This window comes from Corvus hawaiiensis, chromosome 11 (assembly GCF_020740725.1).
Source record: "Corvus hawaiiensis isolate bCorHaw1 chromosome 11, bCorHaw1.pri.cur, whole genome shotgun sequence".
In the NCBI taxonomy this organism is placed as follows: domain Eukaryota; kingdom Metazoa; phylum Chordata; class Aves; order Passeriformes; family Corvidae; genus Corvus; species Corvus hawaiiensis.
Window position 1 is genome coordinate 16,820,673 of NC_063223.1, and position 288,358 is coordinate 17,109,030.

General features: G+C 38.3%; 5 protein-coding genes and 3 long non-coding RNA genes across 25 annotated transcripts; 5 read left to right on the forward strand and 3 right to left on the reverse strand.

The window, feature by feature from the left end:
• Positions 1 to 3,774: 3,774 nt before the first annotated feature.
• Positions 3,775 to 7,437, forward strand: SELENOK (selenoprotein K). Of its 2 annotated transcripts, XM_048315685.1 has the most exons (5): positions 3,775 to 3,870; positions 4,422 to 4,512; positions 5,238 to 5,318; positions 5,926 to 6,018; positions 7,154 to 7,437. In XM_048315685.1, the coding sequence occupies exons 1-5, from the start codon at positions 3,852 to 3,854 to the stop codon at positions 7,155 to 7,157; spliced, it is 288 nt and encodes a 95-aa protein (XP_048171642.1). In that variant the 5' UTR covers positions 3,775 to 3,851; the 3' UTR covers positions 7,158 to 7,437. The 2 variants fall into 2 exon arrangements, with proteins under 2 accessions (XP_048171642.1, XP_048171643.1); XM_048315686.1 differs by lacking the exon at positions 7,154 to 7,437 and having other exon boundaries at positions 5,926 to 6,022.
• A 1,649-nt stretch (positions 7,438 to 9,086) lies between these two features.
• On the forward strand, positions 9,087 to 17,609 carry ACTR8 (actin related protein 8). The gene is made up of 13 exons (XM_048315684.1): positions 9,087 to 9,273; positions 9,442 to 9,612; positions 10,424 to 10,534; positions 10,801 to 10,905; positions 11,564 to 11,737; positions 12,275 to 12,368; positions 13,169 to 13,301; positions 13,643 to 13,796; positions 14,324 to 14,419; positions 14,966 to 15,106; positions 15,529 to 15,793; positions 16,088 to 16,251; positions 16,899 to 17,609. Exons 1-13 carry the CDS (start codon positions 9,151 to 9,153, stop codon positions 17,040 to 17,042), a joined length of 1,875 nt encoding a protein of 624 aa, XP_048171641.1. The 5' UTR covers positions 9,087 to 9,150; the 3' UTR covers positions 17,043 to 17,609.
• A 3,388-nt stretch (positions 17,610 to 20,997) lies between these two features.
• Positions 20,998 to 34,102, forward strand: CHDH (choline dehydrogenase). The gene is made up of 8 exons (XM_048315164.1): positions 20,998 to 21,353; positions 25,334 to 26,138; positions 26,682 to 26,833; positions 29,646 to 29,775; positions 30,480 to 30,614; positions 31,763 to 31,905; positions 32,722 to 32,824; positions 33,410 to 34,102. Exons 2-8 carry the CDS (start codon positions 25,391 to 25,393, stop codon positions 33,826 to 33,828), a joined length of 1,830 nt encoding a protein of 609 aa, XP_048171121.1. The 5' UTR covers positions 20,998 to 21,353; positions 25,334 to 25,390; the 3' UTR covers positions 33,829 to 34,102.
• A 4,198-nt stretch (positions 34,103 to 38,300) lies between these two features.
• Positions 38,301 to 210,303, reverse strand: CACNA1D (calcium voltage-gated channel subunit alpha1 D). Of its 16 annotated transcripts, none has more exons than XM_048315149.1 (49): positions 209,940 to 210,303; positions 207,543 to 207,861; positions 204,968 to 205,073; positions 147,569 to 147,708; positions 143,719 to 143,861; positions 142,209 to 142,361; positions 141,173 to 141,369; positions 128,687 to 128,790; positions 118,649 to 118,818; positions 109,886 to 109,973; positions 109,201 to 109,227; positions 107,502 to 107,662; positions 106,705 to 106,930; positions 106,353 to 106,560; positions 104,623 to 104,743; positions 103,518 to 103,632; positions 102,763 to 102,832; positions 102,085 to 102,154; positions 101,180 to 101,321; positions 99,451 to 99,580; positions 96,658 to 96,717; positions 92,360 to 92,466; positions 91,168 to 91,255; positions 90,583 to 90,690; positions 90,364 to 90,416; positions 89,966 to 90,112; positions 89,082 to 89,283; positions 87,765 to 87,923; positions 86,976 to 87,086; positions 81,423 to 81,506; positions 81,009 to 81,092; positions 72,701 to 72,739; positions 72,155 to 72,283; positions 71,357 to 71,422; positions 70,881 to 70,972; positions 69,423 to 69,582; positions 68,097 to 68,224; positions 67,890 to 67,986; positions 66,675 to 66,777; positions 65,508 to 65,609; positions 60,521 to 60,651; positions 49,737 to 49,853; positions 47,871 to 48,235; positions 47,548 to 47,574; positions 46,505 to 46,654; positions 45,342 to 45,505; positions 42,490 to 42,611; positions 41,561 to 41,881; positions 38,301 to 40,537 (listed from the first exon to the last, which is right to left on the reverse strand). In XM_048315149.1, the coding sequence occupies exons 1-49, from the start codon at positions 209,974 to 209,976 to the stop codon at positions 40,244 to 40,246; spliced, it is 6,537 nt and encodes a 2,178-aa protein (XP_048171106.1). In that variant the 5' UTR covers positions 209,977 to 210,303; the 3' UTR covers positions 38,301 to 40,243. The 16 variants fall into 16 exon arrangements, with proteins under 16 accessions (XP_048171106.1, XP_048171103.1, XP_048171104.1 ...); XM_048315146.1 differs by lacking the exon at positions 96,658 to 96,717 and adding an exon at positions 96,518 to 96,577 and having other exon boundaries at positions 101,180 to 101,324; XM_048315147.1 differs by having other exon boundaries at positions 101,180 to 101,324; positions 209,940 to 210,302.
• LOC125331332 lies at positions 72,269 to 106,838 on the forward strand. Its single transcript, XR_007206005.1, has 3 exons — positions 72,269 to 72,373; positions 95,166 to 95,246; positions 106,283 to 106,838. It is a non-coding gene; the product is annotated as an uncharacterized LOC125331332 (long non-coding RNA).
• A 17,806-nt stretch (positions 210,304 to 228,109) lies between the features above and the next one.
• Positions 228,110 to 247,611, reverse strand: LOC125331333. The gene is made up of 2 exons (XR_007206006.1): positions 247,507 to 247,611; positions 228,110 to 230,506 (listed from the first exon to the last, which is right to left on the reverse strand). It is a non-coding gene; the product is annotated as an uncharacterized LOC125331333 (long non-coding RNA).
• A 4,073-nt stretch (positions 247,612 to 251,684) lies between these two features.
• DCP1A (decapping mRNA 1A) lies at positions 251,685 to 283,881 on the forward strand. Of its 2 annotated transcripts, XM_048315466.1 has the most exons (10): positions 251,685 to 251,858; positions 252,826 to 252,866; positions 254,669 to 254,796; positions 263,331 to 263,397; positions 267,816 to 267,954; positions 271,338 to 271,457; positions 274,730 to 275,485; positions 276,199 to 276,264; positions 278,282 to 278,500; positions 279,993 to 283,881. In XM_048315466.1, exons 1-10 carry the CDS (start codon positions 251,724 to 251,726, stop codon positions 280,071 to 280,073), a joined length of 1,752 nt encoding a protein of 583 aa, XP_048171423.1. In that variant the 5' UTR covers positions 251,685 to 251,723; the 3' UTR covers positions 280,074 to 283,881. The 2 variants fall into 2 exon arrangements, with proteins under 2 accessions (XP_048171423.1, XP_048171424.1); XM_048315467.1 differs by lacking the exon at positions 276,199 to 276,264.
• Positions 255,805 to 282,033, reverse strand: LOC125331452. The gene is made up of 4 exons (XR_007206061.1): positions 281,948 to 282,033; positions 273,879 to 273,970; positions 258,814 to 258,956; positions 255,805 to 257,885 (listed from the first exon to the last, which is right to left on the reverse strand). It is a non-coding gene; the product is annotated as an uncharacterized LOC125331452 (long non-coding RNA).
• Positions 283,882 to 288,358: the final 4,477 nt, after the last annotated feature.

Sequence of the window (288,358 nt, forward strand, 5' to 3'; positions counted from 1 at the left end):
CGCGGGTGTTTCCTCACTCAGCTCAGATATTTTCACCACGTACCGAACCTGCTCTTTCTCCGCCCGAACATTAAATGCAGCACAATTCACCCTGCGTAGAGTGGGGAAGTTTCTTTCTAGACTCTCATACGACTTTAAATTGAGGGCCACCAATTCATTCTACTGAGAGACAAAGACTTTGTTGTTAAGAATATGTAACACAGACAGTTATGGCTTTTTGTATATAAGGATATGTTGTTATCTAAAGAATTATAAAAGCACAAGGCAATCCTCTGGCATTCCTCCAGCATATATTTGCTTTCAAACTCTTAACTGTAATAAATGTGAACTAAAGCCTCTTCATGTTTGTTATTCAGATCTCAAGAAATTGTATAAACAAACAATTTGCAGACAAATTCTGCTAGTAGAACATCTAGTCTCTGTCCCAGCCAGGGGAAAAAATAGTTCACAGCATTATGTGCTTATGTACTTGACCTGATTTTATGCCAGGATCAGAGCTGCTGATTTTGCAAAACGTATCTTCCAGATGAAATCTGCACAAGATATATTCATGTATTGTGGGCTTTGAGTTAAAGATATCTCTATCTGGAGCACGAGAGCACAAAAAATTTAGGTTTTCAATCAATTATTCAAAACTGAAGCTACTTGAACACGTAAATTCTATTGAAAATTCTGCTATTAAATCAACACAATTTAGTTCCAAGAATCAGCTCTTCCACCAAGTTATTTAAGTTTTTCTTATAGAAGCAGTTAAAAAATAGAATCCTGTGAAATATCCTCTGGGTTTTATGTTTATGTTGCAATAAACATTCTACATTTGTAATGTGTTTAGAAGACCTTCTCACTCTAAGACATACACTATTAATTTTGTGTGCATAAAACAAATATTACATAACAATCAGCTCTTTTATTAATAATTTGAGTCCAAATTAAATTTTGAATGTTTCCATTTTAATTGTGTGCTGGTGCAACATGATAATCACTATGTGAAATAACTATAGAGCAGTCACAAAGAAAAAGTGTCTTTTCTATTTCTGCTATTGAATGTGATCAGTATAATTCAAATCCTCCTCAGGGCAGGGCCAATTCAGAACTACTCAGCTTCCAATTCAGAATTATTTTCTCTTAAAAAGTCTACAGTCACACATCGTATAAATTTTAGAGAGGACAAGCACTCTTCATGCTGTATCACCATTTCTCTATGCACACCACTTTTCAGTTCTCTTGCACCTCAACTAAAAGGTCATCCCTCAGTATAGAAAATGCTATCAAAATAGCTGACCCATGTTTTTTTTACTTTTCATGAAAAAATAGAAAGTATTGCTAAAGCACAGTAACATGTTGCTCAGACAGGGGTAGTTAGCTATCGGTATGCAAACACAGTTCACAAGGAATCAAAATATATCAATCTATACCTGGAACAGAGCATAAAAAAAAATACACCACCTAAAATAAGAAGGTATCTCATTGATAGTTCAGAAGGCACTAAAAAATGTAAATGTAACAAAACACTGGTCTTTTTCAATTACTTATCTTAATGTATGGTCCACGCTACTCTTCATGGCATTGCACAAATATTTCCTTGGCCTATTGTCAAATAATCACAGCTCCCCAGCTTCCAAACAGCACTTGTGGTAACTCAGCTCTTACACACCTCTGCTCACAGCACCCACCTTCACAAGGGCACCCAGCTGGTTTGTGTTTCTGCTGCTGACTCTCAAAACAGCCTCTCCTACTGTTCAATAAGCAGAGGTGCAGAGCCCCTTGATTCTCTGAACTTCCCAGCCCCAGGCTGGAGGCAAAGGTGGGGCTGAGTAGGACACCAGAGCCAAGGCATTCCCAGGAATGAGGCTCTACCACATCTTATGCCACACCTGCTGTCCCAACTCTACCACAAACTGCAGCTGCACAGGGAGAGCTCTTTTCCCATTCCTCCTCTCTACTCAGTTCCTGACCCAAGGACAGGCCGATAATCAGGTTGATAATGCAATGCTACCATTGATTTTTAACCCTCCCTTACAAACGTCACATTATCTAAAAGCTAAATGCGGAAATAAATTAATTAACAATGCATATGTTAGTGCTTTAAGGACAGTTACAAACACTGACATTTTCATGTATCATTTTATACAATGGTTGGTTATTCTGCCGTTGTTAGGTACCTGGACATCCCTTCTTGGAAAAATAAAATGGTTAGGAATACACACACACCAGTACTCTTAGTTTAAAAAGGATACTTCTTTAGTTTCATTCACTTAAAGTACAGTTCACAGAGAAAATTTGCATTTTAATTATATAATCTTAGAGCACTGAAAAAATATTTATCACTGTTACTAAACAAACCAAGAGTAGCTCACACTTTATTTTACTTTTTAAAGCCCCAAACAAACACAAAAAAAAAAGCACCCGAAGAACTCACTAATCATCTTGTTTGTTGCTTGGGTTTGGGGTTTTTCTGTCATTTGGAAAGCAAGAAGTATATAAGTGGTGTCCCTGGATTATTTTAGCATACTGTCTGTGTTTATGCCCATTTCGCACTATTCACCACTATCTTCTTAACACTTTTGCATTGCACCATTTATTGAGTTGCAGATTATCCGGCTCTTACAATAATGATAAACATTTGTTTTAGACACCTTGTTACAGATACTTTTCTTTCACAGCTGCTTTCAGTTGTTTGCAAGAGTTTATTTACAAACATTGAACATTTATAAACACCTGCCAGTTGCAAACAATTTCTTTACTGGGGGACAACTACACTCTCAGAGACACTGTATTACAATTTCAACTTCAGAAAAAGCTCTTCTGGTATGCCCCTCTTAGCAAAGGACTTTACCTCATCATTATTAGGAAAACACAGCTGTTGCAAAGGAAGTTTTAAACTGTTTTTACATTAATTTTTACCACTGTTTCATATCAGAATTAAACATCCTTTCTCTATTAGCTTAGCTTAAAAACTAACAGAGAGAAGGTATTATATTCAATTTGCCTATAAAGCTATATAGTTACTCCAAATTTTACAAGCATCTATTCTCCCAGAGAAGGAATGCTAGCCACTGTTTGCAGGGCAAGGTTTTTATAAAAATAAAATAAATGAAAACAAATGCCCGACTTTGGTTTGAACATTCCCATGAACACAATGTGAAAATACATAGCCACATACTTGTCATTAAATACAGGGAGCAAAAGTTCCCTTTGGAGAGAAGTGTTAAATCATCTCTGCACTTGGTCATATTTCTATCATTACTGCAGAAGGCGACTAAGGACACTTAGTTTTTATGCAACTGACAGACTATTCCAACTCCTCTTACTCTTGCTCAACGCAGCAGAGAAGCTCCGACAGCGCTGGAACCACTAAAAGAAATGCATTTCAGAGTGAGCCAGAACCGCCCGCTATGAGGGAGGAGCCGTCCCACCTGAGCCCCGCCCGCCTCAGGCCGGCCCCGCCGCGGCTGCTGAGGGCTCGGAGGGGGATTCCTCGTTAACGGGTACTGAGAGGAACCGCGTTAATACCAGCGGGTGCTGTGGGGGATCCCCCCTTAACCGGGGTGCCGAGAGAAAACTTTATTAACAGGGCTGCTGACAGGGACCCCTCGATAACAGGCGGTGCTGAGGGGGACCTCGTTAACCTCAGGGGCTGCACGCCCTTGCCCTGTGGCGAGAGAACATGGAACCGAGGGCCGAGGGCTCCAAGCGCCACCCAGCCCCGCCACAGCCCCGCGGGCGCTGCCGCTCCGGCCCGGGCGCAGCGTCCACTCCTCCGCCAGGGCCTCCGTCACCGGCCCCGTTGCCCATGCGCGCGGAGGCCGCGCAGGCGCAGGGACGGGGCCGGGCCGGGCCGGCGGGCAGCCATGGTGTACATCTCCAACGGTGAGGGGCCGGGGGGGCCGGGGCGGCCGTGGTGCGCATCTCCAACGCTGAGGGGCCGGGCCGGGGGCTGGGCACCGACCGAGGGGGCAGCGGGCCCGCGCTGCGCAGAGCGCGGCCCCCCAGCGCCGCCGCTGCCGGGACAGCCCGGTAGGGTCCGCCCGCTGCCGGTGTCGCGTCACCCCGCGCTGCCCTGCGGCCTGCGGCCGAGCCTCGTCTGCTTCTAAACCGTACTGAGGGACTTGGAGGAGTCCAAGTGCGGGCTGCAGACACCGGGAGAGTCACAGAGCAGCACTTTACCGCTAACGGGGAATCAGACGCTGCGCTGGTGCTTTCTGTAGGTTTCCTGGACACAGAGCCCGTGTGCCGGTGGTGACCCCTTTAGTTCAAGTACTTGAGCAATAACCTGCAGAAAATGAAACTCGCCGCCACGAAGTGCAGTTTCTCCGTCCCAGCTGCAAATTCTGGACTCGGCAGATATGTTTTTATGTAATTTACTGTACAATGTCACACACTGAACGTCACTGGATGTTTTGTATCTGGATGTGTTACAGGACAAGTTTTGGATAACCAGAGTCGGGCCCCCTGGAGTTTGTCATCTATAACAGATTTCTTCTGGTCGATAGCAGATTTTGTTGTCCTGTTGTAAGTAGAAGTTAATTCTTTTGGTGAGCTTCATTTTAGATTTGCTATACGTGGAAGTTACTCAATGCCATCAGTAATACAACAATAAAAATGTTATATTTACTCTTTAACATTCCGTATATATAAATGCTTTACTACGACCATGTGGTTTTGTTTATTAAGCACGGTATACCTAACAAAAAGTGCATGAAAAGTGACACTAATTTACTGGCAGTTCAAATGAGTTTTTTTACGTTTCATCTGTTTTGATACTGCAAAAGGAAAAGCATACACTTTTGTTAAACAGCATCTACTAGCTGATCAAATAATTAAGCTGTTTGGAGAATTTCTACTGGTGACAATAGATTCTGGCTATGTAAAAGTAATCACATAGAAGTAAACAAAAATTTATGGCCCCAGATCAAAGACCATTAATAAACAGAAAAGTTCTTGTAATGTATTCAGCAGTTCTTAATTATTTCAGTTACATGTTTATACTTTATGTATCTCTTGCATATTAACAAGAAAACTAGATTTTATAGTTTAGCCCTCACTATAATTTGGAATTATTTCAGATTTTAGTTTCATATGGAGAAGACAAATTACCAAGATTGATATTGAGAAGATACACTGTTCATTCCTGAACACTACTTACTGTTTTTCAGGCCATTTCTTATCTTCCAATCAAAAAAGTCAAAAACTGTATCTAGCTATCAATTCACCTAATCCTTGTTTTGATTTTTCAGTTTCCAGAGCATTATTCAACCAGATTTGAGAAGAAGAGGCTACACATCTTCCTCCTATTCAGGATACAATGATGGAAGAGGGTATTTTTTTCATATTCACACCAGTTTTTTTCCCCCTATCTCAGCAAAGTGACATGAATCTGAGTAGATTACAGTTGGGATTTGCATTGAATTGGGTTGTGCAGGAAGGCTAAAATGTTTATTTGCAATGCTGTTGATAATACACAGCTTTGGATAGTTGCAATAGCAGTACAGACTAACACTCTCTGAAACTTATTTTTGAAACCTGCCTAGTAGACAAGAGATATCTTTGTTAAAATTCTTCTTTTCTTAGACACGCTTATACTCAGCATTTGACTTGCATTAGTTCAGTCATTTCTTGTATTACATTACCTACAGATAAAGCAAAACACTTTGTTATGGGGGTATGATTTCTATAAACACTACAGCCTAAGTGTGTTGTAGGACTGTGTAAAAGCATCAGTCATCTGTAGCCTTCTCACATCACACAGCAGTAATGAGAACAGTGCAGAAGAGAATTTTCATGAAAGTGGGGTTTTCTTACAACTTGTCAGGTGAAACTCAACTTTTTCAGAGGTTCAGACTTTCTCACTACTGACATTTAGAGACAGTTTTATTCTATTTCTAGTTGAAAAGTTTAATGACAATAGAATTCCTTTCTTTTCAGGCCTCCAGCACATCCTCGCCGTAGGATGGGCCGAATAAATCACTGGGGTGGAGGCCCCAGTCCACCACCAATGGCTGGAGGTGGATGAGGAAGGTAATTCCAAATCTGCTGTATCCTGCTTTGAAGGGTTTGGAGGTTTTTTTAATAGCAGTGATAATTCAGGGTTAAGGTAGAACGGAGTGCTTTGTCCTCCTGTTGCAGAAGTTACCAAAACAGGAAAATAATCAAAGTTATTCAGTAATCAAAGAATCAAAGATACTTCCAGTAAAGGAGAGAAGGGAGAAAAAGCAGGGGGAAGGGATGTTAAAAAGGATTTTGGCTTAGGAACGGTGGGCTTTCACTTTTAATTGCACAGAAGTTGATAGACAAAGGGTGGCAAAAATTTTTGAGCACAGCTGATAAGTAATTTATAGCTTTAAATTTTCTTTGGCCGCTTATTTAAAGTCCTGTCCAGATCGGTAGAAACTGAAACTTTGTTTGCATTTCTAATAGTTGTCATATGACATGCAAGGTTTTTTGTTTAAAATCAATACTTCTCAACAGAAAAGAAGGAAAAAAATAAGGTTGTTAAACAGCTTAGTAAAAATGTTTTTTTTTTCCCCTGTTACAATTATAAAGCCATGCAAATCTTGAATTCCAGTAAAGTGTAAAAATCAGAATTACTTAAAAATAGAGGTAGAAGTCCCGGTTTTTAAATTTCTTACAGCTGCCTGAACTTTAATTCTGTTTTATTAATTAGCTTGGCTGGTGGGAGTTACATCTGACACTCAGTGTATTTACAGAACAGTTTAATTTACTTTAAGACTTAAGTGAACAATCCTTGTTTATCATCAGTCACTCCCACTGTTACTATAATAAAAGTTACAAGGAAAAAAAAACCCATGCAGGTGGTTAATACCTGTAAATCTGGTAGGAAAAAGTTCATATTCCAGAAAACACATACACCAGTATTTCAGTTCATTAGAACAAGGATAAGCTTCTTCCAAATGGGAGAAAAACATTGTGGCCTTTTTTTCTTGTTGAGTAGACACAAGGCCAGCAAAGACTTCGGAGATGGCTTTTGCATAATCACAGCAATGTGTAACCTGCTCAAGAATAAAGTTACCAAGTCTTTAGCATGTCTCATTTAGCTAAATTACAAACAATATTATTTTAAATTTTTTACTTAATTTTATCTCACAAATAAAGGCCCTGTCTTTAAATGTACTGTAATTACTTTATCTCCTAGGTAAACGCCTGCTGAAGAGGCAGGCACAAGCATACACATCTGCCAGATGAAAAGAAGAAGAAGAGTTTAGTGGTGGACCAAATGGGGATGTGTATGCCTGACTGGAAACTGTTCTGTGGTAGAAGCAGATTAATGAAGTTGTACTGGGAACTCCTTCGTCAAGGATCCAGTGTAACTGAACCACAGTTTTATTAAATACATGTTTACTGTCTAAAGTCTTTGTATAGTTTCTGAACATTTTACTGTAGTTGCAAAGTAATAAGTAAATTATATTTGGCTTGTCACAAGGCTGATTTTCTCATCATTTTTATAAACTGAAAAAATCTGAAGTACAATAAGCCTTTTGCTGTTCAGATGAGAACAAATACGTATTTATAGTTGATACAGATGGTCCCTCAAGAGTCAAAGTGGCACTTCCCAAGAGGTTTTGTATTCACTTTCTCAGGACAAACACTCTGTACTTTGTTATATTTTCATTGTATTAATGATACTCTAAAAGCACTCTAAAAATGCAGTTAACAAATTGCTTCATTTTACAACCCTGGCTTCGTTAAGGCCCATAATGGGTTTTATAACAGAAACACCTCTTGGAACAGCTTCATTCTCCACTATAAACTTACTGAAATGTATAAACCTATTTACTGTACAAATTCTGGGGGTTTCTTACAATAAAATTAGGTCTTGTTTTTATTACAAGAAAAAAATAGTCAAATATTGACAGCTATCTCAGAATAGTTATTTTTTTTCAAATAGTAACTATCATTTAATATACCCCTTTTCAGGATGGGAGTTTCTTACTGTTCTTGGAGTTCATTTGGGGTTTATGGGTTTAGGGATTTTTTTGCTTAAAGAGTGCTGCATCTATTTGACAAAAAATAAGCTGACAAGAATCGAGATTAAATTACTTTCTACACCATGCCACTGCAAATTTTTTACTTACGCCTCCTTATAATGTCTTGTTAAGGAAATTTTCCTGTCTGACCATCCAGGTGCCACGCTCACAGTCAGACCAGGTTTCCTTACCAGCTCAACCCCAGGTTTCTCAAAGCAGAGTATCTGACGTCCAAATCCTTAAAATAATTTAATCTTAGTGCAATAAGTAAATAACAGCTGGTGCCTCCAAGGAGGGACCTCGAACAAAGAAACCCCTGGGCTTTTATGCCCTCGGTGTAAGCATGGGAAAGCCTGGGGCTCAGGGGCTGCTGTCATGTGTGTGGGTCCGCTCACCTGGCTGTGCCGCAGGTCCACGGGCCCTCTGCTGTGCAAAGGGTTGGCAGCTCACGGCCTCTCACCTGGGGCTCCGGTCCCGCGGAGCTCAACGAGCCGCTCAAAGTGCGGCTGCACCCCGGGCTCCCTGCACTGAATGTATTCCTTAACACTCGTTAGCCGGAAATTAATCAACAATGCCACCCCATTAGCAAGCCACTCCAGCAGCTCTCACTCCTGCCATACATACCTAACACAAAGTTTGCGTCTTTTAGACTTGGCTATGTAACAGCAACTTTTAGCCTTTAAAAACCACATCGCGCCCAGCTCCAGTCAAACATCCCATTTTATGAACCCACAGTTCATAAAGGAACTCGCTGCCGACAAACAGGGAGGCTGACTATCGTTAGCTCTTTACAGCTGTACCACGTACTCCAGCTATACTACGGCCTTTTTATAGAGGAGTATTTTAAGCTGTTGGAGGGCTGTATCCTCCCTCCTGCAGCCGCACCAGCAGTACCAGCCCAGCTGACAACGTTTGGCTGGTGCTCCATCAGACCCGCAGCAGCGGCAGGGCTGCTCCCCAGGCTCTCCGTGCTGCCCCTCAGCGCCGGGGCACGACCCCATCCTCCGCTGCGAGCCGGACCAGCCTCGGCAGCGCCCCGGAGCCGCCGAGCCCCGCACGGTACCTGCTCGAGGGGCGGTGCCGGGCCAGGGCCCGCCCGCTTCCGCCCCGCGCTGGGCGCGGCGCCGCTCGGCCCCAGCGGACGCGGCTTCCGTCCGGCCGGAGCATGACCCAGGCGGAGAAAGGCGAGGCGGAGAACGGCAAGGACAAGGAGCGCGACCGGGAGCGCGAACAGCGCGGCGTGAAGCGGCCCATCGTCCCCGCCGCCGTGCCCGAGTCCCTGCAGGAGGTGAGGCCCGGCGGCGGCGAGCGGCGGCTGCTTGGGCGCTGCTCCCTCCCCGCTGGGGCGGGCCCGGCCCGGGCTCGGCCTTTTAAAGGCCTGCGGAGGGGGCTGTGGAAGCGCCGGGAGGGCTCCGGGTGGTGGTGAGGACTCGGTCTGACTCCGTGCTGCTTTCAGCAAATACAGAGCAACTTCATCGTGGTGATCCACCCCGGCTCGACCACCCTGCGGCTCGGGCGGGCCACGGACACGCTGCCCGCGGGCATCCCGCACGTGATCGCGCGGCGGCACAAGCAGCAGGGCCAGGCGGCCTACAGGGACAGCTGGCTCCTCAGGGACGGCCTCAATGTAAGCGCGCCTCCGGGCACGGCCCCGCCTCGCCAAAATCCGCCTGTTCGTCGCCTGTTCCTGAGGCGGTTTGGTTTGTTGTGTGGTGCATATGTCCCTCTCATCCTTCATATCTTTCCAGAGGAGAATACATCTCCAGTCAAACTTTTTTCACCCTTTTCAGGACTGTAGATGCCACCTACTGAAGTCAGTAGGCTTGCACCAGTCTATGTTTGTGTTTGATTTGTTTGCAATGAACTAAATCTAAAAGGGTTTGTACATGTTGATTTCCCTGTGCTATGGTCTGGTACCACACTCAGTATTTCTTCTGATGGAATGCCAACTGCAGGATTAGAATCAGATCACTGTTTGTGAATTTGTTGGTTACTAGTTAGTTTGTGAGTTGGGTAAAACAGCAAGTAATTTTAGTCCAGCCTGGACAAAAAATATATATAATAATTTTACATGTAATCTGAATCTGTAAAAATCAAATTAACGTCTCTAATATTAAATTATCAACTCACCTTTAAATAATTGAGATCTATTTAAACATTTTTGCTCTTATTTCATATTTCTTTAGCTGGCAGTCTCTATATGGGAATATTTTTTTCAGATAATGGCCTGAGCACCTCACTAGAGTTGAAGTCCAGCAGCCACTAAAAGCAGTTAAAAGAAAAGTTTCCTTAAAAATAAGTCCATTTTGCATTGTACAAACATCTTTCTACAATCAACCACTGTAAAGATTTCGTTGTTTCATAAGAGTTTCAGTATTACCAGTATACAGACATATGGTTGGAAAGTATTTACATTGACTATTTGGGGTTTTCCTTAGAAACCTGAAAGTACTGAACAGAGACAAAATGGCCTTAAAATGGTGGACCAAGCAATATGGTCCAAAAAGATGTCAAATGGAGCCAGGCGCATACCGGTGTCACCTGATCAGGTAACTCATTCTTAAGATCTTACTAAATTGTTCATTCATACAGTCCTTGGGTGTGATCCTATGCTTCAGTGGACAAGAATAGATACCCTTTATAGACCAAATGTGGATAGTGCTATTGTGTTACCTAACTCTGAAAATGTGAGAAAATTAAGATTTTAAATGTTTCCTTAAGGGCTGGGTTCAAAGGGGTGTTTCCTTTTTCTTCCATGCGTAAAAAGCGACCAGTAAAATATTTATCAACAGGATTCGGTTTGGTTACATTTCAGGCCAGGTCATATAACAGACAGATGAGGCCTGCCATTTTGGATCACAGCTCTGGGGCCAAGTGGACAAACACATCAAATCATCCTGAATTTTTGGTAGGAGAAGAGGTAAGATTGATTTTCCTGCTGAATGAGGCTTCATGTGTTTTAATGCCTCCATGTCATCAGTAACAGTTTGCTGTAAGTTAGTATGTACTGAAGCACGTGTAAGGCTAACCCAGCAAAGCTGAGAAACTTTACTGGGGAGTAATTGAGTATTTGCTATCATTCAGCAGGATGAGAGGGTTTCCCCCATTTGCTTAACAGGCATCTTGGATCCCTTGCTCCTATAAATCAGGGTTTCTGCAGGGAGTAGATGAGAACTTTCCCCATATGCCATAATTCAGAGAAAAGGCTATAAACTGATAAAAGTATCACTACATGGAATTGCTGCTGAGTAACTTGATATTTGTGGGCTTCAAAGTGTTCAAATTATTTTAGTTTCTAATACAAGGTAATGGGAAAATACACCTTTATGTTTGGTAGATGTCTGTGGGTAAGAACATTCAAACAATTTAAACAATGTATTTGCTGTCTTTTTATTTTAATGGTTTATAATCAAGCCCTGTCACAAAGAAATCCACTGTATTGCTGTTACATCAGTCTGAGTTCTGCAGTGTCTTCTTATATCTGTTTCTGAAATACTTTTTTTCCCAGTATTTGTTACTCATTTTGTTACTATTTTATGGGGAAAAGCAATGCACAGAATGTAATCTCTTATTTTCAGGCACTGTATGTTAATCCATTAGATTCTTATAATATACATTGGCCCATTAGAAGAGGGCAGTTGAATCTCCACGCAGGACCTGGTGGCTCCCTCACTGCAGTATTGGCAGACCTTGAAGTTATATGGTCACATGCAATACAAAAATACCTGGAAATACCATTGAAAGATCTAAAGGTGAGCTGTGAACAGCACATTTGTGTGGTGTGGGCTGTATCCACTTCTGTAAGTGTTACTGTAAAAGAGAAGCAGCTGCTGTTATTGGTAGCCTCTTACTGGTCCTTTTCTTAACACATACATTCTTTCTGCTGGTAAGCATGGTTCCCAAGACTTCATCTGGAATTTTGTCCAGATAAAAATTGGTTTTAGAACTTCTAACAACAATGTTTAAAAATCCCATTATAGACGTTTCACAATCGTAGTCTTTGTTTGGGTTTTTTTTGTTGACTGTAAAGGAGGCACCTGGGGAAGGGTTGCCTAATACTTGTATAATTATTTATCCTTGCCAAGTAGGTGTTTGTCTCATGTCTGATGTACTTTTAAACATTTTAATGGCTATAGACTCTTGGCACTTACTGTGAACACACTTCTTGAAGTATTAAAAACCTTCCCCTTTCCTAAAATCTTGATTTTTTTTTTTTTTTTTTTTTTTTAGTAAGTTGTATATCAAACTTTATTTAAGAGCTGGCTTTAATTTACTGTTCTTGTCTTCAGTACTACAGATGCATTTTACTAATTCCAGACATCTATAATAAACAGCACGTGAAAGAACTGGTAAATATGATCCTAATGAAGATGGGCTTCTCAGGTAAAAACCATAATGAAGCAAGTGCTTAATGATTAATTGCATAAAGATTTCTTTTTTTTTTTCTTTTAAGGCACATTTTTGCTCATCTATCCCAGGTTGGCTGGGACTAGCACCCTCATCTTTTGCCAGTCACATATTTACTGTCTCTATTAAAGGGGCAAAATGGTTGGCTAATACTAAACCAAGTTTTTTGGTTTGCTGTTGTGCATTCCCACTGTGGGTTTCTCATTCAGCTGAGGTAAAAGTAGCAACAGTCTGATTTCTTACGTATTTCTAAAATGTGTGATTGTCTGGAAGAACAGACTGGAACCTGTGGTACTTCCCAGGGTTAAATGTGGGCTTGTGATAGAAACGTACTCTGTAAAGGTGGATTGAAAGGAGAACAGAGGATGAAATTGCACCTTACTTTATAACTACTTAAAGACCATATCTGAAATGCTAGTAGTAGTGCCATTTGATTAAAACTAGAAAAAAATTAGAAAACACTTCATGTACGTCTGATAGCCAAGACCCTGCACTACCAGATTAAAAAAATAGTTAAAATTTGAAGACAGTACCTTTAATCTTACAGAAACAGGATCACTTGACCCTGCTCTTATCTTTTTTCAGGACTTTTAAAGCCTTAGCCAACAAAAAAATCTCTAAGTACCCCCACCCCATCTTCACTAAATATACAGGCTTTCACTGCAGAGTCAGGCTATTTGTAGTTCTTTAAAAGACATTAAAATGTCCTTTAAATGTCAGCAGCATTACTGTAAAGTTTGGCATGAGTTTAATACAATTTTTTCTCATATTGCTAGGAATTATTGTACATCAGGAGTCTGTCTGTGCCACCTTTGGAAGCGGTTTAAGCAGTGCATGTATTGTAGATGTGGGAGATCAGAAGACAAGTGTTTGCTGTGTTGAAGATGGTGTTTCCCACCGCAACACCAGGTGCCTTAGAGTGTGCAGAATTATTAGAATCATGGACTTATTTGCTTACCAAGGATTTGACTTTTAAAAGGAGACAAAATTTTTATAAACACAGGAGGTTTTTTCTACTCTGAAGCATTTAACAGGGTTAACTGTTGCAATATGAACCTTAAAGAATTCTTAGATCTTTAAAAGAAGAGAACATGCAGAACTGATCAGAGCTAATACTGTGTTCTGCAAACTCCGTGAAAGTCATAATCCCAGTATGTCTAAAATCTTCCTAGCATTCCTTTGTCTATCACTGCAATCAGCCAGTATTTCAGCAACTACATAAAAAGATCTTTTTCTTCTCTGTGCTTTAGGCTGTGCCTTGCATATGGAGGATCTGATGTGTCAAGGTGTTTTTATTGGCTTATGCAACGAGCAGGATTCCCATATAGAGACTGCCAGCTAACTAATAAGTTGGATTGCCTACTACTTCAGCACCTAAAGGAGACATTTTGTCATCTAGATCAGGTGAGAAGGGGAAAATAGTGTGTTCTCCAAGTAATTTTTTTTTCTTCTACAGAATGTTACTCTGGGGAGCCTTTTTGTGAATCCAAGTTGATTGTAAATATTTTATTCAGTAGAATACTGGCAAAAGCTGTAGAAACTTCAGACTTGAAATGTTTGTAACTTGGTTTATTTTTCCTCTAGCTGAAAGGAATCCCAGCCCTTAGAAAGATAATTTCTTTGTTCTTATTGCTGAAAGAAGCTAATAATAATTACATATTTGCTGGTTTTCAACTTCAGTTCTGTAAGATCTGCCAGCAGGTCTCTTCTTCCTGCAAAACCCTCATTGTAGAGGCTTAGGCATGTAGAAAGTTGTCTGGCAGATCATACTACATGGAAAAGACTTTAAAAAACTCAAGAATAGGTAAATAAAATCCATGGTTAGAAGAGAGTTTTGTTACTTTCTGTTGTTTTCTGCAGTTTAAATAGATTATGCAGCTTGATAAATATAAAATATACAATTTTTTTGTTTCCATTGTTTCTGACCTTAGGATATTTCTGGATTACAAGATCATGAGTTCCAAATTCGGCATCCAGATTCTCCAGCTTTGTTGTACCAGTTCAGATTAGGTGATGAAAAATTACAGGTGATTTTAAATTTAAATTACAAGTATATTAAACATTCAGACTCAGAGCCTCACTTTGTATCAGTCCAGTGCTACTAAGCCCACGTGATTTATAGATTGTTCTTAAATTATGCTGGTAGATAAAATTAATTTCTGTATGTATGAGTGGGCCTAATGCAGCACCGGTGGATGCACAAGACTTTCTAAGTAGCTTTAGCCAGAATGGTTGTTGCTTCATCTAAGTATGATAATTATCCTTCAAGTGCAAAGCATTAATGTTAATTTTGCAAGTTTTCAGCTCACATTGAATTTTCTAATTTTGTAACAAACTGCATTTGAATACTTACTTATCATACAATGCTAAAATCTCTAAAGAAACTTGTGTGTTTGTTAGGATTTTTTTTAATTATAAAAAACAGAAGACACTTGTATTTTAAAAACTACCTGGAAAAAAACCACCTCTGTTTAATTTTGAATTGTGAGAAAAATAGAACAAGACTCATCTTTTTCCTGTACTAAATGCCAAAAGAAGGAAAACTAGTAAACCCATGCCAAATCTCTCTTCAGGCACCAATGGCTCTCTTTTACCCAGCAACTTTTGGAATTGTTGGACAAAAAATGACAATTTTGCAGCACAGGTCACAAGGTGACCCTGAGGATCCTCATGATGAACATTATCTGCTGGCCACACAAAGTAAGCAGGAGCAGGTGTGTGATTGCTGGTTTTATTTTTCATTAACTGTCATTTAATTGGGGAATAAAATGAGGACTCATTAGCTCATCTCAGAAACTAAAGTTTGTTACCTGGGTCAAAAGTATCAAAGAATGAATTTAAAGTAAGTAGTTACAGGTGCCTAAACAATTCTGTAATTAGAAGTGTGCATTTTTAAAGTCTAAGAAGGCTTCATATTATGGGATTGATTAATCTGATGGAGTTCAAAATAAGCCCTTACTTAGAACGTGAGGATTGAAATGAAGATTAGATGAGATAATAATTCAGGGCTTAACCTTGCTGTGCAAAAAGGTGAAGGGAAGTACAATGGTGCTTAGTTAAGTCTTTGTACTGTTCTGTAACCTGCTGAAGATCTTTTTACATTTTTCATATTTCAACTTGTTTTCTCACTTTTAAGTCTTCAAAAGCTACAGCTGACAGAAAATCTATGTCAAAGCCTGGGGCATTTGAGGGAGAATTGAGAGGCCAATCCTCAGACATTTCGGAGAGGATCTACCCACAAGAAGTGGAACTGGGATCTTCCCAGGCTGACTGTATGATACCTGGCAATGATTCAGAGGAACCTTTAACTGCACACATGTCCAGGAAAACTGCTATTTCTCAGTTTGAAGGCAAAGCCTTGGGTCTGGACAAAGCCATCCTTCATAGTATCGACTGCTGTGGTAAGAATTACATTTGTACAAGTCTGTAAAATACGCCTCAGGGTGGATTTATTTAACTCTTGTACTTCACCAAAGAAAAATGTGTCAGTAGGTTTTATCACCTTGAGAGGAGCTATACTGTTTCTTATGCTTGCATCTTTGATATGTTTCTCAAGATACATATTTTGTATCTCCAAGGAAGAGAGAAACATCAGTTTCTATCTGCTTTGACTTGCACTAAATTAATTGTATTACAAATACAGGCCATATTAAGCTTAAAAAACAGAGGTATTTCTATATATCCATTAATTCCAGCATCTGATGATACAAAAAAGAAGATGTACAGTTCCATCTTAGTAGTGGGAGGAGGCCTTATGTTTCATAAAGCTCAAGAGTTTCTTCAGCACCGAATTCTCAACAAAATGCCCCCGTCTTTCAGAAGAGTCGTTGAAAATGTTGAAGTCATCACAAGGCCTAAGGTAACTTAACTGAGAGCTAAGTGGTTAGTAAACTATGATTGGTTGAAATCTTTGAAAGATTAAAAGAAAAAAATTATTTCAAAATCCCAGAGTAGTTGCATATCTGAGATTTAAGGGAGCTTTCAGCTTATAGCAGTGGCCAGTTAGAGGCATAGCAAGAGTGTTACTGGTACAGATCACTGAAGTGTTTGTTAGCTAAAGGCCGTGTTCTTAAAGAAGCAGTTAGTACTGGCCCATGAAGGTAACCAACCTGTCTCCTCAGCAAGAAATTGTGATTTTTTGTTTTTTAGTACTATCAAGATAATAGAAAAACAGGCATTGAGAGCAATTTTCATTTGGCATTAATCAGGCAAAACTTGTAAATATATTTGCATCTATTTCAGAGCCTCCATTACTGAAGGCAAGATTTTCATGACATGCCTAGAAGGCATCTTAAAAAAAAAAAAAAGTGACTTCTCAAAGCATCTTGAATATCAGTTAAATATTTTTATCTCACTATTTTTTCCTGGATAATACTGAAAAACTTTTCTCCTCCCCTGCCCTGCCAGATCCTAACTGGTGAATACTGTGGGGAAAAAGTAGGATACAACTAGAGTACTATGCAAAATGAGACCAATGATTGTGTGCAATCTGTGTTTTGAATTTAGGATATGGATCCACGTTTAATTGCCTGGAAAGGAGGTGCAGTTTTGGCCTGTCTGGACACAACTCAGGAGCTGTGGATATACCAGAGGGAATGGCAGCGTTTTGGGGTCAGGATGTTACGGGAGCGAGCTGCCTTTGTGTGGTAATGGAGGTGGCTACAGAGGAACCTGTAGGAACTCCACTGAAGATTCCTTTCCCTAAATGCCCTTTTTTTTCCAGTGCACGTGAATTGATCTTCTGCTGATATATATTTTTTGTATTTTATTAATATTAACTTCAACTGAGATTTTTCTGGAAGTGTTGTAAATAAACAAAAATCTTCCTGAATGCACTTGACTTAAGCTACCCTTCATCTTTTGAATTGTATGCATTGAATTCTGCATACAGAGTATCACTGTCATCTCCAGAGTAACTATATTTATATTATACAGGTTTTGTATATTAAAATTGCACAATGTAGGAACTTAAGGTATAAAATATGATGTGACAGATGTTAAGCCAAGATTCATTCCAGAAACATGTACACAGGAGTAACAGCTGAAGAGTGCAGCTGTGGGTTTAACGTAATATTCTGATTCCTACTCTAATGTTACCAGGAGATGAAGTTGTTATATAAGTGATCATTAGGGTAAAAGTGAAATGAAGAACTAAAACTACAGTCACTGTTAGTATTTTACTTATGTAATAAATTATTTTACTCAGTGGAAACACAAGAATTTGGAAGCTGAGTATTTCTTTCTTGCCCTATACTTATCATCAAAACCTCTTGTTAGCTTTTCATTATCCATTGTAGAGTCCACTTTTTTGTCTGTTATGCAAAAACCACTACAATACACCCAAAAGACCTAGCTGCAATTTTTTACAGCCAGCACATTTTCCAGTTTCATTCCATCTGCAGGCACCATGGCTGCACTCCTCAACCACCCTGCAACACCAACCAAACCTGGTTTGGTTGGGCAGGTGCCTTCAAAAGCACAGGACTGGTTTGAACTGAAATACTGAACTGTAGCTTTCTGAACATACTTGAAAGCATTCCTAATGCAAGAATACCTAAAAGGCATTCTTTTCTACATGATCTTATATAAGAGGATGTTTGCAGCAAAACTCAACAGGATATAAAAGCTCAAGAAGGTGAGAACTCTCTCTCAGTCTGAGATGGCACGAGCTGCTGCGGCAATGAGACACTGGTGGCCAGTGAACATACATTACAAGGGACAGAGTTTTCAGTAAGACAAGTCCCTAGTACCACAGGAACCACTTCATGTTAGGGTGACCAGAAAGGCTTCTCCCAGGACGCACGTTCTGTTGTGTTCATCTATCCCAGTTTGGATTCCCCGGTTGGCTGTCGGCCTCTGCCTCTCGTCACTCCCCCAGAGCTTCCCCATTGGTCCCCGTTCCCTGGTCCTGCCTTTTCCCCGCCCCCGGACAAAACTGTGACTTTCGGGATCATGTTCGTATTTGCCTCTGCAACCTTCGACAGTGTAGCAGCAATAAATGCTCCTGCCGGAACGCACGCAAGCACCCTTCTCGACTCTTTGCTACCGGCTATAACACCGAACCCACCCGTGCTTCTGTGGGGCACACGGGACCCCACGGAGCCAGGGCAGGGACAGTGTTAAGACACAGTCACGAGTAGAGCAGCAAGGGGAAAACACTCAAATCTGCCAACTGAATTGATAGTGAGGAGCTCTAAAAGAGAAAAAAAACTCTTTGAAACAAGTCTGTCAAAGCTATCTTCTGTTATTATAATAATACTTATCAATATATGGTATTTTTGGATTCATTTATGTGTATTTTATTAGACTTTAGAGAAAATGCACACAGAATTATTGAAATTATCGTTTCCAATGTCCATACATAGAAAGTGTGCTAAAGAGCAGTTCAAAATGGTTAATCATCGCCATTGGAGTTGTTGACTGGTTTACTTAATGTTCTTCCCTACTTTGAAAGAAACTGTCTGAATCTGCTCCCTACCAACTCCTCCTATATTACCGGAATGTACCTCCCCCTGCAATGTCGTGTCTCATCAGTCATCATATCTCCTCTCTTCCTTTTTGTTTAGAGTTTTACCCTGAGCAAGAGCTACAAAATAACTAATTCCTGAAGTGCAGCATTACTCTAATAAGCATAAAACTTAAGAGAAGTTTTAAAATTTGCCAAGGCCAGTATACATAAAGTCACCTAAGACCAAAATCATCTGCATCTTAACAGGATTTTAACATTCAAATATCTGTATAACGAAAACATTTATTTTTCCTGGATTTTTTGCAAACATACAGGAGAAAATCTGCAGAAAATGCATGATAAATAATGCAACAGAAAACAATGAGTAATTTCAGTCTAGTTTGCAGTGAATTCTGACTCAAGAATTATAAATATTCAAGTATCCATGCATTAAAAAATAGCAAATTCACCTGCACAGAATTCTCAAAATTTCTATTTAAAAGCCATGTGTATGATTTATTCAGTAACAGAGGGATAAGATATCATCACCAATTTCTAGTCAGCAAACCCATGAAATACTGAACACCTGCAGGAGCCCTTACACTGAAGTGAAAAACTATTTCTTCACATTCAAAACAATGAACACAATTAAGAGTTTTGTCCTCTACATCTACCCCACTTAACTGCTGAAATTACTCTCTTACTTCATGAAACTTCTATACTCTTATACATATTTAATGCATATTTTTATAGACTTTTTATTTGCTTACAGCAAATAAAATAACAGCATTGAAAGTGTACAAAATTATTTCAACACTGCACAACACACATCACTTTGGTTTCAAGCGTTCTTAATCATTGGAAAGATTAAAGACCACTTATACCAAGTACACATTTACTCATAGTTCCACAGGGAACGATTACTCTTTTCCATTAATGAATAGTTATTCAGAAGTTTGGAGTGTGGTGCTTGAGTGTGAATAACCAACCACCCAGAGACTGTCCATTATCTTCTTACCTGATTAAGAACAAAAACATTAACAAGTAACTAATCTAGAAAATTATTAATCATTCAATACATTCTGAGAAGTGTGATAAAGACTTGGAAAGAAACCCAGCATCTACAAAAAGAATTAAAGATATTGCAGCAGAGCCCATCATCCTTAGGTGATGTCAGGAAAGAGTACAAGATCTCACAATTATCTAGGTTTGTCTTCATTGTATCAGCTTTGTTCTACCATGAGCATTCTGAAAGGGAAAACAAGACTCCTGGGTTCATCCTCCAGGAGTGGCACTGACTCTTCACGCAATACCAATCCCTGGCCATTTCTCAAGGAATTTTATGAGATACTCTCACGACCACCAAGTTTTAATGCAGTTTGGTCTACAATGAACTAGCACTACACTAGCATAGACAGAAGATATTCAGAGGACAAAGCCGACAGAGAAGTAAGTTATCTGAGTTATACTGTGGAATTATCAGTTCTTCTGGCTACCCAGAGGGATAGTGTTGAGAATTACGATTGAGCACACACTTATCAGTGATACAACCAGTTTGCTACTCTCACTTCCAAACCAAGGGGTTCTCCTGGAAGCACGCCTCGCACAGGTAAGGATGGCAATCAAAGCCTTGAACTGCTGACACAGGCTGCCTTCGAGCACTGCGCCCAGCGCTCAGACACCTGTACCTCCCGTCAGTGCCGGGGACGGAACGAGGCACGGGCACGGCGGGCACAGAGCGAAGGGCGGAGCGGGGCACGGAGCGGGGACACCTGGGGTTTCTTCTCCAGCCGCGTTACAGCTCCCAGCGCTCCCACTGGAAAGCGAAACGTTTCCTCAGCCGAGGGTGGGGGAGAGGTTTTTTCCGCCCCACTAAGAGCGAGGTAAAAAAGTTGGAGGGCTCCCGGGAAGGAGAGGGGGGCATCACCTCATCACGGGGCTGGGTTTGCCCTGAGCCCCGGCCGGAGCTGGCAGCCCTGTCCCGGCGGGGTGCGGGAGCGGCGGGGCAGCGCATCCTCCCGGGGACTCCGGCGGCACGGACGAGGCTGAGGACTTCGCCCGCTGCCCCTCTGGGCGGTTCCGAAACGGCACGAAGCCGCTCTGGCACATCCCGGACAGCGGACAAAGGGTGCATTCCGGGGGGAAGTCCCAGCCGCGCTCCTGCCCTGCCTCCCCGCGGAGCTCTCCCCCCGCAGCCCGCACTCGCCTCCGCGCCCTCCCGCCGGCGGCCCCAGCTCTCCCACGGACCACCCCGCGCTCCGCCCGCCTTGCTGGGCGGTGGCTACCGAGGGTCGGCGGCAGCCCCCGCACACGAGCGGCCTCCCCGGCCCGGGCTGGGAGAGAGCGGCCTGTGGGTGCCCCGACCTGCGGAGGGGACCGGGACAGACCCATCTCCCTCCTGCTCCCGGTCCGGTTCGGGAGCCGCCGCAGGAGCCCTCAGAGCGGGGTCGCGGGCAGCCCCGGACCCGACGGAGGTCACAGACACGCTTGTGCACAGAGGAGGAAGCGGCGAGGTAAGTCGGCTTGAACATTTTCAGCCCTGGAAATGAAACTCACCACAAAGTTTTTTCAAAGTGAATGAACTTTCCTCCTAGCAGGACTGAAGGGAAAGTTAGTCCAAAACATTCCCGCAGCAGATACATTTAAACCCTGTTACACAGCCTGCAGCAGGGAAAAACAAACAAACAAAAAGCAAGATCTGCTGTAACATGCGGTGTGGTGATGCGAGGTTTTTATTGTATTTTCATATGTTTTCTGTACCCCAGTGGTTCATCCCTACCTTCCCCACTCCTACTCCCAGTTGGTTTGTCCCAGACCCAAGCCGCTCCCCAGTGCTCCCTACATGGTTGTTCTCCTTCCCCTTGTTCTGGCTCTCTCCCTATCAATCACCCAAACCCCTCCTGTTGTTCCCGAAGGTTTGGTGTCCATCACCTGAGCCCGCCCTAATTACCCTTATATGGCCCCCGTCAGTCCCCCGAGATCCTGCCCCCTCGGCTACCTTCCCTCTTGGAACTCCCTTAAACCTCGACGCCCCATTGGGGCATGTGACCCCTCTCCCTCCACCCACCAAGACCATCGGACCAGATGTGAGTCCATCCCTTCAGCGTCCCTCCCTCCTAATCCGCTTATTGGTCCCTGGTTGGTTTACTCCCTTTGTTCAACCTCCCTTTGTAAGGCATGGACGCGTTGCAGGCGGGGCTTGTCCTCAGAGGAGACCCTTCAATGAAGTTGGATTATCTCCCGTGGCAAGCCTCCTCGCTACTTTTTAGCTCTCCCTTCATCCAGGGCTGCTGACTGCTACATTGTCTGGAGCCTGTGCTCCGCAGGGTAGAGCTGAGGCTTCAGAGGAGCAGCTTTAAAGCTTCCATGCCTCCGGCTGCTCCCCGCTCCTGCCCCACACCGCTGGAGCTAGCCTGGGCAGTGGACAGTAGCGGTCAATGTGACACTGAGGAGTTTTTTCTCCTGCACTTTACAGTCAGGCCTGACAGGATTTGGTAGTGACATGAGGGGTTAATGTCCTGACAAAGCCCCATTGCTCTGCTGCTTTATGTGTTGTCCCTGCTGTGGACATCTCTGGGAGAGGGTCTTGTTTTACATCTGCCAGAGAGGATGTTCTTGTTTCGCCTCTGTCAACAAAACAGGGAGTTAAATTTCAGGCACAGTGGCCCTCTCCTTTTCGTTCCAGGATCAATTTAGAAAAACTGGAGTAGGATAGTGCTCATGCAGAGGGACCACACAAAGAGGAGAGTGGATGTGAATCAATATAGCGAAAAGAATTGTGCATTGAAACTAGCATTTTAGTCCATTGAAACTAGTGTTTTAATCCATTCAATTAAAGATGTATGCTAGAGTTATATTTAAACAGAATGGCTTGATTTTTGACCTCTGCACTTCAGAACTCAAAAGTACCAAGGTTTGTGAATCATCTACACAGTGACTATCAAAGTTACTTGACTGTTAAGGACATTGCTTACTGACTTCACCCCCAACTCTCTGCAAGATAAAAATTCTCTCAAATGTTACTCTGCCAGTCCTGTTCCATTTGAAGTAAAACAGCAACAATAAGTGAAGAAAGCCATGAAATAACATCTAACTGTAAATCTGAAACACATATGATGGAGAAGATTTAAAATACGCTACTTAAGTTACTTAAAAGGAATATTAGGTTTAGCTTTCTTGGTTGGCAGTTCAGCCTTCTAGCCCAGACAGTGGGTGCCTTGTCTTGGGTCTGTTTTCACATAGGACCCCAGATCAACACCAGTACAGTTGCAATAGTAGGCACCCACGGATTGCATCAGCCTGATACTGTATTCAGAAATGTGTTACAATGGTGCAAGGAGCCCCAGACACCTCATTTCTGAATTCCATTGCCCACCTATAGCTAACCAATGTATGATAAGCTGTATAATTATATCCTAGCAACAGAGTTTTCCTGCTGAAATGCTCCTGCTCTCCTCAGTCTTGTACAACCTCCAGCCATAGGCCCTGCTGAATAGCAACTTTGGTAAATAAAGCCTTTTTTAAAACAAGCTCCAGATTTTGAAGATCTACTCCAATACAGGGAATGGATTTTACGTTGCTGCCATATGCATTTCTGAAAGTCTGCTCACTGATTCCTGAAGAACATTTTGCTACATATTCATAACAAAGTCATGATATAGGAGAAGCCAGATAAAGACATTGCAGTAACATCCAGTAAGGCCCAAAAGGTATTTTTTGTTGGTAGTGAGTACAGAGCATCCCAATAGAACCACATTGTATAAACCTCCCTATTTCTACCTTTTGACACAGCCACTGCAACACTTGAGAGAGTTGGCCATAAAACTGTAGGTCCCTACTGGGACAGAGTATCTTTCCCAGATTATTAGGCCCAGGCCCATATCTTACCAACCCCATCACCAATCTGCTGCTCCTGGATGAATAAAATCCTGTGGCCCACCAGGTCTGCAGGTTAAACACAGATACTGCAGAACTGTACCCCTCTTCATCAAAACCAAAACAAGGAAAAACCTTCCTACCTTTGCATCCTCCTCTACTGCATCGCAAAAAGCTGATAAACCTTCTTCAAGAAAGAATCCTTTAACAGTCTCCACCTGCAAAAAAAAAGCTGACACCCTCCCCATCCTCAGCTGGGAACAATTTTGAATAAGCCATGTGAGGAGTATCAGCTGTGTGAACTTTAGGCTCAGACATATCCCCACAACCTTTTTTTTTTTCTTTACAGAACAAATTGTTTTCCATTGGCTGGTTGTTCATTCAGAAGTTTTGGGGTTTATACAGCCCCAGACAAGTTTATTAAAGTTTTCCTAAGAAAAGACAGAGAGTTATGCTTCTTCCCATCTGTTCCCCAAGAGTAAAGGAACATCCTTTTGCAAATGAGATTGTACATAAAACTGTATAAAATTATAATTGTGCATGGAAGATTTTTAACATTTAGCAGCAATTTACACCTAATTTTGTTACAGAGTATTCAATGTATTTCAGGAGAACACTTGCTTATCTCTTTCAGCTGGGCAGTGCTGAAAGAGATAAACGTCATGGACTCAGGATAAGTTGCTGTCTTTAGAGTCCAATGCAAGAGCTTTGACAGAAGCCATGGGCCAGGGAGAAATACTATTTACAGTCCAAGGACACCCCATTTCACTAATTGTTTAGACCAAAAGGAGCAGTTCTAAGGGCAGAGAGCAGGAGAAACCCTTCAGACTGGCCAGCAGGATCAGTGCCTGTGACACACAGGCTGTGAAAATCTGGCACTGAGTCCTTGTGCCCAGCCTAGTGCAACACAGAGCTAAACCTGTGGTACTTCCAAGGCTCACAGGCTTCCCTGGAGGTAAAAAACTCGCCATTCCTACTCAGCATAAGGATGTGGTGGTGTTAGAATGTAACTGTACTCGGAGCATTCTTGCAGGATCTGGGTTTAGTAGCAAGGGATGAACAGATTTTGCCTTTCTCTGTGTTAGGAGACACACCTCCAAACCCAGCAGTTTTCACCTTAGGGATGGATAGCTGGAAATGAGTTTGCTACACATTTGTTTTGTGGAGACCCTGTCTGGCAGAACGTCCAGTGAGCAATTCACGTTTCCATTGTGAATTGCCTTGTGTGATATCACTGTCACAAACTTACAGAAAAGTTTTTGAAGTTGTTGTTTCTCTTAAATTCTTGGCTATTAGAGGTGGATAAAGAGAGACTACAAGGAATGTAAAAGTTTCCACCCCTTATGGGTTTGGCAAATACTTGAAATGTTCATCTGTCTCGGGAACCAGAAGCAAATCAAAATCAGACTACATATAATATAGGATAGTACATTTGACTGCTGCATAGACTGCATTAAAAGAATAATAAGACAGAAAATGTTTGCTGTTTTATTGGCGTTGTTGTTGACTTTTTGGGTCGTGAAAATGGGTAAAATATACCTGTGTCACCTGAAAATGACTGACATTTTAGAGTTAGTAATGCTTACATCTTAATTAGTATTTTTGGTTTTTTTTCTAGGGTAAACCACTGGATTTTTGTCAGAAATTCTGCAAGAGTGACTAACTATCAGTAAAGATGTCATATATAATGAAAGGATTTAAATGTCACAGTCCTGTGATGTGCAAAGTAGCAGGAAGCCTGTTTAAAGCACACACATTAAAGAACATGTTAGGGGTCAATGAACAACAATTCAAAATTTCCCGTGCATCATCTCAGCTGAGCTCTGAAAAGGCAAACTCTTATAATTACATCATTGTAGGAGCTGGATCAGCAGGCTGTGTATTGGCCAACAGGCTGACAGAAGACTCTCAGAGTACTGTGCTACTTTTGGAAGCAGGCCCTAAAGATACCCTGCTAGGCAGTAAAAGACTGCTGTGGAAGATTCACATGCCTGCTGCCTTAACATACAACCTCTGTGATGAGAAATACAACTGGTACTACCACACCACACCCCAGAGGCACATGGATAACCGAGTCATGTACTGGCCCCGGGGCAGAGTGTGGGGGGGCTCCTCCTCTCTCAATGCCATGGTCTACATCCGTGGGCACGCCGAGGATTACAACCGATGGAGCAGGGAGGGGGCTCTAGGCTGGGACTATGAGCATTGCCTGCCCTATTTTAAGAAGGCACAGACACACGAGCTGGGGCCGGATCAGTACAGAGGTGGGAATGGCCCCCTGCATGTGTCAAGAGGGAAAACAAACCATCCTCTTCACCAAGCATTCCTGGAGGCAGCCCAGCAAGCTGGGTATCCCTTCACAGATGATATGAATGGCTATCAGCAAGAAGGCTTTGGCTGGATGGACATGACTATACACCAAGGTAAATCATAAGGGGGTCCTTAAGTAATTTCTATTTCGGAGCCAGAAATAATTTTGGAATATGGATTTATAATCTGCACAGAATGCCATTTGAATGTTTAGGTTACTACACAGCTATGGCACTCTGTATTTACAGCCTATTCATTTCACAGCAGCTTGCTGTCAGTGTACTGTGTATTTCATTGCACATTGCATTGGCAGGCAAGTCCTGATTCACAGTTAAACTTTTAATTAACTTTTTTATTAACTTTTATTTATATAAAATATATATATATATAAAATATATATAATATATAATTATATATAATATAATGTATATATAATAATAATATAAAAATATAAATTAAACTTTTCACAATTGAAAAATTGTGAAATTTGCTATGTTAAAATAAAATCTTGAATTATTATATCAAATCACATTTGCCTTGAACTCTACAAATTCTATGAAGACTCTCTGTCTGTAAGTATCCTGGTGATTATTGACCAAAATCTGAAGAATACTGAGCATGACTATTTTGATGTTTAATGTAAATATACATTGTAGGTCAAAGATGGAGCACAGCTAGTGCTTATCTTCGCCCAGCCATATCACGCCCAAATTTCTCAGTTGCAGAGAAGACACTTGTAACAAAAATCTTGTTTCAAGGAACAAAATGCATTGGTGTTGAGTATGTGAAAAATGGGCAAAGGAAAAAGGTAAGAGATTTTCAATTTCCAGTATGAAAAGTATGCATCAAAGCTAATTTTTTTTTTTTAATCTATTAAAAATTACACTTTACTATGCAAAATGTCCTTTTTTTTAGAGGTTTTGTTGTTTCTTCCATTATATGATTCTTTGTCAGTTATTTTACAGTAGGTGCTATTCCAGTTGTATTGATTTAGAGATTAACTTCATCATCATCTATCCATCTCCCAGTGCTGAGGGCACAAGCCATAACTTGGTGTTACTCAGTGTTGTGTAAGATGTCTGACTGTAGCTATGGTGCAACCATGCCTGTCCCAGCACATTAACCAGTGTGCTGCAATGGTGACGTTTCTGAAAAACAGTTCTGAGAATGCTGGTCTGGCATAAGAAAATCTAAAAACCAGATTAGGAAATCTGTGGCTCAGGGGATAAATGATGAATCTTGCCTTATAGTTGGCTGTGGAATTAATATTTTTCAGTTTCAGTCCAACTTCCACTGAAAATGTCACTGTGTGGAAGGAAGCTTGAATTGTCCTTACAACTGAATACTGTGGATAATCAGCTCATTTTATGCCTCTTTCAATTTGTTGACTTCTGTAAGACCCAAATCATCCTCACTTTCCTTAAGAGCTGATTATGGAATATGTAGCTAAGATGTTGCCTAAAAGGGGTTTGTCTGCTAATAACCTAAGATATTTAGACACAAATGATTATAAAACAATTAAAAAGTGTAATAATATCCTAGAGAGAGTAGAGTAAAAATTTTCGTGGTTTGAGCTCAGTAGGTCTTACAAGACTCAGAAGACAAGTGTTCTGTGATTGAGCACCTGCTCAAAGTAAAAATGCAGTATAAACAATCTGTTCTTTGATTTTCTAAAGCACAGAACAAATCTGCTGCTTTCTAAGTGGATTGCAAATGATAATAATTTTAACAATATAAAACAAAAGTTGCAGAACATTTAATTGATTTCATAAGCTATTAAATTTCTGTGAAAACAGTACCTCTAATTGCTGTACTTGTACCATTATCAAGAGCAATTTTGTTGAAGAGAGTCTTGGAAACCTAATTATACATGATCAAAGACTTTCTGAATACTGGACAATTTAATTGCAAAATTCTTCAATTGCGATGAATTTTCCTACATATTAATATAAGTATGAATTCTACATAGTGAGTGATATATATTTATATCGTGTATTCTGCAAAGTACACCTTCAAAGTATTTCCCTTCCTTTTTTCCCCCCTGCCAGCATCAAAACTGCAGGATTAGTCTGCTTTTACTTTCTGGAAAATTTTATATCTGTCAGGATGGAAGAGCTAATAATTTTATTGCATTATGAACATCAAGATGAAGCACTTGACTACATTAAAGTGTTTTTGTTTTTACAGTCTATTTTAGATAGAATCTCTTTACAGTCTATTTTAGATAGAATCTCTTTTACGTCTTTTATGTCGTCAGCAAAGCGAAAAGATCACCAAAACCTGGTTCAGAAATGATTCAAAACCTATTCACCGGCCAGTGATTTGTTATTTTTGTAACACTGAAGTCCTAGAGATCTCCCAGGACTCCAGTGAGCCCTCTGAAAAAAGTAGGGAAGGTAGACTAAGCATTCCTGAAGTTTTTAAATTCAGAATCAAGCCAAAAAGTATATTTTAAAGGATGAAAATGTTTTACTGTGTTACAGACTAACCCATAAAAAAATGTATCAAAATCACTTTTTCCTCTTAGCCTGTTAGCTGTAACTTTACGAAAGACTCTGTGTGGGCTAGGAATAACTACAGTGCTGACTTTGCAGTGAGTTTGGACTGAGAAAGCATCATTTGAATGCTACTCTGAACAAACTCGTACCACCTCTGTGTGTACCATAGAAAATGTAAATGGGTAATGTTTGTATAACATGCAAAATACAGCTCTAAGTATTGATTCAACAGGCACTGATATGGTCTTTATTAGTCTTAACATACTAATGATTGCCCAGAGCAAAGCAATAACAAACAAAAAATATAACACTGGCCATCTGTTGGCCATATCAGATAAATAGTCTGAAAATGCTTCTTCTTATTATTACACTTTGATGTTAATGTAGCTACAGTCTCATTTGCCATCATTCTGTGTAGCTGAGGTGTCATTCAAAAAGGACAGGATTATAATTTAATATTCATTCCATGCTAATCTGTTAAAACTCTGAGTCAAAGGCAGAGGAATAATTTAGCAGCCTTTATCAAGAACCAGCTCAGGGCTCAGACCAAACCATTTGATGAAAAGACTGTCAGCAAAACAGAATTCAATGTATGCCTGCAGCCAGTTTTAGCAGTAGTGCTTCAGTGAGTGGGGGGTTTTTGAGGACTACCACGAACTAAGAAACCAAATTTTAGTCTTAGTAGAATTTAAAAAAATAAGCTCTTGAGAATTTTTGAGCTGCCATGTCTGTGAATTCAAAATCTTCCTTAGGAGTTCCAGTTTTAATTTATAAAGGGTTATGGAAAATGGCAGGGAGGCTTAGCTGCCTGATCTGAGTGTCACAGGTACTATTCCCCTGGCAAGTAGGACAGGAGTTTATTTGCAGCCATGGTACTGGCTGGGCTGAATGTTTCCATAGTTTGAATGGATTGTAAAGATGCAGGAATGATCAAAGTAAAAGCTTGATTATTTCTCTCTGTGGAAAATTCTGACAAGACAGGAATACATTTAAATGAGGAAAATGTGAGGGAAGGGTGTCTAATCTGGATCAGAGCAGCATATCCCAACAGAAGCCCTTGACGTTGCTTGTATTCAGCTCAGGCTTAATAATCTTAGGGCTTTTATGCTCATTTCCTTTTAGGTTTTTGCCAATAAGGATGTTATTTTAAGTGGAGGTGCCATAAATTCTCCCCAACTGCTTATGTTGTCTGGAATTGGAAATGCAGATGATCTAAAAAAATTGGGGATCCCTGTTGTTTGCCATCTTCCTGGTAATTTTTTTTCTTTCTTCTAACCTTTCATCTTCCTGTGGATGCAACTGAACAACCATTAAATTAAATGAATCATGAAATTGAGTTTTCTGTATGTCATGTTGTGTAGACTGAAACACATATTGAAACACATTTGTAACAAATCAGTGGAAAGATGCTTTGATTTTATACAAATCAGTGGAAACATGCATTGATTTTAGAACTGAGCAACAAACTCCTACACTTTCTTCACTACATCTGACAGTGAAAAATGCCTTTCTGAAGGCATATTTTTTTATAGTTAAGCAGCATACTTGTCATTAAGAGTTTTGAATTAGTTTTGATCCACAACAGATTGTATAAACTCCCACTCATAAATATTCAAATATAGAGGAAATAACATGAACTTTTCCTTAAAGCTAAAATAGTTAGTACAGTATTTGGAAGTCGTATCAGGCAATTTTAGAACAAGTGATATATCTGCCATTTAACTTTCTATTTTCATTCTAGTTATGTTTATGTAAAACCTTATTCTGACATGAGCAAAAGGCTGATATGACTCATGGCCTTGGTCTTAGTCATCACTGCCCTAGTAAGAGGTTGGTTTAGTTCCCACTTAAGCTGCTCTCTGCTTCAAACATGGTGGGTAGTTGTTCTGTGTGAAATAACTTTTTTTTTACTCTCCCTTTCTTCTCCCTCTCTCCCTTCCTTTCTACCCCCTGCAGGAGTAGGCCAGAACCTTCAAGATCATTTAGAAGTTTATGTCCAGCAAAAGTGCACCAAACCTATTACTCTATATAGTGCACAAAAGCCAATTAACATGGTGAGGATTGGTCTCGAATGGCTTTGGAAATTTACAGGTATGAAGCAAAGTATGCAATCATTCTACCACTGATTGATTTAGAATTATGACAGCCTTTTATCCGTGACTTTTATAGTCTGGCAGCCTTGACATATAATCTTTTTCATGCTCTGGGAAATAACTGGAATTTGCAAATGGATTTGAACTATTTTTTTTTTCTTCAAAATTAAAGGTTTTACATCTTAGGTAATGAGGGAGGTTATTACACACCACTTTTAACGTTATTATATCTCATGAAAAGAAAAATTCTACATTTAAAAATCAGTGCTACTGAGAAAAGCTGTTGCAAAAAAAAAAAAAATGGACAAAATACCCCATTTTAAATCAATGGGATATCAATAAAAACATATTGTTGAACTGAATTAAATTTTCTGTATAATTGTCTCAAAAGAATTTTTTTTTGCTCTGGTCAGAATCCTTTAGGCCTGCAAGTAAATCTGAACTGACTTTCCTTAAAATGGCACATGCATTTATAGTATCTCAGTCATAAGTTGTACCTTAAAAAGAATCTGTAAATATAATCCTTGATGTCAGTTAAATAGCTTGGGCAAGGTGGAGCTCTACATCACTTGCTGAATTATGTTATTATTATTTGGCAGTTTATTCTGGGTATATGTGGCTTTTTACCATGGAAGTAAATATAGAGGGCTAACTTAAACAGAAGTGGAACAAATATAATTGGAGACACATTGCAGGCTTTTCATCCTACCCTTCAGGGTAGGCTCAGTGGATGGCTCTGCCTATTCCATGTGACTGATGGGATACCTGGGGTGCAGGTCACGGAGCGAGCAGTGCGGTGATATCAGGGTGTGCAGCCAGTTCCCTCCACACCTGTTAGGATCCAAATCTGCTTCTGGAGTGATACCCTTGACCTCCCAGTTACAGTGAGATAACTGCAACATCCATTCTCAGATCAGTGGGATTCCCAAAGTCATGCGTATTTACATTTATCTAGGAATTAAAAAGCACATGAAGGTGATGCACACTGCTTAAGTACAAGCCATTCATAATGCATTTGCATTCCTTGCAATCGACCCTGTACATATAAATTATTCATAGTAGCACAACAAAGGGTTAAAAAGAAGTGGATTTGTTGCTCTTCTGAGGTCTTTTAATGGCATCTTCTCTCTCCTTTACACCATGTAGGTGAGGGAGCCACTGCCCACTTAGAATCTGGTGGTTTTATCCGAAGTGAACCAGGGGTTCCTCACCCCGACATTCAGTTCCACTTTCTTCCTTCTCAGGTGATTGACCATGGTCGGGTTGCTTCCACAATGGAAGCTTACCAGGTGAGTTGGAGAGTATGCTCCAGTAAGGTTTTGTAGCCATTAGCAAGGAGGTTTATGCTCCACTATAATTGTTGATAATTTGGCTATATACTGAAAAATACTTTGTTCAGTATAATACAAAAGAGACCGCTTAACCTCCTTCATTGGTGAGAAAAAACAAGCTTGTTATTTGATATTGCCACCAAACTTAGGTTTTATCTCTGGAAAAATAGGCAAATATTGAATTAAGTATTAAGCACTCTACTGAAGTGCCCTGGTGCTGTGGGTTAGGACAATATCGCCAGGGGCAGTTCAAAACTAAAACAAGGTGTTCCCTGTTCCACTGCAGTTTAGACAAAGGTTTAAGTGAAAATGTATAAAACTACTCATTTATGCACTGGCACAAATCCAAGCCCCATTTTAGACTGTCATCTTGATTCAAAAGCCTGGGCTAATTCTAGGGAACTACCACTGAATAGACATGTTTCTCCTTTTTAATCTATTTTCTTCAGAGATGATAATAATTTGGTCCAGTTGCTGATTGTATTAGAATGCTCTGATACTATTAAATTGGAATGGTTGTCTTTTAAATGAAAAGAGCAGCTGTGAGTTGATGTGACAGACATTTTTCCTCCCTGCTATGGAATTTCATATTTACAAAAGAAATTATATAAAATGGAAAAATGTGCAACAGTACTTTCCACTATCTCTGTTCCATGTTTACATTTGCTGAATTTGTAAAGTCTGCCTAAACTGCAAAAAAATAAAAGCAAACCATGCTGAATTTGGAAGTAGATCTGGTGGGATTGTGTCTTGAGTGCAGTGTGGGTGTTGCAGGTCCACGTGGGACCCATGAGGAGCACAAGTGTGGGCTGGCTGAAGCTGAAGAGTTCAGACCCAAATGACCACCCCATCCTCGAGCCCAACTACCTGTCCACAGGTAAATGCACCCTCTCCTTGCTCTGATGTCAGATTATTTCCCACCTGTTTCAGTAGCAGATTTTTGTACCTACTCAACACCAGTTCAGAAGTTGTGGTTGGTACATCGTTACTTATTTCTCATTTATAAAATTCAACTAATATCAAAGGGGGAGATTGTGCAAAGCACTGTGTAAACCAGAAAGAATTCCCTGTTGGGGATGAAGTCAGAATTCTCAGTATCTGCTGTGTCTTGCTGTTTATGTCATCCCCTCCTCTGCTTGTGAAGGAATGAATCACTTTTGCTTCTTTGTGCTGAGACTATTTTCCTTCTCCTAGGCAGTGGGTACAGCAAGATAAAGTGCAGTTCCTCATAGTTCACCTCTTCCCTTTTGGAGTTGTGCAATATAAGTGACAGTTTTGTTCACAGTGAATGTAAATATCTGTGACTTTGAAAAATATTCTGCTTTATTATGGCTTTCAGCAAGAAGTGAAACACTTTCCTTCCAGCCTTTTCTCTTCAGTGCTGCTTTTTTCTGTTTTGCATTCTGTACGTACTGGTAAATTAAATGTGTACTTAAAATTTTCTTATTTTCTCTCTACACAGAAAGAGATATTTGGGAATTCCGCCAATGTGTCAAGTTGACCAGAGAGATCTTTGCTCAGAAAGCCTTTGAAAAATTTCGTGGGCCTGAAATTCAACCAGGAAATCATGTTCAGTCTGATAAAGAAATAGATGCTTTCATAAGGCAGAAGGCTGATAGTGCTTATCATCCTTCCTGCACCTGTAAAATGGGTCAGCCTTCAGACAGCACTGCTGTAGTCGATCCCCAAACAAAAGTAATTGGCGTTGAAAACTTGAGAGTAGTTGATGCTTCAATAATGCCCAGTATTGTCACTGGAAATTTGAATGCCCCAACTATCATGATAGCAGAGAAAGCTGCAGACATAATTAAGGGCCTCCCATCACTTCAGGAGAAAAATGTTCCTGTATATAAGCCCAAGACCCTGGAAACACAGAGATAAATAAATATTCTCATCCTTTCATATCATTTGCTATTTAGGCTTTCATCAGCATGTTGGTATCTCATACTGAACATGCCAACATGATAAATATCATGCAAAACAACATATCCTACTAAAAGAACTATTAATTTGAATAATTTTATTAGACTACCTACTGTTTTTTAATCATCTGGTTTAAGTTGCATATTTTAGAATCATAGAATATGTTGAGTTTGAAGGGACCAATAAGGATCACTGAGCCCAACTCCTGGCCCTAGGCAGGACACTCCAAGAATTACAAATTTAGTTAAATATGACCTTTTGTGGTAAATTCCAATTTTCTCTTGAAGAGAAGCTGTTTCTAAACGAGAAGACATAAGCCAGAAATACCGTGTGATTGCATGAGGAATGGAAGAGATTAATGTGTGCTATTTTGAAAATGGTTATGGTATGCCTTGCTATTTTAAGAATTTTAACTGCTATGAGAATGGTACCCAGGGTAACAGTAAGTCAGTAATTACCACATCCTGCAAAGGATGGTCAAGCAAATGTAAACACTTATGCAATTTCATAGTCATGAGCTGAATTAGTTTGTATCAGAACTCACAGGAAAGGGAGGAACCTGCATATGCTCAGAGTTTGTCAAATGTGGTTTTTATGAAAGGAATGCACAGTTTACAAATCCTCACTCAAAGTTAGATTTTGCTAAACTCAGCAGTCTCTACCTTTCAGGGAGAAGACATACATTGTATTTATTGGAAACTTATTTATCTAAAACATGCAGAGCTGGAGTTGATACTTATAAAAATCTACTGGAAAATTGGAATTTCTCTTTGTTTTGTTTTGCCTTTTTTCACAGGGAGCTTAGTAGAATTCTGCTCACAATTTAAGCTGATTTACTTGTACTACTCTAGCAGGAAGAGATTTGCACTTCCTAGAACACCCAGAAAGTGACTGGTCTTTGCTCAGATGATTATTTGCTAAAGATATTTCTCAGTAAATATTCTGAATGGTGCCTTGCTATTGCTCAAATTTTATTTAGAAAAATTGCAGCCAAACTATATTTAAATGAAGTGCTACTCAAAATTGCTATATAATGTCAGATTTGATAATATGGGAAGAGGTCTTTTACAATTAGAAGATAAATATTATTCACTGAACCAGTGTTATATTTAAGTTAGGACTTAAATCTTTGGGTTTTTAATCTTCAGATGTGTAAGATACTTGAACTCTCATGGCTGGTTTTGGTGTCAAAATAACTTCCAGGTACTGATTTTTTAAAAGAAACCTAAAGAAACTGAACTCACTGAAAAATTGAATCCTTGGATTATTTTGTATTTTTTAAGTATTCTAAAGTAGTTTCTGACTAAGCAGATGTCAAATCATAAAGTAAAAGCTTCTGTAGCCTAGGATTGCTCAGGACTTGTGGCAAACAGAATAAACCTTTTTTCAGAAGAAAAAGAAAGGAATTTTACACCATTTTAACAGACTGTAGAAAACCTTGCTGACTCAGATGTTGGCTGGAGGGACAACTGCAGATGTTTAAGGCAGATACTTGTACCTGGTGCTGCTCTCAGTAAGTCACTGATTGGAAGCCCTGCTGAGGGAAAGGACTTCATTCATTAGAGCATCTGCATAAAGAAAACCAAAACCACCGAAGATGGAGGATGATAGCAGTGAACTCTGCTCCACAAGGAGACAGGTAAACCCTTTCTATGTATGTGATGCAGTCTTTTGAAATGAGGGGAAGAACAAGAATATTTCAAGTCAGAGGTGATTGATCAGTTAAGGAAACAATTCATCTGGTGCAACTGTTTGGGAAGAGCATGGACTGTACATTCTGGACCTCCTAATGGCAAATCATTCTTTTTCAGCACTTACTCCTGTCAGATTTTTTTTTTAAAGGTATTCAGTAAATTCTAGTGTCATTTGGAATACAATAAAGATACTCTAAGTAATATATACTTACCACAGTCCTGTGCAGTTGAGAAGGGCAGCAATTTGGCAAGATGAGATACGGAAGTTCCTGCATTTGCAGATTTACAACGTGGGTTTCCACTCTAGGCATGCAAGGTGGAAATTGTTATTATGCAACTGCAGAGGATTAACTAGCCACTGGCTTACATAACTTACCACTGAACAAGCACAGACCTCTCCTCTGCTGTTATGTCAAGCTCTAAAAAGAGGAGTAAATAGCAAGGTTAGGTATCCATGTGTCTTATGTTCACGGAGACATTGCTGCACTGAGCAATCAGATAATCAGGCATTTCTTCTGAAACATCATCTTTTCTTGCAGTTGTAAGCATCCACAGACACCTCACAGATTCCTCCCCTTTTAAACACTTAGACATTTTCATTGCTGTGAACTGCAGTTGCTTTATCAATTCCAGCCTCACTGCTGAAGAATGTTGAGGCTCTGTCATGAGATTCCTTTGATGCAGTGCTGAAGGGTTTGTTGCCCTGGGGAAATTTTTAAGTAACATCAATTTCCCATTAGTTTCTCCTGTGTTGTATCTGTTGCTGATATTGAATTTCTGTTAAAAATTGTTCTGACTTCCAGCAGAGTCAAGTGTGCTAAAGGGTACTTAGAACAGGTCCAGGATATTCTAACCTGCCCTGTGGAGCACTGGCAGTCTCAGCTAAAATTAACCGTCTTTTACACCTTATTGGACTGCAGAACACAGAGTTTTACCTATTTAACAAAATAATTCAGTGTGATTATTCCCAATTCTACCCAGATATAAATTCTAGAAATATACAGATAATATATTATGTGCTCGAAACCAGTTAACTGTAAAAGCTGTTTAATGCAAGAATTACTAGACCTGCCAGCATGGCTTGGACCAGCAATGGTACTGCAAGAGAGAACACCAGCATTTCCATAGAAATGGCTTGCTACAGATGCTCCAGGCAGTGGAGGTCTCTGGCTGGGCACAATGGGATTAAGAATGAAAAGTGACCAAAAACATTTCTTTTTGTACACACATTTCAGTTCAAGCTGCTTTAGTATGAGAAGTGCTTTTAAAAGCAGCAGAAAACAGCAGTGCATTGAATAAATACAATTGCATTGTATTTAATTTATGTAAGATTTTGTACACCACAACCTTAAAATCTTTCCAAGTGTGTCTGCATCCAGTTGGCCTGGAATCAAATTAGGCAGCTATATGAACACTGGAAAAGTGGGCTTGCAATATGCATTTTCTATAAAATAAGCATAAAAACAGATTTTGAGGAATAATAAAAGCATAAATATATTAAATACTTAATATAGAATAGAGATATAGAATATATCATTAAATAATAATAAAAGTAATTACTTTTTAGATTATAGCTCAAATGAAGAAGGAGAACACAAGCACATCTTATTACACTATTAAATTTTTAGTCTCAATTCTTCTGTCATCCAAGCTCAAAAAAAAGATACTCTTCAAATATGTATATATTTTATAGATTTCCTTTTTTTCAGTGGATTTATTTCACTGTAGAATACTTACCAGTGTTTAACTCTTTACTAGTATTTTCTCTCATTAAATACAGATATAAACAAATTCGGAGTCTTATAAATGATGATTTAATTGTTGAGAGAACTTCTAGGTTTTTTGTACTGAGTAATTACTATGATTGGTAGTATTTTAAGGGTGAAAATTACCATGTAATTATGCATATATTGATTACTTATTACCACACATTTCTGTAGGAAAACCAAACAGGTATTCTTTGAATCTATACAGATATTCTCCCCTAAATCATAGAACATGGTCTGTAACTAAATTTTCTTCATTGTTTATTTTTGCAAACAGTTCTCTCATAAAATTGCTTATCTACCTTAAAGAGTCTCTCATCAGAGTATTAAAAGCTGAGGACAGAGCGTGAAAATACAGTGGGGTCTGCATTGTTTTCTGTCTCCTTGGAGAAATCATTAAGTAAAAAACCCTGTCACTCTGCTCAGTCTGCCAAACCTGATGTGCTATCAAACATCCATGCTGGACAAAATACAAGTCTGAGATTCTTTTCCTTTTATTTTATTGTTTTTTGTTTTTTTTTTTTAAGTTTTAACTTCAGTTGCCTTAAAGGTGGTTTTCAGATGTGGATTTACCACAGTAGGTAGACCTTAGCTCCATTCTGGCCTCCCAGATTTTGTTTCTGTAAGCTGGGGAAGTGTAACAAAGTGAGTATTGCTGGGTAACCTACCCAAGAGCTTCCCAAGACTGTATGGAAAATTTATTTAGATGTTTCAGGGTATTTTAGTCAAATTTTCCTAATCATTTCCAGAGATCTGTGTCCAGGGAAGTAGTAATCCCTTTTGCACATGAATACTCTAAATGCTTTATTTTTTTGTGGGTAACAGCAACCATTCATAAAAGAATTGCATGATGTGATGCTGTAGAATGATACCCTATTCCATGCATTCCCTCCCATTCTTAAAACATTGCAATATGAATTTAACATTTGGAACTTCTTGGTGAAAAATTATTAGTAAAAGGACTCCCAAGTATAATAAAATTATTACACAGTTTTATTTTGAAGAACATTTTGCATTTGTTTTAATACAAAATGATGTAGGTCAAGAAATAATTTACAAACCTTTAAGATCTTATCCTGGCATTTGAAATAAGAATTATTTCAGAGGAAGTCTGTAAGCTATTCATAGGAAACTGTCATTATGTACAAAATGTTTATTGACATGTTTTAAACATCACATTTGTAAAAATGTGAACTGGATTGCTATCTAGCATATGAACTACAGGTAAAACCTGATAAGATAACTTGTTAGAACAAGTCATTGTTATCCAGTGCTAACAAAAGAGACAGTAGCTTTCAGTGTGTTTTAATTATCCTCCAAGGTCATTTCAGCCTCAAAGACATTTCAGGGTTTTACTGCATTGTGAACAATATCGAAGCCCTCTCTTGATTGCATAAAAATAAATCTTTGAAATAGTACACATAGAACAACAGAAAGGTAGAGGCAATAAAATAATACATTTTTTATACCAAGGTTTTTGGTTCTGTGTAGAATCATATGATCACATTTCTTCTCTTTCCAAGAAGAGAAAGTAGTACTGAAGAAAAGCATTTTCATTCACCTGTGAAGTATTTTCTGCCCAAGGTGTTTCCTGTGTCAAATTAGGGTATGTAGGTATTACACTTTGTCAAAACTAATTGTCTCGTGACCAGGAATACTTGATACAGGCATGAACTTGCCAAAGTTTCTGGGGTTTGGGGTTTTTTGCATGGGATTATTAAAAAAATAAAATTAGACCTTACTTTTCAGTCAAAAAAAAAAAAAAAAAAGTTGAAATTAGTTTAAATTTTTTACCTTTCCAAATATAAGACTGTGAGTAGTCAATGGTGCATCCCTTATGCAGAGAGATTATTTTGTCTCAATTATTTAAAAAAAAAAAAATCTGTTCTGTTGCCAAGTTCAAACTTGACACTTTATCCCAAAAAGAGATTTACATTAAGAGGTGGCTCTATTTAAATATTTACGCTATAGATCTATATATTCCAAGTAAAAATACTTCTATCTAGAATTCTGTGGAGAGTTACAATAATTAGGGTCCATAAATATTGCTGCAGTTCAATTACGGTACAATAATTACAAAATATAGAACATCTCTTTACAAATACAAATCATTGTATATTACAATTAATTTACAATATTTTCTACTATATAATTTTTAGCAAACTATCTTATCTAATTCTACTATAACCTGGTTGCAAGTGCATTAGTAAGAATGCAATTATTCCAGTATATTTTGCCCTTAACGTGATAGTCATAAAACAGACCATCTGAATGATATTTTCCTATGTAAACTGATGTTACATATGATGGATTATTCTTTATATAACAACTTCTTCCAATGATCTCTAACAGGTAGAGCATGACAAACTGTATTTTAGAAGAGCATTAAGAAAGGAAATCAGGAGGCAAGTTTGAAAACAGTGTTAGAATGGATATGCAATGGGTAGCTGATATGCTTTGAGCACTGAGGTAATGACATTATTTATTGGTTGTCATCACTCATCTCATGTTGCTGTTTCCCACACAATACTGTGCCAGACCTATACAGACATTGTCACTGACAAAATCCTGCTCCACTAGGAAGGACAGCAGCACAAGGTTGAAAGACAGGCAAGATAGTACACCTCAGAATCCTGCTCTAGCCCTCAAAAAACTGATTGTCACAATCTGCTTAGTTTCAAAATAACCTTATTCCTACAGAGGAACTGAAGATTCTGTGGGAGAAGACTTGACCTACTGCAGCTCTGATCACATTTCGGCAACCTGGAGATAATAAATTTATTAGTTATGGCTTCCTTGAGGTGCGACATCACTCGTACAAAACTTGGATTGGTTATTCACTCCAGCTAGTGCCTAGCATCTTGAAACTATGAGGCACTTTTTCTGTTATTAGAACATTTTCCTTGCTAAATACTATAAGCTTGTGATGCATATCATTTCATCAGCTAAGTCTTCTTCGTATCGTCCCGTTTCTGGTTCTTCGTCACTGTATCCAGGACCAAAATCTTGAAGTTCATAATCTTGTCTGCTTAAAATAGGAAACATATCCCCATTGGTCCCATTGCTGATATTTCCATTGAGAAGATTACTTGCTGCACTCTCCATCTCATCAATAGTCATGTCACATGCATCAGCAATCTCGTGTTTTGTAGCCGAAACAAATTTAGGGTCCTTTGCATACCTTCCCAGGCCTTCAGATATAAGTACCTGGCACATGGAGGGGAGAGAGTGAGAATTTCAGTGGAATTACAGAACAGACAGATTACAACATTGCTTATTCATGGAAAACACTAGAAACCCCCTGCTGAATCACTGGAGCAACCCACTGCCAAACTGTACAGGTAAAGAACAATTAAATCAACAAAGAAAAATCTCCAAAGTACACCATGATGTGTGAAATGTAAGTGGTGCTGCAGTGCATCTGACACTTCTCCTTGGAAATCTGGCAGTAGTCTTTGCTGAACATCAATCATCAGGCTGATACGCTAAAGACAACAGTTAATACATCTCAGATGGTGCAGTTAGAACAATTGCCTGGAATACAGAATTTTATATGTTCTCAGTACTTTAGAGGACATGGAAAAGAGATGTTGAATTCCCACCTGCAAAAACGTAACAAAATGTGTTGTTTAGCTCAGAGCAATGGAAAGTAAATGATAGATAGAAGCTACAACAGTAACTATGATTCAGAAATGCTGCACACACTTTATCTTCAAATCTTTTGTAATATAAAAGGGAATTCTTAACATTCTTTTAGTACACCTACAAATCAATCCTTGCAGTTGTTATTCTCCTCTCTGCATTTAGTACCCTGATTCACAGAGTTTTTGATCTTTTATTCTGATTACTGCAAAAATGGGGATTTATGTCTATAGAAACAGCAGAGAGAAAAGGCATATACATCATCTCTTCCTTATTGCCATTGTGGAAAGATACTTCAGAACTGATCCTCATCTAGAAAACTTAAATTTCAAAATTCTGAAGTATCTTTAGTTGTCTGTTCAATCTCTCACTAATGTGAAGATTTGGATTCAGTAGAAATCCTTTACTACATGACAGCTATGAATAAATTCCCCTCTTTACCTAAAACAACTTTGTGGCTATAAAACTAAAAATTTCAGAGCATTTTCAGAGAGCTGATGTGAATTGAATTACATGTTTTTACAAGCTAACCCCAAAACAGCACAGACAGACACTCCTGGCTCCTTCAGAGGTTCCTGCAGCACTCACCGCTTCCACCAGGCTGTCTGCACTCCTCTGCTTGTCACTGTGTTTATGCCTAAAGTCATTGGGGACGGTCAGGTTGGCTGGTGTGAATGTCCGGTAGGAAATGTCGGGGTCATCCGTGTACCAGGAGCTCCTGTGCAAGGAAGGCAGGCTGCCATTCATGTGCTCTGTGGAGTCAGCCCTGTCCACCTGGATCAGAGGGGTGTAATAGGGGGAACGGTCCCTGTTGGGAGGCGTGGCAGGTGGGGTGGCCCAGGAACGCGTCGAACGACTCGGTGAATGTTTATGAGCTTTGCTGGAATCCAGACCTGCAACAGCCATGACCTGGTAAAGGGAAGGATTTTAGAAGTTAGTGATTTCAAATGCTCAGTTATACTCATTTCTCACTTCAGCAGTTAGCTCACACCAATTTTTCAAGCAGCAGCTGTGCAAAGTTAACATTTTGTGATGTGTAGTAGCCATGTAAAAAAGGAACAGGACTGAAATTGGCAAATTGACAGGACAAAATGGTATTTTTTCCATTTTACTCATTTTGCTTATACAATATAATAAAGAAAACAAAATATAGAAATATTTCCTCTGTCCAGAACAGGATAGGAAGCTGTCAGCATTTTCCAAGGTGGGCACTGAGCCTCAGAAGGTGTGTATGTTGTACTTGCAAATTGTCACAACTGGAGTTGAGATAGACAAAGATTAATAGCAGCTGCTGTATTATGCAGTCCTGGTCAAAATTCCTTAGGGCATGGTGACTTTTTGTGGACACTCAGAGAGTCACAGGCTCATTCTGTTTTGTACAAGGTCGATGTTTGAGAAGGTTGCTCTCTAGCAACAAATACACCGGTACTGCTTCAAACAACAGTGAAAGTCAGGAGTGCAGTATGGAGACTGGAAAGATGTAACTCACTTGTAGTTAAGGAAGAGTTGGTGTTTACCTGCTGTTGCATTAAGTGAAGTGGCAAAGCCGTGCGATGGTGAAAATTAGGAGAGAGTGGGATGTCGTCTTGGCTACTTTGTCGGCGGAGGCATTCGAAATTAAAGGAAGATCGTCTGTGTGCTAAAGGGAAACCATAAATTCATTAGAAAAACAAAATATTTTTCCTCAAATTCTATTATTTCCAGAATTCCAGTGTGTGTCAACTATGATACAAATAAAAACAGATCCTCCCGTAAGAAACAAGTTGTGCTAACAGAAGCAAGCAGCTGGTTATAAGATAAAGGATAGCTTAATCACATAAGCAAAAGCAGGCCTAGGTAGAAATCATAGAAGCAACTAAAATGACAGAATTTAAAGCAGCTGTTTCAGAAAACAAGCTTGTGTGATGCAGCTGACTGGTTCAAACACTCAGCTGCAGAGTTTTGCCATAAACTGCTGTGAGTTTCTTCTTTCTTCCCCACGGTTTCAAATTCTTGATTCTAATGAACAAGATTTCCCAAAGGAAATATGAAATTCCCAGTTCCTTGGAAGCAATGTGCAATATGTAAAATCACATCCAAGTCAACTCAAGTTGTCAATCCCTGATGTTTATTCTGTTGCTCAGGACAGTGATCAGCCATGGTGTCTGTTCTGCTGTTATGTATTATTCATGACAGAAAGGAAAAAGTAGAAATCTGAACTGAATCAAGATGTTTGGCTGATCTTGTTGAAAGCCTGCAGAATGATGGGAAGCATGCACAGAGAGCCTGGATGCTGAACTGCAGCTGGAATCCAGATCCACCCTCACAGCTGCAAGCATCGGAGTGGGACACTGGAGAGAACCTGACTGTACCTGAGTGTTAAGTGCCATAGACTTATGGCACCCCACAGTTATCATCACAGACACTTCATGTTGGATACTAACAATCAAAGAGCCACTGAACTAAAATAGGCACCTCCATGAGGTGATTTGGTCCAACTAAAGCAAACTTTGTCTCTCTCCCTTGTCTCTATGGTAAATCCAAACACAGGAATGTAAGCCTTAGCTCCTGATCCTGGTATGCCAAGTGTCCCAATACCAAAGTGAACAAAAAGCTACCCAAAAAGTCCCTTCATCCAAAACAAGATGTTTCTTTGCACATGCTTCTCTGCAGAGAAGAGGCTGAAAGAAAATCTCAGTCATTCCTCAGTATACTTCTGGAAGCTGCTCAAATACTGTGGTGATGAGTTTGGTATAAAAACATCCAGAAAGCTTGACATGGAACTCAATGACATGGAACTCAATTTACTGACTGCAGAACTCAGCCAAGGCACTGGATGTTATGTTCACTTGGACTGAATCAGATGCTAGCAGGAACTGTTCAGTGCATTGCTACACGTCCTTTTTTTCTTTTTTCTCTCTCCTTTATTTATGTGAGAAGATCAAGGCTTCTTCCGCAGGCCAAATAGCCCATACACTAGTTACAAATAATAGGTTTGAGATTCTTTTAAAATCTGCTGAGATGCTGAGCTGCTGAAATCTCTCAACTCTTTTCCTGAATATTAAATAAATGGTTATGACAGGGGGTATGACACTGATTGCTCTTGTGACATTACACTGGTGAAAGTCAAGGGCTTCCTAAATTACCCTTACGCAAATTAGATCAGAACTAGTTCCTCTTATCCTAGGATATCAGATACTCTCTTATCTAGTACCTTTATCTAGTCTCCTTTAGGTGAGATAAAAAGCGTAACTTCCTCTAAATGAATGACTGCCAAACACTCATTAAAACTTCATCTCCAAGACTGCAGTTAGAGGAAACCTTCAACCCTCCACTTGAAGCGCTTTCATGGGCAGACCTGAGACAATTTTTATATGAAAATTTTTCTCCTGCAATCTATAGAATGGATGTACAAAGCATCTATCTATTTCTTTGGCTTAAAATTCCTCTGCTATCAGAAAAGCTTGTAGAAAGCTGCACAGGGGTCTTCTTTCATAGTCTCTCCTTCATCTGATGTCTTTTCCTTCTGCTACTGAAAGACAGCCAGCAGCTTTCTGTACCCTTCACTATTGTTTATCTGAGTTATTTACTTTCTGTGGTGCAAGACTCATTCTGCTTTTTCCCCTGTGCTCCTGAAGGTCAGAAAGCCAAACAGCAGAGAGCATTGCTGGTCTTGTCATAAGGAGTTGAGTGCCTACAGTGTGGATCCAATATTGGCTGTATTGCTGGAGAATGTTACCTTTATTATATAATATATTTTGCTGCTGCCCTTTACCACAGCTTTCTGTACCTTTAAACAGTCTGAAACTGTACATCAGATATAAAATTCTCTCAATACACTTGAGAATGTCTGAGACAAGAAAAAGCCTTAAAAAGAGGTTGCTTTTGCACTTCTAGTGCCACCCCAAGTACTTCCTCTCTGTGAAGTGTCAGAGGTCAAAGACCAAAATCCAAGAATTTTGAGTCTGTGCCTAGTTTCACCAGAGGATTAGCACTGCTAATCTCTGCAGTATGGCCTGGAACATACAAAGACAGAATTACAAGATAAGAACCATGACAGCTTCTAGAAATACAGACGAAGCAATATTGTTCTTGAGATAAGGAAAAACCAAGGGAAAGATCTAAGGAAGAGAAGAAATGAAAATTAAAGAAATAGGAAGAAACATTTGTTGACAATGCTAATTCTATCTATAAATCGAAACATTTTCTCCCTCAGAAGAAACACAGAATTTTAAGCACTGTTCCTGAGATAGCAGAACAAAGTACCAACGTGAATCTGAAATAAGATGCTTAAAATCCAAGTTAAAAAGAAGCATTTTTAAGCTGGAATCTGTCTGAATGCATTTAAATTATTTCAGAATTGCAAACAAATTGTCCTTAATGTACTTACGTGGTGGTGTTGGAGGTAGCAGCCGTCTCCTAGGAGATCTTTTTGTATCGTAACAGAGCTGTGAATCATCTTCCTCAAAAAAACCATGTGGGTGATGGTAACCTTTTGGTCTCTCAAAATCTGACTCATGGCAGTGATATCTACAGTGGTAATCGTATCTATGTCTGCATTAAAAAACAATAAAGAAAATATTTTTTCAGGGAGTTTTTGTAAATGGGTGTATTCGTTTCCTTCTAAAAGATTTTCAAGTCTACTCTTTCTCCAGCAAGATAATTAAACTCTGCATTCTATAATTGCACAACTCAAATTTAAAATCCAGTTTCTGTAGGATTTTGAGATAGTGGGCATATACTTTTGTGCTAGTACAGTTACAGAGTCAATTCCCAGGTAAAATTTTTAATCAAATTGTATTTTCAATTAATTTATTCTTACCAGTGCAGGAAAAATGCAACATCTCAGTTGCACACTGCTTAAAAAAATAAATACTCTACTCTACTCCTGCCATGCTCTCTTGAGAACCCTGGGTGAGGTGCAGGAGCACAGAAGCTCAGAATGGATTTAAGCCTCTTACATTTTGGATATTCTCGTGTTTAAAATCAGATCTTGGAAGGGTGTTACTTGATGCTAACTATCATACAAAAAAGTTAATGACCTGAGAATTCTGTAAAATTTAGCTTTCATGCAAATCTCAGCTTATATGCAAACCAACAAGATGCAGATTAGGGTGCCAATCTTGCCAGAATTCAGCTGGTGAATGTAGTCCATATAGCAGGAGAAGGAGGAGGAGAATTAAGCATGTCTGGCACTTGAGCATATGCACTTACAGATCTAAGATAGAACGGCAATAAATTCCTCTACTTCTGGTCTGGACTTGTAAACAAAAAAATATGAAGTGAAAAAAAGTGAAGATTATTTTTGAGATGTTACTGAATTTATTCCATAGAAGGGAAACATTCCATCTTTGGAACACTCTCCATTCCTACTCATCATTTCACATTTCAGCAGTTGCAGAGTATTAATTTCATTAGAGAATTTGCAGTGTGAGCGTGCCTAGTGAAGCCTTTACATCTATGTACCTAAAATACTGAAATATTTTTGCATGTTATTTCATCTAACAAATATTTTTATTTAACAACAACAGTTTATTTCACAAATTTCCTCACCTGTTTCCTGACAACATACTGTCATCTTCATAATATTCTTCTCCACTATAATACTCCTGCTCTCCCAGATAATGATCATCATTGCAATAGTCTTGGACTTCATGTTCTTCCCGGCGAATAGTAGGTCGGCGCACATCACCAGTGTCAGATCTGTAAGTAGCAAACAAATAGGGTTGGGTTTTTTCTATTTATATCAATTATGTGTTTTTTGTTTTATACACAGTTATTTTAATGTGCTTCAAAGGAGGAAACAAAAAGACAAGCATTAACAACACTCTAGTTCAGAAAGCGGTGTTACAGTAGTGCCGAGCACTGCAGTTCAGAACGTGAATGATGTATCTGTTTCTTAAAGATGGCCTTCCTTTATCTCCTTTTGGTACAATAGGAAAACAATAAAAGGATACCCAGTGAAGTCAAATACATTCAAGATGTTTTCACATGATTACATTCAGCCATTTGGAAAAAAACAGCCTCTCTCCAATGCCTGAAGCTTGCCAAATGGCTCAAATACTAGGAAGTTCTCACTGAGGTATTCAAAGAAAAAAATCTGAAATGGATATTCAAATCTAGACATTAAAACCACCACTGAACGTCCATTTACCAATGCACTTCAATTAAAACAACAGATCCTATTTTTTAAAAGTTGTCTTAGAAAATATTCAGACATAAGACCAGAAAAGATTTTGGGTCCTCTGTAAAAGGAACTGTACATATTAACATTTATCAAAGCTAACACCAGTGGTTTTTGCAGTCTTGACAAGTAAATTTTTAACAAGGTCTACAATCAGGTGTGATCTTTAGCCTGTTGAAAACTGCAGAAACCTGCCTGGACTTTCAAAAGGGCTTGAATAATTTTGAACTTTACCAGAAGTTTGTCCTTTTAGAACAGGCAGTGAAAAATTATATCTAAAAACAGTCACTTAAGCTACCAAGCATATGCATTGTGGTACAGATAATTCAGAAAAGAAAAAGGAAAGAAGAAAAAAAGAAAGAAGAAAAACTCCTCTGCCCTCTTCAATTATGCCAGAACAGTATCAACTCACCTAATATATGTTTCATAGTACCGTGTTCTATCCAGGTAGGCCATGAAAATGAGAAAAATATTTTTAAAACAAGTCATTTAGAGAAATTCTTTGGTGATTACAATGTCTGTGCTGTAACTAATGATTTCACTTTAAGGAAAACTGCTGCTTTCAAACCCCAGTGAAGTTTTATGCGTCTCCCGTTCATTAGAGCTAGATTTTAAATACAGTTCATACACCAGTAGGCAACAGAAATGAAGATTCAAATTAATTTCACTTAGCTTAATTTTCCTACAGTGTATTTATAAATTCATTTAAAAGCAAAGACATATTTGTGAGTTTACCTCCTACTGCTTGGCCTTCTACGCTTCTCGTGGTCAGTCCTGGAGTGTGAACGGTAACCGTTTTCAGATCGACGCTCACGATTTCCAAAACTTGTGTGTTTTCCATGGACTTTGGACACGTTGGCATTATTGAGATTGGCATTTGTTGAGTTCGGAACATGCTTTCCTACTGAGTTGTGATTGTGATGGTTGTGGTACACAGAGTTTCCTGCCTGATGATACATGTTTTTCTCAGTATCACTTGCAGAGGGAATTGAAGGCCGCTGGACATGTAAGGGACGGTGTGTGGTGTTGATTTGCTGAAATGAATCTCGTCTGTCACTGCTAATGTGGTTTATGTGGTTGCCAAAGAGGGCACCATTCCTCTGTTTTAGGGGAAGAGAAAGAAAAAATTATATCAGATACCTTACCAGAACGTACTCTTGACAGTGACAACTAACTTTTCTCTCCTACATGCATAGAAAAGTAGCAATTCAAGTAACCTGTGATTTTTCTTTCTAATTTTATGATGCTTCAGATGGGATCTCCTGAAGTGACAAAGATGTGATTGTGGTGATGACAATATTGTATTTCAGAGTCAAATCAACAGTATGCTGTAATCATTATTCTTTTCCACACAACTAAAAGTGACATATCCAGCTTTCTCCACATTTTATTACACAGGAGAAACCTAGATTCCCGTACACGAACATGCACCAGCTTCCTCAGGAAGAGACGTGTTTGCTTAATCTTTGGGAACACTGTGGTGGAGTTCTCTCCTGCTCTCCCGGAGCACTAGTTTGCAACAGGCGTCACTCAGACAGGATGGAGTGCCATGCAACAGCTTGCAAGCAAATCCCAGGTAGGGAACATTCAGCTCCAGTGCTTCCATTCTTTCTTCTCACAGAGGTACAAGAAAGAGTAGTTTCTGTTTATCAGCCCTGGGAGTGTAATGGATGGTGAAAGAGGGGATGAGGTGCTAAGTTATGACTATGACATGCAGCTCTCTTTGACACCTGACCCAGGTTAGGGAGCCTCCCTGTCTAGCCAGGTGTGGGTCCTGGATGACAGCAGTCTGAGTTGCAGCTCAATCTAGAGAAGACAGGAGGTAATGATGGTTGGCAGAGAAATGCATCTACTGATGGCAGCTGGGGCACTGTCTCCAGTGCCACGTCCTCCTTTTTGCAAAGGACAGTAGCAAGCTATGGGGCTTCTGCTGTAATTCCTACAGAAGCACGATTTTACATTCTGAAATGCTTGGGAAAAAATAAGTTTTCTTGCTGGCTGACAAATGGTTTGCAGACTGATTATAACACCAAATTTACATGTTCACCATTTAGGTCTAAATAGCATAAAGAGGAAAACTAATCTTTTTTTCTGATTGATTCTTATATATCCCTCATGGGATTGGAAATGGCATTTATATTTAGTTGAACTCTGTAACTGAACACATTCATTTTAAAATACGCAGCTCCATGTCTCTTGTGGTTTGCTTGCATAGACTTTCATTCTCTTCTTCCTATCTACCACTGCAGAGGTTAAAACCAGTTTAAACCTTGCCACTATCAAAATTTGAGACAGTAAGGTTCATGCCTTCTATTAGGATTTGCTTAAGAAAAAGTGAGAATTAATGAGAAAGAATTAGGGGCAGGAGAACCACCCTGCAGGAACTGCTTCCTAAATTTATGAAGAAATGCAAGTGCCCTGATACTACCATTTTTATAGATTTATACATAGAATATACTTATTTATAAAATATTTATATTTCCTGATTTGAGGGGTTTAAAAGTATTATTATTATTCTATTATTTCATATTCAAGGATAAGGTCATTCTTTACTCTCATATTATACAAAAAACAATTCACATGGTTGTGTTCTGACATTACTTTATAAACATCTTCCTCCTCCTCTGGATTGTTTTCCTCTGGTTCATCATCTTGCAAGTCACAGGAAATAGCTCGGCGTATTTCTGGGCCAATATCATGAAGTGTCCTTAGTCCTGCCTAAATCAAGGACAATACCATAATACATTAGGAATGCAAACTCTTTTTCGCTCTTTAATTACAGGTGTTAAATTTATTTTAAAGGACAATTAACAGGTTTTGTATCCTGACATCCACAGAGGATGCATCCTGCTGTAAGTTCCTTTACTGTTATTAATAAAAGGTTAATAATAATTAATATTCCAGTACAACCCTGTTGAGGTGATCATGTCTTTATTATCACAGTGTAGACACTGACTAAAACACCACTGATGTTTATGGACCCCTATAGAAGAAAAATTAATCCTATTAAAAGGTATAACTAATCAGCAAGAACTATAATAAAATGCATTTCAATGAGATGTATATTTAATGTTCAAAACATGTTTGCAGCCTGTGTCAACAAAGAAAACACAAGGAGATCTTTGCTATAGCAACAGCAATTTTAGCAGAGCTCAGATGGAAAAGAAAGCAGTGAAATAATTCCAGCTCATCTGCACTGCACTGTGGTATGCAGAGATTTGGTTTAAAGTTTTAGTTTAGGACAGAAAACCATTGAGTTACAGCACCAGAGACTCAGTGTACATCGGTTCATATTCCTCTCAGGTTTGCTACCACAAGCAGAATTTAGGAGAAGGGATAATGCTGAAACTGTCCAGGACAGACCTGCACATCAGGGAGGAAAGAGATGTCATACCCATGCTAAGAACTCAGTGCTTTTGTAAAGGCCTGCCTTACTTCAAAAAGGAGGTATTTTTCCTGATTTAACCCTGGCTGTTACAGTCTGAAGCAAGAAACACAGCCTCGTTCTTCCCAGCAACTTCTTTTATCTCCTCAGGTTCAGAAAAAATCCAAGATGTTTTTGTTTAACCCTCTGCTACCACTACACTTACACTACTAAAAATCATGCACAGCATTTGGCTCCATTTTTGATTACGATCTAAAAACCTGATTTATTCTTTTTTAGCATTTTTGAAGGAGATATCAGGGCTGTACCGGCACAACACTGACATTGCATAGTCCTGTGGTAGCATGAGGATGTGTAGAGAATTTTGTGTGTTTCCAGAAGGAACTGAGGGACCTCAGAGGACTCCAAACATGGCTTGGTCTCATTCACGCTGTTTCGTTACACATTCCCAGGAGCACACTCAAAACTTCCACTCGAAACAGAAACAGCTGCTTTGCTGGGGAGAAAAATGGCATTTATGCAGTGTGGGCAATCAGAACCTGGAAAGGGATGAACCAAAAGGCTCCACTTCAGGTTTCAGTCACTCCAGTATTTCACTTCCTGAAAAAGGCGCCTGACTAATCATATTATCTACATCTATCTGGCAATCCAACTTTCTTCCTGAGGAATGAACTTTGAGAGCTATGCTATAATTGAACAAGGCTCTAAAAATCATTTACTAGTGAGTTAATATACAATAGTCATTTCATGAATACATTGGGAATGGTGGGAGTGCTTTCTCCCACTTCTTATGCTAATTGCTTAGTCAAAACCTCAGCAAGGTTGCTAATGTCATCATTTTTCAAGGTGCTAAAGGGAAGCAAAATTAACACTTTAAGGTACAGGTATTCAGAGGCTTCTATTTATTTAGCAGAAACAAAGGCAGTATTGATGTAGTAGAAGACTGCTAATATATTTCAGTTATTTGACCATTAGCAAGAAGAGCCACTTGCATTTCACACTCTCTACCTGCTTACTTTAGAGCAAAGAGAACTAAAAAGAACAAAAAACCTCAACTGGCACTTTAACATTAAAAAAAACCTGAGGTTAGTATGAACAGAGTACAATTTGAAAACTACTAAAATAAGGAAATGAGCATCCAGAAAAATACCTGAATAGACCTACACTACAGCACTGAACATAAGAGACACAGCAAAGTCTTGATTGTGCAGAGTTAGCCACGCTCGAGGAGCCCATCTCCTGGGGCTGAGGGCAGGAGACCCATCTCCAACGCTGGCTGAGTGCACTGCTCTACCACTGCACAAAAGCTCTGAGTTTTCAGCCAGCCCAGGCTGCCTTCAGCTGAGCCCTTCTGTGAACACAGCACTGTCAGAGAGCAGCATCAGACAAAATTTAACCCTGACAAAAACTACTTGCTCATATCCCTGTCTGCCAAATTGTGACAAAGTCCCACAAATACATGCCTGGAAGCTGAGAAAAGCCATGTGTTTGACAGCAACACACTGAATAGTAATTTAATTTTGATTACATTTCCAACTGCCTTCTGGCTTACTTCTTGGTGAATTACCCCTCCTTTACTCAAGAGAAAACAGGCAGCCTTTATCATCTCATCTCATCTCTCTCCAGTAATACTCATTTCCAAGTAACAGACCTCTTGCAGTTACACAGTCAACAGTGGAAGACAAAAACCTGGATGACCATATGCAAAGGTATATGTTAGCTACACTAAACCCAGCAGCTTTATTCACTCAGCCAGCACTGAAGCTCTCAAACAACACCAGTCTGCAGAATTGAAATATTCCTCAGTTTATTTGCTCTACTGGAACAACTTACAACAATTTTGTGAACTCTATCCTTAAAATGACTCCCATTTACTGTCTCGTTTTACCTGGTGCAAGCCAACAGCATTCTAAGCCATCTAAGAAACATTTTTATCACAGGAGCACAACAAAACAAGACAAATGCTCATGCTGAGCTCTTACTGATAAGACAATTCTTCATGAGATCAGTCAGCCACCACTAAAGTGAGACTGATGTAAAAACACAGGAATTGGTACTTTTATGTCAATAGGAAAATCCCTTCTTTGAACCACACAATGTCTTCTGTGAAGACTGAAGAGGCAGCATGGACTGATCAAACATTTGACTTTAACTTCAAGCACTTCAAAACCAAATCAAAGATCTCTTAAACAAAAGACCACACAAAATATCAAACCAACCTTCCCCACATCTCTTCTTTAATTTACAGGGAAGAAGAGTCCTTCAGACACACATTCCCTACATAATATTGCACATTTCAGTCTACCCAGCAAGAACCCTGGAGTCATTATAACACACAAGAGGGCAGTGGAAGCACTCCACGTCCTCCATTTGTGAGGTTTTAAAAACTTGTACATTTAAATCAGAGATAAAAGCAAAAGCAGAGCGGGTGGGACTGTTTGAAAAAAGAGAGTCTGGATAGTGATTTGTCTACCCTTGCCAGAGATGTGCTTGTTTCTTTTTCACTAGGACTGCTGAAGTTCTTAGAAGGTGGTTATTACCCTCCATAGAACTTTGTAAGACTTTAAGTTATTACATACAGTGATTCAAGATGTGCCACATTCTTGAAGCATCAGGTTATAATGACTTTTAAAAAATAGTCAAATTTGAGTGTTATACAGGAATTACTTCCTCACAGTCCTTGAGCATGGCTCTAACTCTGTTCTACAAATTTCACTAGAAGTTTGCAAAAGAAGTTATTTCTTGTTCAGACACACTGTTTATCCAAAATTTATTTTTTGATTCCTTCCTTGCTTCATCTTGTTTCCATGTAGGTATGAGAAAGATGAGAAGTATCAGTCCAATGGTTACTTAGCAAAGCAGTGACACAGAGTGTTGAGCAACATAATTACATGAGAAACCCAAGCATGTCTTTAATTAGGCTTTCCCATAAATGCACAGAATGGCTTCAGATGAACATGGTAATTCTGTGCAGCTGTGCTCTGGAGGGACAACAGCACCTGCAATGTTTTCAGGATGGAACAAGGCTGATCACTGATACACCAGTGATGGGTCCTGAATAGCATCTCAAGAGACAATGACTGATGCCCCTGTCTCTGACACACCATTGAGGTGGTACAGATGTGTTTTCAAAAGCAGAAATAACAGAACTGTAGGAGTCCCTCACCCTCAGTGAGAAAAGACACCTAGACAGGTTGTTTAGATATATGCTTTAAGAGACTTGAAAGGCACCTCGCACCAAAACATTTGAAAGTTAAACATGTAAATATTTTGAGAAGACTGCTTTTAACAAATGCCAAATAGATTTTAAATCAACTTTCCACATCTACAGCATGCATAAAAGAGTAACACTATTTTAGATATATGTCTTATATTAAGAAATCCGTGTATAATTCAAGACTCCAGTCATGATTTTCAGAAAAACATTCAAATGCTTATAAATACTGGAACTACAAAAAGATCATTTTCTCTGTACCTAAACTCAGTCCAAAATCATTTTAAGGTATGGTCCAACCTACATATAGCTGCAGTTTAAGCTTAGTTTAAGAAGTGCAAGCACAATACCCTTATTTAAAAAATATCATTGTCACCTACACTATTTCCAGTCAGTAAAATACCCAGTGGTCCCTCTTTTGAGGCATCTTAGAGTGATACCAGGAATTGGAAGACACTGGCAAGCTTTGCTTCACAGACTTTAGAACAATGATGTATATTTATGTATATTGCTATATAAACTCACTAGAACTGGAAAAAAGCACAAACGTTAATTCTAAATACTTAGGTTTTCAGAGCTTCACAATCCTGGAAGCCTATGACTCTAAAAACATTCATGTCAACCATTAGATTTATAGGTAAAGAGCATGTTTTTACTATCTGCTTATTTTAGAGCAAAGAAAACTACAAAGAGTAAAAAACCTCAGAGATACACTGTCACTTTAACATAAAAATAAACTGAGGTTAGTAGGAACAGAATACAATCACAGAACTACTTACAAAAGGAAACAAGCATGCAGAAAAATAGCTGAATAACCTACACTATAGCAGTGGACATAAGAGACATAGTAGTCAAGCCTTGATTGTCCAGAGTTATCCATCCTGGCAGAGCCCAGCTCCCAGCGCTGAATGCGCTGCGCTGCAGCTGCACAAAAGCTCTGAGCTCTCAGCCAGCCCAGGCTGCCTTCGAGCTGAGCCCTTCTGTGAACACCACATGAACATGGGAGCACAATTAAATGGAACTTGAGCAACAAATTAACCCCTCAGCTGATGCCTACCAGAGAGTTTGGCTTTTTCCCTTTTCTATTACTGTTTACTGCAGGGTTAATAAGACTTGTAACATTTGCAGAGAGAAAAAAGCATAATTGGTTTAATCTGAAACATGTTTCCAAAATCAGGTTCAGCTCTATAAATCAGTGCTTTTGTGTACCTGGCATGTGAAAGAAAATATCCTTTAATTTTTGTTTGTGTGTACTAACAAAGAGAGCTACACATAAATAAGTATGAAATACAGATGCATTCCATAGTTTACAGTAAGTATTTTCCATAGGAAAAATTGTGTGTAATTAGTTCATTCCCTCTTTGTGCTAGATGAAAGTAATTAAAATTGTTCATGCTTCACTTAACATCTGTTTTACTAGCAATGTGACCACTGTTTGGCTCAATACAAGTTTCCATCATTACACAAAGACAACTCCTTCTGACCCAGAAAATGTATTGGTTGTCACTGCAAGTATCAGTCAATAGCACAAGAAAGGCAGTGGAAGCCCTCTTTTCTGGTGGCCTCAGGGCATGTATAACACCACAAAAATGACCTAAACATCTGACTCAAACTGGTCACCCATTTCATTTCATTTCATTTCCTCTTGTTCTCTTACCTTCATAAGGGGGTGAATTCCCCCGGGGCTGCAGAAGACAAATTGTGGGGTTCCAAGTGATGTTGTTATTGCAGCTCTAAAGATGCTTTTGGTGACAGTATGGAAGTTTAGACAAACTGCTGTTGGTTATCGTTTGAAGTGTCCTTTTCTGAGTGAGGGGGAATTTGGAATTTCATGGCAGAAAGACTTCCTTGGCTTAACAGCCTGAGCAGAAAATCAGTCCCCTGAGATGCTCTTCACTTTCTAAGCTGCTTCCTCCTCTCTGACACGTACCCAAACAGCAGCCTGGGTTAGGCTAACAGCAAATGCTACACCCTTGAGGAAAACCTGAGCTCTACAGAATAAAAAAAACCCTGAATGAAGTTACTGTGGAGTAAGAAGAGGAATTCCTGCCTGCTGCATGCTCTGGCACACACGAAGCAAATCTAGTTTAGCAGGGAGCTCTGCTCTAGTTTTCTAACTCAACCCAAACTTCCATTGTTTCTTCTTCTGTACCAAACACATCTCAAATCCAGTGTCAGAAGAAGCTGCTTCCTTTATTGCAGTTGGGTGGAGGTTCTGGCCCGTAAACATGAGGGGGCTGCCAGGGACATTCATGTGACACAGTTCACAAGTTTTGGTTTCATATTACCAAACAAAACTCAGGCAAAGGATGCAAGTTTCAGTTCAATGTGTTAAAATGCCTAAGTCTTAATGACAAAAAACCCTATTCTGTATATTCTAGTGTTCATTCACCCTGAAAACAAATGCTCTCTGTGTGTCTCTCTGAAGATAACATCTTCTAAGAACAGTATTTTTACACATGTTCCTTGGTCAGTCTGCCTTCCTGAGTCCACAGACTGAATCTTTACCTAAGCAATGTGGTTTCCAAGGGAAGATTTATTCCCACACTTGGTGAAACAGAACTTATTAACACAACTACTGTAGACCACCAGAAAGCCTCACTGGACTTTCCTGAGCTCACAGAATTTTACTCTCTGTAATGCAATTCTCTTCAGCTAACTAAAGACAGTGTGGATGGTTCCCTGTCTTTCATACTACACTTTTTCTGGAAGTGCTTTTCTTGCTGAAAACATTACTTTATATGACCTTGAATTCTAGTTGTGGTATTGTGGAGATTTTCCTTAGCAGTTTCTAAAAACTTTTTTATTTTGTATGTAAAAGTTCTTAAATTATTCCACATCTTTTCTGCCTATGTTAACATAAGTCATTCCCATCAATGAGACAACAGCATAAGAAGTACATGTTTTTAAAAGTTTTAGGTAAAAGCAAGGCATTCAACTTAATATCCTAGATTATAACTAAAGGACTAGTTTAAAAAAAAAAAAGGTAAGTGTAATTCCCTTGGAAAAACTGGGCCTTAGGCCATTTGACAGCTACAGGGTCTCCCTTCAATATCTTCAAAATACTGAATGAAATTATTGTAAAAAAACCCAGCCTTCAAAACCCCAACAAAATACCACGTAAGCGTGAGGAATGAGGAATAAGAGGGCAAAGAAGTGATCTATGCTAAAAAAAGGCTGTTGCAGTCTCATAAAACAAGGAAAATTGCAACATCCATTAATTTTTTCTCAATAGTTGTCCTTAGAATTAAAACACAGTAAATAAAAACACATTCTGTGACAAGGAGCCTTCTGTCTCACAGGGGCTGTTTACTCTCTGAAGGCAGGAAAGTGTGACATGGCCAGCTGTAAGAATCAGCAGGATTATAAAACTGTAACTCACCTTATGCTTCACTCAAAGGTTAGGAAAGGACTTTAAATCTTGATAGCAGGTTGTTTTCTTCCTCTCTCGCAAAAAAAAAGGAGATAAGGAAAGCCAGGCTAAATAATGCAGGAACTGCAGGGTTTATTAGATCCTTAGGAACCATGTTCTTCACTAATTAACTAGTTCATTCACCCCAGGAGAAAGCCACAGATATCAGCAGAAGTACAGGAGCATTTATGGCTCATATGGCTTTTGACACAAATTGGAACAGGTGACCTTGCTTTTATCTGCTGGTTTGCCTAAGGACTTTGCAGCATGACAACTGTTCTGCAGTGGGGTGAGATGCAAACTAGAATATGAAAATACTGTTGCTCTCGTTCTTTACAAATAGAAGAATCAGATAGCTGGAAAGATCTTATTAGCCTGGTAAAAGTACTTTCCTCATCTTATCTAAAGCTCTAAGCAAGCAATTCCTAGTATAGAAAGGTTCTGAATGACAGAGCTCAAAAAATTGCAGCCAGATGTAGTTCAGTTTCTGCTGCTCTCATGTCCAGCAGTTCAGAAAGCAGGGGCTGTTTGCAGTGGTATTACCTTGACTACCAGATGCTGTAAAATCTTATCTAGTTAGAGAAACTTAATAGAAAACTGCTGCTGAAGTAACATGCCCACTCTGATTATAGGAAGCTTCTAATCTCAAAAAGAAAATTCTCAAAACAATAGAAAAGGTAAACACAGCCAAAAATAAAGGTCCTGTATTTACTGTCAGATTTCAGTGTCAGGAACTCAGGTGTAGCTGAGGATAATTTTTCCCTCCAGAGAGAAGGCTGAAAAATTCTTTTTCTGTTGTGTATCATCTCTTCCACTCATGTCTTCATAACAAAGTCAGGTGCTGCAATATTGAATGTGCTGCATGTTTGATTAATTAATGCTGGGGCAGCTCTGCTATACTGACATAACAGTCACCACAGCTTCCCTGAAAAACTGGATGACTGAGTGATACTGCACATTTCTGCTTTTCTTAGTATATTGCTTACCAGAGAGATATGCAAACATTAGTTCACCTAGAGTGTTTAAGGGAATAAACGGAAAAACAGCTACTGACTCTCCAAGAAATAATATTTTCATAGGTACAAGCTTTTCACAGACCATCCAACAAAATTTCTATAGTTGAGACACAGGCTGGATCATATACTCATAATTTATGCTACCAGAAATGGTTGATAAGAACAAAGGCTTTTGAAAACATTGAAATTTTACAAGCATTTAAGCTTTGGACAAAGCATGGAATAGCAGGCTGAAAATGGAGACACCTGATTTTCATACTTTATAAGGCCAAAAAGATTCTCTGTGATCATTTATACTAAATTCCATATAAAATATCCCACAGGACTATTCTCAGGGTCATTGACCAGAAGAAATCAGTTCCTTGTTGAAGCAGAACATCTCTTTTAGAAAGATATCCAGCTCTGTTTTAAAGCTGTCTCCTCATATAATTAATTATTCTAACTAACAAAGCACTGTGACTTTGAATTTGATGTGCTGTCGCTTCCAGTTTAAAATTATATTATTCACTTATATACTGGACTGGGACTTTTTTCCAACCACAGGTTTTACGTCTCTTTGAAACAGTATTTCCATTTTATTTGAAAAATCAAGTTGGGTTTCTACTGATCTGTTAGAAAGACAAAAGCAGAAAAGAGGAAAATGGGGAAAAAGAAAGCAAAAATCTTCCCATCTACTGGCCTGGCTCATATTAATACCAGGGGAGCATTGTTGTAATCAGACAAAAAGTTCCATGTCTCAAATCCCATAGGCCTTTGCAGATTTCTAGCAGAGATTCATGGTCATTTTTTAAGCTGTTTTGAATTGAAAAATATTTGCCTAAGGAGAGAGGAAGAGCTGAGTCTTTCCAGTTCCATGTTGCCCTCCGTCTTTGTCACTGAACAGGAAGCAGAGTCGGATAATAAACAACAGAGAAAGCTCACATTTGACAACTCAGTGGTTTTCTCTACATTGTTATGTGTGCAGCTTCAAAAACACAAGAGGAAACCTGCAATACTGAGGCTCAAAACTAGCTTAGCCCTCCTTATGCTCAAATGATTCTGCAATAAAGAAGTCTGAAAAGTCCTTCCTAAAAATCCAACATCTTTCACTTCCCTCTCAACTGTTTGCAGCCTTTTTATCAGTTTCATTACCAATAATTTTCTCTTCCTTTGTGTATGCAAATACAATTCACACAACCCTGGCAAGCCATGGGGGCACAAATAAATAGCAAGAATTGTGGTGAATCTTTCCCTGCTTGTTGCATCTCTTATGTTTGTGGTGATTCAGAACACAATGGGAGTCAGAGCTGCCAGCAAAGACATTCTTAGGGAACGGGAATGAAACAAATTACCCACTTAACACGGCAAAGATAATTCTGTTAAACTGAAGTACAAACCAACAGGATTTTAACACACAGTATCTCAATCAAGTTAACACAATTCTCCTCTTTCAGAAAGGGATTTTCACAACATATTCCTAAATTTTGGCACCAGAATAAAAAAACTATCAGAAACAGATATAGTTTGTAGCAAACTGCTAATCATTAACTGAAATCCACAAAGTCCCAATCCAATAAAAATGGTGCAGTGTAGGATGGCTGGAATTATTTGAGAACAGCTTTCCATTTGCCTGTTTCAAAGTTCATTCTACAAAGAGTACCAGTGGAAAGAAGTTGTCAGAATTTGCTCTTTAGATCATGTGTACTCTATGGACTGGTGGCTGCAGGCCTGTTGAGAGACAGAAGGCCAAATATATTGTCCTGGTTTCCATGTGATAGCTTGTTTTAAGAGACAGACAGAAGTGTGTGACATTAATGCCATATGTTAATATTACTTCCTATGAAAGAAATTGATGGATGCAGAATTCGGAATTTGCAAATATCAAAACAACAGGAAGATATTTCATGATAGCATAAGTGGAAAAGAAAAAGAACAATGAGAATTAAGAAAAATGATACTGTATAAAAACCTCTTTACTATGAGGCAATGCACAGTAGGAAGTTCCCTGAGAACTGGCTTGTAGCATTGTAGGAACAAAAGAAATTGAACAGTTAAAGGAAAACAAAGAACATAAATGATAGCTCAGAGCTTTATTTATCCAACACCCAATCAGCAGCTTTAGACTGATTTATCAGCTAGACCTGCTAAGAAATTTTATAACCATTGCTCCTGTTTGGGTAATCCATAGAGAATAAGTTTTTGCACTTACCTTGTTAGAGACAGAATAGCAGGATTAGGTTTTATTTTGCTGATGAATATGGGCCAAAAGTGTCCCAGCTAAACAAAATCCTGGCAGCATTGCACAATCATCAATATTCATCTACCTGCTATTTCAAGTAAGCTCACAAAATGGTTAGTTAAAAACATTAAAAAAATCACCTGCAGAGCAATCGTGGTGTTCTTCGCAGGATATTTCCCCACCAGTCCTTGTTCTTTGCGTTTCTTGAATTTCCTAAAGTAGTCCTGTATCAGGAAGGTGGCATAGAACTTCCCCACGGTTACCTCATCATCTAAATGAACAGACCAGACAGATCTCTCCCAAGTCAGCACATTTATCAAGAGCCTGTACACTCACATCTGATTTGGGGGGGAAAATGTGATGGGTGCAACAAGTACTATGCTTCCAGCTTACAACAGCGGGGCCTGCAACAGGCTCAAAAGCAATGTTTCCGCAAGCAGGTTTGGTTCAGTCAGTTAAGTGAACTCATCCTAATAAAATACAGTACTGTACCAAGACTCATGTGCTTCTAAATAAGTTTCTACCAAAACCATAAACATGTTTGTATATACATAGAAGCTGAAGTACTGGCTTTAGTTACTTGGAGTAAATAGATTAAATAAAATCTACTATGACTCACATACAGTGATGTTCACAAGAGTGACTCTGCCTACATCTCTTTTTTTGTCATTGCTGAACCAAATTTGCTTGCCAGTGTATTATGTCAGTTCTGTAATGCTGAAAATAACCTCCATCAGGGAATTCAGTACAATTCAAACAGTAGGCAAACAGCCAGGGCAGTGAAATGTAGCATTTTTACAGAGTCACTGTTGAGAACAAAATCCAGCTTTGAAAGTTTCCAAAGGCAGGTGCCTTGCAAGGACACCAAAATCACCTGGTTCACAGCAGGTTAAGAGTTAATGTGCCTGTTTATGAGTCCATTGAATCATTCAGCTAAGTTTGATCTCTTGGTGATTAATGCTTGCCAGAAAACTAGGAATAGTTTTCTATCCAAAAACATTGCTTTTGTTGTCACACGCTTTTTTTCCCTATTTATCTGACACGAAGTTCCATTTCCCTTCCTGCTGTACTGTCCAATCTCCCCGTGGTTTTCAGCATCCAGAGGTAGATATTTGCAACAGGATTTCTGGCTCCTGCTGTCCATAAAGAGGGACTGATGTGGTTCAGGCATCAACTGTTAGTCTGTACAGTCGTGACTCGACTGAACATGAAAATCTAACATGCCCAGACACATTTTAACACACCTCTGATAGAAATTATGGGCTTTTTTAAACATTTGATTAAAACAGACTGTCCATGCATCTTCATTTTATCAATAATATATGCCAATGTATCTCACTAAGGATAGTATTTGTAGTAGTGTTTTTACCTGTAATTACTGGTTTTTCTAATTTAAATTGATTTTCTTCTTTTAGTGACTTGCTCTCATCAAAAAGGGTAGGGAATCCAATCCATGGGCAATACTTTTTAAAATCCATTTTTGCCTCTCTGATAGAATTTATCTCAAAATGAAATCCCTACCACACCAAATCAGCTCCTCTCATTATAATGTCTGAAATGGGCTGTATGCATGTGAGAAAGTATGACAGGCTTTAACTACAGTCAAAATGCACCCAGAATCTTCTCCCAGCAGTTTGTCTTTAAAGATAACAAAACAAAAATAATTATAATAATTGCTTCAAAAGATACTGGTTGGGAGACCAGTCTGTTGCAGGAAATAACTTAGCATATTAAAGAGCCTGCTCTGCCAAACTCTGACAATTCCTCAAGGGTCAGAGTCCCCTCAGTTCCTGCTAGGAAAGACAGAAGTAGCAGAAAATATCAGGAACAGCTCACAAGAAAAGCTCACCAGTCTATGGATTCCATCTCAGCAATAAAAGGCTTTTTAGTTGACTCCACAAATTTCATTAATAAACCTTTTGTGAACATTTGCTTTGATGGTCACCTGTAATCTTCCTTTGCAGCTCTTCAGGAGACTAATGGTGCATTGTATCAGGATGAGATCTCTTATACAACATGTGATGTAAATTGCCTTCCCTAGTTTAGATAAATCCACTGATCTGCAACATAGCTCTGGTTTCACTCCCCAGATAAGCCTTTCCCCATCCTTCATACACTATTTCATTTCAAGTATTTGAACAGAACTTTTAAGGAAGTGGGTTAGCAAAGGGCTCCCAGAAAGAACAAGCACATAGAAGTGACAGACTTGATATAACAAACACCGCTATGGGTTGCACTCAGAGCATGTCTCACGTCGGGCTATGACAATGCACCACCACTGACTGTGCCTGAGATGACAACACCTGTGAAATACCAGGATGCAGAAATGAAGGGCCCTTATTGATCACTTTGGACATGCAGCAATTGTTTATAAACATATCAGACAAATGCAGTGCCAGTTCACTGAACTGTGCACACCGAAGTCTGGCTGTGTCGGCACGGTGCTTGTGTCAGTCACAGGCACAGTCAGTCCTATGGCAGACGAGCACACAGGAACTGATGCCTGGCCAAGGGGAGCCATCCTTGACTCTGCTTTCTGAATTACACACATATAGGCAGATATAGACAGGTGTAGGAAGGCAGCTAAGCATAACTGACCACAGAACAGACAAATTGCTAATTACAATTAGTGATGGCAAAAGGAATCATTTCAAAAGGAAGCTGTTGGAAGAGGGCAAAAAGTACTAGGCAGGATTAAATGGATTTACAGGTGGAGACTGGGAAGTTTAGAGAATACAGGTGAGTTCTTAGTGAGTTTTATGTACTTCTCTTACTCTTTAGTCTTATCAACAGATCAGGCATTTGACTGACATTCTATGTTTTTGCAAAGCAGTTTCACCCTTCTGTACTGAAAATGTGTTGCTAACTATGAAAAGTCTCACTGAGTTATAGTAAAAAGTTATTTAATCAGTACCAAGAATTAACTGTTTATTTCTAGTGCATTTATTTATAATTCAAGGGGGGGAAAAAAAACCTGCTGTACTGATTATTTTCATTCTGCTCTGCAAATAAGTGTTCTTGAGAACATGACTCACAAAGGACCTAACATTCAGTAATATAAGCACAAGTAATACTGGTGCAAACTACTATAAACTGGACCTCTCAATAATTTTAAGTGCAAGTGATTTTAACATATTGAATTTGAATGCTTTGTTGATTTATATTGAAGAGAATTTTCCATCTCCTAGGAAATTGTTATTATCAGCAGTTATTATTAACTGGTGTTAATCCATAGACAATTTTCCATTGAATATTAAACATCAAAACTAATTTCTACTGTACACTAAGCTATTTTACACTCCTATGGCATATGAATGTAAAATAGCTGTATTGGCCTTTTTTTTTAGGTGGTTTGCAATATTTTCAATTTTCAGATAAATCGTAACAAGGTCCACAGAGGAACAAAGTAAACTGGAATTGAAAATTCACAAATCTGCAGGACTTCCCAACACATTCCTATTTATACTGGGTTGCAGAAGCCATTCTGTCTCCTATCAATTGAGCACATCCAGGTTTTCAGCCTTCTAGCTACACTGAAGAGCTACATTTGCAGAATAAACATTAGCAATGAATTTCAGTATAGCTGAAAATAAATACACAGCTTATACTCAGCAATGAAATGAAGCTGAAGTTAAGAGTGAATTACTATGTGAGATTAGTTCTAGGAATGTAATCTGTACAGGTTCATTGTCAGATTGATTTAGGCAGGCAGAGCTCGCTATTCTGAAGCATGCTTCTTGATTTCAATAAAAATGTAGGGGAATAAAGTTGGCAAGAGGCAACACTAATTCCATGCCACCACCCTAAAACAGAATTGCTTCAGAATATTCGGAAAGACTCATAGTTGAAAGGAACAGAGGCTGCAGAAAAAGCTCAAGCACATAGTTACAACAATAACAAAGCGATTCATCTATGCCATGCAAGCACTTAGGTGTAAGGCTAAAAACAACAGAGTAGAACACAAAAGTTGTTTTAAATGTGCAGTATCAGCTCCCCTTTGGAGAGTCAATTTAGCCAGATTTTTGGCTTCATCCCCACTATTATCCAGCAGCCACTACACCAACAGCAAGTGGCTCCTCCAGCCACAGAGATGCTGCTCCACGGAGTGCAGGCAGTGTTCCTCCTCCTGGCACTGAGCATCCCCTTCCAGGGCCATCCCTTCCAGGCCCAGCATCCCCCTCCACGGGGCAGGGGCTGGAGTCTGAGCAGTCTTGGGAGCTGCCATAGCACTGTGAAGTGCAATAAACTACAAGGAACACCAGGGGATTACAATGGAGCTGAGGATTGGATGTCTGGGTAAATATACCCTGGGCGTGGGTGACAGTGAGACAGATCCTGCACCTTTAAAACTTGAAAAAGCAAGTATAAAACAGTCACCTAAACCTACACTACAGCGTAATAATAAAAATGTATATATTGAAAAAGGCTAAATATATATATCTATCAGAATATATATATTTACAAAGAGAGATATTGACGTGTCATTTTACGGCACGTAGGAACAGTTAATAAAAGTGCCTTGTAGTTCTCACAAATGTTTGGTGTCATTAGAACTCAGATATCTCCTTAGATGGGCCACATTCATATCTCAGTCTTATAGGCATAAATCTGAACCATTTCCATCATCTGTGGAATGGCTCTGTTTTAAACTAGCATAGCTGAGATCATCTAGCTTCTTGCTTTATTAATTTAGCAAAAAAAAAAAAATTTAAGCTGGCAATTAATTTTTTTTTCTCCCCAAAGTGTTCAACATATACAAGCAAATAAGCTATAATGTAGCATAGTACAAAACATGTTGTTTTGCTCAATGCATTGAAATCAAGCTAGTTTATTTTGCTGAATGATTTGAAACCAAGACTATATTTAGGTCTAATAAGGATCTTTTTCAAGCAAGAAAATAGTCATAGCATTTTCCTCTCTTTCTGAACTAAGTCTCGCTTATCAGTCCTATATGTATTATCTACTGCAATAGGATATAATTGTCTCAATATTTATTTTGCTATTGTTTGTTGTCCTTAAATGACATTATAATTGCAAAATTTAGCAGTTTTATTCCTTTGGTTCCTAACAATCTAGAAAGACCAACATGCACGGAGAACAGCACACGGCAGAGTTTATCGGACTGACCGCCAGCGGGAGGGACAACTTGGTCAAGTAATTTCATGCTTGTTTTCTTCCATATTTTCTTTATGACTGCTCTGAGTTCTTCATTGGCTTGCTCTAGGTTACCTGTGGCAAGGAAATGGGAAACAGAGGATGGTTCAACCAGGTGCAATGAACAATCCTTTGGATATTAATTAGCTGTATACAATTACAGACTGTGATAGAGATCCTTTGGGGTGAGCCCGGGCTATGTGATGTAGCAGACAATGGCACAACTAAAGAGAAAAAAAGGGAATAAGACATCAAATTCCTGGTGCTTTCAAATCCAGCTCTGGAGCACTGCAGACATCAAATGTGACTTCTAGACCTTGGCCTCACTCTGTCGCTCCTTCTGCTTAAACTGTCCAGAAAGTGACAACTTGCTCTTTACAAGCCACTTCTTCCTTGATCCAAAGCTGAGCCTTTATTTACTTAATCACTGTAATTTCTCAGCTGTACAGGCTTGAAAGTTCAAACAACTGAGTACTGAGCAATTTTTGATCTCTTGCAGTGCTCACCTAAACCACAATAATGCCTGAGGGGCCTTAATCTAAGTTTGTTATTGCCAGTGGAACCCAAATTCTCCTGAGAACAGCAGAAGAAATGGAACCAAAAGCAGTAAAAGATGGCAAAAAAATTTGAAAAACGTGTAAAAATAGAAAGAAAATCCTTTGAAACATTCCACTATCTTTAAAAACCTTTCTCTCTTTAATACAAATGACAGAAATCCATTCAACCCAGTCAGAACTGGCCTTGACCAGATTGGGAATGTTGCTTTCAAGTGTGCAAAAGCTGCAGTTGCACCACTGAGCTAAAAGGTAGTGAGGAAGGAGCACCTTGATTGGGCAGGAAGGGGAGTTCATTCATTTCTTGAAGTAGAACTCCTGCTATGCCACTGCTGCACATTTTTATCTGACCAGATGAAAACACAGAATAATTTCTGACGTATCTTTGCCTCTGGCCTCACTTTCCCTTTCCTTTCATTTTCTAGCAAATCATTCCTAGCAACAGTGAATACAATCCATGATCCAAAACCAGATCCAGCAAGACCAAGGCAGCCCTACTCATGTCCAACAAAAGAAATAAATTGTAACTTTTCCTTATTGTGCTTTGTGACAAGTGCAGTAAAGGCTTTACAGTGAAGAACCTTACCTTCTGTTTTTATCTTTAGAGCAGTCCTAACCAAAGCAAATAAAGTAGCATTGAACATGACGGTTCCATCACTGTTTAGTGGCATATTCATGGCTACTAACCTCTGAAAATGAGAAAAGGAAAACAAATTTTGATGCTGCTTGCTTTGAAAAAACCTTTCTTTGAAAAAAAATTTGTAATGTTAATTTTGAAAAGTGGACGTATCCAAATAGTATTAGTGAGAGGAACATAAATTATGTAAGCTCTTCAAAACTAAGTTGAGTCTTCCATCCTAGCTGTGTATAATATGCAGCCAATATTTTTGATATTAATCACATGCATGCTTATTCAAAAGTTAAAATGTACAGTAGTTTTCTTGAGCTATTTATTGAGCTAACTTTCAAACACTGAAGTTCTTGACTGTGAGTCACGCTGTGCCACTACTAAGGACAAAAGCATCTCTTTCAGGGCATGGCCTCCAGCTGTAGTCATGTCCCAGCTTTCCCAGGGGTTCCTCATGCTCCATAAAGAGCACCAGGTCTTAATTGTCTGAGCCCATTTACTCCTCAGGAAACTCTTCAGTGATGTTGTGAGTCTCTTATGCCAGCTACACTGAACTCCTGTGAAAGGGGCTTTTCTCTTTGGGCCAGTCCATCCCTGCATCAGTGTTCTCCTTTTAGAGCAGCATTGCTGTGACCCTGTCTGCCAAAAGAATACAATTTCACCTATCAAAATCTTTTCCTAATGTCTGACTTGGATTTTCTTGTATTCTAGTTTAAAAGCATTACTCAATGAATAATTGATGCTAGCATATAGACAGAGGTTTGCTTTAAGTGTGCCTTGAGACATTCCATTCCAACCCAATGGTTCACACATCAACTTTACCTATTTATAAAACAGATATACAAGAAATCTAAAGTACAGTACTGTTGTAACAATCCTTTAATTAACAGGTCTGATCTTATTCCCAATGAAATTGCTAAAATCACAATATCCGTAATTCTGAAGTCCTCAAATAATGTAATAATCATTCATCTCCTTTGTGTTGTTTTTCAACTTTTACATTAAAATGCCATTAATCCTTGTCAAAATTAAACATTTTGCCTGACAGATTCTATATAATTTTAAATTCCCACTTATTTTCTGTTTTCTTACTCACTTCATATTGTATTACACACTATTATTCACTCCAGCTTTATCATCTTGCAGTTGGAGAGAAAATCAGGTGAAACCCACCTTGCAGGCCACTCGATGAGGGCATAACTTGCCAAAACCAAGAGGTGGCTGAATCCGTCTCAGCAACGTCACCACATCGAGGTGTTTTATCCTTCCCCTAGAACCAACACACATCAGTTACCAAACATCCACTCCCAAAAAATACACCCTGTTCTGCTTGTATTGTTCTCACTAAATAAATTATACCAGAGAAATGATCTAACTTACTTTGCTTCAGGGTCATATTCTGACCATATTCTTTTGAATTCATCCAAATGATGGGGGCCCAGAATGGACCAGTCACGTGTCAAATAATCAAAATTATCCATAATGACAGCCACAAATAAGTTTATAATCTAAAAAAAAACCAAACAAGTAATTAGGAAGAATCCACCTCGATTATTTTGATTTTTTAAAATTCAACAGGTAGTAGGTTAAGAACTCGAACAAGTAGATCAATGATTTTTGGCAAATATCGTCAAATAGCACAGAAAATATTTGCATTTAACTGCCTAACTGGAAGTCCATCAAATCATGACACAGTTCTGTTTTAGAGTACTCAATGTTCTGACATTGGCTGCAACACGGTTTTGTTTCTCTTCCTCGGTTTGCCAGATCCCACTATATGAAACTGAAGAATGGGTGCAATATACATATTATGGCCCAGTGTGTATCTCAGAAAACTGTTTCTGTAGCAATAGGATTCAATTTCATGACAATACATTTTGTTAGCACAGAAGGTGATACAGAGCAGCAGAACATATGTTTACATCAGTTCACAGAATTTTGGTGGACCACTCTCCTTTTGCAAGGAAACGATTACTGTGAATAAAACAAATCAATCAGCTTATACCAGACACCTGCAATGAGGAAAAACATATTTCAACAATTATTTTCGAGCAAATAATCCATTCTGACACAGGTTAGGGTGAAAGGTTATGTTCACTTCTCATGTGCCTCACATGAAGACGCTTGTAGAGACACAAATCCAAATTCTAAGTTTAAACAAAACAAACAGCATTACTAATAAGTCAAGGGAATTGCAGCTCTATTATTAATGAATATTTAATGGCACCATTGAGAAATGCACAAAATAACAGCTATCAAAATACTAATTCAGCTTTGAAATGTGCAGCCAACCACCCTGCACACATGTGCAGTCAGGAGAAAATCTCACACGTGAGAATTTAGAATCATAGAATAGTTTGGGTTGGTAAGGACCTCTAAAGGTCATCTACACCAATTCCCTGCAATAAGCAAGGACATCTTCAGCCAGATCAGGCTGCTCAGGGCTCTGCCCAACCTAACCTGGGATGTTCCCAGGCATGGGGGTCATCTGCCACCCCTTTGGGCAACCTGTGCCAGTGTTTCACCACTCTCACTGTAAAAATTGGCATAAAATACAGGATTTAAGACTCTGTATGGAAAAATATAACCTTGCCAAATATTTTGGATATAGGATCTTCAGTCATTCTCTCAACTCACTACGCTTCATTCGGAAGAAAGCCAAAATGCCAAAGCTCATTGCTGTTGATAAGCACAAGCTAAACTCACCAAAAATGCACAGAGCATGTAAAAACTGATAAAATAAATGATGGCAAAATTGCTTCCACATGTGTATTCTTCCCCAGGATTATAATCAGATTCTGGATCACAGCGCTTTCCAGGCAAACATGCCAGCATGATTTCCTGCCAGGCTTCTCCAGTTGCACACCTTTATAATGTCACAAAGATAAATTCAGCATTATTTGATCAAGTTGGATTAAAAATGCATTAACTTGTTACATTCTGAGAAAATACTGGAAGCTGTACAAGCCCAAATGTGAAGACAGAATATGAACACTTCAGAGTAGAAACTAATTAAAGAAAAGTACAGACCAAGTTTTAGAACTGACAAGCACAATCTGACAATGCAGACACATTTTATAAGGTAGATTAATGCACCATAGAGGCTTGCATGTAAAAATTGGAAGCCCAAACTGTGATTTACAAGTTAAATGCTTATTGCAGCAGAGGTATTGTGTACAAAAGCAGTGTTGTGTATGAAAACCTGTCATAAAATTTCAAAGTACATGTTTGCAAAAGATGAACTGTCCTCAACTGTGGTTGAAGAAATGCCTGTCTCTAATTTCTGCTATTGCATTTTTTGTACAGTTGCATAAAGCCTGTGTATAGCCCCATGATTTCAAATTTTTAAAAGACAATTATATAATTATGACATCTTTGGCTGTGTTCATTACCTGGTGTCAAAGGCATAAAGTGATTTAGATCTCAGTGGGTGATGCCTTTAGTTCCAGATAAGGAATGTCCTGCCAGTTTTGCCAGCCAGGTGAGTAACAATGCACAGGAGTTGAATTACAGAATCTCAGGCAAGAGACTGCTCAAGGTGGTCACCCTTAGAGGCATCCCTGTCCCATGTCATTCTCTCCTTGTTCCAGGACGTTTTGAAGCACTCCTGGAATGTGTTTGCCTTCTTCTTAAGCTCTCCAGTGATGGAGATCCCATAATCCCCCACCCCACATTAAGATGTAGCTACCCTCACCTTCAGGAAGTTTTTCCTATGGTTTATCTGATATTTCCCTTCTGCAAGTTACAGCCTTTACCTTTTGTCAACTCTTCAGCAAACGTAAAGAACAGTTTATTTCTTTACATTTGCAATAACTTTTCATTTCTTTGAACTATCACAGAAGTTGTACTTCTAAAGTTTTCAGTAGGGGCAGAGTCTTTTGCAGCTTTCCCAATACTCACACGGATTGATATCTGGGCTGACTACATTTGGGCTCTGCCTGAAGACAGTTACTGCCCCAACAAGGAATTTCACAAGAGCTGTAATGAGTTTAGATCTGTATCACCTCACTACAGAACCCTGTTGTGCCAAAGGACACTCAGCACACAGCCACAAACAGGATGTGCTTGTTGAGCTGAATTGATTCTCACTTGCAAACACGTTTTGCACGTTTTTCATACATCAGTGAAATGGGATGCACTGAGTGAGAGTTAAGGTTTACTCACCTGAAGAGAAGAAGCACAGCTTGGGGGAAAGTCTGAAAATTGTTGTTCCTGTTTATTTGATTGTTGTCCCTCATGGCCACTTTTCCAAATACCTACAATAAACCAGAATTTTGATTTTCATTCCAGTGACCTGTGCTATCAGAAGCCGTAGGCCTTGCAATCTAAGCTTCCTTCAGGATGCATGAAATTTCACAAACACACTTTCATTACACTTTAGATTTTTCATGATAGTCATATAAGCACAGTAAATTTATCACTTATACAAGGAAAGAAAAAAAAAAAGCAGCACACAAAGTTCTCTGGTGTCTTTTTGAATTTCCTGATCAAGAAAATTAGAGCCAAATAAAGATTTTCCATTACTCTGAAAGCTCTGCCTTATACACAGCACCACTACCAAAGGAATGTTTCAATAAGCAACTTAGGAAACAAGCCTCAGACCAACCTGTTTTGAAATGCTAAAAAAATTCTCTCATTACCTGCATTCCAATGACAGCATAGATGAAGAACAGCATGGCTATCAGAAGGGCAACGTAAGGCAGAGCCTAGAAAGGGACAGGTGCATTGTCTTTTAATAATTTCACACCATCATTCTATTTCCATTTTCAAAAGTAATTTCTCCGTTCAACACAGACTTTTCCAAGGTTTTTCTTCCTATGCAAGTGCTTAAAATGTTATTGCCTGTCACTCTTAGTATTTTGCTGCATGCAATGAATACCAGCTTCATTGTATTTTAAGTTACTTCTGCCAGCAATCCAGAGGGAAGGATCTTTAGTGTTTTAATTTTATTTTCATTACTGATTCTGACAACACAAAGATACTTTGTTCTATACAGTTACAGAGTTTCATTAACTTCACATTTGTCAGTTTTCAGGAGCAATGATGCAAGTATCTATTACACTTATGAAATTGGTTTTATGTAAAATATGTGTTAAATTCTTCTTCTAATAAGTCATCTAATAAAATGTGTGGAAGCATGAGATCTATGTATAACAAACTTATCCTACTTCTTTTAAATATACCAAATATTTTTCCAGGAAGTACCATAGAAATCTCACAGTAACAGCTAATATTAAATGACAAAGAATGACCCTCAGACTCACTGAAGTAATTGGTGAAATTTATTTTGGCACTAGGATGGAAATATATTTAAATATGCTATTATTGTTAACGTTAACTAAAAAAAATTTTTTTTACACTCTAGAGGGTATTGCTCCATAAAATTTGGTGTATAAATGGTTGTAATTATAAAGCTAATTTAAATAAATTGTGCTAACCTGAAATGATTTGATAAATGTCCACAGTAATGTTCTGATTCCTTCTCCTCTGCTCAGCAGCTTCACCAACCTCATCACACGGAAGAGACGGAAAAAGGTGATGGAGATCCGAGCGCTGTCTTCAGAGTTCTGAAGAGCATCATGGAGAAGTCAAACCAAATACAAACTCAAACATGCAACACTTCCAGAAAAACAACATCAAATGCCAAGGTGGAAGAGGTAAGATTTGAAAATGTATCTTGAGGGCCTGTTCACCTTGATAATCATGATATGAAAGGAAAGATTACATGCTGAAAACACAGGACCTGTAGAAATGCTTCACACACCACATGCATTTCCAAGTTTTCTGGTTTGTTAATAGGATCATATTGGGTTTGTTTGTAGTAGACTCCAATAGAACACTGACAATGAATGCAAACCACTGCATAACACCTTTGCAGTAAGACAGGTATGAAAAATACAGAAAAACTTGGTGGAAAAAAGACATGGTAAAAAGAATAAACTCAAGTATAGGTAAAACCACTGGGGTCACTTTACTGATCTTACCCCAGACTCATCAGTTGTGACTGTTTCAGTTGGCTTTGGCTTTAAGAAATTAAGAACATTAAATATTAAAATCAAATAAAAGATTAAAAAAAGTTAGCTTAACCATAAACAAAATGAAGAACATTTTTAATTTCTAAATGTAAATAAATGTCTTTCAACTCAATATATGTCCTGAACAAAACATTAATACCCTTATTAAAACCATCCTCTCACCATTTGGCTGACTCATGCTAAAACATTTTTGGCTGGCTCATAATAAAATCTTCTGGTATAAAACATGTTTAAAAGATTCAATGGAAAGTAAATACAAAATAAAATATCTGCTCCCTTGTAGGCCAAACAAAATTAGCCATCAATTTTCACAGGTTGCATGAAATTACAGCAGGAAGCCCAACTAAAACTCCAGAACAAAGCTCTGGGACCAAACTAGCCTTTCAAGGTCTTTTTCTGCTATGCCCCATTTGAAGATTAATTATTCCATCACGGGAATCTAACCCAAGTCAAGTAATTGTGTTTTATATCACATCAGGAGCTCCCTTACAGCAAAGTTAATTCACTTGAGGTAACTCAGTGATGAACACTGGGTGTTGCAGTGCTTAACAAGCACATGTTGCCAAAGGGACAAACGTTTTTAGCCCCATGCCCTGAAGGCTGACCCTTCCAAAGAAGGGCCCATGAAGAGGCAATACTTGAACTCTCTCACCATACCTGAGCTGCTGTAACAGGACCAGGCATAGAGAAAGGGATCAGGATTTGATTGATCCTTCTGGAACAGATCTGTGCAGCCCTCAGGAGCTACAGGGAGCAGCAGAGGGGCACATGCGATTTCTTGTTCACAGAGCCAAACTCTGTGTCCTGTGAAGAACATCTCACTTTTCTCCATTTATTCTCTCTGTCAGATTTTGGAGAAGCCTTCCTCAGAGCCTAAATGGTCATGCACTTTGCAGAGCAGGCAGGAAAGCTTAAAGGACCAACGTCCTGTGCTTGCTTGTGCACAGACTTGCAGCAGCTTCTTCCAAAATTGGAGTGTCTTTAAAAACATTTATAGCACTAGGAAAAATGGGATTCTGGATGTTAGATCCCAGTGATGGCTCTTACTCTCTTGCCTAAAATATCCTCCTTTTAAAGGGGCCCCTTTCAACAATTCCTGTCACATAGAGCAGCAGTGAACACGATGCCTCCCCAGAGCTGCTTCCAGCACGCTGTGGATGCACCAGCCACACTCAGTGCCACACTTCACCTACTCAAATCTCACACACTGCTGTTAGTCAAGATAAAACTTGAAGAGAAGGAAGGGAAAAGAGAGGAGCTGATTCTGTTGAAAATATGTTATACAAAGATACTATGGTAAAGAAAAGCAACAAGGGGTAGTACTTCAAAATCAGATCATTATTAAAATACTAATTGTTTTCTCTATTACTTTTTCTTTCAAAATGTATATAATATCAAGGGATCACAGGGGGAAAATAAGGTAAAAATAACTGTTTGCTCAACAACATGCAATCTACATATGGATACATTACTGCCCTGCCAGCATATCAATGTATTCTGAAACAAAGAGTTTTTAACTGTATAAGGGATTATTACTGAATTTGGGCATTAAATTAACCAAAACCCAGATCTCCTTATTAAACTTTAACAAGAAGAATATTTGTAAAACTGGCTGCAACATCTAAACTTTCTAGGAACTTATATAAAATAGACAGAAAATCAGCTGCTAAGCAAAGACAACAGCTTCATTAGAAATTCACTGTGAATTTCAACAATTTTAAATAAAATCATCAAAATATAATTAAGGTAAAAATCATTATCACAAATATCATAAATGTCAAAATATCACAGATCATGGAAACAATCTTGCAAAGCTGCCTACCTAAATCAACCCCAAACCTGCACCAGTGCACACAGACCCGCACTGCTACTGACTTTTTAGCACAGAAAAAAAATCCTTTTCATCTTAAGCTTTAAAGAAAAAATGTTTCATTACACCTTCTGCAGATGAAGCCTGAAATGTCATATTAATCTCTGGTGACTGAGTCAGGTTGAGCTTCATATTCTCTTAAATAGTGAGCGAATTACGTAATTTGCTTCAGTATTTTGTATCATCAAAAATTGAACACAGTTATTTGACAGAGATCAGATTAAAGTACAGTATCATCACAAATTGACACTAAAAAAAAAATTAAATAAAATGTTGGGCTTGGCATTTGGGAATTTTTCCCACTATGTTTTATCGGAGAAGAACAGGGCCCCAAATAAGTTAGCATCAGTATTAGGATGGCAATATATAATGGGATAGATAATACCAGAAAAAAGATACTTTGCTCCTCCACATTTTTATTTAATCACTTTTCCAAATGAAAAAATAATGAGTTTGCATTATGACTTGGTTATGAAAAAAAAAAACTCTCAAAAAGAAAAGTCAGTAAAAAAAGGTTTTGTACACATAATTCTCTTAGTAATTACTTAATTCTCACTTTTAAAAATGCAGAGGTCAGATTACCCAAACTATGTGATCAGTTCTACTGGAGCTGCTCAGGAATGATGATCCCTCACTTTTTCTGTCAGGAGGTCACTGAAGGTATTTTTGTTTGCACAGTGGTGTATGCCCAGGACTGCCCAAGGCACACTCCCCTCATGAATCCCTCTTTCTCAGCTTCTTCAGACTAAGAAGTCCTAATTGCCTGCTTCTGATGGCTGATCTGATGCTGCTGGGGAGTGTTAGGATGTCATATGCAACAGATTACAAATTATGGACACTGGAAAGGGCAGGCCAGTAATGAAAAATAAAAACACTCTGTTCACAAAAAGCAAATTGTATAATAATACCAAGGTGGAGATAAATGCTAGAAACAAAATGTGAACATGAACTCCTGATATGAGAGGAGTTTTTCCTACTGAAGATGAAAATATTCATCACTGGGCAAGTGTTTTGGGTTTGACATTTTAGAGTGTACCTAATTTTTTAGCCTCTTTGGCATTTCCCTCTGATAATACAGCAGCTTCATTGATTTTACTAATACCAATTAAAATGAAGCTAATATAGTGATGTACCACAAAAGAAAACATTATTCATTCTTATTTATAAAGGAAATGCTCATCTGGGAGACAAAGTTAGTTAATGGTTATGTGTGTCCTTCCAGCATGAAGCAATGCTCAGATCTGGGAAACTGAGATAAAGATAAGACAGTCTTCAGCAACAAAAACAGACAGACTGACAGGAACAGAGTGTCTGCTTCCTACAGATAAGGAAAAACCAGACACTCCCCAAGCACACAACCTTATTTGCAGCATCAGTGACATTATGTGCACATACACACGTAAGAAGGTGGCACATTTTGAATTTGTACATGTAGGGAAGTATTAGAATAGACCTGAGACTGAGGGGGACAGGCTGAGCAGAGACTGCCTCTGAGGATGATATCTGCTGACAAGAATGCAAATAAAAATATTACCTGTGGTCAGACAATCTACATCCAGCCTCCTCCTTCCCCTCACCTTCCATCAATCATTCCAATGCTACTTGGTCCTAAATGCTTTGGGACTGGCTGGTCATTGGTAGGATTATTTTGTCCCTTAAAAACTGGGACTCTGTGATTCTTACGATGGCAGGTGTACCTCTGTCTGCTAGAAGTCTGGTAATGGGCACAGCTGGAATAAAAGGACAGCTTCTGCTTTCCCTGCTTGGCTGGCAGACACATTGCAACGAGGGGAATGAGCACAGAGACCTCCCTCATTGTTTTGCCTGTTCTGTCAGCCATGGGACAGCTACACCCGAAGCCTGGGTCAGCAAAGCACTTCATAACCATGTAATTTTGAGCCAATCATTAAATACTTCAAATAGGCAGTAATATATGATTTTTCTTTTAGTTAATCAAAGTGTGACAGAACAGTTTTCTTCCTCAAACAATCCCAATCCTCAAAATATATAACCAATGATCAACCTAAATTTCTGACTCCCTGATCAAAATATTTGCTACCAATTTTGGCCAAGTACTAATGCTGCTTATGAAAAATTTAGCACATTTCATAAACAGGAACTCCTTGTTGCATTCTTCATATTGCAACAAATGTTCAAAATAAACATCCTGACTAAAAAGAACTTCAGTGTCAAAACTGTGAATAGTGTGAAACAGATTGGATCATGCACTGGAAGCAAACTCTGTGCTTAAACAAAAAATAAACATGGTGAAAAACAGTGATGTTAGTAAATGGTGTTGGTCAAATGCTTCTTTTTTGCATATCGTACCAAAGGGTCCAAGACTATGTCAGAACAAATGACATATGGTGACAATGTCCTCATCACCACAATTAAAGAAGGAAGCATCTGAATGACAAACACATATGATGACAATAGCATAGCAAAACATTCAGGTTGCCAAAATATCTCCAGAAACGTGTGCTATGAGTCCATGTGCATAAACACACACGATTTGTTCAGAGAATAGCTACTGCAATTCAAATGTGAGCAAGAAATTTTCTTCATAGTCTTATCAGTGCTCTGCTATTCCCTGTTCAACATGAACCAAATGCCCATAAACATCAATTAGTAAAAATTTTAAGTCAACATGAGAAACACCAGAGAAGATTTTTAAAAAGTGTCTTTTCCCTTGTAAAAGATCTAAGTTCACAATTAATATGTTGGTGGCATAGGGTAATATATGATAACTAATAAATTATTACCATTAACACCATGGAAGCAGCTCAGAAATTTATTTTTGGCTCCAAATTAAATATTGCAACACTGTAGAGACTTATTGCACTAAGACTTCACACTAATGAAAGCAAAGCTGGATGAGAATGTAGTTTTCAGATTTACCCTTAAGCCTAAAGAGAAATGTTTGCAAAAGTCTACAAAAGATATCAACTGTATCCAAAAGTACAAATTACTGGCACCAATACCTAACATATGATAGGGGTGCATAAAGTGGTACTCAAACTGAACTGGACTTGTTCAGAGTCCAGAATCTCTTACAGGAGGTAGACATGAGGTTTTTATTCCACTCCTCCACAGAGGCATAAGGTCAAGATTCAAGACAGACAGGTTTTCCTGAGGGGCTCAGGAGGAAGATATAAATGCTGTTCCTTTAAGCCCTATTTCAGCAGAAAATCTGAAGTTCATTTAACATCAAGAATAAAATCAGTCCCACAGAGATGGCATTGACCATTTACATAAAAGACGAGGAAAGTGAGCTCTCCATTATTTTCTCAACATTTTGGCAGCACATGAATGGTAAAGGAAACTTTAAAAATGTGACTTAAAACCTTCGCAACCACTACTGAAACAATGTGATCATGCTTCTAAGTCATTCAGTGTTGGTCATCCAAATGGCTTCTGAGCTGACAAATAAGATCATTTCTAGACAGTCAGGCCAGATTGAAACTTGTATGTTATTTCCTTTCAACAACATACTTTATTTCCAATTTATTTCTCTCTCATTCTCATAAGTTATAGATATCCCTCTCCCAGATTGGACTGACCACACTTTGTGCCTGCCAATCGTTACTCTGCTTTTTTAATTGAAAAGCAACCATTTCTATGACCACACAAGATCTTGCATGTCATGTGAAAGTTTCTGAAAACAAAAGGGCACAGAACCCAAAAGTATTTATATAGGTTTTAGTAGTGGTTTTAATTTTTTTTATTGGTACACCATAGGTATTTTTACTTATATATACTTGCCTCTAATAATTTCTAAAAATAAAATGAACATGAAAACCAATTAGGTTCATAAAAGAAGAAGGTTGAAGGAAGGGATATTAAATGAAAGAATAAATTAAAAAGACAATCACAGAACATTTTTAATTGCCAAAATATATGTTGCTCTGAGGTGGTTCATTTCTGGAGTTGGTCACTGATCCAGTCCTTGAGAATGCTGACCAATCCTGTAAATTGCTTAACACATTAAAGACTTGACTTCCAGAGGCACCAAAAATATCCCAACCACAGTAATTTCCTGGATTATGTGAGAGTGGGAGGTTACTGGATCAGAAGAATCAGCCTCAGGGAAGCATATATATTATTATAAAATGTAAAAAAAAATTATCAACAAAATAAAAGAGATGCCATTTAATTTCCAGTACTTAATACTGAAATCAAGGTGATGTGTACCTAGACAGTCCAATCCATTCTCTTGTAAAAAATGGGTGAGATGCAAACTTGTTTTTTTCTAGAAGAACTCACTGGCCTTTGCAATGGATCTAAGCATACCCAGGATGCTGCTGAGCTGTTTCCACAGCACGAGGCAATCACATATGTGACCCAACAGGAGTGTTTGGTTCACACTGAGGACATGAAGTACTCACACTCATGTTTCCTTTACACTGCTCAATTAAGATGGTTGCAATTAGAACTGCGACAGGACCTGATTTTCTGTCAGTGCTGGTGATTTTTTACCCTCCTCCAAATCAGCCCTCAAACAAGGCTGAGCTTCCTCAGCTTAAGAAGTTTCTATAGTGGGACTTCTCACAGCTGCTATTGCAACCAGGCTTGAAATCCCATTGGAAACAGAGTCTCATTAGCATCTCAGCAGAGCTGTAGATTTCCCAGGATCACTGTCAGTGTCAGATAACGAGTACAGGTGGAATGGCACAATTCAGAATGCTGAAAAAACACTGAGCCAAAGATTCTAAAATATGGGATTTGGATTACAGAAATTTACACTAAACTAATCAAGTAGGAATAGTTCAGTAGAATCAAAAAAGTAAAAGTAATAAAAACCTAAGAAATTTCCCTGGACACTCTGCAGCATTAACTGTTTCATGTTGAAAATGGGAAATCAAGCCCAGAAATATATTGAAACCATAATACATTCTTGACTTGCACAAACAAAGCACAGAAAAGTGGCAAGACCAGAAACAGACAATACTTAGAACACAAAGAGCCTGCTGTGCAAAACTAGAAGTCAAAGATGAGCATTTTTCCCCTTGTGAGTATAACATGAAAACTAAGAAATGGCAGTGCTGGTTGTTGACTGTGGTGTGTACTCATCTTGGAGATCATTAATTGGTCTCCAGAATATTTTCAAGACAACTGTGAGAATTCCTAAATGACAGTGTTCTTCACAGCTGGCAGCTCAGCAGTGACCAGTTAGAAGTAGAGCTGTCCAATTAGCACTGCCCATACACTGCTAAATCCTGCTTTGGCCATGGAAGTACCTCTGAGATCTTTCAATCTCTTCACAATCAAATACATTTTGCAGTTATGAGGGAAAGCTGTTCTGAATGATTGGTCTTTTTACACTCCTCAAATACACTGTTCACCTACACCAGTACTACTGTGAATGGAAATCATGGGTAAATTGCAAACATTTGAGCTGTAAGTCTAAATCCAAAACTTTTCTGGGGAAAAAAAAAACCTAAACTAAACAAAACGGACAAAAAACCCCAATCAAAAATAAATCAGAGGCGGCTTTTAAAAACATGCTCCATGAAGAATAATTATACTTTAAGAAATGTCTCAAGGGGACACTGCAGTTCTAGGCTGATTGACCCTCCCTGTCAGCTCAAGATCCTTCAGTTCACAGAAAGATCCATCCCCACAGAACTGAGAAAAATCAGTCTGAAATCAAAAGGTCAGGATAAAGTTCTTCTGCTCCCATGTTGTTACATCACTCCTCCTTTTTCTTTCCAGAAATTCAGACAGTCATGAGATTCTCACAGTTTAACACAAGACCAGGAAACAATTTCAAGGTCAATCAGTTGTCCAAACACCTATATGTGCAATGGCCATCAGTCAAAATTCTGGTGAAATATGGAATTTTCCAAGTACTTTAAGAGTAATTCAAATTTCCAAACACTTACTGCAGGATATGAAAAGCAAAAGGATTGGGAAAAAATCCACAGCATGGAAAGCCTTACTTTCTATGTGCCCTTTTTCTGCTACCTCATGAGATATGAATGCTAACATTAAAACCCAAACTTCCCACAGAAAAATAAATCATCATTTATTAAACCAAGCCACTAAAAACTTACAGAATCTTGAATTATCTTGGTCAAGTTACCTACAAAAACCAATGGGCTTCAAGTAAAATAGTAACATAAGCTTAATTCTTTTTTATATATATTTTCTGTGCATATATAGAAGAACAACTCTTATTGTCTCACTGTGCTGTGTGCATGTGCAACTATACAAGTTTATAAATAGGTAATAGCAGCTTGTACAAACATCTGTATCAGTGTTTTGTTCTTTGATTCCAGGATTAAACATACTTTTCTAAAAAAGGACTTTTTTGGGGATTAAGTTTACATTTTCTGTATTTCTTGATGACAGCAATTACTTTTTAGTGCATGAACAGTTGCTACTTACATTAACTTCTGTTATAGCAATATCAACGACGCTACCAACAACAATTAAGGCATCAAAAGTGTTCCATGCATCAGTGAAATAGTGCTGTTAGGACAAGCATTCAGCAGAAAGAGAGCAAGAGAAAAACACAAACAGAAAAAGAGAAGAAAAGGACAGTGTTATAACACAGAAACACTCTAGGCTTCTCTGATGTACCACTATACAATCTAAACTTTCCCTTTCATAGCTAAAAGAAATTGGCAGAAAAAAAAGGCTATTTATTTCCCATATCAACATAATTGACCTATGACTGGTCTGTACTCAAAACTTTAGAAACATCAGATCAAAATCTGTGACTTGTCCAGATGATGGAAATAGTGGGGAGACAGAGAAAGAGAAGTAGGGACTGGGGAAAGTAAGCTGGGATATACTCACATCAGCTTCACTGAGAACGACGTCTACTATGCTGCCAATAACGATGAGGGAGTCAAACGTATTCCAGGCATCACTAAAATAGCCCTGAACAGAGCAGGCAGGGTGCAAACGTTTGTGATTACACATGAAATGTCAAATATTTGCATACTTCTGTTTAGTTTTGCATAAACAGAAATTAGTTAAACAAAACCTGTGGTCTAATGAGAAAACAAAACAAAACCAAACAATATTGCCTACTGAAGGAAAAGCAACATATATGTGCATGTGTGTGTATATATATAATTATATATATACATGTACAGACACACACACAGACACACACACACTCTACACATGCAGAACACACCATCAGATAAGCACGGTGTTGGCAAGCAAGCCATCATCCAAAATTGGTTTTGGGCTTCTAGCAAGGCTGAAAAATTCTAACATATATACCCTAATGAGGACAACAAGACCCCTTTCATTATATTGCTGCAAGACGAAGCCAATTGAAACCTCCCTCGCATGAAGGAGTTTGTGACAGTCTTATCTAAGTGATTGGTAAAATATTCAAAGGGTCAGGTCTCACCACTGGCTAAACATGCACAGTTATTAATGTGAGACTGTGTATAAAGGTTGGAGAACTGCCTTAATCTTCTATTCATAAACTAGGTCTAATATAGGAACTTATCCTACATTTGCAGTCAGAGGCTGACTCTGTAGCCAGTGAAGTCAGTGCTAAGAACCACAGCAACCGGAACAATTTCTTAATGCTTTTGGTTGGTGCAGCCAATCCAGTGTCTGAAAACTCATTTTCATAAATTGCTTCATCACCCTTCTGACATTTTATGGTTTTAAATATATTCCCCACGTGTATGTTACTGGGACATGGCTGCAAAGGGTTGTAAAGGGCTATCATGCAATTAGCTGACTATGGGCATAAAACTGCATGTTTGAGCAGAGATAATTCAGAAGAATCCTCCAGGTAGGTTCCAGTGTGGAACAAATCAAGATATATTACAATTGTTAACTAGGGAGACCAGAGTTTTCTGAAATATGTGGATTTTTCCTAGTTACTATAGAAATGCAGAACTGCAAAAATTACTGAACTTGCCCTTTACCTCATTCAGATATATTAATGTATCAGTCGACCATGACTAAGGAATGTGAATTATGTGACAAAGGCTAAAATGTACATTTTGTACATGTACATTTCTTGGTAATTAATTTTAAAATACTAACTTTTCAGCCACTATTGAAGGTCTAAAATAATACATTTAGCAAGAAGTTTAAAATTACAAATCTGCTAATCTAACCTTATGTCTAGTTACACTTTTTATTACACTGTTTGCTCTAAGATAATGCTTTAGCTGAGTAGTTTAAATTACATGAGTTGTTAGCAGAGAAAAGCAAAATCAGGTCCAAAATATTTTACAATTTGACTGATATTTTTCTCAAGATTTTAAACTGTTAGATTTTCTAGTAATTTCACAGTTTAAAGTAATGCACTTGAGTGCATTACTATTTGAAAAAAAGGCTTATTTTGTGTGGAAATTTGCTCTTGGAGACTATGAGAGAGCTGCTACAGTAGACAACAGCTCTGTATTTTATTCTTGGAAAGGAAGCAGTGTCAGGAAAGGCTCATTATGTTTCTGATGCTACTCTCTTTTAAAACACAAATTGCTACAATCATTCCTTTGTCTAAGGAAGGCGCAGTAAGAGGAAAATAGATCAGAGTATTGTTATCTCTACAACCCTTTGCACTACTCTGGTTCTTTGGGAGCAACCATCAATTCCAGTCTTGGGGCAGAAGCCAGTGCTCGTGGATTTGGCCTCCTGAAGAAATGCCTCTATTCCTAAGAGCTCTTGCACAATTCCCTGTCACTCCCTCCCTACTCATCCTGCTGCATGGGAACAAGCCATTCCCAAAGTTTTACTAAGTGAGCATCATGCTGAGCCACCTCAACAATACTGAAATTTATAATCCTAATGAGATTAGCAGCTGCCAACCAAAGAAAGGCAGCTTCTCTCATCATTTCTTCCTGATCACTCACATTCTTTAATTCTAAGAATCTTCCTTGATTTTAGAATAGCAATATTTATATATATATATATAGACAAAATAAGAGACTATTGGCAAACAGCAAACACATAATCAGCACAATCCTGAGCTGTGCTATCCATCTTCCTCTACAATGGGAACCAAAAAAGGTCCTCCAAATAAAGGATAATTTCAGCTATAGAAAAAGTTACTTTACTAGACATGCTACAAGATAAAGCACTGAAATAAAAAAAATCACATTTTGATTCAATACAGCTAAAACACTTTACAGCTAAAATAATCTACACATTTATTTATTTATTTTACGAAACCTTTTCCATCAGTATAGACAAATATTGTTCAAACTAATATGTAAAGCAAAAGCATACAAATAAACAAAAAACTAAGAGAAAATAAAGATGGTTTTGGAAAAGGGAGGAATGGACAAGTCACAGCAAATAAACATCATGCAAATAAGTTGTTTTCACCACTGCAAGGACCCAAGATCAATTCACTTACTAGCCATCTTTCCTTTTTTCTTACAAAAATCTGATGTAAAACGACATGGAAAATCATTACAAGTTTAAGCAACAACTGGCTACCAGGAAGCTGTACATACAGTATGTGTGGATGTATTATTTTTGATTCCAGAGCTGTATTTTGTTTTGAATGGCACTGAACCATGCTGAGCAACAGAGTTTAGCAAATGTGAAGAAAAAGGCCTGTTCTTTTAGCTTATATTATGGAAAATTTGCTCATTGAGAAATGTTGAAGGACAAAATCACAAATCCTGGGGAATATGTAGGCATGGAGAATTAGCAACAAAGTATGTTTCCATACATCTACCACATAAATATTTTAGTTCTTCTAGTACTCTCTTGGAAAATTTAGGGCCTCATTCTGCAAAGTCTTGTGTGATCCAATCTCCCAGTCAAGTGTGGCAGACACTCAGCACCACCTTTACTATCTAGCACTTCTCCAGGTTTTATGTATTTCAGAGCTGGAAGTCAGTCTGCAGTGCCTTGGTTTTACACAACACAATATCATAGTAAGAGTATCAATAATTTATAGTAGCCTTAAGTTTATATGACCAGCAAAACCAAAAGATCACCGTTTTCACAGGACTTTTGTCAACATATTAAGGGGACACTGTCAAGCAGATGAGATAAAAACTAACAGGTTTTTATCTATTATTTTCTTTTACAGAGGGAGTAGAGGAGTTTTTATTTGATGCTTTGAACATCTCTGAAACAACTTTTTAAATGCACAAAATTAATAAATAAAACTTTATTCTGTCAGACTAGCCTAAGAGACCCACCCACCAGTGACACAGACATAGAAGAAATTAATCAGTCTCATGGACCCTAAAGAAAAACATTAAGTTTGGTTTCAGATTGTTCCTACTATTATTAAACCTTAATATGAGTTAAAGCAATTAATTGTTGTTTTAAACATACATCTATTTTGAAATTTAGATTAAAGACATTAAAATTCTGCTTAAGGCTGCTAGCTGATTTGTGATTATTAATGAACTATGTAATACATGTTGCAAATAGGTTCTGTTAAAGAGTATCTGATAATTTAAAAGGTTATGATCTCCAAAGAATAACAGGAACAACCTTAATTGTACTTTATTCCCTTCCTGCTAATTAGTCTCTTCCAAAAGTCTGATTATTATCATAGTCTTTAAACCTTGTCCTGCTAATTAGCAAGTTTAAGGTGTTCTGCATCTATGGGGGACCGCAATTCAGGAAATGAGAACCTTCCACTGGCAGTGTCTGCCCTTCAAACTCTCAGGGTTCAGATCCAGGGATCTCTCACAGTGAAAGCATCCAGTCAGATAGAAAGCATGTTGCAACAGAATTAAAGCTCAAATTGTACAGAGTCTTAGAGACCAGTGTTAAGACATTGCATTTGCTAACGAGTAGGAAGCCCACAGTACAAATGGAGCACTGTGATTTGTACACTCATGATCAGACCACTGTGTTTTGCATTAGCTGCTATTTCTGACTACAGTCACAAGTGCATGGAGAACCATACAAGGATTCACAACCTTCTTTCAAAAAGCAGATGAAAAAATGCAGCAAAGTCCTCTGTGCAAAACAAGGATATAGAACAGGAAATACAGATCAGGAAACACAACCAGCATACTCATGACACTGTGGTCCACACAGCTGAGCTATCTCCTCTGGGGCCTCATATTGTGCTATTTTTCATGTGAAACCCTTAGCGTTTAAATAAGATAGCTGACACAAAAATACAAATAAATTCATTAGAAATGTACAATGGACTGGACAGTGCAGAGCGAGACTAGGGGAGAGTGGGTAAACATTCACCCAGAACTCCACAGTTCACATCTCAACACCAGATCTCAAGTGATGGATAATTTGTTCACTTCTGCAGGCAAATATGAGCTGGCTTTAAACCAAGTAGCTGAAGCTGTACAGCCAAGCTCAGCACTAAATGCAAGCTGAATAAATAGTTCTGAAAATCTGGAAAGCTGCTGTACTGCTGCTGCAGCCTGAGCCCTGGGCAGCCATGCTGTGAGCACAGAACTCCCTGGGTCAGAGCAGGAACAGGGCTGCCTGCAGAGCTGCAGTCAGCCAGGGCTGCTTCACACCAGCAAAGGGCACAGCTCACAGCCAGCTCCACAGGCAGATATCCTGGTTGCTTTAAAAGAAGGGCAATGGCAAATGAAAAGTACCAGTCTTGGATGGTGAGATCAGTAAACTTCAAATGGCTCATCTGTTTTTTTTCAAATTCCATGTATAGCAAGTGAACACATTTACTTATTTACATAGCCCACAATAAGCATTAATCTTGTTGTACTGGAAACAAATTTAGTCCATTTTTCCATCATTAACTTCTGCACTTCATAAATGCAGTATGAGAACTGAACAAAAAACAGGATAATTTTATCTTTTTTTCAATTGTAGTTATCACTTTCTCTTGCAAATCTACTTTTGAAAATGTGTCTGCATCATTCATATTGACAGTGTCCCTTTAAGACAAGGAATCAACCACTCAGTGTGAGGCCTTCAAACAAATATTATGTATATATAACTGAAAACACAAAAAACTAAAAAGGCTATTGAATATGTAAATTATTTATATGTATGTTTGTAATACTTGGCTATATTTTATAAAGTAAAGAAATTATTTTGCATTTTAGAATAGGAAATGATACAGGATACAGGTCTTTACTGGAGATTAAATTAGTGTGAAGTAATGAACATAGTACCCAGAACAGGAGACATGGTAAAGCTTGTAACAGGAAATGATTTATCTGATTTAGAAAGGGACATTTTCATTACCTCAAAGTACTCTAGATCTCATCAACCACTTTGTAAGATTTTTTTTTTTTTTATACCTGCATTTCATTTCCTGGAGTTACACTTTATTATAGTTTCTCTGATAGATAAAGGTGGGAAATGTTGGTTCTTTTTGTTCATTGAATAATATACAGCAAGTGTGAAACTCATTATACTTAATTCCTGTGGTGATGACCTAATTAAAGCATATCTTCAACTTACCTTGGGTTTGAATGCAATCAGTTTCAAAACCATTTCAACAGTGAACACTCCTGTGAAAACCATATTCATAATGTCCATCGCATCATTAAATAGTTTAGACTGTCCATAGTGCTGTGAATGAAAAATAAAATACTTACAAAAGTAAAGGCTTTAAAATATTAAGTGAAAGCAAGGCAGCTTAAGACAAAAACACAGCATAGGAAAACATTTTCTAGTAAAATTTATGAAGCACATCTATATATGTGGAAGATTAGCTGAATATCCCTGGTCAAGCATGGAACTGTTTAAGTCTATTCTGTTTAGGCACTGAGCAGAACAGAATTGTCATTCCTCGACATCCTAAGGGAATCTCCAGAGAGATGGTTGTGAGAGGAAAATGGTTCCCTCAAAAGAGGAGTATTAGACAACATTTTCCCAAGTTTTATATGCAAGGTTTTAAAATTACCCAGGCTTGTGTCACACCTGCTTAGAAAGCCTGAAGTATGGTAGTCACAAAATAACACAGTGTGTAGGAGGTGTATTTTTCAGAGGACACAGTGCATGCAAGTTTAATGAAAAAAGCAGAATGGTTTTATAAACTGAATCCAAACCATTCTTTTTCTTATCAAAATCTGAAATACTAGGGAAAGAAAGAGTCAATTAGCAATTGTCACAGAAAAGTACTGTGATCAGAAGTGCTTTCTTTAAAATTCCACTCCATGAAAAATACAGGTTGCCAGAAATTAAAGGCATCATATCCTTCCCTGCAATTTATGCCAACAGCTTCAAGAGAGTTTCTGGTTTTCCTACCTGCATAGCCAAGCAAAGGGTGTTCAGCATGATGAGGACAAACATGATGTACTCAAATCCAGTAGAATTCACCACATACCAGAACTTGTACTGGTAAGGATTTTTTGGAATATATCTACGGAGAGGACGTGCCTTCAAGGCATACTCTACACACTGACGCTGAAAGCAAATACAGCAAAAATTGTTAGACTGTAACTCAGCAGTTAACCAAAGTGCAAATTATTAAATATAACTCTCAAAACCAGACAGTCCAGCTACTTGATGTAGGGCCTTTTTATTATTAAGTGTTAATAAAGTGCACAAGCAGCTCACCAATCCTCACTTGATTATTTACAACTGTATCTAACCATGTCTAACCATATACACTGCTCAGTCACATGCAAAAATCAAATAATGCTCATGGAAATTCTGGAGGGTTTTGCCTTTTTACACGAATATATTATAGAACATACAGGTATAGTACATATAGTCATCTATAAACCATGTCTTTACTCCCTTTTCAACTACCAATGGGCTTGCTTAGCATAAAACCATAGAGTCAGCAAAATAAATACTGAGGTGGTCTTACTTCTAATAGCTCACTTAAATTGCCCAGCAAAATCACATATGTAGGAACATCATGGATTCATCTCATAATCTATTAGCACCCCAAATCTTCAGGGCTGGGCCTCCCACTTGTCTCTGGAGGAATTCTTACAGGCCCTGACTGACAGGATACATGGTGCAGAAAGAATCCTGGCTACGGTCTCATGCTTGGCTTTCTTTAAATGAAGTGTGTTGCAGTCAGCTAAGAATACCTGGAAAATTGTGAGTTATGAGTTTCTCAGCCAAAGGATTAAACAGTAAATAGCGACAGATTTTTGTAATTTTAATCTGAATATCCCCCATTAATTTCTAAATAAATGGGGGTGAGAAGTGGAACATTTTGAACACCTGAACTTTGAACGCTTTCAGTCTATTCAGAACACAAAAACTGTTTTCCAGTTCTTAGTGTAAAACCTATCTCTGCCTCAGGATAACCTGGCAAGTGCTGTATTCTTATTAATGTGACACCAAAAAGCAAGATGCTAAGAAGCCAACAAGCTTAGTGGACCACCTTTCACAACAGAAAGACTGATGGATTGAGCTCACAGAAAGAGGAATGTACAACAACCTCAATACCCAGTTAAATAAATACCCAGACAGCAAAAAACTCAAATAAATAAATACTAAGCTATGTGTCTGGTGCCCTCTTCTGCCCCAAAGCAGAAAGGAAGTTCTTCATGCATAAACAAAAAAGGCTACTTCTAAAACTTAAGAATTCATTATTCTTTTAACCTGATTTTTGTCCAGTTCACAGTTCTTGTACTCTTGTTCTCCCTGTTCTTGGAATGTAACAATCACAAAACCAACAAATATGTTCATCATAAAGAAAGCAATAATGATGATATAGATGATGAAAAAAATGGAGATCTCCACTCTATAGTTGTATACAGGTCCTACATTCTCGCCATTTGAATCTATGGCTTTGTATAGCAGCCTGAAAAAAAAAAAAAAACCAACAAAATTTTATCTTTATTACCATTAAAATGAGAAAATATTAAAGTATGCAGACTCAGAGGACAGGTTTCAGAAATGGTCTGATGTTCACTTTTATCCTCCTTTACTTATTGATAGTGCTTTCAAGAATATAGAAACCAGAACAACCACAGCACACATTGCTATATTCTTTTTTTCTGAAAGAATTAAGATAATGACCCAATGGTTGTCATTTTCATTTATTTATTTATCCAAATAAAATTTTCTCATTTAGGGAATTAGTGAGTGGCAGTTAGCTCTTCCTAGGTTTCTCTATGAGTGTACTACTGCCTGATTTTTTAGTAAAAGGTTTACTTGAAGGCCTAAAACTTTAACATTATTTAAGGACCGTTAATGGATAAGCATCTAAAATTAGAGCTTCCATTAGAGCTGAGGACTAGGTCCTTATAGTAAAAGTAGCAAGACTGGGAATCAAACAATATTAAAAGCTCACCTTCTCTTACTTTTCCTGAAACATGGGATAAGTGCACAGATTCAGGATAATGTGTTTTTTACTTCCTCCCTCTTTACACCACCACTTAAAACTGCTTTACTGCCCAAAAATATCTGGTAAATGATAGTGAATTGTTCTGGAAAAAGCAACTCTCGTAACAACGCTGTGAAAACATGGAGAACCCACTCACGCTGGCCAGCCTTCAAAGGTGGAGACTGTAAAAAGGGCCATCATAGCAGACAGAACATTATCAAAGTTGAAATCACTGTTTTGCCAGACCCTCTCTTTGACCATGGGACTATCGACATCTCCATCCTTATAAACGATGTATATTCCTCTGTGGGAAAGAGACTGTCATTAGTGAAATACTGAGCTAACCTCAGAGTTACTCAATGCACTATTCAAAGCTCTTTCTTTTATTCCCCCTCATGTCTGTTTTATTTCCTTGCTAACCTGTGTTTTCTGGTGGATTTAAGATAACAATTCTGATTTGCACAACCCTAAATGGCCTGACATGTGCCTGCCCGTACACAGTTTAAGTTATTCAGAACAAAATGTGTCACATTCTTAGACCAAAGGTCTCCTCACCGGCATTCCTCGGGGTTCTGTTTTGCCTCATCAGTGCACTTGTAGAATTTTCCCTACATAAAAACAAAAAGCAATGATAAAATGCAGAATATGCAAAATACATGCTTTTATACTACAATTGGCTCAGGATGGGACCAGCCCAGTTCCAGCAGCAAACCACCAAGAATTCAATTCAGCTTTGCTTTTCTTGATGCACTGTAAGTTCTGAGAGTGTCTTACCTTGAACAGCTGCACCCCAATACAAGCAAACATGAATTGCAGCAGAGTTGTAACAATCATGATATTACCAATAGTTCTAATAGCCACAAAGACACATTGAACAACGTGCTGGAACGAAAGAAAAAAATGTGTTTCAATGCAATTTGTCATGGACTACACACCACAAAAATCTATTTCTATATTCTTTTTTAAAATTACGATTTTTGTGTTGCCAGTATTATATCTAATACTGTAATTGGACTTGTTTTCTAAATTTGTCTGTAAGTCTGTTGACATAGACCCATCAACGTCAACTGGCTAAAAACTACACAAGCACTATGGATAAACAACTTAAATGCACTGACATGTTGGTTCATCACAGTCCAAATCTGCTCTCAGTGGCAGTTCCTTCACACACAAAGTGCTGTAACTGTGGGCAGAGCCTGGGCTGGTTAAGAACAGATATGTTTAAGAATCAGGAACTGATTTCTGTCTTTGCTCTGTGGACTTCTGTAGACAATTTTTCTTGAGCAAAAATTTTTAACCTGAGGCAGGACTGAAGCATCAAGCCAACAGAAATATAACTTAAAAAATAAAAATAAACACCTTAAGTCCTTTTGCTCTGTTTATTGCCCTTAGAGGCCTCAAGACTCTTAAAACTCTGAGAATCTTCACAACTGAAATAGCACTTGATCTAGGAGAAAAAAAAAATTATACCGTTACTGTTAAGGTAACAGATTGCATTACAGAATAACAATATCCTTGAGAATTCCTTAATCATGAAATTTTTTTAAAAAACCTCCAACCAGAACTCTCAAGATATATATATATACAATACTTTTACTCTTTATTGATTCTTTATTAATATTAGAAAATAGTATCGATCTCATGAACACCATAAAAATCATTTGATTTCTGGAGCAAATTTGGAATTAACAGTTCAGAAGCTCATCTAATACTATAATGTAGCAAAATAGTCCCCAAAGAATTTTTCAGTGTTGACAAGCTCTTTTGAAGACACTGTGTAAGTCCTGTAAATCAATGAATCCTTCAATTTCCAGCTAACCCAAGATCAAAAGATCTCAAATGACTTCCATTCCCTCTGTTTAAGTAGCTAGGACTGCATTTTGAGGAAATAGTGCACAGTATTTCAAAGAACACCCTGCGTAACTGAAAGCTTGTGCAATAGGTATTCTGGTACCAGCAGAGTTCAGTGGGGAGCAGCTGCCTGAAACCCTCCCCTGTTCTTTTAAGTCACCAAGGCTGTCACAGATGATATTTAATAGGGGAAAACCACTCCGTGAATCAATAAGCACCTTTAGACTCTTTTATTGTGTTTAGTCCGACCCAAAAAAAGCAAAACAAACCTCGCCATTACCACTTGCAGTCCTGATCAAGGTACAACTTCTCCCCCCTCGAACGCTGTCTAGTTCTATATCCCCACAGGTCAATACTGAAAGACCAAGCTCATAAAATTAGATTGTAGATGTGATAACAGCTCGAGAGAAGGGATATAAACCTCCTGAAGCTCCAGGAAATACCTGTTATACCATACAGTGTCACAGTGCTCCTCCTCATTCTCTTGGTAATAGTGGGAAGTAGTAATTTGTTTCCAGCCCATATTAGTAGTGAATTACAACACTCTCCATGCAAATCACTGCCTCTTGCCAGCCCCATCCCTGAGCACTGACACTGCACACCCACACACCGTGGGGGAACAAAAGGAGCTGAAACACTGATTTCAGTAGAAAACCCCAGAGCAAAAATAAATCATTCACATTATAAGTATAGTACTTACTGAATCCCAAAAGATACCAGAGAAACGCCCACAACCAGCAAATCCAGCAAATTAAAATAATTCCTGCAGAAGGACCCTTTATGAAGGAATGCTCCAAAAGCTGTCATCTAAAAATAGAATTGTTACACACTTAGTCTATATTTCAATTTATTCAAAATCACATTTAGGCTGTTTACAAGACACTTGCCTAGAGTGTGAATGCATACAATACTATCTCACTTTCTAAAATCCTTTGATATATAAAACAATCCCTCCATGTACATTAAATCTTTCATTTAAATCAGAAAAAATAGACTCAACAACATCAACAAATATGCTAACTGTTTCTGATGTCAACAAATGTTTTCTTTTGTGTAAGAACAGATGAGGCTGAGATGATTACACTGAATTAATTTGGCCTTTGTCAAAAAATTTGCTACAAAAACAACACTTAAGATTTCCATGTTTACTAAACTGTAGGGTCCAGATTCTGACTCCTAATAATTCATACTATCTTAAGAATTGAAGAAGCTGAGAATGTACTGCAAACACCTGAGGGTCAAAGCTGGTACAGAAGCAGGACAAGGCTGTCCCAAGGCAGCACCACAAGGCTATTCAGCTTTGGCTTATGGGAGACATGAATGGGTATCTTGGAATAACCTGGAACAACTGATACATGTTTGGTATTATGTGTAATCAAAGGTCACTAAATCTTGCTGTTCTGTGGGGAATACCAAACATTGCTCTTCCTTTTGGACTTTCTCTAAATGTTTTGGTTTCTGTCCCTATATTTAGTTGAAAAAATCTTACAAAGTGGATCTTGTGTGCGTCACTTTCATTAGGAGCCAGTGATAGAGGCTATATTAATTATGGCTGCAGCCAGCACCTGGGCAGATGGTTTTGGGTATCACAAAGCTGAATTTGACTCCTAAATCCATTAATTAGACCCCCTACCATAACTGTAAGTAAGTACCAGTCTAAAAATGCACAGAGGAGTCCACTTAAACCCTTAGATGCAGACTCACCAGCTGAAGAGAATATTGCATAAATCTTTCCATAGTTATGAATTAAGTCTGAAATACTGAAACTAAAAACTCATAACAAAAATAAGGATACCTCTGAAAAATACCTCGTGGTCAGCTCAGTCACATGAATTCTAATTTCTTCAGCCTCAAGATCCTCCTAAAGAGCCTGAGTACTGAGCTATTCCTTGTTTTCCACAGGTAAGAAAAATCGACGCCATCTAGAAAATATCTGATACTGACTGTGCATTATAATCCCTTTACTTTCTATTCTGTTCCTCAAGGTGTAGTGAAGAGATTTTATTTCATTTCCCCTCACAGCAGATTACTACAGCCTTCAAGACAGTTCCCCAGGGTAGGACAGAGCCACAGGCAATTGGCATCTCAGTGCACTGCATCCCTATCCAGTGTGCAGACATTTCCAGGCCTTCTGCATGACAAACCATCACCACCAGTAAAGGATGTACATATGCAAAGGAAAGATGCATTTTTTTGGAAGTTCTCCTCTCCTTATTCTCATGGTTAAGCCCTCTTTTGTGGTGATCAAAATACTAAATATTCCTCAAAGCTAGAAGAGTAAAAATGCTAAAGCTTTAACCTATGCCACAGCGTAAGAGATATAACATAGTTATATTACAAAATTTCCATTAAATTCCTAGCTGTTTCACTTACAGCTGGACAGAGTACATCTAAACTCATTAGAATCAGTGGAAGTTGGACACTAAAATAAACCCGAATATCAAACTAACATCTACCTACATCTACCCATTTACACTGTAGTATGTTATGAGCAGCACACGAAGTTTCATGTAAGACTCCCACAAAAATTAGGTCAATAACTGACCTAAAAGCACAGGTGAGGTACATATTTCCCCATCTTCACTCATACTTCAATCACCACAAAATCCTAGTGGAAGCATTTGCTAGAACTCTCTCAAGCAAGTTTAAATGGTGTGGGATTAGCACAGTGGGGGGAAGTTGAAAGCACAAATCCCTACCCTAACCTTTGCTCTTATGTTTTCACCTTTCCCAAGTTATCCAAACAGGATTTCAATGTCATGTAGGGATTACATAAGAGAATTCTTAAATGCTTTAAGCTGATGTTGCAGCTCTTCTGTTATTCATGTCCTCATCCATACATTCAGCACTGTGTGATGTGGGAATCCTTGTTTGAGAGCAGTAAGACAGAGCACAAGGAGACTCCCTACGTGCTGAGAGTTATTCTGGTTTAATGCTTGGGTTTTGTACAATTTCCTTTGCTACAGGTGATAATATTGCCTCTGGTTATCCTAATTTCAGTTTCATACATTTTTTGCCTGGAAATTAAGGAATTCTATTGTTACTGCAGGTCTAGTTTTGAATTTTCTCCTTGCAGAACACACTCTTCCTGTACAACTCAGATACTGTGGGAAGCACAGCAGAGGACATGGAGGGCCCCAGCCATAAGCAAGCAAAGCCAGAGTCTGAGACATGTTAGTAAAGCAGGCACTGTGTCTGTGTCACACCCTGACTGTTTACTACATTTCTATGGTGCAGCTTATTTTCCTTTACATGTGAATGCTCTAAAGAGCTTCCTGGAGAAACCAGAGTCAGAAGCATCAAAATTTTTGGCTGTAATGTGGCTTCTTGTTTCCTTGTAATATTTTAAAATGCCAGATTTCAGCAGCCCAAGCTCTAGAGTTTCCTGCTTCCCTTCTTAAATTGCTCAGCGCCAAAACCTTTCTCAGTTTTCAGGAATGCTGCTTTTCTTAACACACCCAGTTATGCCTCTTTATGCCACTTTTCATAATTCCTCTGTCTCCTAGAAAAACACAAATGGAACTGCAGGAACTGGAGAACCTGCTGCTCAGAGCATGTGGAAGTCTACTGACTCTCTTCTGCCACAGGTATAATGGTAACATATGTTTATGGCTTCTCAAATTCAGAGTTGGGAACTAGGCTGATCTAATGCTACAGCTCTTTTCAATGCTTTGTTCTCTCCTTTAGTCTGGCCTTTCTCTAGCAACAAAACCCCTGGATATTTATTTTAGCATGCTACAAATAAGAATAATCAATTCCATAGCAAGCTTCTCACTGCTGAAAATGTGAAATAAGGGGATAAACATTAAGCCTGGGAGAAAATTCAAGCATAAAAATAGTCTATTACTTACAGTACAGCTTATCTTGTAAACAGCCCAAATATTGCACCAATTAGTATTAATCAAATTGCATTGTGAAGAGTATGCACAGCAATATGAGCAAAAGCTGGGAGAAGAGATTTTGTTAAGCTTAATCCTCAACTGGAAATGCATAGTTTATGTACAGATTCTTAGTGTGCCAGCAATTTTTAACTGTATAAATCAGGATTACTCAACCAAAAACTTGTGGTGAGAATAAGCACAGCATGAAACACTTATGAATCATGTATAAATCTCTGAAAAAATATTTTGCCAATGTCCAATGAAAATTTTAATTTCCTTGTTCAGCATTTTGTTTCATGTGAATGCAATTTTCAGTTATTTGGCTTCTTTACCAGAGTAAGTCTTGTACATTGAAAATCTGAGTAACCCCAATAGATATTCTTAATAATCAGTACACAAACTATACATCAAAATGCCAATTCTTGGCTCATGCATGGGTAATACATTTAAGCAAGCATAATTATGCCTGTCTGTGAATTTAAATGTATGCCCAAGATAAATGCAAAGTATCTTAGTGTATAGATAGATAAATGCAAGATATCTTGCAAGTCCTATTGCAAGAAAATAGTTATCTACTATTTTAGCTCTGTGGATATAGTTCAGCAAAATAAATGAGAAATTACATGCTCCCTCCTTATAAGACTGATTATCTCTTTTGGAAATGCCAGAGCAAGGAGAAGGAAAAGCTCATGCGCAGTGATTTATTTTTCCCTTTTCTGACAACTGTAAGTTTAAAAAGGGTAAAAAATGAATTATTAAACTGATGTAATGATAAAAAACCAGCTTCTTCATGCACCCAATGGCAAAAAAATAACCAATCAAAACTATGAGGAACTGTCAAATAAAAAAATCCTCTAGTTTAAAAAAGTTTAGCTTTGATCGCTGAGAAAAGGCGAAGAACACTTCAAGTGCCTTTTCTTGGCAGGTGACACACAAGGAAAATCCTTTTAAACAAGCTTCCTTTAAAAACCTGTTACCTTCAAAATGATCTCAAATGTAAACATACTAGTGAAGACATAATCTGCATACCCTAGGATCTGGAAGGTAAACAAAAAGTTACAAACATTATTGCTAAAGCTGCTTTTGAGCTAACAAGGATCAATTAACAATGCATTACCTTTAACAGGATTTCAACAGTAAAGATGGCTGTGAAAGCATAGTCAAAGTAACCAAGTATCTGCAAGGTATAATACGTGCCACAGTAAGAAATCCATCTCTTAATAATTTTTACAACTTAGACCACATACACAACAACACCTGAATTAATCTTAGTAGATAGATGGAGAATTTACACAAAGTAGTTTAAAATTCCAGCTATTGTGCAACCATTTTTATTTGCTTAAAAATTTAAAGGATGCCACTGTGCTCAGGTATTAGATTTCACCCCTCAACAATTGACAGGACCCAATAGGCAACAATTTCTTTCAATTCCCTCTACCAGCTTTCACAGGTACTTTCGTCAGTCTTTATCAGAGACCCAGAATCTTAAACAAAGAATAAATACTTTTTACTAATGTCTGAGGTTTTTACCAAAGTATTGCATCACAAAATAAAATATCAGTGGATGCTTCTAGACTGCAGATCATTCCACATTCTGCTACATTGTACTGTTCCTGTATAGGCTTGTCTAGAGTGTCACAAAACAAATTAATTAATAACTAATCACTTAAAATCAACACCACAACGCTTTTTCCTTGAAGTGGGAAGATACAGCAGGTATTTATTTGTAGGAAATTTAAAAGAACCCACAAGAGTTGCACAGTGATACAAAATTTCTAAGAGGATTGTGGCTGTGGGATTGATTGCTCTCGACAGGCACACGAACAGGTATCTCAGTACCACCCAGAGTTTTGGCCACATCACTAACACCTAATTCAGTGAACTGCAAGAGGGTAAGAGGTTAGCCTCAAGGATGCAGCAATCCACCTAGCCAACAGCTGTGCACAGAAACATCTTGCCTGAGGTTCAGCAACTAACCAAGTGGGAAGGAGAAATAAAATAAAGAGACAACACACAAAGAAATTAGTCATGCTAGATCAAATAAAAGGAAATCATTTTTCCCCCATATTCCACTGATCATCACATCCTTCTGTCCCTTGGTGTGGCTGAAAAAACAGGCAAATATTAAAGCCATTCAACAAAGATTGATCAGCCACCAATTCACTCTAGACCTAGAATAAAATATTTAAAGGCATTCCAGTTTGTAAACTTTCATTCTGTTGCCCATCTGAAGGAAGGAACATGAACACTCAAGGCAGTAAAAGGAAAACGATGCAGGCCTGGGGCACATGAGAATACTTACAGCAAGAGGGCAATGCCCTCCTGAAATCCCTCACGCATTTTGTCTGTGTCCCAAACAGAAATAATCTTTTCAGTTACCACCACTCTCCACTTACATTTTCCTAATGCTCCTCTAGTTACAAATACAATTATCAGCCCTTGAAGCTGTTTCTATAATAACAATTTCAGTATTCTCCACCAGCTCTCTTTTTCCTACCCATTAGTGTGATTTATTTATAGGATTACATTGGTCCAGCTTTACAGCTATGGGAAGCACACTGCTCTGCTGAATAGTGCATGAAGAGTGTCTTTGTGCTTTGGCCTCTTTTTACCTCTGGAGAAAGTTTTTGCTTTCTGGTTTTTACTAAAGTTTCTGGAAAAATGTTCAGAGAGTGCCAACAGCCAAAACAAGACTTTCAGAGCTTGCACCAGCACCAGCAAGAACTAGAGAGGTACAACCTCTACAGCCTTCTCAGGCCCACCTTTCCTGCAAGATGTAACAGAGTTTCTCTAAGTCCATGACAATCTCTACAGATCATTTTGTAGCTAGAACAGGAGAGGCCTGAAAGTTCTGTCAAAGCATCCCCAAAGTCCCCATGGACTACTACCAAGTTGCACCATCTCAGCTATTTCCTACCTAATCTAAAGCAAACACAACTCACAATAACATGAGTCTTGCTACACAACTGATACAAGTGTAACAAGACTAACAAAATCCGTGGTCGCAAGAGGGGATTTCTTTTTGTTTCTCTGTCTAATAATTGTGCATTTGAGTAACAGGTAATCCACTGGACTAAGAATTTAAAATGGGGGATTCAGGAATTTGTTCTGGGAGAACACAGATGTTTAGTCCCCACATAAACTACAATTTTATTAATAGAGCCATTATTTAAATTAATGGGTTTTTTAGGCTGAAATGGCATTTTTCTCTGAATCAAGGCAAGAGCTGGGCATGTTCTGATCTTCCTCTTACATGTGAGTTTAGAAAAAAGTGAGACTTGTTTAGTTTCTGATGTGGCCAATCAGGAATCCAAATATCTTCGGGTCCAACGTAGGGATAACTCAAACCCCTCAGACTGGCCACATGAGACTCTCTGAGAGAAGAGGCAACACCCTTATGAATCCCAACACTCACTAACAGAGGGATATTCCAAGTGCCCCAAAACCATATAATACAGTCAATGCAGAGAGGACAGATCAGAGTCTATTCCAAGCATGATAAACAGTGATAATTTTAACTGGCATTTTTAAATCAGCATCAAACACTGTGAGGCAGTAAGAGTGATTCAGGAATTGCACATCAGGTACTCGAGCTGCAAAGTAGGAAAAAACATGAAAATTATAGATATTACTTATATTCAGCTTGAGAATATTTTATCCTGATATATTTATAGTCACAGAAAAAGCATCATGTAAATAATAAACAATTCTAATACTGATGATGTTCCATCAATAAAATTAATTGTCTTTAAAGATTTATGCTTCTTAGAGCAAAAGGAATATAAATGTATAGCTTGAAAAAGGAAAAGGAATGTTTCTTAACATGAAAATTAAAAACCAGGCACTAGGCCCAAAGGATTGTATCCTGTGAGGGTGTATTTATCTTCAGACACAAAAATGAAAGGCTTACATTATTTCGAAAAGAGTGGCTGCGAATTGGATCTTCTGCTGCTAAGGAAACACTGCTCAGCATGATGAAGACAAGGATGAGATTGGTGAAGATGTGGTGATTGATAAGTCTGTGGCATCCCACTCGAATTCTAAAGAGGAGATACAAAAATACACCATCTTTGCACACGGAATTCAGCAGATGGTTAATATACAACATGTTTTCTGTTACTCTGCCAACACTGATGGAACAGAGCAACAATCAGCAGTCAGAAGCAATGAAAATGCTGAAGCCATCGGTCTGATTCCTAAGAATGTAAATAAATTCGAAATCCAAATCACCCATAGTGAAGATGCACTTAAAGTAATCTGGGAGGGGTTGGTTTCCAGTGGGTTATGAACACCACAAGTTCCAGGGTTTGTACCACTGTGCACGTACAGACAACGTCAGAGGGACCAAGGCTAGACAATAAGTCATTCCAGATCCCCTGTTTGATTTCATCCTTACTAAAGTTGCCAAAATTACTTATCTTGTGAGATGCAACTTAGGCTGCAGATCTCATTGTGCTACTTAGGACTCAAATCAGAATCTCCATGAAGATTTCCTTACAGAATTACACGACAAGTGGGTGTTGAAGGCTCCAGAGCCGTCAGGCTTCAGCCACATGACATGAAGTGTAACTGTGCATATGCTTAGAGTCACTGAGCCCAAGGTAATCACAAATACAGAGCAGATCTGGGATTAAACTGACAAAAAGGCAGGATCCGGTTCATAACTGACTAACACTGAAGTTGTCTAAATTCTGCTGAAGACCCGGAAGGTTCTTGGCTAAAATTTTTTCTCCTGAAATTAAGTACATGATTGGAGTGTGGCATATCTTATTTATGCAAATAGGCCATTTTAGACCAAGAATACATAGTTTTAGTTGAAGCTGAAAGCAATTTGAAGTGTTCAACAAACCTAATGATTTTGCATTCAGCATATGAAAATTACTAGTTCAAGGAGCTCTCTTTCCAGTTTGCAAACTCTGAAGAGCTTCAGATAATCCGTGCAATGAATGAGATACACACCCAAAACATTTTATCTTGATCATCTTTTAAACTTGTGGTGGCCTCTACCACTGAAAGGCAGCATTCTCCCATGCCAAATAAATCTTAAGTAAGGACTTTTACTGACTACTCAAGCTTGGTGTCTTCACCAGAGTAGAACTCCAAATGCTCTGGAGTTAGGCTAAGTGTTGAAAGATTCCAATTGCTCCCCAAAATCCAACTATTACTGTTCTTGATTTTTTGAAATAATTTGTCTTTATCTTTGATGTTTATTTGAATCTGGGAAATGCTGTTACCCTGAGCAGAATATATACAACCTTTCTCCTACTTTTCTCTTTTTCTGGTTTCTCCTCCACAAAGAATTTCTAGTAACCCTAGTAACCTATCTCATGCAGAAGATTCTCAGATCTTTTACATCCAGTGACTAATATAGTACACAGATAATACACCTTAAAGGGTATTTTCCAGGCATGTGAGAACTCAGACTATATGTACAAAACACTGTTATCTTCAACAGTGGGAAGAAAAATAATATCTTTTTCAAATTATTCTCATTTACCAAGTGAATCAGAACATTTTAGGAGGAAAGCCAATCCCTTTTCTGTTGAAGATACTAGATTCCTACTCCTGATCTCCCTGGAAGGAGGTCTGTTACTTCACTGCTTGATGCCTAAACCAGTATTTTTCAAATTTATATTTACGGATTGGTGCTGCTGAAAATGAAGAAGGCACTCCCTTCAGGGATCGGTGTTATCTTCTCCTTCATGTTGAGTTCTGATATTCTACGGGGACGTGGGCCTGCTGGTACCTCTGGTTCATCCTCCTCATCTTCTTCATCTTCACCTACTTTAAAATTAAACATTCTTTTTACTATAAACTAAAAGATATTGAGGTTTTTTTCATAACGATACAAAAGCATAGCTTGTAGATTTCACATTGGCTTATAGGAAATATATATTCATAGAATGACTCTAAGAATCTATAAACCATTATGTGAACATCCAAACAGTTGTCACTGTTTGTGACCCACATACAGGGTGTGTGCATAAGTGCCCTGAGAGCATTAACAGGCTTTGCTGGTCCTGAGCAGCTGCACCTGCACCCCAAGCTCCCTGAGGAGCTCTGGAGCCCCAGTTCAGCTCAGCCCCGACAGTCCGTCCATGCCTGTGCTGAGTGCTGAGCTCTGGGTGAGCACTGTGTGCTCAAAATTTAAGGCAGATTTCTGTGACATGTATCCAGATAATCCAGCAGAACTGATTTTTAGATAAGTATATTCACTGGGCCAAGAAAAAATTGACCAAACATCATCAGCCCTGGAATGTCCTTTTTTGCCAAACATTTTAGAGAAGTTTAGAATTTGCTCTCCCATCCAGATAGTGTTACCACAACAGTGCTGAGGCTCACAGTATTAACTCTCAAATGCTGCTTATACTGTCTAGGAAGCTGCAGGAAAAGATAATACTTAGCAGCTTCCAGGCCCATTTATCCACTGATAACAGAGCACGACTTCATTGACTTCAAAGGAATGGATTCAATGTTCAGCAGGAGCAAGTTTAGGATATTTTAGCAAACAAATGTGCTCGTCTTCTAGCTAGTATTCACATACCTGGTACATCACAGGGTGGATAGGGATCTTTATCCTCATCCTCTCCTTCTCCATATTCGCCAATTGTCACCTATAGCAGTGAAAGGGATGCACAGGAAGAAAAATAAATTTTAACACATAGTACAAAGTCCAATAGAAAGCAAACCAAATAAGCCTCTGAAGTCAGAGAAGTGAGTTTTCTGAAGCAGAGTAACTCTGAGAACAGAGGAGAGCTGACAGTTTATTACTTATTTTTCAACGATGATTTTTCAATAGTATCCACATTTTTCTGGCTGTGTAAATCACAATGAGAATATAACCAACACACTTTGATAAAAGCTACCAAGAATGTTGGAACATTCTACTAAGAGTTGATCATTTATCTAATCTCATTGCATTTATCAAGCAAAATACCTACAGGGATCCTAAAAAAAAAAAAATCACATTTTTCTGACATTAACTATTTTGTTCTCTAAGTGCTTCCCTTCTCAGGATATCCTGGAACCAAAAGGATTTTTCTGGATTAAGAGATGCTGTGAGGATGCAAAGCATCAGGACTAAGTTTCCTTTTCCTGGAAAACAATGTAGGGATGATGGGCTCAAAAGGAATTCTACAATGCACAGTAGTCTTGAAAAGTACTCCCTAGCAAAATTAGTAAAATTGCTTCTTAGAAAAGAGACAAGTTTTAGGATAAACACCTTACTATCCTTGGGCTTCTTTTGGTCACCTTCTGACTTCTCACTTTTTTTATTTTCCAGACTCTCTTTTCTACAAAACAATACAATAACAGTTACAAAGCATGCCATGTAAAGACAGACAATTTTAAGTGAATGATACCAATTCTATGAAAATTTGAAAGCCTTATAATAAAATATTTAAAATATTTTGTACAGCTGCAGGTGTCAGAGCAGTAAAATCTACTGCATTTGAATGCAATGATCCATTTAAAAGATTATGATTTTGAATATAATTCCAGAGGCTAATCCCTAAAACATTCAACACATGATAATTACTCCTTTCTAGAGGGATAAACTGTGCCCTTGGACTCATACAAACAATTTTCATTGACTTCAACAGGCTTGCACTGATTTCAAAAGAAGGTTTTCTACTTGTCTATATAAGGCTTAGAGAACTGATTCCACAGGGAGCTGTGCACTGGCAACAACAGATAAATTCTTGTGCTAATTGCACAATAAATCCTACAGTTGCAATGTTTAAATATCAGTTGGTTTATCATTATATTCTTAATTCACCACAATGACTACCTAACTTTTATCTAAAATCACACTGTTTGTCTACTATTGTAGTGTCTAGACAAACCCTCTTATTTTTTTCCTCAGTCCAGCACATTTTGAAGATGGTAAAGACGTTCATATAAAAAAAATCCTTATGGAAGAATTCATTACTCTCCTCATTCCCTCTCCTGCTTATTCAACATGCCCTTCTATTTTACCTCGCATTCTTTTTCCTTTCTTTTTCTTCAGCTTCTTCTTTCTGAGCTGTATTTAGACTTTCAGCATCTGCCAAGTTATCCACAGCAATGGCCAAGAAGACATTTAGCAAGATATCTATTTCAAATCATTTTAAGGACATTACGCCTTACCATACTCGTGTGGTTTATTATCAGCATAAACACTGACAATGTGAGAGATATAAAACACATGTTCCCAACCTACAGCGTGGAGGTTTGTGATGCTGGAGTGTAGTGCAAATAACACCCATTTAATGGACTAGACTGATACTGGCTGTAAAGTGAACAGAGATCCATTAGGGTCACGGGTTTTAAAATAGCAGAATGCTTGAGGTATTTTTTTAAATAAATGAAATTCAACTTCATGCTAGCCTGAGCAAGTTCAAATATGAAACTGTCTATTATACGTGGAGACTGTGTGGGCATTTTGAAAAATTCATTTTTATAATGCACTGTCTTCCATGTCTACAACAATCTACATCAAATTCAGTTCTTCAGTCTGTACCAGTTAATCATAAATACTGATACAAATACCATAGAGTATAGAAAACACAATAGTTTTGCCCTTTCATCACCTTCTGACCTTTAAAGAACTTCTGAGAATGGCAGTAGTTTGTTTCTGCATGGGGCCAAGGAAGTATTTCCAGATCACTGAAGGCAGGGAAGGGGAAGGTTCAGGCAGACTTTATCCCAGCTGCATCAGTCTGTGCCCTGGTCCCTGCTGTGCAGAGGATCCCTGGCTGCACTCTCGGCCCGTGTCAGAACTCACAGGGCTGCACCGAGCGTCAGGGGCATAACGGGGCATCACTGCCCCACAGACCAGGCTCCAGCCCTGCATTGTCAGGAATGACAAACAGCAGGCACAGTAAGGCCGTGCTCCCACTGAAGGAAGAAAGAAAATATTCTCTGGTTTCTGCCATGGTGGTGGCTGGAGACAGCCTGGAGATCACTGACTTGCACTCCTCAGGGAACGGGGCACAAGGAAAAGTCTCTTTAAAGGACTCAGCACATGCAGAGAGCACTTGCCCATGGCCATCCCTGGACTACAGCCCCACTCAGGGATGTTTGCAGCGAGTGTAAAGGATACAGTTACCACAGATGAAGAGGATAATGAAATATATACAGACGATCATGCCTGAGGATGATGGACCACCGTAAGCCATGATGCCATCATACATGACAGCATTCCAGTCTTCACCTGTTAGGATCTAAGAAGTAGATATTAGGAGATTAGTAGTAACTCAGCATCAAAAGTGAATAGAGAAACACATTTTCTCTGACCACACAATATAGCTAACCTTCTGTATACATAAAGCAATACCATATTCTTTTCATGCATTGTTTTAAAATTCCCATTTAAATAAACATCTCCTGAAAGCTTGGGTTTAACTCTAATAGATTTCATTTTGTGCTATGCATTTATATCACTGAACTTCAAAGGCAAAAATAATAAAAATTACATTTTATTGAAATTTTATTGATCTCAGCATGCCAAAGTGAAGAGCCCTGGTTTCAGTAATGCCACATTATGTCCATCACTTAAAAATCAAGTCAGTATATATTTTAAGGTTCCTTTTTCTTTTCTTTTTTTTTTCTTTTTTTTTTTTTTGTTTTAATACTGGCCACAAATCTGTACTATGATAAAAATTCTGAGTATTACAATGCAGGCTATAGGGGCATTTCCTATATTTCTAATTTCTTAAAAATTATCAGTTACAACCTGAGAAAACATGTAATACTGACTCTCCTTCCAAGCAATTAAATGGTTGTTTAAGAAAATTAAATGCATGCCATTTTCTGAAATTCATTTTTGGAGAGCTGAACTTATCCAGCTGATTTTCATTGTTAGTGAGCACCAACAGGTTGGTTGGTCCTGAGTGTCTTCTAAAACTGAAGGAAGCTCCTTTCCTTTGAAAATGAGACAGCCTAAAATCTGAATAAAATCTAACTCAGCTGAATTGGAAAGTAGAGCCTTAACTTTTTATAGGGGCAATATCAGGTCAAATGTGAACACTTTTCCCCATAAGGAAATTTCTCATTAATATCTCCTTATCTTAAAATTAAATGGAAAGATTTTCTGCTTGCTCTGGGAAGCCACCAGATGAGACTTCCACCAAAGAGACAGGAAGTTGACGCCAAGGTGAATTCTGCAACTTTTAACTCTCACCTACAATGTCTGAAAACAAATATTATGGTAATGTACAAAGCCAAATATGAAAATGGTGAGAAAGATGAAACCAAATAGCCTAATTACAGTATCCAAATTGGGAAAAATAAATTCTAAGAAAACATCACAAATTAGTGAAAAGTAAAATCTAAGTATGGCTGTGCCATTTTACAAGTAGCAGACAAGTTTGCCTGAAGATTTTAATAAAACCTGGTCTCTAAAGAAATCAATGCTTATTTTTATATTAGAGTGATATGACCCATATGTAAATATGCACTCTTTAAAGGCTTATTATTTTTTCTTGCTTGAGAGCAGCTGAACTTTTACACAGCTAATGAAGTTAAAGAAAATAATTCAATCAAAATAAAAATAACACTCCACCTCTTTTTCTAGCCATGTGTTTGATGGACAAAGGAGATTTAACTCTGTGAAGTAACATGACAGCTATGTTGCATAGATAGATCAAATCAGATATGAAACAAATGGTCCAAATGGTGCAAATTACCAAAGTACTGAATTTAATGAGCAGGATGCTACTTAAAGTAAACTGAATAAATAGTATTCATGATTTTATTTTCAGGCAACACGATCACTTAAACAGTTTTGTTGATCAAAGGTAAAATGTCTCATACGGGATGAAAGAAAGTTACCTGGAATACAGTTAAAAGGGCTTGTGGAAAATTATCGAAGGTGCTCCGTTTTGTTTGAGTTTCATCAAAATTAAATTTGCCTCCAAACAGCTGCATTCCAAGCAACGAGAAGATTATGATGAAGAGGAAAAGCAGAAGCAACAGTGAAGCAATGGACTTCATTGAGTTTAACAAGGATGCTACCAAGTTGCTCAGGGATGCCCAGTGCCTATAAATTAAAATGCGTGTATTAACACACACCAAAAAAAACCCAAACAAAACAGTAAAAGAGCAGTGCATGATGAAGTATTACAAAACAATTGCTGATCACTCTTCAGCTATCCTTAGAATTAGCAGTATCAGATAATCTTACCTGGTTACTTTAAAAATACGCAGGAGACGAACACAGCGAAACACTGAAATTCCAAGGGGTGACATAATTTCCAACTCCACCAAAATGGTTTCAACAATGCCACCACAAACAACGAAGCAATCAAAGCGGTTAAAGAGAGAAACAAAATAAGCCTGTAGGCCCAAGCTGTACATCTTTACTAACATTTCACAGGTGAATAAAGCCAGAAGAACTTTATTTGCGATATCTGGAACAAAATATTAAAGAAAAAAGATTCTGAATTGCCTCATAGATTCCATTTTTATTTTAACATATTAGCACTATACTTTCTATATGAGTTTGCAGCTTTTTGCTTAAAAAGGAAGTACTGCTTTTTTTATGTTGGACTGTAGTTGATGCTTAAGTGGCAAAAGTTATGCAAGGAGGTAAAGCTTCCTGCCAGCTATAAACTATTCATCTTTCCAATCTGTTGTGCAGTTCACGGTTCCTCAGCTCACAGCTTGAGTCCACACTGTAACTTAAGCAACCAGCCCACAGCAAGTTCTGCTGTGCCAGTTCCCACTTCCTCCTCATCTTTCAAGCACGGTTTCATGATAAAAGTACAGGTATTTACAATTTAGCATTGTCAGGTCTGTGTTACTAAGCTGTGTTACAGCTGTGGAAATCAAAGACCACATTCAGTTGTTTCTTGTATCTCCCTTTGGCTGGGCTGAATATCCTTCAGACAGCAAACAACAAAATGGCAAAGTACAAAAGTAGCCACTGATAGAGCACAACTATCCATAGTCAAGACCAGGACAAATAATTTTTGACTGTACCTTGGATCTGGGTCAGCCAGTCAGGTTGATTGTAATGCTCTGATGAGATAGTTAATGTGTTCAAAAAGACCAAGACAATAACAAGCCAATAAAATGTGACAGATTTTACTGCAGCCCTACATTTTCTTCTGTTAAATCGGTTCCAGCGACGCCAGCGTCGACTGAAAGTTCAAATAAAAATAAGTTTATTATTATATGGAAAACACATGAACTTAAGGAGAGTTTCTTCTGTGTAGAAAACAGTGCAAGTGTGTATGTGTGAGCAGGTGTATTTTCATAAATATGTGTATAATACTTAATAGCTGTGTAAATCATTACCAGTTGCAGATTAGGGACTGCTAACGTGTTATTCCTTTTTTTCATATTTCCTTATAGATTTCTAAATGTAAACCACAACATTTGGAGACTCAAATTGCCTGTGACATAATTAGATTAAGCTGCATTTAACATTTCATTGAGTAGCAAAATATATCTATCTTTCCAAGGCCCCGTACACTTAATAGCAATAAAGAAAAGTCAATGAATCAACTCAGAATTCAAATTAAATTCAGTGTGAAAATGTAAGCTTTGAGTTAAACCACAAAGAGAATTCTGGCAGGATTAAACAGAATAGGAATGCTGAGGTCATCTTTTAGAAACCTACCCTATACCATCAGAAATCTTCCTCAGTAACTCCTAGAGATTTCTACTGATGTACCCTGAAATTGTGTCAGTGGGCAAATGTCTGTGAAATAAATAAGAGTGACAAGTCGAGGCTCTGCCTAGTTATGGGTTGGATTCACAAGTGAGGATATATCTTTGGACTCATAAAACTAGATTTCTCTGCTTCACTTCTGGGAACTGTGTTCAAGCATTAACTGAGTTTTCTTTATGCACCTTAAATTTGTCCTTGCAATAATGGAAATTAATACTGGTTTTAGGTATCAGTACAAAGATGTTTCAAACCTTTGCAGTATTCCAGCCATATAAAGGAAAAATATCCTATCCTGACCTAAATCAATGTGGTATTCAAGAACATTCTTATCTTGCCAATCCCCTGCTACAAGGGCTGTGCCCACGGCCATCAGCAGGATGGCTCACTCCCTGGGTAGGTTAAACTGACATTTTTTTTACACTTACAGAACATCCTATCATTGAATTCCATGAGACAAGAATAATAATGTTGGGTTATCTCTACTTATAAGATTCACAAGCAGGCTCAAACTGTATAACTGCAAGCTTTCTGAAGCCAATGGGGCCATTTTTTCATTTTCCCCAAAAAGATGTGTAGAACCAGTGACAATAAAGTACAGCTAACTGGTACACATATGAATGTGCATGAATAACATAGGCATATGTAAACAGACCACAGAAATAAAACAAAAATTTAAAAGGAGAATAGCAGAAAGTTTCTCCATTAGATTGCTACAAGTAAAGGCATGCTCCCAAAGATTAACTTGTATTTTGACTTGTAGTGCAGCAGGTAGGCGAGCTGGCAAAGAAAAGCATTTTCTATTTTGATCCAAAGGCATTTTGACATTAAAGTCAAAACAATATCCTTGATAAGTTATGGGCTGACTTACTTTGTGCTCAAACACACAGTACTGACATTGCAGAGTAACATTCCAGAAGCTGGAGCGAGGATCAGCCCAGAAGAGTGAGAACTGGACCGAGATTTTGCATTTACCTTAGAATGTGACTCTAAGGGGAAAATACTGACCTGAACTTGGATTTTGAGATGGTTTGACTAGAAGAAAAGGAAAATACATTTTTAAGAATGGGGAAAAAGTAATTAACAAATTCATTTTCTTTAGAATTTACCATTGGCATTACATATACACAAAACAAACTTCTATCAAAATGCATAATGAATGCCGAAATTCTTTCGTCTGTTATTTATTCCCTGAAATACCATTTCTAAAGCCTTACAAATTTTCTTAGTGAAAGAAAGGAAATCTCCTTTAAAACTCAGTAAATAAACCTTGAATAAACATGCAGAAGCTGCCTGGAAGTCACGAAAATCTGAGCAAATAAATAGTGAACACCTCGGGTTATAGAAATACTCCCATACGTTCAGTTATTGTCTAAAACATACATATTCTCCAGGTCACACACAATCTAACAGAAAATATTTGTTTTTACATGTCATTAGAAATTTCCATTATTTTCTTATAATTATATTTTATAAAAGCTTTTAGGAAAAGCAAGTTGAGTTGAATTGTTTAATATCTTTTTAATCTGAGAATTAGAGCCTTAATACTCTAATAATTGGTCTAATATCAAACTCCTGCAAGTGCCATACAACGCTTGACTATTTCAAAGCTCTTTTGGCTAAATAAAGAGTGGGGAAAGAACGACCCTTTGAAATGCTGAGATGGGTACTTGACAACCATCCGTGCACTCACCACAAACTCCCACAGCACGCCGGGCTCTCCCCTTCCCCGCTGACGTTCTCCGTGTTCATGGACTCGGTCTCGCTGGTGGGCATGCTCGCTGTGGGGAAACACAACTGCCTTAGACTCAGCACCAAGCAAGGCATTGCCCAGCACGGCATCTCCTGGCCTACAGCAAGAATGCCTCCAGGTCTGCTGAGAGCTTGGAAGATCTGAGGAGTCATAGATGAAGTCAGACACTTCACCAGTCCTCCTCTCCCACCAAAAGGAAGCAAACAGAATTCCGGAGTGAATGGTGGCTTTTGTTTGTTTGTTTGTTTTCAATGATTCTAGGTAATTGCTTACAGTTTACTACAGAATACAAAGTAGAGGAGGTTTGTACAAAGAATATGCTACCCCAGTAAAAAAATTAAGCTGAGATAGATTCTGTGACTTTTCATTTTGAGACATATTCTGCTAACACTTTGGAGGTGCTTTTCAATTGAAGTGCTGTTAACAAGCTCACTGATTCCAAGAAATATCATCAAACTTCTCCTGAAAGTAGGAACTATCACATCCTGGTCACACTGACCACTCTTTGCTTTTACTGACATTATGAATTATCAAGGCAGGATGCCAGAAAGTAAATGTGCCTGCAAATACTGTGTGAGCAGCAGGCAGGAACACTGGGAATGGGAGAATGGTACTTCAAAGCATGATGAAAATTACTACTAATAAAAGGGGGACAATTACATTTGCTACACAGTGAATTACTATAAATATAGTGAATGATCACTGAGTAGTTAGCAATTGTAGCTAATGGTTTTTAGACAAAACTCATTTTCAGCTGGGTCATCACCATTTATCTTCAAATCAACTGAAATACAGAGGGAGGACACCTTATGTCAAAAAGTGTTAGGAAATGATGAACAGCCAAAGTTCGCAGTAATTCCTAGGGGAGAGCACTGCTTCCATGTCTGCAAAGCAAGCATGAAAGGAAAACCTCAGGAACAAGAAAAGAGTAAATTAATGTTGCTGGTCTATACAATAGAAATACCATATAGTAGGAAACATAAGAGGTGGAAGATGCACTGAAATTACTGTAAAACAGCAAGAACAAAAGAAAAACAGAGCATTCTAAAGGTATTCTGGTGTGTACCTTCCACTGTTTTGATGGTTTGCTTGTTTGGTTGGTTTGGTTTGGTTTGTTGGGAAGGGTTTAAGTCCATGTCTGTGCACTGAGAGTACTGAGGGCAGAAGGGCCACACTGCCAACTTCCAATAGGAAAATCTCACTATTTTGGTAGCCTAAAGGATGATATAAATGAGATTTAAGAATCGGGCCCTGAATTTTCTGATTTGTCTACAAATCAGGTACAAAGTGAGAAGTGCTAGAAACAGTCTCTCTGCACAGCCTCTGTATTGCCTCAACACCGACATGAAGATACAGGGAAGTGGGAAGTGCTGGTTTGGTTTCTGTGCCCATCAATCCCATCCAAGTTGGAGATTGACAGGTTTTTGCAGGCCAGGTGCTCAGCTACCGTTTGCAACAGCTGAGAATCTGTCCCCATAAGCAAGTCACTGTTACATGAAATGTTAAACAAAGTGGCATAACAAAGATCCAAAATGTCCATGCAGGTGTTTGAATAAACAAAGCACTTCAGGCAGTAAGCACAGCAAAACCTTCTTTCACAAGGTTCTTCTGTTCTGATGATCCTTTTAAAATATTACTGTAATTGCTTTATATATTAAACATCTCTGGTTAGCACCTGCAAGTGCCTTAATTCTAATATCATGCTTCCCTTCATAGATCAGTTTTAAAATAATGATTTTTGCTCGTCCTGTAAGAACTTCACAGCTTACAGTCAGACTTCAAAAGGAATTTCATTGAAAAGTGAAGAAAAAAACTTTGATGTTCAAATTCGACTATTAAAATTTCAAAGGGTTAAAGAAAAAAAAACCCACAAAATTATTTCAAACATAGTCTCAGGGCTTCAGAAGTAAGAATTTTGATTTTAAAATGTCATGGTCTTTTGCAATAAATGCAATGTGTTTCCCTGTGTGGTAAAGAACTGAACTGGTTGCCTTGTGCCAGGTGACTTGAATGGTGTTAGAAAACACAGCAGTACAGTCACCTAAGGATGAACATTTCAGCACTTGCAATGAACAACTGCAAAATATGAGTGCAGAAGTCTTGTTTCACATGCTATTAAGAGCTTCCAGGAAAACACAGCTAGGCCTACTTCCACAATTATTGCATATGTGGAGCGTGTCTCACACTTTTATTTCAAATTTATCAACCCTTCCTTCCCCTGAAATAAAACCAGTGCCTAGAATGCAATTCTTCATAAAGTATCACTCAGTGTCAAAAAAACTACATTTAATGTAGGCAATGCAAATGCATGTAAATGTAAAGTACTGTAATTTTAACTCAAGTCTACCCAGACTTGATGTGTTAGCCCACAGTAAGAAATACCAGCCCCTTTTGAACAGGATTGTGTGAAGAAAAAGAACAAAGAAAAATATCTTTGTCCCTATTGAAGCGAATGTCAGTTCTGCTAATTACTGAATACATCAGAATGTTACTGTGTTTCAGACACCACAGGGCTGTTGCTCCATCTCTATTAGTGACTTGCAGGTGCTGTATTACAAACAGAAAAGGAAAAAAAGAACCAATTCACGTTAGAAACTCAGCTGTCATTATCCTGCAACTTATATGTCAAAATTAAAACTTGACAGAAGCACTGAGAAAGGCACCGTGTGGAAGACCAGCTCCAGCAATGCCAGCAAGTCATCAGGTCTTTAGCCAGAAGAAAACAGCAGCACTGCATGTCCACATCCACTCTGCTAATGCAAGCAACCTGGCAGGTCTCAAAGAGACTCAATTCCACAGCCACAGCTCCATAAGGGCACGTGGTGTCCATGAGGCAAACACAGCACACAATGAACTTTTGAGAGATTTATCTCAGCACGGTCAGCACTGAGATCTATAAACTGGCACCCCAGTATTCAAAGGAATATTCATAGGCTGATGTCATTGTCACACTGGTGCATGTTGGGCAGCCTTCTGGTTACACATGCTGAAGGAAAAGTGCTGCAGAAGTGGAGTGATCTGCACAGCTCATCATTATTGGCTACTGCAGAGAATCTTTTTCTCTTTTCTTTATTCACCTTTTGCCCTTATTTCACTGGCATTCTTCTGGAAAGATTATCTAGATTTCTAGATCTAATAATCTCTTCAATTAAGGTAACAGGTTTCAAACAAAAGAATGCTTGCATTAGACAATATAAGCAACCCATACAGCATGCAGCTTAATACTTTCCTGAGTGTATAGAAAACAGGTCAAATACATCAACTACCACATTTTGCTTCTGTGGATAAGAATATAACATGAGAAAAACAATCCATTCTATTCACTAGGTACTCTATGGAGTTTTCAGACTTTGGAGCAGAGATTTCAAACTCCACTCCAGGATGTAACATAACTAATGCACAGTGAAGAGCAAGCCACTGTCTGTCAGCAGTGATGTGTCCTCGCCAGTTGGAGTTAGAAGAAATAAATTCCATAATCCTGAAATACAACAATTCAGTGTCACTGTAGAATCCAGAAGCAGGCTAAATTACTACCTGAATTACTGAATTGTGGTGTCAAGTATTATTGTTAGAATGTTTTCCTCTAGAATGTATATGATCAAAATTTTAACCTGTTTCAACTTCAACTGTGCATTTTTGATCCATAGGCTGACATCATTGTCACACTGGTGCATGTTGGGCAGCCTTCTGGCTACATGTGCTGAAGGAAAAGTGCTGCAGAAGTGGGGTGATCTGCACAGCTCATCATTATTGGCTACTGCAGAGAATCTTGGCATTATTTTAAATTGGCAAAATTTTAGATCAGTCATTCAAAAAATGTCATCTTCTGTTTTCTAGTAACAGCCAACAAATTCCTCAAACTCCAAAATTTTCCTAATTCTTTCTCAAATTAGTACATGAATTTTCTGAATCCTTTATACCAAATCTTTGAGATAGTCAAAAAGGAAAACAGAGTGAAAAAAACCACAAACCCCCAAAGTGGCAACATTATCATTGCAAATTCATCTCAAATTTTCCTAAGTCTGCTATATGCCCAGAAAACACTTCAGAAAGAAGTGGCACTATCTCTTCTAACTGTGAAGCTCCTCGGGGTAAATTCACTTTAAGGAGAGTCTGCTTGGAAGATGTTCTGTGTGATAGTGTAGCAAGATATCTTTTTCCATAGTGCAGGTTTAATGTTGTTGTAGATCATTCTTATGGGCTTTCTCTTTTTATAGACAGTCCACGTTAAAGCAACATAAGGTTGGCTGCATAGCAGTGGAAGGACAGCAAAATAACAGGGTTTTGTTACTGTAGCATCACTGAAACAACCACTTGTACCCTGAAGAATGGCACTGTGAACCTTGGGAATGTTGCATATTCTACAGACATGTTGTTTTTAATGGAAACACAGGTAGAGGGAATACAAAGAAAAATATTTGGGGTGGTATTTCTAATCCAGAGACAGTCTAAGTTTGAACTCCTCAAATCAGCATAATCATCTCATGAACTCAGGAAGAAATAAACTTAGGGCATTAATTTGTACTTTGGAAAAGCCCTACTCACAAAAGGTGAGCCTGGCCCTGCAAGGAAGAAGAATCAAGTCAGTGCCCATGAGTCTGGGGTGCCTTTGACTTGCAAGGTCAGGTACAAGTAGTGAGACAGCAGCCACTGCCAGCAGGTGACAGGAGGTTTTCAGCCAGTGCCAGGCTGCTTCCTGACAGACATCAGAACCTGAACCTCCTCATTTAAGGACTACATTGAAATACACAGTTCAAAGTAAAATTGCAACTGTCTTCTTGCAATTTTGATAGAAAAGCTGGTTTGGCACGTGGAGATGCGTGAGCTATCAGACAATATATGTAACAGTTGCACAAATAATTGCAAGCAGGCTCAGTGTTTGTACCAAACGAGTCCATCAGGTCCTAGCAATTTCTGACTTAGAATTCTGTACTCTCTAAAGTAACTGGATGAGAGATTTCCCCCCCAGTCTGGGCTGCAATAGTGATTGTTAGGAACAGCAAGAAATCCAGTTGGTCATATAACTTAGTTGCAGGTAGGATTAAAACTAGATCTCCTAACTACTGCAACTGTGCTCATGTCAAAACAGGACATTTGCCAGTATTAAAACAGGCAGATTTGAAAATAACCATCATACTCTAAACCTCCTGTCCATCTCCAATGTGGGTGGGGAAAATCGAATAAAACAAATTACAGAAACAAAATCATCAATAATAAGAGGAGATACAGCAAAAGCTTGTTGTGTTTTGTTAGATTCCACATCATAAGTATCAAAAATAAATAGTAAATATTATCATCATGCTGTTCTAAGCTTACACTATGATGCATTACAAAACTTGTGAAACACTTCTATTAATTTCTTCACACCCAAATTCAAAACACATTTTTGATCTGATTTACCTGACTTCTGAAAAAGAAAACCCATTCTTCAACAAGAACAGCCACAGACAAAGACACTTCAGTGGAAATCTGAATGGTTTGAACACTCTGCTTTAGGGAGGTAGAGCAGCACCTCTATTTCAAACATGCACTTCAACCAGCAGGAAGGTCTGCATGCAAAGGGGTTCCATGCCACAGAGGTTTATGCCTTGGTTATAGAAATGCAAACAATCTGTGCTCCCGAAAAGCTACCACATCCAATGCAGTATTGGCACAAAAGAAAGTTCAACTGCAAATCCAAACACGTTTTACCATGTTTATTGGAAGAACGGCCAAAGCAGCTAAGTCTGCTTTTCTTCTTGTCTTCCATTAAGTCAGCCAGTGTAAGCCCTGGGGAAGCACATGTAATCCCAGCAGTGACGCGGGAGGTGGCAGCAGTCGCAACGCAAAAAACAAAAACGTGTCCATACACACAACACAGGCAAGGTTAGGCAAAACAAACTGAAATCACCGGCAGCACAACTGATCACAGCTAAACCCCTCACCTCTCACGGATCCTCACATTTTGAGCTAAATTCGCAGTGCTTTGAAGGCAATGGGAGTTTTTTCATTGACTTCAGGATAATCAGCTATTAGTTCATAATAAAGACTTCCAACTTTCAGTAAGGCATGTTTATAAGTCTAGTAATTTAAAGGTATTCTTTTATTCAACAGCATTAAATACCTGCCCATTATCAGCAACAGCGATGTACAAATACATAGAACCCATAAATAAATGACTTAATGACTTCTCTAGTTAGAAATTTTAAAATGCAGGGGGCGGGGCATTGCAGGAACCTCAACTACAATTTCAAAGGATTATGTGAGAAACTATTAATCACTGACTTAAGCATCTTTTAAATCTCTACTTTTGCCTGCCACTGAGATCTTCTGTATCCTAAACCCAGAGCTCTTCTACATCATTGGAGAGCACCATGGTGATCTCCCATCACCATAAATCAGCAGTAATCTTGATCACTCAGAGGTTTAGATATTCCAAGAAGGGACATAGTTGCCTAGAAGCCTGAAAAGTATTATTATTCTGACTGTCTTGGGACCCAGCTCTAACTCATGCTGCCAAGATGGCTCAAGAAAAACATCACCAGTATATTTCAACTAAATTTATTTCCTAATAATATCTCGAATGCCAGGAGGTGGAGCAATTCAGTAACCCTTCCTCCTTTACAGGTTGTTGCAACTAATATTAAAAATGAAATACCAAGCCACATATTTAATGACATGTGCATAAATCCAAGGGTGCTAGGAGATTGCCTATTCACTGGAAATTTCCACTGAAAACATAGATGTCTGCCTGAAATTAAATTCTTGGCATTTCTCTTAAAGCTATTTTAATTATTTTCCTTCTATTTTCACTCTGCAAGTCTTCTACAACCTTTAACTTAGCCTAAAATTATGCCTCAGTTAACAGTTTAGACCTAAAAGCTCTTTCAAACGCAACAACTATGCAAAGTATTTTTTTTAATCTGTATGACCCCAAATCTGTTTAAGGAATGTCAGAGCCAATGGGTGTTTTTGCAGCCTGTTAATAAACATCCAATTTGAACAGGACAAAAAAGGTTGTTGGGATTTCACCTGTAAACCAAGTCTGTTGGCACCACAGCTGACAACACAGTCATCCAACACCCTGCAAATTCAGCATCACCTACAATTCTGCACAGCAGCCTTGTACAAAGTGTATTTACTCCATAAAGTGTGCCATCTTTTATATCTCAGGCTCAGGATTTTCTACTGGTACTCAAGCCCACAGTTTATGTACTCTTTCCACACATTAGTAGTAATAACTAAGTACAGTGAACTCTGGCTTTTTTGCTCTGTTCTAGATAAAAATTTTATTCATGTAACACATCTTCCTATAGACATAAATTATTCCTTTTCAGTGATGCTGGGATCAACACCAACACACAGGTTGCCTTCCAGCCTCTCAGAAAATCACTGTCCTTCCAGTCAGTAGCACACGTCCATACTCCCACACTCTGCTTTTATTGTGAACAAAAGGACTAATAAAATTCTGAAACTGAAAACCAAATATTTTTAAAAACCATCTCTGCAATACAGAGATAAGTTTAAAAGTAGATAGCTCAATATCAAACCATGTAATTTTTGTCACTTACTGCACCTGAAAAGTACCATGACTTAAAGGAACAGTTCACAACAAATTAGCAAAACTAGAAGAAAAGCAAGGGTAACAATGTATTATTTCAACACAGAAAATAATACTCCAGGCTGTCTTTGACAAACCATTTGTCCTTATAAATATTCTATGGTATTTAAGTGAAAAAATACCATGGCTATCCAGAGTATAACATTAATAATAAGATGCTATATAACATTAGAATATATACTGAAATTTGGATTTTAATCTTAGACTTAGTATTAAATCAGTAGCCACATCCTGAAGTTGTGTTCTTATTTATGTACAGCTCTAAAACTTCTCATGAGAATTTTAACTACTACTGTGCAAACATGACAAAGAGGCTAAAATAACCTCTGCTAAATTATGACATTACAATACTGCTGTTACTAGAATTTTCTGATATATAGAAAACAATTATAACTTTTAAAGTTGCTATAGTATCACGAAATTAACTTATTCTTTTATCTTAGGACTCAGGTTAGAAGCACAAGAGGGTCACTACAGCATAAATTACCTGTCCATAATACCCTACTGTCCAATAAATACATCATACATGTTATTTCTTAGCGTCAAGTGAAAATCCCACAAGATTTCATTTATTGCACACCCAGTTAAGACAACAAAAAATATATTATATTGCTTTCTGAATTTCAAAAAAGAAAGGCCCAGAATGTAATTTTCCTGCTTTAAAAACAACAAAAAAATTCCTCAGTATTAGCACAAGGTTTTTTCTTGACTGTAGCTTTGACCATATTTTTCAGCTCTTTATAGCATTGTTATTTCCCTTGCATGCACCCACAGGAAAACACATTCTAAGGATTTACAATGACAGTGGCACATGGCTTCTCTGCACTAACTTTTTCCAGAACACAAATAAAGCAAAGTTTATGTCTCAGTAGTGACTGAATGCAGACAGTGATTTATGCACGGACACCCCAAGCAGAATTTTGTTGTAAGACTCCAAATTATCTTCTGTGACTCAGCACCGCCACGTTAACAGACAACTGCTCTGCCAACCAACACTTCTGCAAACTGGGGAAGGGAAAGCACTGGACAGGCTGGGTTCAGTGCAGGGTAACACCCCCAGGAGTCAAACTGTCCCCATAGAAGTAGAGAGGAAAGATACATACTGTTCCTCTTGCCTTCTTCATCAGCCTCTTCATCATTCTCGGGGTCAATGTCTTCTGCCTGAGTAATCCAGTCTAAATATCCCTTCAGATCTTCTTCAAGCTGTTGCTTTTCACGTAGCTTCTGAAAGTCCCCTCGGGCCTTGGCTTTTTCCCTTTCTTTGGAAAATTCTCTATCAAATGCAGATAAAGCAAAAAAAACCACTGATTGACAAACTCCCCAGCATTTTGATCCAAGTCTTGACATTGCAGATTAACACAGTGACATAGAAAATACAATGAAGATTTGAGTGCTGCTTTGAAAACAAGGTAGAGGTGTAAAGAAGTCATGGCAAATCCCTACCTCATTACATCTCAACTTTCAGAGCTTTTATAATTTAATCAAAAATTAAGCAGTATTTTTGACACTTCTCATAAGGGAAGAGTCCATTCCTCCCATTTAGTTACCTGCTCTTCAATACAGATTTTAAAATTGCTTCTATCTACAAACAGAAACTAACTTGCAATAATGAAGTAATTTCACAGTTAAGTTTCAGTGAAAAGAACATTCTGGTAGCTGGTTCTAAAATCCAGTTCATTGGCCATATCCAAACATACAGCATTCCAGAATTCCACTACTGGGCTCCCCCTTAACTATATCACACACAGACTCCTGAGCTGTTGGAAATCTGGGGGTTTTGCCCTTTTGCTCCCTGCAACACAACCTAGAAGTCCTGTTCTCACAGATCAGAAACAGTTATATAAACTTAATCCTCTATCTCATTGCCCCAATCTCAAGACAATGGATTGGACTGTCTGCCCAGCTTAGTTCATTATTAGGATCAATCCTTGAATTATCTTGCAATGATAATAAAAATAAGGAAATCATGTTCTTTGACAAGGAGATTGGATAAAATGGCCTCCTAAGGTCTTTTTCAACCTGAATTACCCCATAAATCTATGACTCCCTGAATGACACACAACACAAGACAATTACCAAGTATATTCTCCCACCACATCTCTCTCACGTGCCAACATTATTCCAACTTTTAATGGGATCCACAGTTAAAAATAAGTAACCCCCTTTTGCTAGAAGGATCAAACACATTCCAATTTACCTGAGTATCAATATGTAGAATTAGGGGCAGGCAAGTATCTTTTGGACTGTATTCCAAGTACATACAATTCAGTATTCAAAGTTAAGCTTGTTCTAACATATTAATCATTGAATGGTTTGGGCAGGGAGGGACCTCATCTCATTCCACGTTCCTGCAGTGGGCAGGGACAACTTGCACTAGCCCAGGTGGCTCCAAGCCCTGTCCAACCTGGCCTTGGACACTTCCAGGGATGGGGCAGCCACAGATCCTCTGGGCAACCTGTGCCAGGGCCTCACCACCCTCACAGGGAAAAATTTCTTCCCAATATCTGATCTAAACTGCCTTCATTAAGTTTTAAGCTGTTTACCCCTTGTCCTATTGCTAGCTCTGTTAATCTTACACTAGGGTTTAAATTAAGCTTTAAAATGGCTAGAGCAATTTCATTTACTATGAATTTGCAACTCTTTATTGAAAAATTTCACCTGAAAATACTCCCTAATTAATACACTTTTAAGGGGAAATTTATTAAAGCAGTCAATAATACCCTTTCTCAAGTGGAAAAAATTAGAAAATTAGCATAAGACAGAAAAATATTTTGAGAAGGTGAAACAATTATCACTTAAAATGTTGTCCTATGAAAACAGAACAGAATAATAGAAAGTCTCCATTTTTCAGTATAATATTTCTGTTTGGTGACATACATTATTTATTTAGAACTGCAAAGCATAATCTCTCCAGGGGGTTTCTTATTTATTTTTATTGGCTTTTTAGTCTTTAAACACATCAGAGAAATAATTCAGTGTTTAGAGGACATCAGTAAATTTAAGTGTTAAGCTGTTTACATACAACTATAGAGATGCTGCAGGTCATTTTAATGTTATGTTGCAGAAGCTACACAGCTTTCTGCTGTAAAAGCTAAGAGGCAGGCACTACGTGTTTTACAGCTGAGGACTTAATTCAACAGAGCATTTCAGTTTGGCACATGGGGATCATCCTGTTCCATCTGATAGCACTGTAATGAAGCTGAAGAATGCCAGTGCTTGCTTTGCATTCGCCACCCTTCACCTCCCATCCAAGGACGAGGTCCTGCAAGAAGCCCTCTCCTCACAAAAATGCCAGAGAAAGAGAGAGCTCTAAAGATCTAAAGATCTCTCTGAAAGATAATTGCTCAAAAAAAAAAAAAAAAAAAAAAAAAAAAAAAAAAAAAAAGAAAGAATAATTTCACAAGTCAATAAGAAACTGTTTGGGTTATGGAATGCTGGGTTTAAGCTTCTCTCAGAGAGAGGATTAGAGACTGTCCTTTACACCTGATTGAGGCAACGCACTCATGACTCACTTCCCACAGGCAATATCTTTGGAAAAAGAGCTATCACAGCATAGTAGGAAATGAGAAGTAACAAGCCTTGCTAGCTTTTACTAAGTATTCATGCCTTTTTCATTTAAAGTCCTTCAGGTATTTCTCATTAATTCAAAGGAGATGTGATGTGCGAGGGTGAAGTAAAACAAAAGTTGTTATTATCATATAGAGTGAAGTGAAAGAAATAATTTTTTAATTAATCAGCTGGCAAGGCTGATACTTTGAAGAGTACTTCACCCATGGCTGAACCACTCTTTAACTCTGACTTCACATTAAAAGGGCTGCACACAGAGAATTAAACCTAGTTTTTTATATACACAGCTAATTCTGACCTTTCCCTTTAATACTGCACAGAAGTCAGATGCTGCCTTGTTATAGGTTGCTCCAATTTATCAGAAGGGGGAGATGCAAGGGTGCTTATTTCCACAATATTTTAAAATTTTAGTTTTTATTTTAAACATCTTGCCTGTTTGTAAGGAACTATAACACACAAGAAGACAACTTTCTTCAGGGAGGGAAGAATCTGGCTCTATGGTATTATTTTTCTATCATAGCCACAATGAAGTGACACCCCTCAGACACATGTGGACATACTCCTTTCAGTGAAACGCCATGAATAAGAAAGGAAAATTTAATAGAATTGGAAAGCAATGAGTTTCCTGTTGGCAAAACAAAAGCATCTCTTTTTTTTGGCCAAGAAATAAGTAATTGGAAAAAGATGATGGGGGTGAGAAGAGTGAGAGATGTTGGCTCTTTAAAGCTTCTGACAAAGACTTTCAGACAAAAAGATAGCCAAATACATAGATAAAGATACATAAACATTGGCTGATGTCCTGGAAGGAGGACTAAGACAGCTGCTTGCACAGCATTTCATGGCTGTGGAGTGGGTAGGGTGGGTCCAGGGCAGAAAGGAAAAGCTTTTGGCTGTGTAGGCAACATAGGGACTGAAGTGGTCAGACTGGTGGCCTGAACTGGCCTCCCTGTCACCAACTCAGCACTCAGGCCAGCAGCCTCTGAAGCTGACAGGCTCAGGAAACTGCACATTAATTGCAGTAAGTGGACTTAAGCTCTGTAAATACTTGGTTTCACAAATGCCTGTGCTAAGAGCTAACTTTGAAATACATATTTGATTCTGGTTTGATAAAATGACCTAGAACTGACATTTGAAAGTATTTTGGGCAGGGGGTACTGCATCTGCAGCACAGTAGAAACATCACTTGCAAAATAAAGCATTTGATGGAGACTAATTTACATAATCTCATTTACTTTTAGTGATAATTAACCTACTATATAAAACACAGGGTTTAGTTCTGTTGCCCAAAAATTCCTTGTCTCCTTGCAGAAAGATGATCTCATTTCTCTGTTCAGGCACAACACCATCATCATCAATGGTTGTTGAGGCAGAAGCATATAAAATGCAGGGCTTGAATTCATGCTTCAATAGTCTGGGGTAATCATGCCAGATTTGTCTTCCTTCAGCAGAGTGAAATAACCCCTGCTGGTATGCATCAGTTGGGAATGGCTTGATGCAACAAGGTGGAAGTGGCAGCAGGGAATACTTGCTGGGACTCAATTACATCTCCCTGGTTCTCACACCTTAAATAACAGGCAGGGTCATATTAACCAAAAATCCTAAGACAATTTGTTGAAATGCTTTTGCTATACTCTCCCTTCTCTCTGTATATTCACAGATATAGTAACTAGTCACCTATACCAGCCTCCTACCAGCTCAAAGCTTTCCCATGCTAAAGGCCAGAGATATTTCATCAGGGGGCCTGTGCAGCACCACGAGTGTTGCTGAAACTCCTGTGCATCTCTAGGCACTGATGACATAAAACAAACAGGTGGTTTTGATATCTGAGTATAAACCAGGACACAAATCCTTCGTTAGCCATATTCCTGCCCTTCTGTGTCACTGCAAATGCAGTGGGAGAACGAATCTCCTGCTGTACGGAGCTCACCGCACATAGGGGCTGGTACGTGGAAAGTGTTAAGCTAATTCTATATGTAGAACTGCCACTCAGACATCCCAGACTCTCATTTATTCACAGAGAACAATCCCATAATACCAAAAATGTACTCATAGGAGTACAGTGATGGCCACCAGACCTGCAGGAGTGGTTTCACACAGTGGTAACCATACCAACCAACAAATTAGCAGAATCAAGTCAGAGAATTAAAACTACTTCAAGAGTACAGCTAAGCATGGACAACAGCTCACAGCTGGATGTAAAGTGTAGCAGATGTGGAGAGATATAAAAAAGGTTAAGTGACATCACATCTTTAATTACAGGAGATTTGTATACATCATTGTCATCCCTTCTTCTAGGGGAAAAAAAAGTCACAGGCTGAAGTCTAGAACTATATCTGTAGGACAAAAAAAAAATCCTAGCAGGAATTTTCCTTAAGCAAGGAGCATTGGGCTCTTGATGGGGAAATGCAAACTGGTATTACCTACCCATGGCTATTTCTATGCAATTCATTAGCAATTAACAAAATGTGCATTCAACAGCTCCAGCAGCAGCTCTGTGGAGCAAAGGGCCTGTACAGCCTTACTGTGCCAGAGAGCCAGTAAATGCTACAGGATCATCAGTGGGAACAGCAAGATAGGGAACCATCTGATAGAGTAACAAAACTGAGATCTGATGTTTCAGACCATTATTAATTAAATCTGCATAATAAGATGTGCCCCTTCTCTCCTAGGTCAAGACCCATTTGGCTCAGGACACTGGATTTCTTGGAAGAAGAAGGAGAAGTCCTGAGCACAGGACCAAACGCTGCCATCACCTGACATCGGGATGTGGCCTCTCAACAGAGTTTCTGAAACTGCCATGGTTTGTTTCCCTGCCAGGGGCTCCACCAGCAAGAACCTCACAGGAGTAACCCCTAAGAAACCTTGGTGGGGTGAGTTCAGACAGGACTGAAATAAAATCAGTCCCCTCCAAGCTCTTATTCAAGAGTGCAGAACTATCCCCACTGATTTTATTGGTTTCTGTCTCAAGCAGGAATTATACAGCTTCTCTGTATACAGCTGAAAATGTTTGCTGATTATTGTTAGTTTATTCAATTGATCAATCAAATATAACATTTCCTTTGTTTTCAGCTCATAACTTCCTGAGATCTACAGCTAGAGTCCCTCTCCTTGTTATCAATGTATATTCGGTTTATCTATGGGAAGGAGTTAAATTTTCAGCAATAATTTTTATTTTATATTTTTCATTAGGCCTTCCTGCTGCTCTGAAAAGGAACTCTGTCAAAACCAGTTCATTTTCCTTTTGCTGAAAGGGTGTGGATGACAGTTTACTGCCGTTTTCTATTTGGTGCACCATTATTCAAATGCCTTTTCTATGATTTTTTCCATATATACTGTAGACAACAGTTCTTAGGTGTATAAGCTTATCTGCACCAACAGATATGACATTAATTGACAGATATTGCTGCGAGATTAGGGTGGATGAGTACATACCCTTAGCTTTTAGAATCATTATTTACATACATTGCAAATATTACTGGGGGAAAGAAATTGAAAAAATTAACATTCACTTAGTAATCTGCAAGATCACATGTAGGAGGATGTAAGGACATGTCAAATCTTATGACTTGGTGTCCTTTTGCAAGGCAATAAATTCAACTTATAGATTTATTAAAGTGTGTTCGAAAGGTTTTAGTTGTTCCCATGGCTACCCAAAGAAATACTAATGCCTTGAGCGTAAAATGGCACCAGCAAAACCCATCCCCTAATGATAAGGTCTATCTTCAGGAATAGATTATCATGCATCATTAAAAGCCATGCCTCTTGATAAATAAGTTATGAAGTTTTATAATTTATTTCCTCTGTTCACAGCAAACCAGTTTAATACATGCTGAATTACTGACGTGTCTATTTTAACTTTTTTTTTATTTTAACTTTTAACACTTTCAGGACAGATTAAAATCTCCATTCTGATCTTTATTTGATAACTTTCCAACAACCTTAACCTTATAATTTCTAACTTTCAATTTCAGCTCACTCTTTTGCACCAATAGTTATGATATGCTCTGGTCTTATACACTGGAATATTTGGAGAAGGCCTGACCTGAGCTCCCAGTTTCTGTGCCTAGTATTTCATGCCTTCAGAGAATTCACTTTTAGACTAATGTGAATATTTCTAGCATCTAATACAGAGTAAAAATTATAGTTTTTTGAAAAAGCTGAATTAACTCAAGCCTATGAATTCTCTCCATCCTTGTTATTCAAGGGAATACGTAAGAAAAAGTCTCCACAGTCAGCTTCCATGCAGAAATTACAATATTTACCACATGCAGATTCCATACACACATTGTTTCTATTCATTTACACTACTGGTATTAAAAATATGAACTCTATTTTTAAGAATGTCACCTTCTGCAGGCAAGACTGACATGGATCACCAGGAAATACTCACCTTCAGAAAGAGCTAGATGTAAAACAAAGGATCTGCCAAACCATCATTCTCATCCATTTTACAGTATCTTAATACATCAAACATGCAGTGCACAAGAGGCATTACAGAAATACAAAGGGGCAGATGGTCACAGAATAACAAAGGAGTGCAAAGAGAATAACTGAATATTTTAAAACCACAAACAGATCAAAAACAGCAGACAGATTTAAATGTACACAGCATAACCTGATATAAAGGAAGTAACACTTTAATACAGAAAAGGTATTAGGCATTCAGATTCCACTTTCAAAATCTGTATGCAAAGCCATGCTTTCAAGTAAGTTGGCATAATTTTTGCATTCTTGACATTTGATTGGTTTAGTAAAATTCAATTTTCCTGTAGATTTATCATAAACCAAGTTTCATGTTATGGTTTGAAAAGTATTAAACATACAAGCTAATTTTATTTTTAAATAAAAACAAAAAAAAATTATGTGTTGCATATTCAATGCTTGGCTCAGAATGAAAAATATTATCTTTCTACTAAGAAACACAAAAACATTATTGGATTTTACCAGTACATCAATTTTATCCATAAAATTTAGACCAGGCTAGTAGGTCTAAACAGAAAGTATGGGGAAAATTATTTATATACAACTGTCATATACTGATCAAAATAAATCAGAGTAACAGTATTCCACACTTGCCCTTGTTTGTCAGAGTCTCAAACAAGTATGCCAGGACATTCTCTTCACTTCTGGACCAAACATCAGTTTGCTATGCTAGGTATCTTTCAGGAGTATTCCCTTTGACTTTCTCCTTGCACTTTCAATGTCAGTCCTTGGTGATATTTACATATCACGTGTCTCAGCTCTCTACCGTCATTTTCTTCAGAAAGAAAACAAAAAAATGGGAGTTTTAAGAAGGCTCTTTCATGTATTTAGGGCAAACATGGATTCAGACAATTCATCAAGCACGCTGAGCACTCAATTGACCCTGGCTGACACTATGGCAGAAAAATAAATTTAGCAATTAATGGCTTGATGAATTTAAGGAGAGTTCACTTGTCACTGCCATTGCTGTGCACTGAAAATCCAAGGGAAGCCAGCAAGGGTTTTGAGAAGCATCAGAGCTCTGTGGATCACACAAAACCTGGAAATCAGTGGTGATTTCTTGTCTGCAGGAAGGAACCCAAGGACGAGGGGACGCCTCTTCCCGGTATTGGAATGGCACCTAAAAAGCTACTCCATATTCCAACAAATATATGCATCATAATGCTGCAAACTACACACAATATTTTAAATTTATTAAAACAAATGTTAAGCTGATTCATGAGAGTATCTCTGAATTTCCATTACTTCAGGAAAAAAAATTAACGCACGTAACAAAACACCAAATTTGGCGCCATTTTCCCCGTAAATTTCTTTTAAAAAACAGAAAAATCTGAAACCAATAACAATTTGAGGCATGGGAGGAAAAATAAGAATATTTATTATCTGTTACCAGACACCTTCACAGGACAGGAAGAAAACTAATTGGTGCTTGTGATGTTCTTAAGGGCCAGAGAAGGAACTGTGAGAGCCTAATCCTCTAATGACTTCAGTGCGAAGTCCAGTCACACAGCAATGTTAGGTAACAGCATCAAAAGAAGAAATAAATTACACTGTAACTACCCTCATTTATGTGTCCTTTTCCTTCTAATTTCATTTTCCAGCATGGCTAAAGCTACACCCTTAGTTTTACAATAATTTACACACGTGTCCTTGGATAAAAGAAAGCTGATATGACTGTATAAATCAGACTTTACAGGACAGGTCTTGGAAGGAAGAGATTAAACCTAAAACTCAATAGTGTGGGTTTAGCACTACCATTTTGCTTTTAAACATCTGCTTTGCAAAGCAAGTCTGACAGTAAGGTAAAACTATGCTTTCCCTGGTTTCCTGTGTGCAGCAGTAATCTATCACAGATAAATGACGAAAGATTTTAAAAAGCACATTGTAAAACTGCTCATCAGATAAAAGTGCTCTTGTAACAAAGTTACATCAACACCTGGAAATTTTGTTGGCTTATCTGATTTCTAGGAATAATATATAATAATGCATTATAATTTCTTTCAGATACAATGGATACAATGTGGCAAAACCATGAATAGGGCTGCACACACTGTCAGCATCCTGATGACACCATCAACTGCAGTTTCAGGCTGCGTTCTATGCAAGAGAAATTTTTCTGTTGGCTAACAAAGATGGCACAATTTGCCTGAGATTGCCAGGAAAATATTTTTTGCTGTATAACTAAAAACTAATGCATACAACCATACTAATTTTCTTTTCAGCATTCAATTGCTAGCTAGATCTTTTATATATTTGTCAAAAAATATCTTTACCATAAACTGGAGTTTCCCAAGCTCAAGTGTGTTAGAAACCAGGAAATGGCAGACGAAAGAGGGTTGTAACTTCAAGTAAGGGGGCTTTGTAAGAAGAAAACCTGGCAAACTCTTGCCATAAACTACAGTTTCAAAGCACATTATACAGCTAGAACTGACATGACTATTTCTTGGCTGGACCCTGGAGTGTAAAAACCAACAAAAAGCTGTGACGACCTCCAACTGACAGCAATATTAAATTGATACTTTATTACTGATAAATATATCAGTTCCTGGTGCAGGCTGTCACAAGCAGTTCCCAGCTCTACAACCCAGGAACCATTGAACACTGTGTTGGGGTAGTGCAGCCACACTCTCTGTAAGACAAATCCTGAAGCACTCATTAAAAATATTTTGCAATATTTTGAGCAAAATATGTGCCTGGTAAACATAAATAACACTCCAATTGCTTTATGACTTTTTGAAGAAAAGCAAAAGTTGGTCTTTTAGAAAAAGACACTTGTATATAACAACAGGGGAGAATATTTGTGCAGGTGCACCGCCCATCTCTGTGCACAAAACCTTTTTCCCTGCAGGAATATTATAGAATAAGGAGATTAGTGCCTCATTTAATGAATATTTTTGGCAAGCATGGTGAACGTGATGTCAAGACAGATACAGGCGCTCGAATCACACAGTTCAGTCCAAAGAGCAAACACTGGTAGGATGACACAAGAATCTCAAGTGCATGCAAAAAAGCCATTGCTGAGAAGCTGGAGTAAATGCAGAGGCCATCTTACAAATAGCAGTAGCATACACAATGTTAACTCAACTGCTTACCCACTAAGTACACCAAGAACCAGGTTAAGTACGAAAAATGAGCCAAGGATGATAAGACTAACAAAATAGATCCATGGCCACTCACATCCTATTGCATCATTTACCTGTAAAACGCAAGGAAATAAGTTATGATTCAGTCATTCATTAAACAGCAGAGTCCTTTTTGCAGCTGCCAGATCACGTAGGTTCAACATAAAGTTTATGGCTTATCCAGATCTTGGAAAAAATGAACGAACAACTGTTTAAATTTACTTACCCAAATTTTGTTGTAGATGCGAGGCAATACAGAATTAATTGAAATAACTTCTAAATGAGTGCATGAGAATTGTTAGTGTTTTTTATGACTTTGCCAAAAGGACATGAAGAATACATACTGATGGGTCTAAATTCTGATTTTAGTGTTTGTATGTTATTTATATGAAAGCTACAGAGAACTTTTTGTGTTCTAATTAAAGGAGGAAGCAATAGAGGTTTATTAAAAGATGCCATCCCAACTGAAATCTCACCTGTATGAGATAACCTGTGTGTTCTTGGCAACTGAATTCAGGACTCTGCCTTCATGATGAAAAAGGTGTATGCTTACCCGCTCAATACACCAAGAACAAGATTTAGTACGAAAAATGACCCAAAGATGACGAGACTGACAAAATACACCCATGGCAATTCAAATCCCATTGCATCATTCATCTGCAAGAAATAAGATGATCTTATAGAGTAGATCACTGTATTAACAGCAATGAAGAGTCAGAGAAAGGAAAATTTGATCATTCAGGTTACATAACATTCTATGCATTCCTTCAGAAATCCAAGAAGAACAATAAGAGCAAGAAAGCACTGGCCACATTCCCTTTGCGTTCCTAACACATACCCTAAAACAAAATGCTGAGTGAAGCTAACATTTGGATCAGAAATATTATCGAACATAAATGGAGTACTGCAACAGTTCTGTTCTTTAAATGCTGAGAACATGAGCTATATTTCAGATCTCCAGTTAAGATGATGATCACAAACTACACTGAAGTATTAGGATGATCATTTGAGAAAATAAACAGCAATGTGAATCTCAACTGTACAAGCAGTATGAGCTTTTGTAACATGGAATTCCCACCATTTTTCCTGAAATACAGCAGTCAAATGCACTCAGACATCTTAGATCAATTCAAAAAGAAATAAATGAGAATGAATCTGTGTGAAAAGCATGAACACAATTTTAGAAACACAATGGAAACATGGAAACATCCCAGGAAAACTTCTGAATGTAAATTATATCCAGATCAAGGCCGAATGAAATTTAAAAAGTTGTTGCTGGTGGTTTTTTTTTTAAAGCGACGTTGAAGTAACAGAGCTTTCAATACACTCTTTATAGACTCAAACATTTTCTATAAAGATCTCTTCCACTTGCTATTCTCAGCTAGCTCATTATACCTATCAAAGGATGGACTTGTGAAACATACCCATGGAGATCTAAAAAGGCCTATTCAGAAAAACAGATATTTTTAAACAGGGAAATGTTTGTGTATAGGATACAGGTGCAAAAAGATATTTTGGTAAGTCACAAAAATTGTTCTGACACGAAGCTTCTTGGAAACGGTTCTTCTTGAAGAGGAATTATTCCAGCTTTTGCATTAGATTCTTCTTAAAATTTTTTATAGTATGGAAATTCAGCAGATGATAAAAATACTTATGGTGTTGTAGAACAATCTAGTTGCAAATCTGTTTTCTCTCCTGTTAATGCCATTGTGTTTGTTGTATCTGAAAGCTTTGATTAGGCTTTGAGCTCCATTGACAGTCAAGTTTGACACCTCTCCCTAACATCTCTGTTGGAATAAACCTACTAAACATGGGAACAAACATTTTTCAAAATTACTTCTTTTGTTTTATCCCCTGTCTTAATTAATATCAACCTCAGTTTCTGCAAGAGGGGTTGTTGGAGGGTTAGACAGAAGCATTAAGTCTTTGCAGATTAAGGCCCAAAGACACTTCTCTTCAATGGTAATCAGTAATAACATCAGTTTATACTTAGCAAAGTAAACAAACCAGATTAGTTTACACAGCTTCTTCATGCACCTTTTAAAAGAATCTATGCATCATCTTTTAAAATGCTTTTTTAATTGAACTGAGGTACTGAAAAGTAACTTAAAATTACACTTGCTTCAAAAAAGAAAAACATGAAAATATATCTTTGATTTGGATTTTTTTCCTCTTCCAATAAAACTGTATTTTGGAGAAGTTAAAATAGAAAAGGGTTATAGCCATTCAGTGAGACTGGGATCATTTCCTTCAATTTCAAGAGATCCCAAGCTTTCATTGTTCAGTCCTGCAATATTCATATGGGCAAGTCTTTCACAATGCTGCCATTATACCTACTTAGTCTCCAGGGCAACGCTTTCAGCAATCCTTGGCGCATCAGGGGGCTCTGTTAAGGACAGTGGCTGTGGTGTTTCAGGTTTTATCATCCATACCCATTCTGCCAAAGCAAGTCCCCTATGTTTGAGAAGTTTTAGCAATGAAGCATCAAAGTCACTGAGTAGAACATCCCAGTGCCCAGACTGAATTTCTCCCTCATCCCAGTGGATTGCCCCTTGCCTTCTTTCAAGTGTAGGCATCTGGCCTTATTTTAAGAATAATATTTACTCAATTTTTGTTTAAATGACTATTCATAATTATTTTACTACTTTAGAATTGAGTTTGCTTCATAGACCTGACTCATACCATAAGGCCAAGTGTTTTTTCTAGCAATAACTGATCAGAGCAAACATTTTAATTAAATTTCAAATACATCTGAATGCATTTTGCATCTAGCAACTATACCATTGGCAGGCAGTTGTTGCAAGTCACCAGAGTTCAGAGTGAAGACATAAATTCCTCCAGTATTGGTGCCAACATTTTCTGCTATGTATCATTTTGAAAAACCTGAGAGACTAATATTTACAATTTTACTTTGAGCAGAGCTCAAAAAACAGAGCTCTGGGAGTCACTGCAATACAACTCCACGCTCTGCTTTTGATCGTAAAGAGAACATTTTCAAGCAGCCAGGCATTCTGCTAACTCTAACCCAGGAGCAAAGCTGAAATTCTCTTGCTCTGTCACAAAGGCTCTGTTAGTATGAGCAGCTGTGATTTGCATTCACTTTATAATTAGCAACATATAAAAAAATTCATTCTCACTTACGGAGTTGGATTTTAAGCCCAATGTTTCAGGCTAATCTATCTAATTATATATTATAGATTTGCTTCACTAATGCTTTATGAAGCAAAAATTGGCAACTGCAGCTAACCAATACTAGAAGAAATGTTTCAGTTTGGGCAGATGCTGAACTACTTCAAAAGAATTCCATAACTCTGGAACACCTGAACCTAGTAGAACACCTTGGCAATAATCTAAGATTGAATTCCTAAAAACTACTCAACAACTTTATCATTTAATTCTAGATACAATTAAACTCTAATCAAGTAATGCATTGTCATTTCTATTCATGAAGTAATATTTAAGACTGCATTAATACCAGAGATCAAAGTATAAAAAGAAGTCTTTTCCTTCTGGAAAAGTTTGCTGCTCATTTCATGCATGTCAAATGGCATTTTCCATAACTTCCAATTAAAGAAAGATTAAAGGAATTGATCTGCCTTCTGATTAAAAATGGAGACAGAGCTTGGCTAATAATATGAGAACAGGAAAATCTCCATCCTCAAAACCAAGATATATTCACTTGAAGGGATTAATGTTGACTTCTCACCCAAAGTGCAGAACAAGGAGTTAAAGTCACAAATTCCAGATGCACTGAAGCAAATCCAGGAATTCAAGGAGATTTCACATCTGAAATCCTCAGCAAAATGTCTTGCAAGAATCCCCTGCCCTGTGTCTCAGGGGTGCACTGTACCAAAGGAGGTGTCATATTTAATGGCTCTCAATGGACTTGTTCTGTCTGAGGCCATGAGGCTTTCAGCCTTCATAACACCTATGGCAAGGACACTGCCAAGCACCATCCTTCTTGCCCTTTGTCTTTTTAAAGATCTAGTCTCGCTTTCTGAATGTCAGTTCTCAGCAGTTTGTCCATCACATCAACCAGAGGGCAGATGAGATAAGGAATATGAAGGACAAAGTATTTTTCTAATCCCTTAGTTCTGTTTCACCATAACAGTAGATGTGTACCACACATTAATTATCTGGGTCTTTATGTTTACACATATATGTTGAGTTTGCAGTCTTGAAGAATTATCTTGAGCTGATCAGACAAACATGGTACAGTCTGAAATGCCTCAAGTGGCACCTCAAGTGGATGAATTATCTTGTAAGCTGTGCTGTAGTTGGAGTCAACTATCAATACAACACAGCATAAATGATCAGAGACCAAGACTGAAGTGAAACAGGGAAGAAGTCAGGTTTACTGCAGATATAACCCTTAGTATTACACAGCAGCAGATGGCAAACTTCAATCTAAAACATCCATTAGAAATCATTAAAATCTCATTTATCCCTATCTATGGTAATTGTGAGTAAAATCCTCACATGCAATTGCACACAAATGAAGGTCTTACTTTTCTGTACTGCTATTCATTTACTGAAAACTGTTGCAAACTCAATTTGTAATTAATATAAGCTCTACCCGGGGTTAATGATAAAACAAAACCTCTAATTCTGCTTTTGTACCACTACAGATACAATGTGCTGATGCATTAACCTATTTTGGTTTTCCACAATGTTTAAAACCCTCTAAAGTTTCTTAGCTTCCTTAGGTTTAATTTTACCTTCTTCTTTTCATAACATTCCAACAGACACACAACTGGTGGGTTTACTTAGTGCTACCTATAATCTGCCTCATCATCTTAAAAATTGTACAGACTGACAAACTCAGCCTCTTGATAGGTGTAAAAATCCTTCATACATTAGTATTTTGTGAAGTGGGACTAACCCTGCATTCTTGGAAGCATGCAAGGGAGTTTCACAAAACCCCAGACCAGGCTATTTATTCTACTCAGTGCAGAGCACACCAGAGAGCTTTTCAAAGCTGCCTGGCTTCAAAGGTTTTGTCCTGAGATATTATTGGCTGAAGTGGAGTTAACTTAAAGCTGACTTAAAACAGGCTATGCTTGAAGCATAGCAACCTCTAGGTTGGTTTATAAAAGCATGGAATTTTATATTCAATGTTCTGGAGTCAAAGCACAGATTTCCCTGATGCTCTCCTGGTTGGATAGATGCAGATTTATTGTGCTTCTGACACAGAATGGAGATGCACTGGTGGGGTGTGCCCCAAGATCACTCTTTGTTAAGCATTTCAGCTCAGCAACAACTGGAAAAATGAGAATTCCATGGCTCAGGCATCAAGGTAGGCCTAAAGAGAAAGAGATCCCATCGAGAAGCGTAAAATTGTCACAGTACCTAGAGAGCCTCAAAATTGCTTAATCACCTCTTAAATTTGGTCTCTGTCTTATGTTATGTAAGCTGGACTGTACAATTGCATACAGGACACACGTACAGGATCACATAAAAGTGATTCTCTCACGTTAAACCTCTACTTGGAAGACGCTGCTTCAGCTTAATGATTTGCTTTGATCAATGTGAACAGACCTCATTTTCTCCCTTCTGTTGGTTTTAGCCACACTTCACAAATGAGGCATAAAATTTTGGTACTCCCATAAAGCATTTAATTTTCAAAACGTGATTGTTTATAAATTTTTACTATGATTGCTTGGAAATGAGTTTAGATGCAGGTCTTTCTTTTGCATTCAGACACTGTGTTGTATCTAATACTATTTTAGCTAATTCCTGTTAGTGGCATTCCATTAATCAGCTTACTGTCTTACTGGGAGGAGGGGCTGGGCAGAAATCAAGTAATGGTTCCAAGGAAAGCCAAGATGTCAAACGTGACTGTGAAGAAATTGTGTTATCTTTTTCAGATAGCTGTCTATCCCTGCTTGAATCTGCAGAGCAGATGGACAGAACCATAACAAAATGAAGAGTACTACCTCTGCAAAACAGTAACCCAGAGAAGGTTTGCTACTGAGCACTACCAGCTTTAATAAAATCTGTATTCCAGATATAACAAAATCCAAGATAAGAGCATGTTAATTTCAGATTTACAATTTGTTAGTGCTTGTACCTATTTATCTATATTGCCCAAACTAATTTCACAAAAAGTTATAAAACCTACACATAGATTTGGTTTGTTAAATCTAAGGGCTCAAAAAACTATTAAGTAAGTAATGTGATGAAAAATGTGTTTATTTTTTAAATAGTTAGCTACCATGTATGAAAATGAAAAGTTATAGTAACCACACAGATGTTCTGTACTAAACACCTTTTTTCTTTTTGAATCTGCTATTCCATCTATAAATGTAAATTATACAACAATTGGATGTATTTAATATTTCCCACATACTGGATACAAAAAAATACAAGTACAATGCATTTACTATTCAGAGAGATGATGTAAAATTGCTACCTTAGTTTACGTAGCAGCAACGAGCAAAGCCCCAGTAGTAAGGAAGATCTAAATTTATCTACTAAATTGTTATCCTGGGACAGATTGGGAACTAGGATTGTTATAAAATAATTGTTTGCTTCTTATGGCAAAGTTTTTGGAAGAAAGTCTAGCTGATGGACTAGTGGAGTTCTTAGCACAACCCCAAGTTTAGCCTCTATTTCCAATCCAGTTTCTACCCAGTTTTATTTAAAATTTCTGGGGAGAAATAATAAGTTTGTCTTAGTATTTGAAATAATCTGTGACAAGAAATTAGTTCCACACTTTGACTGCAGTACAGGTCAGCAGTCAGCTGAGGCTGAGATACCAGATATCTTGTCAAAGTCAATCAAATTCACCTCATGGGAAAGATATTTCCCTGTGAGTTACTTTAAATTCCTCCTCAGGTGGGCTCTTTGTGTTAAGAGGCTAATTGGAAAAAAATTCTACTATATCATTTATTATTAAATTATGTATATTTATATATATAAATCACATCCTTTTGGATCATAATTCAAACTTTTGATCTGTATATTCCTTGGCTGGGTAGCTCTGTTTGCCTCTGTCTGAATTTGATCAGTCCCTTTTTTCTCTTTCTGAAATTAAGTCCTGTCTCTTTGCATTCCAAAACTGGATGACTCAGAGCTTTTAACAACTAGAGAACATAAAAAGGTAATTAGTCCAAATCATTACCTAAAAGGTGGGGGGGTTAATCTTGATTTTAACATGAAACCAGATTCAAGTAGTTAACATTCAAATGCAAAAAATTCTGCCTGCAGTCCCTGGCTCTTTAGGGAGATTTATGCAGTATATTAATGCTGTCATCCAATATTTCTATCACTCTTTCTCCAGCTGTACATCATGTGTTAACTTTCTGCCTATGTAGTCATGGAAGGCTGGGAGCTCTGTGCATGCAGCACAACAATGCCTTTGGGGATGAGCTGACTTGTTTCACTCAAGAGCCTCCCTCAGATGACCTGTGAGTGGTGCTGAGCAATGCTAGCAGAACAGCATTAAGCTTTCCTTAGGTACATAAGAGGAAAAAGCAGAAATAAGTATTTTCTAAGATTTTTCAGGCATGTTTCCTCACAGTTTTTAACATTGCTAAGTATTTGCAACTGATTTACAAATGGAAAAAAACTGTGAAGCATTCTTTGACTTCTTGCAGACAATAAGCTGAAATTCATTGCTGACAAGTATTGTTTGGATGCAGGAACATGCCTTCCCTTTCTGCAGGGGGAACAGGACTAACATGGTTAAATCACCCTAAGCAGCTGATTCCCACTACCTTATTAAATCATTCAAAGTTCTAGAGTATTATTGCTTATTTGACTCTTGGTCACATTTTTGGAAAGGTATTTTTAGGAAACTCCTTGTCAGCACTCTGATGACAGTTTTGATAATACTTCAAACATGTTTTGCAGTTTTTTGTTTATAGCCTAATAATACATTTTGTGCATGAGCCAAGGGGTTTTCTTGTGTAATATGTATTTGTAAAACATTTGCTTCTGTTTATGAAATATCTTTGGTTGCACATCAGCTGGTTTGAAGTACACTGTGTCTGAGTCTGTCCTTAAGATGCTTGAATAGGAGAATTCTAAAAAGTGTCAGGAGTAGAGACTGAGCTCCTGACCTGATCTGATTGACATTAATGCACTGGCTGTGCAGACACTTATGCAAAAGTGCATGTAGACATACACAGGAGTGCAGTGCACCCTAACCAGTCTGTATTACAGAAATGATGGATTATTTGGAGATGTTTTTAGATGCTTCAAGGAGTATATTGGGGGATATAAAGCTCAATTTTGAAAACAGGAAACAGGTTCCTAAATGCAGCCTTTTTAGTTATAAAAGCAGAGGAACAATGAATGAAGTATTTCTTTCATGATAATATGTTATTAGCAAAAAGTAGTACCAGTTTTTAAAAGCTGACATATCAGTAAAGGGTATATTTTGAAAAAAACTGACATCCCTTGCCTTAAACCTTATATGAGTTTTAGGTATATTTTAGATTGCCTAGACTTTTCAAGTAATGAACTGAGTATTTTAAGCAAGAATCCTTTAGAGAATATCTTGTTAACATATCAGTAGGTGTATTAATAGGCAAAACCATGTAAGACATCAGTGTATCATTATTCAGCAATTTTAGCTCGAGTGCTTCAATCTCAGCAGTCTCCAGATCAATCTGAACAGTGCTAGACAGGTGTTAGAGAACTGGGGAGCTTTAAAATTTGAGTTAGTGATGCAGCATCTGTCCATAAAATTGACCTAGTAAAAACCAGTAGCCACTAATACATTTGTCCCATCTTTGAAGCAACTGTGCTGGCAACCCATCCCATTAGGAACTTTGTTTCTCAGAGGCCCTGACCATCTCTCATTCCAGCTACAGTTGGATTATTCAAGTGTAGTAACTCAAGATAACTTCACTATGGTGAAAACAAGAATTAAATGTGATAATTTTGGTGCTCATGGGAAAATTGGGGGTTTTTCTGGCAAGTATCACTGCTCATTATCTGTGTTCCCATGTATCAAGCAAAGCAGCTAAAAATAAAAAGCAATTTACAAAATACATGTTTGCCATTAATAGATTATACATCGAGATGTTTCAAAGACATGGGAAAAATCTGGAGCCAGATATGCAAATGCAGATTCAAGTTCTGCAATTCCTGAGAGCTTGCTAGCATAAATTGGAAATGAGGTAGAGAGTACTATGCTCTCAGCTTTAGAATGTGAGCCAGAGCACTAAAAACTTGGGCACACAGAGGGCTGCCACTTGGCTGATAACAGGGACTGCACCAGGATCCAAAACGAAAAGGATGAGCCTCCAATTAGGGCTCCAGAGCAAACAGAAAGGACCATGACTGGGAATAAACACAGTCCCAACATGGAAAACATACAGAAGTGCAGACACAAACATACAATTTGGGAGCACACCTGGTGCACTGGCTGCTGAAAACAAGGAGAACACTCCTTAACCTCTAAATTTGAACCTTTGGCACTAAGGAGCCATATCTTTTGTGGATAAACCACATCATGCCTGCTATCCAGTGAGTTAAGAGTAAGTTAGAGAAAAGAGGCCAGGTGAAAACACTAAAACACAGTAGGACATATGGGATTGGGATGCAAACTGGTGAGCAGCAGGATGCCCACATACGCCACCATGATCTGAAGGGTGCCCAGCAGCAGCAGAATCGAGGCCTCAACTTATAATAGATATGCATAAGAGAAAATTCATTATTGGTGCTTAGAGAACTTTTAAAGCAAGTTTACTGTCGTTAACCAGGTGATAAGGAGCTGTGCCAGTGAGTGCTTTTGGAAGCTGTCATTTTCAGCAGTCATCCTTGCTGACAGAATGTCATTTAACACGATGCAAAATATTGCACAGATTTCACCCACTCACATTACACCTGCTAGCAAGAGAAGCCTACATAAGTTTATTTCATTGTTCACACAGTGACCAAATGAAAAATGAGAATTCTGTGCAGTTTCTAATATTTGTGGGTTTGGTTTCATTTGTTTTGTATAAAACTCATTCAGTCTGTGTATTATTAACAGAGTTCTAAGCAAAAAGCAACCCACAAACCCCATGCACATCGAGCTAAAAAGGCTTCCTCAGATTCTTTGAACATTCTTTTATTACAATTTGGTATCTCCCTAAAGATTTTACAATTTTCAAATGAAATGAAATCTTTTCCAATTTTTAGCTAAATCTACCTCAGCTTGATCCAGTGATAAAATTAAACATATAAGTTGTCATTCCTCTTGTCCTCAGCAAGTAATTTCAGCCTGACAATGGGCAACTTTTTGGTCTATACATAGAAAGAATCTGAATCTATAATTTAATTATATAAGCATCAGTTAAGATAGATTCCAAACCCACCTGAATATCTGATTTTGGTATTTCACTAGATCAATAAATATTTGTTTCACTGTTAATAATTCCAGTATCATTTGTAACAAAATGAAAAATGACACCTGTGTACCTGTAAATACATTCTACATTGGAAACTCCTTATAGACAAATAAGTACAAACAACTCACATAGCTTTCAATTGTTTATAATTTTCTTACACTTTTCATTTTGTCTGATCATGAAAAGATTCAACATCCTATTTTAATTATTTTAATTTTTTCTGCTGTCAGTGGAGACTGCAAAGGTTTCTAAAGGGCAGCAGATTAATTAGGTCATCAAATCCCAGGGGAAAAAATGTTTAATTCTGAGCCACTCAAATTGTTTCTATATGTTTTGTAACAATTGTATTCTAAACACAGAAGCTCTCCAAAGCTTTTATATTAAATTTCTTTGAAAAAAGTTGGAGGAATTATCAGCTCCTCAGATGTGGGTATACTTTAACCCCAAAAGATGTTAAATGTTTTGTTTTTTCTAGATAACTATGGCACACCTTCCCTTTCAGGAAGAATTTAAATAATTGCCATCACCATGAACACAAACCATAAAGCACATACTAATTCTACATTTACAGTCTCCTAGAAAATTAGGGAGAGTTCTAGTGCAAATCCCAAGGAACTGACAAACCTTTACAATGGGAAATCATGCAATAGCCTATAAGTAGCTGTACATAATTGTTACTTATTAGTGTTGAAGGTTCGTATGTTTCTAGCCAGTTTTGTGACTGATAACAGACAGTGAAAGCAGATATTCACAGTACCCTATTTTTGGTCTTTCAATCCTAAAAGAATGCCATTTTACCATCTTAATTATCTTTAACAGTGATATTCTCTTAAAAACGTCTCCATAGTCTATACTTCAGTATTGCAGATTTTGTCTGAGACTACACTCTGGTGTTACATGTTTTAGCAACAGTTCATTTCACCTTGATTTGCAACAAATGACCACATAAAATCATGTGGTCATTCACTGGGTAGCACTACATTCCAAAATGCATCCAGTACTCCACAACAGATGCACTGTTAGTAAATAATCCCACTTATCCAAACAAACTTGAACAAACTCACGATGTGAGCTGCTGTCAGCAACAAAACCTAAAGTTCCACTAAGATACTCCTTGAGATAACTCATCCCTTTTTAACAGTGATCTTTACTAGTAATCACTTTTCTTCTTCCATACATATTTTCTAACATTTGAACTGTTAGAATTATGTTTTTTGTAAGGTCTTAATAGCTGCAAAGACTTACTGCTGAGTAGCAAGTAGTACAGAATATTGTCACTGATGTTCAGCACCTATGGGAGGTTCTGTCACAGACTTCTTGAATGGTCTTGGACAAATCACTCACATCAGATATTGAGATACTCCAAGATTCACAAAACAGTGTCATGTCCCTTAGAGTGGAATAAGGTTAAGCAGAGAAATGTCTATCTATGTTTTTAGGTGACTCCTTTAAAGTGTTTCCTTTAAAAATCTGTGTGTTCATTTTCCTCCACTTTCAGTTTCCCAGTCTGTGTCCAGCTGACTGTTGATGTTGCAAGACTCTGGAAGTACCATACCTTGAACCAAAGGAGCATTTAAAGGTGAGGATTTACACAGGTTTTTGAACACCTTCTGCTGCTTCCATGGAGATGGTGTCAGGGCCACAGCTCCTGTAATTTGCAGTTTCTGAATGGTTAACATGATTTTCAGTCCCCATGGCAAGCAATGTCAGCTGAGAGCTTGCTTTGTTCTAATTTATGTTAAAATTGTGGAAAAATCTGCACAAATACTGCAAAAAGAGAGCTCTTAAACCTAATCAATGAAGACAGACTTAATATCTGTAGGCTCACACAAAAAAATGCTAGTCCGAAGGACATAAATGTAGCTTTACATTTATCCAAATGGAATAGGCAAAAAAACCCTCAAATAAGCAATGAATAAATTTGTTTCTAAAATATCCTTTTAGCCTGAGGAGTCCAGTAACAGGCTGTGACTGAAACAAGTACACAGCTGAGCTCATCTCCTGCAAAACTCACCAAGATTTCCTGCTGATGGTATTGTGAAACAGCTCAATTCCCACTCGAACAGAGAAGCTTGTTTAAAAGCAAAGAAAGCTTGGTGATTTATGAACTTACCCAGTACAACACATCAGTCCATCCTTCCATGGTTATACACTGGAACACAGTCAGCATTGCAAATGCAAAGTTATCAAAGTTGGTTATGCCTCCGTTTGGTCCAACCCATCCACCCTTACATTCAGTGCCATTCATGACACACTGACGGCCATTCCCTGAGAATGCACAAGGTGCTGGATCTTCTTCAACTAGTATATCTGGAAAAAGACCAAAAAATCTGAACTCTGAGTTCTCAGGTTTTCATGAGTTAACCCTTTACATGAAGAAATATCAACGCTTTTGTGAAATAAATCCAGACTACAAGCTGAGAAAGGCAATACATGAGAGCTTCAGAGCTTTTAGCTTCTCAAGACCTGGGCCTTACAACCTCAAAATAGGTTAATCAAAACAATGTATAGAAGAGCTTGAGTAATTAAGGAGTGGAAAGAAGCATAATGTAATAACACATCATTTCTTAGAAGTTCCTCATGCTGATTTTTTCTTTCCTCTTCGCTGCTGCTACTTCAATTCATGGCACTTCACACCAACACATGGACCACTCAGGGAAATGGATCTAAATCCTACACAGTCATCTTCATTACTTAGCTAATAGAAAAGCATCTTTAGCCACCAGGTTTCACTACTTCAAAGTTCTCCCACAACACACACTTCCATTTCACTATTTCACCTGGATGGAAGAACATTGTTTTCCTTCTTCACTCATTTCAGAAGAGAACTCCTTACCACAATCTGGATTTGTTCCATGTAGGTAGTCACCCTTATTTTCTTCACTACTGATATTTCAACTACACATATCAGAAATGAAAACCTATTCAGAGCATGGCCTAGTCTCTAACTAGTTTGATTTTTTTGTGACTTTGGTATTGGATTTTTTTTTTCCACTTAATGCACTGTACCTAAAATTATGAACCAGCATAAACTGGGCTTACAACAGCTTCAATGCTTTGGCCCCTACTTCTATTTCAAACTGAAATCCCACAGATTTGAAAGAAAACATCATCAAACCCTTATTTTAATCAACAGTTTAATGACTTACCTGAATCAATAAGAAAACAAGATTTGTGCATTTTTCCAATAAAAAGTTCCAATCCTATAATAGCATAGATTATGATTACAAACAATACCAAAAGGGCAATATGGAGGAGGGGGACCATGGCTTTTATAATGGAGTTCAGGACAACTTGTAAACCTAAAAAAAAAAAAAAAAAAACCAGGATATAAGATATGAACCATATTTCTATGTCTTGCTCTATCAGATTTTACATAATTACATATTATTAGAACTTAATGATACAGACATCCAGAGATAACCAGGTTTTTTTAAAACATCTACTGCCCAGAACAACAAAATGTTCCTGTAGTATAAAAATCTTCATAAGAATCTAAAACTTTGTAATTAGTTCCTCTGTTAATAAAGGTTATATCATACAAGTCAGTGCTTGAAATGTGTCACAAGAATCTGTGGGTGCTTTTATAAAGAAAGGGCATGTAGTCAGAGTGTGCCTGTAGGTCATTTTATATAACCTTTAAGAAGTTCTGTGCTAAAACAAAAACTTTGTGGCAAGTTCTGAGAAAATCTACACTCAGCCAATTGTAGAACTGTCTTTTTGCTCTGGGAGAAAAATATAGTTAACTGGGAAAACACATTTGTATTCTGAATACACTTATTCTTCCATCATTTATCCTTTTCAAAACTGCTCTATTTTCTTTTTTTCAATTAAATATTTATCCAGCTTGAATGAGTGAATCCACAGTACCAATGAGAATAAAATATGCCTCTTTTATAACTTGATAGACCTTCTCTCTGACATTTCATAGGACTGTTCTGTACCCACTGAAGTCCTTTTGCCAAAAATCAATCATTTCCATGTAATAGTCCACGATATAATAAACACAGAATTAGCTTTCTTCCTTTGAATGCCCTGGAAGGATCTGAACTGTAAGCTGTGAACCTCATATAGCCCAAAAACCTTCAATACTTAATAAAGCATTAAAAGAAAACAGGAAATATCAGAAAATACAATTGCTTTCCTTAAACAATATTGTTCTACTTTTTAAGTTTCCTAATTTATCTGTTAGCTCTGCTGAGATAAACAGAAGGCATTCATGTGCATTGGAGGGAGCAGGAAACATGAAATGTGGAACGTGCTCTGGCATACAACTTACCAACATATAAACTATTTTAGGACCACCTACGCTTTCAAATGCAGGCCTTTAGAATAAAAAAAAAAAAATTTGAATTTTATTTTCTGGTTTATTTGCATTTTAACATGTAATTTACTTTTACATAAAGCTCCTAAAAAGGAAGTGTATTCCCCTGTCTGCTTATTGAACTGTATAAGAAGATCATACATTGACTGAATTCACAATCCCTTGTTCAGCTTGAAATAGGATATCATTCATCTTGAAATTCACTTTATATATGTAGCCAGATAAAAATCTCAGCTTTATCCCATTTCACTTCTGTAGTGTCTGGAAGAAGACAGGTAAATAATCAGAGCAGTTACTTTCCTCATTGCAATGGAAATAAAGAGAGCAGAGCTTACTGGGCACTCCTGATACAAGCCGGAGAGGTCGCAATACACGAAAGGCTCTGAGGGCTTTGACATCAAAGCCACCAGGTTTGCCACCCGAGTGGCTGCCACCGTCTGTTTCTTTGGTTAATTGTTCCAATATTACACTAAATAATCTGGAAAAGGAGATGAAAGGTAAGGTCATCACTATCCATTTACCACACAGTCAAAGATGTTGCTTTGGAAATTAGTTGAACTGCAGATCATTCTGAAAAGCTGTTCAGATGTCAAATTGAGAGGTATATTTACACATTAAATCATGACAGAAAGAGCTATGAAGTGCAAGACTTTATAATCCCTCTAGAGAATGAGGATCACACAGTAGCCAAAAATTTAGCATTCAGCTTATATACACAGTTTTCTATTTTTAAATAAATGAAGCTACTTTGCCACTTTTGTTCAAACATTTTAACTTTAACATTTGGAGAATTAATCTTCCCTTTAGAAGAAGAAATAGATAATAACTAAAACCATCTGGTTTAATTTTGGTGGAATACATGAACTCCAAGTGGCACAGCAGTACAATATTCTATATACAGTCAGCAGAAACTGAATATTTTAAAAACAATTAGCGTTCACCATTTAATAACACCAAAAAGATTTGTTTCTTACACATAATACCTCTGAGGAAAAATATATTCCCAGATGGCTCATTTATTATATTGTATTTTTTCCCTGCAGAAATGAATTAGTCATTCATTAGAATAGTTTGCACTATTATAGACTTTTATTTTGCTTTCCCACTCTTAGCAGAAATTTAAAGTGATGCATGTTCTTGAAATACAAATTAATCTTAGGTTTATTTTAGTTTGGAGCTCCATTTCAGACACATGGTTTTCTAGACTCTCACTAGACTACACAAACTGTGTTATCCTTTGCACAGAGTCTGTAGTTCAATAGTTGCAGAGCTACACTTCTCCCAAAAGGATTATCAAGTTAATAGAGTTTTGTAATCGTGAGAAATGTTCCACACTTGTAAAGAATGCCGGAAATGTGCAGGGTTTTAGTTTGGTCATGAAAAGTTTTCACAACTTTGGTTAAGAACTCTGTCACGCTGGATAGTCGCTTGAAATCATATATTATTTAATGGGGTGCCTAAACTAGATTATTGAAGGCTTTACCCTGCCCCCAGTAAGCAGCTGACCCATATCAGTCAATACCCATCCCTAGTACTGCTTCATTCTGCTCCAGGGAAAAACTCAACCACAAAGACTCTAAAGATATTGCAAGGAACATCAGCAGCCCACATACTGTTATACCAAATCCAGACATTGAATATCAGGTCTGATCCAGGCCTAGAATTTAACAGAAGCATAATTGCAGGAAAACAAACCACCTCAATGATTTCAAGAGTGACTATTTATGCTCTGAAAACAGACATTATTAAAAAGGCTTCTAAATCAAGTCCTGAATTCAGAGAACCTTTCAGCCTGTCAGTTCATAGAACATTCAGAAAATTAAACAGCATAGGAAGCTGCTATGAAAGCTTTCTCTACTGGGACCTTATTTTTTCACAGAAATCAATGGAAATTAGGTGGGAGGCCATGCAGGTAAGTGGACTACTCAAAGTAATTCGTACTCTGACGGGTTACAGAGAGAAATGACAAAGAGTAGAAAGCATCACATTCACAGCTGTATCTACAGCTCTGTTATTTTATGTTGTCCAGCTGAAACCAGGACATATGTCATTCCTAAAAAGCCATTAAGGTATAAAACTATTGATCTTTATTGAAATTTACGCTCATATTCCTCTAGAGTTTACCAAAGTTTAAAGGTTTAATTAAGCTTTGATTTTAAAAATGTTTCTATATGTGTTTCCCTTTTGCTTGTAGAGATTTCTTTAGGTATAATTAAGATTAATGCATTTGGACTGCTACAGTTTCTGCTGAGAATGCAAATTTCAAGACATTCAATACAGGACATCGTGGCAGCTCTTCCAAAGCTATTGGAATACCTATTGAAATTTTACATTGAAGCTAGTCAAATAGAATCAGGTCCAGAAGTGATTCCATATCCACCTTGGGTTATATATGAAAATCAATTTTTCACTGGGCTTTTAAGTATTAATTAAATAAATGGGACTCATGCTTGCTTAATCACGTAGGTTGTGTTCTTACTGAAAGAACAAAAACATTGTTCACAGTTTTGTCAGTATGTCATGTTGTGAAAGGTCCACCTTGTCTTAAAGGCTGGTGACAACCTGCAAAATAGTTTATATTCCAAACTTGTGGGTTTGAATCAGACTTAATCTTAGTGTGATATTTTAGGCATTTGATAAGATATAGTCCTTTTTTATTCATAATTTCAACAAATCCAGTGTGAGCATTTGACCTAACTACATTTAGCCTCCAATAATGAGTGTTTTAGGAATTAGTGGAAAATTTTTTAGTTACCATGTATTTAGGACACAGCCAAAGATAGAGGTCATGTTAATTAGACTGCTCCAGGGTTACTGTAACTCTGTGGTCACTCGACAAAAGGGAAGAGGTCTATTCAAGTGCCTGCTTGGCAAGGGAACAGAGCTCGTGTGTGACAGTCTCCAACCTGCTCACCAAGCTTCCCCTTCAGGCACAGGGGCCAATCTGTTGAGAATGACCCGACCTGATGAAGGATCTATTTATACACAAATTTTAGTCCTGGACCAAAACTGCCTGCATGCCAAGAGACTGGCCCAAATACAACCTTCTCAGTAACATTTAGTATCTCATAATCAAATAGTTACAAATCAGGCTTTCTTATATTCATAGTACTTCACCAAATTTAACAATGCCTTTTACCACAAATTCCTTTACTTAGCATCTCTTTCCTTTCCTTAACGCAGTGACAACCTAAAAGCAGCACACACTCTAATTTCTGGGCCTTTTCAATTACAGGCAACTCTTGATTGGTTTCAATTTGAAAATTAAATTAGAATTGCACACTGCAAGCCAAGGTTGTGTTTGCTACAACATACAAAGTTATACATGGATAATGTTCTAGATAATTCATATTTTTAGCAAACAAAATTTACGGTACTGGTTAAACAGTTTTTTAACAATCTCAACAATATTTAGGAAACTGGTGAATATATATCTCAAGATTAATTCTCTAGATAGCTGAAGCTAGGATCTAATGAAGTAGCACAACCACTGACACGGAGTTGCTGACAAAATAATTATTTATCATAAGTAGATGCATAACATAAGTGTGAGACTCCACTCAGAACCTGCATAAGGCCCAAGCAGTCCCTTCTCTGGGCAAAAAACAAACTCTCCAAGGTTTCCTGGTAGAACAAGGTGCACAGGGGTAAAGGAAAAAAAGGCATTTTTATCATACATTCTACCCCAGGCAAGTCAAAATAATATCTGTATCTAGGGCCTGATGTGCAGCACCCAATTTTACTCAGATTTTGGGAATATCAAGGAATCACTCAGTTAATTATCTCTCCCCAGCGACTCTTCTCCACTTTGGAACATGTGTGTCCTCCAGAGGTCTCTGTGGAATAGATGAACTCCACACAATTGCAGTGAAGGGTTAAACAAATAAACAAAATAACAATGCACAGCACTTAACAGATCAACATACGGAACTACACCAGGAGTTTACCTTGAACTGCGGAAATCTCCAGCAGGACTCAGAATTCCCTGGGAATTTCTACTGTAAATTCAATGCAGTCTATAGCCACAGATAGCACTGAAAACTTTTAGGACTTTTAAAATTTTTTTTCACTCAGTTCATTCTTTTACTCCAAAGAAACAGAAATCCAGCACAGGCAAACAGACCTATACCTACACCTCCCTGTAAAGAAAACTTTTATTTGTATAATGAAAGATAAGTTACTTACCCTACTATTACTATTACAAAATCCAGTAAATTCCATCCATTTCTAACATATGCATTGGGGTGTAATAATAATCCATATGCTATAATCTTCAAAAATGTTTCAACTGTAAAAATTATCAGGAAGGCATATTCTACTTTTTCCTGTAGAAGACAAAAAAAGTACAATGAAAGACTATGAATGTAACAGCTCTTTTTTACTGTTTACAATTTGCAACAAGTGGGTACTGATCAGGACTAAGGAAATAGTACATGGTACACAGGATTTAATTGTGTAACACTTAATGACAACTGTACTGACAAGGTTATAATTATATAATTGCATGAGATTTTCTTGTTTTTACATTCTGTGAGAGGAAAAAGAAAGCTGTTTCTGCAAACATGTACATACTGTACCTTTGCTTAAGCAAACAGTCCCATCCAGGTCAATAGGACTCTGCATTCATTATAACCAGAAAACGCTGCAGAACAGAGCCCTGGAAATATCCTTGGAAGGTAAGCAGTGGTATACATACTTGCACTACTCAAAAAGTTTTAATTGTTTAATGTTTAATTTTATGCTGCCTTGCAACTTTTTAATCTTGATATGGAAGCTTACCTTGACTTATTCTCCCTTCCACATCACCAGAATTTCTTTAAAATACCCTATTATGTTTGAAGAAATTTTAAGGTACTGTACCACCACCTCATATCATTGAAGTTCCAACATCAGATTTGTTTCAATGTTTTTTTAAATTATATTAGTTTCTGCATTTTACCAAAATTCCTATTTCAGAGCTATACAGTGAATCTCTTTTCCTAGCTAACTAGATATTTTAGAAAGAAACCCCCCAAAAAATATTATTAGCATACTTGATTTGGTAAATTTGAAAAGTCACTGCTATCAAAACAGAGCAGTTAACATCTCTACTCTTTTTACCTTCAGACATGATTGTTTCATCATTTTGTACAACATTTTGTTTAGTTATCTGTTGCTACTCAAATATTACAGCCAAGAATAAAAGGCACAAAGTATGATTCATTTTTTAAACTTGTTCAGGAACACATGATGTTGCTCATTTATCACATACAAGGTTAATTACATGACTAGAACTGCTCAGTCAGGATTACAACCTTCTACTATCGTTACTCAAATAGAACACCAACGACACACACAGAAATACATTATCCCTATTTGTTATACACAAAAATACACATTCCTTAGTTGTCACACAGCTTGGCACTTTCATACACAACCAAAAGAAAAACCAAACCTTAATCATTTGCAACTTAAACAAAGATCTTGGTATTCTTACGTGTGAATCTTTAATTTGGGCAGCTAGATTTCTTTTTCTGCCAAAAAGGCCATTTAGGAGGGTTATGTACAGGATGTGATATATCCATTTATAACTCTGACAGTGGTGAGTTAACAGAGGCACAGGCTTATCAATAAACTCCTCTCCAGGTCTTTACCTGCCACAAGCAGCACCCCGGGATCACTATGGCAGGTGATTGCAAAGCAATTCTCTCTTATTGCAAGGCAAGGATTCCTGGATCTCATCTCCTGCTCAGCTCAGTCCTGTACCCCTGCCTTTTCCCCTCCTTTGAGTACACTTCATAAACACCATAGAGCTTCATCCAAGGCTTCTCAGCTACCTTACATTTTGGGTGAGATCTTCCAGCCCAGTGTAACAGATGAACATCCTCCTTCTCCTCAAACTTCCCAATCCATCTTTCAAAATTGTCCCTTCCACTTATCCATCAATTTATCACCAGTCAGTGAGGACAATTGCTGGATAACAAGAGTAAAGTGGCCTCACAGAAGAAATTTGAATGGCTTGTGCACCAAAATCCATCAGATCTCTTTGACTAGAGAGCACCACAGAGATTACAATAATATGAATTATCAGCATTCCTGAGAAACACACTCAGAAATGCTTAAATACAGGAAATCCTACCACACACATATTCCACAATAACTATTTCTGTATCCCTGCATACAAATAAATTTGCAGCTTGGTTACAGAAAGATAAATAAGGTAGGAAAACATAAGGAAGACAAAAATATTATGGTTGTCATTCGCCATGGGCAAAATATATATCAAAATCATAGTAATAAAAGTGAGACAAAACATTTAAGGTTCATATATGACAAATTCCAATAGCTTCTTTACTAAAAGGAACACAGGATCCAGGACTGGATGGGACCTTCTGAGCCAAAATGACCTCCTGGGTCCCTGTGTCCAGCACTGTTTTATAGGCAAGCATGTAACTTAACTCCATCCATGAACGTACCAATTCCATCCTGGTAAAAACCATCTTTGCTCTTCACTGCTCCCCTTCAAAAAAATGTTCCAATGGTCTACTGCTCTCTGGGCTAAACAGCAGCCCCGGTTCCAGTTACACAACTTTGTTAAGGGTCACACAGTCCTAGAGTTCATTTTAATGTGACAGTTCAAATCTGAACAACTCTGCCCTATCACTTACTATCCATCTTTGAAAAATAATATTGGTCTCATTCCTGCTTGTTTCATTTCTTTTATGGAAGCAGGAGTGTTTCCTATTTCCTAAATAGTATTGCAAACATTCCATGAGAGCCATGTGGAATGTAGGACAATCTCATTTTTAAACCCACTGGTGGGCTTAAGGCCAGTGCGTGTCACTTTGCAGATGGACCATAAGAAACCTTGACAGCTGCACCAACAGAAGCCACAGGAATCTCAGCAAGGAAAAATGGGAAGTGTTGCACTTTGGGTTAAATAACCCCACACCAATATGGGCTGAGAAAGGACCTGGAAGTGGCAGTGGGCACTAAGTTAAATATGTGCTCATTGTAAATCAGACAAATTCCATATCTTCACTGTTTCATTTTTCCTTCCTCCCTGCTTTCCTCCCTTCCATGCTCTCACACACCCTATTAATTTATTTTTAAAGCGCAACCTGTGTCTTCCACAGAGGCCAGATGAATGACTTGGCCCCATATTTTTGCCTCTGCAACCCTGATACACCTATAGGCCACACATCACCTTGTATGATAAATGTTAAATAACATTTAATTTTCATATTAATGAAAGAACTGTACAGGCAGGGTTGGTTTGTGAAAATAAAACTAAAAAAGTAAGGGATCAATTCAAAATACAGACTGAAGATTGCAGTTCTAGCAGGATATGATGCACATATTTATCTGCTCTCTTTTCTCTACGGTGGAGAAATTATATTTTGTTCAAATTAGTTGATATCTTTAAATGAATGCTTAATTTCATTCAAAATGGAAGTAGGAACACAAAAAAAAATACAACTAAACAAAATAATAAGGAAATACCTAAGAGTATGTATTGAGCGCTTGCAAAAGAAAATCTCTATTAAAAGAAACTGAGAAGGCAGGTCTGGTTCTAAGGAATTGCACAGATTAAAATAGAATTTGCACATAATTTCTAATGTCTATTATTGCATTTAGTTCTACACCACATCATAAAATTAGCAGAAAAAACTGACAGCTGTAAACTTAAAGAAGATATGAAGCACAACAATATGTCTGTGTTCTGAAGGATCTAATCCTGAGGCTGTATAGATCAATAGTTGTTTGTTCACTGATTTAATAAAGCTAGGTCATCTCTCCTCACAGGCAGCTGATTCCAGCAAGGCTGTCTCACACTTTTGTTAATGCTGCTTGAAATCTTCAAGTCTCAGCAATCTTTTCTGAATATATGATGCAACAGGACTGATAAGATAAACTGTCTTTCTGATGGAATCCATGGAGTTCCCCTTTGATATTGATCATGGGGAACAAAACAAAGGCTACCCTTACCCTATGAGTTTAGGTGGAATCATTAGAACTTCGTTTTCTCAAAAAAAAGAAAGCATTTGCTTTCTTATTTTAAGTAAATCAGCTTAGCAGAAACTCTGTTGCTCAGGAAATTTTTTTTCCCCCACCCTGGCCAGATGGTGTACATTAGTCATCATTTATTATCTTCATATTTTCAAAATCTTTGAAAGAAATATGCAAAGCTACTGTTACATGTCATAAGGTGACACACCAAAATTCTGCATTTACCTTAAGATGTTCTACAAGATACCCATTTCAAAATAGTAAGTCATTAATTTGCAAAACCTTAATCTATTATGCTAGGTAATTAAGTCTTACTATATTAAAATTTCTATTCCCTGGGCATCAGAAATGGGAATTATTTCTTAACTGAGGAGATATATTTTTGCATCCAGACTAACAAACATGCATCAGAGCAAAAACTGCTTAGCTGATAAAGTGACTCAATTCAAGCCAATTAACTAGACTGATTAACTTTCTGAAGTTTAGACATAACACAGGATCCTTTGACATTATTGATTTAGGGACCAAAAACAAAAAAATCACATACTGTTAAATAATTTGTGTGACTGATGTTTTGATAACATATATAAAGCCATTTATCTCTTTGACAATCAGCCATTCTTTCAAGTTCTGGCACTGGGAAAAGACTGTATCTATAGGACAGAAAAGTAACTTGACTTTTAAATTTCAAAGTATGATGACTTGATTTTTCACTTTGTATACCTATATTCTCCGGAAAATCATCTGTAACCTGCACCACAGTAACCACTTCAAAAATAGGAAAATAAACCTATTTATTCCCCCATGAAAAAATGTTATAGCAGTTTCCCAAAACAAAAAGTGAAACACAAATGGAATCCATACACCTGCCAAAAAGAAATCTATATACTTGCCTTCATTCCATCAACTTCAAAAGCAGAAACAAAGTGATGTACTTCCAAGATCAGACATGGAAATTACTCTCTATTTATTAGAAGAATTAGAATTTTTTATGACTCAACAATTTAGTGATAACTATTGGATTAACTGTGCCTTTAGATACATAAACAAGAAGGGCAAGTTTGAAAAGCAGATTTTAAGGAATTGTATTCTGATCAATCCAATTAAATCATGTTTCAGCATCCTCATCAGTCCTGACTCACTGGAGGGAATACAACCATTGCTCTCTACTATGGCAGATGTCTGCATTACTGTCCTTGTAAGCACAGCTTTGCTTTTGACAGTGCTCTGCAGCAACTTTGGAAAATACAATTCTGTACACAAAATGATACTCCTTTAATACAGACCTGGGCAACAGACACTGTTTCCATACTTCAAGTGTACATTTCATGAACATGAAATGAGACCCTTTTATGCTTGAATGCATTGAATACACGTAAAATCCAGGGCAAGACTGGGCAGGAATTTGGCATTAGGCCCAGAAATATCTCCAGTCTTTTGAGGGGCTTTATAGGACACCATCACATTACTGCAGATCCAGATGCTCTGATATTTAAGGCTGGTGCATCTGATGGCAAGGTTGATACTTAAAAGTCAACACCAAATGCAAACTCCATACTTTGGAGTAGAAATAAGTAGGTGTTACACAGCATGAACATTCTTACACCAGTTCTATATGAAATGAATAGGATTTCACGTTGCTAGTACCACTGCCAAGCAACAGATCTCACTCACAATACTTTTACTGTTTTCAAAGAGGACACAAAATCCTTTCATCTTTTTTGAACTGAGGATTCACAATCCTGTCACAATTAACAACAGTTCCACCCTCCAGATCTCAAGCAGGCATTTGTGTTTGCAGGAACAGAACGTGCAATAAGAACACTTCAAATACTGAGCACAGCAAAGGAACAAAATGGATGTGCAAGCTATACACTGAGGTGTAATTAAAATTAACTGCAATTAAGTTTCTTTTTATCAATGTAGTCTGAAGGAGCATTTGAATAACTTACATCACTGAAATAGTATCTCAATCTTCAAAGACAGTTTTAGTTTTACTTTCATCTGACAGGTTCTGGCAGCTAGAGGTAGATGAATAAGCAGGGCATATTTAACACTGATTATTTTTTTCATTATTTCCTGCAATCACTTCCTCTAAATGCACTGCAGGCCTGCATTTCATCTCTGAGTGTGATTGCTTCTCATATTCTTAATCATGTATTTTGCACTTACATTGTAACACAACAATGGAGATATAAACACCTCTGTTCTGTAAATAAGCACTTGTAGAGAGAGAAAAATATGTTCAAATTACAATTTTTCATACAGATTACAGGCACCTGTGTGGATCCACACTGGTTTTATTCACGTAAAAGTTCTATTAATATACACTAAGTAAGTATTTTCTGTTCATAATATTAAATAGAAAAAAATCCAACTTTTTGTCTGGCTTTTTCCTGTGTTAGATTTAGGCAGAGCTCTGCTCTGGGACAGGTAATGCAGACTTTGCTGAGCAACAGCTGGGGAAAACAACAGACATCCACTCTGAGTGTACATTATTAAATCCTCTACTGGCACAGACAACCCTCCTGGCTTCACATTGTTTTGAAGAAACGAGGCAAATGGTGTGATTTTGAAAATTTGATCATAAATAACTAAAAGCATAACTGAACTCCTACAAATTGACCATCTACTAAAAAATTATTGAGAAAGGGACAATGAACCAATCACTTGGCAATGACTGCATTCTTGCAAGGTGTGAAAGGCAGGTTGTAGAAATGCAAGCAGGCAGTGACACGTGAGCCTCAGTCCTAAATCTTGTCGAAGACTGAGCACAGTATTGCAAAGAATTACACAAGTGAAAGCAGGCCAACTAAGCAACAAAGAATGTAACTGGAACAAAACTAATTCACTTGGGCATCTTTCTGTCCCCATCTAACTGATGATATTCAGGAAAACAAGACCAGCACAATAAGTAGAAGAAAATATTTGTGTATACTGGCACATGGTCTCATTGTTTTCCTCACATAGTTGAATAGAAGCAGTGTCAAGTGATGAATTAAACCTGCATCTAGTAATAAAACAGTATTAATGTTAAATATATTTGGATACTTGATATCAATTTTATTTATTTATAAGACAGCAGGCTTTGGCCAGAAACCAGGGTATGAGAATATTAGTAGGTCTCAGATACCTTAGTGAACATATTCAAATTCTGAGAATTTAAAAATCAAGATAATTTTGTAATCCTTTATGAATTCACTCTGACCATGCAGAAACCCACGAGTAAAAAACAGCCAGGAACACTGACAGTATTAAATCCTCTATTGAATTTATTTTTCTTTTACATATATTTTGCAGCTAGGAAAACTTTCCAATGTTACAAGACTGGCAACAAGTCCACTTTTTGTGTGGGAAGTGTTTTGTAGATAGAGACTTCCCAGAACATTGAAAGATAAACAACAAAGAAAAAACAAAACAAAAGAAAACAAAAACAAAACAAAAAAAAAAAAAACACAACTCCAAAAGCCAAAATAAATTATTTTTCCTTAAAAGCATTTCACTATGAAACAGATGAAAAAAATAATCTGCTCTAATAATACTCGTGTGTGAGCTCTTCCTGGTTTTTTGCTAATCGTATTTCAAAAACATATATTGAGACCACTTATATGTTTCTTAAAATGCTCTCATAAAAACTTATCTACTCTGATGATGCTGTGATAGCCTGGATTTAAGCCTACCCACTCCCCATGTCCATTTTTCCCCTGGTTTTCCAACCAGAGTACTTCCTTGTTTGACACAATTCTGAAATGTACAGGAGTGGCTCTGCCACCAGCTATGGTCACTCTGTGCTCAGCTTTTCTGTAGGTGAGCTTGCCAAAGCAAAAGTCTGTCCCAACAGATCGACAATGCTCCGAGTCGCTCTGAAGGAATATGGCATCCCAAATGAAAAGAAAGGGAGAAGACCAAACACAGGTAAGGTTTTTGTAGGTTAACTATTCATTCACAGCTCTATAACAATCCAGTGCTGTGTTTTAAGAATGTCGAGGGCTTTTTGTACAAAAAAAACAAAACAAAACAAAAAAACAACAAAACATTAAATCAATATGGAGAACAGATTGGGTCTGTGGTTCTGTTCTGCACTGATAGTGTCAGCCAGGAAACAGAACAATGACATTCCTTGAGTAGGTGTTTTTTTCCCTAGATTTATTCATCTGGTTGAAAAATCTAATTTCCACTTTCACTACAAAAGAACTGGACAAAACTGATAGAATAATTTCATCACGATGCTTTACTCATTAATCTGTCAGATATATGACTCCATCAGCTCTTTGCTTTTGTCAGTTTAAGAACTACAGAATGATTTGTTAAGAATATACCCAATGGGACAGCTTGTTTTTCTAAATATCTTTAGTAGGGTCGAAACTTGCATTATATAAGGATTAATAGTTTAGTTTGGTGGAGTTTGGGTTGGGTTGGTTTTATTTGTTTGGTTTGGGGTTTTCTTGGTTGGTTGGTTTTTATTGCAGTGGAAAAGGTTTAAGAAATGCCCATGAATAAGGCTTTCAAAAACTCAAACTTACTACCCCATGTCCTGGTCTGACCTTGAGATGAACACAAAGGGAGGACATGGTTAGGCCTATTACTTCATTGGAATTTTTCTAATCATCTTTCTCAAGTTTCAAATGGAAGAGCCCCAGACCAGTGTTCAAACTGGAAGCTATGTCCTACACTTATGGTCTACTATTGCCCCTTGCCAACCAGCAGGATCAAGAATATCTTCTTCAACCCTCTGCTTTTGGAGAGCAGCCAACTTTCATGACCAGGATTGGGTATCTGTATCAGGACTGGCTACAGAATCAAAATACTATTAAAAAGAAATTCAAGGGCTTTAAAATGTACCAGAGAATGTGAATCCCTTACATTCATATAACAATGTTAAGACATTTCATCAGAAAAAACTACGTTTAGTTCTTTTTTTTAATACATCCCAACATCAGATCAGCACTGGAATTTCATACATAAGACACTGAATGCAGTACATGATGTGGATATGATGATTCTATACTGAGAGGAAGGCATGATTGGTAAAAAAGTTCCAGTGTGAAATACCTAATGCCTTTCTGAGAACTATGTGCTACATGCTCTATTACCTCTTCACAATTCTTTTCTTTTACAAAGAATTTCTTAACTCCTTGGATACAGTTTCATTCACTTTATATATTTGTTAACAGTTAAAACAAAGTATTGCACTAAAAACCACTCAAACAAATCTAGAAAGACTGCATTATTTATGAACACACAACCTGCCAGAGGACTAGAAATCATAAACTACAGAGATGTCAACAGCAATGTTGCTGATGAAATACATTTCCAGCTAAAGGAGAAGGCAGGATAGAATACTCCTGGTATACACTGCTCAGAACAACAACGTAAGGAACCAAAAAAATGCATTTATCCAAACTGACAGAAGAGTGGTCTACAGTAGCCATGAAAATGTTAAAGCACAACTTAATCTTTGACTGTTTCAGTTTGCTGAACAACTTCTCCCTCATGGTTTTTTTCTCCTGTGGTAGTTTTTGAGCCAAATGGCTGAGGTGTCTATTTAATAAAAATTTTATTGAACAGTCAAAAATCAAATAATGCACTAATAAAAGACTTTTTTTGAAAGAATCTCATAGAAAATTCCAGATACGTGAAATATAATGTGTCTGTAGAAATCAGTATTTCCCTGCAGCAGTAAAATGAAGGAAGATTCCCATTTTGTGTATCCACTAAGTATTTGGATAACTATGGAAGACCTCTATAGTTCTTTCAACTTGAACACGAGGCTAAATGAACATAGAAACATTCTCATCACGTGTCTGAGGGCTAGATTGCTCTGGCTGTTCCATAACAAAGAAAATGCAGATGTGTAGAGAAAATACAAGGGAATACAAGGAAAAACATGCTCTTTTGCCATGACAGTGTTCAATTGGAGCCCTTTGCTCCACTGCAAACATAGAGCTCATGGACAAGAAATATTAGAAGGCGGAATAGCTCTCTATAAATACAGAGGAGCTGCAAGAAAAATTCCAAAAATAGCACAGCTAAACCAACAATTTGTATCCAGTCTACAAACAAGACCCATTATATATCTGCTTTAATTTCAGCAGTGCTCAGGTACAACACTGATCCACTCTTATGAAAATTCATCAAAAATTCAAACACATTTAGCTGGTTTCTAGTAACAGCACCACCATGAAGCTTTCCTGTTTTCTTCACTCTAACCATGGTAGGAAAGTGTTCAAACCAACACTAAATATACCAATATTGAAATAAAGGAACCCATGGAATACTACTAACATACACTGCTAAGGTATCAGGAAAACTTACCACAGTAGAAACAACTGAAATACCTGAATAAAGTTGAAAATATTTTTGTTCATTTCCTCTGATCTTCAGATCAAACCTAGTGATAAAAATCTTCAACTTCTGATAGAAAGGAAAATATGAGTCTGTCTGCCCTAAAGCCAGATTTCTTGCTTCTTATGGATGAATCAGTTTTCCCTCTATCTTGTGGAATGTTGCCAACATTATTTAAGGTCCCTCCAGTGCCTGCTACAATTACAATTCTAGATTCTGCAAATGCTTCTAAGTGCATCCTTGTAATCACTAAGTTACAATGCAAAATCATTTTCTTCCTTTCATTCCCTTACCATTTGGAATCCCAGGAGATGTATTTAGGTTTTGAATGTCTTATTTCATTTTCCGCTTCTCCACACAGAACACTTGATCAAGAAGATTATTTTGTTATTATTCCCATCTGAACTGCATCTAAGCCTGTTTTAATTTATTTCCATATCTGGAATATCAGTTTTGATGTCCAGAGAACTCACTGTCCACATTATTATATTCCTAAGTGCTCTGTCACTGTTTCAAGTTCAGTTCAATTATCACCGTAAGACAGTTTGAGTACACCAACACCTGCTTTTTCTCCACCTATATATCAGCTTTCCAGCTGATATAGAACGTCATAGTCCCTGTTACTTTTCTTCCATCTATTCAGTGGAATAGCCCCCAAAGCTTATTTACAAACAGTGTTCTTCAAAGTAATTACATGAAACAAGAATTATTACCTACCTCCCTTTTGGAAAAATTAGGCTTTTTCCCCTAAAGAACCACAGTCTCTACTACTCTCAGGTAGGCAAGAAAAAAAAAAAAATTATTTTGATCAGATAAAAATCCCAGAGACCAAGAGCCACAAACAATTTTTTTTTCTCTCAGCTATATGTACAGAATTTAAAAACCATGCATTTACTGAAGGTCACAGAGTCATCAGGGTTGGAAGAGACCTTCAAGATTATCTGGTTCAAATATCAACCCACCACCACCATAATCACCCCTGAGCCATATCCCCACGTGCCACATCCAGATGCCTCTTGAACCCTTCCAGAGATGGTGGCTCCGCCACCTCCATGAGCAGCCTGTTCCAAAGCCTAACCACTATTTCAGGGAATTTTTTTTCCAGTATCTAATCTGAACCTTCCCTGACACAATTAAATGGCCATTTCCTCTTGTCCTTTCTCTTGAGATATGGTAGAGGACAACAATCTCTTCTAAGGGAGTTGTAGAGAGTGATAAGGGCCCCTGAGCCTCCTTTTCTCCAGACTAAACCTCAGCTGCTCCTTGTAGGATTTTCCAGACCCTTCCCCAGCTTCACTACCCTTCTCTGGACACACTTCAACACCTCAATCTCCTTTTGAAATGAGGGGCCCAAAACTGAACACAGGATTCAAGGTAATCTGGTTGCCTAAGTAAAGATATTTCACAGCCACAAGAGCTGAACTGAAAAGTCTATTAGTCTCCCACTGTTTCGGTGATTTGAAGACAGCTCTAAAAATTATTTGATTCTATTTCAGTGAGTGTAACTAAAATACACACCTTTGTACCTTAATGGCCTGGGAGTTGCTGACATATGGAAGCCAGTTTATATTGCATATTGGTTTTTAAAATGCCCACCGATACATTTACAAATATTTTCACAATCCACTATTACACATTGAATGGCCAGTAAAAATATTGGCAAAATGGAGGTCTGAAAATTAGTCCTTAACATGGGAGGAAGACTAACAGGAATTTACACTCCACAGCCTAAATTCAGAATCACTTTGGACTCAGCAACCACCATTTTTTGTTTCCTTTTTCAAACTGATTATTCGATGTCACAAGTTTTCTACTCCGATTCCAACACCAGTGCCTCGAATCTGAAAAGAGGGTCTTCATTCTCTGCAGAAAAAAATGCCCAATACTCTGCAAATCAGCTCCTCAAAGTGCAACAAAATGCTTTAATTAAAGCTATTTCCTTTGCTTAGTGCTATTTCTAATTTATGATTTGCCAAAGGCACTGTTTTACTCGTGTTTCGACGGAATACTTAGCACAGCGTGAAATAGATGGCATCTCCTCTGTAGCAAAAGTGAAAGGTTGACTTCTGCCCTGGGCATCTTTTATTTTTTGTGAAAGCTTAGAGGTAGAAACTGAAGCATGATAATTGAACCTTGAAGGAAAAAGTAGTGACATTATAAGAACTGCTTCTGTCAAGTGATAAATATCCTGTGCTACAATATATTTAATTTGTATGAATAAATTCATAATGTTAATAAAGATTAGAAGGTAGTTATGCCATACAAAATGGGACATGTTGGACATGCTGACAGTTAGTAGACCCCACCGATCATTCCAAGTAAAGGTACAGTTACTATATGAAAATAAAAAGGATAATTCATCTAATCTCTTTTTTTAAATAAATGTAAATGCAGAATTATTATACACAGCATATTAAAAAGGTGGTTTTCATATTCTCCAGCACCCAAGGCATAAACCTGAAAGTGCCAGTGGAAATAACAAATGATGTAATAGAAGTGTGTAAAACCTGAGGCAATAATACTTCGCAGTCAGAACCCAGTGGCTCTGCTCAAGTGACACACACATTTGCACTCAGAAGTTTTGCCTTTTTTTTCCTTTGGTTAAAGCTATCACAGCAGCATTCTCCTAGTGAGGTGTGTCAGAACTAATGTAGCTGAATGTAGTTCACTGTAATTGAAAGTAATTCATGCTGTCACATTTACTGTAATGAGAGGTCACATCTCCAGGGCCATAAACGTTGTTCACATTAATCGTAACTGACACCTTCCTCCTCCTTCAGGGAAATTCAGCCATATTACATGGCTTAGTTCACATCCTTTTTAAGCATATGAACTTTTTTATGTTTGGCTGGTTTTGTGGTTTGTTTTGGGTTTATTGGTTTTTTAAGCTAAAAACAGGCAAAAATACCAGCAACAAATTCTGCCTTGTGCATGGTGATAAAGTCATCTCTCAGAAAAGTATGTAACAATAATTATAATTACCCCAATCTCCAAAAATCCTACAGATTACTAAAAATTATGACCTAAAATCTGGGTATTCTGGAAACAAAAGCAGTTCTTAAATTATAAATACATATAGGCCATATTCCAAAAGAACAAGTAAAATACAACACACACTGTAATGACCCCCTAAACTATATGCATCAATTTCTTATTAATATTTACATATATTAAGATTTAGGAATCATAAAGCCCCACAGTAATCCATGTACTTATTTTGGAACATTTAAAGTCCATATTGACATGCCAGGGCATGAACCTCTATTCTCAATATGACCATATATTTCAAACCTGGTAACTCAACTATGACACCATTTCCTTTTTAAGCATTAACCAGATAATTATATTATCTAAGTCTAAATCTTTTGATCCCTATTTAACAAAGCTACATACCTGAAGAAGGCTCTTCAAAGCACTGAATGTATGTGCACTCCATAACTAACAGAGTGTACGGAAAGCGGAAAGCTTTTATCTGCATGCTTAGTTTATCCTGAATTATAGTTAAAAGATGAGAGAAGCTGAAGAAGGAAAAGTGCAATGTAAAAACACACTGGCAAGATTATGATGTGCTTGTTGGCCAAAGAATAATCTAAGTTTCTTAGTTTTATTTTGGTTGGGTTGACCAAGAATCTGCATTTTCTCCTTAAAAAGTTACACAGCATCTTAACTCAGAATTAAAAGTTTAGGGTTTGGGGGTTTTATAGCAGACCCTTATGGGAACACAATATATAAATTTTCACTTACAACAACAACAGATAATATAAATGATAAAAAGTTTTACTGAATTATGTATTAAAGAACTGAAGAACACAAAAATAGGAACACAGATTCATTTCTACAATAGGTTGGAATAATGTTATTTTTTGGTAAGCACATTAGCCTTAAAGGTACAATTATTTGAAATGGATCATAACTTCACAAGAAAATCAGTTGCTTGATTTCCTCTGGCATAAGTCAGTAATAATGCTACTGAAATCAAATAAATTAGACGAGTATATGAATTTTTGAAGAATCAATGTTGAAAGACTCCAGACTTGCTATCTATCACAGAACACAACTCTTTAAGCATCAATAAAGTTGATTCTTTAAGAGACCAATTTTTCTGTTGTCTGACAATGTCATTTAATTTTGGTGAGGCATCCAACAATTGTGCAATTTTCTACAGTAGCATTTGGTGTAGAGATACACAAAACATTGCTGTAAGTCCTGCAGTGAAAGTTTGCTGAAAGACCTACTCCTACTCTTCAACAGTAAAGAAACACCAGAACAAAAAATGCATGACCTCACTGCAATAAAAAAGTCGTATTATGATTACTCTTCTTACTTATGATTAACCTTAACTGTTCTATTTTTAGCAACATCACTCAACATTTCTCTGAAATAAATCTAGCTTTTGCTTCCAAACAAGTAAGCCTTCATGTTTCATTATTACCACACTATTGCATAATATTTGTTCTGCACCAGTATCTACAACAGCCTTGATGGTGCTTGTTGTTCCAAACATATTATCAACAAGGATAAAAACATGATTTACATTTAAAGTAGTTCTCCATCTCAGTCTTAACTGCATTGTAATTCCATCAGTTTCTTTATATAAAAGCACTTCTACCTAAGTACCTCATTGATTCCTAATTTTGAAGGTTATCATTAATCCATACATTTCCAATTCATTATCACTTAGGAAAATAGCTCAAAATCATAGTGAAACTATATTCCAGCAAATCATCATTGCCATCGATAATGCCTCAGCACCACAAAAAGTATACCTAATTAAATAACTATGGGCTTTTTTAACTAGGGAAGTGCCTTTTGCTTTAGAAATACTCTCCTATTCTATAAAGAATCAGTCAGAAAGGAAAAATACATTTAGATAATAAAACATGCACTCCTATTGAGTCCTACAGCTACTCAAGGCAGGTCTATTACTTGCTTAGGACTGTTTACGTACTTCAATAAACCTTCAATCACTAATTTCAAAGTTTTTGGTGAAAAGAAGCAGCAGCACTAATTAAACATTCTACCTAAACTGAGTATTTCATAGTTCTGGAGATATTCTAAAGCTTATTTTTGTACAATAATTTCACAAAGACTATACAGTCTAATACTTTATTAGGATTGGGGGTAAATCAAGACAATATGCCAGTGAATTCAAATTTTCCCCTTTTTCCTACTTTATTTCTACATTCTTTGTTGCACTCTTTTCCAGCAGATTTGACAGCACTGAGATGTGAAGTTGTGGGGCCAAATCCTGCCAAAATGAATGTCCTGTTCACTCCTACTGGAAGTCTGTTCCCATATCTCACCCCTCTGGCATTTAGAAAGCTCTTCTAATCACTAACGTAACTTTACCCACAGCTAGTTGATATCCAGTTGCTCTTGTGCCAACACTACCCTTTAGCTAGAGCAGCTTTCCTCTCCCCCTCATGTTCCCCCACTGAAATTCTCTCTCATTCTTCAATTTTCCAAGCTGAAAAATGTCATGCTGTTAGTTCCCTCTTATGAAATAAGTTCTCTTTACACAGTCATCCTATTATCCTTCCTCTGCACCTATTTATTTGAATTGATCCACAAGAGGATGATTAATTTGCCCTCTGTCAGAAAGCATTTCCACACTGTGACGAAGTATGCACATAAATCTGTTATGTAATTTTAAAATATGAATTTCTTATATGTCTGTTTCTATGAATCTCTTTAAACTCCATACCTTCAAATCCTTACTTTATTAGGGTGAAAATTGTCTACTACTTGAACTCCACCAAAGAATCAACACTAGTTTCTCCAATCTCATCAGACTGAAATTCGTTACATTATTTTTTGAAGCTACTCAGACTTCCATTTCAGTAGGGCACCTTAAGCATTTATCATTTCTATCTAAGCACATAGAGCTTCTTAACATTTCACATGTGGGGAGCCCTTGCCATGGGGATCCTTAAAAGACAACACTTTTCTTGGAAGAGAAAAGGATTGTTCCGGTAGGTTTGCATAAAGTTGTCTTTCCCTTGTTACATAAGCCTTGATGTCTGTGCTGTCAAGTATTTATCATGTCCAGAGTTAAACAGTACTGTCTTTTAAGTCAAAAGAGTAGGCCTGAGCCCAGAGACTGGAAAGCATCCAGTTGTAGTCATGTTTTCTTTGGATGAAATATGTTGGACAAATGTAAAGCCTTTTTACTACTGGTACAAAATATGGTTAGATTAGGTTTCCAGGCTACAGACTTTGTCATTTAGATTCCGTGACAGCAACAAGCCACAAGAGGAGAAGAGAGAAGTTAGTCAGGCAATCAGCTCCTGTGATCATTAAAAACTTGACAATTCTGTAAAAAAAACTTCACATTGAAAAGAATCAATTTTTTCAACCTTTACTTGAAGTCTTCCAAAAGTATCATTAATCAGGGGCTATGCTCTGTAGCTGTTTATTTTTGTGGTTTCTACTGCATGTACTGGCACAGGTCATTTAAAATGCTGTCATTTGTTCTTTCCCCGTCTCTTGAATGTGTACCCTTTCACCATGACTTGCTTTTCCCCAAAATAATAAACCTACTTCAGACAGAATCATTCTGATAACACTTAGCCCAAGTGAAAGTACATATTTTGGAAGTTAGACCATCAATTATTGCAACTATTATCCTATCTGCCAATCAGGAATACTGGAGTACTAACAACATTTTATGCCTTGATTAGGTTTTGATTCTTTACATAAGAAAGGGCAGCACAGATGTGTTATCAAATAAAATTAAATTACAAGGCACATTTTAATTCTGAAGAATTATGTGTTCAGACACCATTTATTCTTCCACTCTGGAAAAGCACAGAAATCTCAAGAAAAGGCCAAGAGAGCTTAGTTTAGCTTCTGAGTGATCCAGGGTATTTTCCAGACCAACACCCCCAACCCCTGGCCAAGCAGAGCTCTGCTTCCTTGGAGGACCTGAGACACCACAAGCCAAGTGAAAGTCTGAAGTCAGGCAGCAAAATATTACTACAGAATTGGCACAAGGAAGTTCACTTGTTATGCTCAGGACAGAAAACTGAAGACAAACTGATAATAAGCTTTTGTCTCCCTAGTTTCCCTTCACCTCCGAGTTTCACCAAACTCCACGAAACATCCACAAAACAAAGCATGTTTGCAAAAAGGAAAGAAAAAATACACCATAGTTGCTCATATTTATGAGCATTCCTCAGTGTGCTTGCTCTAAGCTAGAGAAAAATACTTTGTGCTCACTTGGTGTGACATTACTTTAGGTTGTCTGTCACAACAGGTATTTTATTTCTTAATTCCCATTAAACTTTGATCATGTTTGTTAATTATAGTTTAATGGAGTCAAAAGTAATTAATACACATGTATAATAAAAAAATGCACCAAGGACAGATGCATGCAGATATATTTATCTTATGAATAGCAAAGTGACCATAAGATAAATAGGCAGATTAGTGTCAACTGGATCTAGCTGAGAAATAGCCTTAAAACTGCAGCAACAAGACACCAGCAAAGGTTCATAACCTGCAGTCTGAGAGGGAAGTCACTGGCTCTGCAGCTGCACTGATCTTCATGCGCAAGCCAGCGAGCTTTAAATCCGCCCCATGTATTCTGTAATTAAACCTCTGGCTGCAGTGAACACCAGCTGGACCCAGCAGTTTCACAGCACCATAAAACCTGGTATTGGCTGGCAAATCAAGCAGTCTGATTCTGGCTGTCCAGGGTCTCTATTCCAGCATCCAAGAATCACATGTAGAAATACAAACTCCAGCACTGCATATATGGCAGAGATGAAAGCAGATACTGCAAACCGAGAGCAGGGATCCAGCCCAGCACCACTCTCTGGAGCTGGGCCAGCTAAACGGCTGCTCTCTGCAAACTCTACATGCATCTTGTTTGCTTTAATATTTTAATGGTAGCTCAGAAAAAATGCATAATACACAACCTGTGTATATTATGGACTATATATACACACAGACTACAGTGGGCTTATATGTAATACAGTCTGTACACAGGTAATGCACAAACTATCGGTGCAGTGGAGAATGGAAAGTGCAACACTTTCCAGCTGATGTAAACAGCAGTGACTCCTCATAGCAGCTTGTACTGAAAAGTGGGGAGAAAGGGAGATTTCAAGCCAAGCCCCTCAGCTGGGCTTGTTCCCAATTCCATCTAAAGCACCGCACAAGGATAGAAGAGTATTCTCCTGCCTTTCAAAAATGAAGTAGGTCAATATGACCTGGCTGTATTTCCTGACATGTTTATTCTGGCCAACTTTTGCAGACTGCAAGGAAGACATTCCAAATATACATCCATCAGAAACTTTTCCATATATTTGCTGTACACTCGCATATAGAGCCAGAGGAAGCAAGCAGAGGTGAGAAACTGAAATTGTAAATATAGAGGTCTTTTTTTAATATCTAAACTGTCCTGATATTAATCTAGAGAATATATCCTTGCCAGACTAATATAATGCTGATTAATATTTCTTTTTAAAAAAAATCTATTTCCTTAATTTTTGCTTTCTACTATATTATCTTTGTTCTTTAAAAGCAAAATGCAAAAATAAAACTCACCACCCCAGATGCTATTAATATTAAAATTACATCACTAACACTCTTTTCATAGAGATTTGCATGAAGTCTGATTTTCAGCACAAAAACGGGCAAAAAGTCTGAAAATCCTGTGTGTGCTCAGTTTAGGATGAACACAAATACAGAAAGTTCATGTAAGAAAAGATTAGTAGGGGATTAAAACTTTGAAACACAGGTTTCAAAGGTGAAGAGAAGGTTAGAACAGGATATAGATCCTATCACCTTTCAATCGTTTGTTTAAACTCAGTTTAGGTGCATAAGGGTTGAAATTGGATTCTTTGGATGTTCTTCTGCAGCTACAGTATAACCAAACACCACACTCACACCAAATCCTACTGTGAGTGCCTGGGAAACAAACAGCTGGAAAACCTGTTTGGCAGAAACTGTAAAAAAGCCAACAACCTCTAAATCTACTGTGACTGAGCTGTGGGTGAGGGTTATTTTCTAGTTAGCAATTATTAAAATTAACTAGAATTAGCTAAAATTAAAATATTAATATATACACTGAAGTTTACATACTGCATTTAGCTGTGCCAAGATCCAGATTCAGTGAAGGTAAAAGACTAAATCAGAAACCTGTACCATACTGGAAACAAAGGATCATACCTATACTTATATATAGAAAAGGAAATAACTTTGTAGATCATAACTGTATTTTCTGTTCTTCTATGAAGCATGATAACAGAGGAATTCAAGGAAAGAGTTGAATCCTTTCAGTAGGCTGAGTGAGATCTGCCCTAAATTCTGGATTACATGGCAGGAACCATGTAATCCTTACACTGTGCCTACTGGGAAAATGTCAACTTGATAAATTTAGGTCGAGTTCTTCAGAATCCATCCTTATATCTGTCTTCAATCACTTGCCCAACCAGACCAAGGTCCTAGTAGATAACAGTAACTACAATACTTGAGGCTCACAATGAAGCTTCTGACAGCTTGCATGAAGACTGTCTGGATAGTATCATTTTGCAGATAAGGAAGCTCAGTCTGCTTCAAGCAATAAATTCACTTTCCATAAAGAATGCAGATGGTTAGATACCAACAGGATGAATGCTGCACTAGCCTTACATGAAAGACTTAAGCAAGTTACTCTATTCATCAGCTATGAAAGAAATTCAGTTGTTTTAGCATTTAATTTGCAACAGAATTTTTATTATTATGGCATCACACCTAAATACAATATATTTTACTGTGCTAGTTTGTGTGCTACCTTAACTAACTCAACTTACCAAAAAAGTGCATTTAGAAATATGCATAAAGCCATGACAACATTTTAAAATGTAGTTTAAGACTTTCCATCCCTCAATAGTACTACATATACTGAGACTACATCCTTAACTTTTGGTATAATTGATGTCCTTGCATTAATTCTAAAATCACACAGCAAAGAAAAACCCAAAGTGTTACACTGGGATCCTCTTCCCTCAATATTTTCATAACTACCCTACAAGAAAGCATTACAATGCCTAAACACTGAATGCTCTGCAGCACTTGTGTAGTCATTACAATACTTTGAGTCACTTGACAACTGCACATAATATTTGTACTTCCAGTGACAGAAGCAACCACAGTAATGTACTTGTAATCAAACAGCCAACACCAAAAATCAGGTTCCAAATTAAAAGTCATTAGCCTACAAAACTTGAAGACAGAGGAGAGGGGAAAACAGGATTCAAAAATATTCTTTAAAATGTTATACCTCAAAAGCATTATTTTTACTGTCGTTTTGGGGAATATTTTTGTAACTTTTTCACATGCATTCAATTCAAGCTCCAGAAATCCACAGCTGGGAGATCTGAACCCACAAGGCCCCATATTCTTCTCTTAAAATTCATCTCTGAGAATCCAAACCCAAGAAAAATCTGGGGGCTGAGGCTGTACATTTACTGTATATCCATGTCAGTTCAGACAGTAGTAAAAATCTGATTCACATCAGACATGGACAGTGATCATGTGTATCTTCAATTACCCAACACAGAGCTTATAAAAAAGTTAGACTTCTAGAGCATGTCAGATCCCTAAACCTAGTAGGCCAAAGAGGTGCTACCTGCAATGCATCAAGTGTCACTGAAAAGTTTATCAAATGAAAAAAAAAAAATTAACCAAACTTGAAACAGCTGCATGAATCTGCATGAGTTGAGAGTGCTACACCACATGCATAAGGCATTTCTGGTTTAGCACTTTCAGCCCTAAACCAAATTGTGTTTACTGGACTTTGACTTGGAGGCTAAGTTTTCCATAGGTCCTCATTTTACACTAGTTCTCCATACAATTAAATACTTATGGTTGTACATTCAGTCTGTGACAGGATAAAAAATGTGGGGAAGGACACTGACAACCCTTTTTTTCCAGCAGAAGTACTGGATTAAACAGAGTATTTTCCTCTATTTCCATCTTTTCACTCTTTCTCACAAAGAAGACACCATTTCAGCTAGATGAGAACTATTGGGCACATGTTGATCCAGTTAAGTAAAAAGGTTTATTAAAAACTGTGGGGAGGGGCCATTTTTACACAGATTTGTTCATTGATCTGTCTCCCCTCACACTACAGTTACATCTGCACAGTCCAGGCAGAAAACCATGCACTGGAGGATGAAGGTAAAGCTCAAGTAATCAGTGAGACTGAAAACTCTTCATCAAACTAAAATCTTACATATTCCATCTTCAGGGGAACAAAAGAAAAACAAAAGGGGGAGTTTCAGAAGAGTAACAGTGCATATAAAAAGTAAAATTACACAGGAAAGCATAACTGAAGACATTTATCAGGGCAATTGCTGAAGAAGCATCAAGATCTGGATCCTCTAAGTAACTTCAGCAGAAGAAAAGAAGAAAGCAAAGTCAGCTTGATGCCAGATTTCATCTTCCAGGAATTTGAAGAAGGGACCATTGAAGTTACCAATAACAGCAACAGAGCTAAAAGCTCAAGCAGAAATCATCGTTATCTGATCTCACACAACAAAAGCCTAGATTGGTTTTGCTGGTCTGAAATAATAACTGCCAAAGTAACCCAGGGAAATGTTTTATAATCAGACTTAACTTCATAGCTATAAAAACAAGAACAATTCAATTAATAAAAGCTTCTCTCTTCCTCAGGGCCAAAAAGCAGTGCACTTCAAGCAACCTAGAGGAAAGAAATTAATCTGTGAATAAAGAAGTATCCCTTAATAAGTTTAGTAATTCCATTTTGCCCTCCAAACATACCCCTGACTGAATCTGCTCTTTCTTGGCTGAGATCCTATGTAAACTTGTCAGAAGAAAAGCACAACACATGAAACTGTGCTTAAGTATGAAGAGTGAACACCAAAGCCTCATGTCATTCACTAAAGAGCTGGGTCAAAAGTTCCCACCAGCCCCTAAACAAACCTTGTCTTCAATTCCAGAAATGTAGAATTCACTTCTGTCCTCTTTGAGCAGCAAAGACCATCCCATCCAGACCTGCAGAACGGTCAGATGGGGCATCTCCTATAACCACTCTCATATTCTTGTGGTGCTAATACTCAAAGTTTTCACCTTACATCTCAAACTTTGTACAGCTTCACCATCCTGCATTAAGATATTTAGGATCACTATATCCAAAAGGTTCAGGATTTGGACAACAATGTAATAATATAGCCCAAGTGTTTCATGGCCTATCCAGGACTCTTTCAGTTCTTTTATATGTAGGCATTGACAGATTCTAAAATGACCTTCAGTACTCTAAAATAGAATACACAATAACCTACCTCAAAACAAAAGTGGAAAGAATTACAAGATTAGCAAAGAGCTGCATGATAAAATGAGAAGTAATGCAATTAAGATTGAAGAGGATACAAATATATCTCTAACTAAACTAGGAAGAAAGAAAAATGTGATTAGCAAAACAAAACTTAGTGAATGAACACAGTTAACAGTAGTCACAACTAAGTCAGCCTACACAGAAGTAAGTTTGGAAGAACTGAGTGAGTCTACCATAATTTTGCAGGCAGTAATTTGCTCTAGACAACATCACGAGATCTAAAGTATAATGGGAACAAATTGGATTAGCACCAATTACAAGGAAATGAAATGCAGGAGTACTCAAAGAGGAAAGAGACATGCAAATTGCTTTCATAGATTATGATTTTCTTGGGGACTACAGAGATTAACCCAGCTTGTTTCAGTAACTGAAGGGGAAGTCTTGTTTAAAAGAACCTGGCTTTATCAGAGGAAAGTGAACATTTTTAGGAAGATTCTAAATGTATTTTTAAGAAAACATGACAAGAAAGATTTTTACAGCCCAGTTGGAAAGCAAAAGTTTAAAAAGACAAGACTTTGACCAAATTATTTCTTCTTTGAATTATATTTCTCTTTTTCCCCCAGAAGTCCTTCAGGTTCTCTTTGCTCCTACAGGTATACCTGGACATCACCTTGTCCAACCTTCTAATCTCATAACAAAGAGCTCAGCAAAAGTTCCACTTTACTCATAGAGCTCTTTGCTTCATATTCACTACACCTAAAATTGCATGACAGAAAACCAAAAAAGCCAACTAGTGGCATATGCTGCATGTTCTCTTTACAAATGAATTTTGCAATAGAGTATTTTACTGTAACAAGTTTCTTCAAATGCATGATGAAATAATCATGTTTATAGAACACTGAGAAATCATTTGCAGCTTGGTTATACAGTACTGATTTTATTTTTTTAAAGTAGCAAAAACTGTTAAAAATTCACTAAGAACACTGGAAAGGGAGAGTTCAAGAATGCAAAACCATTTTAGTTATAACAGCTTATACTAATACATCAATATTTATGTCAACTGACCTAAAGAAAGCTGTTCAATACATTTTGTTCAATAGTTTATATTATTTAAACAAATAGAGATGCTTTGTTTACTAGATTAAATTTATTCATCTTTACTGCAGTTTAATGAAGTTCTTCTAGCTATATCATTTAAAAAAAAATTATTTTAATGCAGATATTTTCAGTAAAACAACTGCCCTGGAAACACAAATATAAAATTCAAAATTTATCAGAACTAATTTCTCTCATATATCAGCCCCATTAAAATATTAGATTTCTAATACTGTTTCTTCTTACTATAATGAGCACCGCAGTACAAATAACCAGAAAGATCTGCTCACAAATGGGATCGAAACACCTTCCTGACAGCTTGGTGCAATGGATGTAAAAAAGTCTCTGGAGGCTTTGCCCAACAGTGAAGTCTGTAAAAAATATGGAAATCACCTGTCCCCAGAAATTATTTGTAGCATTTTTTAAAGCTTGTTGCTTAAAATACAGCAGGGTAATAAAGCCCTTTCAGGAAAAACACGGTACACGTAAATCACCTTCTGCTTCCAGAGGCTTCTCTTCTCATACAGCAGGATTCTTAACTCCCTCCTTACAGCCATGGAATAAGTCTCTAACGAGAATTCTGGCAGGACTTCAGAAGGTCATGAGCCTCAAACTATTTCTTGTTGACTACAGACATGTTGCTCAAAGAAAAGTAACACATTCTCCACTGTGATCACAGCCCCTTCTAAGGAAATGATTGAGAACATGATGGAATCCTAAAATATTTAACAAGGATGTATTTTAGAAGCTGCTGCTGACAACTTTACTATTTCTGTGAGTATGTTTTACAGCATGACTTCCTTCCAATTTTGAAATATTACTACCTTATTTGGGAATATTGAGATCAAAACCTTACACAGGAGAAAAGCTCCTAAACTGTACAGAATGGAATGTAGGTAAATGCTGAATATTCTTTCATTACTGTTATATGAATTTTAATTTACAGCATGATGACAGAAGTGAAAGCTTCGATGGGCTGAAGAACATCACTACAATTTGCTGCAACACTAAAGTGGGAAAAAGCCTTCAAAAACCTGTGCTTTACCAGCATAATGGCAGTGCAGAGAAATAAACTCCTGCCAACACCTGTGCTAGGCCAGTATTCACTGAATGACATAAATATTCACAAAAACCCCAAAACTGCATACTCAACAAAGTAGCTCTTTCTCAGCATTATGTTTTTCACCCTCTCATTTGGTTGTATATAAGAAGTTGAACAATTCATCTCCCATATTTCCACAGACATACAGATATAAAATATCCCTGAATACTACCAACAAGCTCAAGGACATTGGCAGTGGCCATATTAACTAAAAAAAATGAGTGTGTACCTGAAACCAAACAGCGATCTGAAATTTCTTTGATTACATTTATGTCCAACCCTCACATCCCTGGTCACATTCAGTAATAAGGGGGTCTAGAAAATTCTAATCTCATGATAGTCACATCGAAGAAATGATGCTGTTTAATCTACAGTTTCTAATACCTCCAGAGTAAGGACTCTCCTCTGTCAACATAATGGGGTTCATTTCCTTTCACTACTACGTAAGAATATAAATATTTACTAAAAATAGTTCAGCATGAAGATGAGTCACATCATCATGTCCTTGGAGACCAATTAAAAGTGGAGTCATTCTGATCAAGTGTTACAATAACCATCTAATAATCAAAACAAATAGAATTACACCTTGAGTAAGTAGTATTTAATGCAAGAACAGCTGAATCATACCCGAAGTTTTAAAAGGTTCCATCGTGTGCAGAAAGAATTTCATTACTTACAATGGGTTACACATGACAACAAGGCTTGAAATACTGGTTCTCATTTTTGGAAAGAAGTTAGAACATGTGTGGGACATGAACTTAATGAAATTTTGCTAAAGAACCCACTTATCCCCACTCATTTGCTGCATATCATGAATGGGAAAAAGTGGCAGGAGTAGGTACTGCTCCCTTTGGAAAGGAGACCAAGCAAAGACCAGTTTTGGGGAGAAATATTTTTGACCTTGGCTTACACAGGCCCATAGGTCTGTGAGCCTGGTATCTCATGTGTAAGGCTAGCGAATAAAAACACCAGAACTCTTCCAAACCATAAACCTCTCCAGTTAATACCAAATATCCCCAAAGAATGGTTAGAACTTATTGGAGGCACAGAGTGACAGAAACTGGATTCTTCCCTTAAAAGACCAACTTCAACCCTCAGATTAACCTTAGTAAGACCAAACAGTATTTTCTGGGAACCATGAGGGCAGCTACAGAATAATGTTAAGCAGTGGCTCTGCCTTTTACTTCTGCCCAAGCCCAGAATGCAAATGTTTTTCTCTCTCTCTTTTTAATAACTCAGTGCAACAAATCTGGTATTTTAATGAGTAACATTTTGATTTACAAGTGAATTTCCAAAGACTACGTGGAATTTGTAGCACCTCAATTTCAGATACTTGAAGCCAGCAACCACCGTAAATTTTTTTTTTTTTCTTTGCAGGAATACTGCTCACAGTATTTAATGAACAAGTTACTGATACCTTAGGAATACAACATTCCTACACAAAAATCTAATTTAAGAATTCTGCATTAAGACCTCTTAATGAGCCTAGGCATAAATGAGGGTCCAACAGACCAGCATGCTTTAAATGAGCTCCTCTATCACAACTGCCAAGATGAGTAAAAAAAAATTCATTATGAAAGTCTTTCCCGAACTTCCAAGAACATTCCACAATATATGTACTATAACTCTCTTTTTTAAATTAGTTTCTTCAAATTGATCCACATTTCCTTACTTGGAAGGGACATGGAATATTTACATGGGGTTCAACAGATATATAAATGTTTTCTTTGACATATTCTGACATTCACAATGCTTCGAACAAAAAATAGCAATAAAACCATCTGGGGAAAAACAATAGTCAAGATTTTTGACTGTATTGCACTTTTTGTTTTATAAATTGTAAACAAGTTTAAGGACTTTTTCTCTATACTATCCCTGCTATAAAAGACTTTTTAAATCATCAGTGTAAAAGTAAACTGTCAAGATCCAATTACACTGTTGTGAACTCAACACAAACCGTTCTTGCTGTTTCTCTAGATCAATATTCTGTCATTATTCATGTCAGAAAACTTTTCAGACACCTCAATTTAAATGAAGATTCAGAATAAAGAGAAGAAGATGACGTTTATACAGCTGGCCAGCCACTAAGGCTGTGGGCTGTGTGCTCATTAGCTTCAAAGCAGCTGAGATTTGTTACAATAAAGTCCTGCACCATGATAACTGAGTATTTAGAACAAAACTGGCTGAAATTCATTTTCACACCAATGCGTGCTCATTGACTGTGCTTTTGTATCCGTTTACATTTGAATACCTGTTCTGATGACTAAGCAACGTCCTATAGAAACTGTCTTATTAAATAAAAGCCGTTCCAGCAATTCTAATTAAGAGGATTTGTTATTCTACAGAGAGGTAATTTACAGTAGGGGTCATAAAACAAATCATGATAAAAGCCAAGATAATGTTCCTCTAGCAGCTCAACTTGATAGATATCATACATTTGAGTTAATATTTAAACTCCTTCTCCAGCAGGAATAACCATACTCCTGCTTTAGCTGTTTTCATGCACAGAAAAAAGCCAAAGGTGAGGTACTAAAAATGGCCAACCCAGGTGCAGAATTTCCTTGGTTCAGCTCTTGAAACAATACCTGTACTGGTGCCTACAAAATAAAGTTAAGCAGAGCAGTTAAGCGAAGTTAAATGTGCATACTTGAGCACTAACATTACAAATTTGGGGGCTTCCTTGCAAAATTGGTTAACACAATGCTTAAGAGAATTCTTAGATGGGGTAGTACCTTTTGCTGACCATCTTTCCTCTGAATTTAAATTAATACAGTATAGTAAATAAAACCAGGTATCCTTAAGAGTGAATTACCAAAATGTTTTGAACCAATAAATGGTGAATAAAAAATAAACTGCAATTGAATATGGATTATATTATTCCTAAATTAGTAATGTATCTATCAAAATACATGTCTACCTCACAATTTGACATAAATGTACCTTTTCCACCAAATTTGTTTGTATTTTCTACTCATTTGACTACAATCCAAACATTTTGTACAAGTGGAAGCACAAAAATACCTTAGAAAATCTAAGGTATAGTAAGCAGATCAATTCAAAGATTTCTCCTAATCTGGACTAGACCCAAAAATGAACAATGAGATTTTAAAATACAAAAGTAATACTGCTGCTAGAAATCAAAATAGGTGACCTATTTTTGATAAAGATAATTTAGAGTTCTTAAAGCAATTAGTAAACGTAATAACACTTCAAGAGCAAAGAGTCATCTGTAACAAACTAACATTTGGAAACTGCATCTAAAGCAACTCTCCTTACATAATTAATATGGGCCTGCTTCCTAGATTAGTACATCCACAAGGGAAGTTTTCTTTATATGGAGCTCTGATTACAAGATTGCAAAAAAGCTAACGAGTTCCCAGGGCATGTGACTTTGGCATTCATTGTCTTCATCTTCTAATCCTCCACAAGGCAAACTTCTACAGAGTAACTACTGAAGGAGAAATGCAAAGTAATTCAGACCAGAATATATTTAAACTATCTTTGATTTACCATATCACTAGATAAAGCAATTGTAATCATAAATCCCTGGGACTCTTTAAAAAATACCTAGATGATGCTCCTGCAATTTCTTAGCTATTCATTTTAAAACATAGAGAAACACTAAGCTCACAGTGTCCCAAAATGTGGCTTTTCAAGTGCATTTAGAAACCAGAAATGGATTCTGTCCCCTAACAAAAAACATGCATGTGTCATGCATAATCTTTTTTTTTAGGTTAGCAACATACCCTCTTTCTCTTAGATTAACTATTATTAATAGTTGGCACTTGTATCACAATTTCCTTATCAGAAGCTTAGTAATGCCTTAAAGCCTATAAGGTCCTACATGGAATTATTGTTTCTCTTTAAGATATAAAAGTGTTTTCTCCCATAACCAGGTGTTGGGACCAGAATTTGGAGATTCTTATTTTCAGGCACGAACACAACCAAGAGACTCATGTTTCTTATTCTCCCAGCATGTATTTAAAGATTCCATTCCAAAGTATTACATAATTAAAAGTTATTGCAGAAGGAATTACAGTTTTATATAATTTTGTGACCCATGCTACTACATATTTCCATTGACCAAAACCTGAAACTCTTCCTGGAAAATCAGGTCTTTGCCAATAAGCCAGATCAGTTTGGATTCATGTGCAAAATATTCTTTCAATTTTACAGTAGCCTATGATTAAACCAGGATAATATAATTGTATTCCTGGTGACTGGCTTGCAAAACCATAAACAAACAGAAACCCAAACAACACCACCACCACAAACAAAAAACCGAGTTAAAGCAGTACAGTCCACTAAGAGCCATTTAAACTGCTGCAACAGCTGCTGTCTTTGAACTGCTCAAACTTCCCTAAGAAATGCTTATCTGCTGTGTAGAAATGCAATCATTTCCTTACTACTATTTTTTTTTTTTTAATCACAGGCTCCTTTTTCCTTTTAAGTTCTTCCTAATTCCTTCTTTGGACCTCTATATCAGACACAGCATTAACTGAGTGGATACACCTGGCCAAAATAGAAAACAGAAAGGGATCACTTGTTTTTCAGTCACAGTGATGAGTCATTTAGGTTTTTTAAATTCATAGCTTTATGTAAGAAAAGAATGTCAGAAGATTTAGGAAAATGTAAAGTTGTAACACTTTCATATACAAGTTTAGTGTCTTACAGAAGGGAACACCAGTTTTGCGTGGGTTTGTGATCTTACATGAGGTGCAATTCACCTCCTTAAAAAGTTAGCCTGACCAAAAGGTTAGAGAAGAAAAAATTAAAATTCTAGAAAAAAAGTGTTCTGCCAGTGAGTCACCACGCCAGGCTGCTATGACGCTCCTTCCATTCTAATCAACTTTACTCTAAATGGGATTTCTGTAATTGTACAGAACTTTATAGGTGGAGTCTGTACCAAGAACTGAAAGCCACTTCCCAGCTCCTGAGAAGATACAGCATGTGAGAATGGATAAATCATAACCATTTTAACATTAATATCTTTGTATGCAGTCAGTAAAAATTGTATGGATCACATTACTTGAACACAAGTTATTCAAGATGATTCATTCCTTCTTCTGATACAGAAATTCCAATAGCAGACTTCTAAATATAGGTATCCAGTAGTTTCCAAGTCATTTTGGAATACACTTAAAATTGAAGTACAGCTACTGGCATCAACAGGCCTAGTATATTTATTTGGCAATAATCACAGTATTAGTTATAATCCATGTTTATTGATCTGTACCTTTATTCCAGTTGAACAAAACAATTACTTGGTTTGTTTTTCATTAAAAATGTAAATAGGTATTTAAAAAACCCCTAAAGGATAATTCTGCTGATTAATGGTATTCTTGAAAAGTATGAAATACTAATCTATTTGGTTATGCTAAAAAAAAAAAGGTATCTCACAATTCTTCAGCAATATAAAGCAGGTCCAATGAGTGTACTAACAAACTTTCCACCAGTCTTAAAACACTTCTGCATTTTTACCCCCAATTACTGCAATAGCATGGAAATCTTCCATGGAGGGGAATTATACCCCAGGTAAGGTCATAGAAGACAAATTAGGGACCTGTGTTTATAAACATTATGTGCTATAGATTTTTGTTCAAACTGAAATTTTTCCAGGTTTTTTTAGTACTCATTCAGTCTGCAGTCATGCACACCACACACACATGCATATACACACAGATTTCCTCTTTCTTCCTGAAAATTTTCAGAGTTTCCACATTTTTGTGCTCTTGATTAATCTGGTGCAGTAAGAAGGGCTTTTATTAGTGATCAATTTTGCCACTATTCTTGCTAGAGAAATGATGCTACTTTTGAGAATGGACTTAGGAAGCAGTCTCTTCCCAAGCTTATATTCTTCTTTGACTCTCTGTAACACTGAAACAAGACTGAGTTCAGACAAGAGCCACTCCAAGCCAAGGAGTAGCTGGATAAGGAACAGGGCTAAATAATCTACTTGCTTGAAGAAGGAAATCCTGTCACCTCATTCCTTTTGTGAGAATTTTCATACAGTGCAGCCCTTACACTGCGTGTGTACAACACATTTCATAGGGACAAAACCACAGTATTTGATCCTGCAAATAATCATGAGGGCAGTCAACAGATGAGAGGACAACACTTCTTTTGTCTTTGGGTGTAGTTCTTCTGCTCCATGCGTACATCCAAGCCTCCGACCACATTAAGAAAGAAGTGGACAGAACCTGATAAATGAAACACAACTGCACATAAGAACCCTGTTTTATTTCTCATCTTAATTTCTTGTACTCTGACTTTTGTTAGAGCACTGAAAATTAATCCCATGTGAGCTGCAAACACCAAAATTGCTGTTTTCTGTCATGTGCATGTTAGTTTCTTTACAAGATGAAGAATCTGATTATCACATTAAAAAACTATGACTGTTTGCAATTTTAATTTAGAAAACTATTGCAGCAACACTGGGAAGCTATTGAGTTATTCGAGAATAATACTGCTGCTTTGAAATTAACTCTACATTCAAGTAAGGAACCTCAGAACATCTAAGATTCAATTGTTCTATTAATCTCTGAATTTCTCTGAAGAAAATCAAGGTAATTGCCTTAAAACTATCAGGACAGATACCTGCACCACGTGTTAGCCATCAACTAGGCAAGGATCTCCTGGGTACTCTAAAACCTATACTGAAAGTGAGAACAGGTAGGCTGAACATGTCAGATTTCACAGTATTAGCAGTTTGTTCCCAGTTAATATTTAAACACTTAACTAGGAAGTCTTAATCATTGCATTTTCACTGCTGTGGTAGAAAATATTTCCCTCAGAGAGCCCTAACAGCAAGAACTAGGCCATGAAGATATGCCTGCAAATCTGAGGAAACAGGACAAAGATAACGAGCAAGGAACAGGATGATCTTCTGCAAGCTACACTTGCTGAGGGTCATCCTCTAATCAACCTCCACATGTAGACACTCCTGTATTACCACAGCATCTGTGTGTCAGTATAAAGCACCGCTCCTTTTTCCTCCCTGTAGTTAACTGTCCCCAAAGGCACTGACCCAAAAACACGTCCAGTGTTTTCACCTGCCAAGTCCCAAAGCACACCTGGGAGCAACAGTTATGACCTTACTGAATTGGTTCTAAACTTTTCTTTGCAGCTCACATACAGCACTGCATTTCTAATGTAAAACTCTTGGTAGAAAAAGAATTTATGTAACAAACATGGTAGAATATTGTGCATTTGTAAACCAAATAATTACTGCAAGTGCTTGTAAGCATGTGGTCCTCAAAGCATGCACACCCCTTACTAGTCCCAAATGAGAGTTTTGGGAAAGCATCTGCTGCCAAAATAACTTACACAGTTCCTCACAACCACCTCTTTGGAGGAACATCTTGGAAGCTGTACAGGTTTGCAACCACAAAAAGATTTTAAATTACTCTTATGATTGCAATCCATTCTCATATACCAACTTTTTAGGATTACTTTGACTTCTGTGTCACATCACAAAGGTACTTATAGCCCTTTAAACACAGTATTGCCAATGACAGGGCACAGGCTCTGTACTCAGTGTGCTAGGTCTGGACCAAAGCTTGTCTCTTATCACCTGATACTTTCCTTTCACTTGGTTTAGCTGTAACAATTCTTTCTAACAGCAGGTAGCCATGCCTGGTTTGGAGTGGGACAAATCAATTTGAAGGTAATGGAGAGCAAAGAACATAACACGTCAAAATACAGAGTATATGTGGTGTGCTTTACACAACTTGCTCACCACTGAAGAGCGAGCAAGATCTAAAAGTACAAGCAAATTTGTAAAAAGGATCCCCAAGCAGATCCTAGAATGACAAAGAAGCCATTAAACAGCCCCTGGGTCACACATGCAACACCATGTAAGCCTGAGATCTGCAGTCCCAGGGGAGAACTGCCCCTGCCTTGCCAGTCAGCAAAAGTTTCAGCAGCATAAACACACAGGCAAGTGCCCAAAGCCTGACGTCCCCAGTACCTCAGTATCCACTTTTCAAATGTAATAAAATATTTACCTAGCACACAGGGACACGAAGAGCAATCAATAAGATCCAATTATACAACCTATTTAGAAGATCCCTGGTAACACATTCCGGCCCTGCACACCTTGCTTACACGTCTAAGACTGAGCCCATGTTGTGTGGGCACCCACTTCCATTCTGCAGGCACTGCTGCAGCACACCAGCAAAACCTACAGCTCTCTGTGTGGGGGAAGGGGTTACTGTGGCCACATCAGCTTGCAGGACCACAAATAAAACTTTGATAGGATTTCAGAGAGGCTGTGCTTTGCTGCCTAATGAAGAGCACTCAAATGAAGTTTAAAAAGAAATTGTGCTTAAGATGCATTACTGATCAGAGAGTACCAAACTGGAGCTGCTTTTGATTACCAAAACCACCCTAACAAGAAATGTTACCGCTACTACACCATGTAGAAGCAAGATCTGACAAGAAACAGATTTACAACACAATAACTTAAGGTTGTATGTGTCTCCTGTAATTACAAATTAGCATTTTAATTAAACACAAAACTCGTGTCCTATTTTTTCCTAAACCTGTTTAATTAAATACACCATGACAATGAATAAGCTCTTCTGGTTTACTATTAAATCACTTAGAATTTTGTTAGACCAAAGCAGAGACTAGTGACAATTTCACATTGGGAAGGAGAATTTAGTTTCTTATGCTTTTCATAAAAGATAAAAAGCACGTTCATTTCTGGTACAGTATTACTAGCAAGGCTTTCACTGGTACAGGAAGATGTTTTAGACTTCCTTTCCTCCAGAAGCATCAGCAAACCAAGACCAGCAAAGCACATTTTTGCTGTGTGACTTGCTTTGGCCCCAGCTTTGCTGCATCAGCAAAATGTCACTAAAACAATACAAGAGCAGCAACTGTTGATCACATCCCCTTTCTGCTGCACACGAGGCTGTACTCAGACTGCCCACGTTATACCTCAGCTTCCTGTCAACCTTAGTAGCTCTCTGATGCCAGCTAAGCCCTCCCAACTGCTCCTCTGCAATACCCAACACTGTCACCTTTGTGATATAATCTTTGTGAGCACAGATCTCTGTTCCCAAGACCCAAGCTTCAGAAGACATGCTGCAAAGATGAGAAAGTTATCCTGATGATCAAAGACACCCAACTCACAAGGAGTGTGCCTGACAACACCTTTTACATTTTATAATCAGACTGGAATACCAGGAGCTCTCAGAACTCTGAGAGTGTAGTAAAACCAATGTGCAAATTCACCTAAGGAAACTACAAACAGCAGTTTTTTACAATCAGACACGTCCGTGATAGTAGTGGCAAACACAGCTCGCAAAACACGTTAGAGACAGAAAAGCTTTCCCCTGCTCTTTGCTAAGTATACAGGAGATCATAATACCACTACTGACCTCAACCTCTGACAATGTCAACAGAGAGCAGATGCTCCATTACTGGCAGAACACGCTGCCCTCTGAGGTAACAGCAGCTTGACACAACATGCTTTAAATGACACCCACACTTGTCACATGGAAGTATGTAGATTGTTACAGGCATGTCAGCTTACCTTTAAAAATACCAAAATAGAGAAGCTGCTCCTAACTGAGAACTACATGTTTAATAATGCAGAAATAAAATAAAAATAAACTCTAGAGAGTAGACTTGAGCTCACTTCCTTGCATGTGTGCATCAAGAATTTTTCACTACAGGATAAGTTAAATTCAATAATTAAATCATCTGTTCACAGTGGGTCTTGGGGGGGGGGGGGGGGGGGGGGAAATAAAAGGCACTATTTTTCAGCTGCTATGTTTGTTTTTTTCCTCCCAAAGCCAGGACTAAATTCAGATATAATTCTAGAACTGCAGAATTATAGTCACAATCAGTATAACTAAAATAAGAACTTGGCAACATGTCTCTTCATGCCTTGTATGGCATTAAAGGTACCATCTGTGCGCTTAACAAATTGATAATAATGTCTCGTTACCAAATGTTGCATGCTCATGTATGTATTAAGGCTTCTACTCTGCAAATGCATTGAAGCATAAAAAGAGACACTAATTCTGAATTACCTGAACTAGTACAATTAACATTTTGGCCATGTAAGTACCATTTATCCACAAAACAAACAGTCCACAGAGGGCAAAACAAAAACAAACAAGAAAACCTGGGTTTCCATCCCCAGAATTTTAGTTCTTTTTCTTCACTCATTCTGAAATTGTATCACTCCACAATTGAAGGACCAGCATTCAAATGCCAATTCAAATTTATTGGAAAACTATAGATTGCAATCCATAATGGGAAATTTCATGCAAGTCCCTTGCTCAAGTACTTCTGCCTGCTTTGGTCCCACCCCTGCTACTGTATGGTAATAAAGCTCTCAACCTCGCTCCCCCTCCTGTGCTTCCAACAAAAGGAGGATTATTCTGATTGCAGAATCCCTCACAGAGGGCAGCAGTTATCAAGATTGTGTGTCAAACTTGGAAATGAAACTGTGGGCAAACATCTGGATGCAGCTGTAGAGCAGAAAGGAGAACCCCATTCAGTCTATTCTTAGCTCCTCATCACTGCTTTCTTTAGAAGAAAAAAGTGAGGCTTATTATTAAAACTATTTCAGTGAACTCACTTTGAAACATGAGGGTAGGGAAGAACCACAGTGACAGTTTGCCTGGCAGATATGAGAACAAGTTCCCTCTGGCAGCAAAGGGGGGACAGGAGCTAATGATGAATTTCGTGAATTTGGTTTTTAATACATTTCAATACATTTTTAGAACTACTTATAACATTTCATACATATAATTGAACTTGACTTCAAATTTGAACATCAGTCTTAACTGGTTTCAAAAACCTCTCCACAAGTTTACACAAAAGACATTTATCCCACCATTGCTGATGTATTCTACTTTTCAGGCTAAAGGTCACGTTAAATTTTAGAAGTGGTTGGATTTAAGAAAAAAAAAAATGAGGCCGTCCATAAGACAGGTCTTCTAAATATGCAATCATAAATGCTTTATGTAACAGCTGCATGTATAATATTCATGATGCAAATAACTCCTAACCTTTTCGACAATTCTGAATGTTTTGGAAATGCTTAGAGTTTTCCAAAATTTAATAGGTTGGGGTTTTTTTTTTTTTTCTTTCTGTGTTTTCCTCCTCAGCCCCAGAAAAACAACTGAACCAAGATATAGTCATTTAGCTTGCCAAAATCAAAACTGGAAGCCAGGAATTGAATAACTAGTCCACACTGCTAATCAAAATCCTATTCCACTTCCCTGGTTTCTCAGCTACAAAATTCCTCAGATTGCATTCCTGAATCATCCATGTATGGAAACATTATTGGTATATAATATCCATTTACTCTCCTGATGGGTAACCCCCCTCCTTGCTGTTAAAGTAACTTCGCATCAACCAATGAAGTCAGAAGACTCCCTGCACTGTCACCATAAATGATTAATAGCTCAAACATTTATACAAAGTAACCCAACTCTATGCTGGCACATCTGGACCTTTTAAATTCAATTACAATGGTTAATAAAGCCAACACCAAGTTTTAGTTCAGAAAGAGGAAAATATTTTTTGTATGTGGACACCTCAGGAATAAATTCCTAGTTTATATGACTACAAATGGAATCAATCCAACCTTGACTTCAAAAGAAACAACCTCTCATCATCTCAAAGTAACAAAGCGTATATAAGAACATAGTTACTTCCCACTACATGCCATGTTCCTGATTAATACTTAAATACCATCAACATTAAGATCTCTGCTGTGCCTTTCAGCACTACTCATTAAAAACATTTTCATTTCAACAGCATCATGAACTGGGACATTGCCCAGGAACTGAACAAAATATCCAAGTTTATTAAATACTTGAATTTCAAACCCAAGAATATTAAACACAATTCTCACCAAGTATCCAGGCAGAAATTTAGCTTCAGTAAAAATGTTAGGTTGGAAGGAATACATTCCATTTGCTCTGAATTCATTCACAAATAACTGTGTCAGCCTCACCTCTCTCACCCCTAAATTCCTCATCATCCATTTATAGGCTCTCACCTCTGTTCTGCAAGGAAATCTCATGTGAATCATTTTTTAATCATTTTTAACGTCCTTGAGACGCTGCACATCAGATTCCCTGGCTGCATGGGCAGTAGAGTTCTCCTGCTAGTCCTTCTTCATCCCAATCTCCACTTTGTCAGAAGTGTCACTCGCCAAAGACACAAAAGGGCTCCCATTCTTACATCTTTTTTGCATTAGCAAGAGAACTGCTTTTTCAGCCAAACACTCATTACTACTTTCAAATTCTAGGAGAGGAGCACCATAATTTATATAAATATCGCCAACCAGGAAGAAATCAAATATCAGACAATAGTTAGGAAAAGCCAGTGAATAAAACAAAAACCGGGACCCCCAACTCACATGCACACAAATCTACCTTACGTGGCACAGCTCAACACCTGAAATCTACAATTACATGATCCTAAAATCCTAAGAGTCCACAAGCAAATCCAACAGTATAATCAGAAAGCACCTACACCTCGAGTCTGGCAACATTCTTAATAAAAGACAGATAAAATGACACACCACCACTCCTGTGCACTGACTCCACTGTCAGTCAAGCATCCACATTTCAATATCTATCCCCCCCCTTACCCTAACCACAGGTTGAGGTATTGAAACCCACTGAAAACTTGTATGCCATTGACACTCCAACTGTTGAAAGGTGATGAACCACATCCTTATCACGCCTGGATATCTGAAATCAGCTTGCAAATTGAAGACTATACCATTAAGACAGAAATGAATCTTTCAAATATGCATTTACTAGTGACTTTTTTAATCTTCAATCATCTAATTAATTCTAGAATAGACAACATACAAGCACTTGCTCTATGAACTTCCAGCCTTGAGCTCCCCTTTGCAAATTGCTAAACCTCATGTTGAATTAAACATATTATTGCCCTAATTTGCTGTATGTAGTCATTGTTGAAAATATGAAAAATAAATTAATATATCAACACATTTTTGCCTAAAAATGTTCCATAAAGCAACTGAAGTAGCAAGCAGGCTCTGTGACACTAAAGATTAAATGTGGTATTAAGAACCTAATCTTAGAAAACGACCCAAAGAGAGAAACACAGAATACCCATAAGTATCTTGACTTTGTATAACCTGGCCTTTAATGGATTTTGACACCACAAAACAGACATCTGGTTATAGGAACCTGACATTTCTTTACAAGCCATCCAGAAAATCTTCATATAGGCCAAAGCTCTGACCCAAACTACAATTTTGAAAGTGTTCTGGTCAAAAGAAAAAAGCTTCTAGACTATAATTTCAGATAAATTAATTCTATATTCACCATGGGGTTTAGCGCATATGACCTTAATGGTAATTCCACACAAAGCATCCAGTAAGGACTTGGCTGTTTCCTTCCACCTCAGACAAAACTTGATTCAAGGACAGAGTTTTAGTCCAAGCCCATTGTGCAAAATGAAGGATAAATTGACATTATGGTAGCTGAGAATAATGCTAAAAAAACTGCTGCCTTACTACCTTGAGGTAGTCAGCAGACTTGCAACAGATAGCTGATGCTAATGAGATGCACTAAATCTTCTACACTTTTACGGAAGGACAGGCAACAAAGCAGGACTTTTCCTCAGCATGAAAGAGCCCTCTCTTTAATGATTTCTGAAGTATTTATCAGCAGTGAAAGCAACCCAGAGCGTGCCTCTCCCAGCTGTTGTTTCCATCTGAAGATAAAAAAGAGAGGTACAGCTGACTGATGAGCTAAATGAAAATGCTCTTCTCACAAGTACACAAACTATTACAGACATCAGCCTTCAGCACAAAATAACTTTCTACTTTACCAAAAGAGGGCAAGTTGTACTATATAAAAATTATGGTATCACACTCAAAAGTTGCACCAACCTGCATTTTGGAGGCTGACAGAAAACATAAAAGTGCAGAATAGAAATATAAAAGTGCTATCAAACACACTAATTCATAAAACAGAAAAATAGTGTATGACTTTCAGAATGTATTTCCTCATTTTCCAGAATCATAAAATGGTTTGGGTTAGAAGGAGCCTTTAAGACCATCTAGTTCCAACCTGCCTGTCATAGTTTCACTGTTTCTGGTCAAGAAGAGATCCCATCATTAACAGTCCATCTTGCTGTAAAGGTTATTGATGGCTATTTTGCAAAACGTTTATCTCAGCAAGTACCATCATCATTGTAGGCTGCCAGCACAAATGCAGCAAGTGTCCAGAGTTCCCTTAGGCCCCATTTAACAGCTGAGCCCAATCTTATCCCCACAACAGGAGGACATGAGATGGTGCTGAAGGAGAACCCCCCATTGTCAGGCTCCCAGCTTCCTCACCCATGTCCAGGTGGAAGCCTGTGACTCGTGCAGGACAGGAAAACCATGACCAGCTGCTCCTAACCTGCCCCATGGGGAGGTTATCATGGGGGCTTTCCTAGAGAGACCCCCAACAAAGCAACTGAGACATGTAGACATCCTGCATGAAAGATTTCTTTTAAACTGTGTCATGCCAATGTTATTTTACCAAAGTCCTGCACCGTCACAATGTGGGCACAGCAAACAGACCCAGTGAGCTCGCTGAGTCCTGTGTGGTCTCCTAAGAGATGGCCATTTAGAAACAAGTAAATTATAGACAAAGCCACAAAGCTCAGCTGAGACAATCTGTGACAGATACTCCTCACTGAGCCTGCTGACCTTAGACAAGCAATGTAGCTGCTCATGAGATGGCTCCTTACTTAGGAATCTGCATCACTTGGAGACAGAGTCTCCTTTGGGAACTCGTAGAAGTTCTTATCAGTGATCCAAAAACATCTAATGGAAAAAGAAATTCCTGTAACATAGTTTCATCTTTACTGTACTGATTGCTACATGCTTCAGTTCAGCAGCAGCAGCTAAAGAGAGCTCTTCTCAAGGAAGTAGAATAATCTCCCACTTAAAATTTGAGTTACATTAAACAATTAAGGCAAGGGAAAGAAAGCATGGAGGTGTGCACCAGCTGCCAAAAAAAAATCCCACAGTTTTAGCTCCTAGAGTTTGAAAGACTTTGAATTTAACAATTTTACAGAGGCATGCTCTCAGATGACTGTATCTCTTGCTTGTTATCCAGCTTCCCTGCTTTATTGTGGCTGCCTTTCTCAATCAGTTAACTGAAAGGTTCTACATAACAGAGAAATCACAGAAGAAATAAATGCAGTCCACCCCTTCTTAGCATCTAGCAGAGCTGAAGGCTAACATAACTGCTGGACAAGCCAGGAGAAGAAGAGTTTGAGTGGAATCATCTGTATTCACCAAGAGGCCAATGCCTCTTTTCATATCTTGGCTGGATATTCATTTATTAAAACCAGTGCATCACTGAAGACAGACAACATTCGGCCCAAAGGCCAAAAGAAGGCCCTGGTAAAGAAGGTTGCTCCTGAGAAGAATTTCCATTCCTGCTTACCAAAGTGCCTCTAGTAGCAAATATAGCATCATAATAATAAAAATATGTCTGAACATGATCCCAAACCCCTTCTGATGAATAATTATAAAGATTCCATCAATGCACACCTCATAAAGAGGCTTTACTCAAGCCCACTGGAAAACAGAAAAGTGGTGTTATTGTTATCATCATCTCCTACAGGACTGGGGGGAAAAACAGCTTCATGAATCAGGGTTGAGGTACTGTCTCTTTCCTGCCTTCAAGACTTCTACAAAGATTTTTATTTTTAGGAAATGAAGAGCAAGCATAGATTTCCAAACAAAACAAGCAAACACGTTTTGGCACTATGTAATCCCAACTGAAATTGTTTTCTGCTGTTTAAGTGCAATGTCTTATTTTCTCCTAGATACTTCCATGCTTATTTGATTGACTAATTCACCATTCATCAGGTAATGAAGACTGTGACAGTTGATTTTGTTGCTGCTGCCTATTGTTGACCAATTTCAGGCCAACTGTGTTTTCCTCCTACTTCAGCTGGAATCAGCAGCTTCTTTCAACACTTAGAATATGTTATTGATTTTTTGTATACACATGTTAACTTAGTAATCTGGTAATAGAAAATTGTTTTCAAGAAAACTATGAATCAGCAAATTAAGATACAAAATTAGATTAAAATATTGCGACAAGAAAATAAAGTAAGAGGTACTTGCTGTGTCCACCACACATTTCGATTTCAGAAAATTGTTTGGATATTCTGTAGCTTAATTCATTATTACTGGCTGCCTTCTTCACAAAAAATACCAGAGAATGCGAATAAGTTTATGGTGATCCAGAATATGTTTCTATTTACTAACACATAAACTAGAAAGATATTTATAAAACTGTGATACACTTTAATGAGAAATACTGCATGCAAGAGTATTCTTAGGAACAGTGTTCTGAGCCAGCATTATATGTAGGCAATATGTAATTGGTTATTACCAAGAATGTACAGAAAGTATATTTAAATATCTGGAGATAAGCCGATTTACCTAAAATCATTACTAGAATCTGTCCAAGCCCTACTGGCTTTAACTTCTACCAAAGACATGACTCAGAAATGCTACAGTGAAACATTTCAATTAAAATGAGAAACTTGTGGCAGTGTGACATCTGAAAGGCACAGCTGACACAGCCTTAAATGATGTTTTAAGTTCCACCTGCATGTTCTGTTTACTTGTGGTACAAAAGCAGCAATATTATTATCACAGCTGCTACGCTTTCTCAAAATGCATCTTTCTTACCAACCCTTCCATTACACAAGAAATACCACTACAATTCAGAATCTCAGCAACACAGAACGTGAAATGTTGGGGAGTAGTTTTAGTAGCCAAAAAGTAACTCTTATATTAGAAGGGTAGCTGAGGGGGGGGAAATGAGATTCATATAGGGATCAACTTTATTGTCAGATTCTGTTTAACATCTAACAAAGAAAACTTTGATGATTTTGAGTTTCAAAGTTTTATTTGCTAAAATAAGCATTAAAATAAACACAAAAAACACTATTGAGTACAGTTTTTAAAAGGCATCTGCTGACAGAAATCAAAAATAGTATTCCATCAAAAATAGTACCTGTTACTGAATAAATAGTATCTATCCAGCACACAATAAATGAGACAAGAAATTCTTCACAGGCAGGAAAAAAGCCCAACAACACTCTGGTAACCCAGATCACTACTTGGTAAATACTGGGTCAGACTCAGTCTGATATCATACTCCAGAGTGACACAGTGTACATCACAGCACCTCAGATCCTCTTTACAAGGAGTCAAAATGTCATCATGTCATGATGCATTCTGATTCAAAACATTATTTCTGAACAATACCTTCATAGCAATCACTGCATTCTTAAGTTTTACTTCCTGACAGAAAAGAAAAAATATCTACTACAGTGACACAAAAGAATAAAATAGCTTGTTAAAGGAGAAACGGAAAGAGTAGCAAAAAAATGGCTGGCGAGTTGGAGACTGCTCCACACAGGAAGGTTTCTTTATGGGCAAGATGTTAGAATATTTGTCTCTGCTGAAGCAGCTTTAGAATTAAAATGATAACAATTAAGTACAATGACCAGATTATGTTCTCTCAAAACATTAAACAAAGTATGGTGTGAATTATTAAGTGTGATGTGAACTGTCTCATCTAGAACCACTGAACACCAAGGTCTCTCTCTGGCTCAAACTTCTTGAGCTGAGGATTACTGGATCCAGTACTGGGCCTTTATTTTGTTCCCTAGACACCTTCTACTGGCTAGTGTTAGAGCCAGGATTGAGGGGTTGATCCTACAGGATCAGTACAGCTGCCATAATTTGCTGCTCCTACACTAAAGAAAATCTTGATAAAACAAGAATTGCTTCTGGCATGCCCAAGTTAATTTTGGGGCACAGATAATTCTTGACATTTAGCTTCCAAATAATTACAGTGCTTAAGTTATTGATAAAAATAACCTTCTGGATCTTTTCAGAGGTGTGAATGCTTTTCAAATTTACATAAAACCATATATGCCAACTAGAAATCTACAGCTCAGAACGAACACATTGCTCTATTTTAGGTATATACACACACACCGAGTATTGTAAAAAAGAAAAAAAAACATGAAAGCTTTGCTTGTCCCCTTTGGAAGATCTGTGTCTGCCCAAGCTGAAAAGGTCTCCAACCACTATGCACAATTAGGACAGCAGAATACAGGCCAGATTTAGCCCTCCAAACAAAGAATTTCTAAGCATGTCTTTGATTTTTATCTTTTTCTTGCAATTTATCCAACAACGAAGGTCACTGCAAACCACAGAGCACACATTTTACTGCTTGTTACAGCTTATACAAAACCATAGCTAGAAACTCTAGGCTAAAAAGTGCTATTTTTCTTAACTCACACAGAGCATGCTTTTATAGATATAGCACCAAATTATCAAGTAATCATCGCCTGTGTTAGTGGAAAATAGAGCAGCATCCAACTGTTACTGAAGTTGTGGGAAATCATTCACCAATTTTAACATCTTTCAAAGTGTTATTATTTTCGTCATTGAAATATCACTGCTTATAAAAATCTTTCAGCACGGGAAGAAAAACTGTATTGGGAAAAGCTTTAGAATAAAATGTGCCAGAATCCAACTATTTTCGTAGAGTGAAGATACACGCAACACATGGCTAACTTACAAATGAGGGAATCGATTCTCATGAGTGTTTATCAACCTAACAGCTACTGACAGAGTAAATTCCACGATGAAGCCACGACACTTATAAAAAAAATTAATCTGCTCTGATTTTTGCCTCTGATTTTTTTTGACAAATTTGCAGTAACATGTACTTATTTATAGGCTTTAAAGATGAGTGAATCCTTCAATCAATCACTTTCTGGGAACCACAGCCCTTTGTATTCAGCCTTTAGCCTTAGAAAAGAGTTAACTAGATACAAGAAAAAGTATCCATAATAGAGTTAATACTACATATGGCAACATATTAACTTAGATAAGCTGCTTCTGATTTGAAAAGAGGGGCAGTAGTTGAATTACTAAGCTAGGTACTCAGGAAGGCAGGTCCTATATATTATATCCACACTCTACGTTTGGCTTAAAAAAAATCTACAATCCCTTGAGACTCTACATCCTACTCAGAGTTATAACAATTCTAACATTTAATTAATTGCAATCTGAAAGCTGAAAACTTCTCTGCTCCACAGGAGTCAAGTATTTTCATGTGATCAGAAGACCACAGCCATTTATCACTCATTAGCTAAGTCATTATATTTTTAGTGTTCGTGGTTAACACCTCTTATCTGCAAGTAAAATGCATTCATTTAAAATATGAGCAGCCATGAAAAAGTGGCATTAAGATGATTCACCCTGCAATTGGGGTTGTCTCAGAGCACCACCTAGTCATTTCTAATCAAGTCAATACATGAAGAGAAATAAATATAAGTCAGTCTTTGTGTAAGGACACACAATTTTAAGATAAAAAATTTGTTTTTGTCTTCTAGAGAGAATGATAACCATAAGCCCTTTTACCTTCCCTTTCTAAGCCAAGACGAAGGCCTACAGTTACCCCTTTTTAATTTTTAGAGAAATAAGTATTCCACCACAAACTTAAATTTTTATAGTAACATTCAAATCCAAGGATTCAACTTTCAAGGATTTGCTTTCATTCCAGTAGGACTTTAATATGCACTACTCATTACTGGAGTCACAGCAAGTAAAAGTGAGACAGCATTTGCAGTTTTGCAATTCTTTTCTAAAATACGTGGTCAGAGCTTGGTAGGGAACATCTTGAACTGTCTCTGCAAACAGTAAACCCATGTAACTCACAGACCTTTATACTCATGGTTATTCCTCCAAAGTTTTAGAGAACAAAAGATAGGAAACCTTGTGCTCTTATACCCTAAGATTTCCCTCTCTTCTCTTCACACTCTGCAAGGGAGTTCCAAATTGTGCAGTGCAGGAACAGCCAATGTTCCAGGGTCCCCCTGCTCAGCCTGCTCAGAGCTGACCCTGTACTGGAGTGTCTGGCACTCTGAACGCTGCCTGTCAGCTGAGGAAATACCTCCTTCAGACAAATGTGAGCCCACATATCTGCCCTTGCCCAAGAAACCAAAGTATCTCTATTATTAGTGACCTCTAATAGTTTAGCAAGGAGCAGGCGTCAGCATTCTACTCTGTAATTACACAGGCACTAAGTGTGCACACAATGACTGTGGCGAGACACACAAATCCTTTAAGTTCATTGATAGCTGATGAGGTTACCTTTCAGTTCACATCACTCAAGATCTATATCTGTTATCAAGAACAGATAAGCTTCCCACTATTTATCAAGGTTAAAAAGGACATTATTATGTGAAAACATCAACTAACAGCCTCCACTACCAGCTTTCTTCCTGTGAAAAATGAGAAAATATGGAAGAAGGAAATGAATAAACAACTAAGTGGAGAACAGCCTGAGTACCTGGGCCTCTGGCACCTTAATTTGTCCTTCACACTTGCCAGGAACTTACTCTGAGATTACTGGCTAATAATAGGACAGGCCATATATCTCAAACACAAACTCTTCAAAATTCCATATGGAAACAAGAGTCTGATACAAAATACTTTTGTGTTTTGTGGGATAAAAAGAACACACTCACTTGCATTTTAATAGTTTGAAGATTTAAGTAAGATTTCTGGGGGTTTACATTTTTTCTTCCACATTCTGCAAAAATGTGGTTTACACAGCTGGTTGAAAAATTTCATCATCTCTTCTAGAGACTAAATCCCCTTCACGTGACAAATATCCATCTCACAAAAAGAATTCTGAACTCCAAAGATCCCATATCCAAAGACAGAATTACCAACATGTAAACTTTGGCCTCTATTAGAGGTGGAATTTTTGACTAAGAACGTTGGAAGTTTTGTACTTCCATAAAAGCAAATTCAGAGCCATTTCAGTAATTCATGGTTGTGAAATACAACAGTGAAGTATTTCATGGTTTTAGTAGTATCTTACAAAGTCATATGCCGAAGAATATAGCATTATTATTTTTTCTCCATCCATGGAAGTGTTCAAGAACAGGTTGGATGGGGCTTTAAGCAACCCCATCTACTGCAAGAGGCATTGGGACTAGACCATCTTGAAGGTCCCTTCCAACCTAAGCCAAGACTGTGATTCTATCTTTTTATTGCTAAGTAATGGAATGTGGAATTTAAACTAACATTTCTGAAGACAGAATATTGGAAATCAAAAACACCTTCAACGGTACCATTCCCACCAGTTGGGCAGCTCCCCTTATTTGTGAACGCTCAAAATACCACCCTTTCTTTTGCCATGTGCAATTCCTGCTGAATGGGATGTTGCCTGCCTTGGTTTCATTCACAGATCACCGTTTCAAGGAATCCCTGAACTTCCCAAGCAAATATTGAGGGGTGCTTTTGCCACTAATATAACAAATAGAAGCTTAACATTAGCATTTCCAGATACACATGAAACACTGTATGGATGCTTACTGTATCTTCTGAGACATCTAACATTAACTCCCCCAAATTTCCTGTCCTACTGCTGTTTACCTAAATGTCACTGCTTTTGCTGTATCACTATGGGAACAGTGGCTGTTCCTTCTGTTCCTATATTACCACTACCAATCACTTTTTCTTCGCCAAAATTTGCTGCCAAAACACTCTACGTACTCCAATTTAAAATATAGCCTCTAACAACAAAATGCACCAGAAAGCATTCACCAGAACGTCAGCCAAACCATTTCCAGATAAAGACAAAGTAACTGTTTTAAGAGAACTCCCTAGATATCATTCCACTGTCTATACAAATCCTAGTCACCATATCTGGATGCTTCACAGCCTCAAACTTAGTTTTCCTTTCTACAGCCTTTTAAAGCAGAAAGTTATTTTATAGGCAGGAAACTAAAATTCTAAAGAGATAAATATCCTGTCCAAGAATACCAAGAAGTTTGGGGTAAACTAAAACATTCAATGTTCATCCCTGAAGTCCTTGGCTAAAATGTTACCTATGCTCTCTTACCTTTTCCCCTATGGCACCAAACTATTTGACTTTGTTAGCCCACATAGTTCAGTGCTCCTTTTAAAGAAAACATCCAGTTCTGTAAGCATAAAAATTAATAAAGCCTCATCCCTTCAGCCTGCCATTGCTTGAGTTTTGGGATGACAAGTGGCCTGTATGTGGGGGAAAGAGGGAACACAAAGCTCCTCTCCTCCTGTTCTCAAAAAATCATGTAAAAATAACTTGGAAATGTTTGTTTCTGCTTTATTTGGCTGAAATCAGATGCTCTCAGAAGCTGAAGCTAAATCAGCAGCCCATGCATTTTTCATCCACACTGGTACACGCTCTCAGCCATGCAGTGCTTAGGGAAAACAGAGACGTGGGAAGCAGTCAATAGACTTTTACTACAGGAGACAGAGTCCTTTACAAAAGTCACAAGTCTAACCCATGCTGACAGGCCAGGTCTGTGCATGCTCAGTCTACCTCGGCTCAATCTGCATTAACTCTGGGTGTCGAGATTGCAAAGCCTCCAGCAAGTTTCCAAGTTCAGGATAAGGTCTTCTTATGGCATTAGGAATGCAGATGGCACACGTGCCTGGCTTAAGGTGGGCTTGCACCAACAACCCCGTGACCACACAAACACAGAACTGTAGCACTGGCCAGCAAAATGACATGGCCTTGGCCAAAAATACGTTTTAGTGACTTTCACTTAAACGAGATGGTTTCATTATATTTAAGAAAAAGTGTAAAACATTTTAAGTACCATTCAATTTGGTACCAGAATGGAGAAAAGCTTTCAGGTCTACACCACGCCTCAGGAATTAGAGCAGCTGAGGCACCTCAACAGGAGGCAGAGCCAGTCCCAGACTTTGTACCTGGAACTATTCATCTCTAACTTTCAAAGAACAAACTAGAAAGCATCATTTAATACCATGAGACTTGGAGGTACAGTTCAGTTGAACATTGTTCCTTTTTATCACTGAATTTTTAATTTAGTTTTTCTGAAGTTAGTCATCTTAAGAGATCCTGAGACCTTATTTTAATAAACATACAAGAGGTACATAATTTGGTATGTTGCTTTCTTTCAGATTTTTCCTTTGCTATAGGAAGAAATAAATTATGGAATAACAAGTTACTTGAACTCAGAACTACTAAAGCTTCTTGTGATGAGGATATCATGTCATGATGAATAACTGGTTTGTGCCACACATCATTGGTATGTGTTTTAAAGGATTCTGGATGAATACATGAAAAAAATAAGTAATGGCATCATAATAAATCCAACAGAGTGAAAACTGCACTAACAAAATGTCTGATAATCATAATACAGCTTTGGGGTATTTGCTACTCAGTTCCTTGGAAGGACTGCATTTGTCTGATTTGCTGAGCCGCAGAAGATGCCGTCTTGCTGGAGGCTGCTGCACTCTGCAGCCACCGTCAGCAACCCAGAAAAGTATAATTATCAAACTACTGAACCTCGTTAACAAACACTTCTCAGGCTCATATTCTTACATTGTAAAGAGATTTCCTTTGTGCTGAACAAATGTAAGCAGCTCTGTAGGTTCCTTTGTGCCACTGGATCTCCCACAACATTTTACTGAAAGGCTGCCTGGTAGTTCAGCACGACATACATAAGCTGTCAGGTGGGATTAAATTCAACATATCACCTGGTTTGTATCACATGAGAAGAGGACAACTAAAAAAAACTGGGCAAATGAATCTTTGGGCTGAGCTATTTCCCTTCAACCAATATTTGATGTATTATTAGAAAATTTGCAACAAAAATAAATCTGAAGACTAAATTCTGAGCTTCTGCAGGTTCTCCGTCTACTGTGATCCCTTCACCTTTACCACCCAACACAGACCATGATTACATGATTTACCACACTAACAAATAACAAGATTCAGATCCTTAATAACAGCATCACCCAAAGATAGAATTCTACAAGATTGCAAACTGGTCACAGCTCTCTACCCCCTTGAATAATGATCGCTGTGAAAAAAAAAATCAGCAACAGAGTTAGACACTGCCCAAACTTCTAGCCATGCATCTAAATCAAAAATGTACTGGTCTAAACCAAAAATGTACTGGAATAATACCTTTTAATATTAAAGAAGGGGAAGGGGGGGGGGGAAATCTTGATTCATAACTAAAAAAATCCATGAAAACCAATCTGCCGATCATTTCAAAGTTTAATCAATCCCCACAAACATTGAAAAGTCAAATTATTTATCATGGTCAGCTGTGCTGACTTCACTGAAAATCATTGAATTATGAGCATACATCTCAAATATTTATATAAAATTTGTTTCAAATGCTGAAGTCAAGCACCTACATTTCTGAGAAATACCAACACTGTTTAAATCAAGGCATTCTTCAAAAAAAAAAAAAAAATGGAACTCTAAAACCCCTTTTCTTCATAAAAATAACCATGAAAAAAATCACAAACAATTATAAGCAGCTACTTGGTTTTACCAAGTGAATTTTATTCAAGCAGATATGACACTCATGGTCTCAATCTCTTCTGAGGCAGGCAGTGGGGGGAAAAATACAATGATATTCAATTTGCAATTCATTAAATGAAAATGTTATCACAAATGATTGCACAATGACCAAAAACAGGACATCACTTCCATCCTAATTAATATTCTTCCACTATCTCTATGTATTCATTTAACCTTTCTTCATGGCCCTATTCTTCCAGATGGCCCTGCAAAAGGAAGGTTTTGGTGCATGACAGAAGGGTAAACAAATCTGAGTTCTTGCAAAATGAATGGTAAACCAAATCACATATCCAATTAACCATGACTGAAAACAGTTTGTCATTAAAGCTCACCAGATTAGAAACTGCATTTCAGTTGATTTAACAGCTACATGCATCTTTTGAAGTACTCAGGGACCAGCTTTCTAAAAGCACACAGAACTACTCCAGTTCTGCTCAAATTAAGCAAGCCAGCCTTGGCCAGCACTTTCAAAAGCCATGAATCCCAACTCTGTGGTATTTCAACACACAGCACTCACACACAAACCATGTTAAAAACAAATACAGTTCTCAAAGCCTAACATACATCTGATGTGAACATCGTTTTAAAAGAAACACCCATACCCTGCATAACCTAGAGTTTTCAAACAGGTTTTATAGAGAAAATCCAAGTAATACTTATGGCAATCTGTGTTTGGTGTGACATTGATACATGGCAACATAAAGCTTCTCAATTCTACGTGTTCATTTTTTGAGTAAAACCTTTAGAAATTATTTTCAGGGTTTTCTGTAGCATGGCAGCTATTGTCAAGGAATAAAACCATAACTAGTATTTTGTTAGATTTCCATACTCAGTATTGGAGTAAACAAGTAATTCACATGCTTTACATAAAGTCAGTAAACTAGTTTTATCATCAGGATTTTTCATGGGTTTTTTCAGAGTATTTCAAAGTCAACTTTTACTCTGTTCCAAGAGTTTGCATAAAAAGTAAAAACTTCTCCCACTCATCTTAAATGCTCAATTTGTATTTCAATTACAGCTACTTGAATACCAAATCTAAATATTTTCCCCACTGACCACTCAACTGATACAGTAACTAATATGATTTTTCTGTGTTTTTAAATGAACAGATTTACTTTTATTACAACCAGCCTATACTTAAACATTTCACAGGCATCTCTTCATCAGGGAGGGAGTAAGGGAAAAGTGGGAAATCACTGCTCTTCACAGCATAAAGAAACCAAAAAAAAGAAAGGCCTTCTCTACCAGTGCAGCACTATTCTGTTTGGAGACTGACTTTAGGCTATAATAGAAAAAGAACTCTTTCTGGTGTATGCTCTCTCTCCCCAGGCAGTTTGCCAGTAGTGCACTACCAGCAAATCTCTTTAAGGAGAGACAAGCCCTTAGTAGGAATTCCCCACAGGAACAAGCTTGCAACTTTGAACATGGAAAAAGCATTTCCTTTCAAATGGGAATGATTAAGTACATCTTTTTGTAAGGCCTTCTGGTCTGGACAACAGAGAAGCTCTCTTGCATTTAAAAAAAAAAAAAAAAAGTTCTGTAGTGTCATTAACTGAAATCTGTAACACCAAACTGCAGATCCTCACACACCCTTGTACTCCAAACAGACATTTTAGGATCCAGATACTTCAGCACAGGTTAAGTTGTACTGGGACACACAGAATAAACTAAAGAGGAACAAAGACTTGACTTCTACAAACCCAAATGACCTTTCTACCAGTTGGAAATTGCCAGTCATCCTGGTCATATCTTTCCTTTGGGAATGACCCTCTTCCTAAATCAGAGTGTGAAATAAAATTTCTGTTTCATTCACAGCTAGAGATGGACTTGACACATGCAATCACATTCACCAGAAAAATTCAAGAGCTGTTTCATATCACTGGGTAGTGCAGCACAGACAGGCCCAGGATACTGCAGATAAAGTGGGACTAAAACACAAACATCTCCAAATTTTCATCTGTTTTGCAGAGGTGTGCATTACAACACAAAGGGGGAAAAAAATATTTCTAAATTCAAAATCTGCACTGAAAAATCAAAGAAATCCATAATAATTAGCTAATGCATATTACTGAAGTTTTGGGCTGAAAATAGTACTAAACAAAAAATTGAAACTGAAATAGGAAGATAAGGCTGAGTACTACATTACAATATTTCTTAATAATCCCCTTGCAGAAATGTCATCTATCAAGAAATTCTTGCAAATGTGCAAAGGTTATGGACTGATGCATTCTGTCTCACCTAATAACCATCAAATAGCTTTATTATTAATTTTCAGAAAGATAAGGCATGTTGTTCTTGTAGTTAAATAGTTATTTCATGAGTTTTTGAATGAGAAAATACATGTCAGGGTATCAATGTACATGAAAAATAGCAAAAAAAAATTACCAAAAACTACCCCTCAGACCATTTGCATATACACAAAAAAACTGAGCCAAGTCTCCTCATTTTAGGCCTGTGTGGGGATGGTTTTTTTTTCCAAAGTTGAACTACTGACTTTCTCAAGGCCCCTCCTGACTATTCATACACACACATGCAAATACATATCACTGACTTGAGCCAATGCACAATGTAAAACTCCTGTGGTGTATCAGTTACAATTAGATCCTATATTTTTAAATCTTTTTCAGATTAAACTTAATGATATTTTCTCTTACAACAAATGAGTTTGGTATCTTTAGTATGGGTAGCTTGGCTAAGTACACACAAGTCATTATAAGGTCTCCACCATGTTTTCCCAAGCAAAGTGAAGTATGTTCAGTAGAGTCCAAATTATCTTGCATCTTTCCTGAAAAGTTTACTTGGGTGACTTTTATGCCAGCTAGCAGAGACATTAAGAGAGAGCATTAGCTAAGAATCCAAAGATAGAAAAATATCAGAAACACAGTATCAGAAAGTTATTTAGATTGGAAGACTTTCTAAGTGAGTGGAAAGAGAGCCAGGCTTTAAAGACCCTTGAGCTGAAAAAGTAAACAAAGCAAAGACAGTAGATAAACATAGAAATCCTTCTAAGATACAACATTGAACAATTAGCAATTAAACAAAAATCTTTAGAATTATTTACTAAATGTGGTTAAAATTTATAGAATTCTGCAACTGTATTTTCAGATAATCTATATATAGAGGATAACTGGGCGCAAGGTAAAAACCAACAACCTTTTTTCAATGGATGGATTAATTAGTCATGTGGCCTTAGAACTGAATGAGTCATCGAGTTGCTAATGAGATAAGGGCAGGAAGCCTGACACCTCGAAGTCAAGAGTTCAACCAGTTCTCCTCAGAGTACTCTCCTGCTGTGCCCTAGATTGAAGGCACAACATTGGCTTTCCTCCTCCTGAAGGCACTCAAAGAGCCACGTAAAGCTACTTACAGAGGAAATCTTAGCCTGAAAGTAGGACACAAACATTACCTTTCTGTAGCAGTGTCCCCCACTACAGCTCTCCCAGTCCCAACCACCTGGGATAAAGAGGAGGCATCCAGGACCATCAGCACCCGACCTGCTCTGCAAGCACAGGCTGGAGAGAATCTCTAGCACAGAGCCTCCCTCTGAGAGGGTTCCCCACTGACAGTGGTACTCAAGGCTGAAGAATCCTGTTACCAGGGGCACAGAGACGTTAATTAACATTAGGAGCCCTTTGTGCACTAGACACAAGCTCTTTACTCATGGGAATTTGCCAATTTGCTGTAATTTATACAGCTGTGTCTCCCACCCCCTGACTCTGCTGTCAGTCTCAAGTAGAACAGTGTTACCTGCTGCAAACCGTGGGGGTCTAGTCACAAGAGATGCATTGCAACCAAAGACTCAACTCAAACTTCAGGGGTGTTGTTTTCATCAACTCTGGATGGATGGATGCCTTCTTATTGCTCATATGTGTTTATTAAAAAGAAGGAAAGGAAAAGAATAACCAAGAATGTCTTAATCTCAGCCAAAATCCAGACTTGTATTGTGCTGGTCTGCCTGCACATGATAAAGAAAGAAGCCCAGTGCAACTCAGGGCAATGGGAAAGGCAGCGGGAGGGAAAGCACAGAACAGAACATGGGACAGCAGGATGACACCAGGAAGACAAATTGAGGTGGGAGAACGAGATAGAGAAAAGCAGGCTGCACAAGAGGACAGACAGGAGAGAAAACGCAGAGGGAAGCCAGAGGGTAGAGGCAAAAGATAACAAGAAAGAAACGAGTGGGAAGTTAAAGACAAACGACATGAAAGGAAATAACATACCACAGATGAGGGGAAAAAAGTAAAAGACAGAAACAGAAGATAGATATATACAGGAAGCCCTTTCTGCTAGAAACTGCTTCTTATCAAGCTCAGACAAGAAACACTTCCAAAAAGGAGAGCCCAATCAAGCATGGAAAGTTTAGATCACCTGAAACTTCTGAAGGCAGATGAAAGAAACTACCTTAAAATATTAAGCACTGAGCTAATCAGGATTTCATCCCAAAGTACCTTGCCTCTCCTCTAACAGAAAACTTCTCAGTTCAATAGTAGTTTCACCCATCTACTTGGAGAAGAACAGGGCCCACTTGTATCAGTACATTCAATGATTAGGGACTAATTATTAATGAAGTAGAATTCAGGTTTAAGTTCAGTAACTGTTTTTAAAGTTCATCACTCTGTACTGCAGTCTGTGCAATACACACAGCCATGAGAGAACTACTCCAGTCAAAATACAGAAAAGAAGATCCCTTTTTCCTGCCTCTCCTGGCACACCTCAAAGACACATCAAGGTGTTTTCGACAAAGGATTAGACAAAATTCCCCATTGAACACAGGACTGTAACACTTGGCAAGTGGTCAAGCACGGTCCAGTCTGAATTTGATTCTGCACTTCTGCTTTGTTTTGTATCACTCACTGCTAACACCTCTTTCCTGACAGAGGATAAGTATGACCATGGATTCACTGAGCAAGAAGGTAACTGTAAAGCACCCTTGATCCCAGAGACCAGCAAAAAGCCAAAACACAAACCAGAGCTTGTGCATTCAGAAGACAAAAAAAAAAAAAACTACGAATGAAAGGGGCTCCTATCCTATGACATCACTGCTTATTATTACCATCTGCGTAATTCAGTCACTAATCTAATGAAAAAACATTTTCTTGCTTCCCCCTAAAGTATCATAAATATCACATAGCATGCTGCTGGCTCTATCACAAAAACATCAGTAATCACAACTTGCAAATCAAAGACAAGTGACCAACGCAGAAACACACAGTTGAACCATCCTTACACTCCACTTGCACTGTCAGTTTTGTATAAATAGTCTACAATTCCAAAAAGAAGGTTGTGGAACCCTCTCTCAGACCTTTCTCTTAAGATATTTAGGATTAAAGATAGACTCATTTCCAAGAATAATGATACCCAAGATACGGCCTATTTTTAAAAAATAAATAGTATGCATGCATTTGGTTTGCTATTTCTCTTAAGACATGTATGCCTGTTTCTTAAAATGTTTGTTATATTTTTGGTTATTTTTGTTATAAAATTTATATTGCCATTACTACTGCAACGTATAACTGACTTTGTGTTGGCTAGGCACCACATGTGGAAACATTAAAGAGGAAGGAAGAACAGGGCTCCCTCACAACCAGAGGCTGGGTGGTTGACACACAGTGTTTCACTGCTTCAGTCATGGGCCAAGACAGACTCAGAAACTCTCTCAGGTTTCTCTTACAAGTCTTGGAAACTCCATCATACAGACCCTGCCTTCTAACATCCCACCACAGAGAGGAGCGAATACCTGCTCTGCACACACCTCCTTGCATTAATGTTGCCACTGCAAACTTTCCAAGTCATAAAGGATGAACAGGTGGACTGCTCAAATTCTCACATACCTCCTCATGAGCCCAACCAAAATAGAAAAGTTTACATTTCTAGTTCCCATGTACCAGTGTTCCACTGGATTTTGCTCTCATATCATCACTTCCTCATTCTGAGGCTGATTCCAAATTATGTCTGTTTTGTATTCACAGAAAAACCCCACATGGATAAATATTTCATTTTTCTGTTTACAAATAAAAAATAAAAAAAAAGAGCCAGTTCAGCTAGCTGATGGAAAGCAATTCCTCTATTCAATTCAATGAAGCAATATTGAGAGAACCAAGGTAGATATTACATCCATATGCAAACTAAAATCTATGAAGCTGAGCTTGAATTAAAGCCAGAGTGGGATAGTCTCCTAGCAAGATCAGAGTGTAGGGCTCAGGTCAGGCATCAATGTCTACATGCAGGGAGCTAAAATCCTGCCAAACCTATAAGGTTCAATGATGACTTCAGATTTGGTCTATTGACAAACCAGACAAAAGATTTGAACCTTATTAAGGGAATAATCCCCTCTCCCACTGTAAGACACAGCCCTTTCTCAAACACTTATTGACACATACACCTCAAGCAGCAGGAAACACAGGATCCAGCAGGTTCCCCAAGCCTGAAGATTTCTAACTCAGCTCTTCTACTGCACTCCCTCACAGTACACTTGAATCCACACTAACAGAGGAAAATAGTCATTGAAATACCAGAGGAGAGCCACAAACCCAGACGACTGGTTGGTGTATTTCATGATGGAGAACCTCAGTCATGAGAAAAGCCAATGCTGCTCGTTCCAGAACTATTTCTTTTATTAGATTGAATACACAGGATGTGTCTGTCTGCTCCCTCACTGCACTTAAATCTGTCCCAGCAGCTGAAAGTACATTGTCAGTATAAATTCTGTTCTTTGAGCAAACTTAGTGGCATGACTCAACTTCAGGATAAACAGGATGAAAATTTAATGAGAATATGAGGTTATTTAAATGGTCAAGTAAACTTTATATACATATAATTGGGGGGGTTCAAGAACCCTTCTACTTGAAATGCATAAGGATTAATAATCTCTTACTAAAAGGAAAAAAACCCACATAAATTATTATTCCTTAGACTAACCTGGCCACATTAGATAAAAAACAGAAAAATCATCAGGGATGAAAATGACCATTGTCTTTCTAAATACTAGCACACTGTAGAATTGAAACTGGGTCAGAAACACCAGACAATAACCTAACAAAACTAATGCTAGAAACATTTTTCAAAATGATTAGCCTCTGACACAAGTAACTACTTTACCCTTTTCATGTAATGCTTTCTGAAATTAGTTATTAGCAGATCTCAGGGTGGATTGACAGCTATGGAGATTTGTGCCCTGAATTTCTCAGGGAAAAAAAAAAGGAAGTCTGTTGGTTGGCTGGATACACAGCTGCATAACTTGCTCTTTACATTGACCTGAATTACTCTTTCATCAGCAATTTTTATTGTCCATATTTGCTTAATCTCAATTTAAAAAAATAAAAAAATTGGGTCATCTGCACAAAGTAATTACTTTTAGGAAAATGAGCATATACACATCACAAATTATGCAAATACGTTCATAAAATAGAAGACCTCATATCAACCCTAATTTTCCAGGTAAATGAATCCAAAATTACCTACTTATTGGTATCCAATTCTTTATTTCATGAACTTCCTCTCCCATCCCAAGAGTCATGTGCAGATTTTGAGTGCACAAGGCCACTCAACTCCACTATTTCAAGATGGAGTTTAATAACAACAAAATCATTGCAATGTAATTCAATATTACTCTTGAGTGATAGCCTTTGTAAGTTTTAGAGAATTAAAAAAAAAGTTAGGCTCCATTTTATCGTTTCAAGCACAACCCTAGTATAGTATTTTCAGTCAAAGAAATACATTTCTACACACCACTTACTGCAGTACCATCCCTTTTTTGAAAGGCCATTTATACCAGTAGTGACCACTTTGAAAATTCATATTGATGTTCCTATCACTTTAAAATGTATTAATGCAAAATTTCCCACCATCCTCTCATTAAAAATTAAAATATCCAGCAAAATAAACAGCCAAATAACACCATTAAAAACTGCAAACAGAGTAGACAAGTACACTTGGAAAGGCAGTAAACCTTCAAGGCTGAAACAAGTGTCAGAAACAGTAACAGCTAGTAAATAAGTGTGATCAATATAAGCAATAGAAACACAAATTAAAGTTTTTTGCCACACGAATATATGGACACATGCAGCATAATATTAATGCACATTTCTCTCCAAAGAATTTTACTGATAAAAACCCTCATCTTGAACACATGACAAAGTAACACTTACTACTGGAAAAAAAAAAATGCACAAAGCAATTCCATATGCATTTTGTAGTATCACTGTATATCAATTTCTTTTACTGAAATTACCTGTATTTAGTGCAGGCTGAAATACTAGCAGTTAATCATGTTAAAAGCATAGCAAACAAATATAAAATAAAAATTCCAGAGTACTTACCAAATTATGATTAGTTGAATTAGAATCATCTTCTGGGAATGGGATGTAAACAGCTAAGGCCACACAATTGGCAAAAATAGACAGTAGTATAAATATGTCAAATGGTCTGGAAAATCTTGTTAAGGAACTCATGTCTTATGAGTATCTACAAACTTTTAAGTCTAGTTCTCCTTTCAGCATCAACAATGGTAAAACAAGTCTTACTTTAAGACAATCTTTTGACTGATAACTCTGACAAACACTCCATCACCTCTAGTTATAGCACTATATATACCATATTATTTTCCATCACAATGATCCTTCAACGTCCTCTTCCTTTTGAGAAGACTGAAAACTATTACTCATGCTGTCACAGAGCACTTTATATTAAATTCCAAAGATGAATATAATTATCCACTCTAAAATCAACATGTGGGTCATCATAATGGGCAAAGAATAATCATGGAGCTGTTCCGTCCTCATGTACTTCTGTAGGTCTCATTAAAATATATTTGTCCAAAGGAGGAAAATCATCTGAAATATAGTTCATAGTAGGATATGAGAAAGATTCCCAGAATACCACAACTATTCTCTTGTAGGAGAGCTAGAAAGCTGTACAATTGTCATAGGAAAATTGTGAGCCCCTCCATGTCTCTGACAGTTGCATTCCTGAATCCTGGCTTTGACCAGGACACATGAAAGTTCAGGTGAGTTGAGTAGAAAACAGACTATCATGGCTGGCTTGGCAGCCACACAAAGAGAGGCTACAGACTTTCACACTGACAACAGCATGGACTGCAGCTCTGCCTTCTATACTAGAGCTGGATGATGGCAGTGGAAACCTAGAGATACCTTCTGTCTTCCAGAAAAAAATTTCTTACTTCTCTTAAAATTCATGCATATGAAGCTCATCATCGATTTTCCTTTCTCCCAAGGTATTTTACTATTCTTAATGACTAGAAACATGGAAGTACCGAGGTCAACCTATCTGTGGAAATTTGGAACATAAGTACTTTGGACCTCAGCTATGATTTTTGGCATCCTTTCCTGTATTTGATGCACAACGTCTGGATATGTTTCCGTAAGAGTCCCATAAAAGACTGGGGTAAGAGCACTAAATATATTCAAAAGCATTTTTTTGCCAGCTTAAAAAGTTCCTTGGGGAAAAGAAGAGGGGGAAAAAAAAGAGGATAAAAAAAGAAAAAAAAAGAAATCCTGCAAAGCCCAGATGTCCTATAAGATGCGTAAATTTTGTTTGTTGGCCTATTAAAAGTTTGTCACCGTGAGGGCCACCTTTATGCCTACAAAGCAGATCAACATCAACAGCTGTTATATTGTGTACAAAATAAAGTTACAACAGCATTTTCCAGGCTGGAGTGAGCAATTGATATCATCACAAGACTGACAACCTTGTTTTATGATGTGGTGCTACTGGGACAAATTCTCGCTGAGTTATTCCACTCTAGACCCACAGTAATTTCATTTACCTGACCTTAGCCAAGGAGAGGCCAATTTACTGAAATTAGTTGGACTTCTACCAGTTTAAATGAAAGAAGAAGCCATTTCACTATCTTTAATGTGCAATTGAATTTTGTACAAAGAACTGAGAAAAACCAACCCTATAAATGAGTAACAGCTCTTATTGCCAGGTTGGCTGTTCTGTTTATAGTAACAAATTGAGTTTTACTTCAGTAATCTACTGTCTTGAACAGCTGTTTCCCATTACAGGGATGTTGCCATGGCTAATAGGCTAACATTTTTCTCCTTATACCTCAGCAAAACTATTTTCTGTTTCAAACCTTTTCTTGGTAATTAAATAATATACCAAACCAACATGCTATCAGTTCTGCCAGAGAAATACAGGTATTTCCACATCACAACCAGTGAACTAAAGAAAAAGCCATCCTTCCCATCACACAGGTCATCAAGAACACAAGCCAGCATCTCTGATCTCCCATCTAGATGTACATGCTTCCAAATATATCTGGTGGTAGACATAAGTTCACAAACTTAGAAAATTAATATATTTCAGACACTTGTGTGTACTTAGAACATTTCCTTGGCTTAAGTAAAAATCTTCCCCACTTTTAGTACCAGGAAAAAACCAATCTTTTTAAAAAGATTTCTACATCTGACTCATTTGCCCTAATGGCAATACACCAAATTGCAATGTGGAAGATACAGGTTTGACATCTTTGGTCATCTCCCTAACACTGGATGGCTGAATGCATTCCTATCCATTCTTCCTTATTTGGAAAGGCAAAAAATGCAATGCAGAGATTTGCTGGACTATAATGCAAGCTTGAAAATGTTCCCCCAACTTCTCCCAGAAAAAAGGAACAGCTATGAGCTCTTCTCTGACTTTGAGCTACTGACTTCAGTAAATGATATTCTGTGTCAATATGACACAAAAGACCACCTTTCACAGCAGCTGAACCCAAATTGACTAGCACTGACATTAATGACAGTTACCCACACGTACAAGTGAAGTAACACTTAAGTTGTGATGCTCTAAGAGATCCTGTAAAACAGTCCCCTTGATACAATTACAAAATGCAAGAAAATAATTTAAAAAGCAAACTGCAACAAAGGATACTTCCATTCTACTAGACTAATGCAGGCTCTTCGTATTGGATTGTTGAGGGATAAACAGAAAAGGGCACGGGGTGGCCGACTATTGGACGTATTACCCTGTTTTTTGCTCTTGGCATATTGCTGGCGTTTTCTTTGGGACAGAGATCCTACAGGCTGGGCTGTGGTGGTACTCATGTTTTGGGCAGCCTTTGCTTGTCTAGCAGCATCGATTGCAGCTTGCCAAGATAGAACAGTTTGCTTGGATGGTGCTGAACTGTTTGACTGAATAGCTGGTCCGTCACCAGGGAGAGGAATCCTGGTGCTACTTGCATAGTTCACCTCTGTGGGACAAAAGAAAAAAAGTACTTGGTTATAATATTTTTATGCTAAAATGGGTCCTAATCCAAAATGATTGTTTTAAGACCTCAGGGCAATGTGATGCTTCCATTACATATCCAGATATATATGCATACACTTGTGCTGTGGTACATGCAATTGAACAGTAGCAAAAAAATGCTCAGGAATCAGTTTTATAACTTCAAGATTGATATAAGTGTTGAGACACAAATACTTCTCATTTTGATTCTTCCACTTGCAATGTCTTTTCCCAACTGGTTGGAAGCCTTCCTGTCCTTGTGTTTACGCAGTAAAACATACCTACCCCTTAAGATCAAGTTTGCTGTAGCGCCTTAGCATTTACTACTCTCTCAATTGATTTTGTCGAAAGAGTAGTTGTTTAAAATTCTTACGCATTGTTCAATTAAGAATAAGCAGCAAGGTAGAGGGGGAAGTCCTGTAAGCAAGTTAAATCTTGCCCTGCTTTGCATTCTCAAAGAAAAATGCGTGGATGCCTCCCACAAGCAAAGATCCAATATTGTCTGTGATAAACACTTTCATGAAGCTCTGCTGTCTTTCGCACTAGGAATCACAATCATGAACCCATTGTGAAAGGATAAGCTTTGGCTCTGTAAAAGGATGGTGTTCGGTTTTGCTTCTTCAAGAGAATTTAAAAAATAAACTGCACCTTCCAAATAACAATCGAGTCCTCTTTATGCAGATGACAGCAAAGAGGCAAAACACCACCTCCTCGCAAGGATCCTTCCTCGCGAGCTCTTTGACTAGCGCAACAGTCTACTCCTACATGCACCTGTAGGAAGGAGAGGCTCCCGAGTGCGATTCAAAACTTGATGCCTGGGTGGGGAAAAAAAAATGGAGGAACGGCACAATATACGTGCTGGGAATTCGGGCTGGCAAGAGAGATGACTGTGAAACGGATCTACCCAGGCAGGGGAGGGAAAATCGCTCCCCGTGAAGCAGCGGAGTGGCAGGCTCCAGACGGGGGGCACAGACCACGGGAGCGCCGGGAACGCGCGTGGACGCGGACGAGGCCGGCCCGGCCCCCGCTCCGGGGGCGCGGGAGCCCTAAGATGGCTCCCCGGGATGGCGGCGGGGAGTGGGGGGGTCACGGCGGGGCCCCCACGGAGCTGCCGCGGGGAGCGGCACCGGCGCGGCGAGCGCTGGCCAGCGGCGGCGCATCAACAGCTGGGTGAGACGGGGGGCAGAGCCGCCGCGGGGGCAAAGGTGGCACATCTACCTCCAACATTTTCCCAAAGCATCCCTGCTTCCCCTCCCGCCCCCTATTCCCCCCCCCCCCCCCCCCCCCCCCCCGATATAAAAGGAATGGCACAGCCATCTCCCCCGCCTTCCGCCTGCCCTTCGGGATGCCATGAAACGTGGCTCGGCGCAAATAAACCACCCACCTACCCATCTATCTATATATCCATCGTCCTTTTAAATGGATGCTTGAAAGAGAAACAAAGCCCGGGTGACTGCGTTCCTCGGGGGCAACACAAACTTGCTGCTGATTGAGGAGGGAGGAATCATTTATAAACAACAGCGGGGGCTGTGGCAGCGCCGGAGCCCGTCGGCGGAGCGGATTAGCGCCGCGGAGCCCCGCGTCTCGCCCCCGTGCGCCCCGCCGGGCAGGGGCCGAGCGCATCGCACCCGCCGCCCTGCCCTCGGCCCCCGCCGCCCTCCCGCCCGGCGCGGGGCAGCCCCCGGGAGCCGCAGCACCGGGCAGGTTCGTCCCCAGCTACACATGGATGAGGCAAACGCAGCCCCAGCCGTGTCCTCCCGCAGCTGGTATTAATGGCCCCAGGACAAGAGACAGACGCGCATAAATCCACTCGCACGTTGGTCACACGCCGAGGGCACCACCTTGTCCCGCCTTCGTCTCATCCCCTGCCCTTCCCGGTCCCTCCTCGAACACAGCCGCTCGTTCCGACCCCATCCATCCTCAACCCCTTCCCTAATCCCCCCCAATCCCCGACTCCCAAATCCCTCATAAATCCTCCCCCGCCCCCTCCCTCCTCTCAGCCCCAAGCATGCCGCTGCCCTTGGTGGGCGCCCCGGCTCTTACCTTCAGGGTGCTGCTCGGGCTGCTGCTGCTGGTGCATTTTTCTCACTTTCTCCAGCGTGTGAGAGGAAAATGAAAAAACAAAAAAGGGCAGAGACGCCCCCCAACCCCACCCCGAGCCAGGTGCGCGCTGCCCCTGCGCTACCCGCTACCCGACCCCCATGGTAGTGACTAGAGACGTGCGAGGGGCTGCTGCTGCTCCTCCTCCTCCTCCTGCCGCTGCTGCTTCGCCGCTGCCAAATCCCTCAGAGTTTGGGCCAACATGACACTCACATCCGGGTGACACGGGATCTCTCCATCCCTAGCAACCCGGCTGCTGCTGCTGCCGCCGCCGCCGGCTCCTCGGTCCCCCTCCTGCCGCTGCTGCCTTGCTCCCCGGTCCCCTCTCCTCCTGCCGCCGCCTGCTCCGCCTCGGTCCCCCTCCTCCCGCCGCCGCCCGCTCGCAGTCCCCCTCCTCCCGCCGCCGCGGGCTTTAACTCCCTCGCTGCTGCCACCGCCGCCACCTGCTGCTGCTGCGGCCGGGCGGGGGCGCGGGGCTGCTCCGATCGCCCGGAGCTCCGGCACCGCAAATAGACCCGCGCCCGCCGCCGCCTTAACCCCGTCACCGCCGCCCCGCGCCCGCCTCACCCGGTCCCGCCCGAGCCCCCGTCCTTCCCCAGCCCCCTGCCCAGGGCAGGGACAGCGGCAACGCCCGGGGCACCGACCGCAGCGGCTTTAGCATCTCCCTCTCCCCGCGTTCCGGGCACAGTGTCCCCGCTCCCGGTAGCTCAAGGCTCTCCGGTCACTCCGTCCCTGCCCGCACCCTCTGCCCTCACCGCCAGGAAAACCCCCGAGTTATCCCAACCCCGAGCTCTCCGCTGGCCTGTTGAAATGCTGTCATTCTGACTTCAAGCTAACACTGGGATCTTCAAAGTTTATCCGAATAAATAAATTGACTTTGAGAAAAATTCATTTTGGCATTACCTTCCACTGCAGAACCCTCAAACATTCATTTAGCCTTTGTCTCACTGGTGGTGAAGCTACCCCTGAAATACCGTGTACTGATACACGTGGCTGGAGGGACCGTGAGCTGTTACCACAAAGGAGAAAACTCGGGACAGCCACCTTTCCTTACGGCAAGGCAGCGTTTCAATCACTACAAAAAGTGATTAATGAAGTCCAATAAGAATTATAGGCATCAATTCTAATTCGAAACAGAACTGATTCTTCAAAATTACAGTTTGTTTTCCCTGCAATTAACATTTTCCCGCATTTTTAAGGAGTATTTAATTATTTCCTTTGAACAAGCCACAGTCAAACCCAGTGGGTTTGAACCCGTATCTTTGACCAAAAGTGGTATTTTGCCAAGAAAACGTTTCCATGAAACTATTTCTACTACACCTTTCCTCTGCCACTTCCCCATTTATGTCCCTACCCACTCTTTCATCCATTCTTCATCCACAACTATCTCCATCTAATTAATAATAAATAACATCTACAGACATTAATTAGGAGAAGAGCAATAAAACCTTAATACTGCTGATATTCTCCAGGGATCCAGTGAAGAATGCCCAGCCTCCAGCTTTGTAAGAAGCTCACTGTTAGGTAGAACCTATCCTTTTTGGCTTTACCTTTGTTAATTAAAAAAAAAAAAAACAAACCAACCTAGCAGCAAGGCTGATTTAGAGAGTAGCCTTCCACGGATACTTCTTGACCTCAGGTTCAGCGCATGCTCTTTTCTGATTTTCTGACCTGAGTGGCTCAGCTGTTGCAGGTTTGGTTGATTTGGGAAGGCACCACACCCTCTTCACAGGTGTCATTACAGCACAGGTGTTTCCAGTTTAAACAGTCTTAGCGTACTTAAGTACTTGCCTTATATGTCCAGAAATTAACTAGGACTTCTGCTCTCCACAGTCAGATATTTAGGTGTCAAAAATGTTTGGTAGATTTTCAAAAGTATCTAAATCAAGATTAGTTGCCTAACAACCATTGCAGGCAATGAAGAAGGCACCTCATGTGCTTAGCAGGAGTTAAAGCCTAACCTAAGTACCTAAGAAGTATCTTGGCAAAGCTGGACTCCAGCATTCAAATAATTATTTTTAAATGAGACTTATGAATTTAAGCACTGAGGCACTACTGAGAAATTCATATCTAATAAGGCCTGGATCTAACACAAACAAAAACATCCCCCAAAAAACAGCTGCTTCCCTTGCAAATGTTTTCATAAATTTCCTGATTTTGGCTTCAGCAATGTCTATTTTCTAACCCCCAGTCCTTATAATTTAAGTCCTATAAAAAGTCCTTAAGTCCTTATAAAAACCACGAAACAGAGAGAAAAAAATTCACAGTTGGTTCAAACTTGTAAGCATTCGGTTGTGCATATTTCAAAAGCTAACTGTTCCTTTATTGCTAGATAAAATTACCTACTTTATTTTCAAAATCAAAATTAGAGTTTAAAAGGAAATGCAAGTCCGTTTAGAAAGCTTTGAGAAAGTTTTAAGGAACACTGATAGTCTTCAGTTACCAAAGTGCTAATGATTGAAGCCATCAATTCCTCTCTGAACAGCTGTTTTCCCTTCTTCTAGAAACTGCTGTCCAGTGGTTTCCCTAAGATTGCTTCACTTTTCTGTCACTTTTTTTCATATTGGTTACTCATTCCTGAATGAAATGACCAGCATTCTGTGGGTGTTTTAGAATATGTCCCAGCTACTGTAACAAGTGATGACATTTTGAATGGAAACAACCATTGTTCAGAGAAGAAAGAAATACAGATGTTCCCATCTGTCGTACCTCCGTGCCACACCATATTCATTGTACTTCATTTATAGGTTACAGAATGGTAGAGCAGGGAGTAGATACATTCAATATTATAATACATTTATTGCAGATTTCCAACTAAATTACCATCATTCCCCTCTTGATAACATTTACTGCTTCTCAGGGATTTATTCTCTGTAAGGGAAAGAGGCAGATGAAGAAACTGCCTCTTGTGGACATCATAGAAGCAGAGCCCGTTAAGAATTTCTGAGTGCTGTGCAGAAGGATAAACCTGCTTAACCAAAACCTCAGCCACTAAGAACTCGTGGAGTGGAGCACAGCAACACTGTGCAGCAGATCATTGCAGGACACAAAAACAAATCCAGTTGCAATGCATGTGGGAGGAACTTACGTAACAAATACGTAATTTTATGAAAAAGGGGAAGCTCCAGAAGTAGCCTCATCTTTAACAAGGCAGGGACTCTCACTCATGCGAGTTAATCCATTATTAATTCTAATAGTCCAGATGAACTTATTACTATGCTAATATATACTAAACTGACACTAAACTATTACTATCCTTATTCATGGGAGGAATATTTTAAGGAAACATGGCTATGTTGCAAACAAGGACTTGAAGGATTAATTCTTGTCCATGCTATGCATTTCCTTTTCATTTTGTATATATTTTCAGGTGCATTCTCTCTTTTTGCCTAAAGACTTATATTTTCATTCTTCTCATCTAAAGTATGATTGAGCTACAGAGTTTGAAGAACTAATTCAAATTTTTATCTAAAGAAGACCGTGATGAAATTTAAATCTGTCCATATATTGTTTATGTCAGATCAGTGAATATCACATTTCTGATGTCACTATGAGTAAGGGTGACTCTTTAAAGAACTGAAAATAGCACATTGTTATTGTGGATATAGTTTATACAGACAAATATAAAAAGTGCATACTTCTGAAAACCCATTAACTTGGATCTCAAAAGTAGATAAAAATGTGCATAAATGGATTTTAAAATACATTAGTCCACTGAGGATAAAAATTGTGAGAGGGAGGCTTAATTGTCCATGTTACTGACCTTATCCACAGTTGAGATTTAATAGGTAAAAGAACTTTCAAGAAGATATAACACTGAATTTTCAGATGTCCTCTGCAAGAATAGTCTTTTACGGTTTTGCATCATTGGTTTCTAATTTGCATGAGCAAAGTATCCTGATACTAAGCATAATTTTGATTTTCTTCTCTCCTATTTAGCGCTTGAAAAAAAAATTCCAGATACAAGAAACCTACCACACTGAGGTCTTGCCATGTAATCATTTGCATATAAGCTCACCAAAAATACAAATTTTTGAAAGCTGAATGTAAATGTAGTAACACTACCTCAGTCTAGCTGGAGATTTAGCTCTACATTTTGTGGAAAAAATATCATTGTGAAAACCTGTACAAAGACAGGGAGAGTGAGAGGGAGTGAGGGAGAAGGAGAGAAAGAAGGAGGGAAGGCAGCAGGGTGCACAGACAACGCTCTTTTCATTTGATTGGTTGATCTGAAGCTTCAAGTGTTTCTCAGATTGCTGTGGATTAAAGAAATGGGTGATGCTCTCCAGTATTGCTTACCAACTCAACAAAAGTCCCATTTAGTTTTTCCATACTCTCTGCAGAACTTTATAGAATGGTACTCAGATAGCAAGGAACAACTGCAAACATGATTTTGAATTAAATATTTTCTTTTATATGCCTGCAACTATATTTTTCATTCTCTATATGCAAGTATAAACAGTGTAATCTGCTCTGAACACAATAAAAATCTGTCGAATTTAAAAACCAGTTGGACTTTTTCAAAACAAATTACTAAGAATGTAATGAAATGTGTTTTCCTGACTAATTAGATTTTTTGGCTTTGTGTGGCTTCAATTAGGATGCTATTACTCAGCAACACAGTTTATATTCTTCCAGCAGTTCCCTCTTCTAGCTGCAGTTCTTCACTATTTTCAGTGTTTACCATATCTTTTCACTAACTTGCTTTGACTGAAAATACAGCTAATCAAAAGTTGCTGGATATTCTGTTGTTCTTTATCTCAAAGCTTCATTTGCTAGTAGTCAAAAATCAAGAAATCATCTTCTCCTTGTTCCCCTCTGATCTACAGTCGTGGATTGTCTTCCCATTTTTCTCCAGGGATCCCCTGTTATTAATAAATACTTTCCACTCCATGTGTTATCCACCTTCCAGAGCTCTCGCATGCCTGCGCCAGTCCTGCTCCTCTGGGGCCCAAGTGATTTGGCTTTGGTGGGCACCAGACTGGGTTTCCAGCCAGAAATTATTTCCAGCTCTATTACTGTGCTAGCAAGGTGAATTGAAGCAGTGACAGCAGGACTACATCACCTTAAATTTAGAGTATCCATATTTAGGATAGAAAATATTTAAACTGTTGACTGCAGGAACACATTTCAAACTGTCATTTAAGTAGATTCAAAATTTTCTCTCAAGAGTTTCATCTCTATTTTTAGTGCTTGGTAGAATGATGATTTCACAGATGGGCAACATAGCCAGCTACCAAAAAAATTCCACTACACATAATTGTGCTTGAAAATGTCACAGCAAAATGGATGCATGACTCACAGTATCAGCACATGTGCCTCATGCAAACAAATAACTTTTATAAATACAAGCCACACTCCAGATTTTTTTCAGAATGTTCTGCTGGTGGCTTGTGATGGAGTTTCAAAACCCCGCACCGGAGGCTGGAAGACTACTAAAAACTGCACAGACTTTAGACAAGCAAACACATTCGTGTGGGGGCTCTCCCCCGGCGCCTGCAGGAGACAACAGCCAGGCAGCTGCAGCCCTCGGCGGGGCCGTGGGAGGCTCCGGCAGCGGGGGCGGCCGGTCCGACAGCCCCAAGTGGGAATTCCAGCCCCGGCAGCTTCTCCCACCGCTCCCCGTGGGAGCTGCCCCGGGCGCTGCCCAAGCGCTGCTGCCGAGTGGAGCCCAGCCCAAAGGAAAACACGCTTTAGGGCAGAGTGCTGCTCTTCCTACAGAAGCCCTCTGATTTCTCCTATGAAAGCCCAAATGATCCCTTTCAAATGTAAACTTGCTTTGCGCTTTTAAACCAATTCTATCTGCTGCGCTATCTGGAAGTCTTTTTGCCAGAACAAGTAAAATTTATTAGCTCTGTATGAAATATTAACAAACTGACAGAGATATTAAGGAATATGTAAAAATTCGTGTGTTTTAACATTTAGCAGAACACAGTGAAATCAAATTCTCAGGTTACTAATCAAATTGTTCAGTTACTAAACATGGCACATTACTTGGGCTTCAAAAAATATTTCTCTCTTGGCAGATAGAGAAAACTTGAATTTAGCTCAATTCTCTGCAGAACCTTTCCCAAACAGATTTTAAACACTACTTTGAGGGACATTCCTTATCATAAGAAGAGTACAGCTGCACGGTTGAGCACACTGAGGTCAAGAAATGTCCTACTTCATTCTGGGGCTGTATCATGACACAGTTTCACATGATCCATTCTGCTTTTGCAGGAATACGCCGTGTGCGAGACAGCCGGCACTTACAGCCAGAAATGGAAGGCAAATATTCATATTTATCTTTTCAAACCATTAATTAATTTATGTATTCAGCAATGGAATACGGCACAAAATGTATTCCAAACTTGCTTTGTTGAAGGCAATTTTCTACTGCAGCAAAAGCACACGGGATTTGCCCATACCTGTTTCACAATGAGCAGGTCTAGAAATAGGCACAAACTAGTTTTAAAGTAGGAATTAACAACAACTGTAAGAAGAAAGCTTTCTCCCTGTGCAAAGTGGTACCTACTGGGGAAAACTCAGTCACGTCTCTTTGTCGGCATTGGCACCCCACACTGAAATAGGAACCACAGATAATGAGATCACAGGCCTATAGAATGAGAGGAGAGACACAATAACTGCATTAGAGAATAGGAGAAACAAATATACAATGCTACTGAAGAGGAACACAAGTCCAGATTTTAGATCTGGAGCAAGTGTTTAAGATCATTTTTCTTTAAAATCTGGCATTCTTACAAATAGATCCAATGCGCTGCATTACTCACAGGAGTAAAAGACTGCAGTTCAATAATTTAGGAAGTGTGGTATAATCTCAATACTAAATGATTTGACAGTAATTTTTCAAGTGCCTCACCAGGTAGAACAGAGACTGTAATGTAAAAGTCCCATCTTTGGCTTTAACATTAACATCTTGAATAAATGATCAGTCTTTGTTTTTATGAGTATCTAAATACATGTATGAGTTACATATTACTCAAAAATTCCTTTCCCTGTCTCTCCAAATGCTGTAGGATGTCCAGATTTCTATCCTACCAAGTTTTCCTCCTGGCTTTATGGTGACATTCAACAAAACACAGGACCATGTTAGGTCAAACCTCTGACAACAATGCTTTCACTGGAGTTCAAAAAGCTTGAAAGGACAAAAGCATAAATAAGGAAGCAAAGCAAATATGCTTTCCTATCATAAGACTTTACTGTGTAGCTCTTGACAACACAAAGACCATCTTAATAGACTAGGGAAACAAATCCCTATAGAAAAGCACTGAGGGATCACGTTAGTAGTAGACAAGGCAACAGAGGAGCTTTCAATCAGTAATAGAGTAGATGCAAATAACAAAATTCCTTTAGCACACTACAGACTCTCTCTTTATGTGTTTCAGTTAGCAGGTGCAATTACCAAAAGGGGCTTCTGAAATACGCTTTCTTACTTAGAGGTTTTGGGGATTTTTCTGTCATCAGAGACATCACTGCCCAAGCACATCAAATGAGGATGTGCTGTGATGTGTTTAATTCAATGGAAGTATTCCAGGTTTGCATCGTATTAATATTTCTAAAACAACCAACAAATTCTGTCACACTTTTGCTTTCTTCTGCATGCCCTTGAAGCTAATTGAAAATCAGTGAGTGCAGCCAAATCTCAATATTTTATAATCACCTGCCTCACACAGTTGGCTTGTTGATGCAGTTCACTTACAGCTTTGAACTTATGTGTAAAGCTCCTTTCAATGACTGTGGAACTGGTGTCTCAAAGTAGGGTGCCACTTCCCAGGGAAGGGGGTGTATCCCACTGTGGATATCGGCTTGAGACAGCTGACAGACCTGTCAACACGCTCTGCAATTTCAAACACAACAGAGCACTCTTATGCATGCAAAATAAAACTTAGGATCAGGTGGATTATGTCTTGGGGCTTTTCCAGTTTGTTATTGTAGAGAATTCTCCAAGCATTTCTCTGTGCAGGAACCTAGCTGGGAAAACACTGGACACTAATATCTTCAGTCATTTAATATGCATGTTGCTTGTTTTTTTTTTTCCCCCGTGGTCTTTATTTCCTGTCAAATAAAGGGATTATTCCTGAAAATGACTCTCACTAGATTCAGTAAGATTTTTATCCATTTCTACGTCTGAAAGGTTTGCATCATCAAATAAGAAACTAGAGATTATGGCTATGAAAATATGTGAATAAAAGCAAAAGGACAGATGCCGAATCCATAAAAATTACTAAGGCATAATCTGTGTTTGCTGTTCCATATAAATACACAGTTTAAAAAAAAAAAAAACAACAAAAACCAACACAAACACAAATAAAACCAACATAGAGTAAAATCTCAAAATTTATTTTCAGCTTCTAGCCCATTTAGTAGATGAGGGGTTTTTGTTTTGTTCTCTACAAAGGCAAGTCACTGAGCTTATTTATGGGCATATTTTAATTCTTTAAAGATACAGACTGCTTCCTCTTGTCTCATACTGAATTTAGAAAATTGTAAACAAACCAAATGGTGAATTTCACTTAAAGATTCAATTTAGATAAGTTGATTTAGGTTTAAGGGCTCTGCAAAGCTGTAGCACATTTTGACCTACTTTGTGTACAAAACAGTGGGTCAAACAACACTTGATGACAGTGAAATAATTTTAGCATTTTTAGCCCCTTGAGAGCTAATATGGCTAATATAGTACCTAGCAATATAAGCCACACGTGTGTGCCCTACGCATACAGAATCCCATTCTGAAGTCACACAGTGTGGGCAGGTTACAGCTGTACTTTGTATCTTACAGAGTCTTTCATAAATTATGGCACAAATATATTTTAAAATTCAAGGTATAAACAAAGTTGAAAGAGAAAAACACATTTATTTTAAAAATTCTAGGAAAGACTTTGTCTCAAGCATCACTATTTTTGAAATTTTTCTGTCTCAGAGGAACTTCAGAACTGCTTTAGCCCTCAGTACACTGTGTTCTCAATGGAAATACAAATGATTGTGACCTTTGCCAAGGAGATCCCTGGCTAACAATACAGTTTCTTAGCATCTTGCAGTCAGGCACACACTCCAAGGTAAATAAAAGCATGTCAGATATTAGACCAGCCCCTAGATGTAGTCCTGGATTGCCAGAATGTGAAGACCCCTGCAAAGTACCTCTTTCCATCTGTGCCATGTCTCCACAGAGCAGCTCTAATTGAAGAACAAACTGTAGTTGAAAGTTTTCTTTCAGAGTGGAAAGGAGAAAAAAGAGCTCAAAAATATTTCAGGCAGTTTTGACAACAACAAGGGAAAAAAGCAAAAAAGAGGACTGCAGACCTTATACTGCTTTCAGTACCTAGCACAAGAAAAGGTGGCTAATGCTGCCTTGCCCCTGCCCATATTCCTGAACTGGGGATCTCACCTGGGAACACTCAGCGGGAGGGATTGAGGAACACACAGCTCACATCCACCCACACATGGACACTCACTCCAGTTAGGGAGTAGCTGATTAAAATGAGGCATTAAACTGTGGCAGCGAGGCATGGTGCTGCTATGCCTGGGAGGGAGAGCTTCAGAACTCTGGAGAGAGCAAATGGAACAGGGACTTCAAAAAAGGCTGGTTGTGAACATATTTTTTAGAATAATAAACTGTTCAACTACTTAGAAAACATGGGGGACAAAGCTGTACAAAATCAGACAAGAAAGCTTCTTCATTAGGTTGAATTTTTGTCAAAAGTCTGCCCTGTAAACCCAAGTGAAACATTCTTTTTCTCCATCCTTCAAATATAATTTTGTTTTCAGATACAATATGGCAATGTTATAACTTCATCAGAAACACGAGTTAAATTATATGCAAATACAAAAGTTGGGGTTGGAGTGTGTGCATAGAAAATGGATTTGATCTCGCCTCTGATGGAGAGGTGCCCACTATAAAACCAGATGCCACATTTCATAGTGCATTAGCTGACACACTCTGCAGAAGGAGGGGCTTTGGCTTCCTAGAAATGCAGCACATAATCTGAAAAACGCTGCAGTTTATTTTTTACCTCCACAGATTTACCTTTTGGCAAGCAGAATCTGTATCTTTTCAGTCTGTGCCTGTTGCATCACCAAGCACCACCTTCTCTGCTGTGCAAATGAGCCAGCAATGCAGCAGTGGCCTGGGGGCAAAGGCTGACTCAGAACCACTGAAGCCAAACATCAATGCTTCCCCGAAATAGGCAGACACTTCAATATCATTGACTTCCATGAGATCTGGTATTTCTTTCAATCCAGCCATATCCAGTGCTAAATAATGGACAAACCAGGAGCTGGGGCAAGGAAGGGAGGGCAAGGGATTGCAAGAGCATGAGAAAGATCAGCTATTCTAGGCATAAAAGAAGGATAAGACTGATGTGGATGACTAAGAATGTCAAAAGATTTCTTGAGGAAAAATAGAGGGTATATGACATACATAAGAACATGAAATCTGAAGAGGATTAAGAGAATTATGAACTGGAACTGAAGGGATGCAAAAAAACCCCAAACCCAACAACAGCACTGTGTAAGGCTCCCAGAATTGACAAAGCGATCTCAAAAGACTTAAGTGATGTGAGGATCAACAGGGAAACAGCTCCTGAGCTGTTAACAGAACCTGTGCACGGCAGGAGTTAACAAAACAATAACATAAAGCAAGAAATGTAAATGCCCACTTCTATTCAATAGAGAAGTTCAATGCCACGAAAGAGAATGCAGCTTGCAGAGGAGGACACTGTATAAATAAGATTTGTAGAAGAATTAAATAACCTTTGTGCCATCTAGAATAACCAGTAATACAAGGAAGCTGTGAGGATAGATTATATGCTTAAAATGTCAAACAGTGACCCTTTAACGGTGATTTTGCAGAAAGAACTCAGGGTGAACACAAAAAGTAAGTGAATGTTACTCCAGCCTTCAGAAACAGAATTTGAAAGAGCTGGGAAAGCAGAGATGACTCATTATAACCTGAGTGGCCAGTGATCCTACTGATATTAAAGCAGGAGATCCATAACCAGGTATGGCATCAGGAGAAATAAAAAGCGTTCCATAGCAATCCACAATGGGACAACCTTTGCAAATACAGGACGTTTCAAATTTCATTCCCCAACTTTACTTTGAAGTGAAGTCAATCTGAGACAACAGTTTGCAATCTTCCCCTGATTTCTGTCTTTTTTCCACAGATAACCAGTGGCTCACTACTTAGGCAGAACCAAACCAGAGCAGCATTACCCATAGCTTCAGTGGGAATCTTACTAAAATCTGACAGCAGATCTGAAAGGATGGGTACTTCAGGATCTGTCACAAGCCCTATTTCAGCACCATAAAATAACCCCAAAGCTGACAGTTCTTCACAACAGGGTAGTTATCTTATACTCTACTAGCTTTTTGTATGAAAGGTCAGCAGGCCCATCCTGCATCAGATCACTGGCCTTAGATTTAGCAGCATGAAGGAAGGAATTCACTGACCCTCTTAGATTCACAAGATATCAGACAAAATTGAAGAATGTAAAGGGTTTTTTGTAACTTAAAGTTAGTTTAATTAAACCCTTTGTATCAGGTAAGTAATGTAGTCAACCAGAGAAAAAGAGGAGCTAGTGCCTCCCTGGCTTCTCCACACCTGAGCATGAAGTAACACTGTGTAGCTTCTTTTATTAACTGACACATTATCTGCTGTGAAGAGGTTGTTGAAGTAATGTCTGAAGCCTAAGAACTTCCAAGAAAAGGCTGCAAAATACATTTTATCCAACCATTCTCTTCATCAGATTCAGAATACTTCTGCCCAGATTTTTCACACTAAATAAACTCACCACTATGCAACCTGCATTTCTTTTTCTCTACACATACCCCATTTTCTGAGTGCACATTCAAACAACCTTGTAGTTTTGCTCCCTTATGTCATTGAATGCTGCCTGATATAAATGTCTGGACATGCTGCTTACCTCCTTCCTGACCTTCCCCTAAGAGCCTCCCCTCGCCCATGTTTCAGGCTGTGCTGAAGCTACTACGGATGCTCGATTTGATGACATTACATCAAAGAGATCCATGCCAAAACTCCTTGGCCACCAGCATCACTGCTGAGGTCAGCATAGCTGGAAGAACAGGGCTAGTTAGCTAATTGCTTTACAGAGCAATCATGGGCAGTGCAGAGCTTGGAGCCAAGTGTTTTGCTGGGGCAAGCAGGCAAAATGCCATTGAAGGCACCTATTCCCTGGGCCAAAATTCCCCCCAGCAATGACAGCCAGCACAGAGGTTTCTGTATGTGCTTATGAAACCAAGGAATAAGGTTTCTGTTGGTTTGCATCCCATATAAGCACAGCAGTAATTGTCTGGTTTAATTACAATCAGTCTGATGATTTGTGGGCACCCCTAAACAGTAGCTTTCATCACTTTGTGTTGATTTTATCAGCATCAGGAAAGGCTATATATTTAGGATAAAATCAAGGAATTACTGAAACCAGAGGGAGCTCTGCTGCTAATTTCAATAGTGTTTGGACTTTCTGCTGCAGGAACTATTCCAGCAGTGCAATGAAGATTAAATGAAAGACAACTGATGGATGTTAGGTAGCAACTCAGTGACAGTGCAGTGAACATGCAGGTGGAATTCAGATTCATATTTTTAATAGTCTTATTTATATCAAAGAACTCGTTCCACAAGATTTTTCATGACAGATTCTACACACTATAAAATACAGCTTGATCCTATGGTTTTCAATAGAACTACTACTACAAGTAATTGTAAATACAATAAACCATGTCAAAATTTATTATCTAATGAGATTTAAATGGAAGATTTTAATATTGAATAGTTTTTCATGGAAAATGAGAAAGAAAAAGTTAAATACCTCTATGATAGATTAAAAGTGAAAAATTATGTGATGCTACTGAAGTAACTTACAGTAATTTAAAGGCATTAAAATGGGCATGCAAGTAGAATCAAATTTGTAAAGATAAACCACCAAATCTTCAGCAAAGCACACTGTGTTGAATAAAGTAATACTTTTTATTGGAGAAACAGTGTTCTAATCATGGTACTTCTGCAACGAAGTTGCAGCCATGAGAAACATTAGTGCTTAGTTTTAATCATCACTTACTATCTAGCATGGGATGTAAAGTATTAAAGTAGTAACTCTCTGGAAGTCCACAGAGAAATCTAAGACATAGCATATTCATTTTATAAAGTCTCCTAAGTAAGGTTTTTCCTTTTTCTTTTTTAATAGCATAAAGACTTTACTCACGATAAAGACTATCTCACCCTGCTGATATATTTAATCAAAGCACTACTAAAATTAACATCTGATTTTTTTTTTTTTTTTTGCATCTGCAACAAAGAATGAATGTGGCAACTTCACAAAAGTCCTCAATAGCCTTTTACTTCTTTTATATTTAAAAATGCAATGCAGTACTTTGATAAATCAGAATGCTCTCTTGAAGGACCTTCTGAATTCATAATTAATCCATGATGGTTTTGAGTTCTCATGAGCACTAATTTGCTTTTGCAAATTACTTAATAACTAGCAAGATGTTTTAACTTGTTTTAACTTGTTGTCATTTGACCTCTAAATAAACCAATATAAACCTTTATGCAATAATACAACGTATCACCCCAACTTGAACTCCTGTGTGCAGGAATTCCAGTGCTGCAAAATCATCCTGGGCTTACTGACTGCTGGATTAAGCAGTTCAAGAGAATAAGTATTCAAATTCTAACTGCACACAACTTAAGTCTTACTCAAAAACAAATCATATTTTAAGTGGTTCTCTATTGCTACAGGTTTCTCTTTTTAGATGTAAAGCTCAATTATAGAGAAAAACATTTTACATCTCAATTACACATGCTTGTGGTTTCATGATGTGAACAATACAGTATCAGATATTATTTTTAAATTTTCCAAGGACAGACTCCCAGCTCAGAAGGAGAATTCAACATTAAAAGAGAAACATTTTAGAGAAAAAAACAGAGAACATTTTAGAGAAAAAAAAAAGCTAGATTGTGCCAAAGAGTGTAAATGGAAGGACCAAGGTAATTTTATGTCTGTCAGCCTGACAGCAATCCTGGGCAAAATAATAAAAAAGGCAACACTGGAGTTTTTAAGTAACACTAAAGAAGGCAACATGATTTATACAAGTTGGCATAGAGCAATGGAAAATAAATCTTTCAGACCACCTTGCCAGCATTTTCCCTTTGAGACTAAGAGGTGTCTTGGTAAAATAACTTCATTAATGTATTATATTTAGATTTCTCTCTGGTATTTGACACCTCCTTTTGGTAACTAAAGCAGGATGATATCAGTGTGGCATACAATGGATTAAACATTGTCTGAAGTCCCTCATGAAGAAAGTGAAAACTGTGGGCCTGCAAAGGACTTTGCATCACTGACTATTTTCGTAAAAGCTCAGTTCTCTCACTCATAGCCATTGGACATACTACAATGACTCATTCATAAAATTACAGAGTTCAAAATAGACAGTCACAATAGTGTCTCACAAGTTTAAAATCTCTACTTCATATAATCTCATGTAGAATCACTGTTAAGTGAAGATCATTCTTTCAACATCTTTCCAAGGCACAAATTAATGGTTCATGTATCAAGTATCACACATTCAAATGCCATTGCTGAAGGCAGAAAAGACTATCTGTGGGCTGTGCTGTTCTCTAAAAAACAGGTAGGATCGTGCTGTTTTCTAAAAAAACCTGAAGTTTCTTCTTTAAGGTGAAGCTGTATTGGTTTGTACTCTGAGTTTCAGAAATTAAATAACCACAGTAACACTATGAATAAAGAAGGAAAATGAGAAAAAAAAATCATTGTAGATAATGCAGTAAGTCTGACAAATGTATAGGCCTTCATTTGCATTATATTAATGCATCAGTATCTCAACAGAAACCTTATATTTCATTATAAGTAGATATATTTATCTTCTAGAAAGCACAATTCCTAGATCTTGTAAGATTTTATGGAAAGTATTCAAAAACATCTTGGGAAAAAAAGGAGGTCAGTTCTTGAAGAGACCTTCTCTGTTCCTCTTTAATGTCTACATTAAACCATTTCAGCTAAGCAATCAAATATTTGTCTCAGCCTGTGGAACTCTGGTATAATAACTGATATCCACTGCAAAAGCCAAGCACATGAGGCCACATAAGAAACTATCTGAAGTAATTTCCACACGTGTGACCCCAGGAAGGACAGGGCTCGGACAGACAGCATTTCACTCAGCTAAGCCAGGAGGAAGGAGAAGAGCTACAAGGCATCAGAGGCAAGAAGCAAAAGAATTATGAGCATTAGTACAAGTAAACCCAGCTGCAAATGACAAAGTGTGTCTGTGTGCTCTGCTAGGTTAAAGCACATTTACGTTTGTGAGAAGATAATAAGAGCTTTGCTGGGAGAAGGTATTTCTCTTGCTGAATTGCCTTTGTTGAAGAGGTTTCCATCTAGAAGGCACAGACCTCCAGAGTGCTCAGCTGGGAGAGTTTTCCTTCCTAATAGCAGCCTGCTACAAAATCCTTTTGACCTTGGTAGGTTTGCAGGTTTTGTACTTTATTCATGCATGATTTATTTATAGAGTATCTATTCTGCATTACACTTTATTTACTCGGTCCCCTTTTTAAAAAAATTACTCTCTTTAAGATTCTTCTAAATTTACTGTGTTTGCCTAATTCGTTTGGGCCAGATGTCTCAGAAGTAATTTGTTCCCAGCTCTGGAAGTCAGAGTATAAACTGGATTTTTGCAGGTGCCCACAGCTAAAGGTATGGCTCATGGCTTTGCTGGAGGCTGCCTGCATCTGTGATTTGGGATTTACTATTTTAAAAGGTGCTGAAAGAGAGAGAAAGGTGTCATAGGACAATGACCTGGGATGTTCTCCTATGGTGCTTAAATTGGCCACTTCACTTACAGTGCTGAAGACACAAACTGATACATCTGTGCACATGAATGCTGAGCTAAGGTAAACTGATTTGTAAAAGATCACACACTATGTATTTATTATACATATTATACTTTTCTTAAAATAATATTCAAATACAATTTTCACCAAAATTATGACCACATATTGTCTGCAAAACTGACAAGAAATATCTTCTTCATATATAACATGTGTTGAATTCCCTTTACTCCTGAAACAGCCAGAGAATATAGTGATTTGATTTCCAAGAAGTAGCAAATGGTTGCTTTGCGATCACACTTTTTTCCTGTTCCCAAAACAGCAGTAATGCTACTTCATCTGCTACTACCTACTCTCATTTCCAAACTCATATTTTAGTGGTCACAGCAATATACTTTTGCAGAGGATGTAAAAGAAATTTTCCTGAAGGCATCTTTCACAAAAAGCTTTTTGCTGCACAAATTCAATAAAAATCTGTGAAAAAAGAAGCAACTATTGGACTTCATTTCTCCATTAATGTTACTCAGTACTGAAAAATGGAAGTAATAGAACTTCAGAAACAGGCCTAGACAGAAAGCAGTTAAATATGTGCAGGAATAATAAAATTTGACTAAACTATTCCTTAAGTTTCTGCCTCTTTCTGGTAATTTTTCACACCATAAATGCTCCTCTCTTCAAAAAATAGTTTCATATATGACAAGGAGTCAATCAGTGTGAAGAGCATTAAAAAGTGGAAGCCAAAGTAGTGCTGATCAGTCTACTATGCCTTTAATTTCAGAATTGTTGTGGCTGTATTTTTCACGTTTTCAAACACAGGAATATCCCACCAAGCAATCTCTGTCATCTGGATACATCATCAGTTGTTTCCCATTGAGAGCGCTTATGTAAATCTGGGACTTAACACAAAATTGCAGGGTTTAAATTCTCCATCAGCTGTTAATTAGTATCTATGTGAGTATCTAATAATTTTAGAGTATTTTTAAAGTAGATGTTGTCTATGTGTTTTCCATCCACTTTCTCTATTCTCTCTCACTCTAAACAAGATTCTCATTCAGTTCATGTGTATTTAACAATACTGAGTGTGAGGGAGGTAATAATCCACATTATCACATAGCCAGATCTCTACAGAAAAATGTCTCTCAGATAAAGGCACATAGATGAATGAAATTTTGTTAGCTATTAAATGGTTTCAGAGAAGTTAAATAACTATTTATTTTTCCTGCCCCTCAACTCCTCTCCAGTCATGGTTGCTCTTTGTTGGGTCACTCCTCAAACTGCATCCAGACCAGCAGCTACAGTTGGCAGCTTGGTGTGTATGTGTGTGATTTTGGTGTTTAGTTACCACGAGAAAATTATTTCTTCCATTTGGTTCTCTGGACTTTGCTTCATGCCTATAAAGAGATGCCTTTACGGAAGAAATTAAATGTTCTTGCTTAGTATAGTTCCCACTGGGTTTTATCTGGACTAGCAGCTCATGCAGAAATTTAGGATTAGCTCTGACACCAGTGAAGCCAGTTTCAGAATTGCCCATTTCCTTTTTTCCTCTTTCTGAACTGGGCTGAGAACTAGGCTTAAAATTCCAATGGACATTTGACTTGGAGCTCACCCTGCACATTAGCCTGGAATGGAAATAGAATGTGCAGAGCTGTGTGCAACAGTCATATGAATTAAACTTTTCTTAACTGCCTTAGAGAAATGTCTCAAAATGTTCCCTGAGATGTTTTTTTGCACTCAGCTGATGAAATAAAGCCTGACCTGAATAAAGCTGCTGTTTATAATCAAGGAAATTCAAAACTATTAAAGAATTGTATTTTCCAGAAGATGTAGTCTCACTTCAGTAGCAGAGTGACCGCAACCCATCACTATGAACAGTGGCATTGAGAGGTTCACTGCATGTAAGAAATAAAAGTATGAAATAATCATTTTTGGTTTTGGCTGCTCACAGAATATATTTGTATGGCCACCCATTAACACACAACAGTAAAGCACAGTTCCACAGAGAAATGAAACAGATGATTGTCAACTGGAATTTGCAAGTCAGGGTATTGCTTAAATGGCATTGTCAAAATACATTTTCACTTTTATGGCCCATGAGCACAAGAGTGACTTGAAAGCTGAACCATCACATTCTGTGGGGTTTTCAGTCAGAATACTATCAAATGGGTGTAAAAGATATAACCAGAGCTGAAGCTTTTCCATTTTCTCAAACATAAAGCACAAAGCATTTTATATTAGAGTATGGCAGCATTAGGACAATTATGTGGGTTTATTCCCTTAAAGCTGGGCTAAAAATTCCACATTGCATGTGTGAATACAACATAGCATTCCCAACTCTTTTGCACACTGCATACAGTACACAGTACAACAGTGGATATAATAGTTGTAAGAGTAGACAAGATACACAAATAATTCATTAAATGAACTTCTAAACATAAAAACTAGAGAGATTGTATTTCAGAAGACAAATAGTTGTGTGAAGATTCACCTCTAAAAGATTACAGAATTACCTTCATCTGCCTGAATCATCTGAGAAGAGTGTGTGTCTGTAAATACATGAGCTGTCACCATGTCACAAGGCTTTAAGCAGGGAAAAAATGGAAAAGGTTGGGTTTGAAAATGAAACAAATAGAATTTGTGTGAGACTGATTCTTATAAACCAGAAAAAGATCCTGAAGACAAAATTTGCCACAAAACTGTATTTAACTTCAGAACATTTGAGGTAATACTCATGTATTTAATTTCAAACTACACAGAACAAATACATAACTTGTTTCTCACATGTCAAATATATACTTGTCAGAATTAAATGTTCTGAACAATAAGGAGCCTTCTTCTGTCGTTCTGCACTGAAAGACCTCTGAACAGATGGTTACCAGGTCTTCACTGGGAAGACAGAAGAGTCCAGACTCTTCAGGAAAATAAGTATCTCAGTGGTGGTTGTCCCAGTTTCCTCCTATGCCACCAGAATAATCTGGAACCTGAGTGCCACTGGTACCCCCCATTGCTTCACAAGCACATCTCAATCTCAGATTGGTGAGGAAATGGCATGGGCTGACTTACAAGAGCTTTCCCTCACTGAAGTTTGCAATTCTGTGCTCTCTGCAGTGATGATGAGAGAGCTAATTTATGAATGGCTGGGTCACAAGAGAATTAATGTACCACAGCAATGGAGCACGATATGCAGATAGGAGAGGGAGGAAGAATGTGGAGCTCAGCAAATCCCTTCTTTCTCATATAAGCTGATACTCAGCTTAGAGGAAAACCATACTAATGATGCAGCTGATGTCTTGTTAGAAAACATCTGAACTGTGACCAATTTTTCTTGACAAGAATTTTTATTCTGTATAAAAATGAGATGCTTAGTCATATGGAAAATAAAGACTAAATCAGTGATGTAATTTCATTCAATGATGGAATTTCAAAAAGTTGGGGTTTTTTCTTTTATTATAAAGAAAATCTTTTAACAAGTCTATTGAACCAGCCCATTAATAAGCTCTTTCCCATTGGTATCAAAAGAGAAGTGAGAGCACAGTGCCTACAGGATAAACAAGGATATAAAACATTTTCTCACTGTTTTAAAATTCATACTTTCCATGTCTCTGCATAGGGCTTTATGTGTATGTTCATGCACAAATAAGAGTGACAAGCAACAAATATCCTCAACAATTTTTAGCCTCTTGCTGTACACGAACTAAGGGCAAATATAGAAGAAAATGTAATGTGTCAGACATCAACACACTTCTCCCTGCAAGATACATGTGAGTTCTCCATAGGGAAATCTGCAGGAAAGTAATTCTTAGAATAGAATGCAGACTTGTTGATGATTTAACACATACATTTAAGTGGGGGGAAAGGGAAATGAGCTAGTTAGGACAAATTTCAGCAGCAGTTAATCAAAGCTGGTAAGTGAGCCCTGAGACAGGGAGGCAGATGAAAGGACTGTTGTCTCCCATAGGTCTTTGCCATAGTCCCTCTGAAAATGAATTTGTAGTTTTCCTTTTGCATCCAGAGAAAAGGAGGCTGCCAGAAAAAGGTCACTGGGCAGAGGTGGCTCAGAACACAGCCACATACCTGGCTGTCTCTTTGCAGAGCAATTCTTTCCATGGCTGTCTGGCTAAGCCACATATTTGGTGTCTGTATAACCAACACAGATTTACACATTGCCATAAATACCAGATTTTCCTACTGTCAAATGTTGCCTCTGTATGCAGGGATGAAAAATTGCATTACTTCTTGAGAATATTTGGTTTTCTAAAGCTTTCCACTTGACTGAACACTTTGGACTTCCCATATGCTATTTGGAAAAGTGGTACATGGGCCAAAAAGTCTAGAATTTATCACACTTACAGTTGTGCTGATATTTTTTTAAGTTTTCTTAAAGTTTACTAGACATTCAACAAATCAGTATTTTTTATACCTCAGCTCCTATCTGTGTCTAAAAGAGCAATCAGAATGAAATCAGAATAATGCTTAAGTCATACTATTCATTGCATAACTTTGGTTGTAGAGTTAAGAAAATATGTGTATCTGTCTCCTGTATGTATTCTCAACTCAGGAGTCACTGCAATCATATATCTGTTCTGGAGGTGCTGTTTAACTGCAGTCATACACTTCTGCCAAGGGCTCTTTATGGATTCTTCATGTCACACTGCAAAACAAAAGTCCAGAAAAGCATTCAGAAAAACCCACACCTGGATTTTATTACCATTGCCACCCAGCACAGCAGGCTCCAACCAGCAAACATTTGGACTCCCATGGCTTCTTCTAAATATCTCAAAATTATGTACAAAGATGAATGGATTAAGCTTCTAATCCTCCTTTGTAATATTAATCAAAATCACTGGATTTTACATGAAGATAAGAGATGGCACTGAGAGACAAAACAAGTTTTGTTGCTATCACAGGTCTGGGGTAAGAATGAACTTCCCAAATTTCTGACTTTCCTTCATCTGCTGTGATCTGCCCCAGAGTACAATGATGGTAAAGCATAATAAAGCAAGCAGGTTACTCGAGGGCTTTCCCATAAATTTTCTTTTGCCCTTATGCTTTATGACCAGCAGAATGTTGTCAACAAAGAGCCCAGAAATGCAGAAACCTGTTTTAACTGAAGAGTGAGGCATAATCCAGAGAACGCTGTTATCACCTAGTTTGCAATTCTGATTCTCATAAGCTTCTCCTGATGATTTTTTACCTTCTTTAATCAAACCTGACTCAGAGAATAATGACATCAACCCCCACTGCTGCTGTTCTCACTCTTATTAGCATTGTCCCTCAAAAGACTATTAATGAATAACTGGTGGTAGCTGTCAGCTCAAGAAATCAAGTGTTACACACAGTTGTAGAGACAATGTGTCTGTGTGCCTCCTTTAGGTAATGAAATCCTGAAAGACCAACGGGAGTTAGAGAATGATCTGAGGAGTTTGTGCTGTTTCTTATGGAAAGCAGCTTGCAGCAGTGTTCCCCAGGGCTGCACTTCTATTAACACCATTCCAGGAACCCCACAAATCATACATACTCCAGGGAGCCTGAGAAGTAGGTGCAAGGCCCCTGATATAATGCTGTTGTGTGTGAAAAACAGAAAACAAAATGACAGCAAAGGTAGGTATGATGCACAATAATCTCTGTGAATCAACATCATTTCCACACAGTAAAGCAAAGGAAAAGTGGGAGGATTTCAGACAAAGCAGGTGAACTTTTGAGGCATAAGCGTTTTGATTCAAAGATCATAAGGATGAGAGAAATACAGCTCTCACAGTGACAGGGAAGCACAGGAGATCAAATGAAGGCCTGTACCCCAACTTTCGTGACAGCAGTGAGTTAATTTGTTGCCGGTATAACAGGTTTGAAGGGTCTGGCTTCAATGATTCTGCCAGAGCTATTAACTCCCTGTAGGCAGGTCTAAACAAACACTGGTTCAGTAGCTGACTCAGAGTCACAAAAGAAAGGACAATGATTTCACCACTGATCTTTCTTTCAATAGACCAGATTGGTCAAACAATATCAGCTGAAAAGGATCTCTGAAGTCACCTGATCCGACTCCCTGCTCAGAGCAGAACCCTTTTGGAACAGGTTGCTCATGGTCTTGCACAGTCAAGTCTTCTCTTTCTGCAAAGATGCAGATTTCATTTTCTCGATGGGGAAATGGGGCTCAACTTCATGAGGCTCATATCAGTGGATGTCTGTAGGCTGTTAACATCCCTCTGCACATACATCTTGTTTTATCTTTTTAAATATATGCATACCGTTTTTACTTAGTTCAAATTAACACTCAGCTAATCTCAGGCATGGGAAGATGTATGGTGGAGCTAAAGGGATTACAGTTCCCTCCTCTTTAGCATTACCTGGTCACACGGCAGAAGAGAGCCACACATCCACCCACATGCTAATTGCATCTGACTGGAATCAGGCAGAGGCAATTTCTGGAGCCAAATCCTTGTCTAGTGTAAAATAGCAAGGCCTATTCAAGATGAAACAACTCCTGCCATTTTAGAAAAGCTAGAGATATAATCCAAAAGGCATCTTAAAAATTTGTTTCTGCTTTCACTGAAATCAAAGGAAAACTCCACAGGATTGTTACTTCCATCGCTGCAACATCAGGTACATGCAGTCAGGGAATGGGCACTTCAGTTCAGATTCATATCTAGTCCATACATTATTTGTTCTGTGGTAATGTCAGAAACATTTTGGACAGCATCTGTTCACGCAGGAATGCAGACATCCAGCATCAAATGACTTACAGGCTAAAATATTAATGCCTACAATATCAACTAACACTGCTTTACTACGAGCTAAATTTTCTCACTCTTTGAGGCTACATTCTTTTCCCACTTACAATACAAAATGCACTGTTTCTTCCCCCTCAGAGGACAGTGGCCTTCCCTCAGCCAGGGTATATAAAATAAGGTGTTGTTAGAGTGATCACAGGGGTCAAAGTTGATGGCAGTGCTGGAATGGCACTGCCGTATCGACCATCTTGCTGACAGTGTTTTTCCTTCTCAAACCTTCAACTTTTCCACACCTCTAAAAAGAAGAAGGTAGCCCCCAGAGAGGAGTCCTTCCACCTCACTGAACAACTCACTTAACTGCACAACTTCTAAGCCATAAACCACTTGAGTAATCCCACTGCTCAACACAGGATAAAAGGAGAAAATAGCATTAAAGATTTAAAGTAAAGAACACAGCAAACTCAAATGATAGCTGCACCATTCACGTCATTACAGCTAAGGGTTTGTCAGCACTTTCATTATAATGCTCATTCCTCTGCTGTCACTCCAGGCTAAAATTTGGCAGAGCATAAAACTTAAAGCCCAGACAGACACAATAAGAACAGAGCAAAAAGGAAAGCAAAGGTTTCAAGGACAGCATCCTAAGATACCTTTACGTGTCAGGAACAAAGAGTATCTTACAAAGCGTGATGCAAGAAGTTAAGCTAGGAAAACTATCTCTTCTCTCATTAGGATGGTGTCATAGAGAGGGGCTTGAACTGAAGGCTCAGTGACACAGATTGTTATGAAATACTATGAATCCAGAAGGGTAAGTATTAGTATGGTAATTTCAGTTAAATTTATGTTTCAGTGCAAGGGAAGTCAATAAGTTAGAAAGAAAAGGCAGACCACACACAAATATTACATCTGAACAGAAGAGATCAGACTTCATTTTGGGAATGTAGGAAAATGTGTCTGCTTGGACTGGTAAGTGCCACTGACATGAGGGATTGCTCTCAAGCACTGTAGAGTACCTTTCTCCCTGCCTCCTTTCAGCATTAAGATTGTTACTCTAACAGTCCAAATGTCCAAAATACAAGAAGAAAAGAGGACTAAGCATAGGATGAAAATACCTCTCATACTCCAGTAGTAACCCTTACACTGTTGGCATGAATTACTTGCCCCTCAATTCCATCCCCTCAGCTCCTTTGTCCACCTGGCATCCATGTGGATACAGAATAACCCAGAGTAAAGGACTGAGACCAGAACTGAGCTATGACAGAGGTCAGAGAGGCTTGGGATCACTTCTTGCAGTAACAGAGACAGCTAATGCTAAGTGTAAACAGATTACAGTATTAATTACTACTTTTCATGGTTTTATTAAGTTTTTTCACAGGGTTGGTTATTAGAAGATTGTAAGAACAACACAGATAAAGTTACTGTTGCACAGATTTAGTGCATTGGATGGTTTAATCGTTCCCCATCTTTGTCAGTTGGTGCTGTGGGACTTAGCAAAAGACTTTTTAATTTTGTTTCAGCATCAATGAAGATGCTTATCTTTAAAACACAGTTAGAGATGAACTGCACTATCTATACAACATATGATTGCTATTATTATCTCAGTAAATTTTTATGAGGACTTGAAGAACTCCAGTAAGTGAAAAAAGAGCGTGCTTATTTTCCCTGTTCAGAATTAGTTATAACAAAGACTGTAAAATAACAACTATATAGGTCACCTAATCCCACTGACTTTGTTAGGGTCACATCTTCCTTGACTTCCTAAATGAGTGAAGGTTTGGACTGTGATATTCTCCCAGCAGCTTTTGAGGGAGGCCAGCTGTGCATCCTTCATAATACACGTTCAAGTGTTTGAGAAAGTCTAGTGCATCATTCCTAGAGCAGGGCTACTGCTGAACAGTAAAAACTACATTGTGCTCATCTTAGAAGAGCTCTGATGGCTCTAAGAAACAGAGAATTAAAAGCAATGTTAAAACAAACACCTGCCCACACAACATCAGTTTAATTTGGTAGCAAAGGCACTGTAGTAATTAACAATGCTGCTGCCTAAGAACCACAGCTCTGTCATAAGTTTATCAGGTCATGTATGCCTGTTATAATACAAAATTTATTGTCATTTATCACAGAGCAGAGGTGGAGCTCCACTCACCTGCTTGTCTGTGCTGTCAGGGAAGGGCACGCTGCTTGCGTAAGACACAGGTCACACATTCAAAAGCATTTTCCTGGCACTCAGTCTTTGCCTTTGTGCAAAATGCTGATGCTTTTGAGATTCAATGATTTAGCATGTCACTGCACTGGTGTAACAGATGGCACAGGAGAGTAGAAAGAATGAACAATGACTGAGGCACCGTGTTCCACTTTGTTCAGTGTGCCATCTTTCAGCACTCCTGATACAAGGCATCTATTATTCACTCTTTAAATCAATCTGCTCACTTTGGTTAACACTACCCAGTTAATAGTGAGATACACCTTTTGAAGAATTAGGTAAAACGTGAGTGCAGCATTAATTAATGGGAGAAAAGTCAGGAGTTTTTAAACCTGAGGTCCTTATTCCCTTCTAACAGGATCCCAGAACACTGAGTACTGTCTTCATTGTGTATCTGACCACACAGCTCCCTGAATCCAATCCAAGCATTTCCTACTCCTCTGCTCCCACAACTCCTCTGCAAAGCACAACCCTCCTGTGCCACTGAAGCCCCAGCCAACACCTGAAGCCAGGTTTTACAGAGGGTTGAGCATTTTTGGGCTTAACGTAGACTTTGTGATTTATACAAAGATAAAGCAACACAAGGAAAAATTTGTAAAAAGTAAGAAAAGGAGAGAAAAGGTTGAAAGTCTTCAAAGCAGCGTTCTCATGAGTGGCCATATTTATCTCCTCACTAGGCACAAGGAGCAAAGACGGTGGATTAATAAAACCTGTTCTTACCCACAGGTAAATAGGAAATAGCTGCAATATGAAATGCAAAGGATAACCTCTGCTGTCCTGCAAGTCAGAAATCATTGATATCCAGCAACATTTTGTCAGACTTTGGGCAGCTGTTTCACATATTTCAGTGAGTACAGAAAGGAAAGAGTGATACTCTTAAATACCTGTGTGTATGTTAACATGGGAAGTGGATGTATCAGGTAGAAAATAAATTATAAGCTCTTCAAGTGTAAGTATTAAAGCATCAAGTTATGAAAAGCACTGCAGCACTCTACAGTAACACGCCAAACATTACAGTCTAAAAATGTTACAGAAATGTTTACATAACCAGATCTAAGGACATAATCCAATGCTCATGGACTTCAGTGAGACTAAAAATCTCTATGCAACTTCCTTTTTTCTTTAATAATCCCTTGGAACTGTAAAAACAGTTCTGTGCTATGTGTTTGGAGACCAAGGGTTTTCTGCTGATAAAAATCCCGGAAAAGCCATTATTTTCTGAAGCTACTGCTGTCTCCGAAGGTTAATTACCACTGGCTTGATTTAGTTTTAAGGTGAAAAGAAACATGGGTTTTTTTGGTCTTAATTTCCTTTGATTTTAACCAATGTGTTACTGAAAAACAGTTTTTAAGTGTTATACATTTCTTCTCATCTAACAGCTCTCCTGCTTTGATCATCAAGACTGCAAGAGGAAGCACGCTGTGTAATAAGGACACAGATCCTACTTCAGGCAGCAGTGTGGCAAAACACGCTTAGAGAAATAAATTGCCTATCCTTTGGGAAATCCAGGCATTTCCAAGTTTATTTCCATCCATAGTGGATAAAAAATATCGAAACCCCAAAATGTTCAGTGAAATGTAGATTGCATTCTCTTTTAATTTGGGAATAGCAGCCAGGTCCTGTTGAAATATTTTTACAGTAATATTGAAATATTATAGCCCATACAGCTGAAAGTTTGCACAAGAAAAAATATCCAAATGAAAAATAGAACTACGGTGTTCAATTTCCTTTTTAAAACATTCTGAATGGTTTCCATATCAAGTTCTTCTTGACAGATTTTGAATTACATATTTTTCAACAGTAAAAATAACTTTTCTCTATAGCTTACTGGAAACTTTAAATTTTATCAGCTTTCAAAGAAGCATTAAAATAAGATAGAACCATTGAAGCTGCCCTGACTTTCAGGAATGTGTCTGGACTTGCACATATTTTATAAATTGCACAACCTGTGTCTGTGATCCATATCCAGGGAGACAGAGGAAAAAAAAGAGAATAGAAACAGCTGCTACTATTTTAATGTCTATATCAAATTCATAGAATATGAAGTTTAAAGGTGTTTGCAAGCTAATACAGTGGCATTTTCTAAACTCAATATTTTATATTAACAGGAAAAGTCATTACAGTAACACTCTTGACAAGATATAAACAAATACATTTTTCTACAAGATTCATCCTTGTGGACTGCTAAAAACACCTAGAAGTTGCTTTAATTCCAAAGACAGCTTCCACATCACCTTTTTTTTTTTACATAGGTTCAAAGCCTTAAATGACCTCCAGCCAGTCAGAAACGTGTCAAATTATGCAGTACCTATTGCTGTACTGTTCTCCCAACCCCAGATTTTTTATTGGAATTCTGAGCAAATAGAAGACATTCAAGCATGAAGTCTGGGCAAGGTCAGCATGCTCTCTGCCTGGGCTGGAAATGATGTGGGAACTTCCACTTGGTTGGTCTCAGTGCAGTTTCAAAACAGTGCAAAAGGGATTTGAGGGAAGCAAGGTCATGGGGAACACTCGTCCTTAGCTCTGCAAGGTGGGAATCCTCACAGTGAAAGGCATTATCAGCTTCTCCTGCAATGCATCCAAACTCATAGCAGGGAAAGCCTGGTACATCCAGGGATATGTAACAGCACCAAAATGACCTGATGGTGGATGCTGCATCCACTGTTTCATTCCTGCCCAAGCCCACCTGTGGCAAGAGGAAAAGGATCCAGTTTCCTGCAGAATGCAGGGATAGAGCCATTCCACCCACTTGTGCACAGAGAGTGACAGAGCAGAGCAAGTGCCTGTGAGTCAGGTTGAAATACAGATACTTGTCCACAAATGCATGAGGTAAAATGAAATTGTTCACAATAGCTTTGCAATTGTTTGCCCAGTTCAAAAGTTACATTAATTTCTTCCTGAAGGTCATTAGATTAGTTCTAAGTGTAACATCTGTGAAGTAGATAGGAATTAAAGTGAAAAAATCAGGAGCCAGAATAACCCTTTGCTAGTATATACTTGGAGATTGAAGGCAATTTAACCTCTGCCATCAGTGTGGATGTGCAGTTGTAAAACTTCTCACATCCAACCCTGTAACACATCCTAAACCAACACCATCTTAAGGCTGATCCCTCAGCTGTAGAAAAGGGCTGGTTTAAAGGCATCTTTGATCCCCTGACAAAAAGATCTTGTTGGAAAAAAAAAATAGATGCAGGTCAGGACTTGGAAGATAATAAATTCAGTGGAAAAATAGAGCCTCCTAGGCTTTGACAGGTCCTTCTCATACATATGGAGTGGCTGTGCATCATAAAATGTATCAGTCAGCATGTCAGTATTAATGAATAATGAGAAATACAAGGGAGGAGTCAAAACCTGGGAGCAAAGGACAATGACAGCTTCGATGACTTCTATCTCTCAAGCTATAGGTGCGCTTTCCAAAATATCAGAATTAAAACTGAGTTACAAAGTCTACTGTGCATGGTACAAGTCCTGTGCAACATCAAATATAAGGAATCCATAAAACTTGCTTCTCTGGAACTAAGGATCTTTATATATGCTGCTGAAACACCTGAAAATGTGCATCCAGTCAGTGTGAACAACCCAGGATGAAATAAAACTTCAGCTTCTTTTGCAAAAACAAAATACAGCAACTCCAGTGGTTAGTGAGGTACAGGAGCTGCAACAGTGACCACTGTGATGAACAGTACTCCAGACCTTCCCAAAGAGAAAACTGGCCCCACCATCTGAAAGGTTGCTGAATTCAGTGTAATTCTTTATCTAATTCCACTCAACCATTTAATTTTAATAAAAGCTTTCTAAACAACATTTAATAACATTTTAGTAAAGAGGTTTTTATAAAATAAGAAAGGAATCATCATCATTTTTAAAGTATCATTACTAACCCCTTCTGTCTCAAACACTGAATACTCCTTTAAATAAATTTTTAAAATGTGTTTATGGGACCACGGGGTCCTGCTTCTCCTTTACCTTTAAGAACAGTTCAGTTTTGCTATTCATATGGAAAATGTTCTAAACTGACTGAAGGTCAAACCTGCTAAAGCCCAAAGAGGATCTGGTCTGTGTTGCCCACACCCTTTTACAGACCCAGATTTCTGGTCTGTAACAAGAGGACAGTGCCATGTCAGTTGACATGACAGTTTCAGCCCTGTTCTTTAACACATTTTGGTCCTGGCGTGAGTCAGTTGTCTTCATTATGAAAAATTCCTTTTCTGTGCTGTTTACTGCTTTAATATTCTAAAATTGTTGGATGGAACAACAGCAAAACTTCCCTACCACAAACACCTCAAAAGAAGGGGCAGGTGTTTAGTCAAGGAAGAACTAACAGACATCAAAATTTATCATTTAGGTCTCTGCCTATTATATATGAATATCTAAAATGATAGTTTCTTTCTTTGTTCCATACACATTTCATAGAAAACAAAGCTTCATGATTTTAAAAAAATTCAAAATGTAGCAGAAAAGTTCCATATGAAACTAAAATATAAATTATTTTTAAAACTAAAAAAAGGAGGATTTTTAATTCTTTTCTATGACCATACCATGAAATACAGTCATATACATTAAAACTAGAGTTACCAAGCCAGGACCCCAGTTTTATTACAGTTGCTTGTAATGAGGGTCACTTCAAATTAATCTTCATCATATTAAACTATTCAGGACACTAAAACATGGAGCTAAAACTAGGTTTCCTTGAAAACAAAACAAAAAAAAAAAAAAAATCAAACAAAAACCACAAAAGCTGCAACAGAACTACGATGCTGTGTAGAATAGTGTTTTAACACTTGTTAAAGTGCTTAGTTCTGAAGGAAGCATGTAGTGGAAAGGAGTGCCCAAAACCAGGAGTGTGCCTCCTCCCTACTCAGCAAATCCTGGCATTAAAACTATCAGTAATACCTAGGAAATACCTGTGCATACCTTTTGTGTACTAAGATGTCTTAGATGTGCTGCCAGAACTGGTCCTAACAAAACAGAGTTAGACCCAGCCATCAAATCTGCCGACCTTCCAGTTTCACAATTTATACAGTAGTATGCTTTATGTACCAAAACAGAAATCATCTGATAAGACATTAGAGTAACAAAAAGCCTGTGCTTTTTTTTTTCAAATTGCTGAGAATGACTATGGTACAAAGCCTCTCTTTTCAAAATAACAGCTGCTTGTACCCTGCAGGAAAGAGAAGAAAAGCTGGGCTTTTGGATTCCAGCAGGGGTCCAGCAAAAGGGATAAAGAGCTGGCAAATTTCAGAACGCTGCCATAACACATACCTGCTACCAGGAGATCTTGTCTTTGCAAAACAACAGCAAAAATTAGGGGGGGGGACAGGGGGAGGGTGTAATGGTGTGACTTGAACTGACAAATGAGGTGTTGATTCCAGACCATATGTATTGAATTCTCCCCCAGAAACCGAAAGAACAGTCACAGAGTCCATCTGGTCTCTGTGCTGCAGAATAAAGCCTCCTTTGCTCAGAGCATTCAGTGCAGCACATGTATGAGATTCAACCTCACCTTCCTGCGATTATCTTAGTACATTCCCCAGCAAGCTTGTCTTACCCACTTGACAGCTGCCGAGTGATCTGGGCTGAGCCCAGCGCTGTCCCTGAGCCAGTGGCACGTTAATGGACAGCAGCACCACACAAGATGTGACAGGGCAGCCGAGCACAGGGTTTATCTTGCATTTCTTCCACACACTTCCTGAGCCACTGCACAAGTGTCAGCACTTAGAGGAGCTGATTCTCCCTATCTAAGCAGCCTTGCTAAGGCTGTGACAGGGATTCCTGTTCGAAATGTTATCCTGCATTCCAAACCAGGCCAAGATTGCATTAACTGAGGAAGAAAAGGGTAGTCAATAACTCCTCTGAAATTATGCCATATCTTCACTTGAGGAATGACTGGATCTAATTCACTGAGCTCTGTGATCCAAGAGAAAGGTGTGAGAGAAAGGTTGGTAAGCAACTGAGAATATATGCCCTGTATTTCCTTACATCTCTTTTGCCATTAAATATACCAAGTAATTAGTGCTTTATTATAAAATACTGGTGAGGCTGCCTGAATAGTCTCATAGTTATTTAATAAATTACTCAGCAAAAGAGTGAATTTGGCCAGGCATCCACTGGTGAGGAGACTGCTAATTAACTGATATCCAGGCAGGCAGCAATTACCCTTCTCCTCCCAGACAAGAAGAATCTCTCTATTCCAAATATGTGTTGGGAAAGAATTAAGAGCTATAAAATACACGTCTCTTCCAGCAGGAAGCGATTTGGAACGGCATAGCAATCAACCTAAAGATTTCAAATGATGTGAACTAAACACAAAACAAGATAAAATAAAGATTCTGTGCTTTATGAAGGGAGTGAACTGACTTCAGAAATACGTTTCCAGCTGGGACCAGATTGCAAATGCCTTTATTCACTCTGCAGGAGCGGTTATTCACGCGAACAGTTCCCTGCAAAGCCAGGGAAAAAAACCCACATGAGCATGTAGTCACAACTGTGAACATGCAGCTTGCCATCTGACCTCCAAAAGCAACAGAACCTTGTGAGGCTTTTACTGAAAATACCATAGGGTATTATACCTTGGGGTTGTGTTTATTTTCCTTAGACATGATTTTGCTGTCATTTCATATATTATGTTTTAGGAGGAAATTAGCTGATTTAATATTAATTTATGGGGAGCTTTTCATTCTTACACATTTGGTCAAATTTCCAGGCTAGTGTCTCAGCAACAGATTTGTAGCAAACAGGATGCTGGGATTTATCAGGCTTGCACTCATTTTGGCTTTTTGGATGTCCAGCCATAAGGCAGACTTGCCATGGCCACCTGGGGCTGAGGCTCTGCTGGTGGGCACCCATCCACCTGCACATCACACAAGTGTGGGCACAAAGGCAACCAAGAGACTCCCCATGGTGAGTAGGAAGCAGGGATTCCTGGAAGAGTGTCCAAACAGCTCTGCATCCTCAGTTTAATGACCCACGTGGGAAGGGATGCGTTTAGAATCGAGCTGTTCTGATAACAAGAGTTTTACATAAAGGCTGAAAAAGAAACGTAAGAAGTATAATTGGTGCCCTAAGGGGAAAATTTCAAAAGCACATATAAGATTTAAGTGCCAAGCTGCAAGAAGCAGTTAGAGCTAATATCCAAAACTGGAATCCAAGCCCAGAACTTTGATCTGGCACCCAAAGCAGTCAGGCTAAATACCAAAGGTCAAGAGCCCAAGCCAGAAATCAAGATACAAGCCAAAGGTTAGGACTGAAATAGGCACTGGATGCAAGCCAAAGGTCACCAAATGAGCGTTTTCAAATAGCCACACACCTCAACTATCGAATAGTCAGTGAACAGATTTCGATGCTCCCTTAAACAGCACTGGTGTTAGCACTGGGAGTATTCCCAAGCTGACCACAGCCACCACGGCTGTGGACTTGCTGAAAGGGTCAGCCCAGCCACCAGTCCTTACCAGCCACCACCGAGGTCAGTCTGAGTCAGCCAGATCCAGACTAAAGCTGGGAACAGCTCCCCTGGATTACACAGAGGAGTGAAGCCCGGGACAGCCACACATGCAGCTGCAAAGTTTCCCATTGGAAAAATTAAGATATGCACATTTGCAAAGTTCCCTCTCTTGCATAAGCTCAGTGGAAATGCAAACAAAGACAGATCCAGATGAAAGACAAGAAAAAAAATGGGCCCCAGAGAGACTGTAGAAGCCTCAAAAATCCCTGAACTAACACAAGATCTCGTTACAGATCTACATTTCAGTTGCCTTTCTCTATTACCTTTTTGCTGATTATAACAGAAGTCCTGCTGCTACTGTATCCCTTTGCCTACACACAGACAAGCAAGACATTCGCCTCTGATAATTTTACAGGGTAAACATTTTCTAGTGTTAGCTTATTTATAATGAGAAACGGGTAACAAAAGTATCAAAAACAACCTTCTAATGTATAAATTAAAACAATAAATTCATACTAATGTCCCATTATATGCCTCATTAGCACATCCTCTGGAGAACACTTGATGGTTTTGGGAGCATTTCAAAAACCAGTACAATGCAGCTTAAAACTGCAATTAAGAGAAATCTTAAATAATCTCAGTGAAGAGTTTGCAAATATCCCATATACCAGAATATGCTTTTGCAAACATTAGTAATTAAATTCTGACTAGAGACACAAATGAAAAATCAACTTAAAGAGAGAGAAAATAGACAATTCCTTTATCTTCCTCTGATTTTTTTTCAAGGTTATAAAGAACTGATGGGGATTGAAGCAAGTTTAATAAGTCTCTCTGTCCTGCTGACATGATAGTAATAAAATACACTTGTACAATTACCTTCATTGATATATATTTTTTTCTTTCTCTGAGTCTTTGACAAAGTGCCCCTATTCTGGCAGTCATGCTTTCCTGGTAGAGTCAGCGTTTCAGTTAGTAACTTTCACCTGCAGTGGATTTCACTTAGTGAGTCTTTAATTGTTTAAACTCAAACAAATAGTTACTACCCTTCAAACCTCTCAGCAGTTGGCTTGGTGCCACCAAGCCACAGACAGCACTTTGCAGAAGTGTGACCACTAAAGAAGCACCACGAAGTAGGCAAGAGCCTATAAAAGGAATATCTGAGGCTGGATAAATGTAAAAATCCTGATATTAGACAATACTAGGGGGATTTTCTAAAGGAACAAGAATAACCCTTTTAACTTAAGCATTCCCCACAGCTGTTTGTAAGCCAACAGCATTGCCTGGCTCTCGTGTCACAGAAGCTCATGAATCACATAATGGCCCTGAAGTGCTAAATCTTCGTTTGCACAGCCCACTTGGCTGGCTCCCCACTACAGCTGGAATTTAAGACCAAGTCCAAAAAAAAACCAAACACCAAAACAGACTATAATGGGAGAATCTTACCAAAACATATGCCCATGTTATTACAGTCAAACAGTCCCCTTCCCACACAAATACAGTATAAAGACATGCCTGGTTTTGTCTCCTAGGCCTTCCCTTAGCCTGAGCTCCCCTGTTACTCCTGTGTGGACACTCGTGCTACCAAGGGCAGGAGGAAGAGCCTTTCCCTCAGCTGCCTTTCCAGGCTCTCCCTCTGTACCCAGCTTACCTCCTCCTAATAATCACCCCCTGATTATTCACATAACAAATCCATCATGAAAACAGAGCTGATCAGAATTTTTCTTAATCTAGTAAAAGATGCCAGTTTTATCTCAGAGTGAAAATATTTACAGAGGCAATGCTTTGCTCTATCTTTTGGTAGCTGGTTTTGAGCATTTTTCTGTTCTGGTAAATGGTGGATTCTGGCCACTGCTGCCCTGTAGGACAGCTCAGCATTTCTGGAACTCAATTCCCCTGGGTGACAGGTCTTTTTCATCATGGAAGTGTCAAGCTTCCTAACAATGCCCCGTCTCTGTCTGAGCAATGTCAGGCGCACACAGGAACAGGGAAAGGCCAGCATGGCAAGCTTCACCTCCCCATTCCTGATTTCTGTGCCAGCTGTCAGCAGCCACAGATTGCACTCAGGGGCAGAGGAGGAGCTGGGCAGGCAGGCAGGCACTGTGTCACTCCGGGACTGCAGAGCCCAGCTCAACCTGCCAGCTCTGGAAGGCATCACACCAGAAGGAAAAAGCAAGAGATGTGGTCCTTCAGCTGTTTGCGCATATGTGCATTGTTTACACTGCAGCTCTCAAAGTCTATTACATTTAATTGTTTTGAAAATCACATGGTTTGTACAGACTTTAGACGAGGTAGTAATTCTGAAAATGAGAACTAGTTGTACTGACCATGAGAGTCTTGAAAGAACCTATTAGAGCCTGTCATGAGAACTGGTACTCAAGCGGTCTTGAAATAATTATTTGAGATTATTACAATCTATTGGAGAGCTGTTCATCAGCTTGCCAATCCCTACCTGACAAAATATAGCACCCCTACACAAGTTCTTTATATTCAGCATTTCCATGCACTAATTCCACATGGAAAAGTAATTTTATTGTGATGCACTACAGGGAAAAAATTCTTGTATGAATGCAATGGATGGTTTCAACACACAACTTATTAGTTATTTCTCTTTTCCCTTGAAAACACGCCAAAGCAAGCAACCTAATTTGCAGACTGACATCCCAAGTTATACTTATTTTCCAGATGAAAATTCAATTAATCTGTGCACAGAATTCTATAGAAAATTCTGAAGAAAATAGTTGACTGCCATTTCTCTTTACACACATAACTGCACACTACACGTTCGAAATTAATTAAATAAGATGCTGCTGCTTTTGTTCTTTAATAACTCATTACTATCAGATCATTTATTTTCTAACACCAAGGTCAAGGGACATGAGGTCCCAAAAGCAAAAGGCTGCAATTGCACTTCCACCACAGCCCTTAAGGACTGAGCTCCAGCCCTGTCTTAGCTAAACTCTGTTCCACTTTGGTTGCAAATTACCACAATACTGTGTGTGAATGCTGCTTCCCCCTTGAAATGCCCTTCCTATGCCACTCCTCACACATCTTATCCACAGGGCTCCCCTGAGGATCTTCATCACACAACTTTATGGCTCTTTTCTGAGTGACTGCAGCAAAGGAATTCTCCATCAGCCAGAACTTAATTGGAGGGAAGAGGCCAAATAAGAGGTTAGGATCTCATCCAGTTTATTTCCTTAGTCATGATGTAAAAGAGCTTCACTTTTCACCAAGTATGGTGACTCCTCCCCACCTCTCCCAGCCTGCCTTCCTCACCCCTTGCAGGAAGGCCATCCAAAATGAGTGGCTCTACCTCAGAACTTGATTTCAAAGCATAAACACATTATGGATTCTTGACTGCAACTGACAGAGGCAGAATTTAGCACATGACACACATTCAATCCACGTGGTTTATGTCACTGAATACTCTTGGACAAGATACACCCTGAAGAAAGCTGCCAAAGCAAAGAGCAAGGGATGTGTGTGCCCACAGCAGGAATTAAGGGATGCTGTGCTCCAGGCTCTCATTACACCTGTGTTTGTTCCTGTTTCCAGCAGGAAGATGAGACCCGCAGAAGGTGTTGGCTGGCACTGAGAGGCTTCAGGACATCCACCCAACCAGAGCAGAGCTCCAAGCCTGCTTCTTTGTCCTGGTGACAGCACCCAATGCAGCTGCTGCCCTCACCTTCCAACAAGGTTCTGTGATCCTTCAGCATCCCACCAGCCCTTCCCCGGATGAAGGAAATATCACCAGAATGCCTGCTGCTTATATTGTTCCTAAGAAAGTATTTCAATAGAATTTATGATGATGAGTGAATACATTGCACTCATTTATGGATGGGAAAATGAAGGTACAGAGAGCTGCAGTGGTTTAATAACCATAGAAATGAATGCAGGTTTGCTGATTCCCATTCCTCTGACACTGGAAAACTCAAGAAGCATCAGAAGCAGCCCAAACCACCAGGCTGTTTTACTTTCTATTTGTTTCCAGTCATGTCTGAAAAGCTCTAGAAGCTATTTACTCTCAGAATCATGTTGCATCTTCCTTATTAGTACTGCACCACATCAAGTAAAGCCTATTGAAAAATACACATTTGCTCATAAAAAATTAATCTAACCTATTTTAGAGATGATTGCTCTGATATGTGCATATTTTGCAAGAAGATAAAATATTTTTAAATAAAACATTAAAATAAAATATTAAATTAAAAATAAAATACTGAAAAATAGAAATAATATTAATAAAAATATTAAAACATTTAAAAGGAATTCTGACTTGCTATTTTACAGCCAGGCTTCAGAGATAAAGCAGCATAGAAACCTACATTTTAAAATTTATGTGACGGCCCCAGTATTTAAAGGGCCAGACACCTGGAGGCATCAAAAGTGGCTCAGGAAAGAAAGGATGCTTCAAGAAGACAAAAATATAAGTACACAATAATGCCATAAAGCTGACACAGTGTATTTAAGGTAGATCACTCAGTAATTAAAAATTGGCTGAGTTAAAAACTAACATGGTTCTACTAAAGTAGCTTCCTCAAGGCTCAGGGTTACTACTACAATGCACAATTACACCTGATGTATTTCTCAATTCTGTACAGAGCAGGACCTTGCTAATCTAATTATCTCTATTTTTTTAACTGTATAAGGAGACCTAGGGGAACAGGCTACTCTGCTTGTAATAGTAATTGAGTATTTTTTTCATAATGTTATTATAGCAATAAAACAGCAACTACATGCAAAATGAAATAAGCATTTGAAAATCACTGATGGTGCACTTTTGCTACTGCAATATTTTGTCCAATGAATATTTGCAATGGAGTTCATTTTCAGCAATGAGATTAGCACAATCTAATATATTCAACAGCAGGCCTTGAGGCTACAGCCAGATAAAATATCCCAGAAGTGGCTAAAGATGTATGTTCAAAGCCCAATGTAACACATTAAGCACATCAATCAATAAAAGTTCAGCTGCACACCTGCATCTAATGAACTTACAGAGGCTGCCATCACTGAAAGGCTTGTATTCAAAAAGAAGTTGTATTTTAATTTTTCTACAAATTTACTTAAGAAAAATATATTGCTGGATATTATGCAAAATGCAGATTCCCAGGAATAACGTTTTCTCTCTAGCTCTGATTTATGTCAATGATAAACTTCTCTCTTTACTTTGTCAGTGACAGATTATAACCAAGGGTGAATGTGATATAATTTTTGAGCTGAACCTCTGTGCCCTAGTTAAAAAAAAATCATTTTACCTGTCTAATTTCACTACCTACCTTCATCAGAGAAGAGCTGTCATATTTTGATGCAAATTCCAGCAATTTTACATGTTTCAAGCTGGCAGGCAATGTCTTCCTAGAAAAACCTGCCACCCTTCCACAATCTCCTGTGAAATGGCAAACCAGGTTAGAAAGATAGAGGAGATTGGATTACCTGTCTGCACCAGATCATTGTTTCTAGGAGATAATCCATAAATGATTAATCCTTCTAATGTTATTGAGCAATGCAAGGAGGGCTGCCTGTGACCTATTTCACCCTCTTACACTGTTATTGTGGGAGTAGCTTTACTGTATAAATCAAATTGAGTAATTTCATTCTTTTGTTTTTATCGAATTGTAACTGTAATTTTATGATTTTTCTCTGTTTCTTTTAATATTATTTTAGCATCTCTTGGAAGGACCATAACTGCTGGTAACACTCATATCCAAAATGTCAGTGGACACATAGATGGCTAACTATGTCATTTTCCTTGTACTTTATTAAGTTACATTATTTCAGAAAGTGCTGTTGTTTTTAATGTTCTGTGCTTCACATTTTCTAGAAGATTTTTCCAATTGTATAAGGTGAAAAAAAAAGAAAGAAAAATGAAAGTCATCCATTCCTTTACAGAATCATTACTGCAATTATTTCACAACAAAGAAATTTCTAGTTAAATTCACATTTCAGTATTGCAATGGCTGAGAAACTCAGATGCTATGAAAAGTCGTTCTGTGCTATCTCTGTTTTATACAGAGCATGGAAAGAGGAAAAAATCCCACACCTACAGCTGGGTAAGTCAGTAGTCCCAGAACAACCTTCCTAAACCTTGTCACTTCCATGTGATGATCCTGCTAAACTGGGAGTCCCTTTACACACCATCCTATCCCATCCATTTTCATTGTTTAGATTAACACTGCTGCCCTGTAGCACTGCTAACACGTAGCAGTTTGGAAAACTTTCCTCTGAAGGCAGAAAAAGATTTTGCACAGCCAAAAATAAACATCTGTCACCATGAATATGCAACAAGGTACCTGTGGCTGCAGCACTGGTGCAGAGAGAGCACAGCGCAAGCTGGATCTCCTTGGAAAGGCTTCTGATCCACTTGGCCCTCCAAAGAGCAGAACAACTGCCAGGGAAGGTAACTACACAACTTGAGCAGTTTATACCATATTTGTATAAATGAGCAAAATGCTCAGGTAATACCACCTGTGAAATAAAAGGATTTTTCAAATAAAATGGCAGCATTTCAAAAATTCTGGCATCCCCTGCCCCTTGTTCTTTTTAAACAATTAAAATGCAAAATAAAAGTTCATTAAGTTATTAAGGAGGTTATCATCTGTCCTATCTAGAACTAAGCCCAAATAAACAGTCTGTAGAATTACAGCCATTATCCTGAAATTTAGGGTATAGATAACAATGCAATTACTAACCAATAGCCCAGAAATTGCCTGCTATTACAATTCCAGGAAAATATCTGCAAACAAACCAACAATAGTGTGTCATTTGCAAAAGAGCTCATGAAACCAGGACTTTCTGGCAATTGTTTCAAGTGGAAAAGTGCAAAGATAAAATATGAGCTCTATGAGTCACTCAGATTTGCAGGACTCACTGGACCCTAGTTCAGCCTGGAGTAATAACAGAAAATGCACTGTCTGCACTTCTCCCTCATCTGAACAGCAGCAATAGATCTTTTGCTGAGGGCTTTCAGCTAACAAGGGGAAAACAAAGGGACTGAAGAATGAAGGCTTTTTCTGTAGGACGTTTAAAGGAGTGACTGCAACCCAAATAAGCTTTGAGGATACCTAGGTAATCTACTGTGTAAAAAGAGAGGCCAGAAAAAGAGTTTGTATAACAGAACTGCCAACAGCAGAGCAACAGAGAGACCCAGCCATGGTGTCACAAGCTAATGGAAGAGTAAAAGAGGGTCTCTATTACTTCATCTACCTTAATATTAACATCTATTAAGTACTTAGGGTAATAAATTATCATATCCTGTCCTACAAAACCTCGGCAGAATAACTGAACTATAAAACAGGATGTTCTCTTCACTTGTTGAAACACAAATGGAATCTGTCCCAGTCACAGAGAAAACATGAAAAGGGCATCGTGTGCATCATCCCACTTGTGCTGGGTTCTGTGCAAGAATCAGGAACAGGGAGTGAGAGAGGAACATTTCCCCAGCACAGCTGCGAGGAGGGCCAGGGAGATTTGCACCACACAACACTCACAGCACATGCCTGAGTAGCTACAACTTCCCAGTGAACCCCGAGACTCTGCCTGGACACACACTGTGCTGTACTTCAAGGCTGAGGAGGAAGATGACAAAATATTTTATTCCAATGCAACAGCAGTGAAGATGGGCAGGGAGAATAAATTCACTGAAATGCAGAACTGGAATTAGCAGATGAAGGAGGAAAACAATCCATAACCAGGAACCACTGCTTCCCTCTCTTTCTTGCTGCTCCTTGGGTTTCACTTTTAATGCAAGATGAAACCAAGAAGTTTTCACAACTGAGATCTCACACAGCAGAAAGCTTCCTTTGCCAATAAGTTTTTGAATTTGAAAGACACCTTTGCTTTACAGTAATCTTGCAGAAAGGAGCTGTTTGGTGCAGATGTTTAAGATTCCATTTAAAACCAGTTTTTAAAAAAAGGTTTTGTTATTTTCTTTCTCTTTCAGTTGAGTTCTTAGAATGTTATTGCACTATAAAATAGTTTGCAAACTTTAATTTCCTCTTATTGTCTTTCTCTAATATTGACTGTTAGGGAATAATGAGACATTTTAAATCAAAGTATTGCCTTTAAGGGCAAACACTATGGAACCAGTGAAAACCCAAATTTTATGGGTTAGGCTCTCCTGTTGCAAAACCATCAGAAGGACATGGACAATTTACGGAGCTCTAAGACATTCCATATGACTTTTGTTGGGGTTTTTTACTGATGCTTATGTCCTGGGGTTCAAGGATGAGTTACTAGGATGAAGTTTTGTGTCTAGATTATGTTTTTCCTAAGAAATCCATTTTTACTTTATGCTGGAACTCTTTGGCACCAAAGCAGGTAAATTATTGTTCTGCCCCAAAAGCTTTACAGTATAAAAAATTATATTATACTGGAACTTAGCATTTCCACTTCTTGTCAGAAAGACTTTTTGTGGAACCACACAACTGCTGGATCCTTGTTCATAGTTTGTGCATTAAATGTCAGCTGTTGCGGGAGAGGACTATACTGTGAAGCTGTATTAAAACCAAGAGTTTGTCCACCTGCAACAGAGAACAACATGACCTGTGGTAATACAGAGCATAGCAGACATGCTTTAAATTCTCAGGAGGGTCAGGAACTTGCTACAAACATGGTTTTGTTTAGAAATTTACAAGCCTGTTTTTTTCCTGTCAGATTGTGCAAAATGCTACAAAGATACTTGAACCTGACTGATCTTATCTTGGAGGTAATTTATGCCTTGATCCTGATGAATATTCTATACTTTCCCGTTCCTAAAATCACCAAAAATTGAAAAAAACTGCAGGAAAAAGCTCAGTGCACTGCATGTTACTCTGCTCTTGTTTCAGCAAACATAGATAATGTACTACACAGCACTCTACTTTACATATGACAGTTTACTGTCCTATGCACCTTTACTTTACCTGAGAAATGTACCTGAGTGTGTTTACTATACCTGAGAGAAATATTTAATCCCCAAATTCTTCTAAAATATTGAAAATTCCATATCCCACTGCAGACTGTGAAGTACTGATACACCAGAAAATGACAGACATGGGAGCAAACAGCATCACCCTTAAAGTGCTGGAAGATCATTCCTGAGCCTGGGACCCAGCTCACCGCACTTCACAAGCCAGCCTGCAGTGCACTCCGAAGCCTTTGTGTTACTAATGGCGGAAATAAATAATAACAAGGTGCGAAGGCCAGTCCTCAGCCCTGCCCACGCGTGTCGGCGGGGGCGCGGCCCCTGCCCAAAGCCCACGGCCCCGCGAAGGACCCACGGCCCTGCAAGCCCTCGGCCACCGGAGCTGCGAGGGGGGAGGGGGGAGCGGGGCCCCTGGAAGGGGCTGCGGGCCCCGGGCTGACAAAAGGGACCCGGGAAGGGCCCGCGGGGCGGGGCGGGGGCCCTGAGCGGCGGGCGGAACGGCAGGCGCGGGCTGGGCGTTTCGGTCGGCGGCGGGGCCGGTGCACCAGCGCGGCTGCCGCCGTTCCGCGGGCGGGGCTGCCCGGATCCAAGATGGAGGCGGCGGGCAGAGCGGAGCAGGAGATGAGCCTGGCGGCCCTGCGGCGGCACGACCCCTTCATCACCGGCATCGCCGACGTGACCGGTCAGGTCGCGCTCTACAGCTTCAGCCCCAAGGACAACGAGTGGGTGAGTCCGGCGGAGCGGGCCCGGCCGTGCCCGCGCCCCGGCAGCTGCCTGGCCCGGAGTGTCCGCACGGGGCCCGCGCGGGGCTGCGCTCGCCCAGGGGGAAGTTTGGGGTTTGGGCGTGTTCCCCCCGCTTGTGTTGGGGGAGAGAAGGAGACGAAGAGAGGAGGCGACAGGGAGAGGAGAGGAAGAGGAGGAGGAAGAGAGAGGAGAGGTGGAGGAAGAGGGAGAGGCGAGGCCGTGTGTGCGCTCTAGGAGGCGGCGCCGTCTCCCCTCTGACCGGGGCAGCGCTGGGGCTGGAGGGCGCTTTGGCTCCTGGTGGCCATTGACTTTTTCTCTTTTTTAATCGTACTTCGTTGTTGTTGCTCGTGCCTGTTGCACAGAGCCCTTGTTCAGGAAGAGGGAGATTTAAGAGATGTTAGTGTTCGTCATTGCATTAAAACACGACTTTGGCTTGACCACCGGGTTCATCACAGAGCTGTAAAAATGGGAGTACGGGGAAGTTCACGTTGTCACGTGCAGCCCTGGAGCTGCACGAACTTTCTGCGTTCGTGGGTCACCAGCCTGTGGTGAGGGTCGCTCTGGAAGCTGGAGTGTGAAACAGAACCATGGTCCATATCGTGCTGTGCTGCTGTTGCTGTCCTTGGAGTAAAACTGAGGAACAGAACATGTCCGATATTTAGAGATTGCCCCGTGAGGCTCAGCATGGGAAGGTTGTGGAAAACTGTGTATCACATTGGAAGATTGAGAGCATGAGCAAAATCTTTTGGAAGGGGTTTAACTTCCTAAACTTTCTAATTAAAAAATTAGGTAGTTTCTGAAAATAGGAGATTATATTTTTTAGACTTGTGATGTCAAACCTTATGGAAAGATAAGGCTATTGTAAGTCTCTGTAATTAAAACACTATACAAAACCTACATAACTGTGTGAACAAGCAGATCCCTGAAGTGCATTTGTTGTCTTTTGTAGGAGAAAACCGACATAGAAGGGACCTTATTTGTGTATAAAAGGTAAGGGTTGGTTTGTTGTTTTGGGTTGTTTTTTTGGGAGAGGGGGGATATAGTGGTGGTGATGTTTATTTTGCTTCCTTAAGAAGACAAACTCCAGATGGCTTCCTGCAGAGCTTTCATACTCGGCATTACTTACTTGTCCAGCTGTTAACTGCTGCATACTCATTCAAAAAGAATAAACTCTGCACATGGGTGAATAACTCTGTCAAAAGTCCCTAAAAGTACTGCTGAGAAAGCATAAAATTTGAATGCTACATATGTACCCACATCAAAAACTAGTTTATTGGGCTTATTTTACTAATCCAAGAACATTTGTTAGTGTTTTGAGTTTGTTAAATGTCAAGTCTCCCTTTGTCTCCTAAAATCCGTGAAGTTGATTATGAAAACAATAGAGATGAGAAATTAAACAATCTGTTTTAATTTACTCCTGGAAAATGGCATAAATTTTTGTAAGTGGATGAAGTTGCCCAAAAGCTGGAGATCTCATAGTGTCTGGTTTTGGGGGCTATTTGATTTCCTCATCAAAGCTGTGAAAGAAATTTCCAGTTCTCCAGGATGGGTAAAAGGAGTGAGGAGGAAAACCAGCACATAAAATCAGTCATGAGTTCAAGTTTTAAATTACAGGCAAATAAAAAAAGTGAAATAACACTTTGTTGAAGGTAAGAAATAGAAATAATGCGGACTTAAGCCATCCTGAAGCAGACTGTCATAGTTTGGGTGTTACAACATTTTATCCTGGCACTATGTAGGGATTTGAGTAACCAGTTCCTGGTACTTTAGTTCCCAGCTTGGAAATACTTAGTGTAAGAAAGTGAACCAAACTTAAAAAAAACTGAACCAAAACAAACACCAAAGCAAAAGCTTTCAGTGTCACTAGCTGATGATTTCAAACAAGTTCTGTGAGGTGCATTAAGAGACTAATTTGTGATGGTAAGAGTTGTTTACCGTGTGCTTGGAAGCTCTTGATAGATTTTTGTTGATGGTCATTAGGTAAAGGTGGCCATATTGTTACAGAAATCTTCATCTTTACCAGCTAATTGTGTCTGATTTTAGCCTGCCTTCATTGTGCTGCTTTTGTTGATTATACATCAGCTTACAGGCACAGTTGAGTGCTGACAGGACATTCATGGAGCAAGAGAAAACAGATCTAAAGCTATCTTGAACATTCAGTGCTTGTTCAGTGTTTTCTTTTTCCACCTGGTGTCCAGCAAAAATCTAGATAATAAAAATTGCTTCACTAAGCAATACAATTCTGAATAATTTAATATGTACTTTCAGGACACTGAGTTAAGTCCTTGTTTCCAGAGTCTCCCTTTAGGAAGAAATTACTGTTTATGCTTCCCCCTGTAAATGTATTTCATGCTATTTAAGAGAGCAGCTCTTTTTTATTGTCATGTCTATTTACAGTAACGTAGTGATGCTGTGTAAGTGGTTTGATTTTTCTCCTCTAATCAAAAAATTCTAAATTGCCTCAAAACTATCTTATGTCAAGTATTGAATACATTTGCATTTTAATGGTGGGCCTGCCCTAGTTTTTTTGAATAGATTTTTCAGAGGCGTATCTTTGATTCAGCAGTTCAGCAGTGTAGAACTGTAATGTTAATCCTAATCCTGCTTTGAGGTAAGTGTAATTTGAAATTGAAATTAGGTGGCATGCCAAGAAATGGCATAGAAAAACAACTGTGAGAGCTTCAGGACTGCTAAAGCTTCACATATGAAGATGAATTCATAACTTGGTTTCAGAAAATTACTTACGTTGATGCAGGTATTCATCCTTGGTTTTGTTTTAATTGAAACAACAGGTCAGCTTCTCCTTACCATGGTTTTACGATAGTGAATCGACTGAATATGCACAACCTGGTTGAACCAGTAAATAAAGACTTGGAGTTTCAGCTCCACGAACCTTTTCTTCTCTACAGAAATGCTAGCTGTGAGTATAACTTTCTCTAATCCAAATAAACTTCAGGTTCAGTTTTATAATCTAGATCACTTCTGATTGCTGTGATGTCTGTTTCAAATATAATGTAATGGGGCAGGTTCCAGTGAAATATCTGATGATGTTTTCTGTCTACAATGCTAAATTTACTTCAGGTAGCTGTGCTATTATATTATGATTACTGCCTGCTTTCAATAAAAAGAGAATATACTACCAAATTCAGAGCAATATTGCTCTGATCTTTTTAATTATTGATCTGATGGGTTTAATCTAAACATGTCTCCCTCCTGTCAGAATGTCCCCTTGAGTTAAGAGATGGGAACACTGCTTTGGCTATGCTTTGGTGTACCTAATAGACCAGCCAAATGTTAGTCCCTTCCTCTTTTCCCCTTGGAAGGCCTCTGGGATCTGTAAGAAGTAGGATAGATCCATCATGGTGACAAAGAACCGACTAAGGCAGATGGTCTCCTCTGTTTCATAATCTTAGCAATCTTCTTTCCATAAGTGTCATGAAGAAGAAAAAGTCAAAACTGGTCAGTAAACTGAAAAGTCTAGGAGATTAGGGAAGTGACTGGCAAGAAATTGGGAAAAGTACTGTATTGAGTTGGGTGTCTAAGCAGATTGCTTGGTTTGGAAGGAAGAGGAGCTGTAGATGGAGGTGGTAGGGATAGGATGGACCTTAAGGTGGGAGGAAGGAATTGCAGCTGTGAGATTGGTGACATAAGTGAAGTAAGAAGTTGATTCATTTGTTGGAACTGCTGATGGTATAAGGAAGCAGGAGCTGCTGTGGAATTACCATGGTGTATGCCAGTGACTAGAGGATCACTTCAAGGAGGAATCATAGAATCATTTAGGTTTGAAAATACCTTTAAGATCATCACACCCAACTGTTAACCCAGCACTGTGCAATCCCCCACTAACCCATGTCCCTCAGTGCCACATCTACACAGCTTTTAAATACCTCCAGGGATGGTGGCTCCACCAGTGCCCTGGGCAGTCTGTTCCAGGGCTTGACAGCCCTTTGCATTGGGAAATTTTTCCTAATACCCAATCTAAACCTCCCACAGCACAACTTGAGGCCATTTACTCGTCCTATTACTTGTTACTTGGAGGAAGAGACCAAGCACCACCTTGCTACAACCTCCTTTCAGGTAGTTGTAATCAGAGAAAGTACAGGCTGTGTGTGAGTTCATTAGAAACCCCTAAAGCCAACTGTTTTCCTCTCATTGATGAAAGCTCTCCTTTTCCTGTGGGACACTAGTGTATAAGATCTGTGGGAGGCTCATGGGATTTAGGATAGAGATGACATAGAATAGTACAAGGAAGGGAGGAATTCATACAAAGGTGAGCAAGGGAAAAATTACAGACTGGATGTGGGAATTGCCTTCTGAAGTAATCAAGAGTATTATTTTTTTTTCCTCTCATTTTTTTCCCATTGTCATTTTAAAAGACTTGGGTCAGAAACTATCCTTTCTTTCATTCCCCCATCCTGTCTCCAGTGATTGCAGATGGAAGATGTCCAGTTAGTTAGTATGTCATTAGTTATTTTCTCAGGTGCCACAAATAAACTGCAAATGAGTTTTTGTGCCCTCTGATAGTGCTCAGTTTGTTCAAATACAAGTTTAAAAGCATTGAAAATGGCATCTAAGCTTTTTATTCCTTATAATTTCCACACCACTAAGTCCCGTACATTTTGCATTAAGTTGTTTTGTTTTGGATTATTTTCCTTACACGAGGTTTTCCAAATTTTATGTCCTCTGAAAGAGTTAGAAAACAAATTATATGGTTGAATTGTGCAAAAGCTGTTTGCCTCTATTTGCATAGTATTTGTGAATTTGCAGGCAAATTTGGATTTGCGGACAAATTTCAACATGTGTATGTTTTATTTGTATGGGCAGATCAGGGGATTCTCGTCCAAGTTCTCTTCATGTGGAAGGATCTCCACTTCCGCTCAGTTGCCTGCTGGCGTGAAAAACCTTTGCATTTTTGGAACTAATTCAAGTCAGAGCTTTAAGACAGTGGTTAATATAATGTGTATCTCCAAGGGCTTAATGTCATGTGTCTCTAATGACTTAAGGTGAAGTTCTTCTGAGATCCCTTAATGACTGAAAGAGGATGGACTGCTAGTTTGTGTAAGGGAAAGCTGCCTCTTACACAACTCTGTGTCTTGTAGAGTGGCTTTTATTGTGTCCTTGAAGAAACCTACTGCCATCATTAGAAACCCTTTATGAGTAAGTTGCCCTGTTAAGGTTGCTGAGTGATTGAACTGCTGATTCTGTTTCTTTAGCTTACAGATGGGCAATGGCTCGGACTATCCAGTAGAAGCCTAAAATCATGTTAATAATGCTGTTTGGCAGAGACAAAAATACCTTGTGCCTCTTTAGTCGTGTTGTAACAGGATCAGTAACAAATAGAGATTGGTGCTTCACCGGGCCGTGCTAGAAACAGTAGAAGATGATCAAAGCAAAATTATGTCACCACATATTTGGGGAAGGTTCCATGTCAACATTATTTATAACTGAGTGTGATACTACTGTTTTACAAACTTCATGTTTTCACTTTGTTCTGGAATTCTGTCTTGACTTAAGTAGATAATAAGGCCAAATCTGTTCCACGCAGCAGATCAGACCTCTGGCATTTCTGTCTTCAGCAGCACAAGAGCTGTTCTGAGGACAGCGAGTAACCTACTCCAGTCTATGCAGAGCTGCTAACGACTTACGTGAGGAACTTTACAAGCAGTCTACAAACATTATTTTTGCTTGGCTGGAGGCTGTAAGAATGATTTGCCTGTCATACTAAATCATAATATTTTGGTGGAGTTTTACTGTTCTTTTGTAGTTTGATTTCTTCAAATACTCTTCCTATACAATGGAATTGTTGGTTTGCTGCATATCAGAACTTACTTTGTTAAGCTGTGGGCATGAGATACTTTATCCATTTGCACAGAGGCACTTCCATACTTTTAGACCAAGCCTAGGTAATTGCTGTTTTATTCTTACGGGAAATTACTGATTTTCACAGCTCTTGGAGGGAGTCCTCCCATTTTTGCAGGGTGGGGCATGAAGGAAACTTCCATGGGCATTCTGGAAGGAGAACAGACCAAGTGATACAGTACCTTTCTTATATCTACATTTTGCTGTTCTCTGAGTGAAATGGAAGACACTTAGGTCAATTCGTTATTCATTATTCTGTGAGGTTCCCCTCCACCCCCCAATCCCAATCCTGTCTTTTCATATTTCAGCTTTTAATGGGCAATCTTTCCTCACTCCAGAATTTTTGTTCTCAAAATTATTCTGGCTTCTTATGGTTCCAGCCCCAAAAGAATATCAAACCTGAAAAGTTGGATATAATGCTGCCCCAAAACTTAGAGCATTTATTTGTAGGAATAAGATGCTAAAGGAAAGATGATAAAGAGGGTGTGACTAAGAAGCTGTGAGAAATTATACTACTTGCAGTGGTAAATAGAAAAAAAAGTATTCTTGTTTTTATTGTTATAAAGAATTAAAGAAAGCAAGTATCTCCAAACATGAACAGATTAAAAAAGTGCCAAATTGAGATTGTTTGACTTATGGTAACATTTTAAATTTAGAATTACTCTCAAAAGGTAAAATTTTTGAGATTATATGTCATACTTAATGTGCCATTTATTATATCTTAGTCTGGAATAGGTATTGCCAGGTATATTTGATCCTTGTTGAACTTCCCCTCTGGACACATGCACATTCTTTAGAGTATTCAGAGTATTTGTTCATGAAACACTGAATCCTGTTGACCTATTTTTTTTTTTTTAAATGAACCTAAGCTTGTTTTCTCTTGTCTGTGTTTTGTGGAAAGCATGTTAAACTCTGTTTTAAAAAATGCATACAATTCACCCAGTAACAGTAAAAATAGTCCAGTCTGAAGTTCAGTAATTCCCTTCAATCTGTAATATGAGAAACTGGAGCTGTTAGTTAATAGTTTGCTTAATAATTGAGGAAAATCTGTTGAAGTTTTAAGCAATGGTCAACTTACCTCTTAAAGTCTGCAGGAAAGATTCTCCTGAGCCTTTCTCATTTACAACTTTTCCTTTGTATCGGTTGTGTTGGTCTCGATTAAAAGGGTTTTTAATCCAAGCCAGTTCACTTGGGAGGTCAGGCAGGCTGATTTCCATGGTGCTGAAAAGACAGATGTTTAGCATAAAAGTTGGGTATTAAAATAAATGGTCCTTGTTCAGTGTGGGGTTTGTGTTTGTGGTGGTGTGGTTTTCTCCTTGCTTCTTATTCCTGTCCAAGGTAAGAGTTAGTAATACAAAAATAATGGATTTTTGAGAGGTTTATACATTTAAGTGGAAAACTCAGTTACAAAGTGCTGTCTTCTGGGCTTGTTGTATTATTGATAAAAACAACTTGTATCCGGAACAGCGAAAGTGAAATGAGTTGCATTAGAAGTGTTTCAAAGAGCTCCTGCCTGGTTTCAAAACTGGTAAGGAAAGTCTCTTGTTATCACACATGTTCCATTAAGTGTAACATATCTCTGTGATTGCTGAGGCTGCCTGGCTCTCCAGCAAGCACATTAACCCGGTGCTTTAGTCTGAGATAAGAAAGGAGCCTGTTCTTCATATCTTCATAGCAGAAGAAGCAATGCAAGCTGGAGGAAGGGAAGAACGACTGAAAACTGTAAAGAAGTTCTAAAAATATGTTGTTTGACCTGAAGGATGGCACTCTAACTGCAAGAGGTTTTCTTCTGTGGTTTGGGTTGCAAAGCAGCAATCCCTCTCCTTCCATATAATGCTGTCAGATGGCAGTTTGTTAAAGTGTTCCTGAGCTTGGATACTATTTGGCACCTGCTGAATTACTCCATGCTCCTGCTTTGGGATTGTGCTGTGAGCTATATTTGTGAAATGGCCTTGGGTATTTAAAACAATGGGAAAGGAGGAACTTCTTCCATTCATTCTAATGGTTTATAAATCTATGTGGCAGGCTAATACCTACATTGAGGAAATAAATATGAGGAGTGTCAGTGAAGATGATACTAGAGCTGACTGACTGAGGAGAGGTGGCATTTCAGCTGACATTGCTACTAGAAAAAATACAAGCTTTAAGAGAGAGCTTTATGTCATTTTGCCTTAAACTCTATTTGAAGTGTAAAATGATGCACACGTGCTTTTCTTTATGGGAGTGAGATCGGGTTGTTTTCCATGGTTACATTTTAGGAGGTTTTTCAAAACACAAGTCCTTTTCTTTCGAGAGTTTGAAAGACTCCACTTCCAGTTGTTCTGCTTCATTGTATGGCAACATCTAAATTGGACCTGTAAAATAAAAATTTCTTCTCCCTTCTACCAGCTCTTCCAGATAGTTGAGGGAAGTTTTAAACAAATCATCTCTTTGAATGAGTTAAAGATGCATTTGCACAAATGGCTAAACTGCTTTAGGGAAGGGAGTGACAGTGCCTGGAATCTCCAAAACTGGCAGTGCTGATGAGTCCATGTGCACTTCCTCTGGCACACAGTTCCACTTTAACAGTTTTACCTTCCTGTGTGTCCTGAGCTTCTTGTTTGTGCTCTCTCTTATGCTCAGGTGGCTTTTGTGAAGCTGATGCAGAAACAGGATCAAAGAGCTGGTGTGGACTAAAATGTACCCAGTTGACATAAGGGAGAGGAGCCACTTGGGGTACAATGGGTTAACAAAGTTATGGGAATGTGAGGGTGGGGATGCTGCCTCTTGCTACTACAATTTGAGTGTGCAGCTTCGTTTTATGTTGCCAAAGATGAGGCTTCTGTCTCACAGTGGCTATTCCCACTCTTAATCCAGATTATAGAAGAGTCCAAGACCTTCCTTTTGGTATTATTCAGCTGTTAGGCTTGAGCAGGAAGTCTTCCATAATCCTTCTGTTCTCTCAAAAGCTCTTTGGTTTTCCATTTCAATTTTAATCGGGTTTTAAGGATTGATCCAGACAAGTTTGGAGAGAAGTTGAGTGTTAGGTGTTTAGATAAATATTTATGGGTCAGTGTTTCTAGCAAAAATTACATATGTCAGAGAAGAACAGAGATAAAGATAATGGATGACTTCTTTTAGTTTTATGAAACCTGATTTGTCTGTGGTATGGGTTACTCATAACTTCAGGGGTGTCAAAATGTAGTGTGAATCCTACTGAAAGGTTTGCTGCTGCTGATTACAAACTGCTGTTACTTGATTGCTAAAGATGCTGCCCAGCATTCAGTGTACAAAAGCTGGATGCAAAACTGAGTCACTTAATTCAGTGGCTTCTGTTGGATGAAACTCTTGCATGAACTACAGTAGAAAGGTGCCATCAGACATAGGAATGTTCAGCTAATGTTTAGGCTGGGTGTAGGAAAAAAAAATCACATATTTAAAAAGAGTTGGTAAGAACCAACTCTGTGCTATAAGGATGTTCACAATTGAAGCTGCACACATGTAAGAAAGTGCAGTGTATATATAAGGAAATACATATCAAATATTAGTAGTAATGGTGTTGGGGGATACACACATCTGGGGAAGGGAGCTGAACTGGCAGTACATGAGGCCTCTTGGAAAGAGGAAGGTAAACATTCCAGCCTTTTGGACTGTACCTGCATTAATGCCCGAGTTAGTTTGTAATCTGCTTTGCATCTTAATAATATTGTTACTGTTTTGTAGGGACTCCCTGTGATTGCTTGCCAGTAGTACAAAGTGGAAAAAAGCCTGATACTCTACACCAAATTGAAATTTGGATCTACTTGTGGTCTTGTCTAGGCCTGTTTCTGGCAGAATTGAGTGTCACTTTTATCATTTGTCCCATTATTATAAGTTCCCTATCTTCATTTCTTCAGCAAGTATACTTTTGAAGCAACTTTCTCCTCTTGGCAGTTTGTCTGATAATGAAGTCAGGGAAGGGAAACAGCTTTTCTTCAGTGCTAAAACATGAGCTACTTCTTTAGTCATGTAGCAGACTGGAAACTTTGTAGGCTTCTATGCAGCAAAAAAATCCAGTTGTATTAAATTGCAAAGTTTGATAAAAGCATTTCATAAGCATTGGCTACATGTATGAAATGCTTTTTTATTGGCTTGTATCTTTTGTGCATTCGTTTCTTTGTTTACGGCTTGGAAAGCTTTGTTATCTATCACTTAAGCTGGAACCTCTAAAGAAACAAACACCAAAACTAATACAGCTGTTATTTAATAAAAGAAAGATAAGCCAAGAACTTCAGTTTGTTGTAGGATATTGTTCTAGAAATGAGTGACTTGTTGAGGATTTTGGCCCAACAAAGTACACCTGGGGTAATTCGAAGGGCCAGAGAAAGTTTGGTAAATAATTGCCCTCTGTGTCATGGTTTGACATCATTTTGACTGGGTTCTGATTGAGGTTTTTGATTATTTTGAGAAGGAAAAAAGTGAGTAAAGAAAAAAAAAGGATTTCACTGTGAAATAAAAATTACCTCTATCTGGAAATGGCTGAGTAATTTTTTTTAACATTCCTTTCCTTCACTTTAAGTGTATTTAGAATCAGTTATTTCAGCTACATAAAATCATTGACATGAACTGCAGTATAAAGATGAGTTTTAAAAGGCTGAAAGTGTCTTTTTCAGAAATTAAAATACTTTAATGGTAACATATGTAAAGTATCCAATTGCCTTTGACATTCTTGCACTTTATGCCTTGACAAACTTCATAGGTGAACTAAGATTTAAAATAATCTGCTTTGTGGGCTGGATTCAATACAATTCTGAAAAAAGTTGTGGAGCTTTGTGGTGTTGGTCCAGCTGTGTGGGCAGTGAGGAGATGAGCTGGTGTGTGGGTAAAGACCCCTTGGAAGGATTGCTGGGGAAGGAGCAGCTCATGGCACTACTGATGAAGTTTCTCCCTCTGATGAAGGCTCAGTGGTTGAGCTCCAACTCTGCAAACTTTCAATGGAATTTTACTTATTCTAAAAGCTACAATGAGGCTGAGTGTCTTGCTGAGCTGGAACCCTTTTGTTCTCATTGCTTTGTCCTTGATACCTTCAAAGAGCAGGGGTCACTATGAATTTAGTTTTAAGCTGTTCCATGAATGTGACAGTGTGGTGGGAGCTTTGGTATTGCCTTCTTCTGGAGAGGGAACCTTCCAGAGAGACTCTGACTGAACTGTTGTACTGTAATTCAAATGTTAATGTTAGTCTTCGAATTCGACAAATTTAAAAATCAGTGGGTTTTTTTATATGGATATTCCTTGGCCTAGTTTAAATTACAAAGTCAGTAATTCAAAAAAGGAGGTTGCAACTGTAGTGAGAAGTCACCTGCTGGTTAAAACTTCATTTTCCTTCCACTCATATTTACAAACAGTATCAAGATTCTGTAGTTCTTCCATTTAACCTGCCTGAAGTTGTATTTATGTTTGTAGATGTGCTATTTCTGATTACTTTATAAATAGTAGGTGGTGACACATAATATTTCAGTGGAAATTGGTGGAAATATATTGCAGATCTAATGGACTACTGGGTTTTTTTGCTACTGATTTAATTACTTTTTTCTTTTTTGTGTGTGTTACACTTGCTTTTTTTTTCTTGTTTTCTAGTGTCAATTTACAGTATTTGGTTTTATGACAAGAACGACTGTCATCGAATAGCAAAACTCATGGCTAAGTAAGTACTGGGGCCTTATTATTCTGTAAGTCTTTTAGAACTTATTAAATGTGTCTGATTCTTTCCTCACTCTCCTGAAATGGAGGAATACAGCATTCTTGCTCATACAAGTTTTTTTACTAGTGAAAATTATAGTTTTGTTTTTAAAAAAACTGCAGCATTATATTTTCAGTTAAGTGGTAAAAAAAGGAGTTGAAGTATTAGTTGGCATTCTTCAAATAAAGGAAGTATGAGCACTGTTTATTATTTTACATTCTATTTTGTGTGGGGATGCTGGCAAAAGATTTTCTAATGCAGAAAGTGTAATGAAATAAATAATGGTTGGGTTTTTTTGGTTGGTTTTGTGGTGAGCTATTTTTTTGTTTGGGTTTTTTAAGACTTAGTTGTTATTCCTGACTAAAGTGAAGAGGTTGGAGAATAGTAGGAAAACTAGGTAGAATCTTCTAGAATTATAGTGGGTTTAGGAGAATAAACAAAACTGTGAAATAATAGGAGCTTGGTGGTGCTAATTTCTGGATTTTTTGGTAGTTACTCTTGCTAAAATGCAAAATGTAGATGTACTGCCCAGGGTATCTTCTCATCCCTTATGCTCAGTTTTGCTCCTCTTCACTATCACATTGCTTTCCTGAACCCTCTTATCTCTTGCATGCCTTCAGCAGCATGTCATGGCTTGCCAATCAGGCCATCTTGAAGACTTGCACAATTTAAATACATGGAAATATATAATATTATATGAAAACTAGTCACAACATAGACATTTTAAGCTGAATTCTAATTTCTTAGTGTAGGGGGTTTGGTGTGGGTTATTTTTGCTTTTTATTATTATTATTATTTTCTCACAGAAGGAGTGAGAGAGAACACAAATGGCAGATATTGATATCAAGATCTTTCTAAATTCTTTTTCTTTTTTCTCATCCTGATCACCCCATTTCCCACTTCTATTTTTTTCTTCCCAGTTATGTTGGACTTCTTACTGTTATTTGGTTTGTCCATATCTAAGGATTAACTATAAGGAATAATGGAAAACAATTGTGTGAAACTGACACTTGGATATTGTTACCAAAACAAATAACAAAACATCTATTGCCTCTCCTCTGTATAAACGAAGCATGAGAAGGACATGGCTTCCTCTTTTTAATGCACCTTTTGATCTAACACCATTAGATAAGTGTTTGAAGTGTGAGGGAGAGCTGAACCCTTCAAACTCTACCATATTCTTATTCTACAGTGCAGATCTAAGTTTCAGACAGCAAACTTTCAGACACCTTGTGTCCATTTGGTGTTAAACTGGTCTGGTCATTGTAGCACAAGTGATGGGCTACAGATACTTCAGGAATCTTAAAAAGTGCCCTCAGGTAACAGATCAGTCTAGCCATGGCACAGCAGTCCCTAAAGCACGTTTGCCCTTTTTGCTGGATTGCAATATTTACATTTTCTTCCAAGAGTATTAATTTTGTTCCTTAATTTTTTGTCTTTGGGGTGGAAATTTGGATTTGCACCCTTAATCACTGATAGGAAAGAGTGTTGCCTTTATAGTACCTCAGCACTTTAAAAACATAACCATAAAAGGTTTCAAGGAGATTTGCATTCTCTTCCCTGCATTTGACTTGACCTTATTGTGCCAGACTGAGTTAAGATTGCAGGCCATCCATTTATATTTTGGTAGCTTATCATTGAAAAGAAAAGTAAATTAGGTTTTGTAATCACAGATTTCACTTCTTACGTTCTCTCCCTCCCCCTATCCTTCTGTGAGGTTGTGCCAGGTATATTTTCAATGCTATAACTGCAGATATTCTTAAACAAACCATCACAGCAGCTACTGCATCCCTGAAGGAATGTGTGCCTCTTCCACTATCTGATACAATGGAAAGAAACAGCAGGCCTTGCTTAAAAAAGATTTAATCCTGGATTGCACACAGAGCATGCTCAGTGTACAGATTTGCATTAGTTGACTTTTTTCCCCCAGGAAAGGTATTTAGGTATTTGATTTACAGAAATCTTTTTTTCTCTTTTCTTTAAGAATCCTAGAATTTTCTGAAATAAAAACATTTCATGGGAGTCATCAAACTCCTGATTTCAGGAACAATTAATTTGTGTCAAGTTGATTGATTGATTGATTGAATGTTGACCTTTCTAGAAGAAGTAGGACAGAAATTGGAGGGCTTCAAATATTTCAGAAAACTATTGCATTCTGACCTATGAGTTTGTAGGGAGGGTTATTTTAAGCTTAGTTTATAAGCTTGTTTTATCCTGTTTCAACAGTCAGACCCAAAGTGTCTTCTGAGATACAGGCAGCAGACTAGGATTGGGACAGTATCTCAGAATTCTGGGGATAAAGTTTCAAATTTTATTTCATCACCACCATTGAAATGTAACCTGCACAAGACAGAATATGGAGTTTGAGCTATTAGACAATTACCTAGATGAGAAGAGAATTTGTTATTCTTCAAAAAGAAAGTAAACTTTAAAAAGGTAACAAACACTTCATCATGAACAAGAGAAAAATATTATGAACTGTTTTTCAGAAATTTTTGTGAAACATTTCTGTGAAATGGATGCACTCCTTGAAGATGTTTTGCTGTGGGATCAATGAGTACTGTTTTCATGGGAGGATGTTTTATTGAAACCTTCTGGGCCAACTAATTAAGGCAGAAGGAGGGTCTCAAGAGTGAAGCCTTTGCTTTGCCTGCCAGGCAGCACATGTGTGACTTCAGTTGCCCAGAATCGTCCCTTTAACTGAAGTGTTTCTTTTTTATTATACAATTACGCTGGCACTTAAAATCTCAGCAAAGCATTTGGATTCTCTTGCCTTGCTCTTTCTCATCCTTAGTTTTGGAGCTGAGTTTAGAGAGGTCCTAAGCCAGAACTGGGTGACTGCGTGAGGTGGTGGAACAAAATGTTCTCTCAGGGTGTCACCATAGAAACACTTGTGGAGTATTGAGCTGCTTCATCCAAACAAGCACATGCTGCAGTTCTTGAAAATTGTCAGGGTTACCTTTGCCTCCCTATTGTGAGTTACCTTTGCAGGTGACTGCTGCTTACAGAGATGGCTGGAAATAATCAGAAGCTGGTAAATAATCAGCTTGTATGATTACAAATTCTGAAAGCCACATCAAATTGTTAAAAGCCAAATCTAACCCTTTTTCAACTAAACACAACTAAACCCTAGTGAAGTAAAGAAGCTTGGTTGCTAGAACACTAGGAAGAAAGTTCCAAAACTTGAACTATTTTTTTTTCCTCAGAAATGTAAACATAGAGGTGCATATAAATAATTACAGTCTATAAAATCTAGCGTTTGTCCTGAATCCTAACTGACCCAAAGAAACTGGAGGCTGGAATGATTGACACTTTCTGTGATTGTTGTGATGGCACCTCTTGGCTCCCCCCTCAGCCATCAGTTCCACAGCATGAAAGTTCTCAAGTGGCATGCCAGCTCCAGAGCTCTGCCCTGTTTACAGTGCTTGTTTTTTCTTAACATATTTGATTAATGCAGGCTTAAAAAAGAAGGGATTACAGGCTGGTGTGTGTTTATTTCAAGAGGATAAGCTTTAGCGCATTGCACAGCCATGTATATCTTGTGAACTGCATATGGATTAGGAGTATATGCTGCTTTTATTTTATTACTGAAATGACCAGGTACACATAATCTTCTTGCATCTCCTACCTGTCCTTCAAATTGAAGGTTTTGGATACTTGAGGCAGACGGGGGTGGAGTAGAAGTGGTAAATAAACCATAGACACCAGAGGCCAGAGGAAATGCAGGTAATTGGAATGACTGCAGGGCAGCTTGAAAAGGAAATGGTTTAATGTTTTTTTCCAGAGCTGTAGGTGGGGGTGTGAGGGTAACTTGCTCTAAGTCCTCTTGCAGACTGATTCCAGAGATATCTGGTATGAGCCAATTCTCTTCTTTCCCACTGTCTCTGTTTGTTACATAATGGTAGGCCTCATCCTAAACTAGAACTGTTTGGTAATAGATTTTGTTGAATGACATGGCTTGACTTGGCTAAATCTGGAAAAATGCATGTTAGGAAGTAAAGAGAAAAAATTGTGTCTTAGTCTATGGTATAATACATGTGCTTTTTGTGTATCACATGCTTGGATGTCCACATATTTCACTGTAAAAATGTCTAAACATGAGAGTTTTATAGAAGTAGTGTTTACTGTAGGCAAACTCTGTGAGAGACAGACCAGTGCTCTGTGAATGGGAGATAAATCGTCCAGACCATTTGACAATTTGACTTGCATAAACCTTGTAGCAGATGAAAACGTGTGTAACTTTGGTCAAATGTGTGTTAGGCTCTTACTCAGGCAGAAAAAATGGGTTAATGTGCTGGGAGTACATTTTTCTTCACTGCTTTTTGCAAGATGTTAACTCTAGTTAAATTTTTAAATCCTGTTTCTCCTTTCCACTCCTACAGAGTGGTTGAACAAGAAGCTCAGAGGTCGCAGCAAGTTTCCCAGGACAGAAAAAGTCCCAGCAGGACCAATGGCTGCAGTGAAAACAGGCCCATTGACATCCTGGAAATGCTTAGTAAAGCCAAGGATGAATATGAACGAGTAAGTAAATGTCTCTTTTCTGGAAATGAGTTTTTAGCACATCAGCTGTGCTTTGTTTAAAGAGTGGGCAGTCTCTGCAATAGTTTCAGCAGCCTTGTTTTCAGACTGATGTGTTGTTCCCTCCCTCAGGAACACTGTACTAGGAAACATTCTCTGATTTCAGGCAAGATGGATTGAATCCTGATCATGTGGTCCAACTTGAAGTGTAGCAGGGTAGACCCATTTTACAATGATTTCTCCTGCTGTGAGAAAATTTTGTCTCTGGGAATAGCAAATAAAAATTATGCCCAACAGCATCTGTTTCTTCTTAGTCTTAAAAGATGTCTTGTGGTATTAGAGACTGAGTCATTCAGTACATTTGTAGACTCTATGAAGCATATTTCTTATTAGCTGTAGACTAAATGTAACAATACTGTTCCTTGTCTTTCTGTTCCCCAGTTTATTTCTTCTGTCCTGTCTACTGTTTGTCTTTTTAATAAATTAATTCATCTCAGAAGAAAAAGTCTGTTATCCTTTGCCAGTGCTAAATTCACAAGGTTACATAATGAGAAATGGTAGTTCTCTTAGGAAAGAATTACTCTATATAGTCGTGAGGACCAAATTCATACGTGCAGGATGAATATAAAGGTAATGTGTGGGAGATCCAAACATGGAAACAGAGATTCTGAACACGCCTCTTCCCCAGTATAATAATACAGGAATGTGCCATAGTAAAGCAATGTGTGAGTATTGCATTGCAGAACCATGGTGTGGCTTCTGTGGCTGTGCTGGTGGGAGAAGAGTGAGCACATTGTACAGTGCTTGATTCCTTCCAGGAGTTGCTTGTTGTGCAGCAGAGTTCCTTTGAGTACTTGGGATCTGAGTCTTTGTGGGATTCTAGATGGTTACAGTACAATGTGGGACGATGAGAAAAGAGTAAGCATGTGGATTAAACCTTGTCACTGTCTGTAGTACATTGAGGTCAGCTCAATCTGACAAACAATACAGTATCTTTGACCCAGGCTAGATACTAATTTCTGGAAATCACTGTCATGTTTTTTCAGTGCTTTAAAATACAGATGATTAAAAAAAGTTACTTCTGAATGTGTGTGTATCAGTGCTGTTTGGGGAGAGGTGTCTCTGTATGAAGGCCAGCATTGTGCAAGTAGCAGCTTTTGTAAGATTACAGAAGAAAACATCACAACTTGCATGATTCATCTTTCAGTGGTGCATCAATTTAGACAGATTTGAAAAAACTGAAGTCTTTTTGCAAAGAAGGGAAAAAACCCATCCCACAAGAATCCACTGCTTTGGTAGTGCCCTCCTGGGTGTGATGAAGCCTTTTTCCCTCTTTGTCCTTGCAGTACTGGATAATACACATTTCCAACAGATGGCTGTTGGATGGCTTGGGATATTCCAGCTTCTCTTCTAATTTTCAGATCTTTTTCATGTGAGAGTACTGAAAAGCTTTTGCTAGAAACAGTGTTCCTAAACATCATAGCTGAAGCTCTGTAGACAAGTAAAATTCTGATGAACAGGAACTGGTATGCAGATATTTTAGTGGACAGTCAGCATCTGTGCTGCCAATAATACAACAGTGAAATAGGCAGGCATGGGATACAGCAAAGCTACTTAAAAACTGGGGGGAGTTGTATCTTCATTTCTTCTTGTTGTTTGTGTGTGTGTTTGTTTCTTGATATTTTTACAACACATGAACCATAAATGAACCTGTTCATGGTGATCCCATCAGAGCCAGCTGTGATTGTAGTTGTGTACAGTTGTCAGAAAAGCAGAAATGAACAATGTTGGTCACGTTTCAAGCAAACTTCTTTGGAGAAGGTTCTGTTGACCACCTCAGCTTTAACAACAAAACCCTGGCACATTAATTTTGGAACTCCTTGTAGCCAATGTGTGCCAGTGTTAACTTGATGAAGTAACCAACTTGTTTGGAAGATGGCTTCTTGAGAGACCTTTCCTGTCTTAATTCTTTTTGAATAATTTTATGGTACTTGGTAATTATGCCTGAATTTGTATTTAGGAGCAGAAAGTACTTATCTGCCTGGTACATTCCAGATGGATCATACAGTAATCCTTGTGTGCAGCCCACATGAGATTGGCAGAGTGTCAGCATGAGAAGGGGGCAGAGGGAGTGAAAAAGAGATTTATGAAGGTCTGAGTGATTTAATCTAGGATTCCAAATCAGCTTAATCCTTCAAGTACACACTACATCAAGCCCATATGTGAAAATGAATGAACTCTGAGGTTTTTTTTTTAATGAAGTGAATGGATGCTTTTTATAGTGTGGTTTTGTGTGTGTATTTCAGTATGAGCAGGGAAACATACTGCAGCTTATCCTCTAGTGAAAAGAAAACTCTGCCTTTCCTGATTTTATAACTAAAAGGCCTCCAGCATTTCGGGCACAAAGAGTTTTGACCTTCAAGTTAGTGGCTAAAAGTCAGAAAGATAGGAGAGTCTGCTTCTCTCCTCTGTCCTTAAATCACAATGTAAAGGCTTGATTTTGTATTTATTGCTTTCAATTAGAAATTGAAAACAAAAGAATAAAGCTCAGATTGCTTTTTAATCTGCTGCTAGAAAGTTTAACCCATATTTTACTGCTTTGGGTAAGATACCAGAGCAATCATCATGTGTTGTGTCAATGGTTGAGCTCTATCATATGTGTAACATGTAGTTTATGCATTGAAAGCTGGGTTATTCTACAGTCTGGGTTTTTTCACTGGTGATTTTAATGGTAATATAATATCTATATTTGCTTATTTTTATGTTTACTAAAGATGAAAGTCAACACCATCTGTGAATATACTGTATTATAATGCAACTCTCTTGCCTGGTTTTGTCTTGTTCATAGTAAACCAAATTAACACCTGAAAATAGATGTAGATGGTTGGTTAAATCTGGTGGAAATAAGTCGGTGACAAGCTCTCTTTCCAACCACTTAGAGTGATTTCTGTCTGGATTTCTTTTTCCTAAGCAGTTCTTGTTTGGGTTCCTGATTTAATGAAGTGTAGCAAATTTCTCTGTTAGTGGCCAGTGCAGATATAGGATGTGAAAAGCCCACCTTTTCTTTCATTTCTTCATTTCATTTTCTTTCAACATTATAATTTTCTTTCTTGGTGAAAAAGTATAAAGCTAGTTGTATTTTCTTTTTGTTTTTCTTGTAACAATAAAGAGTAAAAGCTTTATGAGCGCATACCAGATTCTGGATGTCTTGGTATGATTTTTAATTCCTAAGATTTCTGAATTCCAGAGTGTCTTACAAAAATCAGTGCTTTGTACATCATCTGTATTTCAGTCCAAGTGCCATGTAAACAGGACTGTATAGTGGGTAAATGTGGACTAAAACCCATATATTTATATTATTTTTTTTTCTTTTTTTCCCCCCTCAGAATCAGATTAGTGACCTAAGTATTATATCGAGTTCTGGAATGCAACAAAATTCAAATCCTCCAAAGCCAGAAAGCACAGAGCCTTCAGAACAGAAGCCTTCATTACAAGTGCAAGAGCAGGTATGTTTCATCCAACCCTAAATAAAGGAGTTTTTTCATTTAGTACTCTGTTTTGGTATCAAAATAGATTTTTTTTCTTGAGATGCCTTCAGTGTTTGCTCCATCTATTATCACTTTAAACAAACTAATGAGTGGGAAGACTTCTAGTATCCTAAATTCTGTCTTTTGACTTAGCATTTTGAAAATAAGAGGCTATGTCCACACTACTGTGAATGTCCATGCTTAAATGGGCCAGCTTGGCTTCTGGAAGAAGTCAGTCCGTGGTAATGTGTGGGATGACTTGGAGAGATAGGAAGCAAGAAAAGATGACCATGCCCCTGTGATCACTCAGGAACTCAAGCCCTGGTCTTGTGCCTCAGACATTTACTGAAGGTTGGTCTGTGCTGCCTTCAAAGCCACAGCCGTGGTCCTGCACGAGGGAGCTGTGCCTTCATACAAGACTTTCTAGAGATAGATTTAGAAAAAAAAGTAAGTAAATTGTGCAGTAACTGAATTCCCTGTAACTCGGAAGTGCAGTGGGCCTGCTTGCAGTGCCACCCAGTGGGCACAGGATGGGCAGTGCTGGTGCTCCTCGGAAATGCCCCATGGAAAACTCCTCTCCCTGCCATGGTCCACTGATGCAATAAACCACTGTGCCTGAGAAATGAAATCCCGTAGGAAAATGTGGGCGACCTTGCACTTAGGACTTGCAAACAAAATAGGTAGTTTGGACGAGTAGTAGGAGTTTCTAGTTTGGGTTAGGGCTGGGTCTGGGCAGCAGGAATCTGGTTTAGGGGTGGGGTAGTAACAATTAATGAATTAAAATGAGGAGTGGGGAGTTGCTGGGATTATTTTCTGTCACAGCCCTTCCAGCCCCTCAGCAGCACCTCTGGTTTTGGGTCAGTGATGGACTGACCCTTGGCAGCCAGCTGTGCTTGCTGCATGCCACATCTGGAGACCTGGCACCAGGGTTACCTGAGGCTGTGCTTTCAAAACACATATTTTCTTTGGGTCATTCCATGTAGACTCTACAAAATCAGCTGAAATGCTCCTCCTGACAGTGCATGGAATTGCAGAACAGGAATCAATAAAGGAAAAACTGGAAAGATAAGATTCTAACAAATTGCTCTGAAGTAATTACAGGGAAAGTTGATTTATAGAACATGTAAAATGTCATATTTTTAATTCTGTTGAGCTATTTAAAATAATAGCTGCAGAGATACTGGAAAAAATTAATTGGGTAACATAAGTGATAGTTCTGTGAAGCCAGTTAACTGGGTTCAAATATATCTCAAATGTGTTGGTTCTGAGCCACATTTTTAGTGGACAACTGAGAGACTACTGGAAAAACATTCCATTTCAACTATAAAAACACATTTTTCATCTAATTAAAACAGATGACCAGTGAAATCAAAAAATAGTGTGCATATGCTAAGTACAGTGAGATTGCTAAATTCCCTCCAAAATGTCACACTTGCATGTTGATGAACTTCATCTCATGCTAAAGATACCACACATTTGGGAATAAAAATAAATGTCTTCTCCATGATATTGTGTAGTTAAGTGTCACATCTTGGCAATTCAAAATTAAAATCAGTTGTATCATGAGATGCTTTCGTGCCAGAAATCAGAAAAATTGAACCAGAACACTGATACTGAAGCATGAATTAGCAGAGCTGGGCCTATAAAGCTTACCTGAAATCACTTTTGGACAAACCCTCTGAGCAGCAGCAGTAGCACTCTATTCCTATCAAATAAAGGGATCTTGTGGCCTTAAAGGAGCCCCTGCTGCTAAAGGTCTTCATAAACACACACAGTTGATGATATGCTCAAAGTACACCTTAACCAGAGATAGACAAGGCAAAAGAGGTGTTTTATACTTCCAACTGGAAACTTAACTTGATGTTTGAGACTATCCGGTCTGATTAGAATCAAAGCATGGTAAGAGATTTCAGTTTATTACTTGACTATTGTAATGTATTAATAAAGGAAAGCTGCTCAATTAATAATACTGAAGTGAACAGCTGAGTTTGAAATGATCTGGAACAGTGATTTTTCCTCTTAATGGAATCTTTATGGTTGAAGGACAGGTCTCTAGAACAGGAAGATCAGTGGAAAAAAGAACAACTTTCTAGGAAAATATTCCTAAGATAATTAATAAGTTTTATAAACCATAGAATGTCCAAGCCCCAAAATGAAAGGGTGCCAGACTTTAACTAGCTAAAATTGAATAGCATTAGAGAATGAATAACAGTAGAGATGAGTGACCTGGGCAAAAGACAGTGTGACTTCAAGCTCAAGGTTTTTTGTTGGGCTATTTGTGTGGCACCTGTGCTGCTGTGTCTTGGCTGCTGTTCTTTGTGCTAGGGAAATCAGAGCCAGCAGAGCAATGTCATGGTACAGTAGTTGTCACTGTGAAGTAGCATCTTTGTTTAGACATACCATTAGAATACACTGGAATTGTGCTGCAGGCCATTCAGTCTTCTGAACAGAATGTTGTAATTCAGTCCAGCTGTTTTACATAACTTCTGGTCCTGTGCAACGTCAAAAAAAAAAAAAAAAAAGGAAAATTTTGCGATTACTGGTGTTAATAGCTGTTTCTTTTCAGTGAAAAACATTTTTAAATATTTTCAGCAAATATTAAAAGATTATATCCTTAAAACCATATTTTTCATACAATGTCAGTGATGTAGGCTAGATGTGTATTTTTGGGAGAGACTAAAGGACTGGTAGATGTAACTGTGTATATATACACACTTTTCAAGGATATAAATATACATGTGTTTAGGTTTATATGTAATATCTGCACTGTTAATGAAAAGGGCAAGGAAAACTGTCTATGCCTGTATTGCTAGTTCGGTTGTGCAGCTTCTGGTTTCTATGTTCCTTTCCCATCTTTCAGGCCATTTAATTATTTCCAACTCTGTAAATACTGTTTCATGTGTATGTTTTTTCCCCCACTTCCCTAAAGTGCCTTGTGCAGTTAGGGCTGATGGATGATGGCAGGTGCCATGTTCCTGACTCAGTCCATAGCCTTCCCCCGTCCTGACTACTAGTGCACAGACTGTCCTGAGATGGATGTAAAGAAAAACCATACATAGCCAGGATGTTCCTCTTCATTAAATAAATTTCAAAATTCCTGTGAATAGGGCACCCTTAATATACAAACTGTATTTTATATGCATTTGACCTAGTTGTGTCTCATAGTTTCCTTGAATTTGTAATAGACTGTGTGATCTGCACAGTGCTATGTCTAGTTATAAACTGAAAACTTCCTTCTCCCTTCTTTTTAGCCATTTCAGTCAAGGCAGAAGCACCTGACTTTGGAGGAACTGTTTGGAACCTCTGTACAAAAGGAACAGCCTGCAGCTCCATATCCCAATCCAGAGAGAATGGAGAAGCTGCAGACAGACACACCTGCCAGAGAGCAGCACAGTTTGCTTTTGCCTTTTTCCTTTGACCAGTCACCAGTAATGCAACAATCCCTGGGGAAATCTGAAAGTCCGAGCGTTAAAACCAGTGCCAATCAGCAGGACTGTTTAACACCTATGATAATACCTCCAGCTTCAGTTTCCCAGCCTGATATGAAAAATGTTTCAAGCTATTCAGTCCGTTTAAGCCCTGTTCTTAATTCAGCCTCGACAATGGAAGCTGCCCCTGCTCAGATGCTTCCTGGCCTCAAACAAAGCAACAGTATAATGCAAGTTATGCAGCAAGCTGCCAAGCCCATATCCCCACTGGTGAATCAGCCGCCATCTGAAGTGAACCACACTCCACAGAATCTAATGGCTGGCCAAAGCCAGCTCATAGCACCCTTGACAACAGCCAACACAGGGACTGTCTCAAATGCATCTCATACAAGTGTTGATCTTCTCCAGAAACTCAGGTTGACCCCACAGCATGACCAAACACAACAGCAGTCTCTCGCTAAGACTCCCTTAACACCAAACATCTCTGCCTCAGTTGGGCAACTTGCAACACCAGAAAGCTTCAAAGAATCTCACAGTAAGCCATCAGCCTTGAACAGCAAGATAATCTCTCCCCTTCAGGTATTCTGTGGGCTTTGATATCCGTGAAGCTTTAGAGTACATGTATTTTCCCTTGAAAAACGTGCTGTTATATATTAGCTGTTTGAAGATAATGAAGGACTTCCACTGTGTGATATTGATTGAATGGCTAGGTTAGAAATCCAATTCCATTAGTTTTGTGTCATTAGCATCAGCTGTCAGTGACAGACCTGTCTGTAGAGCAGGAGGTTTTTCAAACTGGTGCTGTTAGTGGGTGAAAACGTACTAAAGATTTCATCTGTACTCGTGTCAGAAAAGCACTGCTCAGAGCTGGGGATCTGAGAAGGGACAGAAGGTTACAGGCTGAGCAGTGTGATGAGAGTTGATGTGGTGGAAGTCTAGCCTGTTCCTTATTTGACAGTGTACAGTTAACAATTTCCTTTTTCTGATTATTTTGTTTTGAGTGTTTTGTACTCCTTCAATTTTGACCCACTTCTGGGGGTACCTGTGGGGTGCATAGAGATGTGGCTTTATAGGTTTGCCATAATATTGAAAGCATAAAACTTAAATTCAGATTTTTCCTCTTTTTCCAGCTTCCCATTAATTATATCAGTTTTACAAAATTGATTTAATTGTGTCTAAAATCTGCTGAAATTTGCATTTTTGTGGCTTTCTTAAAAACAGAGAACCACCTCTAGAAATTGAGCTGTGGATGGTAACCTATGAATTTTGCTTTTTTTTTTTCTTTAACTCAGACTGTACAACAAAACAAGGAATCAGAAGTATTTCCACAGCCAAAAACTTTGTCTAAAGCAAGTCAAGTAAGTGGATAAGTACCTCTGCTAATTGTTCGTTGGTTTTCTTAGAAAGGGGAAAAAAAACCAGCTGCAGTACACAGTTGATATCTCAAACAGTCACTGCCCACTGACCATATGTAGAGTTCTTGTGAAACAGAACTGTACTGGAGGAAGGGGGAGCTCCTGTCAATGTGGTGCTCTTGTATAGTCCCTCTTTTTGTTGGTTCTAATGCAGAAATGAAAACACATTTTTGGATTCACAGCCTTGCACTGAGTTTGCACCATTTGAACTCTTGGAGTTTTTTTAATGTTGCAAGCAGGGAGTATTAATGCCATAATACTATAGTAGGGCTATTAGCCTTGGCCCAACCTTAAGCACCCCAGAGGCTTAAAATGCAATCCTTGCCTTACTGTCTCTTTTCCTGAGATACCTTGTATTGTATTAAAAGATACAAAGCAGAAAAAATTGAAGATTAAAGAAAAAAAGAATAACACTTGTTATTGCAAAACTTGTAAAAGCAAGTTTTAGCAATCTAAAAACAATTTTAAGTTCTTAGAACTGCCTCGGGTAACAGTTTAAAATAATGTCAATTTTAAGTTTCAAGTTGCAGTTACAAAATAACTGGTAACAGTAAAGTGTTCAAGAATGTTTTAATTATCTTTTTGTTATGTATTCATTTTAGGACACCATCTGTATTTTAATTCTACTTTTCCCTTATGCACCCACTCCTTTTTCAGATCTCTTGCCTCATTCTTGTCAAACTTGCTCTCCATGAAAGCAGTTTTAGTAGCATGCCCAGATCTGATTGTGAAGGCAAAAAAATGACCCTACTTGAAGTAAAATGCTGTTTTAGCTACTGGCCTGCTATAAGATAAGCTCTACAGTCTGTTCATGACCCAGTTAGTAAACAATTACCTAATTAAAAGCATTTTATATGGATTTGGGAATTTCAAGAAACATGTGCATGTTGTATAGTAAACTGTCAGTTTAAACACATTGTCTTCAGCTGAAATCCCACGCTGTGAGTCTTCACAGTTTTGACTACAAGAAAATCAATTTGTTAGTTCTGCTGTTGTTGTTGTTATTATACACACATTAACTTCAGATGGCTTCGGAGGGCTTTTTCCTCTGAAGATCCTTGGTTACCAAGGGGAACTCTTTCTGCTGACATATCAAACATCTTTACATATCACATTTAGTGTTGCTTTTCTTTGGAGTGAGATTGGCTTGTTTCTTTTTTTTTTTCACCATGTTGGTCATCCTGGGAGCCTGAGCAAGACATAGATTATCATCCTGAGTAACGATTGCAGTTATCAGGACATGCCAGAGTTAACTCAAAGCGGATGCTTATTTGTGTCCAGTTGATGCAAATGTAGTAGCCTTATAAATGTGCAATTTATGTTTAAAAGGAAAAGTGGTTAAGGCTGTATGTGGATTTTTGTAATGAAATGGAGACAGAACTGTGGAATGATGAGGTGGGAAGATGGTCCTCAAAATACTTCCATCCCACATCCCCCCAAGGGAAAACAGAATATTTCAGTGTACTCCAATGTTTTAATTGTTATTCAGCACTCTCTTTAAATATGTTGGAGATGCACTTAAAATTTGAAGTAAAGTGTTTGTGGGAGACCATAGAAGTGGGGCTGCAGGAAGCAGGACTGGTCTTTCTGAAAATTCCTAAGAAAAATAATAATTTGCAAAACAGCCATAGGCTCCTTTGATTACTTAAGTGAAAATCTCGACTTTCATTGTATGTGTTATGTTCCAGAAATTCTGGAAGGTAGAAACCACATGAGTAGGAAGGAGTCTGCATACAAGAATGTTCAAGGCTGCTACCTTCTTCAGCTTTGAAAATGAGTACTGTTGATACTAATCTTCATAGGTAGATATTTCTTCATTAAGAGCAACTATTCTTCAACATCTGACTGAATAATTTTGGCTACAATTTATTTCATTTTCTTTATGCTCATCTCTCCAGCCTTTACAGCATCATTCATTCTTACTGAACACAGTGCTTATTAATTTTCTGTTCTCCTACAGGTTGCACCTCCACAGTTTGTTACAGCCACAACGACAGTAACGCCTTCAGTGCTCTTGTCTCCAAGTGTGTTTCAGCAATCAGCTACAAAAGCTACTGAAGTGGAGAATAAAGCCAGTTCTTCTTCGCCTTTAACACTTGGAACAACAGAAATTCAGACTACACCTCCTACTGTTCTCAGCAGGTCCCAGCTTCAAGAAGCACTGATACATCTAATAAAGGTAGTGTCTATACAGAGCTCAGTTTCTGAGGGATGGGGTTCCAAGCACATAAGGCAGAAGTGACAAATTCTGTACCCCTATAACTCCTTTTGCCCTGAAAGATTACAAAAGATGTTCTGTTCTGTTGGAAGGGGCAGATTACTCCACACTGTACACAGAGTATGGCACAGCTTGCTCCTTTTGATTGAGATGTGGAGGACTTAGAAGAACAGAGTACCTGGGATGTGTCCTTTCACGTCCATATGAATTTGTAGACAAGTGAGAAGTAACTTGCACTTAGTAGAAACTGCTATGAGGGGGGAGTTGATTTTGCTGTCTTTTTAAGTGTTCCACTTCCCCAACGAAAGCTTTCCTGTTTTCCGTTCCCTAGAACCTTTCATCATCTTTACTTTCAGTGTGTTTCTTTGAGATGGAAATTGCAAAGTTTTAGCTCTGCTATTTTCAGGAACTAAAAAGTTCTATTGAATTAAATCTGTGATGTTGGGACAAGCTGTGCATTGAGATGATTTTGACCTCTAATGTCATGGTGAAGTTGCCATGAATGACGAACAGTTCTTCCTTAGCTCAGGATTCTCTTGCTCGCTCCGTGCTGGTGTTAGTAGAGCTTATACCCAAAATGCAAGTCTAAAAATAACAGTATCTTCCCAGTGACCAAAAAAGGCATTACCAGATCCCATTATTAGGTTGCCTGATTTATCTGTTCCATTTTACATAACCTTTTCTTCTATTGGTGTGTATGGGTTTTCTAATTAAAGATTTAAACTAATCTTGGAATTGAGCTCACCTGCCAATATTCTTGAGTGGTGATTTTATAGAGCTGACAAGGATATTTGTCTCCAGTCTTTACAGAGAGAGAGGTGAATGAAGACAAAAATAGGCATATTCTGCAGCATGGGAGTAACTCAAACAGCACTCTAAGGAGGATACCAACTGCTTTCAGATCTTGTAAAGAGAGTATGACACCCTCAAGCTAACTGATTAGATACCAGTTTTGTAAACTTGTCATTTGAAGGAATTAGACTCGAGAAATATCTGTAAATATTGTCCATAGATTAAACCAATCCACTTCCCAGTCATGCTTTGACATTAGAATTCTTGTAGAGCACACTGCAATCCCATTCAGGCTGGTCTGCCTGACAAACATCACATCTGACACTCAGGCAGACTTGATTTGGGAAACTGTACATAGGATGGGATTCTTTGTGCCTAAGACTATGGTTTGGACTCTGGAGGGAAGCAAAATGTGGCCAGGCTGACACAGTGACCCCTGTCTGTTTGTTTGAGTATCCAGAGTGCCTGGTGATCCCTTTAGCTCCTGACCAGCTTCATGGGTCACAGCCCATGTGTGTTCCAAAAGCACCTTTTGTGCAGGCACACAGCTCGTTCCCTTATCAGCTGGAAGGAATCCTTATGACAACTTAAGTGGCATTAAATTGAACTCTTCTTGCCTCTTTTTACTAATGTTTCTAATGTGTTTCTGTTTTTCCTGCAGAATGATTCCCGTTTTCTCAGCACTATCCATGAAGTCTACTTGCAAATCCTAACCAAGAGTACAGACAACATCAAGCTATAATTGAAGCTGAATTTACTTAAAATATGTTGATTTTAGAAACAATTATGCCTCATCTATAAAACTAATATTTTTGTAAAAGAATATTTAGTTTTCAATGTCTTGAATTTGAACCTGTTAGGAAAGATTATTCCTTAAATACTTATGAAAGTAATGTTCTCAGAATGATCTAGGTTTTCACTGTGATCATCACCAGCAAACCTTTTTTTTATTGGGGAGGGGACTTAAGTTGCATCTGAGCTCTCATTAGCATTAAGTGAATGTGCAAATGTTTGCTCTGGCTCTCATTCCTGGCTGTATTCACTGTTCAAGGGTTACAGACTCAAAAGTATTTCAACCAGCAAATGCACAGTATAGTACACTACAGCGTACCTGAACAAAATTCAGTTGTGGGAACCTAGTTCCAGTTTGAAGGACTAAGGAAAATGAGAAGACAATGCACAAAGCTGGCAGGTGTGGGGAAAGAAAGGGTCTGGAAGCCAGGCCATTGGAGCTAAATCTTTAACAAAAGTCTAAAAAAGTGATTTGCTCAGTACATTAGCAGTCTTTAGGTAATGTGGGTAAATTTATCTTTTCAATATTTCATTGATCTTATTTGTTTCTGCGTTACTGACATAAAACACCCAAGTGAGTAAGGCCATTTTCTCTAAAAAGGCAAAATTTGAAATATGCAAAATCTTCAGTGATTGTATCATAGTTAGGAGACCACCACTGGAAGACTCTCTTCCTGTTCAGCAGTGTTTGATAAAATTTAAACATTTTGTTCCCTTTTAGCTTAAGGATGGACCACATCATAGTTGGCTTTCATTCCTCAGTTGTGTTGGAACTGCAGTGTTGAAAATTATGCGGATGGGAAACAAATGCATGCTTTTTTTCTGTTGCCCTCTCCTCAAATTATTAGTGCACACTTCATAGTCTGAAGTTTATCTAATTAAAATGTTACTGCTTTGTATATGTGATTTAGTAAGTCACTATTCACTAAGAATTTAACTGGGTACCTTCCCATTTGAAATCAGAAAATTTTTAATTATACTTTCTTATGCTGCTGTGTTGGTTTACCCATGGGTTGTATTTATTTCTTAAAGGCATGCAAAGGTAACTAATCTTGACTTCAGGTCCCAACCTTCTCCAGCAATAGTACTTTTAAAGGATGCTTTTTCAGTAGAAAACTGTTGGGTTATTGAGTAAAGAGAGAATCTGTAGTGAGTTATGATGCACTGCTTCATTCTTTTCCCTCAAGCACTATTGAAATATGAAGAAAAATATTGTTTGGCTCCTTACAACATATATGTAAGTATAGATATCCTAAGGATTACTTAATGTTGGCATAGTCAAAGGTGCATGGCCATTTCATTGGAAACTAGTAATTGAGCTTTAATTGTGACTTGTTCACAAATCACGATGTTTTAGATACAACAAATATTTACATTTTTATGTATTTGATCTATTTTAGGTTTTTTCCTAGCTTTTTAGTGGAAAATATATTTTGTTTAGCACTGCCTGCCTTCTGAAAAGCTCTTTCCAGCCTTTGAGTTCAGTGTTTCCAGTTAAAATGTATAGTATATTGTTAGAAAAATGTGCAAGATTCAGGGAAAGATGCTAATGTGCATTCATCAAGAATTATATTGGATTGAATGGTAGCATTTGAATTCAGCAATACAAACTCAAACTTGGTAAGGAAGATAGGAGCTTCTTCCATAAATTCTGGAGTTCAATACTGTGTATGCACATAAACAGTGAGACTCAAATTAGATTGAAGGTCTAAACTAATTTTCTGTTGGGGTTTTTAGGCAAAGTTTCACTGAAAGGGACAAACCAGTGAGCAGTTCCTCTGAACAAGAATGGACAGTCTAAGCCAAATAGAGGGTTGCTCTTACCTGGATTTAGCAAAGATGGAGTCCATAACTTCTCACTTCTTGTGGACAGCTTCTGGTTTCTTCAAACAAAGTTTTGATAAAAGTTTGTAAGAATAGAAATGTTGGAAGTTGATAGTGCACGTCGGTACTGTTTGCTAAATACAGTCATATCCAAAGATCTGTAGAAATGATAGGAAGGAGTTGTATTTTGAGTTCTTCAGCCATATACAAAAGTCCTAATACTTTGAATATCCTTGTGAGGGTTCCTGGGCAGCTGGAAGCAAGCAGTTGGCAGACCCTTACTTGACTTTGGTTTTGTAGTGTCCTGGTAGCAACAGGTTGTTGGTTTACTTCCCTGCCCAAACTTTCTGAATTAATTGACAGAGAACCAGAGTTGAAATTGTAGTGTCCACGGCAAACTTCACACCTTGAACAAGTGCATGTGTTTGTTCCAACCTCTGTGTGTGGCCAGCAGACTCGGGAACCCCCCCACTGCAGAGGTGTGACAAGTGCCAGGGGAGTGGCTTTAATAAATCAACTCCCTTAATTAAAAGCTCATTGTAAAACACAAGCTCAGTTACAGTGTAAAATTTGGTGTGTTTTTTTTTTTTTTTTTAATGTGGTCTGTGAATTTAAAAACTTTTTTTCCGTAATTTTTAAAATTTTTTATATAAGTTTGAAATTACCAGCTTGTTGAAGTGCTTGGTTTCGTGTTATCTGCATGTAGGGATAACCAGTGTGTAGCAAGTTACTTTGAGGCATCACAGGAAATGACTGTGACCATTTTCAAGTGATTTTTGTTTTAAACTACTGGCTTAATGGGGATTTTATGTATTCTTTCTGGGAATCAAAAGCTGATTAGTTCAGACTACACTCCCCAAATTAATTCTTACCTAAGCCTGTTTTTTGTGGCTCACACTAAAGTTACTTTAGGTTTGAGTTTGGAATTTTACTTTTTCCCTAATCAAATACAGTTTTAAAACCTACAGCTGCTGAATTGTTCAAGAAAATCAAAATTCTGTTTTGTAGTTAGACTTTCTCTGTTGTTACTGAACAATGCAAAGTTTATATGAAAGGTGCCTAATAGCTATTAACTTTAGAAGCAGAATCTCTTTCCAAATTAAACAAGATTTGCAGAATGAGTGATAAAAAAAATTCAAGTGATTCATCGTGATTTAATATAAAATGTGTAATTCTGTGTATAAATACTCAATATTTAAACACTCGCTGATGGATGTATCATTTTTGCTTGCATTTCTAATTGCTTCATTTTGGTTTATTTCTGAAACCCATTATGCCACATGTAGCCACTGATAGAATTTCTGAAATGTTTTGGAAAGCAAACATTTATTTGGGACTTCTTGGTTTTTAAAAGTATTCTAAGCAAATCAGCCACCTTTTTGCCAGGTATTTGGGTTGCTTTGTACAGCATATCTTAACAAGAGGAATGTGTGCAATATGTATCACCTCATTTTTGTCTGGCAATATTATGAAAATGTTAAGATGCAATATCTTCCTTTCACTTCAAGTTGGAAAAATTGCAGTATCTCTGATTTGGTGGTGTATTTATTTTTATCGATTCAGTGTATGGGCATATGGTTAGTTAGGGTTTTTTATGTACCTTATGTGCTTTTAGTAATTTCTGAGTTTTATCACTTCTGCATATGCACCAGTTGTAGCCATTTGCATGTTCGTTCAATATGAAGACCATGGGGAAGGGGGGGCTTCAGGAAAGATTTCTGGAAACCGGAGTAATTGTAAGTCAATAAATGTAGATACTGCATCATTAACGTTTTTGGTATGGTGTGGGTTTTATAGCACCTATGTATGTTTGCAGTTATTAAGTTATTGCATAAATGTTTAAGAATGAGCATTTTTTCATCCAAAATTTTGTATGTTTGCAAATATATTTTTGTAATAAAACTTCAAAACAAATGTTTCAGCACCTCCTAAAACCTTGTGACGTTTCCTTTTATTCCTAGAGTTCTATTAGCCTACTGGAAGGTTCAGGTTTTATTTAGGGTTAATATTTTCCAGAGAAGAAACTCAAATTCCTTACTCCATTCTGGGGCTAGAACCAAAATTGCATTTGTCCCCTAAGAAAATGCAACCTGACTGCTTGAAGGGCAGTGGGGAACAGCCTCTACAAGGTCGTCTGCTGCTGTCAGCAGCCTTGTATTTTGAATTTGATAAACAGATACATTTCCTCTCACATTAAGAAACGCAGCTGCAATTTCACTGGCTTGTAAGTACAGCTCTAACTGTGTTTAGTGCCTTTCTGTATCACTTTTTTATGGTATCCCCTTTCATCCATCTAGACATGGCATTTGATTCTCAGTCCGGTGTTGGTCTTTGATCCAAGACATTGGAATTTGCAGTTGTCCTCCTACCATACCTGATTGATATCATGCAACTGATTGATCCAAATTTCACAAAGTAAAATAGGGAAGCTGATGAGGATGAAAAACATAGAAATTCATCTTGAAATTAAACAAAACCTTATGCCTAAATCCCTTAATCTTAGCAAGATGCTTATTCCCATTCTAACTACCCATAGGAGCTGGTGCTTGCAGGGCAGATGAAATGTCCGGGGAGGCCCCTGGAGAATGGCGTTTGTTGCTGTAATGGTTCATGTTGGACTGATTCCTGTACTATGTCCAGAAGCAGATTCTTCTAATAGAAGACTGCCATACAAAACAGGTACAGAAATCATGGATTTACCATAATGTAATTGAAAAAACAAGAAGTGAAAACAGCTTAGAATCAAATTTTAAATTCTGGAATCTAGATCTAAATTCTGTGTTAGGTGTGTTGCCTTTTTGGTCAATATCAAGAATATTTTTTTCATTCTCAGTGCCATTAATCTGTTTGTCTTCTCTGGATCCAGGTATTCCTCGTCACTGTAATTCACATGAAGTGCTCCCCTTTGGTTTGGGAATAAGGTAATTCTTCTGAATTTCTCTGTGTAGCTCCAGCTAAACCAGGCATTGTACAAAAAGTTTATGCAAACCAAAGTCTTTTTGGCTTTTTCTCTCTCGATCCTTTGTGCTCTACAGTCATGTTTTTGGAAAGTGCATGAGAGCAGGGATTGAATGTATGCTACGATGGTGATATGTGCTGAATAGGATCAGGCAATAGGCGTTAGGCTTCTTAAAGCTCATCCTCTAAAATTCAGATTTTATTTGCAGGCTTGCAGAATGAAATATCAAGTTGCAGCTCATGTTCATGGGCCAAATTAATTGGAGTTAGTGGACTCACATTTGGTAAGGGTTCAGCTACACTTCCTTCTCACTACAGAAGATACTGGGGTGGGTTAACTTTAACACCTGTCATTCATACAGCTTTTTTTCATTTTTGAACAGGTTGCCTTCAAGTTACTAAAGAGTCTTTATTATGGCTGAGGTAAATTTCTCTTCAGTTTAGTTTTCTAATCAGAATATTAGAAATTATAATGTATGTTATTGAAAGAGATTTCCAGTGCCCAGTAGTGGATTTTTTTCACCTATCTTCACACAACTTCAGGTGTGAATCAGCTTTTTTCTATCTTCTAGATTTTGATTGGGGGATTTATACTAATTTAGGAGAATGAAACTTCTGTGATAGACTTGCAACTTAAACTATAGCCATGAACTGTAAAGCTCATCCTTGTCAGTTATGCAACAATTTTTACTTCCTTTACATAAGACACTCCTAATCAGGCTCAAAAAGCATTGAGAAAAGAGGGCAGTGAAGGGAGATTTTATCAGTTGCTGCATTTTTGAAAGAGCACTGGCAATAAAACAAGAGGGAAAGGACCACTGAATAGAAGATTCCTGAGAAGAAAGCAAGGGAAGGAATAGCAAAATAGTTTATGTAAATATGAAAGGGGATATTGTAGAGAAAAAAGTATGGCCTGTGAAGGTATTTCCTGAAGCACAGAAGAATTTAAGTTACAGTTTTGTTTCTGTACTGCTGCATGTCTTCAGGTGTTCTCAAAGCTCAAATGCAGCTTGCCTGTAAGAATTCAGAGTATTTCAGGGCGTGTTCAGAAAATGACTGGGCAGACATGATTTCCTTGCTCTAATTCTTCAGGTCTGCTATGGGGTTTTTTAACCTCTGGTAATGAAGCAGCACAGTGGAGCTGACTGATTCACAGTCAATGTGAAAAAAGTCTTTACTTGATGGCCTCCCATTACAGTTTAAAATCTGCTACATAGAATAAGGCTGCTTGTACCTAGTTGCCTTTTGACTTTTATTTTAAATAGACCTTTAAAAATATTTCTACCATAATCCATTCTTTAAAATTCAAGAAGGTTCATTTTACAAAATCAACCTTGGGAAATAAAACCACAAAAAAATAAGCTTTATATACTGGCTGAAATGAAAGCACTTGCCCTTAGGCCTTTCTTGGAAACATGCAGGGATGTGATGTAATTGCACAAGTTTTACTTCTTTTTTCCTCATAAATAAGTTAAGAAGCTTTCAAGAGTATCTACAGAGCAAAAATCACCCAGCCTGGATCCTGTATACAAAATTCTATGTTGGTCTTAATTTAGGAAGCATATGACTTGTACATCCTGCCTGAACTTCTTGTGGTTCAGAAGAAGGATGGGAGAGGCCTAGCAGGTTATCCAGCTTTCTCATGTAGGCTTGAGATTTATGGGTGATGCTAAGTGCCTGCTCTGGTTTACATTTTAAGCATCAAACAAATTGGCTTCTGTCCTCTGCGGACACAGTTCTCTCATGTAACAAAACTGCTGCAAAGGAAGCTTCTGTCTTCTTAAACTCCCCACAAGAATTGAGGTACAAGGGTGCAGTTAAAGCCTGCAGGATCTGGATGTATACAGAGTCTGCTGTGGTTTACTATAAGCTCTGGTGTGATCTTCAGGATGGAAGGCACAGGGTGCCCATTATAAAGAAAGATCTCTACTTTTCAATGTTTTTAATAGGAAAATTCTGCCACAACAGAAGCTTTTACAGAAAACCCAAAGGTTTGGTTAGAAACACATGCGGTAATTTTAATAAGGGTTTGAAAATAAATTAATATTCTTCAGATATGAAGATAGCTGAGGGAAACTGCTAACATAACAGACATGTGAAGATAATGTAGATTCATAGTATGTAGTGCCTGAGCCTGTGATGTAGCTTTATCTGACACTTTGTTTTAGATAAAAAAGCCTCATCTTATTACTGCTCCTATACCTGTTCTCATGCAGTACATATAATTTCTTGCAATTACTGGTGATGTGCTGCAGAGACACAGGAGATTTTTTCTTTTTTCTTTTCCTTAAATTCATTAGCAGCTAAATAATGTTATTACTGAAGATGATCTCAACAATCTGTTCCATGTCTAACTGAAGTCACTGTGTTTTTGCATGTGGAAGGATGTGTTGGTGGTGCATAATGGTCTGCATAATGAGAGAATGCTCTGGCATCAGTCCATTTCATCCATTCTTGAATGATTTCCTTCTCGAACGGCTTCTAATGCAGCTCTTCTTTTAAAGGTCTTCTAGTCAAAGCCCACTGTGTTGCAGAGGTCAGGCTGAAGATGATTTTTTTCACTTTCTCCTATGCATTACAGCACAAATAAATCCTTCTTTATTTGGTCATTTTAGCTTTCTTACACCTTCTTTCTAAACGTGCACACCCTATGAAAGCATTGCTGTTGGGGAGATTTTGCTTCACACAAGTTATCATCAATAACTTTATTCTTTTGTCAAATTCCGTTATTTGAATACAGATACTCATTTAAACAAAGACTAAAGAGACTTGTAACTTCTGAGCTTGTTTGAAGAGTGTTATGGAACTTGACTCAAGAGTCAAACAGAGAAAGCAAACATGGTGAAGTAACTCTGGAACATCTGTGTATTCAGTAGGCTTTCAAGCATAAATGCAGGCAAATGCCTCAAACTCCTATTGCATAAGTATTTAATATTTATCTTAACATAATATGAAGAAATTGCAACAAGTTAAAAGTCAGATTATAAATTTAGTTTTGTAAATAACATTGTTAACTAGTTATACTAAACCAGTGCAAATACCCCAAAATACTGCAATATTAGCATTACAAACGTTGATTTAAATACTGTAATTTTCTTGCGCTGCTAGCAGAAATGCTTTCCTAAATATCATCAAACAGCCCAAACCTACTCACTGTGGGTTCATTTTAACTGTGTGAGACATATAATGCTTTGGTTTTTCTCTGGCAGGCTACATGTTCGATAGACATAAAAAAGTCTCATTGTGTAAGACTTGTCTCAAGTTATTTGGTTTAATGTGAACATTTTTCATGTATTACAAAATTTTCATAATATTTTGGGAACTTTGCAACTCTTGTTTTGGGTTTGGGGTTTTTTTTAGTAGATGATATTTTTATTTAGAGGTAATATAAAAATTACTATGGTTTAAAATTATTTTTATCCAACACTTGCCTGCCTGTAACTCAAAAATGGT

Bases quoted from the DNA above. Each gene is read 5' to 3' on its own strand.
- DCP1A (XM_048315466.1), top strand. From the start codon at position 251,724: ATGGAGGCGGCGGGCAGAGCGGAGCAGGAGATGAGCCTGGCGGCCCTG. The intron at 254,797-263,330 runs GTGAGTATAACT...CTTGTTTTCTAG, and splicing joins TCTCTACAGAAATGCTAGCT to TGTCAATTTACAGTATTTGG. The intron at 267,955-271,337 runs GTAAGTAAATGT...TTCCCCCCTCAG, and splicing joins CCAAGGATGAATATGAACGA to AATCAGATTAGTGACCTAAG.
- CACNA1D (XM_048315146.1), bottom strand. From the start codon at position 209,976: ATGCACCAGCAGCAGCAGCCCGAGCAGCACCCTGAAG. The intron at 92,467-96,517 runs GTAACAGGTTTT...TTCTATTTTTAG, and splicing joins CATTTGAGATCATTTTGAAG to ATGACAGCTTTTGGAGCATT. The intron at 68,225-69,422 runs GTGAGTTTAGCT...GTTTTTTTTTAG, and splicing joins ACATGCTCTGTGCATTTTTG to ATTATAAACTTATTTGTGGC.
- ACTR8 (XM_048315684.1), top strand. From the start codon at position 9,151: ATGACCCAGGCGGAGAAAGGCGAGGCGGAGAACGGCAAGGACAAGGAG. The intron at 11,738-12,274 runs GTGAGCTGTGAA...TCTTGTCTTCAG, and splicing joins TACCATTGAAAGATCTAAAG to TACTACAGATGCATTTTACT. The intron at 14,420-14,965 runs GTGATTTTAAAT...ATCTCTCTTCAG, and splicing joins TAGGTGATGAAAAATTACAG to GCACCAATGGCTCTCTTTTA.
- CHDH (XM_048315164.1), top strand. From the start codon at position 25,391: ATGTCATATATAATGAAAGGATTTAAATGTCACAGTCCTGTGATGTGC. The intron at 26,834-29,645 runs GTAAGAGATTTT...ATTTCCTTTTAG, and splicing joins AAAATGGGCAAAGGAAAAAG to GTTTTTGCCAATAAGGATGT. The intron at 29,776-30,479 runs GTAATTTTTTTT...TACCCCCTGCAG, and splicing joins TGTTGTTTGCCATCTTCCTG to GAGTAGGCCAGAACCTTCAA.